This window comes from Triturus cristatus, chromosome 4_1 (assembly GCF_964204655.1).
Source record: "Triturus cristatus chromosome 4_1, aTriCri1.1, whole genome shotgun sequence".
NCBI lineage: Eukaryota > Metazoa > Chordata > Amphibia > Caudata > Salamandridae > Triturus > Triturus cristatus.
In genome coordinates, this window is record NC_140585.1 from 216,237,772 (window position 1) to 216,526,129 (window position 288,358).

The 288,358-nt window shown below is 45.1% G+C and overlaps 1 protein-coding gene across 1 annotated transcript; it reads left to right on the forward strand.

The window, feature by feature from the left end:
- Positions 1 to 67,019: 67,019 nt before the first annotated feature.
- LOC146854098 (CD5 antigen-like) lies at positions 67,020 to 183,780 on the forward strand. The gene is made up of 8 exons (XM_085650507.1): positions 67,020 to 67,654; positions 74,334 to 74,534; positions 90,674 to 90,838; positions 118,445 to 118,768; positions 144,367 to 144,681; positions 145,204 to 145,341; positions 170,752 to 170,868; positions 182,594 to 183,780. Exons 2-7 carry the CDS (start codon positions 74,336 to 74,338, stop codon positions 170,841 to 170,843), a joined length of 1,233 nt encoding a protein of 410 aa, XP_085506633.1. The 5' UTR covers positions 67,020 to 67,654; positions 74,334 to 74,335; the 3' UTR covers positions 170,844 to 170,868; positions 182,594 to 183,780.
- Positions 183,781 to 288,358: the final 104,578 nt, after the last annotated feature.

Consider the following 288,358-nt stretch of genomic DNA (forward strand, 5'->3'; position numbering starts at 1 on the left):
TCAATCCAATGCCATCCATGCCCTAAATGATGTCTAAATTCAACAGATCACTCAGAAAACACTTGATTAATAAAGCTGTGGCTACCTGCTCTGATCCTAGTGGATGAAAAAGCAGGCCTGTTGGCAGACAAGGCCAGGCAAGCTTGCAGGCCTAGGCTTCAAAATGGCCACCAGCCACATGGCCAGGCCCAACAACATCACAAAGGCCACGCCCAAAAAGCACACTTCCCCAACTCAATCCAATGCCATCCATGCCCTAAATGTGCTTGAAAATGAAATACATTCAAAAAACAACAAAAGGAACAGTTGCTTCATCATGCACACACACACCCATGAGGCCATGCCCAAGGCCAGGTAAGCTTGCAGGCCTAGGCTTCAAAATGGCCACCAGCCACATGGCCAGGCACAACAACATCACAAAGGCCACCCCAAAAAACACACTTCCCCAACTCAATCCAATGCCATCCATGCCCTAAATGATGTCTAAATTCAACAGACCACACAGAAAACACTTGATTAATAAAGCTGTGGCTACCTGCTCTGATCCTAGTGGATGAAAAAGCAGGCCTGTTGGCAGACAAGGCCAGGCAAGCTTGCAGGCCTAGGCTTCAAAATGGCCACCAGCCACATGGCCAGGCCCAACAACATCACAAAGGCCACCCCAAAAAACACACTTCCCCAACTCAATCCAATGCCATCCATGCCCTAAATGATGTCTAAATTCAACAGACCACACAGAAAACACTTGAATAATAAAGCTGTGGCTACCTGCTCTGATCCTAGTGGATGAAAAAGCAGGCCTGTTGGCAGACAAGGCCAGGCAAGCTTGCAGGCCTAGGCTTCAAAATGGCCACCAGCCACATGGCCAGGCCCAACAACATCACAAAGGCCACCCCAAAAAACACACTTCTCCAACTCAATCCAATGCCATCCATGCCCTAAATGATGTCTAAATTCAACAGATCACACAGAAAACACTTGATTAATAAAGCTGTGGCTACCTGCTCTGATCCTAGTGGATGAAAAAGCAGGCCTGTTGGCAGACAAGGCCAGGCAAGCTTGCAGGCCTAGGCTTCAAAATGGCCACCAGCCACATGGCCAGGCCCAACAACATCACAAAGGCCACCCCCAAAAAGCACACTTCCCCAACTCAATCCAATGCCATCCATGCCCTAAATGTGCTTGAAAATGAAATACATTCAAAAAACAACAAAAGGAACAGTTGCTTCATCATACACACACACACCCATGAGGCCATGCCCAAGGCCAGGCAAGCTTGCAGGCCTAGGCTTCAAAATGGCCACCAGCCACATGGCCAGGCACAACAACATCACAAAGGCCACCCCAAAAAACACACTTCCCCAACTCAATCCAATGCCATCCATGCCCTAAATGATGTCTAAATTCAACAGACCACTCAGAAAACACTTGATTAATAAAGCTGTGGCTACCTGCTCTGATCCTAGTGGATGAAAAAGCAGGCCTGTTGGCAGACAAGGCCAGGCAAGCTTGCAGGCCTAGGCTTCAAAATGGCCCCCAGCCACATGGCCAGGCCCAACAACATCACAAGGGCCACCTCAAAAAACACACTTCCCCAACTCAATCCAATGCCATCCATGCCCTAAATGATGTCTAAATTCAACAGACCACACAGAAAACACTTGATTAATAAAGCTGTGGCTACCTGCTCTGATCCTAGTGGATGAAAAAGCAGGCCTGTTGGCAGACAAGGCCAGGCAAGCTTGCAGGCCTAGGCTTCAAAATTGCCACCAGCCACATGGCCAGGCCCAACAACATCACAAAGGCCACCCCAAAAAACACACTTCCCCAACTCAATCCAATGCCATCCATGCCCTAAATGATGTCTAAATTCAACAGACCACACAGAAAACACTTGATTAATAAAGCTGTGGCTACCTGCTCTGATCCTAGTGGATGAAAAAGCAGGCCTGTTGGCAGACAAGGCCAGGCAAGCTTCCAGGCCTAGGCTTCAAAATGGCCACCAGCCACATGGCCAGGCCCAACAACATCACAAAGGCCACCCCAAAAAACACACTTCCCCAACTCAATCCAATGCCATGCATGCCCTAAATGATGTCTAAATTCAACAGATCACACAGAAAACACTTGATTAATAAAGCTGTGGCTACCTGCTCTGATCCTAGTGGATGAAAAAGCAGGCCTGTTGGCAGACAAGGCCAGGCAAGCTTGCAGGCCTAGGCTTCAAAATGGCCACCAGCCACATGGCCAGGCCCAACAACATCACAAAGGCCACCCCAAAAATCACACTTCCCCAACTCAATCCAATGCCATCCATGCCCTAAATGATGTCTAAATTCAACAGACCACACAGAAAACACTTGATTAATAAAGCTGTGGCTACCTGCTCTGATCCTAGTGGATGAAAAAGCAGGCCTGTTGGCAGACAAGGCCAGGCAAGCTTGCAGGCCTAGGCTTCAAAATGGCCACCAGCCACATGGCCAGGCCCAACAACATCACAAAGGCCACCCCCAAAAAGCACACTTCCCCAACTCAATCCAATGCCATCCATGCCCTAAATGTGCTTGAAAATGAAATACATTCAAAAAACAACAAAATGAGCAGTTGCTTCATCATGCACACACACACCCATGAGGCCATGCCCATGGCTAGCTCGGGCCTACTACTACTACCCACAAAATAAAAAAAATAAAAAAATGAATGATGATAATTAATTATCAAAAATAAATTGTAGTTACAACAACTGCAATGCCCACAATCAAACAAACACAACATCCACTTACTTGTAAAATATCCTATTCCAAAAATCCTCAAATCCAATTGCAATGATCAGCAGACAAAAAGAGTGATCTTTCCAGCTCCAAATCCAAAGGCAGAATGAGCAGGAGATGGACAAAGCACTGGGAGGAGCCTGCTGGACAGGAACAGGAAGGTGGAGATTCTGTGTCACTTCCTCCCTCTCTCCACCTTTTAAAAAAATGACTCCTTGCACAAAAAAGGAAAGCCAAATGTCAATGTAAGGAGTTGTTTTCATCCAAAATCAGCATTTGCAGAAGGTTTCATGCTGCTAGAGCCGATATTCCTCTCCAAATTGAAAATTTTACGTTGTTGAGTTCTCGAGCTATACATTACTTCCGCCGGCGTGTCGAAAACGACATGATCGTGTTCTCTTCTTTGTCCCTGTCACGTTGGATATGACGTGTTCGGGGTCTCTTTCTCCTGTTCGCGTTCGATTAGACGTGCCCGCGTCCTCATCCTCTGGCTCGCGATGTAGAATGACGTGTTCGAGATCTCAATCTTCTCATACTCGCGCGGAGCATGATCGCGAGAAGAAAGACGTGATCGCGCGACAAATGACGTTAATGCGGCCGCGAACTGTCGCGAAACAGCGCAAAATGGCTACCAAAATCCAACATCTCGTGGAGAACGTGACCGGGTCGGGAAAACTTGTCGGCGAACGCGGGGATTCAGGTAAGGTGATCGCGCGAACGCGAGAATGTATTTTTTTACAGCGCGAGCAAGAAACAAATTATCGCTAAGCTGCGGAATGCGGTAATTTTGACATTTTCGCGCTTTCCGCGGAAAGCGAAAATGCCAAAATATCGCAATTTCCGCGAACGGAACGGAATTTTGGCCCAGGCCTAGTACAGAGCCCCAAGAAGGAGGACTGGGTATGGGAGAGGCCACCCCAGTCTTTGGTCCGGCCGCCGGGTACAGTCCTGGGGCTGGTGGGTAAGTGCCAGGATGTCATACCTGACCTGACAGGAGGGAGAATGGACAAAGGGTGCCAAGCACCTGGGGCTACTGCCCCCCGCTCCCTGGCGCCACAGAGGTTTGAGAGCCCTGAGAGGCATACGGCCTGTGTCTCATCCCTGACTACTGTCAGTGGCCACTGTAGCATTTTGCTGTCTGTCGGTTGGGACACACCTGTGGGACAGTTAAGGTTAGGTGTTGCACAGGTGGTGTCCACAGGTGAGGAGAAGGGTTCCCCATGGATTGGCTTGGTGGGCCCTGAGAGTATGGACAGAGGAAGTCCAATAGGTTCAGATTGGCGTAGAACTGGAGTCTGCCCCTGCAGTTGCGGGCCAGGTCCTTGTTCTGTCGCCCCAAGCAGGGAAGACCATCACGGTGGTGATTGGTCTACCCTACGTTTTGGCTGGAAGGGGGTTGTGTTAGACCTGGCCCTTTTTGCAGGGTCATCCCTAAACTTTTTGCCTTCCTCCTGTATTTTTTCTGACCTGTTGTTGGCTGTTTTATGACTCTGGGCACCTTACCACTGCTGACCAGTGCTAAGGTGCATATGCTCTCCCTTATGAAAAATGTATTATATGAATTGACTTCCATGTTTGGCTTGTTTGGTTTACTATCAGTCCCTAGTAAAGTGCACCAGGGGTGCCAAGGGCTTGTATATCCAAATGCTGCTAGTGGGCTTGCAGCACTGGTTGTGCCACCCACAGAAGCAGCCTGGTAAAATGTGTCTAAGGTCGGCCATTACAGAACCTGCATGCAGTCTGGTACTGTCATGCTGACTGGGCAAGTGTCCCCACTTGCCAGTCCCTAAACCTTCCCTTACCTTCATATTAGTCACCCCTATGGTAGGCCCTAGGGCAGGGTGCATTGTAAGGATAAGGTAGGACATGCCCTGAGGTGTGTGGCATGTCCTAATAGTGAATTACAGCCATTTTCGTTTTTCACTATTGTAAGGCTACCTGCTCTCCATAGGCCAGAATGTACTGCTAGATTATAACACTCTATAATCCTAGTAGGCTCAGGAAGCATGGTAGAAATTCATGTTTAGTATGCCTGAACTCAGAATAATAAAATACATCTTTTAGCAAAGGTTATTTTAATATCCTGGGTTTGCAAATGCTACTTTTAGAAAGTTAGCCTTTGCGTGCCTAACCATCTCAGTCCGCCTCTGCTGGGAGGGGCTGTCTTCTTTGTGTATAGCTTGAGTGACAGGGCTGGGAAGTTCCAGGAGACAGGCTGGGGCTACCAGGTGTTGAATAGAGAGATTACACCAGGATGGGTGGGAGGAGTGCACCTTGACTCTGAATAGGGCAGTGCTCTGCCACCACAATGCTGGCTCCACCCCCTGGGGAGCGTCTGATCTCTCTGCCCTGCCTGCTGAAAGAAGAAGCCAGGGTCCCAACAACAAAGTGCTCCTCACTGAAAAGAACTGGACTGGGATTATGCAAAGGGCCCCCTGGCCTGTAAAGACAAAAGAAACTTGGTATAAATGTAGGAGCCCTGCTCCTAAGAAATCAGATCCTGATTGAACCACGAAGAAACTCTCCCTGACCAGAAGGACCTGGAAGAAGCTGAAGGAGGAGTAACTTTCCCTGACCTGGGGGATTGGCCTGCAGTTGGTGCCTTGCTGAGAAAGGAGAGGAAAAAGACTAAGAGAGACTTTGCACTTTGTTTTTCAACAATCTCCAAGGGCTTGGAAGAAGAGCTTGCCCCCTGAACTGAGTCCATTGGACTCATCTGCCTTCTAAAACTGAGTTGCCTGGACAATTTTTGCTTGTTTCCCGTTGGTTTTGGCCCCAGTACAACTCGTACCCCATCCGCCGCGAAGCCGTGTCTTTGCCGCCCGGCACCGTGTGTCTACGCTGATCCAAAAGCGCTAGTACGCACTGTATCCCTCCCGGCCGCATCGCACCTAACCTTCCCCGCCGATTCGAGACGTACAACACTGGCTGCCGAACCCTGTACGCCGGACTCAAGCTTCGCTGTCCCGCAGGTACGGTCCGTACGCTGCCAACGTACTGCACCGTGCCGTACTCAGAGCCGAGAAGCCGCATCACACTGATCCTCCCCATACGCTGTACGGCGCCGAGAAGTGTCACCGCCTATCCGCACCGAAGGTACGGCTTGAACGCCGAACGCCACAGACTCTGCAAGCTGATCCGGGCCATCCGCACGTATCCCTGAAGGTCCCATACCAACGCCGCGTACCGACGCCGCGACCTGACCAGCATCTGAATACGCTGCCGAGCTACGACCCGGACCCATCAACTTGTCCCGCACTGTCCGTCGCGGACCCCACGAACTTAAGGTACTTTGTTCTGTTCGCACTGCAGCGTGCGTGTTACGGACCCCGGAGTCTGCACCGATTGTTTGACTAGTACTTTCCTTGTTTTTAATGCGGACGAGTCGCACACCCAGGTACGAACCGTACAAAGCCTGAAAGGAAGCAGAATTGACTAAAAGAAGCCTATTTTTGCATTTTAAGCCTTTTTACAAGAACATTGAACTTTAAAATAATACTGTGGTCATTTTATTCGTTATTCTGGTCTTGTGCTAAGCCTTATATAAAGAAACCTATTTTTGATACAACCTTGACTGGTGTCCATTTGTGGTGTGTCATTGTATTACTGTATGTGTTCACAAATGCTTAACCTATGACGCCCTGAGAATAGTCTTGACTGCTTGCGCCACACTACCTAAAGGGTGAGCAGGGTGTAGTATCTTCATGTGATATTATTACTGTTCTCCTGTATCTTGTAACTAGCTGCTCAGCCAGTGTGAGTGTTCCATGTGGAATGTTGATGTGACTGGAATGTTGGTGTGGTGTAAGACAGTTGAGAGGAGCTATTCTATGGACTTTACTAACTTAATAAATATACTTAAGATCTATCCTGGCTACGTCTGCTGTGTCACATCAACCTATGGAACCAGGTCACTTCACAGGGGTTATGTGAAAGGGAGATCCCCTTACTCTGACTTAGAATTGAGAGTCCCCGCTTGTCGCAAGTGCATACCTGTGCCAACTAGAGATTCCCAATTCTAACATATAGGATTGTGCAAGATTTGAGAACGATGAATAAGATTGTGGTACCTTGTTGTCCGATAGTGCCCAATCCAGCAGGGATTCTTTATCAAATTCCTTTGTTACACAGAGTGGTTCACAGTGATTGATTTGTGTCAAGCATTTTCCTCGATATACCTACATCCAGATAGCCAGTATTTATTTGCATTCCGGTTCGGAGACCATGTCTTGGCATGGTGCCTCGTGCCTCAAGGGTATACAGAGAATACTTCAATTTTTAATCAGAGCCTGAAAAAATGTCTGGAGTCATTGGTTATGCCAGAAGACTCAGTTCATTCATGACCTACTAGTGGCATCGAAAACACAGGAGGCATGTGTGACAGATACAATTGCTTTACTGAATCATTTGGCAGAAGGTGGGCATAAAGTTTCATTAGCAAAATACAGTTTTGTCACAAAGAGGTTCAATATTTGCGACACAAAATTAAAAAAGAAGTCAGGAAAGTAGTCAGGGAAGTGTCACAAGCTTGTATTGCTGTGATCTTGCAAATGGGACCTCCCAAAACGCAGAAAGTGGTTTGAATGTTTTTGGGTATGGTTGGATACTGTAGGCAATGGATAAATGGGTTCTCATTGACAGCTAAACCATTACAGAGATTGGCTCACAAGGATGTTGTTGATTCGATTCAGTTGGATGAGGAGAGTATGAAAGCATTCATGGAATCGCGAGATAGTTTGTGTCGAGCACCTGTATTGGGAATGCCAGGTTATGGTGAAGAGTTTGCATTGTTCTGTTGTGAGAGAGAAGGGTGTGCGCTTTCAGTCTTGACACAGACACATGGAATGACACGTTGTCCAGTGGCATATTTGTCTGCTATCTTGGATTCAGTGGCTGCAGCATTGCCAGGTTGTTTGAAAGCAGTGGCTGCTACTTGTGTGAGTTTGGAGCAGAGTGAATCGATTGTGATGGGACATCCAGTGAGAGTGTATGTGCTACATATGACAAGCAGTCATTTGAATAGATATTGTTAGACCTGGCACCTTGGCGTGAGTCTCCCTTCCACTTTTTTGTCGCTGTGCCTCATGTGTTTTGCTGGTGTTAGCTGCTCAGAGCACTGTGCCACTGCCAACCAGTGCCACAGTGCAAGTGCTCCCTATTTAAAATGTATATGTTGGTTGGATTCCATGATTGGCTTATTTGGTTTACTGTCAGACCCCAGTGAAGTGCACCAGGAGTGCCCAGGGCTTGCAAATACAAATGCTGCTGGTGGGCTTGCAGCACGGGTTGTGCCACCCACAGAAGCGGCCTGGTAAAATGTATCTAAGGTCTGCCATTGCAGAGCCTGCGTGCAGTCTGGTACTGTCATGCTGACTGGGTAAGTGCACCCACTTGCCGGACCCTAAACCTTCCCTTAACTTCATATCAGTCAGCCCTATGGTAGGCCCAAGGGCAGGGTGCATTGTAAGCATAAGGTAGGACAAGCCCTGATGTGTGTGGCATGTCCTAATAGTGAATTACAGCCATTTTCGTTTTTCACTATTGTAAGGCTACCTGTTCTCCATAGGCCAGAATGGGCTGTTCGAATTGTTACATCCTATGATCCTAACAGACCCAGGGAACATGGTAGAAATTCGAGTTTAGTATGCCTGAACTCAGAATAATAAAATACATCTTTTAGTAAAGTTTATTTTAATATTCTGTCTTTGCAAATACCACTTTTAGAAAGTTGGTATTTGCTTGCTTGACCATTTCAGCCCGCCTCTGCTATGATGTGTATCTGCCTGTCTGGTTGTGTGAGTGACAGGGCTGGGGAAAACCAGAGGGGCAGGGCTAGGTAGCCTGGTGGTGAATAGGAAGATTGGTAGTCAGACGGGTGGGAGGAGTACACCTGGGCTCTGAATAGGGTTGTGCTCTGCTGCCACAATGCTGGCTCCACCTCCTGCGGAGCGGCTGATGTCTCTGCCCTGCACCCTGAATAGAAAGGCAGAGTCATGTCAACAGAGTGCTCAAGAACTGGTTTGGACTGGGCAAAGGCCCTTCAACCCCAGAGGAACAAAGGAATTAGGGGTATAAGTATTGGGACCCTGCTCCCAAGAAATGAGATCCTGCCGAAACAAGAAGAACCTCTGCCAAAGGAGAAGGAACTGGGAAAACTGTAGGAGGAGTAACTGTCCCTGACCTGGGGGATTGGCCTGCAGTGGTTGTCTTGCTGCTGAAGGAGAGGAGAAAGACTACTAAAGACTTTGCTTCAACTTGTGCTTTGAAAAGATCTCGAAGGGCTTGAACTGAGCTTGCCCCCTGAACGAAGTCCCAGGACCAGTGGACTTCACCCCCAGCTCCCCAGAGTCTATTTGGAAGTGCCTGCTGTTGTTGTTGGGCCTTCTGAGGGACTGCTTGTCACAAGGATCTGGAAGCGCGACGCAAGGAAGAGAAGGGTGCCGCCGTCGGAGCCGCTGTCGTCGCATCTCGCAAAGGGTGTCGCCGCTGCAGCATTGCATCGAGCGGAAGCATCTCGCATCATTCCAAAAGTGTATCACAACGCCGAAGAAGCGTGTCGCCATCGCATCCATCGTAGCTGTCGCATTGCACCGCATCGAGAGAAGAGTCTCGCATCGAGGAGGAAGCATGTCGCCATCGCAGCCATCGTAGTTGTTACATTGCACCGCATCCAGAAAAGCGCCTCGCATCCACGGAGAAGCGTGCCGCCGTCGGAGCCGCTGTCGTCGCATCACGCAGAAGGGGTGTCGCAGCTGCAGCATCGCATCGAGCGGAAGCGTCTCGCAATGTCGGAGAAGAGTGCCGCTGCCAAGGCCGCTGTCGTCGCATCTCGCCAAAGGTGACGCCGCTGTAGCTGACGCATCGAGTTGAGCCTTCTCGCAACATCGGAGAAGCATAACGCATCTGGAAGATCTCGTCTTTATTTCTTTTGCACCAAGAACTTCAACGCAACTGCATCGCTGCAACACTTTCGTTGCCCTGCGTGTCGCATCTAAGGTACATTGACTTAAAGTGTCGCATTTAGGAACTTAAGAGAAACTAAGCAATCTTCTACCAACTAAGCAACCGTATTGTGTATTTTTAATCGTTTAATGGTCTTGTGATAATCCTATATAGAGAATCCTTATTTTTAATATAAATACCTGTGTGGTGTCCATTTGTAGTGTTGTCACTTGGTTACTGTATGTGTTCACAAATGCTTAACCTATAACGCTCTGAGATAAGCCTTGTCTGCTCGCGCCAAGCTACCTAGAGGGTGAGCAAGGGGTTGTTTTAGTAGTGTAACCCCTTACCCTGACTAGAGGAAAGGTTCCCTGCTTGTCACAAGTACCTACCTGTGCCAACCAGAGAACCCGGATTCTAACATTGGTGGTCAGCGGTGTGGATTCTGGACTTGCATGTGTGACTCATGTACAGTGATTGGTGAACACTACTTAGTGAGTGCAGACCTTAAACGCAACCAATACTTGTTGGTAGATTTCTTTTTGGGACTTTCTATTTTTGAGTACTGCCAAACTTAACCATGGTGGAGAAAGCAGCATCCGTAGTCTCTGTGAATACTGAATTGGAATGGGAAGAAGAGAAAATAGACAGTTACACTGCCAAGCAGCTAAAGTCCTTCTGCAGGAGATTCAAGGTTTCTACTACTGGATGTAAAAGCAAGCCACAGTTCTACAAGGCGCTGAGGGCCTGGGTAGAAGCAAGGAATGCCATGGATGATGATAATGTAGATGGGCAGTTAGTTAGGGACTGCGTGTCGCAAGGAGCTGGAAGTGCGATGCAAGGAAGAGAAGCGTGCCGCCGTCGGAGCCGCTGTCGTCGCATCTCGCAAAGGGTGTCGCCGCTGCAGCATCGCATCGAGCGGAAGCGTCTCGCATCATTCCGAAAGTGTCTCACAACGCCGAAGAAGAGTGTCGCCATCGCAGCCATCGTAGCTGTCGCATTGCACCGCATCGAGAGAAGAGTCTCGTATCGAGGAGGAAGCGTGTCGCCATCGCAGCCATCGTAGTTGTTGCATTGCACCGCATCCAGAAAAGCGTCTCGCATCCACGGAGAAGCGTGCCGCCGTCGGAGCCGCTGTCGTCGCATCTTGCAGAAGGGGTGTCGCCGCTGCAGCTCCGCTTCGCGCCGAAGCGTCTTGCAACGTCGGAGAAGAGTGCCGCTGCCAAGGCCGCAGTCGTCGCATCTCGCCAAAGGTGACGCCGCTGTATCTGACGCATCGAGTTGAGCCTTCTCGCAACATCGGAGAAGCATAACGCATCTGGAAGATCTCGTCTTTATTTCTTTTGCACCAAGAACTTCAACGCAACTGCATCGCTGCAACACTTTCGTTGCCCTGCGTGTCGCATCTAAGGTACATTGACTTAAAGTGTCGCATTTAGGAACTTAAGAGAAACTAAGCAATCTTCTACCAACTAAGCAACCGTATTGTGTATTTTTAATCGTTTAATGGTCTTGTGATAATCCTATATAGAGAATCCTTATTTTTAATATAAATACCTGTGTGGTGTCCATTTGTAGTGTTGTCACTTGGTTACTGTATGTGTTCACAAATGCTTAACCTATAACGCTCTGAGATAAGCCTTGTCTGCTCGCGCCAAGCTACCTAGAGGGTGAGCAAGGGGTTGTTTTAGTAGTGTAACCCCTTACCCTGACTAGAGGAAAGGTTCCCTGCTTGTCACAAGTACCTACCTGTGCCAACCAGAGAACCCGGATTCTAACATTGGTGGTCAGCGGTGTGGATTCTGGACTTGCATTTGTGACTCATGTACAGTGATTGGTGAACACTACTTAGTGAGTGCAGACCTTAAACGCAACCAATACTTGTTGGTAGATTTCTTTTTGGGACTTTCTATTTTTGAGTACTGCCAAACTTAACCATGGTGGAGAAAGCAGCATCCGTAGTCTCTGTGAATACTGAATTGGAATGGGAAGAAGAGAAAATAGACAGTTACACTGCCAAGCAGCTAAAGTCCTTCTGCAGGAGATTCAAGGTTTCTACTACTGGATGTAAAAGCAAGCCACAGTTCTACAAGGCGCTGAGGGCCTGGGTAGAAGCAAGGAATGCCATGGATGATGATAATGTAGATGGGCAGTTAGTTAGGGACTGCGTGTCGCAAGGAGCTGGAAGTGCGATGCAAGGAAGAGAAGCGTGCCGCCGTCGGAGCCGCTGTCGTCGCATCTCGCAAAGGGTGTCGCCGCTGCAGCATCGCATCGAGCGGAAGCGTCTCGCATCATTCCGAAAGTGTCTCACAATGCCGAAGAAGAGTGTCGCCATCGCAGCCATCGTAGCTGTCGCATTGCACCGCATCGAGAGAAGAGTCTCGTATCGAGGAGGAAGCGTGTCGCCATCGCAGCCATCGTAGTTGTTGCATTGCACCGCATCCAGAAAAGCGTCTCGCATCCACGGAGAAGCGTGCCGCCGTCGGAGCCGCTGTCGTCGCATCTCGCAGAAGGGGTGTCGCCGCTGCAGCTCCGCTTCGCGCCGAAGCGTCTCGCAACGTCGGAGAAGAGTGCCGCTGCCAAGGCCGCAGTCGTCGCATCTCACCAAAGGTGACGCCGCTGTAGCTGACGCATCGAGTCGAGCCTTCTCGCAACATCGGAGAAGCGTAACGCATCTGGAAGATCCCGTCTTTAATTCTTTTGCACCAAGAACTTCAACGCAACTGCATCGCTGCAACACTTTCGTTGCCCTGCGTGTCGCATCTAAGGTACATTGACTTAAAGTGTCCCATTTAAGAACTTAAGAGAAACTAAGCAATCTTCTACCAACTAAGCAACCGTATTTTGTATTTTTAATCGTTTAATGGTCTTGTGATAATCCTATATAAAGAATCCTTATTTTTAATATAAATACCTGTGTGGTGTACATTTGTAGTGTTGTCACTTGGTTACTGTACGTGTTCACAAATGCTTAACCTATAACGCTCTGAGATAAGCCTTGTCTGCTCGCGCCAAGCTACCTAGAGGGTGAGCAAGGGGTTGTTTTAGTAGTGTAACCCCTTACCATGACTAGAGGAAAGTTTCCCTGCTTGTCACAAGTACCTACCTGTGCCAACCAGAGAACCCGGATTCTAACATTGGTGGTCAGCGGTGAGGATTCTGGACATGCATTTGTGACTCATGTACAGTGATTGGTGAACACTACTTAGTGAGTGCAGACCTTAAACGCAACCAATACTTGTTGGTAGATTTCTTTTTGGGACTTTCTATTTTTGAGTACTGCCAAACTTAACCATGGTGGAGAAAGCAGCATCCGTAGTCTCTGTGAATCCTGAATTGGAATGGGAAGAAGAGAAAATAGACAGTTACACTGCCAAGCAGCTAAAGTCCTTCTGCAGGAGATTCAAGGTTTCTACTACTGGATGTAAAAGAAAGCCAGAGTTCTACAAGGCGCTGAGGGCCTGGGTAGAAGCAAGGAATGCCATGGATGATGATAATGAAGATGGGCAGTTAGATGGGCCAGGAGGTCTAGGTGGAAGGAGAACCCCTTCCCCTGCTGGTAGCAGTGTTTCTAACCACAGTCTATCTCCAGAGGAGCTGGCAGATAGAAAAGAGTGTAGGATGCATGAATTGGAGCTGGCCAAGCTCAAGCTAAGTGGGCAGTTAGAATTGGAAATGCGGAGTAGAAAGTTAGCCCTGGAAGAAAAGAAGCTACAATATGAACATGAAAAGGTTTTGAGGGAGATAGAGCTGAAAGCTCAGAGTCTAGAAAAGGCTCCCTCTGGTGGCAGCACACCGTCAGTGCAGACAGAGTCAAGGGTGTACATACCCAAGGATGTAGTAAAGGAATTTTTTTTAAATGATGACATAGGGCAGTGGTTGAAGGCCTATGAGGTAGCCATGTCTTCCCACCGGGTCCCTGAGAAAGATTGGGGAGCGGGGTTGTGGGGACGGTTCCTTAGTGAGGGGCGGGATACACTGCTGGATTTGCCTTCAGATGATTATAATTCCTATCCCCATATGAAGGCTGCTTTGATGTCTAGGTATGGGTTGACCCCTGAGTTGTATAGGCAAAGGTTCAGGGGTTGCACCAAGATTCCAAACAGTACGTATATTGAATATGTGACTTTTTTTTCAGAGCACTGGATGGTTGGGTGAAGGGTAGCAAAGTTAATGATTTTCAAGGGCTTCTTGATTTAATGGCGTGGGAGCACTTGTCTAGTAATTGTTTTCCTGAGCTACGCCAGCACCTGATTGATACTAGGCTGACTAACCCTAGGAAGCTTGCTGAGGAGGCGGAATGCTGGGTCAGTACCAGGGTCCACAAGGGTCAAGTGGGAAATTCCGCCAAAGGTGGGCAGGGTCCCCAGCAGAAGAGTGGGGGGGACAAGGGTAAACAGAGGGAGTTCCAGAAGAGGCCCCAAAGTGATCCCCAAGGGAACCAAGGGAAAGGTTCTCAGCCTCCCCCACCACAGAAACTGACAGGGGCCCGACAGGTACACCTGTTCAGAAGGGGCCCATCAGATGTTACAAGTGTGGTAACATGGGGCATTTTGCCTCTGATGTGATGTGTCCATTGTTTGGTAAACCAGCACCCACTGGTGCTCCATCCCGGAAGGTGACTAGTGTAGCCCTGGGGGAGGAGATGGGTGTCCAAGGTGGGTGGGGTCCCACAGAGATGTCCCTGGTCTCATTAGGAGACTGTGAAGTGGTCCCCCAAACCCGCCTGCCTGAGAACACTAAAAAATACAGGCAGTGGGTGACCATAAATGACCATAGGGTTGAAGCTCTCAGAGACACAGGAGCCAGTGTGACGGCTGTCAAGCGCCACCTGGTGTCTCTGGAGCAGGTTGTCCCAGGAGCATTCTATCCGGTTGTTGCCGCCGACAACACCGAGAGTCACTGCCCAGTGGCTCAGGTTCCCTTTCAGTGGGGGGGTGTCTCTGGTACTCTTCAGGTAGCTGTGAGGACCGCCATGCCTGTAGACTGTCTGTTAGGGAACGACTTGGAGAGCTCACCTTGGGCTAAGGTGGAGCGGAGTGCTCACCTGGAGATGTTGGGTATGCTGGATTGGGCGTGAGTCACCACACGGTCCATGGCAGCCAGTAGAGGTACTCAAGAGGTCCTGGAGCCTGAGAGGGAGGCCAAGGGACCGGCCTTAAAGAGAAGGAGCAGGAGGCACGGGAAGCCGGCCCCTGAAGTTCCCACGGTCCAGGAGGGAGCAGACCTTGAGGGGAGGGGGATGCCCTGGAACCTACAGGGGAACAGATAGCTGAACTGGGGGACCTGCCTGAGCTGACCCATTGGCAGCAAGAAGGAGGACCCTCCAGGGAAGATTTCTGCAGGGAGCAGAAAGAATGCCCTTCTCTTGTGGGTATGCGGCAGCAGGCTGCAGACCAGGCCAACGGTGATCAGTCCGGAACACATTTCATTTACTGGGAGAACGACCTCCTGTATTCTGAGCCTAAGGTTGCTGAGCCTGGGTCAGCCCGTGTGCTGGTGGTACCCCAGCGCATCAGAGCCTTCCTACTGGGGCTGGCTCACGATGTACCCTTAGCAGGACATTTGGGGCAGGACAAGACCTTTGAAAGGCTTGTCACCCACTTCTTTTGGCCCCAAACGCGCAGTAGTTCAGATACTCACTGCAGAACATGCCAAACTTGCCAGGTAAGTGGGAAGAGTGGAAGGAAGCAGAAGGCTCCACTCCAACCATTCCCTGTGGTCGGTACCCCATTCCAGCGAGTGGGGATTGACATTGTAGGGCCACTGGACCCCAGGACCGCGATGGGCAATAGGTTCATCCTGGTCCTGGTGGACCATGCCACCCGGTACCCGGAAGCCATCCCTCTGAGGACAGTGACGGCCCCCGTGGTGGGACGTGCGCTTATGGGAATTTTCTCCCGAGTGGGATTCCCTCTAGAGGTGGTGTCTGACCGAGGTACCAATTTCATATCTAAATATTTGAAATCCCTTTGGCAAGAGTGTGGTGTAACCTACAAGTTCACCACACCTTACCACCCCCAAGGAAACGGGTTGGTTGAGAGATTCCACCGAACCCTCAAAGGCATAATAATGGGCCTGGAAGGACCCATGAGGCGTAAGTGGGACATCCTCTTACCATGCCTCCTCTTTGCTTACAGAGAGGTGTCACAGAAGTCTCTAGGGTTCAGTCCCTTTGAGCTGTTGTACGGACACCCAGTGAGAGGACCTCTAAGTCTGGTCAAGGAAGGCTTGGAGCAATCTCCCAGGAAACCTCCCCAGAATGTATATAGCTACATGCTGGCCTTCAGATACCAGACTAGGCGTTTCAGGGAACTTGCTGAGGCAAACCTGGAAGCCAGCCAGGAGGAGATGAAGCGGTGGTATGACCAGAATGCCACTCTGGTAGAGCTTCAGCCTGGACAGAAGGTATGGGTCTTGGCCCCAGTGGAGCCCTGTGCGCTCCAGGATAAGTGGACCGGTCCCTTTGAGGTGGCGGAGCGCAAGAGTCCGGTTACCTATTTGGTGGACCTGAAGTCTCCTAGGAACCCCTTAAGGGTCCTACATGTCAACCGCCTCAAGCCCCACTTGGAGAGGTCCCAAGTGGGCATGCTCTTGGCAACAGATGCTGGTATGGAGGAGGAGACCGAGCCTCTTCCTGACCTCCTGTCAGTCAAGGAGCAAGATGGGTCAGTGGATGGTGTCATCCTCTCTTCCACCCTGACCCCTGAGCAACTGAATGATTGTCGCCAGCTGCGGGGATAATTTTCTGACCTGTTTTCCCTGGTTCCCGGTGTCACTGATTGGTGCGTCCATGATGTGGACACTGGGGATAGTACACCTGTGAGGAACAAGGCCTACAGGGTGACTGACAGGGTAAGGGCCTGCATCAAGGAGGAGGTCTCCAAGATGTTTGCCCTTGGGGTAATTGAGTCCTCAAGCAGTCCTTGGGTCAGCCCAGTGGTCTTGGTCCCAAAGGCTGCAGCGCCGGGAGCCACACCCGAACTCCGGTTCTGTGTGGACTACAGAGGACTCAATTCGGTCACCAGGACTGACGCACACCCCATCCCCAGAGCTGATGAGCTCATAGATCGGCTAGGGGCTGCCCACTACCTCAGCACATTTGATCTAACGTCTGGGTATTGGCAGATCGCCTTGACCGATCGGGCCAAAGAGATGTCAGCATTTTCCACCCCTAATGATCATTACCAGTTCTGGGTTATGCCCTTTGGGATGAAAAATGCCCCTGCTACCTTCCAGAGGTTGGTCAATCAGGTGTTGGTTGGGCTGGATTCGTTCAGTTCCGCATACCTGGATGACATCGCAGTGTTCAGCTCCACGTGGGAGGAACGCCTGCGCCACCTCTGGGAAGTGTTGATGGCGCTGCGGAGGGCAGGCCTCACGATCAAGGCGAGTAAGTGCCAGATCGGGCAGGGTTCAGTGGTGTACTTGGGGCACCAATTTGGGAGTGGCCAGGTGGCACCCCTTCAACCCAAGATAGAAACCATCCTGAATTGGGAGTCGCCCAAAACCCAGACAGAGGTGAGAGCCTTCCTAGGTCTCACCGGGTACTACAGGAGGTTTGTCAAGGGGTATGGCAACATGGTTGCCCCCTTGACAGCGCTGACTTCAAGGAGGCAGCCCAGGAAGGTGATCTGGACTGACACCTGTCAGAAATCTTTTGAGGCCCTGAAAGCTGCTATGTGCACAGCGCCCGTGCTTTTGGCTCCCAACTTCTCCAAAGAGTTTATCATTCAGACAGACGCTTCAGAGCATGGTGTGGGGGCTGTTCTTTCACAGGTCAATGAAGAGGGCCTAGATCAACCTGTAGCCTTTATTAGCAGGTGGTTACTTCCACGGGAACAGAGATGGAGTGCTATTGAGCGTGAGGCATTTGCTGTGGTCTGGGCGCTGAAGAAGCTAAGACCATACCTGTTTGGGTCTCACTTCCGGGTTCAGACAGACCACAGGCCCCTCAGATGGTTGATGCATATGAGGGGTGAGAATCCAAAGCTATTGAGGTGGTCCATTTCCGTACAGGGTATGGATTTCACGGTGGAATATCGCCCTGGTACAGGTCACGCCAATGCTGATGGTCTGTCCAGATTTTTCCGCCTTAGTGAAGAGGAACTCCCTGGGTTAGGGTAGTTCTTCCCACTTTTCAGCTGGAGGGGACACGTGTTAGACCTGGCACCTTGGCGTGAGTCTCCCTTCCACTTTTTTGTCGCTGTGCCTCATGTGTTTTGCTGGTGTTAGCTGCCTAGAGCACTGTGCCACTGCCAACCAGTGCCACAGTGCAAGTGCTCCCTATTTAAAATGTATATGTTGGTTGGATTCCATGATTGGCTTATTTGGTTTACTGTCAGACACCAGTAAAGTGCACCAGGAGTGCCCAGGGCTTGTAAATACAAATGCTGCTGGTGGGCTTGCAGCACGGGTTGTGCCACCCACAGAAGCGGCCTGGTAAAATGTATCTAAGGTCTGCCATTGCAGAGCCTGCGTGCAGTATGGTACTGTCATGCTGACGGGGTAAGTGCACCCACTTGCCGGTCCCTAAACCTTCCCTTAACTTCATATCAGTCACCCCTATGGTAGGCCCAAGGGCAGGGTGCATTGTAAGCATAAGGTAGAACAAGCCCTGATGTGTGTGGCATGTCCTAATAGTGAATTACAGCCGTTTTCGTTTTTCACTATTGTAAGGTTACCTGTTCTCCATAGGCCAGAATGGGCTGTTAGAATTGTTACATCCTATGATCCTAACAGACCCAGGGAACATGGTAGAAATTCGAGTTTAGTATGCCTGAACTCAGAATAATAAAATCCATCTTTTAGTAAAGTTTATTTTAATATTCTGTGTTTGCAAATACCACTTTTAGAAAGTTGGTATTTGCTTGCTTGACCATTTCAACCCGCCTCTGCTATGATGTGTATCTGCCTGTCTGGTTGTATGAGTGACAGGGCTGGGGAAACCCAGAGGGGCAGGGCTAGGTAGCTTGGTGGTGAATAGGAAGATTGGCAGTCAGATGGGTGGGAGGAGTACACCTGGGCTCTGAATAGGGTTGTGCTCTGCTACCACAATGCTGGCTCCACCTCCTGCGGAGCGGCTGATGTCCCTGCCCTGCACCCTGAATAGAAAGGCAGAGTCATGTCAACAGAGTGCTCAAGAACTAGTTTGGACTGGGCAAAGGCCCCTCAACCCCAGAGGAACAAAGGAATTAGGGGTATAAGTATTGGGACCCTGCTCCCAAGAAATTAGATCCTGCTGAAACAAGAAGAACCTCTGCCAAAGGAGAAGGAACTAGGAAAGCTGTAGGAGGAGTAACTGTCCCTGACATGGGGGATTGGCCTGCAGTGGTTGCCTTGCTGCTGAAGGAGAGGAGAAAGACTACTAAAGACTTTGACTTGTGCTTTGAAAAGATCTCCAAGGGCTTGAACTGAGGTTGCCCCCTGAACGAAGTCCCAGGACCAGTGGACTTCACCCCCAGCTCCCCAGAGTCTTTTTGGAAGTGCCTGCTGTTGTTGTTGGGCCTTCTGAGGGACTGCGTGTCGCAAGGAGCTGGAAGCGCGACGCAAGGAAGAGAAGCGTGCCGCTGTCGGAGCCGCTGTCGTCGCATCTCGCAAAGGCTGTCGCCGCTGCAGCATCGCATCGAGGGGAAGCGCCTCGCATCATTCCGAAAGTGTCTCACAACGCCGAAGAAGCGTGTTGCCATTGCAGCCATCGTAGCTGTCGCATTGCACCGCATCGAGAGAAGAGTCTCGCATCGAGGAGGAAGCGTGTCGCCATCGCAGCCATCATAGTTGTCGCATTGCACCGAATCCAGAAAAGCGCCTCGCATCCACGGAGAAGCGTGCCGCCGTCAGAGCCGCTGTGGTCGCATCTCGCAGAAGGGGTGTCGCCGCTGCAGCATCGCATCGAGCGGAAGCGTCTCGCAATGTCGGAGAAGAGTGCCGCTGCCAAGGCCGCTGTCGTGGCATCTCGCCAAAGGTGACGCCGCTGTAGCTGACGCATCGAGTCGAGCCTTCTCGCAACATCGGAGAAGCGTAACGCATCTGGAAGAGCCCGTCTTTATTTCATTTGCACCAAGAACTTCAACGCAACTGCATCGCTGCAACACTTTTGTTGCCCTGCGTGTCACATCTAAGGTACATTGACTTAAAGTGTCGCATTTAAGAACTTAAGAGAAACTAAGCAATCTTCTACTAACTATGCAACCGTATTGTGTATTTTTAATCGTTTAATGGTCTTGTGATAATCTTATATAAAGAATCCTTATTTTTAATATAAATACCTGTGTGGTGTCCATTTGTAGTGTTGTCACTTGGTTACTGTATGTGTTCACAAATGCTTAACCTATAACGCTCTGAGATAAGCCTTGTCTGCTCGCGCCAAGCTACCTAGAGGGTGAGCAAGAGGTTGTTTTAGTAGTGTAACCCCTTACCCTGACTTGAGGAAAGTTTCCCTGCTGGTCACAAGTACCTACCTGTGCCAACCAGAGAACCCGGATTCTAACAGATATGAAAGAGTGATCCTGGGTGCTGAAAGTGTGACTTTAACAAGATGTACTACACTGAACCCAGTGACATTGTTGCCGAGTTCAATTTGTGATGAAGTGAAAGAAGTAGCAGATCATGATTGTTTCGATGTGACAGAGTTGTGCACAAAATCAAGACCTGATATAAAAGATGTACCTCTGTCAGAGTCAGATTGTGTTATGTTTGTGGATGGTTCCTGTTTGAGGGACGAAAGAGGTGTTCTGCTGATGCATATGCTGTATGTACAGTGGCAATGGTTCTTGAAGCATCTTGTGTAAGAGGGATACATTTCGCCCAAATTTCTGAATTGGTCACTTTGACCTGGGCCTGTATAGTTGGCAAAAATTTGAGAATAACCATATTTACGGATAGTCAATAGGGTTTTGGGGTGGTGCATGATTTTGGTCAATTGAGAATGCAACTGGGATTTCTGACTTCTTCAGGATCACCAATACGAAATAGTAAAGATGTAAAGGATTTGTTTAATGCATTTCACAATTGCCGAAAGAGATTGCAGTGGTCAAATGTCCAGCACATAGATCAGGAAATGATTATGTGAATAGTGGAAACATATACGCTCACCAAGTGGCTCGTTTCTGTGAACAAAACTGTTTCAATTAACAAAGGATCAGAAAACAAAAATACAGATTGTCATTTGATGTTCTCTTCAGTAAAACATGTGATGAAGTTAGACAGTTGCAGGAAGAAGCTAGTGAGAAAGAGAAAGAACTTTGGATCAAATCAGGTTGTAAAATGAGACCTGAAGATGAAATATGGGTGTATAGAGATGACAGAGTAGTGATGCCAGATTGCTTACTGTCGCAGATGGCCAGGGTTTACCACGGAATTAAACATGTAGGGAGAGATGCTATGATTAGACTCTTCAAACAGTCATGGTATAACTCCAAGTTTTGGGTCATTGCAGAGAGTCTGTGCCAAAGATGTGTAACATGCCAGCAGCAGATTCCAGAATCCAGGGAGGAAAACAGTTGTTAGTTGGGGCTGAATTGGAAAGGAGGCTGGACCTTTCACAAGGTTGCAAGCCAATTGCATCGAGCTCCCTCCTTGTAATGTACTAAAATATGTGATATTTGTTGTTTAACTGTTTTCTCGTTGGGTACAAGCATATCCAACAAGAAGGAGTGATAGTTTAACAGTTGCTAAACTGCTTTTGAGAGAGATCATTCCTAGATTCGGATTTCCAGTCTCTGTAGAAACAGATAGAGGTACTCATTTTAATAATGAAATAATTTGGATGATTTGTGCAGCATTACAAAATGAGCAAAAGCTGCATTGTGCCTATCGACCATAAGCCTCAGGTGTGGTCGAGCAAATAATGGCACTATTAAATGTAGACTGCCTGAGGTGTGTGCATCCACAACTCTGAAATGCCCAGATGCTTTACTCCTCGTATTGATGAGTTTAAGACTCATTCCTGATAAAAAAAGACTGGATTATCCCCACATAAAGTGTACTTCCGATTCCCACTAGGAAAGTAAAAAACTTGGGAGTCCTGATTGATAATAAACTCAATTTTGAGGACCAAGTTAATTCAGTTGTCTCGGCTACCACATTTGCTCTTAGAACATGCAAGAAAATTAAACAGTTTCTACCTAAGGAAAATCAATTTACAGTAGTGACTGCATTAACTATGATGAGGCTGTATTATTGTAACAGCCTCTACCTTAACATTCAGGAGCGATTGCTGCATAGACTCAACTTCTACAGAACTCAGCCACTAGACTGCTCACAGGGACGGCTAAATTTGCCTCTGTCTCCGGTGATATCAGAAGATTTCACTGGTAACCTATTAAGAAACGGGTGCAGTTTAAATCACTCTGTACTGTTTATAAAGCTCTTCACAGGACCAATCCAGAGCATCTGAAGCAGCAGTTTCAGTGGTATGTCCCCAATACACCACTTCACTCTCTGGGATCAAAATTGGTAACAGTCCCTATCTCTAAAAAAGCCAGCTGGGGAGGTAGGAGTTTTTTGGTAGGGGCAGCCAAAGCTTGGAACGCCCTCCCATTCCAGCTTAGAAATAGTACGGATCTACTGGCATTCAGGAAAGCCTTACAAACCTGGTATTTGGCGTTTTATCCGTGACCTCATATGTGAGTCTCTTTGGGAGGTTTTGTAGTTAGTGCCAGTACACCTTTGGATAGCAGTTTGCGCTTTAAAAATGTTATAACATAACATAACAAAGTGATCATGGGGAGAGCAATGAGACAGCTGATTGTACCAGCAAATCAACTAATGAATATTACTGATATTAAAATAACACAGCAGGAGAAAGCACATGATTTAAGTCCAGGGGAGTGTATCCTGGTGAAGAAACATGTGAGAAAGTTGAGTTTGGAACCTAAATGGTACGGCCTTATCAGATCATACTGGTAACGACGACAGCAGTAAAGTGTGGTGGCTTGCCGAATTGGATACACGCAAGTCATACAAGAAGAGTCCCAAGTCCACTTGAAAGACAAGAAGAACAACGACTGGAGACAAGAAGAGCCAGAAGCTGTAGAACATGAAGCCACCGAGTCTGAAGCTGCAGATTCTGAAAGTGTGGAACATGTGCTTGTACAGGAGAAAAGTCGAATAAAGTGGGCACCAGCTACTGGGTCTCGTAAGACTGCTGTTGAAAGTGACAATGGAGAAGTGTTGAAAGGAAATCAAGAGCAAGTACGACAACAAGAAAAAGAATTGAGTAAGAGAACTTCCGATCTTGGCAACGGAGCAGAAGAAGCAGTACAGGCTAAAAGAGCAAGAAAAGGTGATGTGTGGCCAACAGGAGTGAAAAGACTGGATTACACTCAAACAGTAATAACCAGAGACAATTACAGAAGTATCAGATCAGGTTGAACAAAGTGAATCAGAAGAAGAAAGTGTTAGAAAGACAAAAAGAATAAAGGTTCCAAATCAAAAGTGCACAGCTCCGGAAGGAGCATATATTTAGTGCTAGAAGAAGTTGAAGATTCAAATCAGATCAAACAACATGTTGGTACAAAGCAAAGTGAAGGAGACAGTTTTGAACCACCTTAAAATAACTGTATAAAATTAAGGTACAAAGAAAGTAGAAAATTGAAAATTGATTGAAAAGATTGAAGAAGAAATCTGAAGAACGATAAGACCAAATAAAAAATATATATAAAAGAAAAAGAGGGGGTAAAGAAGAACGCCATAAAGTCATACAGTGTGAGGATACACTACTTTGGATAGATTTTGAAGATTGTTAGACTTTAGATTTTTATAGATTTGATTTTTGAGTTTGATATTTGAGTTTTGTTTTCTTAGTTTTTCTGAGTTTTTAAGTTTTTTTTAAAAAATTGTTAGATTTATTATACAATTTGGATTAGAAATGGCAGAAAAAGCAGAGACTGGACATCAAAATCGTAGCTTTAAATCTAGATGTATTAAGGCTTGCTTATTTAGTATTCTACTACTAATGGTGTTATGGCTAATACTGATTGTTATCGTGCCTGTCTTAATGGTAACTAATCATCAGAATAACACTAATACTAATGGCAAGATGAGTAAAAAAGTAGATACTAAAAATCATAAAAAGTTCCAAATACTAATATAGTGATGGAAGATGACAGTATCTATCATCATGATAAATCAATTAATGATTTTTTGTTAAATGTATTCACAAAATTATTGTATGAGTATGTGGACACAAAGGTTTCGAGAGATTGTTATGTGTGCATGCAATTACCGTCATCTGTTTCAGAGAGGTTGACTTACCATCACCTACCTTTAACATATGGAGTGTCTCATAGTTTACTAACAAGTCTCTTTTACGAGACAGTTATATTGCAATATTTCTATTCGAATATGGATTTAGTGTTTTCTGAAGTTCCTATTAGAAAGAACATGAATAAGATAAATAGTGCTATAAATGGAGAATACATGGGAGAATTTGTTCATACTACACAGACACTGGACACAGTATATGCACATAGACACAATCTTACATGTCGCTAACGTTTTGAAGTGATTGAATTTATTTACATGGTAGAAGATAGAAAACAGAAGTTTCAAAGAAAAGCTGCAGAGCAAAAGTCTCATTTACCTCCATGGGCTTTCAGAGAAGGAGATTACAAGATAGGTGAGACTTACGCTGCAATGTCTCTAGATTGGTATCATAGAGGGAAGCTTTGCTTGCTTAGACTAAACACTGATAATAATTATTTGATTGATTCTAGTGAATCTGATCAAACCTTTCTAATCACGGGAGGATGGGGAATAAAAGGAGTAACTGATCCTGTTTTTCCAGGAATTTATTATATGTGTGGTGAGAATGCCTATTATAGGTTGCCTGCACATTGGTATAGATGTTGTTATCTTGGTATAGTCTTTCCGAAGATATACCACGTGGATAACAATCATAGAATAAATAAAGTAAAGAATTGACTAATACAAAATAAGAGAGCGAGTTTTTCAGAAATAGTAGGGGATATTTTTGGAGCACTGATACCTTTATTAGGTGTTATTCTAAAGTCACACAGAATTAGAAAATTGTCCACAGTTGTTGATCGTTTATTAACAGACACTGCTGGAAGATTCTAATGGTTGATACTGAAATGGTTGCATTTAGGTCTATGGTTTTGTAAAATCGACTTGCCCTTGATGTAATTTTGGCTAAAAAGGGTGGAGTCTGCAATATGTTGAAAATACAACAAAGTTGTACTTTTATTCCTGATAAGAGTAAAAGTCTTGAGGGGTATATTACTAATATTACAGATCTTTGTCAAGATTTGTCTGAATTGAATGTTGACAGTGTTTGGGAGAAACTTGATAAGAGGTTTTCCTCAGTGGGTAATTGGTTTTCTACCATTGGAAACAGTGTTTTAGGAAAAATACTAACACCTATTGTTGCAGTGGCTATAGCAAAACTAATGATTTTTCTGATCTATAAATGTTGTAGATGCAAAAGAGATATGTCAGATAATAAACGTAGAACAAGGAAAAGAAAGAGAGAAGAAATAAAATTAGAAGATATAAAAGGGAATTATTATGTAGTCATGAAGGATTTAGATGGGATAATAATTAAATGTGAGAGAACATCTACCTTCTAAAGAATAACAATCTGTATTGGTGGGTATTTTGGTGATGGCTTAAAACGCCATCAAACGGGGGATTGATGGAGCAGGGTTTTAACGTAAAATAAAACCTGCTCGGATTGAACCCTCAGTAACATTTACTAACCTTGTGCAGTGAAAAATAAACGAGAAATGCTTAACATGGGAAAATGCTTCTGCGCAAGCGCAAACTAAACTACTGAAGTAGGCCGTAAAAATGCTTTTGAATAATAAAAAATAAATGACTAATGCTGCTTTAGTGCACGTTATTAATGACATCTGTTAATGCAAACGTTAATATGGGCTGTGCAGGGATAAATGCAGCATTTGGGTTGGTGTGCAGAGAAATGCATTTCAAATGAAAAATAAATGTTTGCGTTTTGTTCATGGTAGAAACAAGCATGGGTTTCGTTCTGCATGACAGATAAAGGGTTAAAGTCAGCTGCGTTGAAAATTAAATCCTAGAAAATGTGAAAATGTGAGCAAGAGGGAATGAGGAACCTGACTTTGTCCTTCGAATCCTGAGTGCCTGCTAAGATCCGAATGAAAAGAACTATGTTATGAACGTGGAGGGAAGCTTCCTCTGCAGAGAAGCACTCATCGGAAAAGTTATACAAAGTAATAGATAACTGCCGGAGAAGAGAAAACAAATGATATAGACTTGAACTTTATTTCCTAGGCAGAAAAGTTGATGTCATATGGATGACTAAAACAAAGAAGTCTTTAAAACCTATGTGTGCGTAGAGAGTGGTGTGACAGTACACCCCCTTCCTTAACCAATCAAATGTGAAGCCTGACCTATGTTAGATACTTCTGTGGATTGGTCTTTTGGGTTTTAGTGTATAATTGAGGTGCCTGGAGGGAGGGGTTTTGGACAGACATCTGTGCTGACTGTTGGGGTGAGATCTTCGCATTTTGTCGGTTTGCTGTTCTTCCTATGTTTCCTGACTAAGGGGCTCATTATGATGGCGGAAGGACCACCACCGCCGGGCCAGTGGTGGTGGTCCTTCCACCATCACAGAGGAAATTCCCACCGCCAAATTAGGATGGCGGTGGGAATCCCAGTGTCCGTGGCAATGGTTCCGCAAGGTGGTCTTATTTTGCGCATCTTGCGAAACCAGGACACAGGGCAGCATTGCGGCGGTGCCTTGCTGGCACTGCCATAGGGATTACGAAATCTCTTTCCGCTGGTCTTTTTGTGGCAGTCATCCTTTTGCAAATGTATTTTGTCTCTGAATCTTTAGTCTCTTCTCCTATCCACTCCTTAATACATTGTCATTGATTATGAATTTGTCATTTTCTCTTCTGTTGTTGTTTTCTTTGTGACAATCTATGATTGGTGCTGTATTATAGTACTTAATGAGCATTACTTTACAATATTTAGATAAATATTATAAATATACAAATGAGTCTGTCTTTATTAGAGTGTTGTTATTCATGAGTATTGATTTATCTACATGATCAACAATATAAAGATTGCATCACAATATTTTCTAAATTAGGAAGACCATAATAATGGAGATTGGTAAATTGGTATAGTTTTTAGAATCACACTAATCCCAGCGCAAAGCAGCTTGTTTGGGTAATGGAAATTGGGTCCTGTCTTTGGAAAATTATACGTTTCTGAGTGCTGGATCACCTATATACATGTTAAGCATAAAAATAATAATTTTATTATTATATATTTATTTTAAACCATAATTATTATATATGTTTGTAGACAAAAGTGCACATATCTAAATATATACATATAATAAAAGTATACGTATTTTCATGCACAGGCATATCCTGTACATTTGTGTCTGAGTGTTGTGGTCATGTAGAAAAGAGCCAACTCTTGAGTTGTCTCCTGAAGATAAGGTAGTTATCCGTGGCTCCTATGTTTGGGGGTAGTGAATTCCGTTATTTGGCTGCTTGAACAGAGAAGATGATTGAAATATGGCAAATATCATTTGTAGCTGGCAGAATGGTATTTTGTATACTTCACTGCTATTGCCTTGTAAAAGTGAATCACAATTATTGGCAAAGGACATCTGCAAACAAACAGGTAAGTTTACGGCAGCACCGATTAAGGCATCCTTTCACCTACGCAGCTCAAACTCTAATGTGTCGCTCTGCTAGCCTGTCTGCTACATGCCTTCTGTCATGCAGTGACCATAAAGACATTACCACAAAGTAGAAAGGCGACGTGACAGTCAGGCAAACAAAGTTCAAACACTGCAAATGGCCACCACTATTATCTTTACCAAGCTGGTGCAATTCTACAGGCATACACAACACCAATAGCAGCAGTCAGGGCAGTAGGTGAGAGACGGGAGAGAGGAGTGGTAGGTGACAGAAAGAGAGACACCAGACTGAAGCAGTGCTCTGATTTAGTGGCAAACGGTGAGAGAGGTAATATGGAGGCAGTTTGGCAGAGAAATTGAAGATGAGTGAGGAGGTGATTGAAACAGAGAAAGAGAGAGAGAGAGAGAAGAAAGAGAGGGAATGACAGTTAGCACAAGATAAAGCACAGCAGAGGGAAAAAGAGAGAGGAAGGATCAAAACATACACTCACCCTGAGTGGTAGAAATCAAATGGCACAGAAACAAGCAAAAGCATAATTGTTCCTTGACATCAACATTGGAAGGATATATTCAAACAATCAAAAAGCAGTGTGAAACCTAAATGGAACAGGAAAAACACAAAAATAGAGAGGAAAGCCATCAAATCAGGAGTAGGGAATTGATATAGGGCCCGATTCACAGAACTAACTTAAGACAACATTTTAAATATACTACCATTTTCGTATTCACAGAAGGCACTTACTAATTTTGGTATTCACAGAACACACTTACTCACTTCGGTATGCACAGAAGTTAGGAGTCCTAACTTTAGAACTCCTAAATGACTTCTGTGAATACCGAAAGTCTTAAAATTATGATTTTTCTCAGTTTAGGAGTCCTAAAATGAGGACTCCTAACTTAACTACTATTAAACTGAGAAAAATCCTAATTTTAAGGCTTTCGGTATTCACAGAAGGCATTTAGGAGTCCTAAAGTTAGGAGTCCTAACTCCACTACTACTAAATTGAGAAAAATCCTAATTTTAAGACTTTCGGTATTCACAGAAGGCATTTAGGAGTCCTAAAGTTAGGACTCCTAACTTCTGTGAATACCGAAATAACTAAGTGCCTTCTGTGAATACCAAAATGGTAGTAAGTTTAGGGCCCAATATAAGGAGGAGTGTGCCTAGTGGTAAATTTAAAAAATAATGAGTTTTTAATAATGTTTTACGTTTCTGAAAAATTATTTAGACAATTGTCCAAGGCCTGGTACATTTATAGAGGATCTTTCTTGTTTCAGAAAAGAATTTACCTTTTATGCACATAATTCACAGAATTCATTGTTTACTTGCCAACTAATGACTAAACCATTACTTAATTGCAGATATAGGTCACATAGACACATACTGGTGTCAGAGTCAACAGCAGGAAAGAGATGGAGAAATGGAAATAAGGCAAATATAAAGCTGTGAAATATGAAGGAGTAACCGAATATGTAGAAGGCAGGTAGATAAAAGGATGGGGAGAAAGACACTTTGGAAGTGTAGGAGGGTGATAGTAACTCAAGGAGAAAAAAGCATGGAGGAGTTTGGGAGACAGAGTAGAAGGAACGAAAAACAGCATACAGAGAAGCAAGAAAACACATGGAGAAAGAAAAGAGATGACAAGTAAGAGAGAGATGCACAGTGGAAGGGAATAGGAAGTATAGGGTGGACTGTAGAAAGGAGAGAGGGCTTGAGATATGGAGAAGAGACAAAAAGAAATGAGAAACTCAGAGGTCTGTGCTCAGGGACTTAGCTACATTAGTGCGAGAAGTACAATGATATAAGCATACACCCATGTCCAGATAGGTATAATTTCAGTAAAATGCATAAACAATTATACAATACTTAAGAAATGTATTTCCAGAACATATATTTGAGAAAATATTTGGGCATGGAGAAAATAAGATACAGGGAGATCAGACTGAGATACTGCATGATGCGTCCAGACGCTCACAAATTGGCACTTTATGAAAGCAGTTTTTGGACAAATTACTGACTTGCCTCTGCATATAGTATCAAACTTTTTTGAAGACCCAATCAAATATTCATGATTGCACGTACATCGCCCTGATCGGTTGTGAACAAAATTCATTCATACCGTTTGAACTAATTTCCAAGCTTTTTATCTACTCTTTGCTCAAATATTTTCTTGTCCTGAGAGAGACCTGCTGTTACATTTGGCATCATTGGTGTGGTTTCACCGTAGTTTTTGCCTTCAGACCTCATGTGTTTACTTTTTTGCTGACTTTGTTTTTTCTGGATTCAGGAATCTGGGCACTTTACCCCTGCTAACCAGTGCTAAAGTGCATATGCTCTATACTTAAAACAAGGAATCATTAGCTTATCCACAATTGTCATATTTAATTTAGTTATAATCACTCATAAATTACACTACATGGGTGCAGGACCTTTACATTAAATGCTACTAGTGGGCCTGCAGCACTGATTGTGTGACTCACTTAAGTAGCCCTTCAAACATGTCTCAGCCTGCACTGCAGAGCTGGTTTTTAACTGCCATGCTAACCTGGCAAGTTAACCCTCTTGTCAGGCCCAAACCTTCCTATTTAATATATATAAGTCAACTCTAAGGTAGGCCCTGGAAAGCCCGTGGGAGGGTGCAGCATATTTAAAATGTAGGACAAGTACTTTTTAGTTTTTCATGCCCTGATAGTTTAAAAGACTAAAATGATTTATTTACTACTGCAAGGCATACAGCTCCTGTAGGATAACATTGGAATTGCCTTATTTCATTTTAAAAATGTCTTTTCCAACTGAGAAGAGATGGAACCCCAACATTTGGTGTCTGTGGAATAACAACTGATTTTAAATTGCAATTCTGAAAAGGCCACTTTTAGAAAGTGGTCTTATTGTAACCATTTAGTGACTTCTGCCTGTCTTTGAATACACGTCTGGGGTAGGTGACAACTGGCTTTGTGCATTTTCTCTAGACAGCCTCAGACAAAGGGAACTTAGGTGTGACTGCTGGGTCAACCACATCCTGATGGCCCACCCTGGATAGGATGGAAGAGAGGAGCTCACACTTTTACCTGAATTTAGCTGTGTCCTGATCCCACATAAAGGGCTGTATGCCCTTGTATAGTGAGTCTGGAGCCAAGGCAGGAAGGGCAAGGACTCTGTGCACTGCAAGGCATCTCTTTGAAGTTTCCCTTACTGCAAAGACTCAACTGGGTATAAATAATGGGGCTGTGAAACCTCAAACTCAGAAGACTTCTGAAACAGTGAACATTCGATCAGGAAGAAGAACTGCTGTGCTGTTGAAAGGACTGCCACTCCGCTGGACTACTTAGCTGTGCTGCTTGCTGCCCTGCATGTATAAATCCCAGAGCTAAGTGATTCCAAAGGCTTGCTGGCTTGCCTCCTGTTCTAAGTCTCAAGGACATCAAAGACTTCTACTCATCTTGCTACAGCACTAACACCTATACTGCAAGTCTTGTCCTGCCAAGTGGTGACAAACAAGTCCTGGGCCATTGGAAGTGGGTAGAAACTGCTGCTACAACCAGAACAAAGCATCGTCATCGGAACCGGCACATCTTAACCTTTGCCTGGGTCGGAACATGTCCATCTTCGTTTTTGCTCCAGCGGTACTGGCACATTCTCTGCTGCGAGAGCAGAATCAATGCTTTGCAGCTGTTGTGGGAACAGGATCAGCGCACTCTGAACCAGCACATCGATTTCAGAACCAATGCAACTCTGCCACTGCATGGAGAGGATCCAAGCATTACCTCAACAGCATGAAGAAACTTTGCAGATTCCATTCGGAACTGCTGCTCCTCAGAACTGGCGAATCACTCACGCAACTGTCTGCTGCTGTTGCGTGGGAAAATTCTATGCATCACCCCAACTGTGTGAGGATCACTGACGCATCACTCAGCCGCATCCATCATCTTTGTTGATGCAAAACCAGGAGCTTTTGTTCAACGGGCCTTGCGTCGCTCCTATATCAAACCCACGCTCCATAATCGTCAGCCCCAACTCTTGACTTTGTCCCGTTCCGGCACGACCAGATTACCTCAATTAGTGCTTTGCACTTTTATATGCTGTTTTCCCCTGTTGGACTTGGCCCTTCTGGCAGGTTCACCCCTGAACTTTTTGCCTTAAGCTCTGACATATTGGTAGTGATTTTTGGCCTCTGCGCACTTTACCACTGTGGCCCAGTGTAAAGTGCATGTGCTCTCTGAGTGCATGTGGTGAGATAGGCCTGCCCTCCCATAGAAATGCATGGGGGATATGTGTGTCCATGGTAGTTCCTCATGTGAGGGGAGTGCAGGGTCAAGTTTAGTATGTGCGAACTCGTAAGTATAAATGCTGCGCAATGATGTGCGCGGATTTATTATAACTATAGGAGAAGTGCCACTTCTAGAAGTTGGCATGTCTGTGTGCTGTATGATGTGAATTGCCTGTTTGGCTTGTGATTGACAGTAGCTGAGAGGGCTGGGGAATTCCAGGAGCCAGGGTGAGTCTGCCCGGTGGTGAATAGAGAGATCTGCAGGTAGATGGGAGGGAGGAGTTGCACCTGGGACCTGAATAGGTCTGGGCCTTCCCTTCACAATGCTGGCTCCACCCCCTGTGGTGCGTCTGATGTCCCTGGCCTGCCCTGTGAATAGAAGAGAGGGGCTGAGCAAAACAAAGTGCTCAAGTGCTCCTGAACCAGTTGTATCTGGTTCTCCCCTTGCCCTACAGTTGTAAAACAAAGGATTTGTTGATATAAATAGAGGGGCTGTGACCCCACGAAAATGTTCTTGTTCTGGAATTGAATCTACCAGGGGCGTGCTGCTGCTGGGGCTCAGGGGAAGTCTTGCCTCCCTGGGCCCTGCCCTGCCCCTGGATGCCTGGAGGACTTTCCCTTGCTGGGAGCTGTTGTGCTCCATCCCTAATGCCCAGGACTTCTTGGACCTTTTGTTTTTGGCTTTGCCTTTCCTTTGCCAAGGCTTGATGGAGCCTGTGCTATCCTGAGGAGGAGCGCTTGCTATTGCTGGTGATTTGCCCAGCTGAGGGGAGAGCCTGGGGGATGAGCAGCGCTGAGCTGCAGCCCCTGTGGGAGGGAACCCCCACCTTGGGGATGCCCCCGTGATGCCAGCCTTGCGGGTGCCCACCCAGCTTATTTTTATTATAGTGCGCAGGTGCCCACCCTGCATCTTCGCTGGCCTCCCCTTTTTGATTAGTGCGCGGGTGCCCACCCCGCGACTTCACTTTATTTGGCGGGTGCCCACCCCGCGTTGTGAGTATTTTTAATGCAGGTGCTCACCCCGCGTTGTGTGCCTTAGTGGGAGCCCACCCCGCATTTTATTGCTGAGAATCACCGCCGTGGCCCGAGCCGCACTTTGAATTCCTTCCGGGCCGCTGCCCAGCGCGACCCGGAAGGCATGGACTCCGTGGGCAGGGCTTCCGGAATGGGAAGCCCCGCAAGAGAAGAGTCCACGCAGGGACAGACTGGAGAAGATTGGAAGACCCGGGCGGGAGCCTACCCCGCGCCGGGACCGAAGAGAATGCCGGCGGAAGCTGGGCTGCAAGAGGGGAGGACGGGAGCCTACCCCACCTCCTCGAGTGGCCATGACAAGTCCCGGGTCCCAGGAGGGGGCCCAGGTGAAGCGGGAAGACGGCAGAGGCCGCCGATGGCAGCGTGGGGCTCCCACGAGTGAAAGGGAAGCCCCGCGCCGCAAGAGAAGTGCTGCCGGTCCCGCAGGATAGGAGAGGGAGCCCCGTGTGGAAGGCGCTGCTCCAGAGTCCCTGGAGACCGAGTCCTGCCTCAGCCCCCCAGCCGGTGAGTTGTGCGAGTGAGTCCGGGTGGGGAGAGGCAGACTCATAGCAGCCCCGTCTGGCAGCGAGCCGCTCCAACGACGGGGCATAATTGTTCTGAGAGCCTACGTGGCTCCGACAAAGGGGGCATAGTTGTTTACAGAGCCCATGAGGCTCTAACACTTGGCATATTCGTTTTCCGAGCCCCGTGTGGCTCCACAGTGCTGGGGGACATGTTTGTTTATAGAGCCTACGTGACTCTAATGTTTTGCATATTGTTTCAAGGGCCATCGAGAGCCCAAGCCTCATTTGACCATTTCCAGCTGCCCAGGTCTTGTTTTCTTTTAGGGGACATGGTTAAGCCAGGAGGGAGACGCACTCCTTCGCCCCATCTTTGCCGGCACAGCTGCGCAGCACTTAGTGCCAGCTGCAATGTTTAGGTCTGCGCTGAAGTGCGCACCTTGAACTTTGCTGCCTTGGCAGCTTGCCTTGACAAGCATATGGCCATGTCTAAACTGGGGTGGTGTAGTGGGCAAAAGAACAATGGATTTAACCCAGATCTCTTGACTGGGGGAGAATGTCTGCATTGTCAGCATTCCGTCCATCATTTGTTTGTTGTAACGCTTTTCGCCCTAAGTGGGATGGGTATTCCCAGACGTGGGACCCGTGCTCACTACGCCACTGGAGTCAAGCTATCCTGGCTGATGACGGCTGATAGCCAGAAACCGGTCCTAGGATGCTTGATTCCGGTCCAGGGAAGACATGGCTTGGCAGTTCGGGCTGGACTGTTCCCATGAGGCACAGGGTCAAGACTGATTTGCATATGGCCATGTCTAAACTGGGGTGGTGTAGTGGGCAAAAGAACGATGGATTTAACCCAGATCTCTTGACTGGGGGAGAATGTCTGCATTGTCAGCATTCCGTCCATCATTTGTTTGTTGTAACGCTTGCCTTGACTTTGGGGACATAGGGAATTTGAGCCCCTTTCTGAGATGGCCAGTTGGCCAGGGGGGATTGCTAGAGTTATAGGGCACCAGGCCCTACTGTGATTTTGGGTGCTAGGAAATGTGATCTCTGTAGAATGATTCACGCACCTGTGTTGATACCTTTAAATGTGATTCATGATTATGAGGTTGGTTCGCATATGATGGTTTATGCTAGTGAGAGTTATTCCCTAAAGTAGTTATGCCTAGAAGGTCAGGGTCTAATGCGTATAGACTTATGAGAGAATTGTATAATGTGGTTATACTACTGAGGTTGGCGTACAATGCGTTTGGTGCCTAATGTGATACTGTGCATAATGGGGTTTATGTTACAGGCTGATGCTAAGTGCAGTGATTACCAGTAGTACTGGTTGTGTTATATGTTTATGCTAAATTCTACATTTACTAAGTTCACTTTGTGATGGTACTGACAGTGGTCCAGTGGGCCCTGTCAGGTGTAAATAATCCCTTGTAAATATTGCCCAGTGCCAGTTGGCACAGTGTATATTTTGTGATTACTATTCTAGTGCGTTATGATAATACAAAGGCTATTTTTATATATAACCTTGTGTGGAGTTTCTTTTGTGGTGGGCCTGGGATGTTGATGCTGGGTGCGTGCGCAAATGCTTTACACATTGCCTCCGGGATAAGCCTGACTGCTCGTGCCAAGCTACCAAGGGGGGTGAGCAGGAGTTATCTTTGGCGTGTAACTTCCTTGCCCTGACTAGAGTGGTGGTTTCTGCCTGGCTTTGGCCAGGTTCCCGAAACCCAGTCTCAGGGCCTGGATGGTTTCTTAAGGGAAAACCAGATTGGGAGCCTAGGCTGTACTAATAAGCCATTTGAGGGGGATCTTCCCGTGTTCTAGGATCTGAAGAGGCATTTGGGAGTGATCACTTTAAGAAACAAGAAGAAACTTTTGTTGGGTAGAGGAAGCAGATGAAACTGAGGAGAGGCTATCCCTGAAACTGGGGGAAGTGGCCTGTAGTGGTTGCCTGACTGCCCACGAAAGGAGGAAGGACCTGTGTGTATTTAATTTTCAACTTGTGTAGGATCTCCCAGTGTCTAGAGGACGTGGAGTGTCTGTAATCGGAGCTCCAGCAGTCCTGGTGTCTGGCAGTACTGCTCCAGTTTGGAGGGTGCAGAAGTCCAGATGGAGGGGTGAGAGGGGGAGGGAGTCCCCTGTGGGAACCAGTAGGTCAGAGACCAGCTGTGAGGGCTGAGTTGCCACTGAGTGACCATGGTGACGCCACTTCTGTCCTGGGGGATCGCCACGCACTGTCAGATGGACAGGAGGTCGTGAGATCTGCGCCAGGCAGACTGTCACATGGCACATTAGTGATGTGTCACCCTCGGGGGGGGCATGCGTGCTCCCCGTGAAGTCCTGGTTCACCGGGCATCTGACCAACAGGTACATCCCTGGGTTGGGGAGCCAGTAGCCGGTGTTTCCGGATCTGGACGTTAGGGCAACTGTAATCAGTGTCCTGGACGGTTTGCCTTCTCAGGGGTACCACTCCCGGACACGGGGTGGAGGGCTCTGGAAGGGGGTGCAGAGGGAGGGAGTCCTCGCCTCTGACCCCGGTGCATCCGGTGAATGCTGATCCCAGGTGGTAGACCAGTTGATGGAGAGGGGTCCTGAACTGGTGGGAGAGTTGTGTTCTGGTGGGTGCGTCCCTGGGAGGGTGCGGAACCCCAGAAGTAGAGGTAGGGTGGGGCATTCTTGCCCGTGACCTCTGGTCAGCCTGAGGGTGCGGACCCTAGGTTGAAGGATCAGTGGTAGTTCGGAACTACACTGAGAGGGAGAGTGGACAATGGCTATTGGATGCCAGGGGTTACTACCCCCCACTCTGTCCTTTGGCAAGGACCAGTGGTATCTGGTTGGCCTAGGGCCTGGTCCTGGCCATGGACAACTAGGGAGTACCAGTGGGGTAGCCTAGTTGGGCCTGAGAGTTTTTTTTTCAGAGGGAACCACGTTGGTTCAGAGTGGCGTAGAACCGGTGGGTGTCCCTGCAGTGCGGGCCCGCGTCCGTGTTCTATCGCCCAAAGCAGGGAAGACCATCACGGTGGTGATTGGTCTGCTCTGCTTTTTTGCTGGAAGGGGGTTGTGTTGGACTTGGCCCTTCTGGCAGGTTCACCCCTGAACTTTTTGCCTTAAGCTCTGACATATTGGTAGTGATTTTTGGCCTCTGCGCACTTTACCACTGTGGCCCAGTGTAAAGTGCGTGTGCTCTCTGAGTGCATGTGGTGAGATAGGCCTGCCCTCCCATAGGAATGCATGGGGGATATGTGTGTCCATGGTAGTTCCTGATGTGAGGGGAGTGCAGGGTCAAGTTTAGTATGTGCGAACTCGTAAGAATAAATGCTGTGCAATGATGTGCGCGGATTTATTATAACTATAGGAGAAGTGCCACTTCTAGAAGTTGGCATGTCTGTGTGCTGTATGATGTGAATTGCCTGTCTGTCTTGTGATTGACAGGAGCTGAGAGGGCTGGGGAATTCCAGGAGCCAGGGTGAGTCTGCCCGGTGGTGAATGGAGAGATCTGCAGGTAGATGGGAGGGTGGAGTTGCACCTGGGACCTGAATAGGGCTGGGCCTACCCTTCACAATGCTGGCTCCACCCCCTGTGGTGCGTCTGATGTCCCTGGCCTGTCCTGTGAATAGAAGAGAGGGGCTGAGCAAAACAAAGTGCTCAAGTGCTCCTGAACCAGTTGTATCTGGTTCTCCCATTGCCCTACAGTTGTAAAACAAAGGATTTGCTGATATAAATAGAGGGGCTGTGACCCCACGAAAATGTTCTTGTTCTGGACTTGAATCTACCAGGGGCGTGCTGCTGCTGGGGCTCAGGGGAAGGGTTGCCTCCCAGGGCTCTGCCATGCCCTGCCCCTGGATGCCTGGAGGACTTTCCCTTGCTGGGAGCTGTTGTGCTCCATCCCTGATGCCCAGGACTTCTTGGACCTTTTGTTTTGGCTTTGCCTTTCCTTTGCCAAGGCTTGATGGAGCCTGTGCTATCCTGAGGAGGAGCACTTGCTATTGCTGGTGAATTGCCCAGCTGAGGGGAGAGCCTGGGGGCTGAGCAGCGCTGAGCTGCAGCCCCTGTGGGAGGGAACCACCAACTTGGGGATGCCCCCGTGATGCCAGCCTTGCGGGTGCCCATCCCGCTTATTTTTATTATAGTGCGCAGGTGCCCACCTTGCGTCTTCGCTGGCCTCCCCTTTTTGATTAGTGCGCGGGTGCGCACCCCACGACTGCGCTTTATTTAGCGGGTACCCACCCCACGTTGTGAGTATTTTTAATGCGGGTGCCCACCCCGCGTTGTGTGTCTTTTTATAGCTGAGAATCACCGCTGCAGCCCGAGCCGCACATTGAATTCCTTCCGGGCCGCTGCCCAGCGCGACCCGGAAGGCAGGGACTCTGTGGGAGGGGCTTCCGGGAAGGGAAGTCCCGTGAGAGAAGAGTCTGCGCGGGGACAGACCGGAGAAGATTGGAAGACCCGGGCGGGAGCCTACCCCGCACCGGGATGTACCGAAGAGAATGCCAGCAGAAGCTGGGCTGCAAGAGAGGAGGACGGGAGCCCGCCCCACCTCCTCGAGTGGCCATGACAAGTCCCGGGTCCCAGGAGGGTGCCTGGGTGAAGCGGGAAGACGGCAGAGGCCGCCAATGGCAGCATGGGGCGTGAAAGGGAAGCCCCGTGCCGCAGGAGAAGTGCTGCGGGTGCCGCAGCACAGGAGAGAGAGCCCCACGTGAAAGGCGCCGCTCCCGAGTCCCCGGAGACCGAGTCCTGCCTCCGCCCCCCCAGCCAGTGAGTTGTGCGAGTGAGTCCGGGTGGGGAGAGGCAGAGTCAGAGCGGCCCCGTCTGGCAGCGGGCCGCTCCAACGACGGGGCATAATTGTTCTGAGAGCCTACGTGGCTCCCACGAAGGGGGCATAGTTGTTTACAGAGCCCCGTGAGGCTCTAACGCTTGGCATATTCGTTTTCCGAGCCCCGTGTGGCTCCACAATGCTGGGGGACATGTTTGTTTATAGAGCCTACGTGGCCCCAACGTTTTGCATATTGTTTCAAGGGCCATCGAGAGCCCAAGCCTCATTTGACCATTTCCAGCTGCCCAGCAATTAGTGGGCAGCTGCACCGTTGAGGTCTTGTTTTCTTTTAGGGGGCATGGTTAAGCCAGGAGGGAGATGCACTCCTTCGCCCCCATCTTTGCCTGCACAGCTGTGCAGCACTTAGTGCCAGCTGCAATGTTCAGGTCTGCACTGAAGTGCGCACCTTGACCTTCGCTGCCTTGGAGCGCGCCTTGACTTTTGGGGACATAGGGCATTTGAGCCCCTTTCTGAGATGGCCAGTTGGCCAGGGGGGTTGCTAGAGTTATAGGGCGCCAGGCCCTACTGTGATTTTGGGTGCTAGGAAATGTGATCTCTGTAGAATGATTTACGCACCTGTGTTAATACCTCTAAATGTGATTCATGATTATGAGGTTGGTTCGCATATGATGGTTTATGCTAGTGAGAGTTACTCCCTAAGGTAGTTATGCCTAGGAGGTTAGGGTCTAATGCGTATCGACTTGTGAGAGAATTGTATAATGTGGTTATACTACTTAGGTTGGCGTACAATGCGTTTGGCGCCTAATGTGATACTGTGCATAATGCGGTTTATGTTACAGGCTGATGCTAAGTGCAGTGATTACCAGTAGTACTGGTTGTGTTGTATGTTTATGCTAAATTCTACATTTACTAAGTTCACTTTGTGATGGTACTGACAGTGGTCCAGTGGGCCCTGTCAGTTGTAAATAATCCCTTGTAAATATTGCCCAGTGCCAGTTGGCACAGTGTATATAGTGTGATTACTATTCTAGTGCGTTATGATAATACAAAGGCTATTTTTATACATAACCTTGTGTGGAGTTTCTTTTGTGGTGGGCCTGGGATGTTGATGCTGGGTGCGTGCGCAAATGCTTTACACATTGCCTCCGGGATAAGCCTGACTGCTCGTGCCAAGCTACCAAGGGGGGTGAGCAGGGGTTATCTTTGGCGTGTAACGTCCTTTCCCTGACTAGAGTGGTGGTTTCTGCCTGGCTTTGGCGCAAGCCCTAGCCAACCAGAAATCCCATTTCTAACATCCCCTAAAAAAAATGAATTGCTCATCTCAAGATCTACTTATTGGATTTTTGTTTAAAAAGGTTAGCTCTATTGTTCTAACCAGGTGTGGTATCTTTTAGTGTGGTGTTTATACTGTGAAGTGTTGCAGAAATACTTTACACATTGCCTCTTAAGTTAAGCCTGACTGCTCTATGCCGAGCTAACAGAGGGTGAGCACAGGCTAGTTTATGGTGTGCTTGTGACTTACCCGGACTAGAATTGTGGTTCCTGCTTGGACAGGGTGCATACCTCTGCCAATCTGTAACCCAATTTCTAACACCTGCAAAATTATGAAAAGTCAAAATGCCATCAAAGGGTTCCCAGCTGGAAAGATTTACCACTAAATGAACTTTGAGCAGAAATAATTATGAACGTTTATCGTCTTGGAAAGAATTATCTGCACATGCTCCGAAATTACTACGTTCTTTATGCTGAATTTATTGCACCACCCACTGGGTTTTCCAAGCATCTTCACCTAACACAGAGCACTCAAAGTTTGTGTATATTTATGCTGCAATTGAATACATCAACAAGTTCAAGAATTGTTAATGTATGTCTGGGTAATTTCTTCCATACTTTATGATTGCTTATGAATTCTCCTGAAATTATACCTATCTGAACGTTGTCAAGTACAGTGGAAGTGGTGCTCAGAGGTGTGAGGGGCCCATCCATAGCACACCAGTTAAGTTATCTTTAAAACCACCCCAGCAGCAAGTGAGCGGGCCATTTTTCTAGCTTCTAATAGGGCCCGTTGCACCCTTGCTATGCCACTGGCTAGCAAAAGGTATCAGTCAACTCTAGAGTGCAACAGGTACCCAGTGCAGGAAGACTCACCTGAAAGAAGTAACGTGTATTTGTAAAGCAAACATTCACCTAGTGGCATCTTGGCAGAGAATTAAAGATTCCTATTGTTGCCGAAGTCAATGGCACTGATTTTAGGGACCTCACTAGTTTGAAACATTGTGCTAGGTTGAGCCTTGGATTCAAACTTGAGACACAGGGTCAACCTCATATTCCTCCTGCAGTGAATGTATGTGTGTACTTAGCAACAAGATCCAGAAATATGTGAGGAACAGGGTTCTACCTGGAACATTAGTGTTCTATACAGCTCCGTCACTTCCCTGTTGTTTTAAAATTGCTGATTTTCCCTACAAGTCCAGGCCTTTTCATATGAAGATTACAACAGTTACTGTATATTCTATTGTCCCTCCTGTAGTTGTATGCTGATGCAATCAAATCCTAACTCGAGAGTGGAGGTGTCAAAGCTGTTATCAGATACAATGTAGTAGATGTTTAGCAAATTCAATAAATGATATGGTGTACTTCCAGTATTAGTGTACCACGCCTCTGACATTTCTATGACTCATGGGTGTGTTTGTCAGGAAGATTGCTTCTTTATGCCCTGGGATGTTGCACAGGTCAAAGCATGGTTTAGGCATTTCCACATAGTCTTCTTTGCTTATGACTTTATTCATGCATTTTCAAGGTGTGCACAATATTTAAATTCAAGAACAATTATTAATATATTTTACCAGATTAAGGGCCTTATTACGAGTTTGGCGATGCCGCAGCAGCACTGCCAGCATATGACTGCTGCGTCACCTCCACAGGATCCTGGATCCCAGTGGACGCCGGGGTCCGGTGACGGTCCGACAGCCACACTCAGAATACGGTGGGTGGGCCTGCAGTGGTGGTGGTGGTCGGAACTGTGGACCGCTGTACTCATAATAATGCCCTAAGTATAGGCATTCAACGACATTCTAATAGCTAACTTGTCTTTTTCTTTAAAGCACTTTACTTTTATCATAATACATACTGCTGTGACTAGGGGGCATATGTATCAACATCACCATTTGCGATACTCAAATAGCGATTTTTAAAGAATCGCTATTTGAGAATTGCAAAACGGGATGTATTTAAAAAATTGCAAACTTTTTGCGATTTCTTAAAATTCCTTAATTGCGATTAGCAAATTGCGAAATCGCAATTAAGGAATACCTGCCCATTCATTTCTATGGGCCAGGAGACCCATAGGAATGAATGGGAAGTAATTCTCAAATAGCGAATCGCAATTTGCTAATCGCAATTTGAGAATAATTTCAAAGGTGCAAGGGTGTCATGATGACACCCTGATGCACCCCTGAAATGAGCATGTGTGTGCATATGGCGCACATACATGCCCTAAGGGCATGTATGAGCGCCACTTGGCACATTGTAAAATTCAAAAAAGTGCATTTTGAAAGGAAATCGCAAATTACCACCAACTGGAAGTTGGTGGTAGTTTGCGATTTCTTAAGGATAATTCTCACAACTTGGGTGCTTTTTACATATCATTTAAGAAATCGCAATTTGCGATTTCTTAAATGCTTACGCAAAATTAAGAAATCGCTAAATTAGCAATTCCTTAATTTTGCGATGGGATTTGGCTCATACATCCCGATTACCGATTTTTTAATCGCAAACGCTGTTATTTTGCGAATCGCAGCGTTTGCGATTACAAAATCGTTTGATACATATGCCCCTAGGTCCCCAAGAATGTCATCAACACTGGCAAAATGGTAGACACATTTACAAGTTAATGCCTATCAAATCATCATTATCCCAAATAGATTGGATCTGAGAACATGAAGAGGCTGGTAGAATCTGGCCTGGTGTTCTCTGAGTTCAAGTGTAGGACGACTAGAGATGTTGAGTCTACCTCTATCCAGCCCTGCCAAATATCACTCATTGAAGGTTAGAGTAATGCATTTCCACACTTGTTTCCACATCACTGCACATAAATGTTATGTTATGCAATTCAGAGCTCCTCTCAGAGTTTCTCATGACAATCTCAAGTCCCAAGCCACTATATTATTAGCAAGGAAAAGCTGGCACTCTTTTTATTCAATCCCAACTCTGCTACCCATTGCCTGGGCTGAGCCAAGGGTCCCATGGTCGAGAAGGGGCAAGTTTATCATAGATTTTCAAAGGCACTGTACTTGTGTGGCTAGGGAATGTCTGGCAGATCCCTTAACACTCTTTCTGCTGCTGCATGTCACCAAAAGAAGGCAATTAAACAGTTAAAATACACATCCAGGATGCTTGCATTTACTCTTGACATTTGGCCCCAAACTGGAGTATTTTCTACTGACTTTCCAATTTTGCACTCTCATTCGTAGAAACCAAGAATCAAATTTACTGACATTTTGCATCAGGGTTGCATTACTTTTGCATCACAGTCCTCGCACAAAATCATTATTGTTTACTTATCCATGCAATGCCACTTTACATGACGTAGTAAATACAAAGTAACACAAAGCAGCGAATTGATTATATCTTAGTTGGTAGGGTGCATTTCTACTGTCTTCCTTGCACACAGTGCAGAACAGCAACTTTGCTTGCTGGCCTGCATTGCATGAAAAAGGAATACATCTGCCCACAGAGCGCTGCAGTTCATCAACTCTTCTGACTGCAGTCCATAGATGGTCGACCTGGTCACCAGTTGCCACTTGTTATTCTGTGTTAAGGACTCACATTTTTTACTGATAACTTTGAACATATTTCTTGGAATCCATGTGGGGAGGGTTTGTAATACATATAGTTATTTGGGAAAGAAGTTCATCTTTACCAGGCTATTCTGCTAAAAACAGGTGGTTTCTAGTTTTCATTATTTATAAAGGTTTTTTTAACAAACATTTTTGGAAAATTGCATAGGTAAATGGCCTTCTAGTTGTCGGGCAGGTCTTCACTCAGGCACCTTTTCAAGACTTGCGTCCACTGAAAGCTGTTTATGTTTGAGTGTTTTAAGGTGTCAACATTGAAACTCTTTCCTCTGGATTAGAACCCAAGAACCAAAGAGAAGACTTTCAGAGTGGATATCAGTGCTGATAGATTTAGACAGCAAAAGGCATAGTTTGCCCTTGTGGTGGGTGTTATAAATAATTAATGACAGGGATCAGGCAATGGAACATTGTGTGTTGCTTTGTTTGAGTCATGCTCATATGCCAGTTGTTGGCCCAGGTCAGTTTTAAATGAGGCTTTGAGTAGAAAACTCCATTCACTTTGGTCAAAAGCCTTTTCAGCATCAACTAGTTTTGGAACCTATATTGGGTGACAAGGAGACAATCATCTATGTATTGTCTGCACACGACACCATGGTGAAACCTAGGGAGCAAATGAAGTCTGATAGAGGACATACGTACAAGTAAAAGAGCATAGGGCTCAGAGTGGACCTGTGAGTCACTCTGCATTTGAGCTGATGAGTCGCCAAGAGAACTGGACCTTCACTAACTTGAAACCTCCTATTTTTTAGAAACGCCATTTTACCACACTGCCTGAAATACCTGCTTCTTCTAGTCTATCTTGTCTGATGGAATGGGAGACTGGGTTGAAAGATAATTTAAAATCAAGAATTATGAGTAAAGCTAACCCACCCTGGTTCAGCACCTTTCGAAGGACCTCTGTGGTGAGCAAGAGTACCGTATCTATGCTACAGCCAGCTCAATAAACAGTTTGTGTGGGGAGTAAAGAAATGAGTAGTTTTCAATTTGATCCAAGTCTAGTGAAGATTTCTTAAGCAATGAGAGAATGATTGCATGTTTCCATGAGTCAAGAACACAGCAACTTTCTAATGATGAATAGTAAATATCCATTTTTGGGGGAGCATTTGCGTGGAATTGTGTTAGGCAGCAGCAAGGTATTAGCCACCTATTCAGCAGTAGTTGGGTATCCTATAAGGCAATATCAACCTTTGTGGGATAGACCCACTGACGCAGGTTTTCTTCCTGCATTGGGGAGTATCGACAATGTAACTGATGAAAAATGTCCATCTCTGAAGCGTCACCAGAACTTTTTGTCTTCCTCTGCCTTATTTTGCTGAATTTCTTTGTTTGGTTTAGGACTCTGGGCACCTTACCACTGCTGACCAGTGCTAAAGTGCAGTTGATTCTCCCCTAAACATGGTTATATTGGTGTACACCACTGGGTGCATTATAGAAGTACCCCGGGAGAGCAACTGGAATTTCCACCCGCTTTGCACGCCCCGGGGCACTTAGGTATTAGTGAAGGGGCCACAAACGCATGTGCGTCCCTTTCTGTAATGCTGAAAGTGCTGGCGCACATACAGCACCAGAGCTTCCTCAAGAGAGCGTTCCCTCATTTACATGAGGGGATGTAATCCCTTTCTCTCTGTGCTCGCGCCGTATTACTGATGTGGACGCAGAGGCAAAGAAGCTCTCAGGAGGCTCACTGATAGTGGGCCACCTAAAAGGTAGCACACTGTCAGTGCGCCCCATGATTGAGTCCTTTGGTGGGGGGGAAAGGGGTTCCATGGACACACCAGATATCCCCTTGCAGGCGGGTGCAGTCACTCACTGCACCCATCTGCAAGGGGATCTCTAATCCCCTTTAAAATAGGGGTCGGTGGAATTTGCGAAATTCACTTTCGCAAATTATCACGAAAATGTTAAAAAATCTCCGCAAACACGCGGAAATATCACGAAGATGCGGAAGTTTTTTCCCGCCCGTTCGCGGTATTTTCTGTCTGCGTGGTCGCGGCTCGCCAACTTACCCATGCGGTTGCTCGCGGGCGCGGCCATCTTGTTTTCACTTGTCTCGCGGTGCATGATCGCAAGAAGAAAGACGTGATCGCGTGACGAATGACGTTACTGCGGGCGCGAACTGTCGCGAGACAGCGCAAATGGCTACCAACAATCCAACATCTCGTGGAGAATGCGACCGGATCGGTAAAACTTGTCGGAGAACGCGGGGATTCATGTAAGGCGATCGCGCGCATGCGAGAATGTATTATTTTACAGCGCGAGCAAGCAAAACATTTCCGGTAAAATGCGGATTGCGGAAATTTTGACATTTTTGCGCTCTCCGCGGAATGCGAAAATGTGAAATTATCGCAATTTCTGCGAGCGGAACGGAATTTTAGCCCAGGCCTACTTTAAAAGTGCACTGCACTGTCAGAAGCAGCTGCTTAATTTTTTGCTAGAATGTGCAGCCTGGAGGCAGCATATTCACCCTAATACGGTGCATTTTCCTTGGAATCAAGGAAACTGCACTGTATGTACAATATGGTCCCTGGTAGCCTTAGAGTCGTCTTGCTCCAATTTTTTGTCTGCCTCCCTCCATTTTTATGATCTAGTTTTTGCTGATATTAGGACTTTGTGTACTTTACCACTGCCAACCAGTGCTAAATTGCTTGTGCTATCTCCCCTGAACATGGTAATATTGATTCACCCCGAATTGGCATATTTAATTTTCTTATAAGTCCCTAGTAAAGTGGTATGCCCCTGTACACAGGGCCTGTAAATTAAATGTTACTTGTGGGGCTGCAGAACTCGTTGTGCCCCCCACACAAGAAGCCCTTTAAACATGTCTCAGGCCTGCTACTGCAGAGCCTGTGTGTGTGGTTTTTACTGCCACTTCAACTTGGGTAGCCCATAGGACAGGGTGCTGTGTAAGTGAAAGGTAGGGCATGTAATTCTGAGTTTTGCATGTCCTGGTAGTAAAAAACCCAAGAATTGTTTTTTTCATTACTGTGAGGCCTACTCCTCTCTTAAGTTAACATTGGCAATTCCTTAATACACTTTTAAGCTGTAATTCCTGGTTAGATAGGAGAAGCTAAGTCATGTTTTATATCCTTGGAATGGTAATGACAAATCCTCCTAACTGTTAAAGTTGGAGTTGACATTACTCTTTTTAGAAATCTCATTTTTAAAAGTGGACATTTCTCTGCTCTTACAGCTCTGTGCACTTCAAAGAACCTTCTTTGAAGTCACCCCCACTTCACAGGCACAACTGGGTTTAAGTACTGGGCCTCGGACCTCACCAAATCAGACAATTCTGGACCTGTATCTTTAAAAAGTGAGCAAAACAGTTTGAGAGCATTGATTCAAAAGTTTAAACTATTTGGTATTTCTAAGCAGCTGTCCAATCCCAAAGGTTTTTTGGTCAATGTCCATGTCAGATTGAGTCAGTTTCTGTGGTCACCTGACTTCTCACAGGCCATCTGCCAGTATAGTTGTTTCGTACTTCTGGCATTTTCAGCACTGACCGCCCTCTTTTATTTGTTGGATTTAACAGAGTGGGATTCTTGCGTAGTCTGAGGTCTTCAGATTTAGAATTTTCTATGTTTCCACCATTGACATAACTGCTGTTGTTTTCTGTCTTTCCTGTCGTTCCTGTTTGTGTCCTCAGTGCCTGCTTACTTCCCACCGCTGTTGCCCTTGCGCCCCTCCCCCCTGCCGGTTCCCGCTCCCGCCTCCCAGCTGCACTTCCCTCCCCCTTCCCTATTTAATGGTGGCCGCTGCTCGGGTGTCCGGGCAAGACCTCCGACCTCCTGGTCAGAGACCTGCTCTCTCCCCCAGCATCTCTGCTTTTGTGCCTCTGCCGCTGACCCGTTCACCTCTGTCTGGTAGGTGTTCAAGACCCTCCTCCACCCACAGGCTTCTGTCTGCACCTCATCCCTTGTGTGTTTTGCGGTCCAGTGGGAGAGCCTTGCTCTTCTACTTGCCCGTTTTTCTGTCCTTTTGAGTGTTTTGTTATTGTGCCTTTGGTTGTCTTATCTTGGTGTCTTGTTATTGCCTTTTCCCTGTTTGTGCCTTTTTTCTGTTTTTTTCTGTCTTTCCTTTTGTTCCTGTTTATGTCCTCGTTATCTGCCTACTTCCCGCTGCTGCTGCCCCGGCGGCCGCTACCCCCTGCCAGTTCCCGCTCCCACCTTCCAGCTGCGCTTCCCTTCCCTATTTAATGGCAGCCACGCTGGTGGTGCGCTGAAGGTATGCCAAAGGCAAGCCCGTCTGTACCCGTCCATGCCCCATCCACAACCAGCCACAGAGACCCTGGTTCTCCGACCTCCCACCTCAACGACTGAGCCGGCTTTGTCGCACTCAACCCTGGAAGGAACAACAACTGCCAGCTAACTATGGCAAAAAACACCCATGGCCTGTTCTCCAGCTGACTCTGCCGACAATTTTTCACCATCACCCACAACCACCGCACCCACGTCAGACGCCAGCACCACTGAAGCCCTGAAGTGCATCCTCCTCAACATGTGCTCACTGTACAGACATGCTGTAAAGATCTGGGACCTCCTCAACGCCCTCTTGCCAGACGTTGCCTTCTTCACGGAAACATGGACCAACACCTCCTCCCCCCCGTAATCGTCACTGACATTGCTGACGGATACAAGATCCAGAGGAAGGACTGCCCCAACCGTGCAGGAGGAGGACTCACCATCGCACACAAGAGCCCCCTCCTTCCCTCCACCTCCAGCAGAGGCAACTCCCCTTCCACCACCGAACACCTTCACTTCCAGATCCAGACCACCCGCAGAACTACGTTTCGCAGCACCCTCGCCTACAGACCCCGCGGGCTTTGCGCTTCATTCACCACCACCATCACTGACATCATCGCACCCCACGCCATCGCCTCCTTGGACTACATATTCATCGGAGACCTGACCTTCCACCTCGACAACCTCAGCAACCCCAACTCCACCTCCCTCCGGGACAACCTTGCCAACATCGGACTGAAACAGCTCGTCACCACCCCTACCCACAAGGCCGAACATTCCCTCAACCCCATCTTCACAGGAGGAAACAACATCCGCTTCAGCCACACTACGCATCACCCTCTGGACAGACCACCAATGCATACACTTCTCCTTCAACACTGCCACTGCTCACAAACCCACTCCACGACCACTGTGAAGGAACTGGAGCAAGGTCAGAGAGGAGCATCTCAACTTCACCCTCATCCATGACCCACCGCCTCGGCCGGCGCCACCTCTGCAGCCAAAGAACTACACTGGTGGATCACCAACTGCGCAGACAAGCTCACAAAGAACCCCGAAGCCACCAGACTCAGCTCTCAGGAAGAAATTAAAGACATCGCAGCCTGGATGAGCAGCAGCTGGCTGAAGCTCAACTCAAGGAAGACAGAAGTACTTGTCCTTGGACCTACACCCTCAGCTTGGGACAACACCTGGAGGCCTACCGCCCTCGGCAACCCCCCCTCCCATACAGACCACGCCCAGTACCTCGGCATCATACTCGACTCCTCCCTTGCCATGAACCACCAGAGCAACGCCATCGCCGCCACCAGCTTTAACACCCTCTGCATACTGTGCAAGACCTTCAAGTGGATCCCCCCTGAACCCAGAAAGACCATCAACCACGGACTCATAACAAGCAGACTGGACTACAGAAACGCCCTCAACGCTGGAATCAACAAATCCCTGCTATGCAAAATCCAGTCCATCCATTACACTGTGGCCAGACTCGTCCTTGGCATAGCAAGAAATGAGCACCTCACCCAACACCTACAAGACCTACACTGGCTCCCCGTTGAGAAGAGAGTAACCTTCAAACTATTCATCCATGCATACAAATCTCTCCACAACACCGGACCCAAATACTTCGATGAAAGAGTCTCCTTCCACATACCCAAAAGAAACCTATGCTCCGCCGACCTCACCCTAGCAGAAACCCCACATATCCACAGAACCAGAGCGGGTGGAAGAGCCTTCTCCTACATCGCAGCTAAGGCCTGGAACGAGCTCCCGGTCAACATCAGACACTCCCCTACTCTGCACACCTTCAGGAAGAGCCTCCTCCCGCAGCACCTTGAGACCCTCATGGATGAGTAGTGCGCTTCACAAATCCCTGATTGATTGATTGATTGATTGATATTGATGGCCAGTGACAACATGAATGAGAAACTCCATCTTCAGTTACATTTTGTCTGCCCATAAGTGTAGGAAAGTGTATTTTTATTCAAGTGGGCAGTTTAGTGGCCATCTAAAGGAATAATACCACTAACTTACCAGGGTGAATGCTGAAGTCACCAAATGAATCTGACATCAACCCCCTGGTACCTATGGCACACAGCCAACAGGCTTAACTTAGAGTAATTTATGAAGTATCAATATAGAAATAAAATCAAAACGTCATAAAAATATTAAAATTCTAATCCAAATTAGAAAATATAGTGTAAAATGTAATATACAAAATGACAATGAAACAAAAATAATAGGATAAAAGGAATGGTAGAAACGTGATTTTAATGCCTGCAGCCAGGCCCTGCGCCCTTAGCCCGTGAGCAGCTAATGCCCCACTACCCACTGCTCATAGCATGCACAGCATGGAGTTGGCTGCATGGCCTGGTCTGTCGCCTGTCCCTGGACCCAACCTTCTGCAGTCAGCCTTCCCGTGGGACTCTCGCAGGAGCAAAGAAGTCCAGCTGGCTCCAGTGAGAGCCCCAGAGCATCGCAACAACACTGAAAAAAACCTTTTTTTAAGTTTGACCCCTGGAGGGGAGGAGGAGGCCCTCTGGGACCTCCCCCATAAGGTCGGGGTTGTCAGGCACACATACAAAGAGGAAATACCCACAAGGGATAGTTTGTGTTCTGGAAAGTATCATTTCCTGCCTGCACAAAATCTATCCTGACCACAACACAGACACTTTGAGACATGACGTTGGGGCTAGCCAGCCAGAGCTACAGGATTCCAGAACTGAGCCATATCTTTATTAATATGACACCGTTATGCTCTCTCTTTTTTCCACAAAGCAGCACAGCAATGTCCATTGCTGCACTACATTGTGTAAAATGTTAGTTAATGTGCCCCTTTTTAATTAGTTGCATTTTGTAATATATTTTTTCCCACATCGCATGGTAGAGCATGAAAATGCATGTGGAATATTGCATTTGATAAAACCTTCGTTCCAGTTAGGTTTTTGAATGGAAGTCCACATGTTTAAGTTTCCAATTTATAATTTTCATTTAAAAATGTGACTGTTTATACAAAGTGCAACAGGTTTAAAAAGCAAACATTCAAAACAGCCTGACTTCAGCTTTTAGGAAATGTATGGTGGCCAGAACCTACTGAGAATACTTCTGCTAATCCCAAAAATGGTAGAAACAGTAGTTTCTTTCTGAACTGGGATTACAAACTGTATGGTGAAAAGCACCTCAGGCCTTTCACTTGGACATATTTTGCAAGCAAAAACCTGGCAAAAGATTCCCAGGGAAAACTGTTCCGAATATTGGAAAACTGAGGATACTAGTACATAAATACTTAGGGACAGATATATGAGTCTCACCCAGCGCAGCACAGCGGTCACAAATGCTGCGCTGCGTGACATGGCGGGAGCAGAAGAGCGCCATATTTACTGAGACATGGACACTTCTCCCCTTTAACTAGCACCGGAACAGAATTTTGCTGCTGAGCACCATGTACACACTTTTGCGCCTTTGTGCAAATGTGTGTGTGTGAGTTTAGCATAGGTTTTGTACTGGAAGAGTTCCCTTCCTGTACAAAATATTATGCTTAGACAACTTTTCAAGTGGTGTGGAATGCAAGTGTGAGAACTGGACCATAGAACCACCAAGAAATGAAGTCCTGTTTCAATATTAGTCAACATGTATATATTTAGAAAGCCCGTGTTAATAACAATGGGAATACTACAGCAACTTTTGTTACTTTTATCCTTAAATGATCCTGAACATTATTTCAGTTTAGAAAAGTGAGTGCAGGGAATAGACAAGAACACCCACATGCACCACTTCTTTACCCTTTTTTTCAGTCTATGGTCTCTAACTGCAGGAATATGAAAGATTTTGTGCAAATGCAGGACCATGTAGATTACACATACCTGGTATGGTGTAGGAACCAGCAGAACCCATCAAACCTTTCTTAGAAGCCCCTCTGAGGGGATGGCTCTTCCAATGTAGTTTGTTGGAAATAACAACATTGGAGATGCAGAGACATTGATTGGCTGATATCCAATTGACACGGACTCTGAATACATGGTGCAGCCCACTCTCTAAAAATCCATGTTGGCTCAAAGCTGACATTTCCCTGCTGCAACAGGTTCTCAACGTGAAGCTGCATGGTGCCCATTTCTGCTTATTAGCACTCAGCCTGTGTCTCAGCAGGGCTGCGTCTTCGCGGATTGTGTCAATTCTGCCCATCACCCCATGAAGGCGGCGTAGATTTGAGGCAGTGTTACGGCCTAGCATAAATCCTGATTTATAAGGGTGAACCAAATTAGTAATTAGGGGAATTAGTCTGTTAGCTAATACTTTAGTAAGAATTTGTGCCTCTGCTGTCAGAAGTGAGATGGGTCGATAGGGTTTACAAACCTTTGCCGATTTACCTTTTTCATGTATGACCACTATCGTGGCAAGCTGTTTTTCTGCTGACAAATGTCCTTTGTTGTAGCTATCTAGATACATTAGGCATAAGTGGGGCATCACTTTTGTTGCCTCCATCTTAAATAATTCAATAGGAAGCCCATTGGGTCCATGACCTTATCCGAGCATATATCTTGGACAGCTATCCGAATTTCTTCTGTTGTGAGTTCTTCCTCAAGAGAGTCTCGATTGGCTAAGGAGAGACCGTTGATCTGAATAGTAGCAAGAAGGTTACGGGCGTCGAGAGCCGTGGTTTCCGAAACCGATGTGTAGATCATTTCAAAATAATTGGCAAAGGTTTCCGCTATTTCCTGCGGTCCTTTATTTCTACTCCCTCTTCAATCCTCAATTAGCGGACCCATCTCTGTTCCTGCTCTCTTTTTTTGAGCCATGCTAACAATTTACCCGTTCGTTCTCCAAGTTTGTATACTTTGTGGTACACCGTCTTTTGTCTAGTCCTCACTGCCTCAGTGAGAAGTTGCCCATGATCTAACGTTTTGGCCTCTAGTGTCTATTTGAGGGAATCGTCTATCGCTTGAGCTAAGTTCTTTTCGCCCGTAAGGATTTCGTCCTCGAGTGGTTCTAGTCGTTTTGTCAGTTCCTTTTTGTGTCCCACCATTAAGTCCAGTGCTCTGCCCCTAATAACCACCCCATACGCTCCTACAGCTTAAATACGAACATTGTTACGCCTCGATCATCTCTCATAATTGTCCAATTGAGCCGTCATGGGCTTAGTTTGAAGTTGTAGTTCAGAGACCTGTTTCTTGAGTGTCGACGTGTCTGTCTCCAATACTCGGCTGACATCTTCCACCTCTTTAAACCTAGAGTCCATTTTCCGAAGACACGGAGTAGCGAGATGTCCGAGGAAACGGCACTGAGGCGACCCTCTAGTGATGTGTACACTCTCATGATCGCCACCATTACGTTGTGCAATGTGGGGGAATCTTGGTCTATTGGTTTTTGTGGGGTTTCCTGCAATGTGCCATGTCCAGCCGCCCCTCTTCTTGTGATTTCTGCCAGGCAAATTTGAAGATTTTTTGTTGGTGTGAGCCGCGGCGCCCCTTCATCGTTTTCACTATTGCGCTGAGCTCTATCTTCCCGCCACCTATGGTACTCACCGCTACCCACCAGTGAAACTTCCATGTGGCCTGTCTTTTCCCTTCCAGCTAGCTGTAGTGCCCTAGAAGCACCCAAAGACAGTTTGTACTGTGGTATCCGGCCAGCCGCGCCAGGTTGCTACTGCAGTTCTATGGCAGTTCAGGACTGACGGGTGAATGTGCCAATGGTCATGAGAGGCGCCGCACACTCTCCCTTAGCGGACTGTGATTTGCCGTCAAGGGGTCTCAGAATGTTTGCGGCCCAGTGCTTGTCTCCTTAAACCAGGGGTCTGTCACCCCTGTGTCTGTCTGGCAGTGTGTCAAGTTTTGCCGGGATTTTGGTGTGGGCCGGAGTCTTTTTGGGCCATTTTTAGGTCTCGCCTGAGCCAGCGCTTTAGCGCTGCTCTGGCGAGACTTATAGTAAGCGCGTTTTGGAAGTGCAAACAGTGGCTTTGCAGGCCTCCAACTACAGTGCATGTGACCCGTCCGGGCGCGCGCACCATTTGGAGTCCTGAAACCACTTGTTTGCTTTCACTTTCGCCGTGATGGAAACCCTTCTCCAAGCCCTGCCAAACATACCCCGTGCACCTCCTTCCAGATCTGTCCTTGCTAATCACCCGAACGCACTCGGACAATTTAAAGCAGAGTTGTATTTTTTTTATTATAAATGAGAGCAGTCTTTAGTTGTTAATTGTCCTCTTGGTTTGCTCCACACACGCTCCGTCCCTGCACCTCCTTCGAGATCGATTCTTGCTAATATAGCACTGTTAACACACACGCTCCGTCAGGGCACCTCCTTCCAAATCTGTTATTGCTAATCAAATGCATTTTCGTTTTTGCTTCCGTTTAAACAAAAAAAAATATAACCATTTGGCAGCCTGCGTGCCCGCCTCCACTCCCCCCTCCCACTCCCCCCTCCCACTCCCTCTTCGTCAGCTTCAGAGCACGCTTGTTCAAAGTGCTGCCGTGGCCTAAAGCTACTGTGCACGTGAACGTGCACGCGCGCCCTCCGTTGCACGCGATCGTAATCGCGATTGCGATCACTTTCACTTTCGCGGCAGTTTCGCGGCCGCGGTGCCAAAGCTTGTTTAAATGTTGCTGACAGACCTTGTTCGCTTCACTTCTCCTCTCCTGTTATCTCTCTGCTGTCTCTCTCCTGTCTCACTCGCTCTCTATCAAACCCTCTTTCCCGTTACTACTTCTCTTTTCTTCCCTATGTTACTTTGCATTGTCCCTTCCCCCATTGTCCTCTTTCTTCTCTCTCACCTGCCTGCCATCTCTTTTCATGTTTTATCTCCTTGTCACCTCTCCCTGCGCCATGTCCCCTCCTCTCTTTTGAATGCATTAAGTTTACCTCTTCCTCCCGTACCTCTTTCCTTCGCTCCTCCCTTCTCTGTCCACGCGTTCGCTCTTCCTCTCACCCTGACCTGTCTTCCCTTTCATGTCTCACCTCCTGTCGGTCAGAGAGACTCTTTCTTAGACAGACTCCGGTTCACCGCAGACACTGGCCCCGTCAGCCACAGATGCCCGGTACTGCTCGCAATATTGTTACAGCTGTAGAAACGAGGTTAGCAAGCGGGTGAATACAAATTCTGCCCCTACACCCCCCCCCCCCCAATTAGGCATCGTATTGATCGAAGGTCATATAATTACTTGATAACCTTTCTAATTTACCGAGTACCATCGTGGTTTTGAAAATTTTTAAAAAATGTGAGACATACATAACTGAAGCTTTTTTTTTTCGAATGCACAACCAACTGATCGTTCTAAAAGTAATCTAGAACATTCACTGAATGAATTGTAGACGAAAGCTTGAGTTTCCAAAGCTAAAACTGTTGCTTTTTTGTATCTATATAAGTGCTATACTTCTGTGCTTTGTCACAGCTGTGATTCGGTGTTTCCAAAACCTCATAAAAAGAGGATTTAAAGTGCTTTGAGTGGGCGCCGTGACTGTGGTGACTTTTTTCTGACCGACAGTTTTGCTCTTGCCTCGGGTTAATCCCGCATTTAAAAGGGAAACATGTTCATTGCCAGAAAACACTGTGGTGGGTCCAGTGCCTGCACTTAATTGCATTTAAAGTGCCTTTGTAATGTTATTGAGGTCTTGGGGAAGGGAGCTGGACAGCATATGAAAGGATAGTCCAGGTGTCATTGCTAAGGTATTTTTAGAGCCGTTCTGTATCGAGTTTCACTCGAGTAACTTTATTTATTGCTCAGCAGATTAGTGAACAGTTGGTTGTTCAATCAAAATCTAGATTGCCAGTTGTAATGCAGGCTGTATACATTATACCACGACGTATGTAGGATTTGAACTCTGCATAAGCACCTAGTTATTCAAGGCACTGAAAGGCCACCATTCTACCTTGTAGGGGACGATGCTGCTAAAATAAAGGTATCTCGGGTTGGAGGGGCTCTTTCGAAATTACATTACACAACACTTGTTTTAGGGATCCTAGACTATTTATCTGGTGCACACTGTGTGCTCATGGGGGTGATTAGTAATATGCGCAGGGGCTTGACCATATGGATGTAGAACTGATTGAGGCATTGTCAGTAAGCTGTGTACAAAGCACAGCCCTTGCGAGTACAACCCACGGTTTGCTCAAAATATTGTGTGTCAATAGCACCACTATTTCTTGGATTCGATAACCTTAATGTTCAGTCGATGTTTTTTCCTTTGAACCCGAGTGTACGCATATAGACACAATTATTCTGTAGAGTAATCCCACGAAAAGTTTACTTTTTCAAAAGTAAAAAGTCCTAGATTATATTGTACTATTGACATTTGAAAAATGTGCATGCAGGGCTGGCCCAAGACCAGCTACCAACATATGGTACGCTCGTTTTTATTCATCTGTTACTTAAAATAGCATTTTGTTCTTGCTTGCTTTTTTGCCGCATCCAGATGCGGTTTTTCCTCTAGCATGGCTTCCTAGTGCTTTCGTCTGCCTGGGGATGACTCTCCAAATACTCCTGAGGTTTGATCGCAGACTGGAGCCTGGTTCCGCCTGTAGCTTTGTGGGTATGGTTTTGTGCTGTGAGACGCCTTTCTGCTTGGTGGTTCTGTTTTATTGATTGTACCGTAGATACATATTATGGCATGTGAGAGGTGAGTGTAGAAGGCCTCATTGATTTGCTTTCACATCTTCTAAGTTGGTAGATCTGCTCAGTGCTCATTGGGTTAAAACCAGCTGCCCTGTTGTAGTTGTGTTTGTGGCAGTCTGAGGTATAATAGATATGGGCGTGGTGTTGTAAATAGTGTTATTTATGTTTTGAGTTGTGTGTCGCACCACCTTAACGCCTCACATACTCCATCACTAATAACCCACCGTGATCACTAGACACTGGATATATGGGGGAGCCCTCAAGCATAGTTGAAGTGTGTGCACGCCTCTGCACCTTTCAGCAGGTAGAAATAATTTGTGGTCTATCGCTTATTCATTTTCAGTTTCACAGACTCTAGATTTTATTTCTTGCTCCTGTACATTTCTTTGCTCTGCTTTTCGTCTGCTGAGTGAACTCGTGCATTTCCTGCCCCTCTGAGGTTAAAGTAGTTTGGGTAAAGGCTGCTCCAAGCCCTCTCCTCGCTGGCTGAGAGGTAATTGTTGGCATTCAGTTTTCACAGAGCTCGTCGCTCTGGTTCGCAAGCTTCCAGGGTATTTAACTGATCTGTTTTTCCAGGATCTTTGTATGGATAACTGTAGCATATTAAAAACAAGCATTTGCAATGCACTAGGTCTCGCATTTGCGAGAGTTTAAGCTATTGGCCTTGTAAATGACAATTCCTTTTATTGATGTTTTAAAAACCAACACATAAATAAAAGGCATTGTCATTTACAATGCCAATAGCTCAAACTCTCGCAAATGCGAGACCTATTGCATTGCAAATGCTTGTTCACTATGTCCCCAAGTGCGTCACAACTCCGGTCTGTCCAAGGCCCTGGGTTCCTTGAGCCACTGTTCCCCCTACAATGCGGCGGGTGGCGGTAGCACTTGTGACTTAAATTACACACCTGCCTCTTCTGGTGTCCCGCAGGTGAATGCAGCGCCAGGAAGTGTGACTCATATGCCGGCGCGTCCGCGCCGTCTGATCACTCTTCTTTCTGCGGTCAGGACTGGGGCCCACGCGACTCCGTGGCTGCAGCTTCGCTATAGGCCGCAATGCCGCGGGCACCCCATTTTCTTTGCTGGCCACGATCGGGATCTCGAGGATGGGTGCTCCCACTCCCCGCTCAGTTCCTGCAGTGCGGACACCTTGTAATGATAAGAATATTCGGCATATGGGGAACGGATGAGTCCGGAGCCGCACTGGCGTGGGGCCATTCTTCTCGGCAGTTGGCCACCGATTTGCATCACTTTTATGAGGCAAACATGGCACAAAATCTTAGTTAACATACCTCTCAGAATCCTGTCCTTCCTCCTCATAAAATACACTATTTCTATTTTGCATTGTTGTTAAATTTGTGTAGTTGGTGATCGATTGAGACAGTGAACATATTTTGGGTTTAAATCTTTTTTATTTAGATTTATAAACAAATAAGAAAGTCCCAACATTGCAATACATACATTATCTCTTGGGCGAAACAGGCCCTGTATGTCTAACGTGCTCATGGGGGAAAGAAGCAACCTTAACAACAAATATAAAGGAAACAAAACTTATTCTAACGTCCCCACCACCCCCCTCCCCAACCCTCGTCCACCGGTTGGACTGTCGGTGAAAGACCTCTCTAAGCCACCTTGTGCAACTGTGTGTCCTGTCTCTCTACTGTGCGTGGTTCAGAAAGGCGCAAGAGGCGTAGGTACCTTGGACATGTGAGCTCGCAGAACTCAGAGGTCAGGAGAGATAGGAATGGTTGCCAAAGATCATCAGAAGTGGATCCCCTCCCGGGCAGGGTGAAACTCATCTTTTCCATCCCTAGGACCTGCCACAGGCACAGCAGCCAGCCTGTGAAGGTGGCGGTGCGAGGGGTCCTCCAGTGGAGCAGGATGGTTTGTGTAGCAGAGCTCAGGGCAATCGCAATCTGATGGCCCCGTTGAGATTTGAGCGGATATGTCAAAGGTTTCGGTAGGCCTAAGAGGAAGTAGGCAGGAAACCTCGGGATTTGGTTATCGAGGTGCTCATCTATCTCATCAAGGATTTGGGACCAATAGGGCTGTATATGCTCACAGTCCCAAAGGAGATGCACTAGTGTGCCCAGCTTCCTGCAACCCCGCCAACAGTCAGGGCTCTGTTGAGGATCCGTCTTGTGAATGTGTACAGGTGTGTAGTACCAATATGTGGTCAGCTTCCTCAGTGTTTCAATCAGACCCATGTTGCGTGCCGAATGACGTGCCCTGTAATACACACCCTCCCACTCTTTAGGGCTGAGGGTCCGACCAAGATCTCACTCCAGCGTGCAAGGCCCGTGTGATACGTGTGTGTGTGCTGGGAGAACAGTGTCTTGTGAAGGTCTGAAATTAGTTTCTTATCTGTTGTGCGTATGATGAGCCATTTTTCATAGGAAGCAAGGTGGCACTGTGCATGCGGTCTAATATGTGGGAGCAGTGCCCAGTGATGGAGCTGCAAGTACTGTAACCTTTCGGACTCGGGACCCCATAGACTGCACTAATCTGAGGGAAAGGGAGAATCCCCTCAACATCAAATAAGTGCCCCAGTGAGTGACATTCTGTGGGGTGCCAGCGCGCAAAAACAATCTCGCCCTTACCCGGTTGGAATTCGGGAGTGTCACAGAGTGGGGTGAGCGGGGAACGGAAGGTATTCAATTTATGTTTGTGGTTGGTCTGATCCCAGGTTTTCAGGGCCATCCTAGTAATGTGGGATGCATAGAGGTTGGGGGGCCTGTGCGCCTTGCGTAGGAAGGGGATCTTTTGTAAAGGTGTGGCCGCTAACTCCCGGTCCTGAAACAACCAGTGGATCTCGGACTCAGCGCGGCTCCACTCGACCAGATGCCATAATTGCGCCGTCTGGTAATAGAGCTGAAGATCAGGGACACCTAGCCTGCCCTCCTCAGGGGGTAATGTAGCAATGGTTCCCTTCATTCGGGGTCTGCGGCCCCACCAAATAAATTGTGAGAGCTCGGATTGGACCTGCTTGATCCACCAGGTGGTCTCAGGGGGAGAGTCTGGAACAAATACAGTATACTATAGTACTATGCTATAGTATTTGGGGCAGTACCGTCATTTTAGTAGCAGCTACCCTACCTAACCAGGAAATCAGGTAGTTCTTCCACCGCTGCCGTTCCGAGCGTATCTGTGTCCGTAGCCTGGTATAGTTGGTAGACAGTGAACATATTTTAAAGAATTACAATGTTCCAGCAGTTATTTATCAGAATATCACATACAGCAATATCAGCTGGCATTAATATCATGTCGTAAATTTAATTTACAAAAATATTGCCCACTGGGTATATATTTGGAATTATTTATCCAATGGTTGCAATATTTTTATAGACGATATTTAAGGCACAATATTTATGGCAGGCAATCTTCTCAAAATATTATCCTGCTCCCACACCGTTTCGGAATAAGTATTACAAATTTTTCATGTGTTTTTTTTTTTGAATAGCACTAAGTCCACAATTGGTTACTACTTACAAAAAGTACAAATTGTTGTAAATTGTGTTCCCTAGTATTGTAACGTCATTTCTGAGCTACTTTGATATATTTTTTTTATTTGTATACTGTTCATTGTTGAGCCGATAATAATATATTATGAGATATTAAAGTGGTATTCTTTTATATAAACACAGGATTTGGTGAGGCTTTCCCATCTTTATAGGAACTGTAATAATTCTGCTTTAATGTGCCCCTACTCAGCCCTCATGTCGCCTCTTCCTTTGAGTTAGCCTCGACTCCTTGCCCGGGCTGACTGAAAAGTGATGGAACCCTCAGAGGCCTGCACGTCATCACATTCTGAGTGCACAATGTCCTGCTTGGCAGTGAAAACGTCCACTCTCTCCTTTGATGTTACAAGAATGCCCCAGAAACTACAAGGACGAGGGGAAAAACCTGACAGCAAGAGTGGCACTTACAGTTAAAAAAGAATTGCTTTGCAAATTGTGTCTCTGTATATTTTAGTGCTTTTTGAAATAGGGTACATAGATGGGGTAATTCTGCAACCAAGTGCTCTTTCGAACAGGGGTAGAATAACCCATGTAAGTGATGTGTTCAGCCCTCACCACAGCTGTATAGTTGCCACAATCCCCGTCTGCTTCGGAAGACCTTCAGATGGATCTCCACTGAGGCCAGGATAAAGGTCCCCCATGCACTCATCAGCAACAGACTCGACTACAGTAACGCACTCTATGCAAGTGCCACCCAGAAACTCCTCAGGAAACTTCAGAACGTGCAGAATGCCACAGTCAGACTGGTCCTCAACATCCCCAACCGCAGCCACATCTCCGAACACCTACGAGAACTCCACTGGCTCCCAGTCGAAAAAATAGTCACCTTCAAGCTCCTAACATACCTACAAAGTCGTCAACGACATCGGACCAACATACTTGAACCACCGCCTCATTCCCACCAGATACCTCATCTCCAATCAGCTGGCCTTCGCCACCGTCCGTCCGATCCACAAGACCAGGACCGGAGGAAGATCCTTCTCCTGCCTTGTCGCCAAATCCTGAAATGCCATGCCTTTCCACTGCAGGCTATCCTGGTCACAATTCAGGAAGGACCTCAAGACTTGGCTCTTCGAATGAACGAAAGTGCCCAGTCAGACCTCCAACCCCCCCCCCCTCAAACTCCACTCCCTGTGGACCTTGGGGCCCTCACAGCTGAGTATCCGCGCTTAACAAGTACTGATTGATTGATTGAGAGAGAGCACCAAGTGTCTTACTTTATCCATCACTAGACTGGATTAGGGATACATAAGAAGCAGCTATTGTCAAGTGCATGTGAGATTCCCAAACAATGCAAGGCAGCAGCCACAAAAATGCTGTGCTGCACTGCATAAGAAAGAGAAAGCAGGACAGTGCATTATCTACTCAGATATGGCACTCTCCTCTTCTCTTTCTATTACCCGGCACATAATCAGGCTGCCAAGCGCCAACCACACATCCATGCACTATAGAGCAAATGTGTCTGCATAAGTCTATCAAAGGTTTTGTACTGGAAGGGAACCATTCCAGTTCAAATACTATGCCTATAGTAACTTTAAAAACTTTCCTTTGTATGTGTGTTGCACAGTGCAAAACACATGTAGGAAAATAAAGTAGAAATAAAAGCATTTCTCCTTGATAACGCCTATCTCAAAAGGGTGATATTTTAGGATTAAGCACTCTGTCTATTTTTTTAGTACATAAGGTGTTAGAAATGGGGGTCTCTAGTTGGCAATGGTATACACCTTTGTCCAAATAGGGACCCTTGCTTCTAGTCAGGGAAAGGCGGATACACTCCTGAACAACCCCTGCTCACCCCCTTGGTAGCTTGGCACGGGCAGACAGGCTTATCTTAGAGGTAGTGTGTAAACTGTAATGCATTTGTGAACACATACAGTAATAGAGTGAAAACACTACAAATGGACACCACACTGGTGTAGAAAAATAACTAATCTTTACTAGACTTAACACAAGACCAAACAACAAAAATCCACAATCCTGTAATAAAAATATGACTTTAAAATTGTAGAAATAGCTTAGTTCAATGTAGATGGTAAAAGCGACACATTACTCTCAAAGTACCTTGGATGTGTCACGCAAAACAAACAAAAGGGTTGCAGGGAAGGTGATGCGCCAGTTCCTTGCTTCGGGGATGTGATGCGTTGGTTCCTTACAGCAGCGCAGGGAAGGTGATGCATCGGTTCCTTACCGGAGAGGAGGTCAAGCGTCAATTTCTTACTGTGATCCGGTGCGATGCGACAAAATGGTGCCTTGATGCGATGCGACGATCCGGTGCGATGCGGCAAAATGGCGTCTTTGATGCGATGCGATAACGTGGATGCATTGCGTGCACGCCCCACGGCCGTGCGGCGAAATCGGTGAACTTTGGAGCCGCGACAAGCCCTGCGACACGCTTCTCCGGTGATGCGACGGCGACCTCTGCGGTGGTGGCACGCTTCTCAGGTGATACGACACGCTTCCTCTGCAATGCGACGGCGAACAGCTGTGGCAGTGACACGCTTCTTCGACGATGCGACGGCAACTGCTGCGGCGGTGACACGGTTCTCCTTGTTGTGTTGCGTTTCCAGCTCCCAGCGACAAACAGTCTCTAGAGGTCCTAAACAGCTGCAGGCACCTGTCTGTAGGTTAGAATTCCCAGCAAGGAAATTCAGGGGGAGCTGGTGGTGAAGTCTTTGTGTCACTGAGACTTCAGACAGGAGGCAAGCTCAGTTCAAGTCCTTCGAGATCTTCCTCAAGATGACAAAGCAAACAGCAAATTCCTCTTCTCCTTTCCTTGGCAACAAGTAACCACTGCACGCCAACCCCAGAGAGCAAACAACACAGGGGCAGTAATCCTCCTTCAGCTTCTCCAGTTTTTTCTCCTTGGCAAAGGTTCCTCTTGATTTCCCAAAGTGATCTAAAGCTCTGGGTCTGGATCCCCTTTTTATACACACAAATCCTTTGTCTCTGAAGGCAGAGAGTATCTGTACCTAGTCCAAACCAGTTCTGTCCTCCTTGGTGCAGCTTCCTGGCAGGAGGTGGAGACAGCTTTGTCTTAGAGCAGACCTGGCCCAGGTAGCTGAAAGGAAATCTCCTCCCCCTACTCTCTATTCTATGAGGGCTCAGGTCAGTGAAAGGAAATCTCCGCCCCCCCACTCTCTATTCAATGCAGGTCATATTCAGTCCAGCCATGACCCATCAGACTGCTGGAGCCAAGGCCCTCTCCAGCCTCCTGTCACTCACAAACCAGACATGGAATACACAAACCTAGCAGAGGCATGCTGGATGGTTAGGCAAGAAAATACCTCCTTTCTAAAAGTGGTATTTTCAAACACAGAATGTAAAAATCGCCCTCACTAAAAGATGTATTTTAACATTCTGAGTTCAGGCATACTAAACTCGAATTTCTACCTTGTTCCCTGGGTCAGTTAGGATTATAAGATGTTATAATCAAACTGCCCATTCTGGCCTATGGGGACAGGTAGCCTTGCAATAGTGAAAAACGAAATTGGCTGTAATTCACTATCAGGACATGCCACACACTTCAGGGCATGTCCTACTTTTAACATAAAATGCACCCTGCCCTTGGACCTACCTTAGGGGTGACTAATATGTAGAAAAAGGAAGGTTTAGGGACTGGCAAGTGGGTGCACTTGCCAAGTCGACATGGCAGTCCCAGACTGCACACAGGCTCTGCAATGGCAGGCCTGAGACATATTTTACAAGCGGCTTCTGTGGGTGGCACAATCAGTGCTGCAAGCCCACCAGCAGTATTTGATTTACAGGCCCTGGGCACACATGGTGCACTGTACTAGGGTGTGACAAGTAAATCAAATAACCCATCATGGATCGCTAATCCATTACATCATTTTACAACATGGAGCACTTGCATTTTGGCACTGATCAGCAGTGGCAAAGTGCCCAAAGCATCTGGAGCAACAAAAACAGATGAGGCAACAACAAAAAGTGGAAGGGAGACTCACGCCAATGGTGCCAAGTCTAACATAGGGTTTGAGTCAAAACCATGTGTGGTTGCAGGGGAACGCCCATACACCACCCATGGAATGCCCCCGGGGCATAAAGTAATGCAAAGCAGTGCTACTTTCAGGCGAATTTCCAGTTTTGCGCTTGAAATAATTTGGGAAAAAAGGATCTCGCGTGGATGTGCAGCACTTTTGTAAGGGAAACACGGCACAAAATCATAGTCAATATACCCCTCAGAATCTTGTCCTTTCTCATCATAAAATACACTATTTTTTGCACTGTAGTTACATTTCAGTAGTTTGTGATTCATTAGTAACAGTGAACATATTTTAAAGTTACCATGTTTCAGCAGTTATTTGTCAGAATATCACATACAGCAATATCACCTGGCATGAATATCATATCGTAAATATCATTTACAAAAATATTTCCCACTGGGTATATATTTGGAATTATTTATCCAGTGATTGCGATATTTTTGTAGACGAGATTTAAGGCACAATATTTATGGCAGGCAATCTTCTCACAATATTCTCCTGCTCCACACCGTTTCGGAATGAGTATTACAATCTTTTGTGTGGTTTGTTTTACGAATAGCGCTAAATCCACAATTTGTTACTACTTATAAACAGTACAAATTGTGTGTAAATTGGGTTCCCTAGTATTGTAACGGCATTTCTCAGCTACTTTGTTATTTTTTTATTTGTATATTGTTCACTGTTGACCCGATAATAATATATTGGGAGATATTAAAGTGGTTTTCTATTATATAAATACAAGATTTGGTAAGGCATTCCCATCTTTATAGGAACTGTAATAATTCTGTTTTAATGTGCCCGTACTCAGCCCTCATGTCGCCTCTTCCTTTGAGTTAGCCTCAACTCCTCGCCAGGCCCTGGAAAGTGATGGAGCCCTCAGAGGCCTGCACGTCATCACATTCTGAGTGCACAATGTCCTGCTTGGCAGAGAACACGTCCCCTCTCTCCTTTGATATTACAAGACTGCCCCAGAAACTACAAGGACGAGGGGAAAAGCCTGACAGCAAGAGTGGCACTTACAGTTAAAAAAGAATTGCTTTGCAAATTGTGTCTCTGTATATTTGAGTGCTTTGTAGGTCTCGCCTACGCAGCGCGCATGCGCTGCATAGGCAAAAAGACCTTTTCCGATCGCTTTGGCTTTTCAGCCAAAAACGTGCACGTGTTCCATTGCCTTCAATGGCAACGCATGAACGTCTGGAGATTCACTTGCGGGAGCGCGCGTCGCCATATGGTAGCAATTATCGCTCCTGGCGCTGCACGCTCCCGCAAGTGAAACTCTTTCACTTGCCCACTCCTCTCGCCCTTCCCCCTGCTGCCCCCTTTTTGCGCGAGGAACACGCTTGTTTACTCTGAAACCAGGGTAGATTCCCGAGCTAAACGTCCATGAAAGAGATACCCTGCTCTGTGTGCAGCACCATAGGGTGAGAGTCGCCGCCCCATTTTCATGGTTCACTAATTGCCCCGGAGTCGCGTCTCCAGTAAGTACAATGCGACTTCAGCAAAGAAGCACGTGCAACAGGGCCTAGTTTAAGAACTGTGTGTGAAATGACATCCATTGTTGCTGAATGATTAACTAACCTGAAACCCGGGCAGAAGGAGGTAACTCTGGAGAGTGAGATACAATCTCAGTGCTCGAGAGTGCCTGCTGTTACGTTAAAGCAAGCAGTGATTGGTTCATTAGCGCCAATTAATTATCGGGGCATTTAGACACTGTTCAGATAAAAAGGGCTGATTTATGTGTGACTGACGGCAGATGTAACCACTAATATCCATGCCCTCCCAAACATCGTGAATGCCTTTTGTCCTTCGACACCCCCTCATCTTCTTCCAACTTGCAGCAAGTGTTTATGGGCCAGACACCGTGAATAATTGTTCTGGCGTTTTTCTCCTGTGAGTAAGCACTTTGTTATTTGTTGTGCGTGTACCTGCTGGATGTGTGGTTTTCCCGTCAGTTGGTTTTCCAATGTAAATATCCCACTAAAGTCATGTGGTGCAAAATAGTAAATGTTAATACAGAAATCATTTCTTCTTTTAGAACAAAGTTGTGTCACAGGGTTTTACGTGAGATGATGAAAGTGGGGGGGGGGATCTTTAAAAAGGGTGTGAAATGTGCAATTAAGGGTACCACCTACAGGGTATATCTATACTACTCACTCTAATTCTCTCTACTACTCTCTAATCACTCTCAACTACTCACTCTCTACTGCTATCTACTCACTCTCTACTACTCACTCTCTACTTTCTACTACTTATTCTCTACTATTCACACTACTACTAACTACTACTCACTCTCTACTTTCTACTACTCGCTACTACTAACTACTAATCACTCTCTACTACTTAATCACTATTACTCTATGCTACTTGCTCTACTACTCACTATTACTCACTCTCTATTACTCACTCTCTGCTACTCTACTCTCTACTAACTCTCTAATACTCTCTACTATTCACTTTCTACTATTCATTCTCTATTACTCTAATACTCACTTTCTACTACTCTCTAATACTCAATCTCTACTACTCACTCTATACTACCTAATACTCACCCTCTACTACATACTCACTCTATACTACTACTCTCTACTCTCTACCTCTCGACCTCTCTCTACTACTCTGCACTCTACACTCTGCCTCTCTACCTCTACCGCCCATCAATACAAATATATGCATGCAGACATATATTGACTACAATTTTGTTTTTAAATTTAAATTAAAAACGTAGGATTTCGTTTCAGAACCCATCATTTTCAGGAGTCTGTGTGTATATGTGTATGTGCACACAAACAGGCTGTACCCACATAACAGGTATTACGTCTTCTTTTGCATGCTTCTTTTTTATTGAACTTCCCATTTTTATTGGCCGGGTAGGGCGTTTTTGTTGTTTTACATGTTTTTGGCTAGTTTTGTTACTTTCTACATTTCCCCTTAATACTTGGAAAAGGAAGAAATGTGACCACGTGGATACATTACCTACTGCACAACTAGTGATTTTTACCTAGTTGATTTGTAACCTGAGTTTTAATCCTAGCGCTCTCTGAAAATGTTGTGATCTTGGTTACAGCACTGTCACCTTATGTCGCAGTTTCCATATCTGGCAATAATGAGAGCCCGAGAGACACGTTAATGAATTCCGGAATTAAAACATGAATAGAAATACTGGATATTACTAGCTACTCTCTGCCTAATGCTTGGAACAACTGTCAAGTCCTTTAACTAATTTGGCACTCTGCTCTAGATTTACTGATGTGACCTCTTCACTGACACGTCACAGGATGCGCTGTTTTATTGCGGGGCACCACAGCGCCTACCGAGAACAAGCATTGGCATTGCCAATAGGTCTCGCCTTTGGGGCCTTATAAGTGTTTAGCAATGAAACAGTTGATGATCTTGCACCAAGGATATTGTGCTGCATAACTAAATACTTATAAGGTTCCCAAAGCGAGACCTATTGGCTATGCCAATGCTTGTTGAAATAGGGTACATAAATGAATGGGGTAATGCTGCAACTCGTGCTCTTTCGAACAGGGGTAAAATAACCCAAGTAAGTGATGTGTTCAGCCTTCCCCACAGCTGTATATTGGACATTAGTCACGAGGATTCACTGCACAGTCCACATGTGCGAACTGTGAGGGGCAGGCTCCAGCCTGGATGCTGCAGGACTTCTTTTGCAAACGTATTTTCTGCCACCGACCGCGCGCTCTGATAACTCGGAAATCTGAAGGATGCAGGCAGCGCTAGCGTTCCCGAGGAGCTAAATCAGGAAGGAGGGGGCGGGGCCGTTCTAAATGGGATCCTGTCCCGGCATAAAACGTGGGCGGCCGTGGTTTAGATAACACAGGCCCTGCTGCGCCGTTAACCACGGTTCGGTGTGAGTCAATGAAAGGAGTGAAGCTACTCTTGTGATGGAGCGGTGAAAGGACAACTAAAAGAGTCAGGACTGACAGGAAGAGAAGTACTGAACCAAATGTTAGCTAAACCAATAGAAACAAAGAATAAAGAAATAAACTGCAGAGAACGAGAGGGAAAAGAAAAGAGAAGCGACGGATGGAAGCTGAGTGTCCAGGAAAAGAGGTGAACTAAAGTGGAAAGTTTGCAAGAAGGAAAGGGTGCGTACAAATAATTGAACGCGAGGCTCAGAGAACAGAGGGTGTAAGAAAGATGGCAAAATGAGTGTGATATGAACAAGCAAAAAGACAGACAAAGAAAGATCCGAGGGAGAGAAAGAGGAAAGGAGGAAACGTGTGACAGGGATATGAAGGCAGCGTAAAGAGCAAGCAATAGTTCACTTAAACAAAATATCAAAGGAAATAAATGAAAGAGAGCAAAAGTATCACGAGACAGGAGGAGAGCGATGGTAAGAGCAAAAGCTGAAGACAGTTAAAAGGAAGAGAAGGGCAAGTCAAGGGCATCGAGGGAAGAGAGAGACAGGCAAAAAGACGCGAAGAGAGCAAAGGAAGTATCCCTTTCATCTTCAAGACCTCGCTCAGTGAGTACATCTTGCTTTATTTGTTATGAATCTTGTGACTTGTTTTGGGAAAGTGCTGCATGACACAAGCTGACAACCTGATGCTTTCATTCTTTCTTAAATTAATCATGTTCCGGTCCAGAGGTGAGTGTACACACTCTCAAAGATCCTGCATTGACAGGAAACAAGCGCAAAGGCTTCTGGGCGCCTCAACCTGAAAACCCAGAAAAGGACAAACACAATTATGTTCTAATCGGTGTCTGTAACAGCAATATCAGCAAATAAACCTTATTTCGGCATACGTGCCTTACAAGGTTTCGCATACAAACATTTAGAAAACAAACGAACTCAGATAGGTTGCAAGCGAATTCATAATGATCATGATTATGCCATACAAAGCAGTCAAAATGTCATAAGGGTTAAGATTCAGGACAGAATAAGAAGTTCGTATACACAGAAAGATCAAATGACCAAAGTCAGATTGGAGCTATTTACATAATAAAACCCCATGCTAAAATATTGGTATTTAAAAAACATCTCTTCTACAATGTGCAGTTAAGTGTTTGGATAACGTCTCTGGAATACACTACATCTAAAACGTTTGTGGTCATATTTCCATAGCCGAAGTATACTTAAACTAAAGCCAGTTAGGTGCAAGTAGCCGGCCCACTTCGTTCTAAGCTTCTTTCGGGCACCTTTTTCCTCATGCCCCACATGTGGCCAAGGAACTTGGCAACTGCACAGATAAAGAGGAGTCTAGTGTCTGATTTAAAAATTTACAAGGCATCCCAGTAATTCCGCCTACCCATTTGCTGGCAAATTGTTTTAATCTCGGGCACGCATAAGCTGGACAAGCAAACACCACATGGGCTACGGACTCCACGGGAGCCTTGCATCCAGGGCAGTTACTTCGGCTTGGGACTTTAGTATGCCACATGGCTACCAGTTCATCCACAGGGCGGGTGCCAAGCCTGAACTGAATATAGAGTTTTCTATCATGGGCTACCTGAATAAGATCAAGGTAGGGTTCCAGGAAACTGATCTGTTTGTGTAGTAGGAATTCTGTGGCATGTTTTCCCCGGTCAGTCCTACTGGAATCTGTTTGTGTGACCCATTCCCAGTAGTGCCTCTTTACTATATCTTTTTGGAGCAGGGGGAGGAATCAGAATTTTCCCAAGCCTCCCAGAGCCCTGTATCAAACACAAGCCTCCTTAAGTTGCTTAGCCACCCAACCTTGTTGGAGGTATCTAAATGGATAGCCTCCGCCAGTGCTTCAGCATGAGGCGGTAGCTCAAGGGACCTCTTGATTCTAGCCCAAAATTACAAAGGATGGCATTTTTCTATGTCGCTGATGGGGCGTCGGCCCAGGCCTAACATTAAAGGGTAAAGTGGGGTGCTTTAGGGCAGCATCACTGGTTTCCTTAGGAATTCATGCTCCTAGATCAGAATTTATGCTCCAGACTAGTGAGCTCAGTTATCTTATCGAAGCCCCACAGCTATATGGACCCGGATCTCAGAATCTTTGGTTGTGTAAATGCACTTAACTACAACAAAATGCTGAATGTGTGGCCAGAACTACTGATTTTACAGACTGTGTACTCCACTTAGTACTGGAGAAAACTGCAGTTATAGGAGTTTTTCCACAGTGGCAAATTAATTGGTGGCCTTAGATGAGCCCATGGGAGTGGCAGCTGGGTATCTTATGAATACCAGCTAGAGGAGCTTGTTGCACAATCCTCTAAATTCTGATCGGGCCAAAAATAGAATATAAAAGCCCCTTTTGGAATTAGAAGGTCTGGGGAAGACAGAGAGTTTGTATTACTTCAGCTTAACTGAGTGAAACTGAGGCAAAATGAGGGACTGTGGGGAGTGGTAGAGGGGTGGATGGGTAGAATCAGACATGCAATTACTGATGCACCTAGTAAGTTTATAAGGGTACACTCAAGGTGCCATGTGTAATCCCCCAGTCATTGTGCCCCCATTCCCAGAGATACCAGTGCCACCAGTATCAGTATCTGTGCTGGGACAGAGTCACCAGAAGGGTTTCGGGCCACGCTTCGTGAATGCTCATGTTGCAACTTGTGTCTGTTTGTAAGGGTGCCCTAAGGGTCCCCTTTGTAATCCACCAGTACCTTTAGCACTGTGGCGGTACTGGTACCAGTGCCCTTGTGCCCTCATGATACCGCTACTGGCACCATTTCAAAAAGGCATCCATCATGCAACACTCTTTTTCATGGAATGTCCCAAATATAAATGTAAATGTGCAGATATTTATATAGCACAAATCACCAACCGGTCTCTAAGCGCTTGCTTAGGGAACCCGTCCTGGTATTCCCCTGTGAGATAACCCAGCAGGGCATGCACAAGGTGAAAGCCAGGCATCCCGCCGCGAGGGGCCATTGTGGAGATTAAGCAAGCTATTGCCCAGAGTCGCAGAGTGTGAACCCATGAATCGAGTATGCACTGGAGCGAGAATTATCGAGTCCATGGACAATTTATGGACTCAAGACCCAGCCGAGCCGGGAATTGAACCCTGGTCCCGGGCTGACCTCTGCTTCCAAGTCTGCCTACTCTAACCAGTGAGCAGAATATGGAACACATTTCCACTGGTTTAAGACTTACCCCAGTACTCCAAATCTTTAAATCCAAACTCAAAGCCATAGACCTATCCAGAACTAATGGCTGACCTTTCTTTCAGAAATGTTTTTCCACCTTCTAATTACTTCATGATATTCATAGATTTTTCCCAGGACTTCATAACACGCTCGTTTCTCGAAATTGTAGCTCTCCTACTGACATAAGCCTTCTACATCTGCATCGATCTGTATGTTTATTGATTCTCTCCCTGCATACCTTTACTTTATATATGTGTCTTTGTGTCTCCACACAGCTCCAATCTATACAACGATGATTATTTTTTCCATATTTCTCAGGCTCAGCGTGTTTTAACATTTTTATTTATATTGCACTGTGCTCTTTCGCCCTCTCCTGGATTTAGCAGGGTAACACTTTTAAATGAATAAATACATTATTGATTGTTCGAGTGAACAGACTGATTTTGGTAGCTTACAAATAGCTCTGTTTCTTGAGGAAGAGAGGGAGACCAGTCAACACATGCAAGCATATTTCATGCTAAACAAAAGAAAGAAAAATGTGTATTCAAGTGCACACACTCTGCAGATTGTCCATACTGGGAACAATCCTCAGGTGTTAGTGTCAGGAAATGGGAGTAGCCATGGAAATCGACCATTTGCATAGATTTTCAAGCGTGCCCCCGAGGATATTTGTGAATCTCCAAAAATGGATACCGAGGCCGCCCCTAGCCAGCGCTAGTACTGGACGCTACGCTGATCTCTGGGGGCAGGCTGCTGACTTCGACGCCCACGGGACTGCGAGGACCACGGAGCATTGCGCTCCCTGAACTCAGCTCACCTGGTCACTCTTCCCGTTTGGCACCTCCCTCTACCACAGCGCCTCGCGGCCCCCGCTGCGCGGGAGCCGCTCGCCGGCCACAAATCCTTTAAAAGCTGGGCTGGTGTGCTCGGCCTGTGTGACCTTCTGGTGCTCCCTTGTCTGGCAGGACGCTACGCTGAACTCTGGGGGCAGGCTGCTGACTTCGACGCCCACGGGACTGCGAGGACCACGGAGCATTGCGCTCCCTGAACTCAGCTCACCTGGTCACTCTTCCCGGTCACGCCCCTGCTGTTACCCTGTGCATAAGATAGCCCACTTGTGAGCGCGCTAGCGGTACATGCGCGGGACGACGCTCGGGGCGAAGACCGGGCTAAGAGCAGGCCGTTTGTGGCCGTTCGTGGACGGCCGGGGACGGGACAGGCCATCCCCCATGGTATTGCTGTGATTTGATTATATTGTTTTCCGTTTATCATTACAGTTGTTCTGATTGGTTGTAAACTTCATATCTTGGGTGTTTGATTTAATATTTTGGTAATTCTCTGTTGTTCGAGCTCCCATTTTTAGTATGACTTCCCTAAGGTCTGGTAGGAAAGTTGTCCAGCCAAACCAAGGGGGTGGTATCACAGGGACTCTCGATAATTTCATCACAAGAGCGACTCGCGTTCTTGAACATGAAATTATCCTGACTGAAAAGAGACTGTCCCTAGATAGTCTAGCCAAAAGATCCTCTTTGGGTAACCTTATGACAGCTAAGTCTCCTGAAAGTAGACCACCACAAACCATTCTTGATTCTCCATCTAGCTCTACCACAGTTTTGTTGATTTCAGCCGCTCAGGATTCATTGGATATGGCTCATGAGCCAACACATACGTTTGGACCTAGTACCCCACTTCCAACTTTTAGCCCATCTCACCCACAGCCCCCTTCTGAGATATTATGCACTGCTGCCCCTATTGTGAGCAACAATCTTACGCCTATTCCTGGTAATAGAAAGCGTCAGGGAGTTCTTCCTTTAGGCAAACGTGTAAAAAGGTCTAGAATGCCAAAATTGCATGACATCCCTGTGCATCGAGAAGCTGCTGATCCCAAATTACCCTGTTGCACTACTTTTACTACAGGAAGCCATAGGCCACCGTCGGTTATTGTAGAATCAAGCACCGAACCTTTGCCTCTCGACTTTCTGCCTCATATAGAGAAACTTTTTAAATCTCTCCTCCTACCTTTATATGAGAGAGTCAATCGACTATCCACTTTGTTGGAAAAAATTGAAGGCACGGTGCTTGGGAATTCTTCTATGTTGGATACATTTATGCAAATCATCGGGATACATATGTGAGACATAGATGTGCATTTTTTTCAGCACTGGCCCTGTATTAGTTTAGCAATCTGTCACTTAAAGGAGTCTTTATCCGAAGGATTTGCTGTTTGCGTGACCAGGCTACGCTTGAAAATATTCTTGGCATTGTCACTTTAATGTTTCGATTTATGGGGCTGTACTCCCTTTGGAGGGCTGTGTTGATGTTTGCTGTTGTCACCACTTCTGATTCTTCCTTTTAATTTATATTTATAGTTCTCATAATACTTCCATTTTCAGCAGTTTCCTCTGCTTGTTGCTATATGAGTTTCAGATGCCAGAGTGCAAGCTTTACCTGTGCACATAGTCTCTGTTATTTTCTAGCTGCATAGCATTGCTTGGCTTCTATTTCCCCTTAGTTCTCCACACGGCCGACCAGTGCTGCTCGAAAATTAGTCATGCTGAATGGTTAGAAAACAAGCACTAGCAAAGCAAATAAGTTTCACCTCTGTGAAATCTACTGGTTTTGTCATTTGTGATTCAAGGCATGCTGCACAGCTGCGGTAGCTTAAAGTAACACAAAAAAACACTATGACATACCTAGGGGCCACATTTACAAGGCACTGTTAAGCATAGTGCCACCAGAGCGTCGGTACAAGTGACATTCTGGTGGCGCTGTCTCATTGTAAATATACCCCTCTGTGTCTAGGATTATTCGCTCCAGGGTTTTTGGACTGTAAAATTTCAGACCCGGAACATAGAATGAGGGCCTACATGTATATGAACCAGTATATGGACTAAGCCTGGGCGAAGCACTACGCTACGCTCGCGTAGTTTGCGAAGTTCGCGCTACTTCGCACTACGCAAACTTCACGTAGCAAAGTGCGAACACGCGTAGCGTAGTGTTGCGTGGTGCTGCGGTCATTTTTTGCTTGCTCGCGGTCCTCAACGTCAAGTTGGCGACCGCGAGCAAGCAAAATGACATCCCGGCGAGACTTTTTCCTTGTTCGCGATCAGCAACATCAAGTTGGCGATCGCGAGCATGGAAAATAAACCTCCCGGCGAGATTCCCAACGCGAGGACGTCAGGTTTCTCATTGCGAGGGGTCGCGTATGCTCGCGACCGCTCGCGATGAGAAACTACCAGTTCGCACTGTGCAAGATGCCATTTTCAATGATTGCACAGTGCCGGTTGCTTGTCCGCACTGTGCAATCATTGAAAACAACATCTTGCACAGTGCGAACATGTTACTACGCAGTTCGCGAAGTGCTACGCGTAGCTCGCGTAGTGCAAACTTCACTTTGTGTAGCTTCGCGAAGTGCTACTTCGCGAACTACGCCCAGGGTTAATATGGACAGTAGTCCCATGTAAAAGGAAAGGCATGCTAGGTTCGCCCCCACAGATGGCAGAGCCTCACTGTGAGTTTTGAGTACTTGTACACTTCTAAGACTTTAGTGAGCACACTTGACTGTTGCACCTGCTGCAGAATAAAAACCCCAAAACCCAAGCATGCATGGATGGCAGATGGGGGGCTCGGCGCAGGGGTTCAAGCCCTGCGACATTCTCATGATTTCATAAAGGGAGTAACACATTTGGGAACCTAGGGAAGAAGTCTTTTTTCTACTCCTAAACTTTCACACTTAACTTCTCTGACACTGACTGACTGGAACAAGTTGGCGAGCTGGTTGATAGTTCTTGTGCGGGGGGAGACCTTGTCCAATGACAGATAGAGTTAGATACAGAGGTATTTTTTACCAACGCTGTACGTGCTTTCTCTCAAGCATTGCTTTCTCGCCGTTGTCACTTCAAAGTGAACATTTTGACTGAGATGTTGAATTTCTCTAATTATGCATTTTGATTCTACTACTGTTCTTGGTTTAATTGTTCTTTTATTTCTGGCTCTTTGCACAGCATGCGGTGCTGCTGTTTTTGTTTTACAGGTGTGAGGTGTCACGGTAAGGTCAAAGTAACAATGTGTTTTCTCTCTTCAAGGTATGTTCTGGCCCCTTCTCTACCTCTCCCTTTGTGGGATGACGAGGACCTTCCTGGCCTCTGTCTGCACCTTCCCCTTCATCTACGAGGCAAGGACATTCTCAAGCTGCATTGCCAATGGGAGGCAAGACAGGCTGTACTGGTGTGCAACCACCAGCAACTACGACAAGGACAAGCAATGGGAATTCTGTCCTGAGGCAGGTAATGAAGCTATTGACACACCTAACGAAACATGAAACGTATGGCAAAATAAAGCAATACCCAACAGCTTTAAATAAATAACAGAGACAAAGTCAAAGCCAATTAACAAAAATCAAGAAAAATGTAATCAGCTAAATATCACAAAAATTGTTAAAATTCAGATTAGGGTTATCAGAACTATAGATATTTAAAGTTTCAGCACCAAAAGCACCAAGAAACCCCCAGAGAGGCTTGGAAGTCACAGTTCATGGCTGGCACATGGTTGACAGAATCCTAAGCACAATTTCTTGCAGACTGCAATGAAAGAAGAGTCAGGTAGAAAAAGCTGGTTATGGTGGAAAGAGTTCTCCTAGTCATGAAGCTTGCTTCATAACTTAGATAGATTTGCTGTCCTGTCTCACCCCTGTCCAAGGTATTACCTAAGGAATAAGTCGCTTTTTGGTTCTCAAAATCCCCAAGCAGTGGCAAGACTGGAAACTGTGGCCAGACGCGGCCTAACAAAGCCATCAACATATCCTGCTGAAGCCTTTCTTTTCAAGGCAAAAGGTTCTGCACTGGAAAAACCTGGATATCTTACCTGCCGAGGTTGCACCCTCCTTGAGGCTTGCATCGCTTCTAGTATACGGGCTGGCATGGAGTCACCTACACATACCTAGGGCCTCTCTAGTCACCATCTAGATCTTTTTAGGTCGCTCACCTTTGTCGGAACAATGAGTCCTAGTGCTAAATTGCAAAGGTTAGAGTCTGATACAGGGCTTAAGGTTCTCTTATAGCCTGTCACTTATGGACTCACACAAGAGTCATTGAACGTTTCCCTGAAGGTCCATGCACACAACTCCTGATATCCCTTGCTCTCTTAAAACCCATCCTGCCATTAAGCTACCGGGTAAATAACCTTACTAAGGTTCTGGTGCCCTCAGAAGAGGGGGCTGCAACTTGAGTTGCAGCCACTCTCCTTCAACTTGCACATCTTCATCTCAGTAGCAACACCCTGAGACTAGGCTGTCATCTCGTAGGCTGAACCCTGGGACTGATCATATAATATATAGTTCTGGAATTGCTGCCTAGACATAGATCCCACATCAAGGGTGACACACTATATGTGTCATGATTGTATTCAGAGTTAAACAAGAACTAGGATTTACTGAAGTTTGTGCAGGGATAGAGCAGAACCTTGTGTTCCTGGCAGTCACTCTGACCCCCCGTGCCTATGGGAGCCCTGAGGGATTCCTCGCAGGTAGCAGATGGCATGGACTGCAGGCAGGGATTGACCTCCAGATCACCACATGGTGCACATAATGTCAAACTAGTGTTTCTTCATTATGGGGCCACATACATCATGAGTTCCCAGAGATAGAAGATGGTGGTTTCTGCACTGAACAGATTCTCTCCCTCTGAGATCAGCTCTTTTTTTGTCATATAAAAGGCAGTACCTGGAAAGTCTGGATGCACAGAAATGCATGTTGTTCCTTGATTTGTAATATGCTTAATTCCCATTTGATATACATCTATAATGGATCATTCGTTCTGAGTTTTTCCTTTTTCATTTGGTCTTATAGCTTTTGTTTTTTCTGTTTTTCTTAATGTTTCCTCTAAGCCTTTTAGGATCAGCCTCATTCTGGATTATTTGAATATTTGACCTATTATCCTTCTCATATCTTTTATCCATCCTAATGTCATAGGGAGTTTGAAACCGTGCTGATTATCACCAACAAAATCTATATAATCAATCAACAACTGCTCAGATTTCCAAAGGAGGTTATAGTCCTCATTGTTTCCCACTAAACGAACAACCTTTCACCTTCTCAGGTATATTACTCTGTACATGGTTGCTCAGTAGCTACTAAGAGAGAGAATACTTTCATCAGAGAATCTTCATTTACACTTAACAGACTTACATCAGATCTATTCCTTAACTATGCCATGAAGGAGTCGGTCTGCTTCATGTGTTCTACTGCCTTCCTCCCTGACAGCACAGACAGTTCATCCTGGAAGAAGTGGCCTCCCCAATCCCAGTCTGAGGGTCTTATTCTGCCAGGGCTGGTAAACCCTAGCCCACTTGTCCTGCAACTGAGGGTGTCTATCCCTCCTATCCTTTGCTTTCCCCCTTGGCCCCTTGGTCAGTATCTTAAGAGACATTCAGTGGGGCCAGCTGGATGATATCACCCTATTGCTTCTCACACACCCGTGTCAGCTCAAAACCCAGGATGCATTCAGTAGTTAAATGGGAACATACAGCCATCATCATCTGGGTAGGTACCTCTCTATAGTTTAATGGGACTGTGGCCTTTGGACAGTCACTATACGTCCATGGACATTGTTCGCTCTACAGATCTTTATTTCCTGATACTGTTCTGGGAAGATCAGTCATTCCAACAGCATGGTCTGGTTGGCACATAAATACACATAGGCCCCAATTATGACTTTTTGGTGGAGCTGTGACGCGGCACCGCCACCCGCATGCCAGATTATGGCTTTTCAGTAGTCTAGCAGGCAGGCGATGTGGAGGTCCCATGGCGGTGCCTCTTTTAAAGGCAATGGTGCTTTTGAAAAAGGCACCACAATGGACCACACTACAAGGTTCCTGCATTGCATGGACTCGAAAGTCCATACCTTGCAGGAACCTATGTGCATGCACACAGGGGGGCATACGTTATGCCCCCCTGTGTGCATCACATGCGGTGGAGGCACATGGGGGTTCTGTAGGCCCCCCTTTGTTTCCTCTCCTACAAGGTTTACATGGAGGAAGAACCTCCTTGTATACCCTGGAGGAGAGAAAACTCATAATATTCTTGGTGGGACTGTGGCAGTCCTGCCAAGCACATTGCGGCCTGTGACCACCACTCCAACAACAGGGAACAGCGGTACCCTGGTGGAGCCGGCGGTCCCAGCGTGGTCCGACTGCCCAACTCATAATTGGGCAGTCAGACCACCGGTGCAGCGGTTGCTGGATCCGCCACCACCGCGCTACCACGAGTCTGGCAGTCCTCGGACCGCCAGGCTAGTAATCAGGCCCATGGCGTTGATAGGATCCATATTCACCCAGGGCCATTTAACAATATTTCCTAGAATTCTCAATGATCACCAGCATGGCTGCTGACTCCATGTCCCAACTAAGAGAAACTAGTGCATGTTCAATCCTCTGCTCCTGGAAACTACTTCCCCATAGTGCCACACCAGCCCTCTCAGCAGAATGCCTACAAGTGAGTGTCTTCCTGAGGAAGGGAGAATCTTGACTTTTACGTCATGACTGATTACAGTCAAAGGACAAGCTTCCTTGCAGTAGCAACCCCAGCAATTTCCTTCAGGGTATATGACGTTCTCAGTTTTCTTTCTTTCTACTTTGGACGTGACCCACCCTTCTTGTGATTGCTGCCCCAGTGCCTTCTTTGACACTCCGGTCCTTACCAGGCATCAGTGTCTCTCCCACGGTCTCTTTGAACTGGGAGCTTGGCACCAACTATGTGCTGGCATAACTATAAAAAACTAAATATCAAAATATGCTCTCTCTCATCACCAGGTTATAAAGCCAATAATAAGCTTTTACCTTGCTGCCCATTACTCAATCTTCCATTGACTTCAATAAGTCATCAGTAGGATCCTCACTTGACTGCCGGGGTTCTTCCTGGGTGCCCTTAAACTCCTCTGAAATAGTTATCAAGAGTGAGACCAGACCTTCACATTCGGAATGCCCTTATGTTAGAACAGTGCTTCCCAAACATTTTAGAACCATGACCCACTTTTTAGGACACACTTTCGGTACCCGCCTAGCTTTAATGGATATGAGGTGGGTGATTTTTTTAAATGTAACTAAAGTATTGTGTGGCAGCGCATTGCCATTTACAGACAGCACATTTTCTATTGAAATGGCCACTACATTTTCACAGGCATACAGTTGTAATGATGAAACTGAACTGCATACAAGTTATAATTTGTGGAAACTGGATTTCAGTGAATATTTGTCAGTTCTGCATCACCAAGTAAAGTGTCTTGATTTGTTTTAATCCTATTAAAATCTGTGCTTCCATCATCCTCAGAATTACAAATATTGGGCCAGATTTTTGCTTTCCTAACTGCTGAATGTGTACAGTTCATTAACAGGTATTTACATTGTGTTGTGGGTTCCAAAAAATGACATCCTACAGCCCTTCCTTTCACATATTCTGTACCTTATCAAGACTGTCACATAATTCACTTTACTTTTCTTTGTTTGACTGCAAAGTGGGAACTGTTTGTAAACACCAATCCCCTTGTTAAAAAATAAGCAGCAATTTTGTTAAAAAATAAGCCGCAATTTGTCAGAAGACATAGCCCAACATCTGTCGTCTGTCTTTGAAGGCCAGCAAATGTGACAAGATAAATACAGAATTCACATGCATCCTTATTTATTGCTTGGCCTTTCACGACTCACCAAACATCGGCTTGGATTGTGACCCACAGTTTGGGAAACACTGTGTTAGAGTATTATTCTCTTCCTATCTTAACTGTGTTCAGTACACCTTCCCTCCCTTGGAAAGGTAACTTACCCACTATAGGACCCCCACCTTCATTTCTGATATAAAACCCCTAATGGTCAACTCAATTTCAAGTAGGCCCTAACTCCATCTTAATGTTAATTCTTTTGTAAAGTGCACAAATGCCAAAAAGGCATCTTGGCACTGTGGAATCGTGGAGCTAGCAGTGTTGTGAGTGAGAAAAGAGATGTTGTGTAGACTGAGATAATTTTGGATAGCAAAGAGACAGGTTTTTGGTCTTTCCTGAATCTGATCAGGGTGGTCTGTGATTTTAGATAAAAAGGGAGGTTGTTCCAGAGTTTAGCTGTGCCACCTTTGAAGCTCCAGCCTCCCCATTTTGCCAACTTGAACCTGGGAATTATGGCGTTTTTGGCTGAGGCACAGCGCAAAACTCTGGCAGGGGCATACCATTAAAGGCTCTTTTTAAAATATTCATGGCCTGAGACATGCAGGGCCTTGTGGGCGATACAAATGTGATATGTCTTTTTATAGGGAGCCGGTGGAGTTTGTGTAGAGCCTGGAAGGCTGACTCTAACTTTGGAATTCCTAGTAACACCCGTGCGGTACATTCTGTAAAGTCTGCAACTCTCTTAGAAGTCTTTGTTGTATATTGAGATAGAGAGCATTTCAGTAATCAATTTTTGATAAAAAGCAGAGTGACAATCACTATTTTTTAGACTTCAGGGGGCATAAAAGGGAGACTTTTTTTTAACTGTCCCCAAGGTGCTGAAAGCGGATGACGTGAGCGCGTTCACCCTAGCTCTGAAAGTCAGTTTGTCATTAAATATGACGCCGGGTGTCTGACCTCATTAACAGGGATTGGAAGGTTCCCCAGGTTTTTGGCCACCAGTTGGGGGACCAGAAGGCAAGATCATTGCCAAAAAGCAGAACCTTGGTGTTGCCTGAGTTTAACTTCAGACAGTTTTGCTTCATCCAGTCACCCACTTTGTCTATGCAGTTGTGAAATCTCACTGCTGTTTAATGCAAATCACTGGAGATTGAAACAGTGATTTGTGTGTCATCGGCATATGCCACCAAGGAGAAACCAAAGTATCTGATCAGACTTGCAACCTTGCAAAGGACGTCACATATATATTAAAAAGAGTTGGGCTTAATGGTGACCCCTGTAGTACATCGCAGGGAGAAAGGGGTGGAGATGAAGCCACTCATGAATACAGATTGTTCACTGTCTGCGAGGAATGAACTGTGTGGCCAGTGCAGTGTCTTTTATGCCTATGCCGTTTAAGCGGTTGAGTAGGACTTTATGGCTGACCGTATCGAACTCCGCTGATATTTTAAAAGGATTAGGGCTGCTTTCCCTCCCTGATCAATGCAAGCTCTGATTTCTTCAGTGGTGACCATTAGTGCTGTCTTCGTACTATGCCCGCTTCTAAAACTAAACTGGGTATAGTCTAGGAGAAGGTTATTCTCCAAGAAGGAGGTCATTTCCCTGTTTATAGCCTTCTCCACCATTTTGGCTGGGAATGGGAGGCGAGATTTTGGGCGATAGCATCTCATTCTCGAGAGGATTGAGTGTGTGTTTTTTAAAAGGGGCAAAATGGATGCAGCTTCCCAGATTTTAGGGAAATAACCCATCTTAAATATCTCATTAAAGATTTTTGAGCGGTGGGGCAATATGTTATGTGTTTTTAAATTTATAGCGCACACAAATCATCTGTAGTGTTGTTGGAAGGCAGGAGTCATTGGTCGATCTGGATTTGACTACATCACATAGCTTGCTAACTTGTTCTGGTGTGAGGGGGAGAATTTAGTCAATGTATTACAAACTAGAGGTGCTGAGATATCTTCATTTGAATTTCGACTGACCGCTATCCTTGATGCTATCTCATTGTAGACTTCCACTACTATATTTTGAAAGGTCATACATAACACAATGTTTGACTGCAGATCGTCAGATTTGTACTGTTGCGATTAGTTAGGTAGTTAATTGTTTGAGAGTGAGTTCTAGCAGAAACATTTAGCAGTTTTTTTTTTTTTTTAAATACGAAGACTATGCTTCTTGGATCATATTATTATATAATAGTAGGAGTCTCCATTTTCACAATTTTAGGTAACAGGTGTCATCATTTTCCTCAATTTATGCAGAATCTTTGTCATGTCTGCCATTGGCACAGATGTCATCTGACCTTATCTTTGAAAGAACTGTGAAAGAGTCAAGTCATTTAGCAATGAGATAGATATAGCAGCTGGTGTGACATCAGTCTGTGACAAGTATCTCTTTATCACAATGTCAAGATCAAATAAGTAGGAACACAGACAAATCGACAAAATAGTGTAGTCTTGTAGGAAGCTGGCTCTCTATATAGTGTACTTAAACGTGGTACACTGTGAAGAGAGTCCAGTGAGTCCCCAATTGGTTTACAGAGGCTAAAGTAGATAATACTAATACTTTCTTTTGTGGTAGTATGGGTGAGCAGTTAGGCTTATCACAGGGTAGTGCTAAGCATTTGTTGTACTCACAGAGGGAATAAATAAGACAGACAATCAAAGAATATATATGTTTTAAAACCAAGAACTTTGTTCAATGGTAAGTACTGTTTTCAATAGCAATATAAACAGGTAAGTAAAACGTTCAAACCTGTGCGCTTTGACACATAGTGCATACTTATGGGAGGGAAAGTCAAAGATGCATAAATTTAGGTGTAGTCGGTTTCAGGAGTTCACCTTCAGGGTTCCGAGTTGTGGTGGGCCTAGGTCCAAAGTACTTCCAATAGTTCTTCGGGAACTGCCCAGGTTCCACTGGGAGCAGGGTGCTGGTGAGGCTACGGTGAAGGGGAGCCACCCAAAAACAAGCTGCACAGGGGGATTTGTGGGCAAGTCCAAGAGCTCTCAAATGGGGGCTTTGGTTGCAAAGGGTCTTGGAGAACGCGGCACAACTGGTTTGTCGGGACCTGGGCCGGGTGGAGTAGATTGTTTGGCTAGGCTGGGTGCTCAAAGATGCACCTGATGGTCAGAGACAAACAGCTGGCAGAGAAGAAATCAAGGCAGCTAGGGCCGCTCTTGAATTGGGTCTCAGTGATGCTGACCTCCCTCTATGGCTGCTTGGTCCTGATGCAGTGAGAATCCAGACCATACTCTAACTGTTGGTGCTTGGTGCAGGGAGTTTTGTACCCCAGAGGTTGGTGCTGCACTGCTCTGCTCTGGTTGGTCCAGGTGTTTTCACACTCAGTAGGGAGACAGATCCAACCTTCCAGACATGAGTACCTGCCCCTGGTCATCTGTGGTGTTGGTCAGGCTGGGGAACTGCAAGTCGGTTGACTTGACTCTGCTTGTCAGTGCCTGTTGACTGCAGGGGAGTAGCTCCTCTACTCCAAGGGCAATTGTAGCCAATTTGTCGAAGTGCTGGCAGGCTACCCAAGGCCTTGGTAATTCTCCAGCTCACACGATGAGTCACACTGTCGTGATTGTCGAGAGAGGGATGATGACAGCAGGGTTTCGCTCCAAAGTCCAAAGGTCTGCTACAGTTCTCGCCAGGAACTGACTCTTTTTTGTCCTTTTTATCTTGATCCATCGAATCTGAATTTTTGGGCTTAGGGGTGACACCTAAATACTCAATTGAGGTGTGTTTAAGGGGAGTGACAGCTAGTAGTCAATGGGCTACCTACCTTTAGGGTGTCTACACTCTCTATATGGCCCCTTCCTGTGGGAAGTGGGCATAACACTGACCCTAGAATGCTAATTCCATCCAAAACAAGATGGAGGCCCACATCAGCTGGCCCGCCCTAGGTGTGGTGCTTGCTGAATATAGGCACACCTCTAATTTTACTAATTTTACTGCCTGTCTTGCTGTCAGAAAGGGGGTCATGACAGGGGGGTGGGCATCTCCACTATCTGGAGAGGCCTGGGTTGCATCACAAAGGCAGCAGGGCCTTTAAAGCTTCCCTCCCTGGAATGCACATCCTGCATGGAGGAGGTTTGAAACCTTCACCAAGAGCAGGTTTTGTTCCTGGCCTCCGAGAGCAAAGGCGCTTACCTCAGGAGGTCAGAAACTTGTCTTTGGGGGCTGGGTGATCGCAACCGGTCAATTAACACACCAGTAGTCACTAGGTTTTCAGGGGGCACCTCTAAGGAGCTCTCTTGTTGCATCCATTATTAAATTCAGCACCGGCATCAGTGTGGGTTTATTAAGATGAGGTGTTTATTACCAAACAACTTGGAGTACAGTGAAGCCATCATGTAGCTGGGGAACTCGTAATCAGGAGTGTCCAGCCGATGTACTCATTATGGCTTCCCTGTGCACTCATAATATCTAAGGGGGAACTTAGATATCCCGGGGACACATCCGCTCATGCAGATATGCCCACACACGGGGAATAGTGCATCCTGCCTATGGGCTCTTAGGCCTGCCGTAGGGCTGTCTTACCTATACCTCATGCAGTGTTTTTCTGGCATGGTACACAGAGGCATGTGCCAAGTTCACCTTTTGGTTTTCTCTTCACCAAAACATGCAGGCTGCAATGGCAGTTTGCATGAGCTTGGTGAGGGGTCCCTAGGGTGCACAATTCGTGCTGCAGTACTCAGTGGCCCTCTAGTTCTAAGGCCCTAAGTACCAGGGGTGCTAATTGTGGAACAACCGAACAGTTTAGGGAAAGCACACTGATACTGGGGACCTGGTTAGAAGAAACCCTGTACAATTTCAGTTAAATTTGTACCAGATACCAGGCAAAAAAGTGGGGGGTAACCATGTCAAAAGTGGCACCATTAGTGTCCCCAATGTGGGATGGGCAGTTACATTTGTAATAGCTGCACATGTGGTGTATGCCTATGAGATGTTTTACTCATGGATGGAGGTTTAGCCTCTTGATGCTGTAAACAGTCCTGCTAGAGACTAAATATTTACAAACCTGGGACAATAAGACCAACCTGGTTATCAGAGTCATGCCAAGCCACTCAGGTAATGCCTTTTGATTAACGACAATGAGGGATAAACAATTCCTATAGCATACAATTCTCACTTATCTTCCCCAGCTGAAGCACATTTTGCTTCCAGTGAAAAGATTCTTGGTAGTGGTGCAGTCAGCTATTTAGAAGGAGCGCCCTTTTGAGCAGGGAGAACTAATGATTGTAGTTTCTCGCAAACCAGCACTAGAGGCAGGCAGCAAGGCAAGCATTCATAATGCCCAGTCCCACGCCCTACACTTGAAGTGGGTGCAGTGGGCCTCTTCTTTAAGTGCAGTGGATGTAAAGTTCTAGTATGAACCCACTCTTCGTATTCGTACACAAGCTTTTCTCCAATATGCCCAACATGTTGCTTTAACTCCAACTACTTTTCTCATTCAGTCATTTTAGAGTATATTCTATACAGATGGCTCTGCACAGCTGACAATAGGAACAGCAAATAAGTACTCCACAACCTGCACAGCAGTGCTAAGTGTGATGAAAAATGGTGAATTTAATCCACTGCGCACCTACACTAAAACCCTTAGTGAAAGGCCTGCGCAACCCTCAGAACTTCATGCCCTGTTGCTTGCATTACAAAAGGCTGACTTGTCTGTTCCCAAACTCATTGTGTCTGACTCATCCTTCTGCGGGGAAGGTTACAATGTTGACTTGCAACATTGCCATTTGAATAGACTCCAGGATTGAAAGGAAAACTCCATTAAGAATAAACAGCTTTGGAAAAGAATAGCTGTATTACAAGATAAGCTTTCATTGGCTGATGTGAGTCACAATTCGGGCCATCAGCATGATTTAGTTCATACCAAAGAGATCTGTGCAGCCGACTTAGCAGTGAAGGCTGCAATTCAGACTGTTGGAGTAGCTGTCCTAATCAAATCTCACATGAAGATAGACATAGATAACTTATCAGACCTATACACAACTAAGCAGGGTAGAAAGCCTCCCGCAGGCTTTTCTCGCCAGTACTCTTCCACCCTTAATTTAGATTATACCCCTGTAGTCACACCACCATGAGTGGGAGAAAGAATATCACCCAATAAACTGCCCAGATTAGACTTAATCAAAGAAGCTCTTCAGGGATTTGCATCTGCCACGCAGGAATCAACGCAACTTAAGGGGTGGGCGGAATTTGCGAAAGCGACTTTCGCAAATTATCGCGAAAATGTTAAAAATCTCCGCAAACAAGCGGAAATATCGCGAAGATGCGGAAGTTTTTTTCCGGCATGTTCGCAAGGTTTTCTGTATGGTTGCGGGTCGCCAACTTACCCATGTGGTTGCTTGCGGGCGCGGCCATCTTGTTTTCAGTTGTCCCGCGGTGCATGATCGCGAGAAAAAAGACGTGATCGCGCGACGCATGACATCACTGCGGACGCGAACTGTCGCGAGACAGCGCAAATGGCTAAAACAATACAACATCTCATGGAGAACGCGACCGGATCGGGAAAACTTGTCGGCGAACGCGGGGATTCAGGTAAGGCGATCGCGCACGCGCTAGAATGTATTATTTTACAGCGCGAGCAAGAACCAAATTATCGCAAAGCTGCGGAATGCGGAAATTTTGACATTTCCGCGCTCTCCGCGGAACGCGGAAATGCCAAATTATCGCAAATTCTGCGAACGGAACGGAAATTTTGCCCAGGCCTATCAGCTGTGCTAATGGTGGCTTGGTTTGTATAAACAGACTAGAGATTATGTTAGACAGTGTGACATTTGTTAACCATTTAAGCCTTCCACTGTCAAGTGAACCCCACCAACTTCTCTCACAGTCTCCAATATCCCCTGCATTTATTTGGACCAAATCGGTCCTAACAATTCTGTTATCTGATATAAATACATATTGGTAGCAATTAATTCATGTTCTCCATTTCGATGGGTGTGGCCACCGAGAAATGCAAGTGATTTGCAGTGTCTTGTGGTGATAGGGGAAGTACATTCATTTCAATAAGGATAACCGTCCTATGTTTTTCTCTCAGGTTACAGGAATTCAATGTCTGCTCTGAGAGTTTGTCTGCAATTCAGCAACCCATTTAGGGCAGAGTCTAGATGTTTAGTTGAACGTGCTAACAGCATGATTAAACAAGCCTACTAAGGTACTAAGTTCAGCTCTTAGTTGGTACCATAATAAGTACCATAATCTGTATAGTGTCAAGAGAGCATAGAATAATTTGCCTAGGTGGTTATTGGGAGGCAGCGCTCAATACGACGTTCCTTAGGAGTTCCTATGTATGTGCCAGGCATGGATAGTTCTGGGAAGGTGGTTAATGAAGATAAATGTAACTTGGAGGAATGTTTGAATGTTTTGAAGTGTATCTTAGGAGTCTGGGACAGTCTGTCTAATGTCAAACACTCTGACATCACCACCTGTGAAGTGAATATTATAACTGCTGCTGACGGGTGGGTTCCCAAGGTTGGCAGCCTAGTTTATGAGAAGATACATGACAAGTAGGCATTTGAACCATCATACAGACCACGCGTTCCTGATTTTGGGATAAAAAGCAACAGACCTGTCATCCTGACTTCTTTGTCTGGTTCAAGGAGGAACAGACAATTGTCCATCAATCATGTTTAAAAACAGTATGTCGTAGATCCTCCGTAGCAGACCATCACAGATACCAGGACAAATTCAGAGTAGAGCCTCTCAGGATCCTCCTACTATGAATGAACTGCCCATGAACAAAAGCGTAACATTACAAGCTTAAGTTCCCAGCCATGGATATTAGAGCACGCTACATCTCCGTTTCTATGCGGAACATTAAGTTCCATAGTTGAACTGGATGCTGCCATTACTACAGTTGCTACTGTCCAGCGCAACTTTATAGTTTATAGTTTATTACGAACTACCACCTGACTCAACTTCATTCAAGATGATACCTTTTCGAGAGCCAACTAATTATGAGAATAACTTTTGATATTGTAATGTGGAATTTTCCACTCACTCTGCAGTCTATTCATGCCAGATAATGCTTCACGTCTATCATTGGTTTTCTGCCATTAACCCGTTTCTACTTGGTCCAATGCTTGGATTGCTGTGGGAATTTATCTTTTCTTGTGTGGCTATCAACGATGGTTGTCATTCCACTACTACTAAATGGACAGAGTTTCAAAATAAACTGTTGTCAGTGTGCTTGGTTGATCTGTGGCTGATATGTGGCTTCCATTGTCTCTTCCGGGGTGGAGTGGAGTGGACACAGAACTGCACAATGCTATCTACTGGCATGCAGGTGCAATGCTGAAAAATCTTCCGGATTCACTCTGGCACTCGGAGATATACTGAATGAAAGAAATCTGCTGTTGGTTAGAATATTGACCAGAAAGAGCATTGCTGAAGGGGAGTAACTTGTTATTATATGGCTTTCATAGCTGCACAATTGTTGCTCCTGTTGTTGTTTGCTTAATGTTTTGGGGCTATATGCAACAGTGCCGGGTCAGGTGGCTCAGTGGACTAATGCTTCTACTGCAGGGGCCTGTATTTAACCTCAAGGTCACAGGTTCAAATCCCAGCGGGTCCACTCAGCCTTTCATCCATCTGAGGTCGATAAAATGAGTACCATTGAGTTGGGTAACAACAAACATCTGTTATTCAGCGCCAAGATACCCGAAGTGGTGAATGTGCGCTTTACAAATACACATGTTGTTTTATGTTCTACTTGCACTACATTGCACATGGTTAGTAAATTTCCCTTTGCAATGATACTTATGATGCTTTGCACTGTACATGCCAAGTACGTCCATTTTGTTGTGCATTATCAGGGATCTCATGAAGTGCAATTCAGTGTCGGTTTCTCATAGCGCTGCAGTTGACTTTTCATGTATATTTGCTACTAAGCCAGATAAACATTTGTGGGTGTTTTGTGTTACTTTTGCAGCAGTGCTCTCTGTTACAAGGTCCTTGACCAAGCATAACCATCCTTAATTAGCTTCCACTAGATAGGTTACTTACAACAGGTAAATCTTAAAGCATATGAATGGATCATGCACAAAAATGTGACATTCTTATAGGAGACTGTCTTTAGTGACATCACCTCCTCTTTTAATTTCTCTTAACAATTCTATGCTGCTAACACACTAATCATCTCTTTCTTCACCTTCACTCTCTGTCTGTAATAACACATCTCTGACTATCTCTGTATAGTTCTACATTGGGTAGCTCTGTGGATACTTATTCTCAGTTCTACCATGATGGAAGCCCTCTACATTCCCTCGTCCTCTTATCCAATCACATCTCCAACCTCTATTCACTTTCCTCCAGACGGCCTGATGTTTAACTCCTCAGCTAAGAATCTATGGGGGATATTTTCTAAAAAGTCACGCAATGCAGCGCAGCCTGCCGCGAAGCTGCGCTGCATTGCGCGACAGGAAGGGAGCAGGAGAGCACCACATCCTCATAGGTATGGCTCTCTCCTCTCCTTTCCCTTGCGCCAGCGCTAATTTTATCTGCCAAGCGCCATGCACACACCTAAGCGCCGTAGCGCTAGGGTGTGTGTATGAGTTCAGTATAGGTCTTGTACAAGAAGGGTACCCTTCGAGTACAAAATACTATGCTAGGCATGATGCAAAGCTTTTCCCACTTTGCATAAGTGCTGCACAGTGCAGCACGCAGGCAAAGTCAGAAAAGCACGGAGAAATTAAAGCATTTATCCTGTTAGAGCCTCCTTTGTTGGGGCGCTAACGTTTGGTGCAAAACCATGGTTATAAATCTTTGTAAATATGGTTTTGCATCAAAAGGCATGGGTGGCTACATGGGACCGCCCATGTACCACCCATGTAACACCCCCTCAGCGTAAAGTAATGCAAAGCAGTGCTTTGCGTTTCTTAGAGAATACTTGGCGCTGGAAAGAAAATAGCAAAAAAAGAATTTGCACAGGTTAGCTTCACTTTTGTGACGCTAAACCAGCGCAAAAGGTTGGAAAATCTGCCTATTAGTGTACTGTTCAGTGCTCTAATGCACATGGAAAAATTCATTACCACCACTACCAAAGCATCATGTTATTTGATCATTGAACTATGCGACCTTTCCTTCAATCCAATTCTCCTCATATCTAGAATGCTGGACTACTGCAACTGTCTATTAGTGTGTGTCTCTCAGCATTATTTTACCCCACTAACTGGGTGCTAAATTTCACAACCAGGACCTTATTCAAACTTCCCAGACACACACCTACCACTCATGTATGGTATAACGCTGGGGGCTCTCTGCTACAGAGAGGGACCTGTAAAAGCTGCTAACTCATGTGTTCAAAGTGACTATCATTTCTCCACACTACTTCTTAGACATCATGACCTGCTACACTCCATCAAGAAATTGGCACTCCTTTCACCAAAACTTACTCGCCATGCAAAAAATCCCAGGTTTGGTTTCTAGATCCTGGTATCTTTCCTGCTAGGTGACAGCCTCTGAAATGTGTCCTGCGTCCAGCACTGCCTAATTTGTAAAAATAATAAGAGTCAGGGCTCTCATCAGGGGGCCACTACAGCTTGCACCATATATTGCCCCAGCTATGCTGCCAATGATAGTAACAACACAACTACTAACCAACACACACACACATGTGTGACAATTCTGAGTATCTCATCCCCCAAGTTATAAGAATGGCTTCGGCGGCAGGTTCTAGTAATTTTTTATGTAAATTGAAGTAATAATTAACTGTTGTTTTGCTCATCTCCAAATTAGCCAGAAATCACCACCTTGTGGCAGACTGCCACATGCTCTGGTCTTGCCAATTAAGTGCTGGTGCCGAGCACCGGAAACCACTGGCTCAAATTAAGCACTGGATGATGTCAGTGGCAGTCATGACTTTAGAAATGGCTAAAGATCTATCTCATGAAACTGGAGAGGAAGAACATATAATCTTTGGTTTATGTTCCCTTGTGTTTGAGATGACAACAGCTCACACCAAGTAAATAAAATAAACTAAGCACCAAATAAATAGATTTTTGATTTTGCTTCACTGCTAAATCACCTGTGATGTTAACCTTAGCTGTAATGTGACAGATTTATAACTTTGTATGTGCAAATTGGTATTTTAAGTAAACAAATCATTTTTCTTCCAGGCAATATTTGTCTTACACCCACGTCAATTATGAGAGTGTTCAGCTCCATTTGGCAGCGTACAAACAGAAACATTCTCCTTCATATTTATGTGCCTTTAGATCATGTAATCCCCTACATATTGGAAAATTACGTTTTATTTCTGCTACCAGCTAGAAATGCCCATGGACTCCTTCATAAACCTAAGCTGGTGATAGCAGAAGCTGTACCCTACTGAAAAAATATGCATATTCCCATTTCAATGGGGGTACAGTTCCTTATTCTGTCTATCCTTACTTTGCAAACGAAATGAGCAAAGCCAATTCTGAATCAGTCCTTCAGTGTCAGATATTGATTGAGTGTATTCATCTCAATGAAAAGAGCAAAAGAGCAAAGAGAGGAAGATTGAATGAAGTGAGGAGAATGCAAATGAACAAAAGAATGATTTAGCTTCGAGTCCTTTGGTGGATACTTGTTGACCCTTGACCGCAGTAATATTTCTTGGTTCTTTTTTTTCCACTAAAGAAAGTAATAATATTATTGTCATTAAAAATAGGGTGATATTTAGAGGTATAGAATACTCTACTTGGTGTACCAGCATGTACAAATACATCTAATAATGTTTTAGGCTTTCTCTACACCTAAGCAGAAAGTCATCATTTTGTTTGGCATTGTAGATCTCCCTGGAAATTCCAGCAAGGCCTTTTGTGCAATTCCTTTTATATTTGAAGGGAAGAAGTTCTTTACATGCACCACAGAAGGAAGGAGGGATGGAAGATACTGGTGTTCAACCACTGAAAACTTTGACCAAGATGGGCAGTGGATTCTGTGTTCCGGTTCAGGTGAGTTGGACCTGTGTCACTGTCATTATCATGAGAATGAAGGGTATATAGCAACATTCTCAGGGCCTGGTTCATAAAAGTAAACTTATACTTTTGCTACTTTTTGCTATTCACAAACACATTTTACAAGTAGTATCTTTATTAGTGCGGAGGCTCGGAACTCTTGGCGGAGAATCCACACATAAAAATATAGGACAGTCATAAAGATACTACTTGTAAATGTGTTTGTGAATAGCACAGAATCATAAACGTACACACAAATTAAGTTTACCTTTGTCAATCAGGCCCTAAATATTTGCAGTCAACGAAGGTTGTAAAACATTTTCTGTGATCTATGTGGATAAAAAGACAAAAATTCTCAAAACAGCTGATAAACACATGTCCCATTCACACCTAGAAGGGATTATCCAGATAAAAGCAACAGTTTTGTGGCGATGACGTACTTAGGGCCTGAATTACAAAGGTAAAGCGTTCAGAAGCTGTACATTTTCACTGTCCATGAGAAAGCCTTGCTACTTGTTGCCTTTGTGGTACCATAATTGTTTTGAGTGCTTCCCAGTACTCCTCTCATGGATAATCCTTTGAGAGATCATGGTTTGGCTAGGCACTGAATCACAATGGCCATGGTGGGAAAGTGAATTATTATTGGGGGGGGGGGGGTAGTAGTCCATCAGAAGTAATAATATCGCTATTCTTCTTAAGCCCACTAAAGATTTTAGTTATGTAATCCTGAGCTCAACCACTGGTAGCTATTGCACAGAGCAGACAAGCTTTACTTTAGAAAATGTGTAAAGCATTTAAACTTGTTATAAAGTCTCGCCACAATTTAAATCCCACTCAAATTTATGAAAATACAAAACAATGTAGTGACCAAATTGACAAAAATCCAATCAGAGAATCCGAAGATCTGATTTTTAAAAATTTTAATGATAATATCACCAAAAAGCGTTAGTCTCCAACGACTGTATTATGGTTGCAGTTGGCGGGTACCTAGGCATGATTTAAGGCCAACCATGTTGGAGTGTGAGTTGCAAAAAGAAACCAAGTTCGTCCTGGTCGGAGGTTTTAACTCTGACTTAGACTTTGAAATGGAAGTCAAACATCCTCAATAAGGCAAGGCAGCAGGCTGTGGCTGAGATAGCTCCGCGAGGCCAGATACCCACCAGTTGAGGTCCCGGTGAACCCTTTGATTTTTGGGGTAAAGCTCTAAATTCTCACCCAAGGACAGTCTCTCGGTAGTCACATACTTTAGGTGACTTCGCTCAGTGAAGATTTCTGCGTTCAGACTTGAGCAGTTTTCTGAGCTCAGATTCTTCCAGTGGTGCTATTCTGCAAGCTGTAGTTGAAGAGAACAAGACATCTTGCTGTAACAAATTGACTGCTGTGAAAAATTGCCAAGCAACCTGAATCTTTGTCCCAACGGCAAAGCACCTTCATGGGATACACTTGGCTGGTTTGTCTCTGTCCTTCACAGGACTGTGTAACCAAACTTTTTCTAAGTGGATGGTTTTTCGTGGTGTTAGGAGGAGTATAGAGTCATTGGCCATAAAATAAATAAACAGCAGCATGAGCCTCCTAAAAAAGGGGTGACTAAGTAAAAAGAGGCATTTTCCTACACTGCCAAGGACTCTTGGTTCGGAGTCCTCAGTATGTTTTAGATATTCTGTCCTATAGGTACTCAGACTTTGAATTTGTTGGAAATGATAAAAAGAGGTGTTGAAAACCTGCCTGGTCTAAGGGTGGTGAGATGAGGTCCACCCTCTGCCAATCAGGCCTAAGTAGGTGGAAGTGGCCTTCAAGCCTAGAAGGCAAATGCTGTAAACTTGAATGTGAGGAAAATGCCACCCAGCATATGTCTGCCATAGAAAAGCAGCTAACTGTGACAAGCTAAGGGGGAAGAGGACACATGAGGTCCCAGCGGAGAATTGGTGTACAAGGCAAAAAGCCCGGGAACTTGAACACCTTCTGAGACAAAGAGCTCAATGGGCTACCAAAGTAAAGAGGGGATGTGCTGACAGACCAAAGGGGCTGAATGTGACACAGACCATCTCAGTAAGATGCATCAGTGCCTCCAGATCTGTGGTCTGGTATGGGACCCAGTTCGTCTTCATCTCTTCTTATTCCCTTGATATGTCCTCCTTCTTGTGTACTATGAATGACAACTTTCTAAAAGTGTAATTTTCAAAATAGTAATCTAAAATTCTACTTTACCATTAATCTGAATTTACTATTAAATTAAAACCTAAGCATCTTAAGTTGCTATAATATTACAATATTTCCCTGTGGAAAAGCCAGCCTTGCTGCATTAAAAAAACAACTTTGGAGGTTTTTCACTACCAGGGCAAGTACATCCTTAAATATACATGTTCTACTATTTTAATATCAAGCACCCTGCCCAATTGGCATTTAGGGTTGACTTATAAGTATTGAAAAAAAGGTTTACAACTAGCAAAAAGTGTATTTTGTTAGTTCGTTCGAAATGGTTTAAAACTGCCCATCCAGGATGTGATGGCAGACCTGTTCACATGCTGTACAGTGCTACATTAGTGGGTGGCACAATGCGTGCTGCAGCCCACTAGGAGAATAACATTTAATTTACAGGCCCTGGCTACATTGGGTACATTGGTACCATGAACTGGGGATTTACAAGTCAATTAGGTATATGCTAAATGGTATAATGTTTAAAAGAGAGAACACTAACACGTCACCACTGGTTAGCAGGAATGTAGTGAGCAGAGGCCCATGGCCATCAAAAATGGGTTCAGCTACAGCAGGCAAAGGTCTGGAAGAATTCCATGCAAAATATGTTGATTTCCAACAATAGCTATGCTTCATAGTTATGTATCAGGAACTAGGCTTAGGCTTTGAAATAGGCCTTGCTGCTGCATCCTCCCCATTGAGAAGGAGAAGGTGTTAGGCATGGTATAAAGAACTTAAATAGAAATACCGAGCTTAATGAAGCCTGCTTGGAGGTCATCTCTAAAGAATGAGCTGCCAAAAACCCATGAGAACCCTAGGACTCAGCTGAACACAATCACCCTAGGACTCGTCTTTGAGTTCAGAGGTTATTACCTGCAAAGTTATTTTCAAGGAATTCAGGAGCTGTGAAGTAGAAGACCTGCCCCTCCCTTGTCTCTCTCTCCCTGTTTTCAGCTTCACCCAGCACTTGAGGAAGTGTCCTTTGTTCATGGCCATTCACCTTGATTCTTGATTCAAGAAAGATTGATATCACTTATATACTATACTGGAGGTATGTATATTTAAACTCCCAATGCTATTCAACACCGTATACACAAACTAACAATCCTGACCATTATGATCCAATTCGGAGATGTGGATCTCTGAAATTTGGTACTCCCAGGAAATTTCTTGTAGGCTCTAGCACTATGCCAGCAGCCTGCTTCAATGTATCAACTTAAGACCATGGTCTCCCACTTTGACCTGTGCTGGCACCTCTGGGATGATTTTTCTAATTTCGGGGGAGGTTGTTGGGCTTACTAGTTTTTTGACTGTTTTGTTGAAAACTCAGTCACATGTGTTCATCTCTACTGAGTTGTCCAGCCTTACACCCACAGATGCCAAAAACTAATGCAGAGATCCGATGTATTATAGGTGTAGGAAAGTGGATTATTATTTGGGGTGGGCAGTAGCCCTCTTCAAGTAATATTGTCACTAACTTGTCAGGGCGAACTGCAAAAACACAAAATTAACCTGAGCTCAACCCCCTGGTAGCTATGGCACAGAGCAGACAGGCTCAACTTAGGGTGTGTGTAAAGTATTTATGCAGTACCAAAATATTAATGAAGTCAAAACACCAAACAATAAAAATCACAAACTGAATTAGAAAAATAGAGTCATTTTTAATGAACAAAATGATACTAAAATAACAAAAAATCCAATCAGGGGAACATTTTTTAGGTAAAATAGTAGTAAAAAGCACTAAGTGCAAGTGATAGTTGATGGAAGTTGTAGGATGGGAACTAGGCATGATTTCAGGCAGTCCTCAATGGAGTGCCTGTGGGATACCCCAATCAGGTTCAAAGATTTTCCCTTCTTAGGTGCCAATTATGAGTATGGCGGAAGCCCACAGTATTGGGACTTTGGCAGTTGGACAGCCATGAACCGCTGTTACCGTTGGGGATCCCTGATCCCTGGGCAGTCTTGCAGTGGTGTGTGGCTGTAATATGCAGGTTATGCCACTGCAGTACCGCTAAGCATATTACACATTTCCTCACTGCCACAGTTTTCATAGCAGTGAGCTCACCGTAAAAAGAGTGGTATTGAGGAAACTAAAGGGGCCCTAATGACACCCCTGGTGCCTTTGTGCATGGGGGTCAATGCAGGGGGGCACTTGGTGTGCCCCCCCCGTTGTATGCACCTTCAGTTCCAGCACAGCCTGGACTTCACAGTTTATGCCATGCTGGAATGCACTGTCTTTCTAAGGCTCACATACCAGCCTTTGAAAGGCATCACCATGGGACCACCACCGCAGGATTGGCAGCAAGGATTCTACTCGGAATTCGGTGGGCGATCTGCATACTGGTTTGGCAGTTTTGGAGCGGGGGCCTGGCATGGTGGACCACTCTAAGACAGGCAAACTCGTAATCAGGCCCTTAGTATTTTTTATGACACTCAAAATCCTTCCGTGGGGCAAGCCTGAGGTTGTATCCAAGGAAGGTGCACTGAAATCGAGCACCTTTGCAATGATGTCCCCTTGGCTGCTCTTGCTCCTGCTTAATCAATGGGAAAAAATTAACAGGATCAACCCTACCCACTTTTTCATCAGTTCATATTTGCCCTATTGCAAACAATCCCATTGTGCACCTTACTCTTGAAATTCATTATGGAGGAACTCTTCCTCCTTTGTACAGAGATTGTGTGACAACCAGAAGTGAAGCCTAGGATATGAGGATTCCCCTCCTCTGTGGTCATTCAAAACTGGTTCTGGGGTAGATCCCCTTCCACTGTGTTTGGTGCAGCCTGGCTGGGAAGTCTGTTGGGGTAGCAAAGTCCCTTACATGGTGGAATACATATATCCCTGCCCTGAGTGCCCCAGATGCAATGATATCTGGATCCTTAGAAATGGTTCCTATTCATGAGCAAACAGAGACCATGCAGGTGTGCTATGACCTAGGTATGTCTCATTGGCGATAAGGGATGCACAAGGGGTTACCATTAGGAGGTGTAAGTCTACTGCTTTAACTTAGAGACCAGTTCAAACAAACCTAGAGTTAAGTGGCTTAAGCGTGTTGGAGCAAGACCACTGACTCATTGTCAGTGAAATTGCTCTCCCACCCTCGCAGCTCCGCCATTAAGTGAGGCCTGCTTCTGTGCTCTCGAGTGTTGGTGATCGAGGCCCTCCTCCACCCGCAGGTTTCCCTGCGCCTCATCCCTGATGGTCCAGTAGACCTCTGTCTCCTTCCTCTCAATCAATCAATCAATCAATCAATCAATCAGGGAATTGTACGCACGCTACTCACCTGTGGGGGTCTCAAGGCGCTGAGGGGGGGGGGTCCGCAGATCTGTTTAGCCAAAGAGCCAGGTCTTGAGGCTCTTTCTGAAGGTGTTCAGAGAGGGGGGCATCTGATGTCTGCCGGTAGCTTGTTCCAGGTCTTGGCTGCACTGTGAGAGAAGGATCTTCCACCTGCTCTGGCTCTGTGGATGCAAGGGATTTCGGCCAGTGCAAGGTTAGAAAATCGGAGGTTTCTTTTGGGTACGTGGAAGTTGATTCTGTCATTGAGGTATTTGGGTCCGTTGTTGAGTAGGCACTTGTAAGCGTGAGTGAGGATTGTGAAAGTGACTCTTTTCTCCACGGGGAGCCAGTGGAGACTTCGTAGGTTTTGACTGATGTATTGGTGTCGGGGGATGCCGAGGACGAGTCTGGCGGCGGTGTTCTGTATTGTCTGGAGTTTGCGGAGTAGGGACTTGTTGATGCCGGCATAGAATGCGTTTCCATAGTCCAGTCTGCTGGTGATGAGTGCTTGGGTCATTGTCTTCCTTGACTCATGGGGGATCCATGTGAAACTCTTACGGAGGATGCGGAGGGTGTTGAAGCAGCTGCAGGTGACGGCGTTGGCCTGTCGGTTCATAGTAAGTGATGAGTCGAGTACAATGCTGAGGTTCTTGGCATGGTCTGAGGAGGTAGGTGGGCATCCGAGGGCGGTCGGCCACCAGGTGCTGTCCCATGCAGAAGGGGTGGTACCGAGGACGAGGACTTCTGTCTTCTAGGCGTTGAGCTTCAGGTCGCTGTTGGTCATCCAGACTGCGATGTCTTGCATTCCTTTCTGGAAGTTGAGTTTGGAAGTGGTGGGGTCTTTGATGAGGGAGAGGATGAGCTGGGTGTAGTCGGCGTAGGATGCGATGTTGAGGCCGTGTTGTCGGACGATGGCTGCGAGGGGGGCTATGTAGATGTTGAAGAGTGTGGGGCTCAGGGATGAACCCTGTGGGACTCCGCAGGTGATTTTCGTGGGGTCGGAGAGGAAGGGTGGGAGTCTGATCCTTTGGCTTCTTCCGGTGAAGAATGATCGGATCCAGTCCAGGGCTGTTCCTTGTATGCCTGAATCGTGTAGTCTGGCAACTAGTGTGCGGTGGGAGACGGTGTCGAAGGCCGCTGTAGGTCAAGTAGGATGAGGGCTGTGGAGTGGCCTTGATCCAGGAGGGTGCTTATGTCATCTGTGGCGGCGAGTAGGGCGGTCTCTGTGCTGTGGTTGCTTTGGAATACGGACTGGGAAGGGTTCAGGACGGCGTTCTCTTCAATGAATCATGTCAGTTTCCTGTTGACTGTTTTCTCTGCAACTTTGGCTGCGAAGGGGCGGAGCGAGATGGGCCGATAGTTCTTGAGGTTGTTGGGGTCAGCTGTGGGCTTCTTGAGCAGAGGTCTGACTTCTGCGCGCTTCCAGTCATCTGGGAAGGTGCCTGTTTTGAAGGTGGTGTTGATGGTGCATTGTAGTTCAGGTGCAATGGTGGCCGCAGCTCTGTGGATCTACCACACGGCAGGGGTCGGTGGGGCCCCCGAGTGGATGCTTTTCATGGTTGAGGAGGTGTCTTTGGCCATGATCGGTGTCCAGTTGGAGATGGTGGGCTGGCTGGTATTTCTGGGGGGAAGAGGGCCGTCTGTGGCGCCTGGTGGATGGTCGTTGAAGTTGTCGTTAAGGTTTTTGATCATGAGGTTCAAGTTGAAGTTGAAAGGTTTTATAGAGCGCTCTACTACCAAGCGGTTTCTTGGTGCTGAACAAAGACTATCCAGAGGGACGCAAGGAGAGTACTACAATGAATACGCCATAGAGAATAGGTGAGTTTTAAGGGCTTTGCGAAAGTGCGTGTAGATGGAAATGGATCTGATGGCAAGGGGAAGTGCGTTCCAGAAGAGGGGGGCAAGCGTAGAAAATCTAGAGCCGCCAAGTTTTTTCCTACGGTAACGTGGGGCCCTGAGGAGGAACTGGGTAGAGGAACGGAGGGTTCTGCCAGGGACGTAGGCACTGATCTTTGATCTAATGAAGGCTGGAGCCGTACCGGCCAGTGACATAAAGATCAGGCAACCCATCTTGAATAAAGATCGTTCCAGGATGGGAAGCCAGTGAAGAGTCTTTAGTAGGGGAGTAGTGTGGTGAAATTTCGGGAGCCTATAAATAAGGCGAGCTGCCTGCAGACGGCGGCGCTCGTACGCAGGAATACCGTCATACAAGCCATTGCCATAATCCAGGCGAGATAGAATCATGGCCAAGATGATAAGTTTAAGGGCTTCAACAGATAAATAGTGGGAAATTTTGCGAATTATTCTAAGGGATAGGAAGCAAGATGAAACCACCGAGCTGATCTGGGGGTGCATAGAGAGGTCCTGGCTGATTTTAATGCCCAAGGTTTTCACCGACACAGAGGGAAGGGGAGGGGAGCCGAAGGTAGGGGGCCAAAAAGTGGGGGTCCAAGGGTTAGAGGGACCACCGATAAGGACCAGCTCCGTCTTATCAGTATTCAATTTAAGTTGATTGAGGTTCATCCAATCATAGATGAAAGTCAGGGTGGAGCGGAACTTAAGGATAGAGTCCGGAGAAGGGGAGAGGTTGAAAATGAGCTGAAGGTCATCGGCGTAATTAAACACCGCGACCTCCATTTCCTGCAAAGCTGCAATCAGAGGGTATATATAAAGATTGAAGAGAAGAGGGGAGAGAGATGAGCCCTGAGGCACCCCGCAGGATATAGGGCGGACGGGGGCAGAAAAACTCTCCAATCTGACGGCCTGGGTACGGTCCGTCAGAAAGGAGGTGAGCCAGGCCAGGGCCGAACCCCGAACGCCGGCGCCCCCGACACGGTCTAAAAGAATAGAGTGGTCGACAAGGCGGCGGACAGGTCGAGGAGGACCAAGGCCTGGGGAGAATTGATGTCAGCGCTCCTCCTGAGCTCGTCCAATACGGAAAGAACAACGGACTCCGTAGAGTGAGCCGGGCGGAAACCAGCCTGGTTAGCGGCAAGGAGGTGATTTTCTTCAATATAGGAAGAGAGGCAGGAAGTGATATGACTCTCCAAGATCTTACTAAGGAAAGGGAGCAGCGAGATGGGTCTGAAATTCAAAGGAAGGGTGGGGTCGGCACCCGCCTTTTTAAGAATGGGGATAACCGTAGCAACTTTAAACAAGTTAGGAACAGTTCCCTGAGAAATGGAAGAGTTGAGCAGGGTAAGGGGGGGATCAGGGCAGCTGGAAAATATCTCCCTCAGAATATGGGCAGGACAAAGGTCAGAGGGAGAGCCTGTCTTGACTTTCCTCAAGAGAGAGAGGAAGGCCTCCTTGGAGATCAAGGGGAAATAGTCAAGGGTGGAGAGGGTGGGCGGTGGCAAGGGACAAAAGAAAGAAGCGGGAGGCGTCGGGATGTGGCGCTTGATCTTAGCAGTCTTCTCGGTGAAGTAGTCATTGAGGGCATTGCAGAGGGGTTGAGAGGGGGAGGGCTTAGGGGTAACTCTATCAGAGGCTGCGAGTTCATGTACGATCGTGAAGATCTCTTTAGGTTTGTTGGCCGCTTGATGGATTTTATGGGAAAAATATTCCGACTTGGCTAAGAGAATAGCTTTTTTATAGTCCCGGAGAAGGGCCAAGTAGTGAGCCTTCAGAACCGGGCTGTACTCATGCCTCCAGCGGCGTTCGGCCTGCCTAAGCGCGAGTTTCTGGGTTTTTAGGTCAGCGGTGAACCATCTGTTGGCATCATGGGAACGACATGTTCTAATCCGGGTTTCTTCAACGCTCCCTGTGTTTCAGGACGCTACGCTGCTTTTGGGGGCCTCTGATCTTCAAACCCACGGGACTGCGAGGACCACGGAGCATTGCGCTCTGCTAACTGTGCTCACCTGTTCCTCTTCCCGCTGGTCTCACCTCCAACGCCACGCCTCGCGGCCCCCGCTGCGCGGGAGCCGCTCGTAGGCTTCAGCATTTAAAATCTTGGCTGGTGCACTTCAGGCTGGGTTTCTTCAACGCTCCCTGTGTTTCAGGACGCTACGCTGCTTTTGGGGGCCTCTGATCTTCAAACCCACGGGACTGCGAGGACCACGGAGCACTGCGCTCCGCTAACTGTGCTCACCTGTTCCTCTTCCCGCTGGTCTCACCTCCAACGCCACGCCTCGCGGCCCCCGCTGCGCGGGAGCCGCTGGTAGGCTTCAGCATTTAAAAATCTTGGCTGGTGCACTTCAGGCTGGGTTTCTTAAACGCTCCCTGTGTTTCAGGACGCTACGCTGCTTTTGGGGGCCTCTGATCTTCAAACCCACGGGACTGCGAGGACCACGGAGCACTGCGCTCCGCTAACTGTGCTCACCTGTTCCTCTTCCCGCTGGTCTCACCTCCAATGCCACGCCTCGCGGCCCCCGCTGCGCGGGGGCCGCTCGTAGGCTTCAGCATTTAAAATCTTGGCTGGTGCACTTCAGGCTGGGTTTCTTCAACGCTCCCTGTGTTTCAGGACGCTACGCTGCTTTTGGGGGCCTCTGATCTTCAAACCCACGGGACTGCGAGGACCACGGAGCATTGCGCTCCGCTAACTGTGCTCACCTGGTCCTCTTCCTAACGCCCCGCCCCCTTTCCCTATTTATTTTCGTCCACGTACTTCCGCAGCGCGGGCGAAGCCCGGGCCAAGGGCGGGCCCGTTGTAGCCCGTTCGAGCCCGCAAGAGTCCGGTCCGGGCCACCTCCCTTTCATCCACGGACTTGTGTGTAGGTTCTAACTTGCATTGTTTGCTGGTTGACAGGGTTTAGCGGGTATAGCGGGTGTTAGGCATTGTATGACTTAGTTGTGGGTGCTCCAACGCTTTTCTTTCATATATTCTGATTTAAGCGCAATGGCTACCAAAGTGGGCAGGAATCTTGTTCGTAATGACAATCTCACGGGCACACTAGATAATTTGATTATCAGAGCCAACTCAGTGATAGATCAGGGCATAGTTCTCATGGAACGTAGATTTTCGCAAGAACTTGCACAGGCCAGACGTTCTTCTCTGGGTCCTCTAGCCTCTGCCTGCACCCCCCGAGCTATCGAGGGTACTCCCAACTGCCCAGGCGCCAAACCATCCACACTCCCATTGACCCAATTCATAGATGACACACCACAAAGTGATACTACGAGTTGTGACGAATTGCTAACATCACCGAAAACTGGATCCCCTCCACCGCTGTGCTCAGGTCCTACCCTGCGAAATAAGAAGGGTAAAACTCTGGTAATGCCTCCTAAAATCAAGTCCAAAGCTCCTAGCGGGAAAATAACCTATCCTGGGGGAACTAAAACTTCAAAGCGTCGAGAAAATCTAACCACTGTAGCTCCCACCATGCTAAGTGAAGATTCCGAGTCATGTACCCCGCACCTAGCTCCCACTACTGTTACGGTTGATGTAAGTGCCTACCCCAACACCTCGCTTCAAACTGATGGGGTTGTAACAATCTTGCAACTTAATTCATTGCTGCACACCCTACTTGATCCCATTACAAAAAGGTTAGATAGCATTACAACCCACCTGGCACAGCTTGAGACTCATATCAAGGGTGCATTTGGTAACGCCCATAATACCACACACTTGCAATGCTCCTGCCAATGCACCCACAATAGTAGGACGGATGGGATAACACAAGCTGCACCTTCCAATCACCCAAACACTCAGTCACTGTCCAACCACTCTGTAACAGTTCAGGTAGCTCCAGATCATATTGCCAACCCACCACCACTACAACTCGAAGACAGGCTCTCTGACACCCAACAACCAGTTCCCAATATTACAGTATCTGTTCTTGCGGCAAAAGGTAGTGATAGTGGAAGATCGTCAAGGAGGGGAGTTTCGGGAGAGGTACCTGGGCACACTCCGACAATCGATTTACCTCCCGAATCATGCCCCCTTGTGGTCATACTCACAGGCGTTCCTGAAATTAGTGAAGCTACCACAGAGGATTTTAATTCCCTAAAGAACAAGACGATGCAATGGTTGTGTATCCACAGGCCCCTGCCCCCCCCACGTTAGTAGTGAGATTATCATGGTCAGAAGGGTGGGTTGGATAGGTCACACCCCCAAAACTATACAAGGTGACTGCGTCATAGTCAACTTCAAGGATCCCAGAACAGTGGAGTACATCTGCAGGTGGGGATCCCCCCGCATTGAAACCAAAATCGCAATCTGCCCACTCACCTCTTTTTACCCTAGTGAATCTGCGATCCGGCAAGAAACTGAATGGACCCTTGTACCCCACTCCCGTTGGGGGCGTGTCGGGAAATCGAGGCGAGAAGCTAACACCTTGCCTCGCCCTTCTATCCCCCTCTATAACAGGTTCAGCCAGTTAGATCAGGTGGACTGACTGGATAGGCCGATAGATGGAACCCAGGATTCCAACCAGAATGAGGTAACTCGTGAAGGCAACATGCTTCCCTGCCACAGGGAGGTTCCTTCCCCTCCTGGAGGGATCTGTTCTGGCTATTCCCCAGAGAGATTCGGCTGTAGTATCAGTGAGCAACATCTCACAGAAAAATCAGCCAACGATAGTATTGCTCCCGCGGACCCCATTGAATCCAACCCACTGGAGAGTCTTTCCCATTCGCCTGATCTCCTACCCCTACCCATGAGCCACGTACAGCACATGACCATAACATCCTGGAATGTGGCGGGATTAAGCACCAAACTCAAGTGCCCTGAATGGGGCACCTTTGTAGATACCTTCGATGTGATCTTATTCCAAGAGACTTGGGCCAGGGAGGGAGCCCATAGACTGGGGTTTGTGGCCTTTAATACCCTGGCGCGCTGGGGAGGCATCGGGAGGCCGTCCGGTGGCCTAACCACATGGGTTGGTATCCACCTGGGCTGCAAAGCAGAACCAATTCAGACCAACTCAGATGACATTTTATGTGTCTTAATGACATGGCCATCCTCCTTTAAACTAGCACTAATCAATGTCTATTCCCGCCCTACAGCACTGGCAAGGGAATCCAATACCATCAGGGAACTATCAGTTTTTCTCGATTCTCTGAATCGGGAAACTCAGTATATAATTGCAGGCGATTTCAACTGCCACTATGAGCCCTTAATAGGGGTGAACGAGGGAGCCCTGATGGTAGAGGATGAGTTCAGGGGAATCCCCCCCTGCAACTCTGCTCCTGCAAAGGCTTGGTATCCATTAGCCACACAGATTATGTCCCTTACCCTCCACAACTCAGTTAGGGCGGTCAATGGTAGGAAACCTTCGGACATCCCTTCTAGGTGTACGTATAATAAAAAAGACCACGAATCCCACCTAGACTATGTCATGGTCGAGACCAGGCTTTGGCCAAAGATCGTGGATCTGGAGGTACTGCCCAGGACGGACAGCGATCACAACGCCCTGGTGTTAAAGATGGTATCCCCCCTTGTTTCAAGGCGACCAACTGAAGTGCCAATTGACCCTGGCCTCGTTCTATCCAACAATAGGCGGCGAGTCAAGTGGGCGACACTGCGAGAGAAGAGGGATGCACTCTCCAGCCTATATTCAACTATCCTCCCTTTTCTTACCATGGCAAGGGACATCTTGATTGCAGGAGAGCATCCTGTTCCTCCTGCGAAGTTGCTTACTCTTCACCAGGATCTGGTGGACACGTTAGCCGATATTTTTAATCCAACTGTAACAACCAACCAACCTATGGTGCCACGCCCTTCCTCCTGGTATAATGCTGCGTGCAGGAGTCAAAAACTAAACTGGTAAATGCAATTAAGGATGGTACTGATAGCTCAATTATTCGTGCTTTTAGACGCTCCTATAAGGAAGTAATGGAACAGGCAAAAATTGCCTGGGACTGGGAGCGCTGGCACAATCTTGCCTCTGCACTCACTAACAAGGAATCGCGGAGATTCTGGGCAATTGTGAATACAGGGACTGCTGAACCCCGCAATGCAATAGAAATAAATCTAGATCCTGGGGTTTGGGAATCCCATTTTAAGTCTCTTTATGCAGTAACCTCCGACCTAGACGTTCTGCCTATACATTCCTATAATCCTGGAGATGATGAGGATGAGACCCTGGAATTCACCTGTGAGGATATCACCATTGCCCTGGGAAAACTGATGTGGGGCAAAGCACCAGGAATAGATAAACTTCCGGGTGATATGTTTAAGGAACAACCCATGATTTGGGCCCCGTACCTGTGCGCTCTATTTAATACTATCCTGCGAGGTGCAGAAGTTCCAGGCTCATGGTTGGGAGCTGAAATTATACCTATTTTCAAAAAGGGATCACCCTTGCTCCCAGTAAATTACAGACCCATCAGCCTCATTGATGTCCCCCAAAAAATATTTGCGCGACTTATTTTAGATCGTTTGCAAGAGTGGATCAATGAGAACGAAATTCTGTCTCCCTACCAGGCTGGTTTTAGGAGTAAAACATCTACTACGGATCAGTTATTCCGCCTAGCTATGCTGTACTGGAAGACTGTCACAATAGAGGGTGGCAGCCTCTATATGGTGTTTGTTGATCTCCGTTCAGCATTTGATACCGTGCCAAGGGGGAAATTGTGGGCTGTTCTCCGGGATCTCGGAATACCCAATGCTCTGCTGGATATACTAGTGAGATTGCATACACAGAATTTTGCACAGGTCAGGTGTGCGAGGGGAGGAGTTTTGTCTGCGAGGTTTCCGGTAAACAAGGGAGTTAGGCAAGGGTGTGTCCTTGCCCCTACCTTGTTCTGCCTATATGTGAATGGGTTGATCTCCTGCCTGGATGCAGTATTAAACAACGACGCACCTAGGCTGGCAGGTAAGAAAGTCGCGGCCATAATGTTTGCCGACGACACTCTTTTACTATCTAAGTCACCCATGGGGATACAGCGCATACTGGATGGGTTTCATGAATTTTGTATCGATCATGGTCTACAGATCAACGTAGACAAAACCAAATTCATGATTTTTAATCCCTCACCACGCACCAGGCCCCCTCCTATCTTGGATACAGTCTCGTTAGAGAGAGTGCAGACCTTTCAATACCTAGGTGTCACATTGAGCGAAAACCTTTCCTGGGCTCCCCATCTCTTAAAATCACAGCTCAAACTGACCCAAATAGCGGGCGGAATATTGAAAATGAATAATGTCTCATCATACAAGCCCATAAGCCCAGGGCTCGAAATCTATAAATCCAGGGCAAGACCAGCGGCCTTGTATGGTGGGGAACTATGGGGGCACGTTGTGAGTCCCGAATTAACCAAAGCGGAGAACAGATTCTTGAGGCAGCTGCTACTGCTCCCACAAAGTACTCCCCTTATTCCTTTAAGGCTCGATCTGGATTTATTCCCAATTCAGGAGGAACTATCTATAAAACCCCTTAGATTCTGGAGGAGACTATGGCTAACCCCTGAACTTATACAATATAGAACTGAACTTCAGGAAGTACTAAATCTGAGCAAAGCTGTGCACATTCCCTGGCTCTCCTATGTCAAACATGAACTAATGTTAATGGGTCTTGCAGACATGTGGCACCAGCCAGCGATTGCCTGCAGTGAGATCTCAGGGAAACTGCTCACCCAGTCATATAGATCTAGACGAACTAGTGCATGGTTGCATGACTCATGTAATGGTTCTATGGTAAATTCATTCCTAGAGATAAAAACTGTATACTCTTTTGAGGATTATTTGAATGTAATTTACCCTGTACTGGCTAGAAAGCTATATATCCAATGGAGGTTTGGCTGCCTCCCTCTTGCATGCCTTACTAACAAGTGGTCTAGCACCGGGGTTTCCAAATGCCCAGGCTGCGGTACGGACATAGAGAATGATTGTCACATCCTATTCTTCTGTCCCATGTACAGCAGAGCCCGGAAGCACTGGATTGTACCAGTATGTAGGAACCTGGGCTTCCGTAAATATGCAGATGCACTTAGAATCTTTAAATCGAACACAGCAGGTTATATTGTGTTTGCACTCTCTAAGTATCTTCATGCTTTTTGGATAAAAAGGAGTTTTATAATTCGTAACAGTGCCTAGACAAACTTGGGTTTATCAGCCCTAAATTTTAGTATTGATGTTTTCTATTGTGTATTTTAATGTACTGTGTTTTACATGCTGCTTTTATGGCCGAAACAGGTCGAAATAAAGTATTATTGAATTGAATAATCCGTTTGAGGGGGGCAACTAAGTCACGAGAAGCAAGCAGCCAGCTATTGATGGAAGTCACCTGAGAATTGGGGGAGGTGTCAGCTAAGATAGGGGGGTGAAGACACCAAGGAGCGGCAAAGAGCGGGCACATCCACACGGTTCCAGTTTCGAGCACTGATGTTTTTAGGTAAGGCGGGGTTAATGACCGCCCTCAAGTCAAGAAGGAAGGAGATCAGAGAATGGTCTGACCAAGCGCATGGGAGCACAGAGGAGATGGAGATCGGCTGATTGGCGGTCCATACTTGGTCCAGGGTGTGACCGTGTATGTGAGTGGGAAGGGAGATGTGGGATGTAAAGTTCATACAGTGAAGGGTATTATTGAAATCTTTGGACATGGGGTCCTCACGAAGGTCACCCGGCCAGAAATTAAAATCTCCTAATAATAGCACCGCGGAGTTATTCACAACAACAGTAGCCAGCAGTTCTTGTATGACAGGGATAAAATGGGGCATTATCTGAGGAGGCCGATAAAGAAACACACAGGTAAGAGGGGTCGCAAGGTTGGTAGATCGAACAATCAGACAGTCAACTGCTGCAATGGGGGGTGAGGGAGGAGTTGGAACTGGAGGCTGGAGCGGACTATCATCGCCACTCCACCCCCAGTCTTCCCCTCCGGGCGGTCGGCACGAAGGACGTAGTACAGGGTGGGAAGGGCTGCTAACACATCTGGTAAAGAGTCGGGAGTAAACCAGGTTTCAGTCAGGAACAAAACATCAGGCTTAGTGGTATCCAGGAGGTCAAAAATCTCCACTTGATGTTTGACCGCAGAGCGGGTATTGAGGAGGTAGGCAGTGGCCATGGGAGGGGGACATGCGCGGGGTCGGGGCGGCGGTTGCAAATATACAGGCGGTGACACCGATGTTTGCGAACTGAGAAGGTTAAGCGGCAAATTGGTTTAGTATGACTGGAAAATGCCAAGAGTGTTAAGGTGAGCCTCCAAGGTATTGCTAATGGGCCAATCGGCACGCTAAGCTAGCAGATATACAGAGGAGTATGTAACAAAATTGGCATAGTGAGGGTCCCCGGGTCCCGGCCTGGCGCGGACCGGCGCAGACGGGTTTGCCTTTGGCGGGCCTATGGCGCGCCGCCGGCGCGCCCGCTGCGCGCGTCCGCTGCGCGGCCGGGAGAGGGACATCCTGGTGGAAGGTGGAGGTGGAAATAGGATCCAAGCTTGTCGCAGAGGTCTTAGGATGGGGTGATGTCTGTGGCTTCGCTCTGTGGTTTGGTGAATTCTTGAATGACACTGAAAAGTTCCTCGGAGTTAGTGGAGTTGGCCAGGATTTTGTTGTGGATGAAGTTCCTCTTGGTGTCTCTGATCGGGTTGTGGTAGTCTGTCATGGTGTCCTTGTAGGTGGTGTGGTTTTCGGTTGTCATGGTGTTTCTCCAGTTCTTCTCCAGGCGTCTGCAGGAGTGTCTGGCTTCTTAGAGAGCGGTGGTGAACCAGGTGGCTTTCCTGGGGTGTTGTCTGTTGGGGTTGTGTAGCGGGCGAGCTCGTCTGCGCAGTCGGAGATCCAGGTGTGGAGTTCTCTGGCTGCGTCGTTTGCTTTGGGTGCCCAGGTGTGGTTGTCTCAGGTTAGGGTGGAGTTAAGTTGCTCGTCGGTACCCATGCTCCAGTTCCTGTTGGGGGACGTGGGGATGGTTTGGGTGCCTTTGGTTTGTTGATGGCGAAGTGTACGCAGTGGTGTTCAGTCCATGGCGGCTGCATTGTGTGGCTCAATTGGACTCTGTTTCCTGCCGTGAAGATGGGGTCGAGAGTGTGTCCTGCTCAGTGGGTCGGTGTGTTGACGAGTGTTTAAGTCCGATGCTAGCGAGGTTGTCACGAAGGATAGTGGAGTTGGGGTCGCTGGGGTTGTCGAGGTGGAAGTTCAGGTCTCCAATGAGTATGTAGTTTGTTGAGGCGATGGCGTGGGGTGCGATGAAGTTGGTGATGGTGGTGGCGAAGGGTGTCTGTAGATGAGGGTTCCTCGGAGTGTGGTTTTGGGGGTTTTCTGGATCTGGAAGTGCAGTTATTCGGAGGAGGGGAAGGTTTCGCTGGAGGTGGTGAGGCGGAGGGTGCTCTTGTGGGTGATGGCGAAGCCCCCTCCTGGGTGGTTGGGGTGGTCTTTCCTGTGAATCTTGTATCCGTCTGGGATGGTGGTGCTGATGTCGGGGGCGGGGGCGGAGGATGAGTTGGTCCAGGTCTCTGTGAAGAAGGCGATGTCAGGCGAGAGAGAGTCAAGTAGGTTTCAGATTTCCATGGCATGTTTGTGTACGGAGCGTACGTTGATGAGGATGCATTTTAGAGCGCCGCCGGTGCTGACGTCGGTGGTGTTGGAGGCCGTGGTGGCGGTGAGGGTCTGGCGGCAGTGGAGGCAGGAGAACTGGCCGTGGTTCGTGTTCAGCAAGGCCTGTTGGCATTCTCTAAATCTTTCAGGGTTGAGTGCGAAGAGGGGGGTGGTGTCGTAGCGGTGGGTAGTGGGAGGTCCAGGGTTCCTGGCGCTGGCCGCGGTCGGGTAAGGGACAGGCACAGACGGGCTTGGCTTTGGCGAGTCTTCAGCCTGCTGCACGCCTTCGTGGTGCAACCGCACAGCGGCCGCCATTAAGTAGGGGAGGTGGGAGGGAGGAGAGGCTGGGAGGCAGGAGCGGGGGAATTCCAGGGAGGAATACCAGGGGGGAATTCCCATGGGGAGAGGCCGCAGGGGCAGCAGCAGCGAAAGGCGAAAGGAACAGGCAGGCACGAGAAAATAAAAACAGTGGTGGAATTAGAGCAAGACACAGATGGGCACAATAACAGTGGCACAACAGGGAAAAATTAAGAAAAAAAGCTGCTGAGAAAGGTTACGGTGGTTGCAGGCATTCTGGTCCCAGTTGGAGCAGGCATCAGGCGCAGGAGCGGGCAGCAGCCTCGAACCTCCAAGGAGAAGGTCGGGGTCTGGAGGCAAGAGACGGCACAGCAGAGCTGCGGGGAGAGAGTGGACCTAGACCAAGGGTCGGAGGTCTTACTTGCTCTGCTCTTTCACTCGTTTTCACTTGTTTTTCTGCCCTCTTCTATTTTTCACCTTTCTGCACTTTTCTGCATCTCTTCTCTTTTGGGCCTTAATTCTGCTTATTTTCCCCCTTTCCTTTAACTCCTTTATCCCTTTTTACCCTGCCGCTGCTGCCCCCGTGGCCCCTCCCTTCCAGCGTGACCGGCCCAATCCCACTCCCCTCCCCGCTCCCGCCTCCCAGCTGTCCAGCCCTCCCTGACCCTTACTTAATGGCGGCCATTGCGCGACTGCGCCACAGGCATGCCAAATGTGCACCAAAGGCAAGGCCGTCTGTGCCCGTCCGCGACCCGACCATGATAAGCACCAGGACTCCTGGACCTACGCCCCGCCAATGCTAAGATGCAGCGGCACTCCACGCACTCAACCCAGACCACAACAACAACTGCAAGCAAGCATCACCAGCCGACACCCACGGACCATTCAGCTGTCACCGCTGTCGGCACTCCTGCTGCACCGCCAAAAACACAGACCCAGGGCAACATACCTGCAAGAACACAACCGAACCAAAGACCCTGCAATGCATCCTCCTCAACGTCCGATCCCTCCACAAACACGCCACCAAAATCTGGGACCTGTCTGACAGCACCACACCGGAGGTAGCGTTCTTCAGGGAAACCTGGACCAACACCACTTCGGGACGGACATCACCATCGCCATCTCCCAAGGATACAAGATCTCCAGGATGGACAGCCCCACCCACCCGGGAGGAGGAATCGCCATCATCCATAAATCCAGCCTCCACCTGAGCACACTCCCTGACGAGCCCACAGAACTGATGGAACACCTTCACTTCAAGATACTGGCCCGCACCACAGCCACCCTCCGTGGAACTCTTATTTACCGACCCCCTGGACCCCGCGGACATTTCGCCAAATCCATCATGGACATCATCTCCCCGCAGGCCATCGCATCCATCAACTACACCCTGCTGGGAGATCTCAACTTCCACCTCGACAACCAACTGGACCCCAACACCACATCCCTCCTGGACAACCTCCACAACATTGGAGTACGCCAGATCGTGACCAAGCCCACGCACTCAGCAGGACACACCCTCAACCCCACCTTCACTACAGGAAACTCCCTCACCTTCAGCCACACCACCGAATTCCCAGGGACCGAACATCACTGTGTCCACTTCACCTTCGGAATACCCACCATCCACAGACACCAGCACCTGCTCCCATGAAGAAACTGGACCAAAATCATTGACGACCAGCTCACCTCCTCACTCAACAATTCCACCCCTACCATCGCGGAAAACGACTACCCCAACACCGCAGCCCAAACCCTTCATAGATGGACCTCGGACAGCGCCAGCACCCTAGCGTCCCTCAAGAAAAACAACAATACCCGCGCCACCAAAGCCAGATGGTTTACCACTGAACTTTGAGAGTCCAGATGCACGTGTCGCCGCATCAAAAAGGCCTAGAGGAACACCAAATCCACAGAAGCCAACAACAACTTCAGAGCCGCCACCAACACCCACTCATAAGAGAAACGAGCAAAAAAGCGATTGAAGACAGAATCTCCACCCATGTGCACAACAACAAGGAACTCTTCAGCATCATCAAGGTGTTCACCCAACCCACCAGCAAGTCGAATGACATCCCTCTCTCACAAGACCTCTGCGACAAACTAAGCACCTTTTTCCACCACAAAATCAAGAGCATCTATGACAACTTTGACAAAGACAACTAACACACTGAGCCCTCACCAACCACCCCCGACGCCCAGAAACTAGCGATTGACAACTCGACAGTCCTCACCACCCCCGAAAACACACTGAATACAATGAAGTCAATACACTCAGGGGCCCCCACGGACCCCTGCCCTCACCACATCTTTAACAGAACCGCCAACAACATCGCACCCATGCTCCGCCACACCATCAACCGCTCCCTGGCGACTGCCTCATTCCCCGAAAACTCGAAACACACCGAGGTCAACACCCTCCTGAAGAAACCCTTGGCAGACCCCACTAACCTCAAAAACTACAGACCCATCTCCCTGCTCCTGTTCCCAGCAAAAGTCATCGAGACCCATCAACAGCCAACTCGCCGCAATCATTGAAAAACACAACATCCTCAACTCCTCCCAGTCAGGTTTCAGAAAAAAACACAGCATGGAAACCGCCGTCCTCGCCGCAACAGACGACATCCGCACCCTACTGGACAAAGGAGAGACAGTAGCCCTCATCTCCTCGACCTCTCAGCAGCATTCGACACAGTTTCCCACCACACCCTAATACGCAGACTCTACGATGCAGGAATCCAGGACAAGGCCCTTGACTGGATCTGCTCCTTCCTCTCCTTCAGAACGCAGCGGGTCAGACTCCCTCCTTTCCTCTTGGACCCTACACCTACCACTTGCTGAGTCCCCCAGTCCTCCCACTAAGCCCAACGCTTTTCAACATCTACATGGCTCCACTCGCCCCCATCGTCAGAACCTACGGACTCAACATTGTGTCATACGCGGACGACACCCAACTCATCCTCTCCCTATCCAACGAGCCCAACACCACCGGACACAACTTTCAAGAAGGCATGGAAGCCATTGCCAAATGGATGAAAAACAGCTGCCTACAACGAGACACCAACAAAACAGAAGTATTCATCATGGGCCAAATCCCCGACACCTGGAGCGACACCTGGTGGCCCTCCGCCCTCGGAAACCTGCCAACCCCCACAGACCATGCACGCAACCTGGGAATCATCCTAGACTCCGAACTCAAAATGGAATGCCAAATCAACTCCATCTCTTCTTCCTGCTTCCACACCCTCCGCCTCCTTCGTAAGCCCTTCAAATGGATCCCCCTTCAACCCTGAAAGACCGTCACTCACGCCCTGGTCACCAGCAGACTCGACTACAGCAATGCACTCTACGCCGGAATAAACAAAAATCTAACCTGCAAGCTACAAAACATCCAGAACGCCGCCACAAGACTAGTCCTCAACCTGCCAAAACACTGGCACATCTCCCAGCACCTGCGCACACTCCACTGGCTCCCCGTCAAGGCGAGAATCACTTTCAAGATACTCACCCACGCACACAAGGCCCTCCACAGCACCGGACCAGCAAAGCCACTCTGTAGAGAACTTGGAACAAGACATTATAAGGAGGCCCTACGTATATTGAAAAACGACCCACGGCCCCTCTTTGCTTGTGGCTTAGCAAAGTTCCTAGGATGGGCTTGGCGTATCAGATCAACTAGGCTTTTGTACCTTGTTTAATCTGTACTTTTAAACTGATTTTACTTAACTTATTGGGACCACTTGTAGTATGAAATGTATGGTTATTTCTCTATGTATTGGCTCCTTTTATTGTTTTACTGTTCATAAGTTTATGTACTGCTTTTTAAGATATTTATCATATCGAAATAAAGCTATCTCAACACGCATACCTGAACAGCCGACTCAAATTTCACGCACCCCAAAGGACCCTACAATCAGCCCAGCTTTCCTACGCAGTGGTCCCTCGCACCAGAAAGACCAGATCCGGAGGCCGCTCCTTCTCCTTCCTTGTGCCCAAGGCATGGAACGCCCTTCCGCTCCACCTCAGACAGACAACATCGCTCCCCATCTTCGCAAGAAACCTCAAGACCTCGGTCTTCGACAGACCCCTCCTAATTGATGGATTGAAACCTGCACCTCCCCCACCCCTAGTGCCTTGAGACCCTACAAGTGAGTAGTTGTGCTTCAATAAACCCCTGATTGATTGAATGATTGGTGGCAACATACCGCTTTTAGTGATCAATAGATGGAATGGTCGGTTGTACCTGTGTCACTAAAATGATGCCTCCTAGCCACTCCAGTAAAGTTATGCTGCAGTGCTTAACTCAAACTTTGGTCTGCATTGTGGTGTGTGCTGGGTGAGGATGTATACGTATGCCTGAGAGATGGTACAGTGCAGGACAAATAGTATACGTGATTGGTGTGAAAGGGGGCCCATAAATGTGTTCTTTACTTTTTTAGAGACACTTTCCGATGGATCTTTTTAGCAGCATGAACGTGTGAAGTGGAAAAATTCATTAGTACACAATTAATTTAAACTGCTACCTCCGAATACATAATAACCAAAGGACAAATTTAGGAAGGTCAGTTTGGTTTATTACAAAGCCAAAAATAACTGAACATAAACACACCTCAACACGAGATTATAGAAATACAAAGGAAACAGAGATTATAGAAATACAAAGGAAACAGCATAAAGCCAAATCTACACACCCAATTCAGACGGTGCAACATGAACAGAACAAATCATTTAAGAAAGAGGATACAGATGATCATCAGGAAGCAAGAGTCCCAATTTCCCTGCATCAAGGGTTGATGAATTGAAAGCATTGAATCTATCGCAACTATATCGCTAAAATGACATCCCTGTGTTAATGGAAAAGTGATTTAAGCCAAGAAGGAAAAAGGTATCAGCCGTGAAGTCTTCCTAAGGAGTCTCTCCACCGTCAAGATGGGCCAAGTAGCATAAAGTCACCATCTCCAGAAAGAGCTCGCTCTGATATTCTCTCTCTCCAAAGGTAAGAAAGATGTGGGCACTTTCCCTAGTTCCAACAATCAGTTCTCCACAGGTAGGATTCCCATAGTGTACTTCACAGACGCCCACCACACTGGGTACAGTCCTACGCATACTTTTCCATAATGTTCTCCATGTACATCCTTTGCAAGATTTCATCCTTGGCTCCCAGGCCTTCTACCGTGTGAAACCACTTTCTTTACTTATCGGCTCAAGTCACACGATTGTTACTTCTACTCTGCTTGCCTAGCTGCTAAAACATAGACCTTGTTCTGCCTAAAATAACGCTTCTTCACCTGCAATACAAAACATGAGAAAGAACAGCTTCCACAGCGCACATGAAATTTAGAACATTAATTTTAAAGGTAGACTTGTCAGGTTTGCATTTCAGGCCTACCACTTTAGCTAACATAAGAACGCATTGTTTATTCAATATGGATTCACATAAACATTATTACATTTCAACAATACATTTCCCTAATAAACACTTTTTCACAGCAGGAATTTTTCAGGGTAACGTTCTCTACTAGTTACATTAATTTCCTAAATTAATTTCCCATGGCACTTTTCAACCTAAAATACATCACGTGGTTATATTAATACATTTCACAATTTTAATACTCAGCCGTGGTTTGTGCGGGTAACAGCGGTGGGCCTGGTAATGGGGTATTTCAAGGGATGATGCAGAGGGAAAATTAAATAAATAATTAATTTTCCCTTCGAAATCCCCCACTGCTGTTACCTACACGGACCGCGGCTGCTAACACTTCATATTTACACAAGACATGATTATATGTGGGTGCGCTTTACACAGGATTATGCTGCACCCCTACAAATGGAATGAGGCATTCGCTCCATCACGTGTGAGCACAAGATGCATGTGTGCCTGAGAGTACAGTGCAGGAGGAATAGCGTGAGCAGCTGAATTATTGCACACTAGATGTGCATGTGCCTGCATGAAGATGCCACACATAGAAGACAGGATTTATGTGTCCCTGCAAAGAGGTACAGTACATTGGAGACTCCACACATGTGAATGAGTGTGCGCGCTTGCGTATGTGTGCCCCTGCCAAGAGCACAATACATGGAAGACATTTGGTTCAATTTTTGGTGAGACTCAGGAGGTACTGGACGATCAGGTGGAGGTTGAGATTTCTCCCCAGATAGATTTGCGAATTGATACATTCCGGAGAGCTGGGTGACGCACATTGAAGGAAGGAAGAGCCAGGTACTTTAATGCAACTCAATAGGAGGTTCACTGGTCAAAGGGAACGTGGCAAATCACAGGAAGCAGATAGGGCTGATAAGAAAATCATAAAGAGTAGGGCTGGGGCCCTTTAATAACCTTTACATATCAAATGGGGCTGCCATCCAGATGTGATCTTTAGTCACTCTCTTGGCCTGTGTTTGGATTGGAGACTGTCCGGCTGTGATAGACTACTCTCTGGAGAAAGAGTACACCAAAGCAGTGGGCACCTTAAAGTGAGCAATCCTCAGAGCACAAACTTCAAATACAGAGATACTAAATCACAATTGTTTCATTATATGGATTATAAAAAAGGGAGCTTTAGACTCCTAAATTGTCAAACTAAAGCTTTACATCACCATGGAGAAGCTCAGCACATGTGCTGCCTGTTGTGACCAGTACTGGGGAACAAGGGTCTGACAGTTTTCCATGCGTGGTGAGGGAACATCACCCAAGAGGATCACAAACACTCGCTGGGACCTTCTAGAATGAGCTTCGGCCTGACCTAAGGCCAGTGGTCCCTGTGAGATGGAGATCACTTGGAGGGAGCGAGGTCCAGTGGATCTAGCTTGGATGTTGCCACAGGTGAATGGAGAATAACCTAAAGCCATAAATAGGGACATGGGACTTGAGAGCTGAAGGCTTGCCTCTACAAGGCTGAGTATATTGTTTGCAGTATGTTGTGCTGTGCTTTTTTTAGTAGATAAAAAGTCCTTTTTACATAAGAATTTAACAGGACAATCAATTTTGAGTTGTGAGTCTGTGCTCGCCCTACATCTACCTCCTCCCCAAGAAGCTTTGGACTGCTCTACCTGCAATACAACTGAGATTCAAGTGGTGAAAGTGCACTTGGCCCAGTTGCTCACAGCCCATAGAAGGCTGAGTCCCAGGACATCCGAAGTAAAAGGCCTCAACCACCACAGTTACCCCAAGTCATTTCTGCTTGCCCCAGGGCCCTCTGAAAGCGTTTGTGGCAAGGATTCACTGTATATTTACTTGGGAATGGGCAGGCTCATTTACAAGTTAATGAAGTCCCTGGGTCCACCTTAAGCCATCTTTCTGCAAGGGGAAGTAAACACCTCCTTACATATAGGCTATTGTTACTGCCCTGGGAGCAGTTTTCACACCTCAATAAGGCCAAGCACTGCCAGACCAGCTGTCAGTGAGCTAGTGCTCACTGACAGCTGACAGGTTCTTGCAAGTACAAGGTAACTTTCTAAAAATTGCTTTTCTCAAAAATCCAACGTCACTGTTGATTGGCCATTTAATAAATATGAAGCACAGCCCAGGAATGACTAATTTAGCCCTTTATTGTGAAAAAGTTACAGAATAAAGTTTGTAACCTCGACTTTTCTAGGATCCAACCACGGCCCTGAAAGTGAAAATTGCTTTTGGGGGCTTGTCAGTGGAGGAACGTGCAAGTTTAATTTCACATGTGTTCCAGGCACCCTAGTTTGTAGACAACAAGATATACTTAAGAGTAATCCACTAATTTTGAAAAGCAGGGTTTCCCACCTGTCAAAATGCCTAATATTTCCAGGCATCACATCATGTTTTGAGGGTGATGTAGTCGGGCTAGGCACGGTAGCCCTGAAGCTAGGCCCCCTCTGTGGATTGCAGAATAGGTGCTACAGTCCACAGGTGGCATCTCACTTCCATGGTCCGAGTGTATTTCCTACACCATACTAGGGACCTATAGGCAAGTTGATTATTTCAATAAGGAGTAAGCCAATGTAGGCATGTTCAAAGGGAGGGTCAAGCACTTTACTCCTATTTAGCAGAGGTAAAGCACACAGAGTACAAAAACGAACAAACAGAGGGCCTAGAAAAAGAATGGAAATCTGGGGTGACAATGCAGGAAAGGTAAATTAGCCACATTAGAAAACGTGAGACTTTGCATTCTGCTAGATGGCATACCTGCCCCACTGTGTTTTTGAAATGGAAACATGACTGTAGTAAATCTGAAAGCCCAAAAAGCCAGCCGGGGACACAACCATTTTCCATCAGTTAACTCTGCTCATTGGCTGTTTTTCAATTTAGCAAATGATTTGTATGAGTTCCTGTCTTTAAGTGTAGCCCTACGCTGTGCCATGTATCATGTGCCTGTATTAAAGTGCAGATCTGTACTGTTCTTGTGTTTCTCTACTTATTAGGCATCCTGTCCTGTGCTCATTGGTAATGCATCCATTATAAAATGTAGGCTGCACTGTGATCATGCGCCTGTCCTTACATGCTGTATTGTGTGATGATCTTGTGTCTGTCTTTATATATATATGATCCACACGGCGCTCTTGTGGGACTTAGATTTGCGCAACATAGAGCAATTAGTGAAAAATGCCAAAGTGGGATACATCTTGGCTCTAAAAGCCTAAACACAAGCCAGGCCTGCTGGAAAAATGTCATGCTGTGATAGGACTGAGAGAGCTGAGATGGGTGTAAAGGGGGATAGACAGACTGACCCACAGTTGGATAAGGATGCGCTGTGTCGGACTGGTGCCTCCAACAGGCCCTCAGTCCGTTCATATCAGACTGCCGACTCTGCCAAACCTTGACTGTGTTTCACACCAGCTGCCAGCTGGTCATAGCCTCTCCCATCTTCACTGACATTTATTTCCTTCCTCACTCTTTCTCTCCTCTCCTATTTTTCATTGCTCCCAATGCCAAATTCCCCTTCTTTCTCACTCTCATGTCCTTCACCTGGCTGCCACAAATATCCCTCTCTGCCCTGTTTCTAACTCATTCTAACTCCTAACCACAGTTCTTATGTCTCTGCCCTATCTGTCTTCCTCTCCCCTATCTCTTTTTCTTCTAATCTCTTACTCTCACTCTCTCTCATGACTTGTGCTAGAAAAGCCTGGTTAGGGTCTCAGAAGGAGAGCGCCTAGCACAGGAACAACATTGGGGAGCATAGTTGCTGAAAGAATAAAATGGGGTCTCCTCTGCAGCTTTTTGGCTTGACAACCACAGATGACCACGGGTGAGCCACAGCCAGCCTTGAGAGGCTCACCCACCTCTAGTGGCAATGTGGTAAACACTAGGGTCACAAAATAAAGCGCTCTTCCAAAGTAATCATCAGGAAATACATCCTCAAGCAACAAGTCAACCTTCAAGTATTGGATACAGGAGACAGTTCGGAAGTTGTTGTTTCTGACATGAGCCAGTGACCTCTCTCTTTTCCATGTAGGTCAAGACCTGAGGCTAATGAATGGAGGCGATCCTTGCGCTGGGAGGGTGGAGCTGCACTACACCAAGGGGGGATGGGGCACCGTCTGCAGCCTCGGCTGGGACCTGACCGCGGCCTCATTGGTGTGTAAGAAGGTAAAATGTGGCAAAGCTGCATCTATATCCACCAACTCCCACTTTGGAGAGAGCGCGGGACCCATATGGGTCAGTCAACTGCGCTGCCTGGACACTCACAAAAGGCTCCAGGACTGTGAAGGCTCCTGGGTCAAGAGAGGAAGCGCCTTTTCCTGTGATCACACTAATGAGAGCGGAGTCATATGTTCAGGTACATTTCTATCCATTGTTGCTGATTGATAAAAGTCTCAAATGAAAAAATACGCTTACTAGTTCTATTTGAATAAAAATGCAAAACTGTGCGTGAGTTCCTATGGTTACCTGTCTGTAAAATAAAACACAAAACTTCTTGGAAGCATTACAGAGCACAACACTTCAAAGAATCCTCAAAGAGTAACATGCGTTCAATGCACAAATATAATAATGTAATAATCTTCCTTAAACCCTGCTTCCGGACTCTAACAGTCCAGCCACTCCTTCCTCTACTTGTATAGATCTTTCAAGTTTCAAATGTCCGCGAGTGAATAGGTCAACTAGTTCAGGTTTCTACTTTTCATTTTGGGACTTCTAGATCCTATCTTATAATGGGAAACAGAACTACAAGTTCCACAATGCAACGGGGAACATGCTGGCTGGGTGAGTTACCCGTGCATGACCTAGGAAACTTCAGAGCTCTTAGTTAGGATGGAGGAATTTGGCCCTGCTCCCTCTGCCCCCCATCTCTGGGAATGAAGCCTGCAAGGGGGGAGGGCACTCAAACAGGGGATCAACATTTCCTCCCGCTACTCCATTACTCTCAGAAAGTTGCATTAATGCTAACCGTGGATATGGGAAGTGTGGGTTTATACCCTGGTCTCCACTGTATGTCTCTTTCATAGCTAGAGAGACTGCAAAACCATGCAAGCTTGAGTTTTGTTCGTTCTGAATTTATATAGTAGCATCATGTCAGCCCTGAAATTCCTCTACTGGCTCACAGTTAGAGAAAAAGTGATGGTTTAAAGCCCTGTGTGTTTTATTTTTTTTATTTTACAGAGTTTTATATTGCGCGAACTTGACCCGAAACGGGTATCAGAGCGCTTTACATAACACAAGTTACATGAGGAAACATTAATTTTTTTGTTGTTTGTGTTAGGCACGGGGAGATTACGTGATTTGCCCAGGATCACATGATGTTCAGCGTCATTGCCGAGACTCATACCCGGTTCCCCAGATGCAAGGTCGACCGCCCTAGCCGTTAGACCAACTCCTTGTTGTATACAAGGCTGTCCATGCCACTCACAGAACTGCTTGTCCCACCACACTTGACTAGGAGCTTCTGGTTTGCCCATCTGGCCGAATGTTGACCTGACCATTCAGATAACAGGGGTGGTGGTTGATCCCTCTATGTCCAGGGCTCCTCCCTATGGAAGACCGCACCTTTGCATTCGACACAGGAAAATGACTACTCCAAATTGAGAAGTTCTTGAAAGACCCACCACTTTTCCTTGCCCTTTAGATAATCTGATCTTCTCCGCCATGGTGGTCACCAGCTGTACCGGAGCCCTCCCTGCTCAGACACCTAAAAGCAGCTTTGCCTTCCTCACTCAGGCTTACAGGACGCTGGTCCTTCCTCTGGAAGTCATCCTTTTGGGAACATATTTGACATTGGGTATCCTCAGGCTGGGTAATTGACCAGTTCTCCATCACTGGTTACCTGCAGATGTACTGTATTGTAAATTGCCACACACGCTCTTACATGTGCCCTACAGAAGCCTCTCTGATGCCACCACAGAGTAGTTGAAAGCGCTTTTCAAAAACCCCAAATAAATTCAATGTATTGTGCTTCTTCTTATTTTCTGAAAAAACGCAGAACAGGAAACATGTTTCACAACCGTGTCACTTCATCAGGGCTTAAGTACACTCCTGGTGTGATTCAATTGGTTTAATTGGTTTGGGAGGTCAGATTTCAATTCTGTGGAGTGCGCCATCTCAGCATGTAGTTAAAGGTAAACGTCGTATGTTTCTTCTATAAGGTGGTATTATCTAAAAAACATTATTTTTTTAAGTGATCATGATTGTAAACTGATCCCTCCTTCCCTTATTAAATCCTCTTTTGTCCTCAGTTTAGATTTTAGTGCATTGCTTCATTTCATGGTGGTCCTTCTCAGAGTGACCCACCCACAGAGACAGTGAAAACAAGTGATCTATCCAGAGACAGCACCTCTCTGCCTAGGAGACTACAAGCCAGTCCGCAACTCCCCCCCCGCCGCCCCACCCTCCACGTCAGTGTTGTACCGGGCTCATATAACATCCAATTCTGCTTCCTTTTAAATATTTTAGAGTAGGTGGTGTGTTGCAGCAGAACACTGGACATTTTTAATGTAAATGAGGAATGGAATTTTACAAATGACAGTCTTTTTAGGGTTGTAGACCCCATTACAAACACATTCCACCCATATTTAGACACAGTCATGGAAACCCCGCCCAGATTGGTACTAGCGCCCATTATCGAAGCCCTCATCCAACGGCAGAGACCTGACATTTAAAGTTTTTACATCCGTGCTGCACTTCGTTCCTCGAGTCCTTGCACATCATAGATTCTGTTTAGGTTATTTATAAAGTGCATGAAAGCTGTAGCTTCTTGACGCTACTTCTGTATGAATTGAGTAGTCTGCATTGTAACTGACAATAGTGTCATTTCTTTTTGGGCGAGAGGACGGCGTTGCTGCAGCTTTCTTAATTTCACTGTACAACAGTAGATTGCACACAATGCTGATGTCCTGATTTTTGATGCAAGTCCTTGTGTTGTGGTGTTATTCTGGTGTGTGTGCATTGGGTGGATGAAATGCTGGTGCATCTGAATAGGGGGGATACGATTCTGGTGCCTGTGAACTTTAGTATGTGATTCTGGTACATGTGACCTTCAGTGAACAGAATGTGGTACCTGTGAATTGCATGAACATGATTGTAGTACATTTGAACATCTGGTGTGTCATAATGGAGCATATCATTCTGGAGCACATGCACTGCGCGGTTGAGATTCTGGTGCACATGAACTGCAATGATGAGGTTGTGGTGATTGTGAACTGAAGGGATGAGGTTCTGCTGCATGTGCAATGCAGGAATTTGATTGTGGTGCCTGTCAGCTGCGTGAATTTGATTCGGGTGCATGTGAACAGTGGGATGTCATTATGGTGGTGTGAATCTGGGGCATGTGAGCTGCAAGGATGATATTCTGATGCATTTTAACCTCATGAAAGTTAATCGAATGCATGTGAACTGCAGGGAACAGATTCTGGTGCATGTGACCTGCATACGTGTGATTCTGGTGCAAGTGGACTGTGGGAAAGAAGTGCTGGTCTGCGTGATCTGCAGGTGAGATGGTGGAGTTCTGCTGCAAGCCAACAGATGAGATGCCAAAATGGTGTGTGTGATTGTGGTGCATGTAAACTGCAGATATTAGATTTTGGTGCATGTGAACTTCAGAATGCGATTTTTATGCCCATGAATATCAGTGAAGAGGCTGCGGTGCCTCTGAGCGGCATGAATGTGTTTCTAATGCATATGAACGGAAGGATTCCGATACTGGTATATATGACCTGCAGGGATGAATTTCTGATCCATGTGAATTGCTGGTGCGTGTGAATTGTGGTGATCAGCTTCTGGTGCATAGAAAGTTATGGATGTGTTTCTGGTGCGTGTGTACTGCAGTGATGAGTTGGAAGTTCCCGTAAACAGCATGTAGTGATGGCACTTCACACTTCCTTCCCCATAGTCTCCTGCCTAGCCTGTAGAATGTTGACATCATGATGATGTATTAGAATGCTGCAGTGCTCTTGGTTGTCAGTTGAGAGTTAGGGCTGAGCTGGTACCATCCTGCTCCTGGTGGGGTTTTTATTATTTCCTTTACTTTAACTTAATTTATGTACTCTTATCCTGTACCATCTACTTATAATAAATATACTTGATCAATTACCTGGATTCAATGATAATCCTTCACTACACTTAATTTGGCGACAATCTGGTCTTCAAACCCTGCGTGGATTCAAATTCTATGGACTTTCTCTTCAAGTAACCTTCTTTCAGCAACTAAGAAACCTACAAGGATTTTCAAATTCTAAGCAACTTCAAGGTAATGGACTTCGTTTTCTTTCTTAAGCATACTGGCCAACCCCACCAGTGACCAATCCACCGGTCGTCCTCCTCTTCATTAATATGCCAGTCCCTGCTGTAACCTTCTGCCTTTGTGAAGATTTCCCTGCTTTTCTACTTGTTTTGTCAAGTTATAAAAAAAATCTCGGTGATTTACAATCTGGCATTCGTTTTCAAAACAATCTGGCAGTGATTAAAGGACTTTAATAATTTAATGGAACAACGTGTTTAAGCTGTTTGGCAAGTTTTATGCCGTTCTGGGGCAAAGTTTATAGTGACCGCAAATACTGCCTATTTGCTTACTGCCTTTCTATCTCTCCGTCGTAATGCCCTGAAGCAAGTGTTCCTTTTCATGCTGCCCGTTTTCCACGTTGGGATGCCCTGCTTCTACTGTGTGGCATTGCTCTGGAGAGCTTCTACCCTTAAATGCAGCGTTTTGGGTGACAGATGACCATCTATTCCTGCCTGCCCTGTGAAAGTGCAGCTGTCTAGTACTGCGAGAATTTGTTTACTTTTCACCTTCTCTTCTACAATCGGTACGATTTTGTTATACCCTACTTAATTGTATAACATGTACTCTTGCCCTGCTGCCTCTAGCTGCTCAGCCAGAGCGTGAGATGGTCATAGAATGTTGGTGTGCCTGTGATGCATGGAATGCCTGGGTGTCTGAGTGGATGAGTGTTGGCAGTTGAAGATGGGCTGAGCAGCTAGGGAGGCTGCTCCTGGTGGGGCTGGTACCACACTAGGCTGGCTGGAGTAGAGACAGATGTAACCTGAACTGGAGACTGAATAAAGATGGCTTAAGAATACCTCCTGGCTCCAGGTGTCTTTCTACAGAGATCACAACATTTATTTTGGCGACGAGGATGGGATGGGTTTTGGGGCAATTGCCATAGTCCCATAACATTTTGCTTATTGTATTGTGTTAAAAGCTATAGTATCCAGATTACTTAGAGTTTCCGTTTAAGTGTGTTTCTTTTACAGCATATCTGTGTAGTGATTCCACAAGCTTACGCTTTTCTTAGGATGGGTCTTACATTAGTTCTGGTGGTGGTCTTAGTCTTCATACATTTTTTTTTACTCCTACAAGGGGTGTGTAACCTCCACAAGGGGGTCTAGAGCTCTTTTCGAATTAATGTTTGGTTACTCCTTCTTGGGGGTATGTAACCTCTATAAGGGGTTTGTAGTACCTAGGTTAACCCTCACACAGGGTTGAGTTATTGTTGCAGACAGGGTTGAGTTATAGTTGCGCGCAGTACTAATGTACATCCCTTCACGGGAGTTGTTATGGGTGACGATCCATTTACATGTTTGTTTCCCTTTCTTTTGGGATTGTAGTAGTAGAGTATGCTATCTTTAGTGCTACTCTAGGTTATTACTTTGGGCATTGGTTGGGTGGGGTCTTTTACCCTTTCCGTTGTAGTGCATTATGTCACAATGTTTAATGCAAAATGCTTCAAATGTATTTCGGGTAATGTTATTCTTGCTTCATATTGTTTTTTATTTCTTTAAGGAAGGGATGGGAGATATTGTTTATCAAATGTATTTATCTTATCCGTTCTTTGTATAATGGTTCTTTCTCCTGCGATGTTTTGTATTTTATTGCTGCATCCTAGAGACTTGTACCATTATTCATTTTTCTTGTTTATAGTTTTTACTTGATGTGTAATACGTACTTTTGTCGTTTTCTTTGAAGAAAAAGGGATAATGTTATACCCTACTTAATTGTATAACATGTACTCTTGCCCTGCTGCCTCTAGCTGCTCAGCCAGAGCGTGAGATGGTCATAGAATGTTGGTGTGCCTGTGATGCATGGAATGCCTGGGTGTCTGAGTGGATGAGTGTTGGCAGTTGAAGATGGGCTGAGCAGCTAGGGAGGCTGCTCCTGGTGGGGCTGGTACCACACTAGGCTGGCTGGAGTAGAGACAGATGTAACCTGAACTGGAGACTGAATAAAGATGGCTTAAGAATACCTCCTGGCTCCAGGTGTCTTTCTACAGAGATCACAACAGATTTCCTGTCAGTTCTACACAGTTCCCATTATTTTCTACTGCGCCATTATTGGCAGTTCAACATCTACAATTATTTTTTAATGCTGCACGAGTTAGAGGGGCACGCGCCGCTTACCTCCGTTGGTCTTCTCAATGTGTTTTCAGCGTCATGTTGCCTCCTTGTGACGTTCCTCCTTCGACGCATCTTGATCCTGCAAAGGGACTTCTTTCGACAATAATGTGCCGTGAGCCACCCGACTCAACGTCACAGTGCGTGGCACTCTTCTTCAAGTCATCCACTGTTTGCTTCGTGCCACACCTCCCAGCCACGTTTTTTTTCTCCTCGTCAAACTCAATAAAGTAATTTTACCAACAACATGATCACCTCAAGTCTTCCAGTGCCTCACGCTGCCAATATCAAGAGTTTCCAGTTGCAGTTTGCTCCATTTTCCTTCGCCATGATTTTATACCATTTCTGAAGACTGCGTCATTTTAACTCTTTTGCTGTTAGTGAGGATATCATCTGTGAAGTATAAGCATGATGAACGTGAGTACTCTGTTCCTGCTACATTTCTACGGAGACGACAACGGTGACCACTTCTTTTATTTTATTTTATTGTTTTCTTATTCCTTGGCAAAAGTCTGATTCTGTACAATTTATTCATTATATTGTGCTTCCTTAATGCGTTATGTACGATTTGCTATGTTTTGCCATGTATTATTTTTAACACAAAACGTAGAATGACTTTTACCTGCTTACTCTTTTAAAATGAAATTTTGAAACGCTTCTGTTTCTTTCCCATCTTAACTTCTATACATTTTTCATAGATTTTTCTGGTTCTTCAATTTTTCATTAATGATAAATTTTCTTCGCAGGTTTGACTTATCATTAGTTTTTCAGAATGTTTGCATTCTTCGTTTAGTTGATGCATGTTGTGTTTCTGCACATATTTCATTTGAGAATTTCCTTTTATTCTTATTGTTATGTCTTATATGACTTCACATTTTCTTCGTATTTTGATGATGCATTTAATTTACTATGCTTGTTTGAATGCTTATTTATTTGCAGAATTTTTCGCACCTTCGCTTAACTTCTTGCACAGTGCATTTTCTCACAAGTTTTTTATAGAAAATGTTTCATGTCATATTGTTTTATGGAAATTTCTTCTTTTAGGTTGTCGACTCCTGAATTTTCTTTTTTATTCAATATGTTCACTCATGAGTATTTACAGCGGTTCTGTGCACGGAACCCCTGTTGTTAAATGTTCTTCTTAAGTTATGCCAGGTTTTGTTTCATTTTGCGCAAAGTTTCCATTCTAACTTTTCCTGGCAACTAAGATTTTCTTTTAATTCATTCGTTAGTGTTACTCCTGTTGGGTGTAGTTTTCTTTTACTCACCTTTCTTCTCATTTATGTGTTGGAGATCTTTTATGTTCTCTTGCGGGAGTAATTTTCTTGCTTTTATTTGTTCTGTTTTCTTTGCATTGCTCTGCGTTCTCTGATTCATGCATCCATTCCAGTATGGCCAACTGGTGTGCCTCGCTGTATCTTGAACGTTTTTCTGTTCGTGTTACCTTTCAGTGTATTCTTCGTTCTGTTTTTTCTCTTTCTCTTTTCTATATGGTCGTTGAAGGAGAAGATGTCATGTCTTCCTTCTTTCATCATGGTTTTTTTCTTGTCTTACTCATTGCACACTAGCATTGTTTCTTTCATCTTTTCTAGTTGTTTCTTCATGTGTTACTTACCTGTTCCACTTATGCTTTTATTGCTTTCTCTTAGTTTCATTCTTGATGTGATTTTCTTGTTGTTCTTTCTTTTAGTGTTTTTCTTATTCTTCTCTTTGTCTTCTTCTTATTGCATTGTGTGAACCTCATATTTTTGTTGATATTGTAAAAGGGGAAGATGTGTAGTGATGGCACTTCACACTTCCTTCCCCATAGTCTCCTGCCTAGCCTGTAGAATGTTGACATCATGATGATGTATTAGAATGCTGCAGTGCTCTTGGTTGTCAGTTGAGAGTTAGGGCTGAGCTGGTACCATCCTGCTCCTGGTGGGGTTTTTATTATTTCCTTTACTTTAACTTAATTTATGTACTCTTATCCTGTACCATCTACTTATAATAAATATACTTGATCAATTACCTGGATTCAATGATCATCCTTCACTACACAGCATATATGTGTTTTTAATGCATGTGTTCTGCGGGGATGAGATTACGGTACGTGTAAATTGTGAGAATACAATAGTCATACTTTTGAAGTGCATGTCCGCTGCAGGACATTGTAATTTCGGTGTCATGATCAATATTCATGTTCTGAATGTACTTTTTAGGTCGAGCCTGTGCAGCGCATGCATCGCTGTGCCGACATGATGTATTCGCGTAAGGACATGAAGCTCCACTCATATTTGTCAATGGCTTGAGTCATTGTCCTTTGCAAACGCTGGCTTTCGATTGTTAATGGGCTTGTTAGTCCCGCCTTAGTACTGCCTTGTCTTTATTTGTAACTTCCGTTGAGGACTGCCCCTTTTACTTCTGTTGTTACATGCTATGTCTTATTTAGTATGTAAGCACTATTTTCTTTAATGAGTTTCTCCTATTGCAGACATGACATGCTTTCCTGCAACATTCAGTGCGCCATGCGCTCTTTCACTTTCCGAGCAGCCGGGACAGTGGCGACTGCTTCTTTGTAATGAAATAGGTCTCGCACTTACCAGAGTTTGACTATTGGCATTGCAAATGACAATGCCTTATATTTATGTGTTAATTATCAAAACAGATGAATAAAAGACATTGTCATTTACAATGCCAATGGCTTAAACTCTCACAAATGCGAGACCTATTACATTGCAAATGCTTGTTTTAATAGGGAGTTGGATGTTCCAGGCTGATTAACAACAGCATGTGAGAGTACGCAAAAGAGAACTCCTATATATTTATGTCCCATTGTCAAAAACGCTTTTGTGAATGGGCCCCATCTTTTATATAATTACTACTGAGATTCCATTTATGCAGAAAAAAACCTGCATTATTAAATAGATGACATCGATTGAGCGAAAACAAATGTTCAGTCACCAGCATCTAATCCAGATGTAATGTGTAATGAGTTTCTTAATATGTATTAAACAAAAGGAAACAATAGTCAGAGTAACATTAAGTTGTGTTGTTCTAACCCTGACCTTCAACAATGTCCATTCATATTGATTAATATTGTTATTCTTGTTTCAAGGCACATGTAATCACTGCGGAAGAGACCAATGCCTAAGGATTTTTTTCTTTCTTTGACTCACTGCCATGGCAATTTGTGAAATATTACTACTAAACAGAACGTACATAAAATAATGGCATCAGGTCCTTCCTAAAAGGGAAATTTCACCCTCTCCCTTTAGGATGCAGTTACCAACCACTACTGAAACAAGCATTTGCAATGCAATAGGTCTCACATTATTAAAGTTTGAGCTATTGGCATTGCTAAATAATGCAACACCAATAGCTCAAACGTTAATAATGTGAGACCTATTGCATTCTTGTCTGATGGCACCCTGTGCAGAATCCTTGTGCCTCCTCTGGAGTGAGTGCATTCAGTGGATTTACACCGGGATTTACGGGGGTGAAAAAAACTGTAGGTCTCTCAAAGAGGCGTGGCCGATGTAATTAAGGATGTTGCTTAAAACAAGCAAGTTCAAGTCTGCACTTAGCATAGTTTGCCACTCTCCTAGTATTTTGCTGCTTCTGTTATTGCCTGCAGATATATACTACAACAAGTAACGTTAGAGCTACATCGAGCCAGGACTATTGGCGTTGTCAATGCTTGTTAGTTGCATGAAATAAATAAGCAACAACTATGGCTTCGTTGTACATAACATTGAAAATGCTGCAAGTTGTGATATGGTTAGAATGTGAAAGCAACATAAGGAGTATTTATGAAGTAACATTAGTGGCAGTGAAGGGTGTTAGTGCGGCAGAATTCATTTTCTATTTTTACACGCTGACGGTGAGGGCAACAATGGAGAGCTGGATAGTGACCTGTCTCGGCACCTGCTTTTCAGAACTGCTGGTGCTGAGCACTTGCAGGACCCAGTCCACTTGAAGCTCTAGATTTACTTTTGCACCAATTAGTGTTTGGGCGGGTGCTCGTTTGATTTTGACTGCAGGGTCAAACAATTGAAATGAAGACAGCTAAACTGAAGATGCAACTGAAGATGCAAATCAGCTCTTACATGGAGTGGCGCCCACCATTTCACAGCATACTCCTGGGGCAGTTGGGTCCTGATGGTTGGACTGGAGCTTTGGCATCTGTTATAGTGAATAAAGCTATGCAGAGACCTGTGAAATCCATACTCGGTTGCAAATTCTGGAAATCTTTCTGTAATGCACCGAATTTTTCTTCTCTGCCCGCCACACCTCTCCCGAACGGCCAGGAACAACGAGCCTTCTCTTCAAAATTCGAGTCTTGCGGGAGGCTCAAACATCCTGTAATTCTGGGAAAAGTACTCAATTTCCCTGTGCCTAAAAATGAATATGTCCGTTTGTAATAAAACTGGTGCTCATGTAAAGCGCTTTGATACCTTGGGGTCAAGTGCACGCTATATAAAACTGCAAAAAGTAGTCTGACCTTATTTTCTATTTCTGGTTAGCTCCTGGCACCTGGCTTCCACAAGCCTCGCGGCGCTCCACCAACACTCCCGTTTAAGCTCGCACTTGAGATTGCGCGCCTTGTCTGTGATTGGGTCTTGCCTGACACCAGGTCGTCTTAAGTGGCTCACGCTGTGGGAAATGGTTTGCTGCTTCTTGGCTCGTGCACCGCTGAAAGCAGAGGAGCCGCGAGCATGGTGAGGGTCGCGAGGATAGACAAAGGGAGAGTGTGACAAGTCCCCTCCGTGTCCCTGGCTGGAAGGTTTTGCTCCTATTCCTGCTGTGATAGTCCGCTCCCGTGTGTTTGGTCGTCCAGGTCGGGGTGTGGTGAGCATGGCTTGATCAGAGTGCTGCACATGAAGGTTGCATAAGTGGGCCCATGGGTGTAAGGACTGGGGGACTTTTTTTTAAAACATATTTTATTAGTTTTCTCTTTAATACAACTTCTTCCATTATTGATATACATTATTTGGATCGCCATTTTTATACGCTGTATTGAAACTTGGTGTAAACTAAAAAATTGTTCTTTGGCTTATGATGTGTACTTGGTATTATTTAACAGTTCTTACACATATATATCCACTGGTTGTAATGTTCATAAAGTTTCCGTTTCTGTCCTGTACATAACTCAGTATCGGTGTTTTATCGTGCCTCAATTCTTCTTACTTCCCTCCCATTTTGCGACTGGGGACTTAGCCCCCCCTTGATATTTTGTAGGGGGGCACAATGTACATTCGAGGGGGTCCAGGGCGGCTGAAGTTTAAAAACATGTGCTGCCGCAGAAACAAAATAAGCACTGAAATACAAGCGTGGTCCCGCAGCCGCAAAAGTTAATTGCGAGAGGGGGAGCATGCGGTGAGCCCATCAGTAGTGCGCGCATCACAGCGAGCCATGTGGTTTCAATTATCGCACCCGTGTCCGGGCACGATAATTGAAACCACATGGCAGCTGTGCGCGTAATAGACACCAATAGGCCATGGGCGGAGCAATGCGCCAGCCTTTGGCCAATTGCGTGCTGTCTTTTAAAAAAACAATACCAGACAACAAGAAACTTTCAAAACGAACCCCCACTCCCACAGGACAACGTGATCTAACAAGATCGAGGACAACCTGCAGTTGTCAATAAATCCCACAAAAAAAAAAAAAAAAAAAAAAAAAAAACAGCCGCAGCAGTAGGAACAAAGCGTTGCCACGACAACGCAACGCATACGCGGTGACGTAATGGCAACCATAAATGTTTCCTATCAACAACGACTTCCGAGTAAGGAAGTGCGCGAACGACGAAGTACTGAGACGGAACACACAGAGGAGAGGAAACAACCCTGACCGCCGAAGAGCCAAACCGGTATGAACAACTCTTGTAAACCACTTAAGTCAAGGACGCTGTAATAACTTGCATGGACGCACGAGACAATACAGTTGCCCCACAGTCCCGTGAAACTTCAAAGAAGGTCACTTGGTAACCAAACATGGCCTCACATCGCTCACGAAGTCCCGTTGAATTAGCGAGTGCATGCCGATCACAAACAGATAATAATGCACGGATGCCTGGATTATTACTTATCTATTAGAGTACCGCAAATCGCCAAACCAGGTAGCTTTGAAATCCAACACGGCGGCTCCACACGGCCCCGCAATAAACACGAGCCACGTTGCACCACTGTTTGCATGAAAAATCAAACCACACTTAATGCTAGAACAAAGTACCGCGGGCACATCCTGAAAAAGACACACAAAAGCACTAATTGGCATCCATAGACTCTCGCATGAGACACCACAAATGGGGTAAATCTTTAAAAAAAACTAGTCTGCAAACAAACGCTCTACTAAGTCTTTTTCAACCTCCCCTTTTTATCCAACAGATCAACAAAGAAGCCCGTAAACATTTAATTTTTCCATTCAGTTCAACTCCAAAAGAAAGGAAAGGTACGTGGAGCTACAATAAAAAGCAAACACTAAGGCCACAACCTCATTTAAAAATGGAATACATAGCGTCAGAAAGCTGACATTGACATAGAGACATTTCCCTTGTACCTTGCAGGTTAAGAATAGCGCAAGCAACCCCCATCTGACAGCACGTAAGTTCCACTTTTTTAACAAAACACGTAAGTGAATATTCAAAAAATACCTTAATACCACATCCCTATATGACACATACATTATTGATTTTTCCAGAAAAAGATGTCCCATGGAATAATAACCCAGCCCTGATGAAGACCTTAGGAAGGCAATAAAAAGGTCCACAGCAGGAAGGTCGAAACGCGTCGGCTAACAGAATTCGAAAAAATATATTGGGGATAAAACCACACAATAACGCCCCGTGAAGAGCCAAACTCAAACATCTAGTCAATGCTCTCTAGCTCTAATCTGGAAAATATACTTTTCGTTATTTTCAGTTTAGGACCGAACCAATCATACAATGTGTAGGCAATAATGACTCTATATGCCACTCTATCTAACAAAGAGGATATCTGAGTACTGTTTTGATTTATGCATCAATTTTGCACATTTATGTACGTCGTTATATTGTTTTGTCGTAAAGTTGCAATCTATCTCATTTTCACATTGAGAAATTTATATTTGTGATATATATGTTTTGTTGTCACACTGTATTGTCGAAAAAAGTGAATATTTGGAGATTTTGTGTTTGTCACATTGAGAAAGTGTTCACCAAGTTAACCAAGTATATGAAATCATATTCTACTCGCAGTCAATAAACAGATCTGCTGAGATTAAAGTGATACTGTGATCTATGGTGTCAGAGGTACTTTGCTGTTATATAAGAATTACCTAGATTCCGGCCTCTGAAAACCTCATTGAATCCCCCCTCACATTATATACTCGTCTTTTATAAAAAGACGCACGCAAAGGCCAATAGCGTGGGCCAAAAGGAAAACACACGCACGAGCATGTGCGATTCCTAGGTCCGTTTTGAAACCCCCTACAAGAGGTCTCATGCTGCGCACTGCAACGCTAGGCACGAGACCTAAAAATTTATAGAGGAACCTAAGAGCTTAGTAGGGAATAGACAGTCTCAAAACCTTTAGGCCCCTATAAATTCAAAAGTAATGTACAAGACAAATGTAGGAGTCATGGGAGCTGAATACAATATGACAAGACAAAAAAAAATTCTTAGCTCAAGAGATATTCTGAAAATATGTTTTTAAACACAGTGCAGGCTTGGTCGCGATGGAATGGTGGCTTAAGCCTTCACATTAACCACAGCTTCACACCCATGCTGTAACAGCAGGAAGGTAAACTCTAGCACACACTCGCTCATGATACTATTATCACCTTATAGTCAAACCTTGTGTGCGTTTTTCCATCTGCTGAAATGGAGAGTGATCTAAATGCATTATTACACAGGTAATTTTGAAGAGAGCTCTCTTGTGGGATTGGACGTAGACATCTCATGCTGGCTCCCCACAGGCCTAGCTAACTGTTCATAGCCTTCAATGATCTGGTCATAGCCCGGCACCATGCTAGGTGGAGGCTGCTCAATGCTTGGCGCCGGATTCTCATTGCACACGTCACCCATTGCTGCAGTGGCTATTCAGAGCGTGGCACGAGATGCCCACTGCACAGACATGAGTCAGGTGGTGCAGATGTCTACAAGTAGGTGGCAACCTCACTCTTTCCCTGCCCTGAGGCCATGCTGCACAGCCAGCATGGCCTGACCAACTGTGAGTGAAAACTGCACACTCACACTGCTTGAACTGTTTGCACTCCGGGGCTGTGGAGTGAAACCAGGCAAAGCTCCAAACTGTGGCCAGATGCTAGGCTGGGACCAGTCAATCGTCCAGACTGTGTGCCGTGGTTGTGCTGACACAGTGCCGTGGTTGTGCTGACACAGGACAATTGGAGCATTGGCAGTGCAAATTCAGGGGTATCTTTATGAAATCGTTTGTTTGGCCCTTGAGCCATGCAAGGAAATATAGGACGATGTAAACACGAGAAAGAGATTAACCATGCCACGCAAGGCCATCTTGCACAGCCCTGCGTGGCTTGGTAAATCTTGAGATACGCAAGGCAGCGCAAGTCACTGTATTACGTTACTGTGCCCCAGGGAGCCGTTCCATGGGTGGAGCGTCAGTGTTCTCACGCATCCACCCATGGATTTTGGTGCATTCCCAGATTTGCTATGAGTGGTAGACCTGGAAATGTGGCAAAATGCTGCTCCTTCCCAGGGGAGACATAACGGAAATAATATCTTCATTTCTCCTCGTTTTTTCCTCATTCTATGGGCACTACATTTTGCTGCACACATAGATGGAGGAAAAAAGCACAAATGATTGTGCAGGAAGGAACACCTTCCTGCACAAAAACAATCATGCCTGCAAAGCAGGCACCCTTGCACCATAGTGCAAGGGTGCCTGCATTGCTGCTAGGCAGCACATATTGCTTCAGTGCAAGGAGGGGACAGGAATGTGCCATATAATGTTAAATATGGAGCATTCCTGCCCCCTCCCTGTCACTCAATGCAGCACAGCAAAGTGTCTTGCTGTGCTGTGCTGTGCTGTGTTGTGTGACATTTTGATAAATCTGCCCCTCAGTATGTTTATCCTTGTGAAGTTGTTGTGTTCATGGGCTACAAATTATTATTTGCTCGTATGTGCAGTTGAATGTGACAGATTAAGTGGGCACGAGTTATGCATTTTTGTTGTAGTGTGGGCAAACATGGCATGATGGTGGCCACCCATGACATAAAGCAAGCTCTGGCATAATGGTGGGTCTTTACATATAGTTGACACTCAGAAAATGATGATAGTAGCCCCTTTAAGCACAGTGCTATCACGGCATTATTGTAGCAGTCCTTGGTACATTGTCAGTAATTCTTAATAGAATATGGACCACCACACGGATAATCCTGTCCTGCATAAAGGTGGTGACTCATGACAAACTGTCGAAATATATAGCATAAGGGTGTCCGCTCTTTTGTACTTCTTACATTGCTGAGAAGCTGACATTTTTATATACTGTAGGTATGATGGTGTCCCACCTTGGTATAATGCTTACTATGGCTCTCTTGTGGTAATTCTTGTCACTTTACTAAAAATATCAATTCTGCTGAGTACTTACCATATAAGACTGATGTAATCTGAAAAGTCACCCGCGCACTCACTTATCCATGAATTATTCAAGGATAGATTAATGTATCTATCCACCCATGCGATCACTGATCCATCCAAGCATTCACCAGTCTCACCTTCCCCCCCACTTATTTACACAATCACACATGCAACGTGACAATCAGTGCAGAAGCACTTTCACTATGTGAATGCTTGTTTAGAAAATGTTTTCCCTTATTTACGTTTTCCTCGCTTTGAACTCCTTCTACTTCTTCCCCTCTTTCATGTTTCATCTGCTCATTCCTGTCCCTTTTTATTAGGTCTCAGCTCTATGAGGCACGCATTCACTGTCTTGAACAGAGAAATGCTGTATGGGAATCGGCTTCCCATTTGCTGGCACCATCATCAATACATTTTTCGTTCTCCCCATTTTATCAAGGGCATGCAAAGGCCATGCCTCTTCCTGTGTGTCCAGTAGTTGACCCATCCCAAGAGCACGGGCCAACTACTGTTAAACATAGGCAGAGGCCATTTTCATCCATTGTTTCAGGACTACTTTTTTAGGTCGAGCCTAGAGTCAGCGTGAGAGCGCTGCTCTAGGGAAGTTCTGGGGTAGTTCAGTTTGGGAGAGACGCCCCGCCCACTCACCCACCCATATTTTCCATTGGCTTGTGTCCTTGTCCTTTGTAAATGCTATCTTCTAATTACTTAATTGGCCTTTTTAGTCCCTCCTTACTATGGCCATGTCGTCATTTGTATCCTCCCATGGCTACTGGCCCCTTTACTTTGGTTCGTACACCGTCAGCACTACATTCTTTATTGAGTCTGTCCTGCTTGAGCCACGAGGACCTGCTTTGTTTACTTTCAGGGTGCACAGCGCGCTTTCACTTTCGGCTTTGAAGGTGCCGGGACAACCGCGACTGCTTGTTTTAAATGGGAGCGGGCTTTCGCATTCCAAAAACATGCTAATGTTTGCTGCCCCCACCAAAATCTCCTATACCACGCTGCCGTCGCATTGTTAAGTAAGATACGCATGGCACAGCTTGAAGACTTCTGGTTTTCCAGCTGCGGCATGGGAAGCCACAGGGGGCATTGAGAGTGGAGCTAACGAGATAGAGGTGGGCGGGGCGCAAGAGAGAGCAAGGCGAGGTGGGTAAAGCCCAGCTGAAGGAAAGTGTTGGTTCGCTGAACAGGCAGGGGTGTGAATTATCAGCTGCAGAAGCGGAGCACGTGAAGCCTGCCACAAGGGAGGGGGACTGAGACTTTGCAGCATCTACTGAGTGGGGAGGAGCGTTGTACTGGGCATAGACCCCAGCACTAACCACTGCCCCCCTCCATGAGCCGCAGGCTTGGGACACCCTGAATAACTGGACACAGACACATGAATACACACTGGGCCAAAGACCCCGAGTGGTCTTGCGCCCCTTTATTTATGCCCTCAGGCGCGCCCGCCCTCGGGATGCGTGGGTGCGTGATTAGCGTGTGTGATCGGGCCGGGTGGCTCCGTCACTACACCCGGTATCACCAGTCCGGCCCAAACCCGAGCGAGAAATTTGCTGTTCGCTTAAAAGCCAGAACTGGCCCTATTCAATTTAATTTACAAGGGTCCTGGTCGCAATCACTACTCTGCTAGCCCTGCTAGCCCTGCTGCCCTTCTGTTCCCAGTGGCTCCTGCTCACCCACACTTCCCTCCGGCTCTGCTCGCCCCCAGTTTCCTGAGGCTTGAGCTCACTCTGAAGTCACTGATGTTCCTACTCACCTGCATGGCTGCAAAAGATGCTGCTCATACAAGTGGCAGAGTTATATGTGCACATAGATCCTACAGGTATATGTGAAACAGCTCTATGAGATCTAGTTGTGCATATTTGATGTGCAGGACAGGATTTTGGTGGAGTAGTGAGTGCAATTCGTGCACAGATTATGCACATTTCTGGATTAAGATGCACTGGCAGAGTTGTGTGCTTTACTACAACACTCTACACTTACACACATTTGGACTTGTGGTAATTGTTTGCCGTATGTGTTTTAAGTTCTTTTGTAAAAATGTGTCTTACCCTCTGGTATGTATGTTTTTTGTTTTTTTTTGAATGCGATTACTTTATAAATCGTTCGAGGTCTGGGTCCGACGTGATGGTTGGCAGGTCGAGGATACCCCGGAAATGTTGATCCTAGCGAAATTGCCTGCATGCAAATAAGCTTTAGCTTGCGTTAAATTGTTTAAATTTGCCTAGAGAGGGTATGGGTGTTTGGATGTTTTATCTGTGATTGCAAACAATGACTTACTTCCATACCCGGTTTATTTTTATTTGAGAGCTGAAGTAGGACCGAGAAGCTGCTATAGGGCTGAGTATGAGCGAATCGCAGCCAAACAGTTGGTGACAAGCTGTTTTGAGAGGGGCAGTGGCGTCACTAGGGTTGGTGTCACCCGGTGCGGGTAACTCATGGTGTCACCCCCTCACGACTTACCGCATGGACCGAGTCCGCCCCGAGTCCGCCAGTGGACACAGTTGGCAAATAACGGGACCATACAGAATCCTTAGTAACGTTTGTAAATGTAGGTCCTATATTTACAAAATGTGCCTGTTAAAAACAGTGTGATAATGATTCATTAATCAGGTTGTACAGTGGGCTACCTGCTAGTCAACAGTTTATTGGAATTTATAATATCATAGGTATGGTACTTTTTACTGGTGTGGTGTTCCCACTATCCAGCAACACGATATATCAGTGGTCGAAGTGGGGGGAAAAAAGTAGGGGAACTGTGGGCGGAGAATCAGAGGGCGGGAATAACCCAAGGATTGGATCAGTGGGCAGAGACAGAGGCGTGGCCAGAATGCGCAAACATCCCAATTTTTTGTATTTGTTTGGTTTCACTGCCCAGTTTTATCAACCATTGGATACACATGATTATTTAAGGTTATAAGGAGTTATTGACAGTAAAATGTATTCACAAAGTGAGATATGCTTCTAATCACAGAATGTCCCCAAATACGATAAAATGTGGAAGCACAAGCCATTTGTCTCCGAGCCATGGAGTTTCTGTCATCAGCACTTCTCCTTTTTCCAAAACAGCAGTTCAAACATGAATGGCTAAAAATCCTAGTTTGCAAATGTTTTCTAAATAATAATGGCTCTGCCATATTTGCTTCATAATGCAAGATCTGCAGCATGATCTGACCATTTCAACTAATAAATTGTTTGTAGCTCAAACGTATCAAAAGTTAATAAAACATGTGACTTGTGTTGCTGCGGAGAAGATGGCAGTTAATAGCTCACTGTTCTATGTTAGGATTTTAACTTATAAACTGCAAGTAACAAAAGGATCTCTCTGACAAAAGCAGTAGCCCACTGGCCTATTTACATTATGTGCACTTTGTGATCTGCATGGTACATGTTCTTTGCAGCAGGTACATTAACCCTCTGAGCTACCTTTCCATGAGTCAAATCTTCCATTAGACAAAGTTCCGATCTCTCTCTAGGAAGAACATTAATCACCAGAGTCATCATGACATTTTTATTGTTACCGAAAATTACTGGAGGCCAGGAAGGAGGCAGCAAGCGCTTTTAAAAGCATAATATACTTGCAAAAATGATGCCTCCACCTAAAGTGAGCACCTGGTGCGGTCACACCGGTTGCAGCGCCCTAGAACTGGCCCTTCTCAAGGGCCCTGTGATCTCAGTGACAGGGTCACTGTTCTAGGGTGTACTGCTTCATAGGCCTGCCCGCAAGACCGGAGGTGAATTTCAGTATGAATAGTGGTGGACAAGCCTAGAAGGTTAACCTACACTTGTCAGAGTGCAAAAGAGGGTGAGCATCGTCGCCGGCTTCAGTGCATCTCTTTTGAAAAAGAAGTGTAACGAATAGGTGGCTTGCAGGTAATAGAAGTGATAGTACAGGAGTGGTGGGGAGTACTGGGCAGAGGTAAGCATCACAGGAGATTTGGTGGGCTTACAGAGCGATATGATAATATGTACTGATGGGGCTACATGGCATAACCTGAACAGTGTCTACATCAGGACGTTGGTATGATAGCAGCATCATCTCCCACATCTGCAGGACAGCTGAAATCCTGAACACTGGGGCTGGCCTGAGGCTACTTGTTTTGTGTGGGAGCTAGACTTTCCTTGATCATGGGGTCCTGATGCAGGGTGAACTCTAAAAAATTCTAAAAAGATAACACCAGGTGCGAAACAATTCCTGGTTGGTGGTTATCAAATCAAGTGGGCAGTCAGTTTAGGTCATCTCGTTGTTAAATGCCTCTCTGGTCGCCTGTAAGTTAACCCGAAGATGTGTTTATTTAACAAGCAACAAAATTCATACTTCCAACAAATATCCGTATGGAGTCCTTTTTTGAGCTATAATCTTATATATAACTAAGAATACGCTGGCTATGGTGCCCTAATGCAGCCTTCGCGCACCCTATTATACCTAAAACATGAGCACTACTGTCAAAAGATATACTAATATGTTACGTTGGAAAATTAACCATTGTCTGTCTTGTTTATCATTATTGTGCACATACACCAACGCAGGATGCAAGCAACTGCTTCAGAAAGGTAGAGGCTATTAACTAGGTTAATTAGGCGAAACTGTGCGCCTAATCCTTGTCCACTCTCAGTGGTATAACTGTGACAAATAGCAGAAGCCGAGTTAACAGTTGTACGCGCTGCCGTGAGCTCGCCTGCCACCCAGCTGCTAATTTCAGCCGGGCAGCCAGCGAAGAGGGGCTCTGCATGGGTCGGGGTCGCAGTGTCAGCTATGGATACTGCCACACTCCCTCGTGCCGCATGCAAAGGCATGCCCAGGGCTCTTTCAAGCTTCTGAAGTCCACTGGCCAATGAGAGCTCTCGCACCCAGGAATTCTCCCCCCCCCCCACAGTTTTTGTTCAAAACTATGGCCATGTCTCTTAGAGATCACAGCCCCTCTCCATCTGCATGTCGAATGACTCACAATACAACACTTTTGCACGCCGCAATAAAACGAGTCTCTAATGGCATTAAAAAACACAAGAACATTCAATAAAACAGACGTCACTCCTGCAGCTTGTACGCGTTATGCCTACTGAACATTTTACTTTCAACATTCCTTAAATGAAGATCGAAAACACATCACAAGCGTACATGGAGAAAGAAGGCAAGCAGCACCAGCCCGTCCTTTTAACCAGCGTTGTCTATGTCAAGCTCCGAGAAGCTGTTTGCACACTGCCGTTCCATAGCCTACATCTGTGCTTGGTGAAGACAATGTGCTAACTCACAGCGGCCAGCCTAAAAGAACCTAAAACAGGCCCAAAAACAGTCCAAAAATGCCCCACACACTCACTCATCTGTTAGATCAGCTCGTCGGGCACTGCCAGATTGCTCTACAGACCAATCCCGAGCCTGTTTGCTACTTTTGCCGGTCTTGCAAGGAAATATTATTCCATGATGCGAGTTTTTGTATGTGCGTCCTAATCATTTTGTGTAATCTTTGCACTGGAACTGCCTGATAGTTTATTATATATTTATCACAATCTACATACAGAGGTAAAGCACAAAGCAACTTTACATACGCAATAAGCAACCTGTAAAAGCTAAACTGCAAGCGGCTGAAAAGTGCACTCACATCGCGCCTTTCACAGTGCAACCAACACAGCTGGTCCTCGGCACTGCAGGAGCTCCGTATGTGAAGCCTCAGGCCCCGGCTGCCTACGCCCACCACAATGACTTCCTTTTGTCCGCTTTTCGACCCCGCAAATCACAAATAACTAAAAGAGAAAGTGAGGGTGGAGGTCTACAGACTGCGCATGCGTAAAGAGTAAATCCGTAGGAAGATGAGCTAAATACATGGCGCAGCGCGCGCTCCTGCAGTTGTCCATGTGTTGACGGTATGCTATACAACTCCTACAATTAACAAGTACCGCCGCACTTCGCTCTGCCCCTACCGCCGCAGTCCCCTGTACCCACTGTCACCGGGTGTCACCCCATGTGATGGTGTCACCCGGTGCGGTCCGCAAACCCCGCACCCCCCTAGTGACGCCACTGCCACTGTCACCGGGTGTCACCCCATGTGATGGTGTCACCCGGTGCTGTCCGCACCCCCCGCACCCCCCTAGTGACGCCACTGGAGAGGGGGATCAAATATATCCATGGAGAGTAACTGAAATAGTTCACAATCGTTTCTTGTGTTATCCACATTCCCAAATACCTTCCATGTTGCTAGCATGCACGTCACATGAGTGTACACAAAGCTTGGGAGGGCTGTATTTGTATTTGCAATGCAATAGTTCTCTTAATTACGAGATGTTAAGCTATTGGCATTGTAAATGTCAATGCCATTTATTTATCTGTTTTAGAACCAACACATAAATAAAAGGGATTGTCATTTACAATGCCAATATAGCTCAAACTCTCGGAAATGCGAGACCTTTTGCATTGCTAATGCTTGTTTATTTTTGGAAATAACCGGTCCTGCCACATGTTAGAAACGCTGCTGTTTTAATTAGCGACAAGTGCTGTTTTTATTTTAAAAAATCCTGTGCCGGTGCTTGGTTTAGCTAGTAGGAGTTATACATGAAAATTGCAAGTGGGCAGCAGTGTTTCCATTCCACTGAATTAATTGCACATTTTGAAGCCTCGCTGCAGACATCTAAACTTGGGGGTAAAATGATATTGCACTTACAAAATAATTATCATTTAAGAGTTAAAGTGTCTGAAAATGATTCAATTTGATTGTTTGTTGAGCGACGATGCATGAATGCAGAAGTGTTAAACGCGGAGAAGAACTTTCTTGTCCAGTGAAGATCGTTGAGAAGATTGTTCTATATCGACATCTAGTGGCCAAATTGTGGTACTAGGCAATTTGCCTTTTCTGTGTTATTTTTGAAAACCTGTATGCATATATAACTGATTCCTAACTTGCGGCAAGACATGACACCTCTGCATACAACTGCATTCTAAATGTCTTTTTTAGACTTGTAGAAAAAGACCTATCTTATACGTAAATGCTTGCAAGTGTGAGGACTTTGTATATGCTAAAATAATGGCAAATACATTCTATGGGTAAAAAAAATAAGAATACATGTGCCTGAGGCGCTAGAGTGCATCAGAAACCGATCTTTCAAACAATCTTGTTTACCTCTTGATGGTGTTGCAGGGGTAATAGCTTCCTCAGGGGCTGTTTTGCTCACTGCCAAGTTAATTTGCTTTACATAGAATGTCTTAAAACATATAAACTATAAATATAAAAATTTAGGGGCATATCAGCAACACCCAGAGATAATTATCGCTCAGCGCTCTTAGCGTGAGGATAATTATCGCCGGGTAACGTGGATTTTTATCGCTGAGATAGCGTGCTATTAGCAACGCTTATCTCCTCAGCGATAAAAATCCTCACGCTAACTGCCTAACGTGAGATTATTGCTGGAAACCCAGTGATAATCCCACGCAATGTGGCGTTAGCTTGCTGATAGGGACTCACAAACTTTGCCATGATATCCACCCTCCATAGGATATCATTGCTAAGTCAGTCCTGCAGCAGGCGTGAGGAAAGTAGCGATAACAGGGGTTATCGCTACTTTTCCTGACGCTATGCTTCATAGCGTGGGGCTTGATGATAGGAGAAATGTCGCTAAAGATGATAGGAGAAATGTCGCTTAGCGACATTTCTCCTGTCATGTTAGGTCAGGAACGCCCACTTTGCATCTCATTAGAGATGCAAAGCTGGACGTAAAGAATCCCCACGCTAAAGCAAGGTTTCACCCGTTAGCGTGGCCTTGCTAATTAGGCGATAAAATTATCGCCGCTTTTCGGCTGAAAACGGCCGCAAAAGCGGCGATAATCTTTTATCGCCTGCTTGTAAATATGCCCCTTAATATTTTGTATTTATTTTATCATAATTTCAAAATGATGCATACACACTCTTCACACTACTGCTATATGTATACCCAGCTTGATTTGATTTAAATTTATAGAGCGCAGCAATTACCCAAGGGCATCAAGGCGCTATAGATCACCATCCGGAAAAGTCCACTAGCACTCCAGATTCAATAAATGTCTACAAGGGAAATAGCCAGGTCTTAGGAGCCTTCCTGAAGGGCAAGAGCTGCTGGACAATTTTTCTGGAACGGGAACCTGAGCGCTTGCCTCGAAGCGCTCATGTTCAACATAGATTTTGAGTCTTCTGCTGGCATGCGCTTGATACAGTACAAGCGGTGCTGATCTCTGTATCAAATACTCCTACGGCTAAAAGTAAATCCATTCGTTCCTCCTGCCTTCATTCTTTTGTGATATGAGGAAGAGAGAGCTTTGCTTTGAACTATCCATGCAACGATCAACTTTGTAAATCACACGTCATTGCTTCTGATCAATATGCTGCTCATTTTAATTGCCCCGCACTTCTCCTCTCCCCTTGGATGCAGCATTATGTGCAGCTGAACCAAAGGAATGTTTTGTCACTTGTGTACTTCACTGTGACTTTTGTAATCTACCTGTTGAATTTGTTTAACATTTCGATGTATTTTCTGTAATAGTTGTTTTTATTTTATATTTCCACTTCGTGATATTTGTGTATTTCTGTTCATCTTACAAACTAAATATTTGAGATGGATAAATAATGATCCACGTTAAAATATCCCTTCAACCTTGGGCTTCTTATCTGTAACCAAATGTAGCTGAAAGGCCTAGGGGAGAATCACATTTATCCGTGTTGCAAAGGAGCTGGGGGCATTAACTAACACAGAATGTCCACATTACTATTCAATATTTGGAAAGCGATGCTTTAAATGCAGACCAGAGATCCATGACTTACAAAAGCAAGTGTTACATATTCCATATATAAGTTATATGTTCGCAGAACTATAGGCATTAGTCATAAAACCTTTCTATTGAAACTGTGATAGGGTATGCCTCTAAAAGAAGCAGGTCTGAGTGTATAGGACACGTGTATATGTTATGCACAGAGTAAAATCCCATACCTTTCTCTTATCTTACATGCTTATGCTATAACTACATCTCTCTGAATCATGCTTGACTTCCACATGTGTATATCACACCTTTTTTGAGGCATGAGGCTGACTTGCATTTGGAAAATCCTTCGTAAATATTGTTTAAATTCTCTCTAGTTTCACACTTCACACTCTAAGCAATTATGGGGCAGATTTACAAGCCCCGTGTGCCACTTTTGTGCCGCCGTTGTGTCACCTTTGTGACGCAGCGGCGGCGCAAAGCTAGCGCCATGCTGCGACAGATTTACAACGTGACGCATCTAGGGAGATGCATCACGTTGTAAAGCCCTGCGCCACATTAAACCTGCGTCAGGTTTAATGTATGCAGGGTGGGCGTTACGTTGGAAAAAGCCTCGGAAAAGTGATGCAGTGAAATCTACAAGATTTCACGCAGTCAGTTTACCGACACTGGTGCGTCAAATCCTTACGCCTGCTTCAAGCAGGCGTAAGGCGTGATGCACCATGTTAGGGCTAGGGCAGGTTGGAACAGTGCTGGAGTTGCGTCGCGCTTGCTACACAACTTCAGCACTGCGCCAACCTTACACCGGCAGATGCGTCATGCATCTGCTTGTCCTTGCGCCACGATGCACCGCATTGTAAATGCGGCGCATCTGCGGTGGCGCAAGGGCAAACTTGCGTGACGCATCTTCCCTGGCGCATCCCTGCTGATTTGCAGGGATGCGCCACGGAACGTAAATCTGCCCCTATGTTGGTAAGTGGGTCCAGAGTAGGGCATCAAAGTTACTCTTTATTCAACTTCTGCATCACAACACAAGCCTCTACTACAGGTGAACATCTGAAAGACATTCACATTGAGAAGGCCAATAGATAGGACAATGCTAAGACCTATTTGCTTCGTCAATGCTTGTCTGTACCTGTCCCTGCACATTTTTCTGATATCGCTTTTTCTAATCCTCTTAACCACCCTCACTCGCCCTCTAGTGCAACCCTTCGGACACATCTCCTCATAGTCCTGTGGCTTCCATTCTCGATTCTCTTCCAGATTATGGCAAGGTGAGACTGGTGAACGGCACAGACCGCTGCTCTGGGAGAGTGGAAATCTTGTTCAGTAACCGCTGGGGGACAGTCTGCGACAGCTTCTGGGATATCCAAGCAGCGGAGGTGGTCTGCAGGGAGCTGGGATGTGGACACGCAGAGTCATGGGCAGAAGGAGCCCACTTCGGAGAGGGATCTGGGCCCATCTGGCTCGACATCGTCAAATGCACAGGGACAGAGTCTTTCCTTTGGCAGTGTGAATCGAAGAGACTGGGCGAGCATACCTGTAGTCACCAGCAGGATGCAGGGGTTACCTGTGCAGGTAGGTCAAATTAAGCTGTGTCGAGCGACATGAGTAAGATTATTGTATATGTCACACAGTATTTTCTTCTCTGTGTTTCAATCTAAACCAGCCTGTGACACCAGCCTCTGCCACAGAGTACCATCACATTTGATCTTCTGTTTGATCTGAAAATGGATCTTCTAACCTTCTGCGGTTTTTCCTATGCATTCATTTCCTACGATTTAACTCTCGCTGGCATTAAGGGAACTAAATCACAACACTTAACACCTTTGTGTGGAATCACACCTCTGCCTCTGACACTACTTGTGATTTTATTTGAATCAACCTACCTCCTCCAATCCATGACTACAATACTCTCTCTCAGTGCAACTCAAAAATCTCCATCTGCACCTCTACCCTTGGGAATAATCCCCATTCTTTGTGTGCCCTTTAATCGTCATTAATGCTAATATCCTTCAAACTATCTGCCTTGACATTGAGTGAGTCGATTTGAATTGAAGGACAATATGTTTTTTGCTGAAGTTGTCCATTTGCTTTTAGGCACAGAGCAGAGGGATCCACAGTCGGACACGCACATGCCGTCTCCTCTTGTTCCTGTGATCTCTGTTCTGCTGATTGTGCCAGTTGTTGTTTCTATTGCATGGATTATTAAAAGGAGAACAGACATTCAAAGACCAGGTGAGCATTGGCAGGGACTGAGAATCGAATTGAAAATAAATTGAAAAATTCTTAATCAGTGATGGATTTTTCTGTTCTAGGTAGAAACAACCTAAATACGATTGCGCGTCTACGCTGAAATCAATTGCAGTTATTTTCTTTTTCTATTCCAAGTCTGACTCCCTCCTTCTCTGCAACGTATTTGTTGTGTCTACATACATGCCAACATTTCAGAAGAGCAAAGTGGGAGATGTTTTAAAAAAATCGGGAGAATGGGGCCTTGAATCGGGTTACTGTCATGTATGGGCTTTGGAAGTGCGCCGCTGCAGGATCGGACACTTGAAAGGTAAATGCACGTTATTTCCTTACCTTTCAGAAGCATGGAGCGCAATGGCAGGCAGAGAGAGGGTGATGCAAGTCTTCTGCACTGTCCTGGCACTGGCAGGTTGCTGGCAGTGCATATACCAACCTCCTGCATTCCACCCCCCCCCCGTATGGCAGCCTGGGCTGAAACAGCTTCACAGGTACACACACAGCTGCCCCGAGTACTTCACAGCTCTTTAAAAGACCATTCGCTTGTTAATGAGGCTTTGTTGGTTTGTCACACCTTCTAGAGCCCCTGCATCGCCCTGACTATTGCTGGAAGAATTAGCACGTTACATAATACTCAGCTGAAAGCCCCGAGGAATCGGGTTTTTGCTTGCAGGAATCGGGAGGCGGGAGACTAGCCTTCAAATCGGTAGCCTCCCGCTGAAGAAATATGATTTCCTTCTCAGGGGTCTCACTGATACTTAGTCCATTCAAACCAATAATAAAGAATTTGGCACAGAAGCTGAAATATAAAAGAACATTTTTATTAAACTCATATGAGTGTGACTAAGTCACACAGAAGCCGTAGCAACTGAATGAGGTAGTCCATAGAATGGTCTTACTTCACGTCTTATATACTCTTTATCCTGCCCCAGGCATGTAAGGGAGTTGTACCAATTACATTCCTAAACAAATGGAAAATCTGGAGGGTCAGCAGGTGAGTAGCCTTTGGGGTTTTAGCAGGATATGGGCAAAACATTATAATTACATAGTTCACAAAGGTTAATCTAATTTAGATGGCACTGCAGTGCATGGCATGATTACATGTACAGTATCTTGATTGGCAATCTCAGACAAAGATCGATCAGGGAAATTGGCTTTGCGAGGTCAGTTTCAGGTGAAGAGGTCAGTTTCTTACAGTTCATTCCAGAGTCAGAAAGAAACCTAGTTAATGTATACATAGACTAAGAAGGCCAGGCCACTTTGTTCGCCAGGCTACCTTCACAGGCCTACGTGAGGGCAACACAAAATGGTGGCACAATAAAATGGAGTCAGTCTCGAGAATTACAGAACCTCACACCAAACTTTTGCCTTTACGTAGGCAATAACCTAAGACTCATGTTAATCTGAATCTAGGTCTATATCGATATTCATTAGGTCGTCAAGGTGTTGCTGTAACATCATCTTATTATTCTCTACTTCTCTCGGGACAGGTCTCCAAACACACATAGTAGCACAAAGACTCACTTCTGGTGGACCATTTTTGGATACTAGAGGCGGAGCCACTTCCTCTTCCATGGCAATTCAGTCAAATGAGAACTTAATTAACATTTACTTTATACAATTGCTCTGGAATCGCTTGTGCAACTGTGCCCAAAGTCCGTTCCAAGCCTCTCTGGCAGGTTTCTATCGTCCATCAAATCTGCTTCCATTGTCTTCTTCCGCATTGGGCCTCTCGATTCAGGCCTCTTCATGAAAATAGTACTGCTTAGTTGGAGTGCCCTCCTGGCAAACACTCACAGCTCACTCGAAAGTCTCAATGTCTCAAGGCAGTGCACCAGTGTCCCTCCTCTGCGGAAGACACTACAAATAATGTGCTCTTCATTGGTCATGGGCACAGATCATCTTGTGCAGACCCGAGTCTACATTCTCAGGCTCCAACACTCATTATTCAGTGTCAAAGGACGCTCAGGCTGCTCTTCCATGGGCACCATAATGTAGTGCCTTTTGTCAATCTTAGATCCTCCAGTGCACTGCCCTTCCATTGTAGCAAAGAAAAAGAGGGGGGGGGTGGGTGTGGCCAAAACTCAGGCCAAGGGGTTCAAGGGACTGCACACTGTCAGAGGTTACCAGCACATGACAGGTAGAAAACTGAAGCCTCAAACCAGCTCTGCTATCAACAACAGGGATCCTTCTCTTTCGCTCTTTTACACTGAAACTCTGGTTTTGTGATTTCCAATGCCGTCTGATGGAGCAAGTACGATACCATTGATGGCACGTTGGCGATCGCTGTCCAGCCTTGCTAATTTCTGGGTGCTGGGACTGTAGGGCCAAGACGTCCGCCTTTCATCTGTAGCTGTCACTGATGGGATTAGGCTTAAATCAATGTTCTGCAGGTTATTATGACTTAATTCCTGCAGAATCTAGTGACGTAGGAAATGTGACACAGTTGTTAGTTTCCTTCAGTTTAGTATAAAAGCAGTTCATTGTATTTAACAATAGGACTGCAGGCAGGTGGCCTGCAATCTTCAAGGGAGTGGCCAGAAGCCATGGGACAACTCTGGTTTAGAATGCACTGTCACTCTCATAAGATGCAAAGACAAAGGCAGTACTTCTAGTCCAGGGGTCTCCAACGAGTAGCTCGGGAGCCACTGGTAGCTCGCCAGTACCTTCAAAGTAGCTCTCTGAGGTAAAGTTAAGCCCAGAATCAATTTCAGAGTAGGTGCCTATCAAAGAAGGCAGCACTGATCATCTCAAGACCCTAAGAGTGCCAGCCAGCCAAACGTATCACAGTAACTCATACCAACACTCAAACACACAGTGTGCCAGCCTATAGGATCTGCTACATGACAGTCTGTGTCCAATCTCAATATAATTAAGCCACAAGGAGATTGACCATGTTGCAGTCTCTCCTTTATCAGTCACAACATGTGTGTGAACAGTTCACCATCAAAAAGGTATGGCAGCAGTAGCCTGAGCTGTAATCAGTGCTGACCCACCAAAATGCGAGACTGCAGGAGTCAGAGTGAAAATGTGTCAGTTTAGATGCATGATCAGCTCAAAACCTGAGGAGAACAGGGTATGATACAGACCAGAGAAAACTAAGAGACTTTTAGAACAGATCACCATATTAAACGCTCCTAATAGAGAAAGAGGTTGCTCCAAGGGGAGTGTGAAAAAAAGAAAGTGCTCATGAGGTAGGACAGTTATAAAGGAGGGGAATCCAAAAGGCAAATTCAATAACCAATCAATTAAACATTCTGGTATCATTAGTAAAACTGGACGTGGTTCATAGTGGCACCAGTTTTACTGATAGGCTAGTCCCTTATGGATTTACAAATATTCATTTCATGATTTTCTAATGGGATAAACATCTCTTAAATTACTACATCTGTGTGTTCCTACATTCCTTATCTAGAACACCTCAAAAGGGGAAACGCATGATACAAATTATCAGGGGCATGCAGATACCTCCCTTTAATAATTGTGCAGCAAGTGCACCATGCAATACACAGGCTAAACAATATCTCCTCATGATCACTGAGAATACCTGTCACCCTAGTCTAATAATTCTCTGGTCTCTGGTGTCTGATCTACAATTTTTCCTTTCCCTAGTCACCTGTCCGGAGGGGGCACTATACCCACTTAAAATCCCAATCCTGCTACTCAGGACAGCAAATAAGAAACTCTTGGTGTCTCTTATGACTACATGTAGAAGTGCAATATCATAAGGAAAGTTAGGTCACCTTTAGCAAGAGCCACAGATTTATAGTTCATCCTTAGGGTCTAATCAGGGAACATCAATCTAGGCTGCTCGTCCCTTAAAGGAAGGAGCAGTAACATGACTAACTGCAGGTGACACACTTTTAATCCTGTATATCTCTTTTTTTTTTTTTCAATACCATTATAGCCAAATAGACATGCACTGGTGAAGTGTTGTCTGTCATATTCACAGCATGAAATATCATATCTGTGAAATTTAGTAACCAGAACAAGTCCAACAAACTGTTGCGTAGCGATGGGCATCGTCATGACCAGCCCCTCACAACACAGGGGAGCTTGTAACAGTATTAAAAGCAAAAGCCTAAACACAACGCAAAAAACAAAAAAACGTGCATAAAATAAAAACACACATGCCAAGCCATCAGGTATACTTGCTGTATACCAAGCACAGAAAGCATAGCCAAATTACAATAGCACATATAAATGAGCGGTGACGCACGCACTTCATAGACAAATTACAATAGCACATGTAAATGAGCGGTGACGCACGCACTTCATGCAGCCCAAAACCCAATATTCGGGCCTGCTTAATTTGTCAGACTTAAAATTAAAAGTACACTTTCTTTAACTTTCCTCACCCTCCTTTTGACAACTGGTCACCAGTTAGTGTTGATCAGCTGTCAAATACAACTTACTGTGTCGCTTCTGACACACAGGACCAGCAGGAACAATTCATAGAAGGACAAAATGCAAAAACGTGAAAAACACATGAACATTTTTTCTTCAAAGGAGTCATACAAAAACTCCTCTTGTTTCAACATACTGCTAACCCCCACCTTACTGACCTCAAGGTCAAAATCTGCCTCTCCTCAGCCCTCTCTCTCTTCACCCTGAAGCTGTCAAAGACAAAAAGCCTACCTAACTCTTTCTAACTTGCAATAACCAACCCTATCCAAAACCCCATACCATATATATTACTCCCTTTAGGGGCCACAATCCACTCCTATTCCCAGACTCAAAAAACCTCTACTGTGAATAATTCACAGAACACAACGACACAACATACCAGCTTTAGAACAAATGCTTGTTACCACCCTATGCAATGGTACTCATTTCATCGACCTTAAATGGATGAACGTCTCAGTAGGTCCAGCTAGAGTTAAAACCTTCAACCCTGATATTAAACTCAAACCTCTGCACCGGGCACATTGGCTCACTGAGCCATTAAAAGCAACCCCAAATGAGAACAACCTGCAAATTTGTATTATACCTAAATGTATGCATTTACTGAAGCCTAAGGCACTTTAAAAGCTACTCTAAATGAAAACAAATGCTGCCTAAATAGTGCCCTCACCCAATTTCGACTGACACCTGGGGCACTTAAAAATAAATATCCTATAATTGTGCTACATATTAATCATCCTCAGAATGTTCTTTACAAATTGCAGAGATTGGACATTAGACATATCTCATGTAAATCCTTAGAAAAATGAGTTTTTTACGCCAGTGCCAAGTGAAATTCCATATGCAAATGTTCTCATTTTTGCGGTTCAACACAACTTAAATTAAATTTTAATGCAAGGAGGTCACAGTATGAGTATTAAGCTTTATAAATATTAAAAAACGAATTTAGAAGCACGTATTTTTAATAATTCTTTTTCATAATTAATAATTATTTTTAATAAACCCAATCATTTTGGATAGGTCCATATATAAAAGCAAGCTGCATACCTTGCCTATCATTTTAGACGCATTTATTTATAAGCCTAAACACAGAAGCTTAACTTGAAACATGACAAATTCTTGCGCCACTTTTTTTTTAAAAAAAAGAACAATTATTCTAACATTAGAACCAAGAATATGCTTATAAAAATGCTTAAAGAGAGGAAACCCTTAATTGAAATGTCTTCTTGTAATACAAAATAATGAACCGTAGTTTTGGAACCTTTTTTAAAACAACAGCCTGAAATGCAAAGTTTAACTGAGGGCGAAGTCCTGGCTTGAGTAAACATTCCTGTCTATTCGTGACCTGCTATTTGTTCCGCGGCACTAAAAGCTTGTCTCTCAGTGTTATAACATGAGCACGGTGTCAGTCTTTTTCAAACTCTGACATATCAATGCGTGTTGCGTTTGAGTTCAGCAAAGATTTACTTCAGCTGAAGTGTTTGCCTGTTAATATCTAATACAATGTATGTAAGTAAAAAAATACTATAAGTTTATTTTTCTACAAAACACACAATTTCGTTTTTGATGCCTTTTTATTCCTAGTGAATGTGAATTTTAATGTTATCTTTTAAGCATTTAACAGTTTGTACATATGCATAATTGCTTACTCTAAAAATTAAATAGCAACATATAGCTATTGTAGCATATCACATGGTTCATTTCCGGATTTTTATTTAATTACTACTTAATTAATTAACTGACAATTTGCTTAACAGACTGAAAACATCAAGAAAAAACCACAAACACACATTTAGCTCATTTCAGACATAAACAGAAAGGGGTCAAACACTCAGGACACACAATACAGCGCGTTTTAGTCATTTATTTCATAAATAGCGCCATCGCTATTTACTTGCAGAAGTTGCACTAATGGGAAAACCACATAGACATTTAAACACACATTTAACCAACAGATCAATACTCAAGACAGAAACAAAGGACAGCCCACAGACTGTACTTAAACCAAACCATTTGTAAATACTAGTTGTAAGTCATATTTACAAGAAGCGCTTCTCAATGGTGTTCCAAAAGACTGCAAAAACAGCCCCACAGACCTTTATTTCCAAGAAGCCAAGATACACTCAATTCACTAGCTTTGGCTGGCAGAACACCAAAAATCGCTCTGCATATCTCCATTCATAAGATTGCGCAAAACAAAGGATCATTGTATATATTATGTCCATATTTTAATTCCCTGGGGATACAGAATCACCAAGGAAGAAATATGTTTTTATACCTAAACCTATTTAGGTATTCCCTCTAAGGGAGCCGGCTAATTTACTTCACATCACACCAAGAAAAAGCAACACATTCTTCAATGTGAGCTTTGAAATCAGGCATGCCAAAAATACTGCAGAATATGCAATATTATAATCAAAGTAGTGCTTAAGGTACTCTTCGTACGTTGCACCATTCAACAAAACCAGATAGAGAAAAATCTCCTCATTACCTGCCTACACAAATTGCAATTCGCATATACAAACCTATACAAATCCAAAGTTGGCCAACACAAATTCCAAAATTCCAAAGCTATAGTAAGTGTTACTAAACTACCTTACCAATCCAAGGCAAAAAACAACAGTAAGAGCCGCATAACGACTTTTACCAAACAAATGGTTGTCCAAATTTTAACTGCCAAGTTCTAAATGACCTAACGGTCTTTTTTTAAAATACTCACGCCAAAAATGTTCTAAGTCAGAGGTGACATCATGTGGAGGATCAAAATCAGGAAGATCAGAAATATACTGGGCTGCAGAGACAAAGAATCCCCAGAATCTCCGTGCACAGAGTACCTCCTTAGTAGAGTCCTGTCCTGTCCTCCTCAGTAGATTTCTGTCTTCTGACAAGATCACTCCCACAGATAGCCACTTCTCTGATGAGGCCCACGTTGGCCGCGCCATTTGAAGAAATATGATTTCCTTCTCAGGGGTCTCACTGATACTTAGTCCATTCAAACCAATAATAAAGAATTTGGCACAGAAGCTGAAATATAAAAGAACATTTTTATTAAACTCAAATGAGTGTGACTACGTCACACAGAAGCCGTAGCAACTAAATGAGGTAGTCCATAGAATGGTCTTACTTCACGTCTTATATACTCTTTATCCTGCCCCAGGCATGTAAGGGAGTTGTACCAATTACATTCCTAAACAAATGGAAAATCTGGAGGGTCAGCAGGTGAGTAGCCTTTGGGGTTTTAGCAGGATATGGGCAAAACATTATAATTACATAGTTCACAAAGGTTAATCTGATTTAGATGGCACTGCAGGGCATGGCATGATTACATGTACAGTATCTTGATTGGCAATCTCAGACAAAGATCGATCAGGGAAATTGGCTTTGCGAGGTCAGTTTCAGGTGAAGAGGTCAGTTTCTTACAGTTCATTCCAGAGTCAGAAAGAAACCTAGTTAATGTATACATAGACTAAGAAGGCCAGGCCACTTTGTTCGCCAGGTTACCTTCACAGGCCTACGTGAGGGCAACACAAAATGGTGGCACAATAAAATGGAGTCAGTCTCGAGAATTACAGAACCTCACCGCCTGAATCGGGAGGGTTGGCATGTCTGTGTCTAAGCTTGATTCATTTAGAAATGTGTTCTGTTGAAGCGCTGGCTCGGACCATGCATGCGCGAACCGCTAGCCTTCAGCAACACTTTGAAAACTCGTGCGTCATCGCGATCACTTTCGCTTTCATAGCGATCGTGATGACGCACGCTTTCAATGCTTGTTTTTTTTACCTCTGGTTCTGTCTTCCTGCCCTACACTCTCATCTAATGTCCTCTCACCATTCCGAGAGGGATACATTATCTCCTGAATAAGATACGATAACAACGCTGACGGGTCGAATGTTTTTCGTCATTGTGCTGAGAGCTGCCGGCTCCCTGAAAATATAATGTTCTCTTAGGGTGGCCTAACTTTTTAAAAAAGATCCACTGTTCTGCTGGGAAGCTACCTGTTCAGGAAGTTCATGCCCATGCCTCTGAGAGCGTAGGCGACAGCCCCAGCCCTGCCAGCAGAGACGGCAACACCAAGGATGCCATTTAGGGCATTTCTTTCTCACGCCAGTTCACGCTAGCGACCTCATCCTGCTGAACACAGTTAGTCATGACACAACAGGGTCGAAGGAGCATCTAATCAACAACACGCGCTACACTCTCTCACAGGAAGCCAGACAAAGTTTATAACTTCCGGGTCATGTTCCGGCATCTTTCTTTATGACGTCTCTAACCTGGAGGGCGACACTTAATATCGGCTGCATCCTTTGACTTTGAATACCCCTCTGAAAGGGAGCAGGCCACGGGGAGGGGGGTTTCCCTTCAAAATCACTCCCTTCCCCTGAAGTTGCATCAAATAACAATGAGCAGAGGAAATGGGACCCCAGGTCACACCTCCAGAGGAGCCAGTCTGTTGTCTCTGTGCTCCCACTCACGACCACCAAACACAAAACGCATCTATTCAGGTGCACGTCATCAGCAAACGAAAGTCTCACGTCCTTGAGAAATAAAAATGCACAGCGAACACAATGGAGGCCCGAATTCAAGTCTAAATAAAACATTTCACAGAGGCACACATGAGAGATGAGTCATGGGGTACTTACAATTTTCAGCCTGATAGTCTGGCACAAACTGCTCGTCATTGTCAGGTACCTGAGCTGAAGAGAGAGAGAGAGAGAGAGAGAGAAAGACATTTTGAGAGAAGCAGCTACAGCGGCTCACACCCACAGCACAGAAGCCGGACTGTGATAGGGGTTGAGCATTATTTTAACAAACTCATGAAATCGATTTCTGAGAAACATAATATCCTGCTTTTAAGTACTGCTTCATACTACGAATTTGTCATTTCTAGGTTTTGTAAATAACACATATTACTGGCACCCAATGTAATGGTACTTTATTTACTCAACTCGGATGGATGAAAGGCTAGGCTGGCACTGGCGAGATTCGATTGCATCACCTGCAGACCACTACTTGTTTCAGTGGCCACCATTCATCCCACTGAACCACCTGCCAGGTAGGGGCAGCCAGTGCTTAATTTGGGCCGGTGCTTTCCGGTGCTTAGCACCGGCACCTAATTATCAGGGCCGGGTCTACACACTCAGGTGCACGTAATTATTTATACAGTAACTTACTTGCTTCGCTAATGCTTCGGGACACTTGGCAGTGGTAAAACTCAAGTGTTTAACTTCCCGTCCAACTACGGACTCCGGAGACACTGTCTCAAGACTGTATCTGTATGACACTTCACTTAATCACTTCATTTTGCGGCTCGATTGTTGATGCACGGTCCCGCTGGCCCAGTGGGTGCCGGCCGGGCGGAGCCGCGGGACACTGGGCAGGGCTTTTTGGTTCTCGGGCCTCGGGGTTGGGGGCGCAGGGCGGGGGCTGTACGCGGCAGCGTGCGCACTGCGCAGATGTTCTCAAATTGTGGTTTGATTGCGCATGCCACGCATTCAGTGCCACGCCCCAGCATAGCGCTGCCGCACCTAGTCTTCGTGTTGGTTCTTCACCATTCACACACACTCACAATTAATACTGAGTCATTGACCCGGCCGGACGACGTTGTGACTGAGCCAGTTAGCCATGGTCTGGCAACAGTGGCTGCACCAGGTGAGAGTGAGACAGGGCCTCCTAGCAGGCCTAAGCCCTAATCAATAAGCGAAAGAGACAGTTAATAAATCTGCGCAGCAGCCGGCAGTGCAAATTTGCACAGAGAGAGAGTCCTAGACTAGTCCTCACGAGTGCCACGGCCACCCACGTCCCACTCACTCAAGTTACTGATCCCCGCCACTGTCTCCGGCGCCCGGCTGTCCCATTCCCATCATCCTGTCTACTCCGAGTCCCAGCCGGTTTGCGGATAGGGTGACCAACCGTCCGTAAATTTCACGGACAGTCTGTAATTTCGGCCGTCTGTCCGTTGTCCGTGAAGGATTATTTAACGGACGCCATTTGTCTGTAATTTTAACCAGTCGCACCACCCTCAAGCCGGCACAGCTTCCACCCACCTCCCTTCTTGACTCCGATGCTGTTGAGGCCGGGTGTAACAGACTCCGATGTCGTACCAACGCTCAGATACCCAGCAGCATTGGAGAGGCACAGCGGGATGGCAACCCTCACACCTTCAGCCCTTGATGAGCTACTAAGAGGTGCTTGAAGGTGACAGAGTGAGGGGCTGCAGCTTCAGGAGCAGGGGCATCTATTCAGATGTAAACAGCCCTGAATGCGTCATGTCTCTGCAACTTAGAGGGGCTTCACACATTCCCTTTCTGCCCAGGGCCCCATACATCCTAGAACTGCCTTGATTACACTGAGCGTTAGAACTAAGGGCAAACCCAATAATCACTGGGACCTGGGTAACAAACAGTGGAATAGAAGTGGTCCCAGAGTATACATAAAGATTGATAGAGATCAACAAAAGGAAAAATTGCAACAATTTTAAGACAAAACCATCGTGTTATTTAATCACACTAGGAACAGGCATATAAATGCATAAAGTAAATCACACTATTTACAAATGTGCAGGGTGCCACGGGGAAGGGGAGGGAGTGAAGAATTGGGTAGGGTAGTGGAATAAGTGACTTAGACAAGTTCAAAGCAATGGTACAAATCAATTGTTGGGCACCTTAGTGTCGTGCCAAATATTCAAGAGTCATTCATTGACAAAATCAAATATTATTGCCAGGAGGCCATATACAAGTGAAAGTTCACAGTGCTCGACGCACTATTGAGGGTACTGGCATGATGGGATGTCGACGTTTCGACCCCTCTTCAAAGGTAGGTAGGTTAAATCCTTACAGGTGGGGTCTTCCTCAGGACAAAGAGGATGGTGAACCGGGGAAGGTAGGCACCTATGCAAAGATATGGGTGGGAGTTAAAAAAGGAATAGTGCCAAGCGGAAATTCAACTGTAGGACTGGATAATGATATGACTGCCGTAATTACCAGAAAAAGGGAGGACATCAAGTCAGTGACAGCTTGGCATCTGGGCACAGAAGGCTCAAAAAGTCAGGTGGGAGTGAAAGTCACCTAAAAATTAATTTAAAAGCGACAGTAAGGTCAACAATACAGTTGGTTTTAAAAGCGGGAGGTGGGTGATGACTCCAAATAAATCTAAACTCACGTGTATTTTTTGAAAAAAGGGAGGAATAGAATACTCCATCAAAAACACACCGCTGTGTAATCGGTATGTAGGGTGAGACGAATCACCGAGGAAACAGCCTCTAAAAACAAATGGAGAAAGCGTTCTATAAATGAGTGAAACAATAGGTGGTCCTACAATAGAGAAATACAGAGCTAACAGGACCAGGTCACCCACATTATCATCCGTATACTAAGATGTCAGAAAGCGGGACTAACAAGTCCAGTCAAATAGCAAAACTGAGAAAATGTATAATTAATGAGTCGAATCCAGCAGGAATAGCTTATACCCAAAAAGTAAACAAAAAGGCGATTAATCGTGTTGTGCCCGAGGACTAATTAACCGGACTGAAGTTTGACCAGAAGCACGTACAGGTGAAAAACCATAGCAATAATGAATAAGGCAAAAAATGACTATGAGTGAAACGGGGGACTAAACATATGGACAGGGACAAAAATCTGGGTCAAATTAATCAAAGTAAACGGAGTGTCTTCCAAATAGTTCCCTTACCTTGAGACGGCGTGCAAGACTGAACTCGCTCGACTCTACCGGCTAACTGAGGACGCGGAGCGGCTCCCAGATAAGGAGAACGCTGGAACCGCGTGACGTTAAACCGGGTGCAGCAGCAGGATGCTGCCAATAACTGGAGAATAGAAGAAAGACCATTCGAGTAGTTCAAATGCGAGGTTAGAAGATAGAAGGTGGGTAAATGAAATCCCGGACAAAATAAATAGAGTAAATAGGATAATGTCAGATTAAATGTGTTAATGAATATCATTTAATAGAATGCAAGACTGAAAGGGCCTCGTCGGGGCCCGGGGGATCAAACTAATCAACGGATTGGGGTTGAGATGGTGAAATATGCACGTAGGGGATCACGTAAAAGTAATGAGAAAGGATCTCATTGATTTACAAACGATTGTGCACTTTTGGATTGCAAAATTACATATAATAAAGAGCATACAGTAAAACTCGTGATCAATTGAGAAAACACATAAATGAAATGACTGTTATACAATGAATGCATTGGTTCGAAGCGTCTCAAGGTTGAAAAATGACACATTAAACCGGCACAGCATATTAATGAAAAAGGCAACCAATGGTTGTTAAAACAGACATATGAGCTCATATCGGTCAACATTTTCAGTTGAGGATGCAAGAGAAATAGAAGGTGATTACATTGAAAAAAGGCGTCAATTGGTCATGTCGATACATGTGAATGGATACAAGCTTGCTGGATATGACAAAGTATGGTTCCAGTGGGAAAAGAACAATCAAAAAATGCATGTGCATAATACGTACATTGGTCAAAAAAGGCTCATGGTCAACATCATACAATGTCTCAGAAATAACGTTAACCACAGGTTAGAAAACGGGCTGGGGAGAACAGAGCAAAAAAGAACCTTGTTCATGAGCTACCGAGGGTAGCTAATTGGGCATTACTCGGGTCTTGCTCATTTAAACCAGTTAGAATCGTGTCAAAGCGGATCATCATTTTTGACTCTCTAATAAGCAGGATAGAGGATATATTACCTCCCCGAGGTCCCAGTTCTGTCTTTTCCAAAACAATCCATTTCATTTCTTCGGGGTGGTGTCCCAGTTGGTGATAGTGATCGACTAAGGGTGCACCTGTCACATTACATCTGATTCGACTTTGGTGTTGAAGGATTCTGGCCTTGACTTTCTGCTGTGTCTGGCCAATATATAGTCGGTCACATGGACACAGGATCCCATAGATGACGTTGCTAGAATTGCAGTTGGTATGTGATTGTAATGTAATGGTCTGATGCTTGTATTCAAATTTCTTTGATTGCATAGTTGTGGGGCATGCTTTACACGAACCACACTTGAAGTGACCTATGATTGGTGGTAAACTCCAGAGTGACCGAATCGTTGGTTCAACCGGGTCCTCAAGGAAGGAATGCACCACATGGTCCTTAATGCTCATTGCTTTCTTAAAAGAATGCATCGGTGGGTCAGGTTGGTCAATCTCCGTGGATATAATGTTCCAGTGTTTATTGATGATCTTTTTCACTGCATTACTGCGTGTGGAGAATGTTGTAACACATATCATTTTGTTATTTTGACGTGATGTATTGGGATGTTTGGGTGAGAGCAGAGTGTCCCGTGGGTTGTACCATGCCCTCTTCCGGGCCCTCTTAACCAGGCGTTTTGGGTAACCTCTTAGTATTAACCTGGCTGTTAGGTTCTCAGATTCTGTAGTGTAGTCCGATCGTTTCGTGCAGTTCCTGCGGATCCGCAGGAACTGTCCCACTGGGAGATTGTCGCGCAAGCCGCGCGGGTGGTGGCTACTGTATCTCAGTAGCGAATTTCTTTCCGTTGGCTTCCTATATAGGGTAGTAAGAAGTTTATCATCTTCGTGGAAGATTTTTAAATCGAGGAAGGGTATCTCCTGATTACTGGACTGCATGGTGAACTGAATGTTAGGGTCGCACTGGTTTAGCCATTGGTGGAACAAATTGAGTTGGATAGTCTCACCATTCCAAATCATCAATATATCGTCAATATATCTCTTCCAAGTGTTGACATGTGCCAAAAAGGGATTGTTGGTGAGGACGAACCGCTTCTCAAAGTTATCCATATATAGGATCGCTAGATCTGGAGCGAAGGCAGCCCCCATCGCGACTCCTTTTGTTTGTACATAGTACTTTCCTTGGAAGTAAAAGAAATTCTTTTGCATAGCGATGGTCAGGAGAGCTATGATAAAATCTGTAGGTACCCTTGTTGGTGCTGGTCTTAGATCCAATACTTCCCGCATAACTGCCAGTGCAGGCTCCTGCGGAATGCTGGTGTATAGCGAGACTATGTCACAGGTGACAAGTAACTGCTCACATGGGTTGAAAGGTTGTTGATCAATCATTGCAATAACTTGCATGGTGTCTCGAAGGTATGTTTCTGTTTCTTCTGCCAATGGTTTCAAGAAAATGTCTATGTACTTGCATAGGGGTTCCAAAAGTGATCCGCAGCCAGATACTATAGGGCGACCTGGTGGATGTAGGATATCCTTATGTATCTTGGGTAACGTATAGATGGTAGGTAGTCGTGGATGTTGTTGATTCAGATAGTCGTATTCCAATTTACTTAGAAAACCACAGTTTAAAGCGTCCAGAGTTATTAAATGGATTTCCTCCATCAGGTCCTTCGTTGGATCAGACCTCAACAGAGAGTAACTGACACCGTCTTGTAATTGCCGTAGAATCTCCGATTTGTATGCAGTCGTATCTTGCACCACTATAGCCCCGCCCTTGTCGGCAGACTTGATCACAATATCTTTGTTATTTCGGAGGGTTTGGAGAGCCGCTTTCTCAGACTTACTGGTATTCGGTATGGTGTGTTTGTATGTTGAAAGTAAAGTACCAACATCGTTCAGAACCATGCTCTCGTAAGCCAAAATCCTGCTACTCATAGCATTGGCAGGTGGAAAAAACTTCGATGGAGGCCTTAATCCAGTGACCGACTTGGGTAGACTGTCTTCCTTATTTTTAAAAAAATACCTGAGACGGATCTTACGAAAAAACCCTTGGAGTTCAGTTTTAAGGTTGAATGAGTTCGGATGGGCAGTTGGGACGAAAGACAAGCCCTTGCAAAGTACCGCCTGTTCGTCAGCGTTGAGGTTATATGCAGAGATGTTAACCACCGGACTGTCGCTGGGCTCTACCATCTGTAGACTTTGCGCCTCGTCGATATCTCTCCGTGGTTCTCTTGCTGGAATCGAACTTGTTTCGGGGTTGCCAACTGGGACAGAGGCCGAGGGACAACCCCGAAACAAGTTCGATTCCAGCAAGAGAACCACGGAGAGATATCGACGAGGCGCAAAGTCTACAGATGGTAGAGCCCAGCGACAGTCCGGTGGTTAACATCTCTGCATATAACCTCAACGCTGACGAACAGGCGGTACTTTGCAAGGGCTTGTCTTTCGTCCCAACTGCCCATCCGAACTCATTCAACCTTAAAACTGAACTCCAAGGGTTTTTTCGTAAGATCCGTCTCAGGTATTTTTTTAAAAATAAGGAAGACAGTCTACCCAAGTCGGTCACTGGATTAAGGCCTCCATCGAAGTTTTTTCCACCTGCCAATGCTATGAGTAGCAGGATTTTGGCTTACGAGAGCATGGTTCTGAACGATGTTGGTACTTTACTTTCAACATACAAACACACCATACCGAATACCAGTAAGTCTGAGAAAGCGGCTCTCCAAACCCTCCGAAATAACAAAGATATTGTGATCAAGTCTGCCGACAAGGGCGGGGCTATAGTGGTGCAAGATACGACTGCATACAAATCGGAGATTCTACGGCAATTACAAGACGGTGTCAGTTACTCTCTGTTGAGGTCTGATCCAACGAAGGACCTGATGGAGGAAATCCATTTAATAACTCTGGACGCTTTAAACTGTGGTTTTCTAAGTAAATTGGAATACGACTATCTGAATCAACAACATCCACGACTACCTACCATCTATACGTTACCCAAGATACATAAGGATATCCTACATCCACCAGGTCGCCCTATAGTATCTGGCTGCGGATCACTTTTGGAACCCCTATGCAAGTACATAGACATTTTCTTGAAACCATTGGCAGAAGAAACAGAAACATACCTTCGAGACACCATGCAAGTTATTGCAATGATTGATCAACAACCTTTCAACCCATGTGAGCAGTTACTTGTCACCTGTGACATAGTCTCGCTATACACCAGCATTCCGCAGGAGCCTGCACTGGCAGTTATGCGGGAAGTATTGGATCTAAGACCAGCACCAACAAGGGTACCTACAGATTTTATCATAGCTCTCCTGACCATCGCTATGCAAAAGAATTTCTTTTACTTCCAAGGAAAGTACTATGTACAAACAAAAGGAGTCGCGATGGGGGCTGCCTTCGCTCCAGATCTAGCGATCCTATATATGGATAACTTTGAGAAGCGGTTCGTCCTCACCAACAATCCCTTTTTGGCACATGTCAACACTTGGAAGAGATATATTGACGATATATTGATGATTTGGAATGGTGAGACTATCCAACTCAATTTGTTCCACCAATGGCTAAACCAGTGCGACCCTAACATTCAGTTCACCATGCAGTCCAGTAATCAGGAGATACCCTTCCTCGATTTAAAAATCTTCCACGAAGATGATAAACTTCTTACTACCCTATATAGGAAGCCAACAGAAAGAAATTCGCTACTGAGATACAGTAGCCACCACCCGCGCGGCTTGCGCGACAATCTCCCAGTGGGACAGTTCCTGCGGATCCGCAGGAACTGCACGAAACGATCGGACTACACTACAGAATCTGAGAACCTAACAGCCAGGTTAATACTAAGAGGTTACCCAAAACGCCTGGTTAAGAGGGCCCGGAAGAGGGCATGGTACAACCCACGGGACACTCTGCTCTCACCCAAACATCCCAATACATCACGTCAAAATAACAAAATGATATGTGTTACAACATTCTCCACACGCAGTAATGCAGTGAAAAAGATCATCAATAAACACTGGAACATTATATCCACGGAGATTGACCAACCTGACCCACCGATGCATTCTTTTAAGAAAGCAATGAGCATTAAGGACCATGTGGTGCATTCCTTCCTTGAGGACCCGGTTGAACCAACGATTCGGTCACTCTGGAGTTTACCACCAATCATAGGTCACTTCAAGTGTGGTTCGTGTAAAGCATGCCCCACAACTATGCAATCAAAGAAATTTGAATACAAGCATCAGACCATTACATTACAATCACATACCAACTGCAATTCTAGCAACGTCATCTATGGGATCCTGTGTCCATGTGACCGACTATATATTGGCCAGACACAGCAGAAAGTCAAGGCCAGAATCCTTCAACACCAAAGTCGAATCAGATGTAATGTGACAGGTGCACCCTTAGTCGATCACTATCACCAACTGGGACACCACCCCGAAGAAATGAAATGGATTGTTTTGGAAAAGACAGAACTGGGACCTCGGGGAGGTAATATATCCTCTATCCTGCTTATTAGAGAGTCAAAAATGATGATCCGCTTTGACACGATTCTAACTGGTTTAAATGAGCAAGACCCGAGTAATGCCCAATTAGCTACCCTCGGTAGCTCATGAACAAGGTTCTTTTTTGCTCTGTTCTCCCCAGCCCGTTTTCTAACCTGTGGTTAACGTTATTTCTGAGACATTGTATGATGTTGACCATGAGCCTTTTTTGACCAATGTACGTATTATGCACATGCATTTTTTGATTGTTCTTTTCCCACTGGAACCATACTTTGTCATATCCAGCAAGCTTGTATCCATTCACATGTATCGACATGACCAATTGACGCCTTTTTTCAATGTAATCACCTTCTATTTCTCTTGCATCCTCAACTGAAAATGTTGACCGATATGAGCTCATATGTCTGTTTTAACAACCATTGGTTGCCTTTTTCATTAATATGCTGTGCCGGTTTAATGTGTCATTTTTCAACCTTGAGACGCTTCGAACCAATGCATTCATTGTATAACAGTCATTTCATTTATGTGTTTTCTCAATTGATCACGAGTTTTACTGTATGCTCTTTATTATATGTAATTTTGCAATCCAAAAGTGCACAATCGTTTGTAAATCAATGAGATCCTTTCTCATTACTTTTACGTGATCCCCTACGTGCATATTTCACCATCTCAACCCCAATCCGTTGATTAGTTTGATCCCCCGGGCCCCGACGAGGCCCTTTCAGTCTTGCATTCTATTAAATGATATTCATTAACACATTTAATCTGACATTATCCTATTTACTCTATTTATTTTGTCCGGGATTTCATTTACCCACCTTCTATCTTCTAACCTCGCATTTGAACTACTCGAATGGTCTTTCTTCTATTCTCCAGTTATTGGCAGCATCCTGCTGCTGCACCCGGTTTAACGTCACGCGGTTCCAGCGTTCTCCTTATCTGGGAGCCGCTCCGCGTCCTCAGTTAGCCGGTAGAGTCGAGCGAGTTCAGTCTTGCACGCCGTCTCAAGGTAAGGGAACTATTTGGAAGACACTCCGTTTACTTTGATTAATTTGACCCAGATTTTTGTCCCTGTCCATATGTTTAGTCCCCCGTTTCACTCATAGTCATTTTTTGCCTTATTCATTATTGCTATGGTTTTTCACCTGTACGTGCTTCTGGTCAAACTTCAGTCCGGTTAATTAGTCCTCGGGCACAACACGATTAATCGCCTTTTTGTTTACTTTTTGGGTATAAGCTATTCCTGCTGGATTCGACTCATTAATTATACATTTTCTCAGTTTTGCTATTTGACTGGACTTGTTAGTCCCGCTTTCTGACATCTTAGTATACGGATGATAATGTGGGTGACCTGGTCCTGTTAGCTCTGTATTTCTCTATTGTAGGACCACCTATTGTTTCACTCATTTATAGAACGCTTTCTCCATTTGTTTTTAGAGGCTGTTTCCTCGGTGATTCGTCTCACCCTACATACCGATTACACAGCGGTGTGTTTTTGATGGAGTATTCTATTCCTCCCTTTTTTCAAAAAATACACGTGAGTTTAGATTTATTTGGAGTCATCACCCACCTCCCGCTTTTAAAACCAACTGTATTGTTGACCTTACTGTCGCTTTTAAATTAATTTTTAGGTGACTTTCACTCCCACCTGACTTTTTGAGCCTTCTGTGCCCAGATGCCAAGCTGTCACTGACTTGATGTCCTCCCTTTTTCTGGTAATTACGGCAGTCATATCATTATCCAGTCCTACAGTTGAATTTCCGCTTGGCACTATTCCTTTTTTAACTCCCACCCATATCTTTGCATAGGTGCCTACCTTCCCCGGTTCACCATCCTCTTTGTCCTGAGGAAGACCCCACCTGTAAGGATTTAACCTACCTACCTTTGAAGAGGGGTCGAAACGTCGACATCCCATCATGCCAGTACCCTCAATAGTGCGTCGAGCACTGTGAACTTTCACTTGTATATGGCCTCCTGGCAATAATATTTGATTTTGTCAATGAATGACTCTTGAATATTTGGCACGACACTAAGGTGCCCAACAATTGATTTGTACCATTGCTTTGAACTTGTCTAAGTCACTTATTCCACTACCCTACCCAATTCTTCACTCCCTCCCCTTCCCCGTGGCACCCTGCACATTTGTAAATAGTGTGATTTACTTTATGCATTTATATGCCTGTTCCTAGTGTGATTAAATAACACGATGGTTTTGATTACACTGAGGCAGCACGTGGTTCTCTTCACAGAGCTTAATTACTGTCACTAAATTGTAAGCAAACCTCGGTTCTTCAATCGTGCAGTCTATAATGTAATAAAATAAAGAAATGGCACAATGGCACCCACACTGATTAACAAAGTATGGAGGACAATCAGTTAAATCAGTTCTCTTGGAGTATCTCCTTTAAGTACTGTACATCACAGTGGGGGATGGCAAAACTAACATTTTGGAAAGAGAGCCTGTCTTCTCGTTGTCTTGTCCAGGAGGGGGTGAGGAGCCCTACCCCACCCTGGAAGAGACCAAGATGATATTAGAATACTGCATGCCCACCCCTGTGCTGGCTCCTGCCCCCCGTGATGGCTCCTGTCCCCCCATGTGGTGGTTCATGTCCCCCCCTCCTGTGATGGCTCCTGTCCCCCCTGGGTGGCTTCTGTCCCAGTCCTGGAATGGCTCCTGCAGCGAGGGTGAAGTTCTTGATGGGCCTCTTCTCAAAAAGGCTCAGCTCAAAATTAATATCAAAAGGTGAGCGAGTGAGTAAGTGAAGGGACGGGTGGATGGCTGGATGAATTAGTGAATGGATGAATGAAAGATTGAATAGATAGATAATGAGAGAGGAAGGATGGATTAATGAGTGAGTGGAAGGATGGATGAGAGAAAAGGTAAATAGCTGGATGTATGGGTGGAAGGGTAGCTGGATGTGTAAAAGGGTGGATGGATGAGTGAAAGGATGGATTAGTGAAAAGGTGGATGATGAGTGAGTGGGTGGATGGATGAGTGAAATGATGGATGTATTGATGAATTGAAAAGTGCAAGGGTGAATGGATGGACGGATGAGTGAAAGGGTGGATGTAAGGATAGATGAGTTAAAGGGAGGGTAGATGGACAAAAGGATGAATAGATGAATGATGGAGTGAAAGGATAAATGCATGAGAGAAAGGATGGATGAGTGATAGGGTCAATGGATGGATTCATGAGTGGATGAGTAGATGGATGGGTGGGTGGATGGAAGGATGGCTAAGTGAAAGGGTCGATGGAGAGAGAAACGGAGGATGGATGGATGACTGAAAGGGTGGATGGGTGGAAGGATGAGTGACTGGGTGGATGGATGGATGAGTAAGTGAAAGGATGGCTGGATGGGTGAAAGGGTAAATAGCTGGATGGATGAGTGAATGGATGGATGGGCACATATAGCTCCATGCCAGGGAGTAAGTTATTGTAGCAAGCCCAATTGTTAATCATCTTTTTTAATTGTTTCTCTAAAAGTAATCGCTTTAACTCTGCTATTTATGAATCCCAAACCCCTTCGGCCACTGGAAGTGACAGTGACTCATTCAAGTGTATTTCATGATTTTATTCAGCTTATCTGTTCTGATTTGACTAGTGTTTGTTTTCACAACATTTTGGTTTATTTTGTCACATAAGCTATGTAAACATTGTATCTTTGATCTCATAGACTCTATTAAAAAGGGCATACCCTACCCCAGTATTTTCCTTTCCCCAAATTAGCACATGGAGCACTGGAATTGTCCAATGCATTAGTGATTTTATCTAATTTATTCCAAAATTGTGCTTTAAATGCACTTTTGATTTAATCTTTTTGAAAATGTTCACAGGGCAGGGGAACCTCCTATCATAACCTTACTATGAGGAAGGCAGGCTCCCTTGCTGAAATTCATCTGACTTTTCGCAGTGCCTGTTGAGGATATGGGTGGAGCTAATAGCAGAAGTGGGTGGAGCCAGTGGGGGAAGTGGGTGGAGCCAAAGAAAAAGTAGGTGTGGCCTCTGACAAAGATTTGAGCACCTGCACTTCAAATTTTACAAATTAAGCACTGGGGGCAGCTGTTTTTTTCTTGTGTAGGCCCTAGCACGGGTCAATTATAGACACAAACACTGCCAACTCACTCGCATAATTCATCTTATGTCTTGCCGACCTGCGGTTGTTCAACAACTTCAGAGTGGTCTCCTGAGTGACAGCAGACATCCCCGAGCAATACCGAGATGAGGTTGTCATTATACAAGTGTCATTGTAAATTGAACTATTCTTCCTGTTGTACGCAGATACATTTATATAAGGGAGAAAAGCATATTACACCAAAGGGTATATCTTTATATAAGGCCATTTCCAAATTGCTGCTTCTATGTACATATAGGTGCATTTACAGAGGGGGTCATTCCTGCTACTAAAACTTTAACTTATAAGGACATGACACTTTAGTTATTTAAAAAAAAATACATACTTCACCACAATATAAATGTGTACATAAGAGCATGTACATTTTACTGCTCCTATGTACAAATGGGTATTTATTTAGAGGAGTTTACTCCAGCGAATACAACTTTAACAAGTGTCATGTCTATGTATATTTACATGAATTTCAGTTTTGTTACAAATAAATACATATATTTATACTCCCTTTATACTTATTCATACCCCCTCTCTGTCTCATTCCGAACCTTTCTGAATATGAACTCCCAAACATCCTTCTCAAACATCCCTTCCATTTTTTTAGCCATGTCACCCAGCTGACACGCACTCACAACCACTACTTACAAAAACAACTTACTACTTCCCCTTTCAATACCATTTCCATAATTCTAACCCTATTCTAAACTCTACTAAAGACAGAAGAAATCAAGAGCACAAACCTAACACAACTAAAGTGAGAGGGGGAAAAACACTTATTGCCAACCTACTAACTGTTAACAACAAATTTTGGGTTCCGCAGTAGTGTGCAACTGGCTGCAGGGCACTTCACCACCTCATCAGCGGCAGTAGGTGCTATATAAATCAGTGGTGACAATTACTGCTGCTAAACCCTACATCTTTACTGAGCTATTTTCTGCCAGACTTCAGCTGCTAATCATTACTAAACAAGCATTGGCATAGCCAATAGGTCTCGCCTTTGGGGCCTTATAAGTATTTAGTTATGCAGCACAATATCCTTCCTTCAACAACATCAACTGTTGCATGGCTAAACACTTATAAGGTCCCAAAGGCGAAACCTATTGGTTATGCCAGTGCTTGTTTTGGTGAGCTCCCTCGTCGGTCTTGCAGACTCAGCCACTTCCAAGGGACGCCATTCATGATGAACTAACTCGTTAAGTAAGTTTTAGAGAAGTCTTGCCCTAATAATCACAACTGTTAAATTATTGAATATTTTAAACTCACTTAACTTTTCCTAATTGCAACATGTGTAATTTGCATGGAGACTCACCTCTCTCACTTATCTCCGAGTAGACACGAGTGCAGAATTAGAATGAGAAGAACATTTGCGCTAGAGATCATCCAGGAGGAGAGAGCCAGGAAGAGAGAGTCTAAGGATGCTATACAAAAATCCTTTCGAAAATTGAGCATTCACCAATTTACAAAGTTTTATTTTACATTCTAGATTTTGATGTTGGTATGTGTGCAGATTATTCTGCTCAGAGCCCTTCAGCCGTCATTTTTCATCAGTAAAAGCAGTATTCTAAAGGGCCAGCCCACGCGTGTGTATTTGTCTCCACACACGGGCAGTTACCTGGGAATAGTGTTTGCCATAAACAGTGCTTTAAATGGGCCAGTACTGTCCGGTACTGAGTAAGTGCACTTTTTTGTATTTTGAGAGGGAGAGTGCTGGCACCTCTCTAGAGAAATGTAATACTTTTATTTGAAGGGTACCATCACTTCTGAGAAACAAGGAGGTACTCTAGTACATAGTACCTGCACTTCTATTATTCCATTTCAAGCACTGGCCATAACACATTTCAAAATGGATGCCATTGCGTGCACATGCATCTGGAGAAACAGCCGGACATCTTGGAACTGTTTAAGTCTCCATCTTTTCAGCCATTAACTGTGCATGAGCACTCCCGAATTACAATGTCACACGAATGATGGGTACACCACGTCCTTTTTATGCTATCTTCTGCCTCTCTCTCCACAAAAACAATGTCAAGACATTTTAGCTACAATGTCAAGTGAGGCTAAATCATTAGGTATTGCATGCTCCTTTTTCAATATTACACTTCAACAAACGCAACTAAGATCTTAGAAGGCCGGCAGTTTACAAATGCTGCTCACAAGATGGTGGTTTCCTGGGAGCTGCATGAGCGCACATTTTCCTCTTTTTGTTCTCAGCTGAGGTTTAGCTATGGCTTTCGTGCTAAATGTTTTCTGGCAGCCAAGCTGTGTTAGTTATCAGAACTTGGAGTACCAAGAAGAAGACACACCGCGAGCATTGAAGAAACCTGAGCTAAGTGAATGGATGGGGGTCCTCGTGGTCTCAACTGCAGTCATTTCTGGGGTCAGCTGGTGGAGTGTCCGAGATGAGTGCGGAGCATCAGACAGTGGGGGTAGCAACACGACTGCAGCGTGCTGTGGTGAGCGGAGGATGTCAAATGGGATTCTTCGTTTGATAGGTTAATTCCATTCATTACAGTATAGGGGAATGGAGAAGCCTTAGGAACTGCCCTTTCAAGGATGCTGGCCTATGTTTCTGCTTCCTGAATGTAGAGGAAGAATAGGATTGATACTTGCTTTAATGTATCATTTCTTTGTTTACTTCAGAAGCCTGGAATTGGTTGTCACTTTTACCATAGCAAACTGGAGACCTTTCCTCAGTGAATTCCCTATTAAATGTATCCTGTAGATTTTCAGGGAAATTTCCATAGTTTACTGTAAAGGCACTTTCTAGATATTAGATGATTAAATAGTAATTTAAATTCTGAGAAATGCAAAACAAACTGTATCTCTGTATTCTGTACGTTTTCTAATTAAGGGGCATATTATCAAGCCAGGCGATAACATTATCGCCGCTTTAGCGGCAGAAAACTGCCGCTAAAACGGCGATAATGGCCTTGATAATATGCTCTGGCTTCAATTGGAATTCCATAGAGCATATTATCAAGCCCATTATTGCCGTTTTAGCGGCAGTTTTCTGCCGCTAAAGCGGCGATAATTTTATCGCCTGGCTGGATAATATGCCCCTATGTACTTCAGGTTGGAGATCCACTCGGTTGTACACAGCCTTACTTAATAGGAGCTAGGAACTTATTTTTATTATGCAGTTGACCAGGCTTATTTGTCTATATCATGTTACCTCTTAGGTATTGCTTTTCTTGTATGCAGTGGCCATTTTTGTTCATAATATCTATACTGTTTTTGGGGGCGTGGAACACACTGTTTTGAAGATCATGTGCCATTGGCAACGTTATCAGTAAATACATAAAAATGCAAAGCAACTCAGTCTGAAGCATCCGAGTGATAGATATATAAATATCCAGGATCCTTGATGTGTTGTTTCCGAAAAGGAAATTCAATGCAGAAGTAATCCAATGGCCTATGAAAGCTTAGTGAGCATGCAAGCTATCATAGAGAGTTGTCAATCTGCAGATAGATCCCATGGAAAGGCAGTGAGAATAGTGGTATGTTGCCATTGTTTATTGTCTACTGATTTGAACCGGGCAAATTAGGATGATTTAAAAAATACGAGTATGTAGGCAACCTATTTATTTTGTTGGGAATCAAAAATGTTGCTTACATTTTTTCAATGTGCAGCAAATTCTTCTAAATAGAATATCAAAGCTCTTGCTTTCCAATCTCTATCCAGTCAATCAGTCTGAAGAGATGGGCATCACGAACAAGGAACTAGAGGAGACACCAGAGTCCCTGTATGAAAACATCGACTGGGTGAAGAGCTAGGGCTACTGGAAGATGCTGACCAGTGGTGAGTAATAAAAAAACAATTGAAAGGTTTTCTCAGTTTCATTTAGGCACCGGAAGTTACCCGCTGGAGCATCATTGCCACACTTGCAATGGCCTTGCAGTTAGCAGTGAGCACTCACTATATCTGCTTGGCGTGTGAAGATGAGAAAATGTTTTTGCAGCCATCCAGGTTGTCATTTTTGAGTAAGAATTAATACTTTTGTAGCAGATTATGTTGCATATATCCCTCCTTAACAGTGAAAATAGTATTGAATGGACATACCATGCAGAAAACAGTTAGTGCTCTTCTGCTGTGGAGGGCTATTGTGCACACAAAAGCCTTGCATTGGACACTTGGAAAGAGAAATTCTTCAAACTTTCCTGTGGAAGTTAGTCCTTCATAAATGATGATTCAGACTCTTGTAGTTGGAGAGAGAGGGTTTTGTTTGTGTGGACACAAGTATAGAGACTCCATCCAGCAGCTAGTCAGGAGTAACTGCCTACTCAGTTCAAGCAGTGCTAGTCAACCTTCACCACATTCCATGTTCTTGAATCTGTGGCTTGCAAACAAGGTGCAGAACAACACATCACCTACCCCTTCATAAACTAACAGCAGAGCAACTGCAAAAATAACATAAGATAAAATGAATGACACAGAAATAATTAAGTAACAATGACACCAATACATTATATACCTCAATCTTGAAAACGAAGAGGAACCCGCTTCAAACGCAGCAGCCTTTAACTCCTCTCTGAACCCCACAGATTCTTGTTCATCTGACCGTGAAGAGGAACTTGTGGTAAGACAGGCAGGTGTTGAGCTGCACTTTGCCACTCTGGCCAAATTCCAAATTCCGTGATCACTCGTTTTTATGGCATTTTTAAACACTTTGATTACCTGAATTGGCTCAATGTATTTTGAAAAACCAGAGGTTTTCTTAGGTAACCTGATCTTGACCCAGTCACTAATTTCAACAATCTTACTCTTCACAGCTTTTCTTAAATTGTAACTAATTCTTTTAGAAGAAACCCAAGACGGAACCACTTCCACATTCACCACTCTACCTTTAAAGAGACGAAAGGGAGCCACACCGGTAGAGGAATGGGGAGTTAAGCAATATCTTCTCACTTTTTTCTCAACAGCAACCTCCCAGCAACCACCACAAGATCTTGCTTGTTGCATTGCTTCTTTAAGCACCTTGATAAACCTCTCAACCACACCATTACTTTGTGGATGATAAAGAGCAAACATCTTGTGTTTAATTCCTCTAGTAGGCAAAAAATCTTCCACCATGCGAGAGGTGAATTGAACACCATTGTCAGACAAAACAGTTTGTGGTAAGCCTTTACGGTCATAAAGCTCATCTAAGAACTCTACAACAACAGTAGACTCAACAGAGTTCACAATCTTGATTTCCGGCCACCGTGAAAACAAATCAATTCAAATAATGACATAGCGATCTTGCGATCTCAACTTCACCGGACCTAAAATGACCAAGGAAATATCTGACCAAGGAGCAGTTGCCCGTTCTCTAACAACCATTGGTTGTGTTCTACACTTGATGGACTTATCACAATTAACACACTCAGCACATTCCCGCACCAGTCTCTCTACAAAAACGTCCATGGTGGGCCACCAGTTTGCTTCCTTAATTCTCTCCTTGGTCTTGGCTATCCCCATGTGTGAGGCATGGGCACTTTCAACCAATTTCTCTCTTAAGGCAAGAGGTGGAATTAGCTTACTACCATGCATAGGTACACCATCTAAAACAGACAAATCTTCGTTGACATGCCAAAAACCTTTCAGCAGATTATTACAGTTTTCTTTTTGCACCTCCCATTTTTCACCATGGTGATCACCTTCTGTAAAATTACTTCACTGAGAAGATGTTCCTTCCATTCACTTTCCGAAGCAACACCTCCGCTAATCAAACACACATGCACATCTTCTTCCAGATCCTCTCCAGCAAAGTATTCAATTTCATCAATTGCGTCATCGTCAATACTGCCAAGTCTCAAAAGACAATCAGTAAGAACATTGTTGGAACCAGGTAAGTATGACAGTTCAAAATCAAATACTTGAAGAGCTACCACCCACTAGGGAATGTGATGAGAGACAAAATCTATGCCTTTCTTCATAAAAACGTCTTTGAGAGGCTTATGATCAGAGAGAATCTTAAACCTTTTACCCCAAAAACATTTCCTTAACTTTTGCACCGCCCAGAACACACCTCCTTCTCAACAACAAAGTAATTGCATTCCGCACCTCTTAGAGGCCTTGAGATGAACAAAATGGTTTTCTCCACTCCATCTACTTTTTGTAACAAAACTGCCCCTAGACCAGTCGAGCTTGCATCGTTCATAAGAAAAGAGGATTTGGCAGGGTGAAAACTACTCAGACATGGTGCATTATTGAGGTCATTCTTAATACCAATGAATTCTCTTTCACAATCTTTCAACAACTCGAATTCACAGCCTTTCTTCCATAACAACCTTAGGGATAAGGTTTTGCCTGCAAAATTTGGAATGAATTTATAATAGAACTTGGCCATGACCAGAAACTTAATAAGTTCATCCTTACTAGATGGTGAACGCCAGTTGAGGATATTATCAGCAACAGTTTTCTTAGGTTTGATTCCTTCTCCTGACACAATATGTCCAAGGTACTCAATCTCTTTTATGTTGAATTTGCACTTGTCAACACGAAGGGTGAGGCCAGCACTTTGTAACTTTGCCAAAACTGCTCTCAAACCTCAAATCATGCTGTTCCAAATCAGCTCCAAAAATGTTTAAATCTTTAAAAATGCCCTCCATTACTCTTTGAAAAATGTATGCAGCTGAAATCAGCCCAAAGGGCATTCTCAGAAATGTAAATGTACCAAAGGGCGTAGCAAAAGTTGTGTAATCTTGAGAAGAACCATGGGGCCTAACCTGTTGGTAAGCAGAGGTTAAATCCAGAGAGGAAAAATGCTTGCACCTTCAAGGGAGTACAACATTGCAGCAATGTTGGGTAGTGGATAGTGATCAACGACCACCGCTCTGTTGAGTTCCATCAAGTCCACACAGAGTCGGGCCTCCCTATTTGCCTTGCGTGTCATTACAACCGGAGAGACCCACTCTGTTGCCTCAACCTCTTGGATGATACCCTTTGCAAGAAGTTTGTCCAGGTCACTCTTCATGCTTTCCCTTACTAAGAGAGGAACACTCCTAATTTTGGCAACCTTGGGAATAGAATTCTCTATAAGCCTTATTTGGTGCACATAATACTTGAAACATCCTAGTTTGCTCGCAAACACAGCAGGAAAATCTTTGATCAAATCATTAACCAAACAGTCAACCACTCTAACAGGAGGTAACTCTTTCAGACAGACCTGTGGATCTTCGTTGGGGTCAAGAAACACATGCAGATTCCTTTGGTGAAGCCAACTTATAAGTGTCACCTTTCATTGACACATACATTTTACCAGAGATCACTCTTCCCTTACAATTTATTGACCCCGAATAGTAACCAAGTAGGTCAATAGTGACACCACCATACCCCTTAGGTCTGATGTCAGGTTTTTTGAGAACAACTTTATCTTGTAAATTACCCTCATAAAACCCTTTGGGAACAAGTGTAATTTTGGCCCCAGAGTCGAACAGCATTTTGACCGATGCATCATTGACTAAAACATCCTCATAAGGGCCATCAGGCTTATTCCCAATAACCTGACAAATAATTACTTCTTCAGTATCATCATCATAGACATCAACTTCTTTGACAGACTTGTGACCTTTACCTGACCTACAACATTTTGAAACATGACCATTCTTATCTCAAACTTTGCAAATTATTTCCCAACCTGGGCAGTTTTTAAAATCAGCCATGTGACCAGTCACCACACCTTTAACACTTGCCTTGAAATTGTTTGAAATTCCAAGATTTCTGACTATGAAAAGGAGGTCTTTGATTATGCTAAGTGAATTTCTGAGGTTGACTGGATTGCTTTTGTTCTAAAACATTTTTAGATTTAACATACTTATCCATAACAATTTTGACATCAGAGTGATCGTTTTTCTCAAAAGAAGATTCTTTCTTTATGATATCAACACACGCTTTCGAGTGCTCATGGCTCTTAGCGATGGTTATAACTTCTTATAGAGAAGGGTTGTCTTTTTGCCATAAGATTTTTTAATACAAATTTCATACTCATTAAGAGATGCAGTGTCACTATCAGCAAGATCTGGCAGGTGTTCAAAAACCTCCTGGCCCTCAGGACTTAAACAGTGCATGAGAAGGGAAGTTTTTCTCTCAGCACTGAGCATAGTGGTTAAATACCTTCTTCCACTTTTGCCAGAGTATAGGAGGTACACCTGGAGAAGAGAGAAAAAATGGAAGTGCCGGAACATTCTGCATTTTTTTTTTAATGAAGATACGCTATTAAATAAAATTAGAAAGAAAGGAAACAAGTTAAGTGACACAGCAGAAGAGAAAACCACCTACTAAAAGAAAGAGGACTGTGCCAGAATGCCAGACAAAATAGCTGTGCGTATCAGCGCACCCAAAAAAAAAATGATGAAAATATGCAAGCTTAGCGCCTGAACGCGTTGATTCAAGCTTTGTATTGAGGTGAACCACTTATGTCTTAATGCCAAAAATGCCAAAAGGAAAGAGCTGTGCGCATCAGCGCGCAAACAAAATGATAAAACTATGCAAACTGTGTGCATCAGCGCGTAGATGAACTTCTAACAAAAGGAGCTGAGCAGATCAGCACGCAACAACTGATAAAAATATGCAAGCTGTGCGCATCAGCACGTAGAAACAAACTTCGTTTAAAGGTGAAACACTAATGCCAGAAGACTGACGAAAATACGCAGGCTGTGCACATCAGCACATAGAAACAAACTTGGTTTAATGTTGAAACACTAAAGCCAGAAGAAAAGAGCTGTGCGCATCAGCACACACCAATGATGAAATTGTGCAAGCTGTGCATAGATAAACATCAGCGCGTATATAAATGTTATTTTGAAGCTGTGTGTGTCATCGCAGAACACACAATCTGCGACTATGCAGACGCCGCCCTGGATACATATGGCATAAACAGATGTTAAACGTTCCGGGCATTGGGCTCCCCGAAAGTTGAAACAAAGTGTAGACAGGTAACTTAACTTTGCGTAGTACTGGCCTTTTGGATCACTCAAGATGGCTGCCACGTTTTAACGCTATGACATCACTGCAAGTCAGTCAGCTAGAAATACACAGCACTGAGTGTGGGACACTCAAGATGGCTCTTGCAAGCCAAAGTGATGACAACATGCTGATATCTAAAATGGCGGCCACACGTGATGATGCGAGGACCAGGCAAGTCTGGCAAAACGAAGAGTGGTGCAGCCTTTCTAAAGAAAACGGAACGCCGCACACTACCTCCTAGAGCAGCCCACAAAGTCAGGAAGCATTCCCTCCAAAGTCCGCTCATCTGACAAGGTCCTTCTTCATTTCAGCAAACCTGCGAGGATCGCGAAGAATCCAAACTCTTCAGACCTTGCTTTAAAACGATATCAGATGAGGACATGAACCATCACCTCCTCAGCAGCAGCAGAAGGAATTGTAGATCATCAGGAGGTAGGAGGCTTGCATGTCGTGTTGACTTGTGGAGCTGTTCTCTCTTTTGTTTTTTAACAAGTAGGCTGTTGGGGTCTCTTTGTTTGCGTGCGTAGATCGTCACCAAAATGTGGAAGTTAGTCCTTCATAAATGATGATCCAGAGTCCAGTCTCTTGTAGTTGGAGAGAGAGGGCTTTTTTTATGTAGATACCGGTATAGAGACCTCATCCAGCAGCTAGTCGGGAGTAACTGCCTACTCAGTTCAAGCAGTGCCAGGCAACCTTCACCACATTCCATTTTCTGGAATCTGTGGCTTGCAAAGAAGGTGCAGAACACCACATTTCCCTATTGGGAATAGAAAAGCTCTGGGAGACATATTTTCTAATATTACTTGGTTGATTTAAAGGGGTCAGGTCTTGATATGTGGTTATCTTGCAATCAGGGAAGCCATTTCCTTGCTGTGAAGGAGGTGTGCAACTGTAAAACCTTGCAAACTTGGTCAAGGATTAAAATCAGGAATTAGAGCCTATTGAGTGAGACCACATTGATATGGCTTCCACCATTGGTTCCCCACGTCCGCCTGCATCCTTCACTACAACACCACTCCCATTCAACCGTGCTCCAGATCAATTCTGAAATCCTCCTAGCCCAGAGTAAGAAAAACTGTGTAGGCCAATGAAGACAGTGACGCAGTGGCCCCTAGCCTGCTGTGGTGGACAGCAGGGAACACATTGTATTAGACATGGGCATAGTCGTAGATATGTGAGTGGACTAAAACACCTGGAGAAAGAGAGTGCACAAAGGCTATATAGGGAAAAATCTAATGCAAAGCCACACAGCAAGTAGCCCCAACAACAGTTAGGCAGAAGGAAGAGCGTCTAAATCCACTAACCTTCATCATACTGATGTCATAGTGTGGAGGCACTGCAACTGCCAAAAGTCACAGCAGAAACTGTCAACGTAGGATAGCACATTGAGATACCAGTGGACACCTCAATGAACAGGGGACTTTGAGATATCAGAGCGCTATCCCTAAAGGCTTGCTAGTATCCATTTAAAATCTCAACTCCTGGCATGCGCAAGATACCTCACTGTCCAGTGCTGGCCACAGCATGGCAGAAGTAGCAGCAGCTACTAACGTGTAAGACAGAGGAGAGGAATATTTTTTGCATGCTGATAACAAACAAAAAAACAAACAGTGAGGACCATCAGCCAGCCACAGCCGGTCACTCAGGCTCACCGGCTAGGCACCACGGAGGGATGCGATAGAAGATTCTAGGAAAAGGATAATCATGGGCAAGTAAAATCATGTTAAGGCTGGAACTTAGGCACTATTTAGCTGTATCCAGTCAGCTGATGCAGGGCCAGCTTTAGAGCTGTTGGTGCCTGGTGCGACAATCATTCTTGGCACCCCTATGACTACCTCCTCGGATTCCCTCACAACCACCAGGCATATGTGTCCCTCATCTCTCCATAGCCCCACTCTCACATACATTTCATTTATTTTAAAGCACTAGTAAAGGTTGACTTTACTAATCAGAATGTATATCTACCCAAACAAACATTTTTCAGCAACATTAGAAATAGACCCAAGAGTTAGACTAACCCATCACAAAATTAATTCCGCCTCATTCGACCTGCCTTCAGGCAAAACCCGATGGCTTCCCCATCGACTATTACCGGATGTTTCACACTGAATTGACCCCGTTCCTGCTCAATCTTAGTTTACACCAAGTGGCTGATCGTGGAGCCTTTCCATCTGGGCTTGATCTGGACTATAGTGGTCCTCCATAAACTGGGCCACTCTCCTGACCATTGCTCTTTGTACAGACCCATCTCACTGATCAACACAGAAATCAAACTCTTCACCAAGATCCTGGACAACCATCTGCAATCCACTCTTCCCTATTTAATCCATTGCGATTAGTGTGGATTTATGCCTTGGTGAGGCACGAGACACTGCATTAGATGGTTCCAGGTGGTGCTTTCCTGGATAAACACCTCTGACCCTTCAGCAGCACTACTCCTCCTAAACATTGAAAAGGCCTTTAATACGGTGGATTAGTCCTTCCTTTAGTCTGTTCTTGACTGCGCTGGACTGGGGACTTACATACAGTGATTTATTGGTGTCCTTTACTACCAAACCTCCTTACTGTACCTGGTCAATGGTTCACTCTCTGCTCTTTTCCCTTTGTGTAGGGACACCCGAATGGATTGGAAAGAAAACCCCTTAGTATAAAAGGGGAGAGAGAAGGGAAAACTCTCACAGCTGTGCGCTGCTAGAACCGTACCGTATGGCCAATTCCTCCGACTCCGGAGGAATTGCACCTCATTGGGTGATTTCAAAAACCAATCTGACGATCTTACTTCCAAACTGGTAGCGAGAGGGTATCCTCAACCCTTACTCTCCAAAAGCTACAAACGTGCTAGGAACCAACCTAGAGAAGTTTTGCTGGAAGATCACGTCAATGATACGAGGCCCACACCACTGACTTGCGTAACAACTTACAGCACCCTATCAAACAAAATGAAAAAAGTCATCAACAAGCACTGGAGCATAATCAATATCGACAACCGCAAATGGAAGAAACCTCTCTTTTCTTTCAAACGGGCTCAGAGCTTGCGTAACAGTCTGGTACATACACGCCCGAGCGTGCAACTCAACACCCCTCAAAGAACTATCACAGAGGCCTGGGGATTGCCTAAGATCACAGGACACTATCCCTGCTCCGATTGCAGCATCTGCCATCTGACCTCACATACAAAAACCTTAAACCTGGAACCAGGCAAGACCTGGACGCAAAGAGGACACACTAATTGTAACACATCTAATGTGATTTCTTAATCACATGCCCGTGTGGTCTACGCTACGTTGGAATGACTACTAGAAGAGTTAAACTCAGAATATGCGAGCACCGGAGTAACATCAGGTGTAAACGCATTACAACTAAAATGAGTGAACACTTCCTGTCTTCTAACCATACCACCAATGACTTAACATGGACTATCATTGAGGAGGTCACCGCACGGCGGAACATTCAAAAAATCCTTTTCGAAAAGGAACAGAGATGGGTCCACCGTCTGGGGACAAATCATTGTGGGCTTAATGATAATATACCTTGGACCACAGTATTATAAGCCCCCAACCTCCCCGCTCTTGTTAAATCCTAATACCTTCATATTGAGTCGAGTTGCTGGCACCCTCAGTGCTCCGTCTTTTCTTTTCTTTCGTTGTCTCGCACAGTTACATGTAAGAACGCATACATTTGTGCACCTCAACCTTGTGTTCCTCCTGTGCTATCTACCCCGTATTGAGAGGGGCTGATTAATACCACTATTATCTCTTGACCATCAAAATAATTTTTATTAAAAATGTTTTAATACCTTCATGTGAGTAACACGTTACGCTGTATTTAATGGTAGATTTTGTGAGTTCAACACATTTAGTTCCTACTCTATACACGGGACTTTCAAATCATCATAAGATACTTCATATGAATTACTCGCTATGGGCGAATGACAGACTTTCATCCCCAATAAAGTTTCGTTATAACAAAAAAATCCTGCCTCTTACGCGATCAGGTTCCCTTTAATACACGGTTTCTTCCGTGTATTAACTACGATTTGATTGGCTTTTCAGCCTCTATGATATCCAATCACGCAGTAGCGTGGGCAAGGCTTGTCCAACCAATGTGCCGGTCTCTTTGCTACGTCGCTTCTCGCGACGCACGTCATCCCCGCCTCCACATATACGAGCCCCTCTCCCCGGACACTGATATCCTGGACCCGGGTGCGAGAGGCTCTTTAGGTACTGAACGGGTGCCGAGCAACGAGGGCGTGAGTAGAACTCTGTCTCGCTCCCCCTTCCCCTTCTCCCTCCATTCGGACGGTAAGCGTTTCTCTTAGAGACATCACTCTCTTGGTTTCTCAACCATTGTTCCCTCCTTCTCTTCAATTCCAGGGTGTGCCATATGCTCACACCCTTCTCCCGGGATCCCTGAGGCTTCACACGGATATGCCTCCGAGTAAGATTGGGTTGTTACATTTTCTGTTAAGTCGCTTGACCTACACAGGGGTACGTTTCTCCGTCCCCCTTACCCATATGCAATATAAGTGTTGAGCACATTGTACAACAATCACATGTGTCTCGATATATCCAATTAGACATGTTATTCAGGACAAGTGTCAACTCACTTGCCTGACACCTGAGCCCTGGTACTTTTAGGTGCACAGATCTCACAACTAGTGCACCTGTGGTACTACCTAATGGCACATCACCGATTGAGCACTTTTTTGTCTGCTTGGCTTAACGGGCAGCGATTGATTTCGAGTTTGTACATCAATACTTACAATTCTTTTATGTTTCGTCTTTTGTTGTATGTCTGTTAACTACCAGAATAAACTCGTTTCTCTCCACCACTATAATTACTGGCGGATTTTTCACTATTATTTTTCACACATAGTCCTTGGCAGGGTGAGCCTTAGCGCGCTCATACCACCGGGACTCTGCACCCCCACTCTGGTCCTGACGAAAGCCTGTATACCATACAACAAGTCAGAAACATGTTGACCGCCACAGAGTGAATCTGGTCTTTTATTTTTTGACCCTCACTCTCCCTTTTAATATTTCCAATTAGCAAAACAAATAAAACTGCTTTTTTTGACTTAATTGGAAGTTTTTTAATTCACTGTCACCTCACACGAACCCCGCTCCGTAGTAACCTGGCGTTGTAGCACACTGGGTTGGCATTCGGCCAGACCCAGTGGAGCCCGATGATGAAGCATGTCACCAACCAGGTTGGCGAGTGAGGGCTTTATATAAAACCTATAAAATCTATGTAGGTTTCTTTCCCCTTAACAACATAAAGCGTTGTTTTGAGTCAGCAGACTCGTGCTCCTTTGACCCAAAGAGGTTGTGTTTAAATCACACGGACTTTGTTGTTTTTTGAGATTTATCCCTCGAGGGGAGTAGTCGTGTTGTGTTCCCTTCCTCTCCTGTTGTTTTTGTGTACATTGGCAAAGGCGTCATATCTCAATTATACTGCTCACTCATTGTTATTGCTCCATATGGATTTGCTGACACCATTGGGAGGGATAGATTGGCGAGCTTGATGAGATGGACTAGAGGGTGGCCAGGCTGGCCCCACGTGTGCTGGTCATTGCCACATGTCTCCGTCTGATTCAGCTAAACTACCTTCATATGACATATCTAACCCCTGTACGTTTGCACTGTGCTGGCAAAATCCCTCAACCCTCTTGTTTTGGTGCTCCTCACTACCGCCTGATTTTTATCACATGGTCTGGGCCTGGCCTGTCCTCTCGCCTTACTGGCAACAGATACACCATGAACTCTGAGGCGAGCCCTTGCCCTGACCTCCAGAGTGGCCCTACGAGGCATGAACGACGATCTTGTTGGCCCCCGGGCGGAACTTACATTCATAGGGATTGCCTCATTCATTGCTAAGGAAGACATTTCCCAATGGTAAAACTCCCCAAACGCCCCCTCCCTGGTGAAATGGAGTACAAGGGTAGACTGGTGTTCTCAATTGTAAAAAGCCTATATACAATGGACGTGGTTGCCCCTAAAAACACAAAACGATATGGAGCAAATGGGGAGCTTACTACAGATTGGGTATATGAGTAACTTGGTGGTGTTGTGTGGATGTAGCTGTGGTCTTAATGGTGGATTTCTAAAATTCAATACAATTTGTTATTAAGGAAAAACGGCTGTTCTGGTACCTGACCTACATTTCCCCCTAGCAGCAGGCATTGTGATGTCAGAACTTGACTATAATAACAGTTGCTCTCTGATGTCTTTTCTTTATAACTGTCGACTGGATGCCTCACAGGTCACTGATTATGAAGAAATTAGAGAAAGGAGCTTATACAGGGATTGCAAAATTTCATGTAGAGATATCAACTGACTCTCTCCTTCAGAGTTACTCATTATAAATTGTGGCACCATGATCTAATTTCCAATGGTATCTTCCTAACAGCTAAATCTTCAGTTATCATCTCCTTTAATCTTTTGCCATTGAGTCCACCACAAACATACATATCAGGAAATATACAAAGTATTCTGTATTTGCATATGGTGGATGTCTTTCTCAAATAACCAAGCATATGTGCTGTTTATTAACCATTCATATGTTATTGTCATTTCAGAAGGCGTCTGCTGTCCAGAGGATGGAAGGTCTAAAATTAATCACCAATGTGAAGTTCTTCCTCTTCTGATCCAGAATAGATTTTATGAATTAGGATGATGACTATATATTGAAATATGGAACACTTACAAGGTCTTGTGCTAAAGTTCAAGAATTTTTAACCAGAAAATCACCGAAACCTAACATGAGAGTTGGAAGGTTTTGCCTTCTAATGGATGACACTTAATCAGTTAATCAAAAGTTGGTATGTTTATTTCAACTTTGCAGAAACGTAGAGTTCAGTTAAAAAGAATATACATCTGTATAAAAAGATATAACCCTTAACTATAGAGATAGAAAAAGAAAGAACAGTTCTGATATCCTGGACACAATAGGAAATGACTTTAAATATGTTGCTTTTCAGCCTATACTCTTGATTAGGTAGCCGCTTTACTTACCCACCATCATGTTAGCTTTAGGGATTCAAGTCCCTTCTCTTTGATGAAGCCCAACATGCCTGAAATACGACTTGCTATATGGCTTCCGGTACAGAAGAAAAGTGTTCTCTAAGTTGGTAGACCTTTACTTTCAGTCCACTTCAATACTGCTTTGCATATGACTGGTCCCACATTGGAGAACGAACAACGACAGAATGGAATGTGTGCAGACTAACTACTTGTGGTTCTGAATGATTTAGGCCTTGCCACCCACCACTTCAGTGCTGTCTAGGTCAGTACATTATTCATTGGTGAAAGTATTTTAAATTGTTAGACAATGCAAACCCGAGATAGCCTTTCTATTACTGCTCCAATCCTAAACCGAGAGAAACAGCCACAGAATGCTCTACCAAAGATACCCTTCTTGTATTTAAATGTCATGTTTTGTATGTTACATTAAAGCATGTTTGTAAAGAAGCAACCTGCAACCAACAGTCGCTACAGCACTGCATCTTACTGTAGCATACTCAGTTGTAGATGGATGCTTTGGCTGCTAATAGAAAGTGAGTGTTGAGATCTTGAGGTGTTGATCAACTCAGAAACGCCACTAATGCTGAATAGGCCTTAATCAAATATAAGCACAGCTCAACTGATGTTCTTATTACATCTATTTGTGACACCCTGTTATGTTTGATGAATCCTGTGATGTGTTTTAATTAAATTAGTCTAGATATTTTACATTCTAAAACTATTAAACCCAAGTTCATGACTTCAGGCTGGTCGATGTAGTCCGTTGAAGAGCAGCTCCTTCCCACTGTATGCGTTTATAGAGCCACTGGCATTGGGTGCTAATGACTGCTATTTGCCTCTATTTTTAATCATAGGATTAGCTCAACTGCCATCACGCTGAGTTAGAAAAGTGATAGTACATTTGCCATTTTTCCACAAAATTAAAGGGGTCAGATTTGTGTATATGCTGAATGTGAGGGACTGCCACTCCTCTTGAAGAAACGTTCCTAACCTTGGTTTGCATCACTTATGCAGTGCTTGAAGTTAACAACCTCGTGAGTTTCATAAACAGAAAGCTATGGACATGTCTCAGTAGCCTTATATGGTCACACCTGATGGAGAACGTGCTTCAATAATATTTGATTCTCAAAGATACTTCAACTGTACTTGTGCTTTTCATCAATAATCGGATTGTCAATTCAAGAACAGGTGCTAGTTATCCCTATGTTCTTCCAAACATTTCATTTGATGCAGAGGAGATCAGAAGGGACTGTGTTTGCCACAGTGGACGGTCTAATGGTGTAGATGGCTATGCACAGGATGGACCTAATGATTTCAACTTGATGCACACTTGGAGGAGGAGCAAGTGAAGATCTTTGAGGAGGGGGAGAGATGTGATTGTGGTTGCACAGGTTAGTGATGAGGCATGTAGCATCATATCATAGAACACAACTTTCCACATAAATGTGTGCTTCCACTGTGAACTGGATAATGTTGGGTGAGAGGAAGGGTTTGACGCAAGGCAAGAAAGTTAGCTGATTTCAACACATCTGGCATTTTTGTTCATACATCTTTGAAAAAGATAGGGTTTGATGTAAAAGTAAAGGGACTGGGTGATGACTGAAATGTGTTTGAAATATACCATATACTTTTACTCAGGCCAGACTTTGACATTGCAATTGAGTTTACCAAGACCTGTGAAAATTAACCCAGGTCTGATTGGCATGACCATGAAATATACTGCGGATAAAGGCAGAAGTTGTGGGTTCTCTGTACAGCATCGTCAAAGAGGCGAAACAAACAGCTCACATAGCCACCCCAGTTGAGACACAGCTATATGCAAATCAGTCTTGACCCTGTGCCTCATGGGATCAGTCCAGCCCTTAGTACTGTGTCATGAACATCATCTGGGAGAAACATGTAAAAGAAGGGTTGGAGTGCATTTTTGGTGGCCTTATTATCAAATTTCTTCTTTTGTTAAATCATGTCCATTGTGTGCCAATTCTGACAAATCCCTTATCAGCCCCATGTTTGATGTCAAGTTTTCAGACTTTCCAGAAAGGACATGGCAGAAATTAGCTGTAGTAAACACAAGGAGATGTGTCTGAACTGGGGTAGCGAAGTGAGCCAAAGAACGATGATGGATTCAACCCAGTTCTGTGACTGGGGGTGAGTGTCTGAAATGTTTCAGCGCTCCGTCCATCATCTCCTTGTGTTTGCCATGTATTAAAAATAGTCATCTAATAATTGTGGTTAAATACACACTGCACCCTCAAGTATCAGCTTGTCATGATTATCAAACTGTTATCATTTACCAAATATCTCTATGGAAAGACACTACCTAGCATGCCCAACAGATGTAACGAATGTAAACTTGATGTCAGGAATCGATAGCCTATGCTAGAGAAGCACTCAGAAACCATGGGTTGCCTTCAAATAAGATGGGTTCAATCAATTGGGAGAGATGCCCAACTTACTCCATGAATATCACTTGAGATAACAAGCCTGCCCACAACAAATTAAGGATGCCCCTAGTTGACCAATAGATGTCTGGGGGATACCATTGACAGTTGTCCATTGCCATGGTGTCGATGGAGAATCTATACACCCCTCACCTACTCCATGCACGACCACAGACACACATCCTCACGTTCATCCTCTGTAACACATATGCCCACAGTTGTATGACATAATATCGAGAACAATAATATCATGATGAACAAATATTGGGAACTCAAATTTCATATTTGCATACTTTGTAGCTTATTTTGATGTCGGGCAGACGTAATACATCACGAAAACGGGACCAACCAACCTCCAACTTAAGCAAAAGTAGGGAAAGTGTTGGACCTTAAAGGTCCAACACCTCCAGGATAAAATGTATTAGTCCCACTGCAATGTAAGCAAAAGTAGGGAAAGTGTTGGCCTTTCAAGGGTCAGATTTACTATTACCACATTTAAATGTAGACCAAGGAAATGTAAAGCATATTTAAAAAAGAATAAACTTGCTCACTTTGCACATTTACAACAGGCTGCAGCACCTCTGGCTTGCTTCAAAATGTAAACTTTATTGTGGCTACAGGTTATATATTATATTATATTTTTAACTAAAACAAATCCTTCCATACTACCCTATGCATTTTCCTAAAAATGAACACTGACAAACAATCAAAATTAAAAAACAAATTATTTCAAAAGTCAGAACATATTAATATGTAATTAATTATTAAATACACCAATTAAAATGTAAAGAATATAAAATGAATTACCATAATATAATAATTAATTAAAAGGATCAACCAATTTGCAATTAATTGCAGCTAAGAAATAAATGTAATAGCAAATATTCAATTAATTCACATGATTTACAATGAACCGTTTTATTACACAAACAATTAATTTTTGTTTTTTAAACTAATTTAAAAAACGTCCCACCCTAGCCCCGTACAAACCCATTATGCTACTAAATTACAATTTATATTTAAAAAAATCATGTAAAGACTTAAAAATACACTAAAACAAATTAAATGGAAATTTTATTATGAAGGCTAATAACATATAATACTAAAATAACTAATATTTTTCAAACTAATTTAACAAAATTTATTCACCGGAATCAAATAAAATAATATTACATGCAACTATATTTTAAAAATAGATATTAAATACCCCCAAAATACCTTAATATCCTCAATATTAAGTCCCATGATATTTTTGACATCATGATATCTGGCCATTGTACTTATGGCCCATAAAAGTTTGATTCACAATTTTAATCTAACACAATGCTCACACACACACTCATGCCCAGAGACACACAACATGCAGGCACACATGTACATGCTGCACCCTCAGATAAGCTAAAAGTGCTATATCTTTTCTTACCCTTGCTCTTGGTGTTAGATGCACACACTGTATGTGGCTGTAAAAAGTCATGAAGCGTCCATATCTCTCTGTGAGTTATCTAGACCTGTACTTGGGACCTTACTTTTATTTCACTTCTTGGCAGAATTAAGAAAACACATCACATCATGTACAATAAACACATTAACCACTGTAAACATAACAGTCGCCCACGTCACTCCTTCAAATGTTTCTACACAAGCCAACGTCATGACGTTCAATGTTGTTATTACTCAGTACTTACTCTCTACCTCTTCCCAACCTTGAAAGCACCTTCTTTTTCCATCCCACTGGAATACTTGTTGTTTGCTTGTACTTGGTGTCAACTTTCTTACTCCAGCTTAGTCTGTCTCTTGGGCCCAGGGATACTACCCAGCTCAGTAAGACTCATCCACAATCATGACACTCCCACAGGTCATGAACCCTGCTCAACCTCCACCTTTGATGTATGTCCAGTCTGGTACCTCCAGCTCCTCTGGTCCAACATCACAGCCTATGGACCCTAGCAATGAGCCTAGTGGTAATGGGTCGGCTGGGTTTTATAGAGCTATGGTTTATGATCCTGAGAGTCAGACTACACTTCCTATGCTCCTACCATGATCCCACATATGCAGCTGCTGCTGTCTTGGGTTTTCCACGGAAGAGAAGCAGTACACACGTGTGTATTATAGCATGGACGGCATGGTACCAGTAAGTCGAGGCATACCCCAGGTTTCAGCACCCATGAATTGGAAATGTGGTATCTACCACAGGGAGCAGAGACGGACATAGGCCACGGGGTAAACAGCAAAGCTTGTGCAAAGTGGTGAAGCTGCCTGTATGGACTGCAAATTGGTGCTCCTTCATAGCATACTGAGCGACCTTTTTCACAGAAGATGGTCACCCACATCAGGTCTGAATGGTCTGAATGTGTGCTTCCTCAACCTCCCACCTGGCTTATATGTATGTACTTAGTTGCATCTATGTATGTATTCATTTATTTATTTTAATTTATTTGTATGTATGTATGTATTTCTCTATCTATTTGTATGTGTATATTTATTTATTTTTATTTGTAAGTACATATTTATTTATTTTGATGGACTTGTTTGTTTGTTTACATTTAATGCACACATTTAGTCCGGGAAATCTTAGCAGTAAATGTAACAGGACCCCAACCACTGTGGCATGTAGAAATCGAGGTAGAACATGTCTCGTGGAACAGCATTTGTTATGCCGGTTGCTAAATGGTCTAACGTGCCCACTATAGAGGCCTGTGTTTGATCTCGTGGTCACATGTTCAATTCCTGGTGGGTCCACTCAGCATTTCCTCTGAGGTCGATACAATGACTACAGTTGGGTAACAATAAACATCTGTAAATTCTGTGCCAACATTCCCATTGGTAACTGTGCGCTTTACAAATACACCTCCTATGATATTAGTGCTAAAAACCTGTGGCCCGCAATGTTTGTGCTTTGTTAAAAAGAAGATGATGGTGGCTCAGGTAGTTAACTGAGACTTTAGTGTTAATGACCCAAACTCTGAGACAAATACGACCAGCATTTAGGGGACTAGCAAGGCTAGGTTTGATAATTAGCAGGCATCCAGTTTTGCATGGCACATAGATAAAAACTTTGACATCTAATGGAAATGGGGTAAGTTTTGTGTCTCCAGCAAGTTAGAGAATCATAAATTTAAACAACCTCACCAACTCCCATGGTAGCTGTAAGTAGAGCTTAAATAACACCAGTGATAGAGTGGACCCTGGGGCACCATACAGATGATTTTGACCGCTCCAGATCTAAATAAAAGCACAAATACCACCTAGGACTGACCTGACATAAATGATTGCATCTTGTCTAAGTCTGGTCCATCCAGACAGCAGCCTACTGTTGGCTGAACAAGATACTAAGGAGCTAATTACGATGCCGCCCGGCACCGTTGCGGATTAGGAACCGCCTGACCTCAGGTCGGTTGTTCTGACCACAAAATTTGCATGAGACTGTCAGAAACATCAATTTTTCAATGGAAGCTGGGCAGAAAAGGCCTGCAGCACAAGCTTCCATTGAAAAATTTATGTTTTCAAACATCCCTGCACCGTGTGGCAGGCACCTCACGTCGCCTGCCACACGGTGCAAGGATGTGTAGGGGGGCAGATGGTGCAGGGATGTGCCAGGCCATAATGCAAAAGGCCAGGAGGGAGGAGGCCCCTGCTGGGAGCCCCCAATGTAACTTTCCAACAGCCTTTTCCAAAGTAACAGTCATAATAATCCCGTCAGGTGAGACTCCATCTTTCAGGGATAAAGAGGTGTTTCCGTCACATGAGCCAGTCGGAATGCATTGGACGGTCTCTTTGCCTGCTGCCTCTGACCGCACGCCATGTAATGCATCGGTCGAACTGCAGCAGCAGATGGTGGTCAGACCGCAGTCGATGAGCCGTCAGTTGCGGTCAGACAGCCATCGAAATCGAGCCCATAGTCTAACAACAGGAGACCGTCTTGTTCCTTTTATCTTTAAGAGTAATTAGCTCATCCAAGACCACTATCACAGCTGATTTAGTGTTTTGCTTTGGGTGGAATCCAGCCTGTGGCAAGTCAAGCACTTTCTTGTTCTCAATGTCATTAGTCAACCAATTAGGTAAGTGATGTCTGTAGCTGTCAAAAGTGTGATGGCAGAGGAGTTTTTTTAATGAAAGATAGATCCAAGTCCTATTAATGGTGTATACTATCCGCAGACTCTTCAACATTAGTGATTATGACACAAAAAATATGGATTTATTTTTTGGAGACTTAGCCTTATGGCTGGTCAGACAGGCCTTTTAAACTACACAGTTGTTCTTAGAATAGTCCCTGCTGCACTGGTGCGTTCACACGATTCCAGAAGCCTTTTAATAGTATGTTTGATATCTGGATCCCATTCCCAACCTTGAGACTGGTACTTCATGTTAACGTCTGCATCACATTATGTCTTGTACCAGGAGCATGAGACGTCACTTCCATTTTGCTAGATCTTCTCAAACACCTTTTATATCTGCTGCATGCCCAAAACCATTGGGCCTTGTGCCTGCCCTGAGACCTACCAAACACCACCTTGCCTGCATCATCCTCTGCTGTACTCCTTTTGCCCGCTCTGCTATCTCCTGCTGTAGTCTCTCTAGCATATGTTCTGAACTCTCTTCCCCTCTGCTATTCTCTTTGTCCATTACCAGCTGTGCTCTCCATGCCCCCAGTGAGGTGCTCTCACCGCCCTACTCAGCTAAGCTCTTTCTCCCACACTCTGCTGTGTTCTGTCAGCCCACAGTCAGATGTATCCTCTCTGCCCCACTCTACTGTTCTCTCTCTGACTCATTTCTGTGCTCTTGCTGTTCCCCTATTCTTCTTTGCTAATTCAGGCCTCATAATTGTGCTCTTTGGTACCAATTTTAGGGTAACCATGATCCAAGTTCAGAGTCACTTTTGTAATAACTTCGAGAATGTTCATGTTTCCCTAGCAAAGCCATAATTAGATTCCAGGCCTTTGTCCCCCATACTGGGCCAAGTTAGTTACTCAGCTGGTCAGTAGGAGCTCAAAGGCCTCCCTACACAATAGAGTCAATAACAGTGATTGACCCAGTTCCCAGGAATGTAAGGAGTGAGGACAAAATCTTCTAGGGGCAATTAACTCTTCAGATTGCACTTAGCCCGGGTAAATCCAAGCGAACAGAAACAAAGGAGGAAGGCCAGAGCTCTGCAGCCAAAACACAGGAGGGGCTTCCCTTTGAAGGTTTTGTAAAAACGTGGCTCCTAGTAAAGCTGTTTTCATGGACCACTAGAAGTCAGCATGTTTAAATGTCCCAGAATGTTGTGCAGGAGGGTTTGGGCAAAGGTGGATTGATGATATGGCACCCTAGGGTTGGATAAAGGTGCCAAAGATCTTTCCTCCCCTACTTAAAACCCCTGAAGCCACCTGACCCCACGAAGAAGTTGAGCGTAAGGGCTTTAACTCCAGCTGGCAAACAGGACTAGGGTGGGTTTCTCCAGGGCCAGTGTCACTGCCCTCCTTATGCCCCCTGAGGAACAGATAAGGAATGGACCTACAAAGGATCCTGGACAGTTCCCCTGGGGTGTCTGAGGACTGGACCTTGTCTCCACTGACACACAGGTGCCATACAAGAAGCAGGGGAAGGCTGTTGAACCTGGGAAGTATGGCATGGAGGGATTTCTCTGTGTTGGCTTCTCAGGGGTTGTACAAGACAAACCCCATGGCATGGGACAGGTCTGGTGAAGCGAACTCCCAAAACCAGAGCAGATTTAGAGCCCAGAATACTCCTGGTGGCTCCAGCTGGTCACCGGAAGAGAAATGAGCCCTAGATCATGAAAATCAGGCCTATGGGGCTGGAAACAAACCGTTAGAGATGCCTGGTCCCCCTAGCGAACTGGGTGGGAAACTGTCAGCAAAGCGCTCTGCAACTTATTCTAAATATTCACTTAGGGGCTGATCCCCATGTCGGACGAACTCAGGTCTGTCCGACATCGGTCAGGAGCCATAACCGACCGACCTGCTGTCGTCAGTTACGGCCCTGCAAGTACGATGCGACCGAACAGGGTTCAGTCGCATTCGTATACTTCACAATGCAAGCATGCATTCCGAGCGGAATGCATGCTTGCATTGTGAAAAGCAGGGGTGCAGTTCATCCCTGCACCCTGTGGCCGGCACTCCGAGGTGCCTGCCACCGGGTGCAGGGATCCACAGAGGGCACAATAGGTGCCCCCAGGCCGCTATTCGGCAGCCTCGCACCCATGGGGGCCCTACTGGGGGCCCCCAAAGACAGTTTCTGACTGCCTTTTCATGCCAGAAAGACCGGCACGAAAAGGCAGTGAAAAACTGCCATCATACTCCCTCGGTCGTAAAGAGGCAGCCAGGGGAGTACTGAGGGATTTCCGGACAGCGGACGGGCTCTCCGAGCCTGTAGCCAGCCATCCAGAAATCCGAGTCGGATTCCTTTCCAACCGAGATCATCGGAATGGCTCGGTCAGAAAGGAATCCGGCAGACACGTTTCGATTCAGTCAGAAGGGCTCCGACCATCGTTCGGAGCCCTTCCAGCCAAAATCGGAATCAGACCCTTAGTGAGAGCTAAGCCCAGGCGGTAGGCGCAATTCATTATTAATTTTTAACGTTGATGAGTGCGAGTGGGGACCCTTGCCCAGAGCCCCTTTCGACCGCAGTATCCCCATCCCCTGACAGCTGACACAAACAGGATCCGTCCAGTGGTACCCCATCTCCCCGGGAATAACTGCATATGTGCTCCACCATGCTCCAGTGGTGAGACAGTGTGCCCATCACCCTCCCAGTGCTCATGTCTGGGGGGAGTGGTGGCCACATTACTATTGCCCCACAGGCAGGAGCACAAAGAGGATGCCAGCTCCACGCCAGTGCATACAGCTTTGGCAGTTATGGCATCCGGGCGTGGGTTCCCTTGCAGCCCGAAGCACAGGGGAGCTACTGGAGAGTAAAAGGCACCTATAAAAAATGGAATGAGTTGCAAGGCCACTGATCACAGGAAATGCTCACTGCAAATACTGTTCATTGTGTGTAGGCAGTGGATTGTCCCATAAGCACTTTCTATGCCGGAATCGCCAAACAACTCCTACACAGACTCCAGACCATCCAGAACCCAGCTTCATAGTCGATCTCCTACACCACACAGAAATCACAGTGCAGCTCAGGAAGCACTGGCTCCCCATTCACAAGAGCAGCCAATTCAAACTATTCATGCATACATACAAAATCCTACAAAACACAGGACCTGAATACCATACACTCACCAACCCATCTAACACCTATGCTCTGCCTCACTCTCACTCGCACATACTCCCTGGATCTGCAAAAGCAAAACTGGAGGACGCTCATTCTCCTACACCACACCCAAGAAATGGAACAATCTCCCTCAACATATCAGAGCCTCCTCCTCACGTCTTGAGTTCTGCAAGAAATTGAAGATCTGACTCTTCATACAAGCACCCTCCCTCTCGGAAGATTAGTGCGCAATACAAAACAACATACCATAACAAGACTCTGTTGTGCATTAAAAATGTGCATATTGTTTCACTGTGGTGCCTTGTGTAGAACTGCTAAAACCTCATGCTATGAGGAGATAGGTTTGTTAGTGCTCATGCTTTTTAATAATAAATTATGTGCATGAACTGAACGCCTTTTAAAAATTACTTACATAGGAGCCGTGGCCCGTGTAGGTAAGAGCCATTGAACCGTGGGGCCGGGTGGGAGGGGTGTATTTCAACAGACAACGACAAAGGTAAATTAATTATTTATTTAATTTTCCCTCATGGTCCTTCCCAACCCGGGCTCACCCCCTCACCCCTCTTACCTGCACGGGCTGCTCCTATGTGTCCTACAGAGCTACACTTCATAGAGGCATCTTGTATCTGTAAGTTACTATGAATACGCAGGCAACTGTGTATAGACTGTTACTGCATCCATCCTAGCGAGGGTTTTCAGGGCCATTCTCAAAGTTACTGAATAGAAATTAGAGGAAGAGAAAAAAAATGCTACTCTGTGTGTCTGTGCGTCCCACACGAAAGCAATGAATAAGACCAGCCAGTGAATCGCAGTGGGTCTGGTAACTGCAGATACAGCCGTATCGTAATCATGAGAACCTCAGGAACACCACAGCCAGTGCTAAGAATGAGTGCTGGTGCCCAAAGCTGTGCCTATTAAACCTCAGTGTGCTGTAGAGAAAGGCTGCGTAGTATTGAACCCACCCTTCTAGGGTCCTGCTTTCTCCTTTTGTGACAAATTTTCAGTCTTTCTTCCTCCCTCTTTCTAATGTGTTTGGTTTTTCCCTCTCTTGCTCTCAGGAAATGTCTGGGGAGGAAAAATAAGTGTTGGACCCCAAAATTAAGCACTCTCTGTTTACTTTCACCTGGAAATTGTGGCTATTGAAATTAGATGAAATCTCAGTGTAGAGAGAGGTCAGGGCCAAAATGGGAAATTACGTGAAAAATCAGAGGAGGAATTACCAATTCCCACAGAAACTCCCAGGGGGATATTCTCAAGAACGTGTGATGACTACTGCAAAAGTAGCATAATGCAACTCTTCACATCGCAGTCCATCATGGGAAAATAACTCCGTGTCAACATAGTAATCCCAAGCCGGCGACACCATGTGATAGTCCCACGACAATGCATCAAACCAACGCGTTAAAATCAACTCGACGCCACAAAAATGCGAAACACCAACGTGAAAAAAGCGGTGATGACGTCAATTGCGATACTAAAATCAGCGAAAGGCCTACAATCTCCATGTTTTGTCGCCAATGACACAGATATCAGACTGCGGACTGAACTCCTCCACTGCTGATGTACATGTCATTCCCTGAAGGACTCTGGCTGGCCCTTCATGGGTGGGGTTTGCATGAACCTGTACTGCTCCAGGTACAACACTCCATTGAATTTGCATTAAACATTAATTTACACAACGGAGTGTCATGTCTATGATCTTGCAAGTGTGGAGGTATGGATGTATGTAGGGTCAATGATTTCACATTACGTCCATGTTGCTTATGTTGTGGGTCTTGGGTCACAGGGTGACACATTGCCGATTGCGTGCTGGGTGGCGGCGACACTAGAACGGGGACACATGCATTCGGTACTTCCTTGTTCAGGCCAGAACGGTAGCACGCCCAGAGCCCCGGGGTCATTGTTCACACTCTTATGCTGAACTGGCCTTCGCCAGGCCAGCCCACTCCACTCACCCTCACAGGGGGGGGACAACGCTACATGTCCCAGGTCTTCCCTGTAGGGATCTGCTGCTCACATGTCTAGTTGTCCGCATGCCACAGCCATTTCCTCATGGCTGGTTCACACCCACACCACACCCATTCAGCACCGGCGTCACAGGACATGTGACCCTGCCAATAAAAAGGGCCTGACGCACGGGCTGGATGCCATTTCCACTCTCCAAATGGGTGTCTCCGTGTGGGTATCTGTTATGCATGAGGGCCTAGGGCCCTGCCACGTCATGTTGCCCAGTGTCGGTGGTGACATGATGGCGTCTGCACCATGGGACTCAATCATGAAGGGTCCATGGCTAGCGGTGCACAGACTTGGTGGCATCGGATTCACTGTGGCAGGCACAGGCACACCGCCATGGAATGGTGTCTTTTGGTGCACTGAGGTACGGGCACCTTCAGTGCTGATCGGGTGTGCAGCCTGTGACGATGCGCCGTCCAGGCAGTCCTGAATGGTGGCATTGGTGTGAGCCCTAGTGGACCACAGTGTAGGCCTAAGCCAGCGGGCAGTGAGGGCCTCTCTCTTGGAGACACGCCGGTGGCAGAAGGTGAGCAGTGAGGCCTGGTCGCGCAGGGTCGGGCAGTCTCCTCTGGGCAGAGGGAGGGGCTGAGGTGCAGCAGCCTGTGTGTGCAGGGGCGAGCATGTGATAATGCCTGTGCTACTGTATGGACTCTGGCATTCATGTCTCTGGCGGCAACTGTTTCAGATGAGTGACCTGGGGACTGCAGTGTGTACCGGCACGTGCTTGGTGACACACCGGTGGCTGCAAGTGAGCAGTGGGGCCTGGGTCCGCAGTGTCCGCACTCTCCCTCCTTCTTTCCCTCTCTCTCCCTCTCTCTCCCTCTCTCCCTTTCTCCCTCTCTCTTTCTCTAACCCTCTCTCCCTCTCTCCTTCTCTCTCCCTCTCTCTCTCTGTGGCTCTCTATCCCGCTCTCTTTCTCTCTCCCTCTCTCCATATCTTCCCCTCTCTCCCTCTCTCACTCTCTCTCTCTCTCTGTCGCTCTCCCTCTCTGTCCTTTGATGGGCGCATATAACACCTTCTTATCTGTCTTTCTGTCTTGCAGGTTATAACTTACAGAATTTCCAGGGAAGACCCGCCGTGCTTCTTCATGATTGTTTTTTTTTTGTGTCATCTGTAATAAATGTTTTTTTTGGGTTATATGATGTGGATGTGTGTTTTCCATTTTGGCTACACCTGTATGTTAGGTGTTGTGGTTTTGCGACTTCAGGCGATTTGTTTGGGTCATGGTTTCGTGGAATTGATGTGCATTCTATTTGTCGGAAGGGAGGTGGGGTCCGGGGGGGTGGTGGTGTGTGTTGTTGCTCTCTTGGTGCTCCGGGCTGCATGTTCAGTTTCTGGGGGGCTTCTGTTGTTCTTCATGTTTGGCTATGGGCTGTGCTCCCTTGACTGCTGCCGGTTGTCATCCAACTTTGCACCAGGTCAGAGCAGGTGTTAGTTTCCTGCTGCTAATGCGCCTTATCGCCTGTTTTGTGATCTTATCGCAGATCAGGCTGGTTGTTGTGAATGTTGTAGAGTGGTGTTGTTGCGGCTTTTTTCTCTGGATCGCCTACTCTGAATCACGTAAGCGATAGTTTATCCGTGGCGATGTTTTTTGAGGATGCTATCGCCGGGAAACTGGTGGTGCACCAGCTTGTGAATGGGGCGGTAATTTTATCGCCACTTTGGCTGCGCTAAAGTGCTGATAACTCGGTGTTAGCTCCTTGAGAATATGCCCCTTGGTTTCTTAGATCATGTTATGGTCCAAATTGTGATGGGTCAGGATTTCCCTACTCCTGGAGTTACCGGTACCCCAGTATTGGTAACACCACAGGTGGGGGAAATCCTGGACGATGACTGATATAAATGAATTACTTGTTAATAACTGCGCACCCCAGGGTTAAAGGGCGCCACCTTATGTTTCATGCTGTCCGTTATGTTTATTTTCTTTTTATAATTCGCAGTTTTATATAGCGCAATCTCGGTCAAAGGGTATTTGAACACTTTACATGAGTACATTCCACAGGATCAGAGCTTTTTTTATTTTTTTAAGACACGGGAGAGTAGTAGGTGGTTTAATCAGAATTACATGATGTTGACTGCACGCTGGGCCTCGAACCTGGTAACAACGTCACATGGTGGGTGTCTCGTCTCCGGCCCTAAGGCCACATTCTATCAGATTTACGTTTCTACGTTATGAAACAATACAGAAATTAGATGATTCGAATCTTTTCCTGGCACAGAACCATAAAATAAAATAAAATGTTGTCTTTTACCATTATAAATTAAAGAAATGCGCACAGAGCTCCATGCCGTTAGGGAGCAGAGTTAAGGGATTACACAATTACGTGAGATGGAGCCAGTGTTGTCTGGTGGTTAACGCCGGGCTCTCAGGTATTGTGAGTGAGACACACAATTAAACCAATTATTACATTTGTTGCCACACATTGCTAATGAGTTCCATTGGGTCTGAACTTTGAAGACGCCGGAAAATTAAGCCCTGGAGGACCGATCAGCAGGGCTTGCTTTGGGGAATTCTAATGTTTGCCAACTTCAGCAGGTCAACTCAGGACACGGACACGTTTTCAGGAGGCAGGACAAACGCTGGCTTCATTTTCTCATGGCATTACCGCCCCTTTTTATTTTAATTCAACTCTGTACACAAGCTAATTGATTGAATAATGTTGTGGCATACTACAGTGACCGAAGAGCCATTATTAAAAACGGTGCAAATACATTGTGCGCCCTTGCTGCTTGCATATTAGAAATGGTGTGTAAAAGCAAATTCCATCCATGGAAAATTGGTGTCCCACTGACATTGAGCCATCTGGTCATCCCATCCTAGAGACGATTTCATTCAGCACAGCACATGTAGTGCTCTTGTGTACAATCAAAACGTGTGTTTGAAGCGTTTGTCAATTTGCAATATGCAAGCAGCAAGAACTGTGCAACTGTATTTGCTCATATTTGGTTCCAGCGTAAAACCGAATGTAATGTAAAGTAAACATGCACGAGCACTGAATATGCTCAAAAACAGTCAATATGTTACCAGTAATACAACATTTTATGTATATGATACTGATCGATGTAATCCCGGAAAGTAGTCCAAGGTGTGATTTAGCACTAAAAGATTGAAAACACAAATCACTGCAGAGCATAACAAGAGTCAAAACAATGTCTTAAAACAAAATACCAATGCAGAGATAATAATTAAAAAGAACTTAAGAGCTGTAAACATAATACATAATATTTAATATAAATAATCTCTCTTACACACATTGCTTAATTATTAAACAAATAAGTGGCAGGGCCTAAGGTATTCCATTTAACTTCACCACCCACAGCCGCTGCCGCTGGTACCGAATGTAAAATGATGAATTGCTGGACGGAATGCAGAACAATGTCATACCTTCACCCCAGTACAGAGATCTAGGCCTAAATCCATTGTTTGTTTGCTCACCATACCATTCCAGTTTTGACCCCTCCATATGAAAATCAGTCTTGACCCAGCTCCTCATGCAAACAGTCCAGCCTGAACTGCCAGGCCATGTCCTCCCCCAGGGCTGGACTGGCCGCAGCGGGCGTTTCTCTGGGAGGCTGGACAGGTGGGGACCAGTTTTGTAGCAGTGGGGACGAGTTTTGTAACTGGGGGCCGGTTTTGCAGCGGTGCTGCAATATTGGCCCCCAGTAACAAAAGTAGCAGTGCTTCACACTTGCATCCGAGGGTTTGGTCCGACAAAACTGCCAGGGCTGCTTTGGGTTCCTGGTCCAGCCCTGTCCTCTCCAGATCAGAAACAAGCATCCTTGGACCGGTTTCGGGGTATCACCCCTCATCAGCCAGGCTAGCTTGACTCCAGTGGCATGGTGAGCACAGGAACCACGTCTAGGCATACCGCCCACTTGGGTTGACAATGCAAAAAGAATTGATGGATGGAATGTTGAAAAATGTCAACATGGGAACAGTCCAGCCTGAACGGCCAGGCCATTTCCTCCCTGGAACAGAAACAAGAATCCCGGGGCTGATTAAGGATTTTCCCTGGGGTGGTGTGGTGAGTACAAAAAAATGGATTAAACCGAGATCAATGACTTGGGGTGAATGCTTACTTTATTTAGTTTACCGTCCATCATATGTTCTTGTGCTTTTGTCGCCCTAAGTGGCATGGGTATGCCCAGATGTGGGTTCTGTGCTCAGATTGCCACTGGATTCAAGCTACCCTGGCTGATGAGGGGTGAACACCGAAAGTGGTCCCAGGATGCTTGTTTCCAGTCCAGGGAGAACATGGCCTGGCCGTTCGGGGTTAGACTGTTTCCATGCGGAGCAGGGTCAAGACTGATTTGCATATGGCTGGGTTCAAAATGGGGTGATGTGGTGAGCAAAAAAATAATGAATTAAACCCAGATCTGTGACTGGGGTTGAATGTTTTCATTGTTAAATATTCCGCCCAACATTGCTCTTTTTGCATTTGTCACCCCAAGTGGAACAGGTATGCCCAGAAATGGGTCCTTCACTCACCATGCCAATGGAGTCAAGATAGCCTGGCTGATGAGGGTTATACCCTGAAACTAGTCTCAGGATAGCTGTTTCTAGTCAGGTGAGGACATTGCCTGGCAGTTTGGGTTGGACTGGTCTCATAAGGAGCAAGGTCAAGACTGGTTTCCATATGGCTGGGTCCAAACTGGGGTGCAGTGGTGAGCAAAAAAACATTGGATTAAACCCAGATGTGTGACTGGGGGTGAATATTTGCATTTTTCAGCTTTCCGTCCTTCATCTGTTCTTTTTGCCTCTGTTACCAAATGGCAGACTCAGCGCTAGTTACTAACCATTGCACTCAAACAAGTGTGCCATTTTGACCTTTGGATATCACCTCAAGGTGTACCGCTGGCTTAGAAGTGCAGGTTCCCTGATTTGTAATGCACTGAATTCTTGCTAAACCCTCATGATATGCTAACAAAATAGATTTAGAGAGCCACCATGTGGTGTACTCTCACACATAAGTGCCTTGGTGTACTCCCACAAATAAGTGCCGGTGCTTAAAAACAAATGCAGGTGCAAATGACCGGTAAACACCAGAACAAATTAAGCACTGCTTACCTAAGACTTCTACATTTGGACAAAGAACCACCTGCTGTATTTAAACAATCCCATCTGCCTGGACGGGATCTCTGTAATAAAACCCCTCCATTGGTGTGGCAGATGCACTTTCTTTACTGTTGAATGCAGAGAATGCTGCCTTGATGATGCCACCGTCATGACACACTCTTTAACGTTGAAGCAACTAACCCCCAAAGTAGGGTTGGTTGTTGCAAATAAAAAATAAACCATAAATAATTACTGATGTTGTAGGAGTTTTCCAGGAAGGGGAAAAAACTGTGACAGTCCCCACTGTGATCCGACTATCCAGTGGTGAATGTACCACCATGTCAAGGGTCTCCTCAAGTAGAATCAACTGAAGATCCACCAACATAAACCAGTTGTAGATTTTTGGCAGAGGGGTAGCATCACAAATTTATGCTAGTGTTAATCATCTGCCTTACTACAAATGACCCACATGGTCTCTTAACCAATTAAAAACATTCAGAAAAAGAAGTTGGCCAATAGAGTCTATTAAATACTTCAGTTAATGTATAATGTAGTATTTACTCTTGCTATTCATTTCAACAGTGCAGATTCACATCTCTCCTCACTGGCACCCCAGACTATTGTGTCTGATAACCTCATCGTCTCCAATGGCTCTTCTCAGCCCTGCAGCTAGAATACTATCAGACGAGAGACAAAGAAGTGCAAGAAATTCATAAAAACAAGGCAGAAACCCACTGCATTTACCCACTCAGGACCTGGAATAGCATATCAGCATCTATCTGAATGACTCAACCATGCCCGATATTAGGAGAGAGCTGAAAATACAATTCTCTAAAGAACACTCAGTCAGTCAGTCAGTCAAAAGTCTTTATTCGGTTTAAGTGCAAACCATAAAAGCATGCTACAATATAATGAATAAAAAACACTTAAAAGATACAGGTTTCATTTTGAATAATCGATAGCACCTAAAAACATATAAAAACAGCTAAGTATACAATTTAAAAAAGAGGAACAATTCCATTTTAAAAGCATTTAAAAGAGGACACAATTCAATTCCTCAGAAATCTAATAACAACAGATAAAAAATTCACAATGTTAAAAGTTTCCCAAACATCAGTTAACATTTGAAGGTGGAGAAGAGCAGGTCTCACCTGCACAAAGCCTTTGTTTTTTAAAATAGGGAGTAAGAAGCGTTTCCTGATATCAATAAAGTGCTCACAGAAGAAAAGAAAGTGTGTGACATCCTGTAGTGAAAAATTATCACAGGAACAAGGGCCGAGATCCTCTACCCTTTTCCAACCTTTCTTTTCTCCAAACAGTAGATGTAATTGATTTAGTCTAAATCTAGTCAATAAAAAACGGTGATTAGCATTTGTGACATATCCTAGGTATGGTTCCATTGATGGTGTTGTTTTACATAGCTGGTGAGCCCTGACAGTCACCTTTGCCAGCCCATTCCCTTCCCGATCCATAGTGGCTATGTGCATAAAAGGTTCCTTACACCATTTTATGTCTCCCTTTACTAGAGCTTCTGGTGACTGGTATAATTCAGGTCGGCCCAACTTTATTGCCAGTTTCTGAATGTAATTCAACCAGGGTATGCATGACCCATAATCTAGTGATAGTCTTTCATGATCGTACGATTGAGCTGTAGGTCCGGGTTTAACCAAATGCTGATCCATTTCAATAAGGGGGCCACAGCAATAGAGTCTTCTACGAAACTAATTCCAAGCTCCTGATGGGTATTATAATTAGCAGTTGAAATCGGAACTGATAGGAGGTTTTTTAAAAACCTATCCTCAACAATCTGTATACTTTTAACATTTTTAATGCCCCATACCTCGGCTCCATACATTGCTAGAGAGAAGCATTTGGCTCTATATACTTGAATAAGGGCCTTCATTGGCCTGGCGCCTAACTTCCTAGCAAAACCTAAAACAGCCACAGTCGCTCTAGATAAAACAAACTTTTTTGCTGTTATTTGGGTTACCCAGGAACCTTGATCATCGAAAAGAACGCCCAAGTAAGGGAATGATGATACCCTGGATAATGGATGGCCCCCACATTTAAAGGTTTTAATCTTTGAGGATTTTGGTCCAATGGCCATTACATGCGATTTTGAGAAATTGACAGTAAGGTCCAACGCCTTCATAAAACCCGCAAATGAATCTAACAATAGCTGAAGGCCCACCCCCGTTCTTGCAAGTAAGGCGGCATCATCCACTTATAAAAGTGCGGGAATTAGGCATTTCCCTGCATGCGGAATATCATTACATGAGGTGATTAAGGCATTATCTAATTTATTTATATATAGGGTAAAGAGCAGGGGTGCCAAAATGCACCCCTGTCTAATGGCAGACTCAGCGCTAGTTACTAACCATTGCACTCAAACAAGTGTGCCATTTTGACCTTTGGATATCACCTCAAGGTGTACCGCTGGCTTAGAAGTGCAGGTTCCCTGATTTGTAATGCACTGAATTCTTGCTAAACCCTCATGATATGCTAACAAAATAGATTTAGAGAGCCACCATGTGGTGTACTCTCACACATAAGTGCCTTGGTGTACTCCCAAAAATAAGTGCCGGTGCTTAAAAACAAATGCAGGTGCAAATGACCGGTAAACACCAGAACAAATTAAGCACTGCTTACCTAAGACTTCTACATTTGGACAAAGAACCACCTGCTGTATTTAAACAATCCCATCTGCCTGGACGGGATCTCTGTAATAAAACCCCTCCATTGGTGTGGCAGATGCACTTTCTTTACTGTTGAATGCAGAGAATGCTGCCTTGATGATGCCACCGTCATCAATAACACACAATAACTACTCATGGACATCTTTAGTGAACACTCAGCGCCAAGACACTCTTGGGTATTCGTGCGCTTAACAAATTTCCTAAAATAAATAAATAAATAAATAACTCCATTAGATATGGGTATGTCTTCTGTACAGTTGCCCAATTGGTCATACCGGACTTTGGCCGATAAGTCCCTATGTAAATCAGCTAAGAAGTAGACGATGTTTTTGTCTACTCCATAGGATAGGAGCAAGGACCACAGTTTTGACCTATTTACACGGTCAAAGGCCGATGACAGGTCCAGAAAGGCTACCAATAAGACTCCCTTCTTGGCCACCGTGTATTTGCCTATTAATAGTTGCAGGTTCAGACATTGGTCTATGGTACCCATCCCTTTTCTGAATCCGTACTGAGCCATGGAGAGTGTTCCTGATTCCTCTAACCAACCAGTCAGTTGTGCAAGGACCACCCTACCCAGTACTTTCACAGAAGAATCTATTAGGGATATTGGGCGATAGCAACTCGGGTCACCTCTGTCGCCTTTTTTATATATGGGTATTATAACCGATTTCGCCCAAGTGGGAGGAAGACCCAATTGACAGGCATTAACAAAGACAATAAATAAAATTTTGGACCAAGTTTTTATATCTGATTTGAAAAGGTCTGCCGGGACTCCATCGGGTCCCGGAGCCTTATTACTTGTCATTTGCATGATGGCATGTGTAACTTCTAGTTCTGTAAAGGACAAAGTATAGTTCTCCAAGTTTAGAGTAGGGGCCACCCTTATCCCATCTCCATCATACACCTGTTTAAAATGACTAAACCATTTTTTTTCTTGAATACCGCAGTCAAGCTCATTATTACTTTTGCCATGAAAAAAAGGCTTATTGACCACGGACCAAAATTTGGCACTATTTTTAATTACATCTATAGATAAAAGTTCATTCCATGCTTCCTCCCTGATTTCATTTTTACGCTTACTCTGAGCCTTTTTATAAGCTTTCCTAAGTACAGCGATTTCCGCTTTGTCAGATGGGACTGCTTTCAATGCTCTCATTAACTCCCGTTGGGCTATTGAGCAATTGTGATCAAACCATTTCTCCCCATTCATGGGTTGCCCCTTCCATACTTTTTTAAGGTCACTATTGACCTGGGAACAAATTTTGCCATAGGCTGCCAGGATCTCATGGCCAGTGATCCCGTCTTTCAAACAGGTAGACATTTCACCCCAACCTTTCCCAACAAATTTTCATTGAAGTCCTTGGCACCATTTGAGACGACGTGTTTGGTCAGTGGGCCTTACATTCAAAATTCCAGCAGCGAGAGTGTCAAGTTCTCTTTTCCTTAAGTCGTCAGACAAGGTCACCTGGACAGAATTATGATCACCATAAGTAGACCAATTGACCTTGTACTGACTCACACTGTCTACTAGAATTGTACTTACAAAAATATAATCAATAGTAGAGCCCAAGCCACTTCCTTTGTATGTTGGGATATCAACTGTATGATTAGCGGGATAGACCAAAGCATTTTCAGCGAGGAGCTCCTCTAGGTACATGCCCTGCGGGGTATGTTCAAAATGAGTATTTTCTTGGTTTGATGGACCTAAACTGTCCCACTCAAAACAATTGCTGACACAACGATGAACATTAAAATCACCAAGCACTATAACCGAATAGGGATTCTTATTATTATCATTATACGTTTCCAAGAAATCATATAGACTGACTAAATGTTCATTTGCCGTACTCTTGGCAAAAGAATTATAAAAATTGACAATAAGCCAGTTCCCGTTTGAGATAGTTTGAATTTCCACTGCGAGGCAATAAGGCGAACCTGTCTCCACTTTACCATAGGTACCCTCAAGTTTCAATGAGATGAGGGTTAAGAGTCCGCCTTTTGCCCTCCCCCTACAAGAGGCCACCGCAGTTGACCAGAAAGCAGAATACCCATCCAACAAAAAGGTATTTTTCGTGTCCCAGGTCTCTTGTAGCCCAATAATTTCACAACCTAATAAGCAGTCCCTCCACAGGGGATCTTGTGCTTTACTGTTAAGCCCGGCTATATTCCAGCTAAGGACCCTCGTACCTAAAAGCTGGGATGGCACTCCAACTGAGCTATCCATATTTCCATCATTAACATTCCTCTCTATAGTCATAACATTTAGGGTGCCCTCAGCCCGTACATAATTGGATTTCATTTATCCCCTGGTCCTCCTCCATGGTCAGAAAGGGAGCTTCCGTAATGGATATAGGAGGATCCCAATCCAAATCAAGTCAATCATTTGAGTCTAAGTCACTCAGAGGTTGAAAACGATTAGATGTAGCAACACCATGGAGAAACTGCCCTTCAGTGCTGAATACTCTGCCCCTAGAGGGATCATTAATAGATTGCTTTGTTTGATACCTATACAAATATCCCAGTGGGCGGAGAGTAATACCCTGGTCAGTATGTGGGAGCAAGGAAGCTCTTAATAGAGCATTATTAACTAAGAATGGATTACTGAAGTTTATTATGACACAGTGTTCTTGCGTGAGTGCCCTATCCATGAGACTCTCCTGGTAGTTAATATCTGATGTGATAATTGTACAGGGAACCCACACTGTTTATTTAACCACGAAACAGATTGATTCGTGGGATTCTGATTTATTTATCAAGTCACCGTCCAGTAAGGGTGGGACATTAGTCAACACTGCCACAAAAGAGGCACACTCAGGGGGTAAATCTGGTTGTGCACCCACCGTGCGCATAATCCTGGTGTCCCTCTTGCTCTTTGGGCAAATGTCTAAAGGTGTGGTTTTATTTACTACTGTCATGGGTACAACATCTGGGGATTCGGCTGGATTTGATGCTTCCTTGGGGGACTTGTGTGACTCAATGGTTCCGCAAGTACCCCCAGCTGCAGTACTAGCTTTTACAGATGAATCACTGCGAGGACCCAGAAGGTTTCGTAGACTTTCAATTTCTGCCGATAGTTCACCAATTTTAGTTACTATGGGTTCGACTATCTTAAGAATTTTAGCCTCCATAATGCCAACCAGACAGTCTAATTGGTCAGGATCTATTATTGTTTTGGGGTTATTTGGTGGAACTTCCCTCAAGGTATCCCCAGTTATGGGCACAGGGCCTATTTTTTTATGACTACTTCGACCACCTCCCCGTTTAGATTGTATGTGTTTACGGAGTCTCAGGACTCTCTGGATTACCGGAACCAAAGACTCCTCTAATGGAGCCTCATTAATGTCTTTTGGGACGTCCATATTAGCTTCTATCAACTCTAAATCGGAAGAAAGAGGAGTTAGATCTACCAGCGTTGCCGGGCCGTGATTTTCAATACTGCAACCATGAAATGGCGGTGATAATGTAGTGGGCGTACTGATCAGTAAAGGGGAAATGGTGGTGGGAGTGGAGCCCTGGCCTAGGGATTTGCGTCTTTCACTATTTATTTTAGTAACGACTTTTACTAAATAATTATCTAGTGTTGTAGCAGTGGAAGATTTGTTTCCTGACGTGGATTTCGACATGTTCATGGATACCTCGGGATATGTAAAAAATGTAATTAAACAATACCAGGCTGTGATAACGCCTACACAAAATAAGAGTTAGCCAAAATAATACAATTAAAAAACATCAAGCATTTTCTTATCCTGCAAAATGACACCTCAGTTCGTGGGACAGTACAGTTCACCAGGTCCTGCTAATCTAAGATGAATACCTGACACCTTAGTAACGTGGCCCGTCCCGGCCTCACTCGGTCCTCTGAGGGCCACAGAGGGCCCGCCCTTTGCCCGGGCTTAGCCCGGCGCCGTCCGCGCGCGTCCCGCGACGCGGAGGGAGCCTCTCGTTTATGTAGCGCCTCCGGGCGCGCTGGTGACAGGAAGGAATGCGGAAGGCGGAAGCCAGGAGCAGAGGATGACGGGAGCTGTAGTCTCCCCCAACTGCGGCCAACGAAGGTGAGTGGCGGCGAGGGAGACACACAGCGTGGGCGTCCCGTGAAAAGACTGCAGCGTTTTGCCAGGTGAGTCCGCTTGCTTCAAGAAGAAATGCCCATTACTACACAGTAACAGTCCACTTTATCTCTCAACCCCCCCTAGTAACTCTTCAATTGTGCCATTAACTTGGAATCTATGTAGGGCTTCAATACCTTTTAGCTACATTTGTGCAGCATACATATAGCTGACTATTTTAATTACCCTGGCTCCCAATAGCTAGAAGGACCACCTTTTAACCTGTCAAGATGGATGCCAGTGATACCTTGTGCAAAGAAAAATGGTGGTACTACTGGTAAAGTAAAATTACTCAGTCTTGCCCACTCTCCCACTGCGTGAAAAAGTTATATAATTTTCTAAAAATATGTCTTCACCAACAATAAGTACTAGTGACCCACTACAATGTTCACAACTAATTTTTCACCAAAAAGATAAAAATTCTAAGAAATTAATAATAATAATAATAATACAGCAGCTTATAAAGCGCGACAGCTACCCCGAACAGGGGCATCTCGGCGCTGAAAACATCAGGCAATAGCACAGGCAAAGAAAGGTCAACATCCACCCCTGTTATCTTAGTCTGACTTGAACAGCCAGGTCTTTAGGGCTTTCCGGAAAACAAGTTCTGTGTTAGCCAGGCGAAGGTGACCTGGCAGGGAGTTCCACAATGTGGCCGCTCTAACCGAGAAGGTTCTACCCCCCAGACGGGCTTTCCTAAAGTGGAAAGAGTGGAGCAGATTTTGGGCGTTAGAACGTAGTGCGCGGGACTGTTTGTAGGGGCGTAGTCCGTCTTCCAGATAGCTCGGGCACCTACCACTTAGAGCCCTGTAGGTCAGGGTCATAGCCTTAAAAATGATTCTCTTCTCTACTGGCAGCCAGTGTAGTCTCAGAAGATGCGGAGAGACATGGTCTCGAAAAGGCAGGCGGCAGACCAGTCTCGCAGCCGCATTCTGTATTATCTGGAGTCGATGAATCGCATATTTAGGAAGGCCAAGGTACAGGGCATTTGCATAGTCCAGCCTCGAAGTGACTGTTGCATGAACTACCGTTTTACGGCAGTCTTCAGGTAAGCAGTGCAGAATTTTCCTTAGGTTTTTTAATTTACTAAAGCAAGTTGCAGAGACTTGCTGGATTTGAGCTGAGAGGGAGAGATCTGTCTCCCATCTCACCCCTAAATTCCGGATGCATTTAGCGGGGGAGGGCGGTGGACCCATTTCCACTGGCCACCACAGCTCTGCATCAGGGGCACCGCCCTGACCGAAGAACAAAACCTCGGTCTTCCCCGCATTCAGTTTGAGTTTGTTTGAGTTCATCCAGACCGCAATATCCCGTAGGCAGCCTTTAAAGTTCATAAAGGCCTCCGCCGACGGCTCTTTAAAAGAGAAAAACAGCTGGGTGTCATCAGCATAGGAGATCGCTTTAACACCCCAATTGGCGATCAAAGATAAGAGCGGCGCGAGATATAGGTTGAAGAGTAGGGGGCTCAGGGCAGAACCCTGTGGAACACCACACCAGAGATGTCTCGGGTCAGACTCAAATGGCTTAAGGGCGACCCTCTGCGTGCGGCCGCTCATATAGGATGTCAGCCAGGCTAGAACCTTACCCCCAATGCCTGCGGCATGTAACCTCTGGATCAGTATAGAATGGTCCACGGTATCAAACGCCGCAGACAGGTCCAGTAGCACCAGCATCGCCGAATCGCCTAAGTCCATTGCCCACCTAACTGACTCAGCAACCTCAAGGAGCGCGGTTTCTGTACTGAAACCGGCTCTAAAACCTGATTGTGTGTCATGTAAGGCCCCTCTAAGCTCGATGAAAGAGGTCAATTGGTGCTGCACCAGTTTCTCCAACATTTGTTATGTTATGTTATGTTAGGTGCCATTTGTAAAGCGCACTAACGCCGAAGCTTCCTGGCGCTGCTAGACAGGGAAGAAGAAAACGGAATACAGAGCAACCTAACATAGGGGTGGGAAGAGATGGGTCTTTAAGAGTTTTCTGAATGAAAGAAGAGAGAGGGAAGATTTGATAGACAGAGGGAGGGAGTTCCAAAAAGTGGGGCCAAATGAGAGAAGCGGCGACCACCAAATTTCTTGGTTTTGTTTTTAGGGATAATTAGTAAGTCATTGCGGGCAGAACGAAAATTGCGTGTGGGGCGGTAGGGTCGGATGAGGGAGTTGAGAAACCCTGGACTGGGGCAGTGAAGACATTTAAAGGTGAGACATGCCACCTTAAAGGCGACCCTTTGATTCATTGGGAGCCAATGGAGGCTGTGAAGCAGGGGTTTAGCGGATTGCCATCTAGGTAATCCGTGGATCAAGCGGGCTGCCTGATTTTGTACGACCTGAAGGCGGTTAAGCAGATAGAGTGGGAGACCGTGGTAAATAGAGTTGGAAAAATCAAGACGAGAGAGTACAAGTGAGGTGACAGATTGAGTGAGTGCCGCAGAGGGGAGAAGGTGACGGACTTTACGAATCCTCCGAAGTTGGAACATGCATGATGAAATTACCGCTCCAACTTGGGCTTTGAGGGAAAGTTCAACGTCGATAATTACACCCAGACTTTTTATTGTTTTAGCTGGGGTAGGAGGGGAACCAAGCTCCGGCGGCCAGAACTGAGGGCCCCAATGGGTGTGGCTTAGGCCGGGGAGAAGGAGCTCAGTTTTTCCTGGGTTCAATTTTAATTGATTCTGGTCCATCCAGAGTTGTATGTGGATCATTACTGCGTGGAACGTATTGATAGCTACTGGGGAGTTAAGTGAGAAAACGAGCTGCAAATCATCAGCATAATTGAAGATTGTGATGTCCCATTTGAGGAGGGATTGAATCAGTGGCCGGAGATACAAGTTAAATAGAAGCGGAGAGAGGGAGGAGCCCTGGGGGACTCCACAGGGCGTAGAAGATTTTTTGGCCGTGTAAGGGCCCAGGCGAACTGCCTGTGTTCTTCCAGTAAGGAAGGATCTGACCCATTCGAGAGCAGGGCCTCGGATGCCAGCCTGCCCGACACGGTGGAGAAGGATGTTATGGTCCACCGTGTCGAACGCGGCGGACAGATCCAGAAGGACGAGGGCTTGGGGATTCCCGACGTCAGCGTTGCTCCTGAGAGTATCAAGAACTGCCAGAATGACCGCCTCGGTCGAGTGGGCAGGTCGGAAGCCCGCCTGGTTAGGCTCGAGGTACTGGAAAGATTCAACAAAGTTTGATAGGCAGCGGGTGACATGGGCCTCCAAGATTTTAGAGAAATAGGGAAGGAGGGAGATGGGACGATAGTTCGATGGCTCGGCAGGGTCAGCACCCGACTTCTTAAGAAGGGGCACTAAGATGGCCTCCTTAAAAGAGGTGGGGACACTGCCACTGGTGAGTGATCTATTGAGTAAGTGTAAGATGCTATCTGGCAGATTAAGGCAGATGCTACGCAGAACATAGGGAGGGCAGCAATCATTAGGGGAGCCCGATTTCACACGGGTGGCAAGTTCCGCTAAGGAGGTCGTGTCTAAGACAGGAAAGGAAGGGAAGGTCAAGGTGTTATTGAGGGAAGGGTCCAGAGGAGGAAGCTGGGGGGGGGGAGGGATAGATTTTTTAATTTTGATGACTTTTTCCCAAAAAAAGGAGTTCAAAATATCACAGGTGGCCTGAGTAGGGGTCTGAGCCGGAACAGATCTTTCATCAGTGGTTAGCTCGTTTAGAACTCTGAACACTTCCTTGGATTTATTTGTAGCTGAAGCAATCCTATTGGAGAAGTGTTCCATTTTTTCTGACCTAATAGCAGATTTATAGTTATTACGTGTGGCCAGGCAGGCCTGTCTGGCTGAGTCAGAATAGTCGCGCCTCCAAGTGCGTTCTGACTGGCGAGTTTTTAATTTCAGAGTCTTAAGGTCGTCGGAGAACCACCTGTGAGAGTACCGATGCCTGGTACAAGGGAAAGTGACCAGGGGGGCGAACTGGTCGCTGGCGGACTCCAGCCAGGAACCTATTTCCTGTTCCAGATGATCGATGTCGCTGGAAGGGTGAGGATCGGGACAAGTTTCGATAAGGGCGGAAAGAAAGCCCTGGGCATCATAGGTGTTCCATTTTCGTGACTGTCCCCCGGCCATTAGGGGAGTGAAAGTCTGGCCGGTGACTGTGATGGTAGTATCCACCAAGTGGTGGTCAGACCAGGTACAGGGGAGAATAGCTGGTGAAGACAGGGCCAGATTACAGGACCAAATCTGGTCTAAAATATGGCCCTTGATATGGGTAGGATGAGAGACATGCTGAGTGAGGTTCAGGTTCGCAAGAGTCTCAAAGAGCTCAGTGGCGTGAGGGCCAGCATTGGGGTTGTTGAACCAATAATTTAGGTCACCGAAAATGGCGAAGTCAGAGTGCACTGTTAATAACGCGGATAGTTGTTCACTCAGGATGAAGGGGAAGGAGGGCATAGAGTGGGGAGAAAGGTGAGGGTGCCAGTGTCGGTTTGTACACTAAAAAGTAAATTCTCAACCCACGGTAAGACAAGGGAATTAGAGGAGATAGAGGTAAGACGTTTAGATATAATGGCTGCCACCCCTCCCCCTGGCCGGTCGTCAGGGCGGTCGGTATGGAGAATGTAGTAATCAGGGGGGAGGGCTGCCAGGATATCAGGGAGAGCCTCGGAGGTTAGCCAGGTCTCCGTAAGCAAGAGCAGGTCGGGGTTGGAGTTAGACAGGAGAACAAAAATGTCCTCGGAGTGTTTCACTAGCGAGCGGGTGTTTAGGTAGAGTACCCTGATTGAAGTAGAGCTCCTGCTAGGCGTACCTGGGGGTAGATGTCCATCTAAGCAGAGTTGGTTATGGCGCGAGATGCCAAGGGCAGTTGTACGTCGGATGGCGGTAGGGGGAGCGGTAAATGCGGGATATTGAAGATCCCTAAGGGATTGGGCTGAATAAGTGATGGGCGGAACAGAGTGCCATGCCCTATGGCTCGGTCTGGCGCGGACGGGCGCAGACGGGCTCGCCTTAGGCTCGCCTTAGGCTCGCCTTAGGCGCGCCTTCGGCGCGCAGACGGCGCGCCCGCTGCGCTCGTCCGCTGCGCGTCCGAGAGATGCACATTATTTATTGGGAGTGAAAGGATGGCGTGGGGGGCGTGGCCTCACAAGGGGGCGTGGCCTCGGTCCTCGCCGAGCTGGCGGCGGGAAAAGCTTGTGGGGGCTGCGGCAGCGAAACTCGGCTGCGCAGGAAATCAAAGAAGCCAAGAAGCAAGTGCACACAGATAAAGTGACAATAAAGTTTTTTAAAAATAAGTTGTAGAACAAGTTAAAAAAGCTCTCGGCTTTCCGCCTCAAGAGCACAGTCTGTCTGGGCTGCGAGCACTAGCAATCAGCGCTTTTGAAGGGTGGCGTGGGGGCGTGGCTTCGCAGGGGGGCGTGGCCTCGCAAGGGGGCGTGGCCTCGGTCCTCGCCGAGCTGGCGGCGGGAAAAGCTTGTGGGGGCTGCGGCAGCGATAACTCGGCTGCGCAGGAAATCAAAGAAGCCAAGAAGCAAGTGCACACAGGTAAAGTGACAATAAAGTTTTTTAAGTTGTAGAATAAGTTAAAAAAGCTCTCGGCTTTCCGCCTAAAGAGCACATTTTGCCTGGGGCTGAGAGTAGGGAAATGGGACGGAGATTGCTGAGATCGTCTGGGTCGCCATTAGGTTTCTTTTTTAATGGCAGTAGAGTTGTATGTTTCCATGAATCTGGGAAAATGCCCGTGTCCAGCGAGGAGTTCCATAACTGCAATAGTGAATCCACCAAAGGGTTAGCTATTGTTTTCCAAAGTTTTGGTGGGCAGGGATCGTCGGGAGCGCCTGAGCGACATCTCTGGATAGCAGTTAAAGCATCCAGAGATTGTAGTGGGGTAAAATTGAGAAGAGTTTTGTCAAAGGTGGACGGACCCAATGTAGTGTGGTACGGTCACAGTGAAGCAGTGTTTGGGAACCCACAAGGTAGGTTAAAAGGCCCCTCACACACCAACCTGGTTGGTGTCATGCTTCATCATTGGGGCCCCAACCGGGTGGCCGAAGGCCCCCCGGTTGTGCTGCGACGCCTGGCTACAGCGGAGCTGGTGTGGTGCAAAAGTGTGATGTAGTGATGATTAAAAACATATATCTCTGAGAATCCTTGCCATTAGAAGATGTATTATTGGCGGCTCAGGATATAGACTAAAAGGGTATGTGATGCAACTAATGAAGAACTAATTATCTGCTAGTTGGCTGTGTTGTGGGTCTACATGTTTCAGCTCACGTATAAAAATAAGGAGCTTTCGTCAGGACCAGTGTATAGTGAGTGGCAAAAGGTGAAGTGGTGAGTGAAAAATATTTAAAAAGTTGTTTACCTACACACTCGCTAAGGTGTGTGGACACAGTGTCGGCACAATTGCGGACACTGCGGCGCAAACCTGTGGAAGAAAACAAGACAGCACAGAAAACACATATGAGAATTACACTTGGTGCCCTGGAATGCAGGCAACTATCAAATACATTCTTAAGTGCTGTGATAAATCAAACCTGTCTTCAGGAAATGTACCGTAGGTGACACACACACAATGGAGGTGTATCATGCTGCTAAGCGAAAAAACGGAGGCAAGACCATTAGAGATGCTAGGTAAGACGCGAAGCGCTTTGTGAACTAGGGGTGCCAGGTGGTAAATAACACGGCAATACTCCAGTGAGCAAATAGTGAATTGTACACAAATAGCGCTAGGTGAATATACCGGCAATGATCGTGAAACCTCAACATGAGGTATGTACACAGTGAGAGGCCCACTGAGTGCTAGTGAGATGAGGCTAAATGGAGCCAGGAAGCGCTAGAGGTTAAGCGTGGGCACAGTGTGATGAAAAGGAACACAATGCGCAAAACAAGGAAGGGATAGGGATAATTACACTATGGCTGAGTGAGAGCGCTGTGCAGGAAACGGGAAGGGGGCGCTCCTTACAACAATTCTGTGGACAAAAGAAATAACATGTTAAAGAGCGAGGTAGGCTGGGAAGTAATGTTTCCCAGGGAGAGCGAGTAAAAGCCACCTTACTTGGTTGTGAAGCTACCATCGCCTGGCACCTACTGTGGTCTCCCGAAGTCCCGGATGCTGTGGGACCCATTGGAAAAGGAGATAAAATAGGGAGGTCCTCCATTGTGTACGTGCGTGTTTGCTTGTGAACTCGGGCCGGGCTGAGTATACCACGCATGCGTGTAGGAGTAGCGCGTGTCCGGCGCGCTTGCGCGAATGATGCCGGGGGGTTAAGAGGAAAAGCGCCTGCTCAAAGGAGCGAAGTAAGTACTACGCGCATGCGTAGGAGAAGGAAGGCGGGGAGGGCATGGTAGGTGTGTCACTGAACCTATGCATGCGCGGTGGTAAAAACATGTTGTAGAAATATGTAGAAAAAACGGAATATACATAAACATCTGATGCCAACCAAGTAGTTTGAGCCTGTAATTGAGAAAGTCAGGAAATTCTCAAACAGGTGAACGAGGTGGAGATGCTCAATGAAGTAAAAACATGTTATAGAAATATGTAGAAAAAAATGTGGAAAAAACCACGGAATATACATAAACATCTGATGCCAGCTAAGCAGTTTAAGCCTGTCATTGAGAAAGTCAGGAAATCCTTAAACTGAACCTGCGCATGCGCGGTGGTAGCAATACCAGAAGGCAAGATAAGCCGGTACTGAATTTAGTAGGGGCTGGGAGATGTGAGATGAGAGAAATGGGGGTGCTCATGATGGCAAAAACATGTTATAGATAAAGACCACGGATTAAGCATAAACCTGTGATTCCAACTCAGATTGTTTAAGCCTATTACAGAGATAAAATCAGGACTTTCTCAAACAGTTCCAGGGGATATTATCGTTCAAACCGATGATGTGGCTGGAAAGGCGATATATCCATCTTTGTTCCTGTTCCAGGAGGTTGGTCTGAATGTTGGGAAGGTTGTGGTCTAGGGCTTCGAGTATGACCCATCTCATATCGTTGGTCGTGTGGCCTTTTTCCAAGAAATGATTGGTCATTTTTGTAGTGTTTTTCTTGCAGCGTATTGTGCTGCGATGTTCACAAATGCGGGTTTTGATTTTGCGGGTGGTCATACCAATGTAGGTCAGATTGCACGGACATATGATCCGGTATACAACATTCTCTGTATTACAGTTGGTATGTTTGCGTAACTCCCATGTCCTTCCAGGTTCAAGATTCAGATATTTGGTTGTCTCTGTGATGTGGCATACGCTGCAATTACCGCAGGGGTAGTGCCCTTTGATGTTAGGGAGGCCCCAGGCGTTGAGCACCGTGTTGGAAGGTCTGGCGGGGAGACCCGGTCTGGTAGATACTATGGTGTCCTTGATGGATCTTGCTCTTTTTGTTGAGAGAAGGGGAGGTTCCCATTTCAGGTGGCCTGTGTTCAGGAACTTCCAGTTCTTCTTGATGATCTGGGAAACTTTGTTGGTCACCGTGTTATAAGTGGTAACACACGTGAGTGGAGGAGGGGTGGGTTCTCTGGGGTAGGTTTCCAGTAAGCCTTCACGGTTTTGGTTTCTGGCCCTCTTACTAGCGGACTTGGTTATGTGCTTCGGGTAGCCGCGTTGGTGCAGCTTATGGCAAAGGTCTTTGGCTTGCATTTTATAGTCTCTAGGGTCACTGCAGTTTCTGCGGAGTCACAGAAATTGGCCATACGGGAGGTTTTCACGGAGGGCTCTGGGGTGAAAACTGGAAAAATGCAGGAGGGAGTTACGGGCAGTAGGTTTGAAATGTGTCTTACTCATGAGTCCTCCTGAAACTGCTTGGATGTCAAGGTCTAGAAAAGTGGTTTGGTGTCTGTCAAAACTGTGTGTGAAACGTAGGTTAGGGTCACACGTGTTTAGCCAGTCACAAAAGGTGGTGAGTGATTCGCTCAATCCTTCCCAGATAAGGAGGATATCATCAATGTAGCGTTTGTAGAACTTGATTTGTGGGATACGTGGCTGGTTGTTACTGAGCAGGTGTTTGGTCTCAAAGTTGAAGACATATAGGCCCGCTATGCTGGGAGCGAAAACGCTCCCCATCGATGTACCATACTTCTGGAGATAGAGCTTGCCCTCGTATTCAAAGTAATTCTCTTTGAGTGCGAGGGTCGCGCACTTCAGTACGAATGAGGGAGGCATGTGGTATTGCCAATCAGCCTCATTGAGGGCTTCTTCTAATACTCGTAGAGTGTCATCTTCGTGTCATTGAGTAGACGCTGGCATAGCCGTTCATGAAGAAGAACTATGAACGGCTCACACAAGACCCTAGCATCTCCCTAAAAACGAACATCCAAACCCTAGTGGGAGAAGCGGAACAGAATGGCCAGATTTCGAAAAGCGAGGCCAAATTCCTTACTACTACAAAAGGGAAAATACCATACTTTTATACTGTTCCCAAAATTCATAAGAACAAGATCCCTCCCCCTGCTCGCCCTATCGTTTCAGGCATCGGGTCCCTGTTGGAACCCCTTTCACGTTTCTGCGACCACTTCTTACAACCCCTGGTCCAGTCTACCAGCACGTATCTCAAAGATACCAAAGACCTTCTAGGACTCCTAGCTAACATACACTACGACCCTAACATCTCCTTTCTGGTATCACTAGATGTAGAAAGTCTGTACACCAGCCTCCCCCAAGATGACACTCTACGAGTATTAGAAGAAGCCCTCAATGAGGCTGATTGGCAATACCACACACCTCCCTCATTCGTACTGAAGTGCGCGACCCTCGCACTCAAAGAGAATTACTTCGAATACGAGGGCAAGCTCTATCTCCAGAAGTATGGTACATCGATGGGGAGCGTTTTCGCTCCCAGCATAGCGGGCCTATATGTCTTCAACTTCCAGACCAAACACCTGCTCAGTAACAACCAGCCACGTATCCCACAAGTCAAGTTCTAAAAACGCTACATTGATGATATCCTCCTTATCTGGGAAGGATCGAGCGAATCACTCACCACCTTTTGTGACTGGCTAAACACATGTGACCCTAACCTACGTTTCACACATAGTTTTGACAGACACCAAACCACTTTTCTAGACCTTGACATCCAAGCAGTTTCAGGAGGACTCATGAGTAAGACACATTTCAAACCTACTGCCCGTAACTCCCTCCTGCATTTTTCCAGTTTTCACCCCAGAGCCCTCCGTGAAAACCTCCCGTATGGCCAATTTCTGCGACTCCGCAGAAACTGCAGTGACCCTAGAGACTATAAAATGCAAGCCAAAGACCTTTGCCATAAGCTGCACCAATGCGGCTACCCGAAGCACATAACCAAGACCGCTAGTAAGAGGGCCAGAAACCAAAACCGTGAAGGCTTACTGGAAAGCTACCCCAGAGAACCCACCCCTCCTCCACTCACGTGTGTTACCACTTATAACACGGTGACCAACAAAGTTTCCCAGATCATCAAGAAGAACTGGAAGATCCTGAACACAGGCCACCTGAAATGGGAACCTCCCCTTCTCTCAACAAAAAGAGCAAGATCCATCAAGGACACCATAGTATCTACCAGACCGGGTCTCCCCGCCAGACCTTCCAACACGGTGCACAATGCCTGGGGCCTCCCTAACATCAAAGGGCACTACCCCTGCGGTAATTGCAGCGTATGCCACATCACAGAGACAACCTAAATATCTGAATCTTGAACCTGGAAGGACATGGGAGTTACGCAAACATACCAACTGTAATACAGAGAATGTTGTATACCGGATCATATGTCCGTGCAATCTGACCTACATTGGTATGACCACCCGCAAAATCAAAACCCGCATTTGCGAATATCGCAGCACAATACGCTGCAAGAAAAACACTACAAAAATGACCAATCATTTCTTGGAAAAAGGCCACACGACCAACGATATGAGATGGGTCATACTCGAAGCCCTAGACCACAACCTTCCCAACATTCAGACCCGCCTCCTGGAAAAGGAACAAAGATGGATATATCGCCTTTCCAGCCACATCATCGGTTTGAACGATAATATCCCCTGGAACTGTTTGAGAAAGTCCTGATTTTATCTCTGTAATAGGCTTAAACAATCTGAGTTGGAATCACAGGTTTATGCTTAATCCGTGGTCTTTATCTATAACATGTTTTTGCCATCATGAGCACCCCCATTTCTCTCATCTCACATCTCCCAGCCCCTACTAAATTCAGTACCGGCTTATCTTGCCTTCCGGTATTGCTACCACCGCGCATGCGAAGGTTCAGTTTGAGGATTTCCTGACTTTCTCAATTACAGGCTTAAACTGCTTAGCTGGCATCAGATGTTTATGTATATTCCGTGGTTTTTTCCACATTTTTTTCTACATATTTCTATAACATGTTTTTACTTCATTGAGCATCTCCACCACGTTCACCTGTTTGAGAATTTCCTGACTTTCTCAATTACAGGCTCAAACTACTTGGTTGGCATCAGATGTTTATGTATATTCCGTTTTTTCTACATATTTCTACAACATGTTTTTACCACCGCGCATGCATATGTTCAGTGACACACCTACCATGCCATCCCCGCCTTCCTTCTCCTACGCATGCGCGTAGTACTTACTTCGCTCCTTTGAGCAGGCGCTTTTCCTCTTAACCCCCCGGCATCATTCGCGCAAGCGCGCCGGACACGCGCTACTGCTACACGCATGCGTGGTATACTCAGCCCGGCCCGAGTTCACAAGCAAACACGCACGTACACAATGGAGGACCTCCCTATTTTATCTCCTTTTCCCATGGGTCCCACAGCATCCGGGACTTCGGGAGACCACAGTAGGTGCCAGGCGATGGTAGCTTCACAACCAAGTAAGGTGGCTTTTACTCGCTCTCCCTGGGAAACATTACTTCCCAGCCTACCTCGCTCTTTAACATGTTATTTCTTTTGTCCACAGAATTGTTGTAAGGAGCGCCCCCTTCCCGTTTCCTGCACAGCGCTCTCACTCAGCCATAGTGTAATTATCCCTATCCCTTCCTTGTTTTGCGCATTGTGTTCCTCTTCATCATACTGTGCCCACCCTTAACCTCTAGCGCTTCCTGGCTCCATTTAGCCTCATCTCACTAGCCCTCAGTGGGCCTCTCACTGTGTACATACCTCATGTTGAGGTTTCACGATCATTGCCGGTATATTCACCTGGCGCTATTTGTGTACAATTCACTATTTGCTCACTGGAGTATTGCCGTGTTATTTACCACCTGGCACCCTTAGTTCACAAAGCGCTTCGCGTCTTACCTAGCATCTCTAATGGTCTTGCCTCCGTTTTTTCGCTTAGCAGCATGATACACCTCCATTGTGTGTGTGTCACCTACGGTACGTTTCCTGAAGACAGGTTTGATTTATCACAGCACTTAAGAATGTATTTGATAGTTGCCTGCATTCCAGGGCACCAAGTGTAATTCTCATATATGTTTTCTGTGCTGTCTTGTTTTCTTCCACAGGTTTGCGCCGCAGTGTCCGCAATTGTGCCGACACTGTGTCCACACACCTTAGCGAGTGTGTAGGTAAACAACCTTTTTAAATATTTTTCACTCACCACGTGGCACTTCACCTTTTGCCACTCACTATACACTGGTCCTGACGAAAGCTCCTTATTTTTATACGTGAGCTGAAACATGTAGACCCACAACACAGCCAACTAGCAGATAATTATTTCTTCATTAGTTGCATCACATACCCTTTTAGTCTATATCCTGAGCCGCCAATAATAAATCTTCTAATGGCAAGGATTCTCAGAGATATATGTTTTTAATCATCACTACATCACACTTTTGCACCACACCAGCTCCGCTGTAGCCAGGCGTCGCAGCACAACCGGGGGACATTCGGCCACCCGGTTGGGGCCCCAATGATGAAGCATGACACCAACCAGGTTGGTGTGTGAGGGGCCTTTTAACCTACCTTGTGGGTTCCCAAACACTGCTTCACTGTGACCGTACCACACTACATTGGGTCCGTCCACCTTTGACAAAACTTATCTACATCCAGGGGATACGGACGTACCTCCCCCCCTTTTCCCTAGCTCTCCCATTGTTCTCTACACGTAAAATTGAGAAGCCCAGGGGCCCCTGGTGCAATTAGGGATTTGTCCGACGACGTAGTAGGCTCTGCTGGAGCAAAGGAGTCATAGACTTTTAAAATTTTGTTTTCAAAATGATTGGCTATTTTGACACACATGGCTGGGGTGGGGTTTACTTTAGTCTCCCGCGCCTTGGGGTTAAAAAAGGATTGGACTACTTTAAAAACCTCGCGGCCGGAGTGGTCTGCATTCTGGATGCGATTTATAAAGTGAGCTCTCATAGCTGCTTTTATGTCCCTATGGTAGTCTTTTAGAGCTTTTTTATAGGATGCCTTGATTGAGTCGCATTAAATTCAGGAATTTAAAATAAAAAGGCTAAAAAACACTGTCATAGCATTGAGTCGATTACAAACAGTAGAGTCCTAGTTATGAGCACAGACAATTTGCGGCCATCAATGAATATGATTGATTTGATTTGATTGATTTGATTTGAGAATTTATAAAGCGCACGATTGCCCATGGGCGTCTTGGCGCTGAGTAGATGTAAAGCAGGATTCTACCGAGAATGATGTTCTAACAGGAGGTGAATAGCCAGGTTTTTACCTCTTTCCTGAATATTTGCTTCACCCGCTTCTAAAACTGGCACTGAACAGTATATTGCCAACCCGTCAATATGGCTGCCGCTGGTGGGTGAAACATGCAAAGAAAAATAGCAGCACTACTGGTAGAATAAAATTAGTAACATCAACTCATTACAAAAACACATCTTCCCCAACACTGAATACCATGCTAAAGTAACCTGCTAAAATGATCATAACCAATTTCCCATCAATCAAACACTGTGCAGTATCACAATTTAAAATAAACAATAAGAAACTCTGTCAGAGCATCAAATCGATTTCAAACAGTAAAAAGGTAGATATGAGTATGGATGAACAATGGACCCATTAAATACCCATTTGATGTACTTCAAAAACCTGGCTGTGAATACTAGTGCACCTACCAGTCAAGATGAGTGCTCCTGGTGGGTCGAATATACAATATAAAAAAATAGCAGTAAAACTGGAAAAGCAAAATCATTGGAACCCTAACACTAACATTGCATGACACCAATTAGATAAATTATTATAGAGACGTCTCCCCCAATAATGAATACCATGTCCAAGTGACCCGATAAATATCTACCATATCCCATTCTCCTAATGCACTTATAATAAGACAGACAGGATATCTGTGATGTTTGTGATGACAAACCTATCTACCAAACTTTAAATCAGGCCCTTAGACACGAGCACAAACACCCAATGGGACTCATTTTCACATGTATCAAAAACATGCCCCTACAACTACCCCCACTGACCCGTCATGATGGCTGATGCTATTGGGCTGAATGTGCGAAAAATACTGGTACTACTGTTAGAGCAAAGTTGCAAGTCTAAGAAAAATGCCAGTCCTACTGAGAGAGTAAAATTACTCAAGCCAGTCCATGCTCTCATTGCCTGATAAAGATTATGCGGCTAATTACGAGTACGGTGATCCTGGGACCACCATACTCGTGGTGCTGGTCTGGCCACCACTGGAGGTGCTGCCCACCATATTTTGAGTGTGGCGCTCCAACTGCCCCAGGACTACTGGCACCACAGAGCATATTCCAAGTTGTATTTCCAAAGCCCATTTCATAGCAGTGAGACAGCCATCAAAGGGGTGGCAGGCATGCAAGTAAGGAGGCCCTAACATGGCCCCTGCCGCTTCTGGGGGTGCATGCAGAGGGGCACATGTTGTGCCTCCCTGGAATTGTACCCCCGTTATTGCATGGTGTGGCATGCATGACATAGTGCATGTCACACAATGCAGGAACGCGTTGCAGGCTCTGTCACGGAGGCGACCCGCTGATAAGGCTCTCCTATGAGCCGAACACAGTCGCCACCATGAGCACTGCCCAACCGCCATAGATTCAAGTCAGAATCTGGCAGGCAGATGCACCACAGGCTTGGCCGTTCTCCAGGCAGCGCAGCTGTGGTGATGCTGCAGGAGGAAACTCCAAGCTATATCAATTAATATAAATTCACCTGCCCCAACACTGAATTCTATGTCCCAGTGTACTACTAAAATGATCTCAATAAATTTCTGACCAATGAAACAAAAACACTGAGTAATTTCATAATTTAATATATGGCTTAGAGATAAAGCTGCCTAATTTGATGCTCTACATGATTACACAATTTATAACTAAAGGTTTATTTGACTGTATTAACCTGTGTGCATTATTTACATAAATTTGCAATAGGTGACCGCACTGAGCTATTGTAAGCCGTACCCTAGTTAACCAAACTGTGAGATTTATTTAACTCATGCTCACCTGATTGTTCTTGGCTGCCATATTTGAAAAGAATCATAGCTCACTTTTAAGGGCTGCAAGGCCTTAACATTTCACCAATGCTAATTTTGCAAGTTTTATATTTTCCCATTGCAGGTGTTGTTTTTGAAATTTCTTTGTTAGCTAGAGAATAGATTTGTTTATTGTATTAGATGACTGCTAGTGAGATTCTCAGCTATGAAGATGAGCCTTGATCGGAGTGTGGAATTGTGGGAAAAGCTGGTTGTACCCAACAGCCTGTTTAGTGATACATCCATGGACGTAGTAATGCATGGAACTTTGTGTTTCCCTGAGAAAGAGGGTAGTTCACCTGCTCCTAGGGAACTGTGATACTTGATTGGCCCACAATTGTGGGAATAGACATTTTTTTTTTTTTTTTTAAACCGTTTATTACAGAATCCAAAAAAGTGTACAAAGATGGGCCTACAACCTTCAGGCAAGCCGCTAGCAAACAGGAAGAGCATATAATACAAGCAGTAAAACACACGCTGCGGCAGAAGAGAGGTCACAGGAGTTGAAAGAAGCGTCGGCAGCCACACCATCCGGACCCCACACAACGGTTTCATTTTTATATAAGAAACGAAAAAACAAATCCACAAGGCAACCAACAGTCGAAGTAGCAGCATGAGCTCCCCTGGGGGGGACCCTACCGATCCACAGGAAGAGCAAGGGGGGGATAGGTTGGGACGGAGACAAAGCGAACTCAATGCCCAGAACCAGGGAGACAAGCAGGCTAAGGAGACGGGGCCGGTGACAGATCAGGCGTCAGCGGCGGGGTACAGATTCCCCCACGGTAGGTGTTCCAGGGGCCCCACACTTTCACCCATTTCCCAGGCTTACCTCTCGCAACATACACTACCTTTTCCCGAAACATACACCAATCCATGTTGTCCTTCCACGCCGAGACAGTTGGCAACCTCTGGGAACCCCACAATTGCGCAATATCACGCTTGGCCACCATATATCCCAGAGTCACCCACCACGTCTGTGGCACTGAGTAGTCAGTTGGCTCCCACACATTTAGGAGACATCTCCTCGCCTCGGGCAGCAGCGTCACATGCGTGACTGCCTGCAAAACCGCATGCACACCACGCCAGAATCGCGCCACCTCCGGACATTCCCACAAAATATGGAGAAAGGTCCCCAAAGCACCACACCCACGCTTACACAACCCGTCCACGGCATAGCCCATACGCATCAGACCCGGCCCCGTAACATAGACCCTATGGAGTATCTTGAGCTGGACGAAACGAAGGCGAGCCGGTATGGCCACCTCTTTCGGGGAGGCCACCGCAGACACCCAGTCCTCGTCATCCAGCTCCAGTCCATCAGCCCCCCACGCCTCACGAAGGCCAGTCAGCAGTCCCGAGCGATCATTGATGAGCTTTTTGTAGATTAATGAAATAGTGTCGTCCGGCAAATGCCCATCTAGCACTCTATCTTCCAGAGGGGAGTACTCCGGGATGGAGGCAACATCCGGGAATACGGAGCACAGCGCGTGACGGACCTGCATATATCGAAAGTACTCCCTGTCCTGCAACTGGAATTCCGTCTGCAGCACCTCGAACGTCTTAAATCCCCCCTTCGTCCAGAGATCGCCCACCTTGCTGATGCCTATCATGTCCCACTTCTCAAAGCCCTTCGAGGTCCACAGGGAGCCCAGCCGCTCCGATGCATACAGTGGCGTCGCCCGGGTCAACCGGTCCTTCCACCCCATCGCCAAGTTAGCCGCGTGCCACACCCGTACCGCGACCCGCGTAGGGCCCGTCAGACGCGCGTCAAGCGATCTAGAATACAGCGCTCGATTATAGTCGCCACCCGGCAGTAATAGTTTATCCATTTCAAAGGCCGGGTTAAGCGTGGGCCCATAAAGGCCGTGGTTTATCGCAGTCAGCTGGGAGGCCCAGTAATACCGTTTGATGTCTGGGAGGGCGACCCCCCCGTCGTACCACGGGAGCGTCAGCTTCGCAAGGGCGATACGCGGCCTACCCTCCCAGAACAGGCGTCGCTGCAGACTCTCCACCTCGCGAAAGTAGCGCGCCGGGACAACGTCCATCGTATTCTGTAAAGCGTACAGGAAACGTGGCAGCGACATCATCTTAAACAATGCCGCACGGCCGAGCGGTGAGAGCGGCAAGCGCCTCCAACGCGCCACGTCATCCTTCAGGCGCTGGAGGGGGGGGAGCAAGTTCTGTTTATATCGGGCCTCCGCGTCCAGGGTAATGAAGATACCCAGGTACTTAAATCCCTGCGGAGCGATCTGGATCGGACAACCCCGCGGAAGGATAGGAGCCTCCCCGGAAAGGACATACACACAAGATTTAGCCCAATTGATGACTAAGCCGGAGTTGCGGCCAAATGAGTGCAAAACATCAACTAGTACAATCAGTGATTTACGCGGGGAGGCAAGGTATAAGAGAATATCATCCGCGTAAAGGGATACGCGATCCTCATATTCGGGGGTCCATCGGAGACCACGGATAGAAGGATGCCACCGCAGCCACTCCGCCAGGGGCTCCAAGGCAAGCGCGAAGAGGAGCGGTGATAGCGGGCAGCCCTGCCGCGTGCCCCTACCCAGCTCAAACGGAGCCGACACTCTACCGTTCACCGCCACCTGCGCCAGCGGTCCGGAATACAGCAATTTCACCCAACCGATGAATCCCGGGCCAAAACCAAACTTCGCCAGTGTCGCCCAAATATATGGCCACTCAAGCGCGTCGAACGCCATAGTGGCGTCCAGGGACGCCAAAATGTCCGGCTCTCGTATAAACGGGACCCGCGCGAGCACCCCATGCAAACGCCGCAGGTTGAGCGCAGTGTTGCGATGAGGGATAAAGCCGGACTGATCCTGGTGAATCAGATTGCACACCACGCCAACCAGCCGATTAGCCAACACCTTGGCGAGAATTTTGGGTTCCGCATTCAGCAGCGAAATGGGCCGGTAGGACGTGACCCGATCCCGCGGCCTCCCCTCCTTATGAATAACCACGATAGTGGCCAGACGCTGGTCCAGCGGGAGGGAACCCGCCGAGCGGGCCGCGAGGAACATAGCACGGAGATGTGGCGCCAGCGTATCCGGTCGTAGTTTATACAGTTCGATGGGAAGGCCATTAGGACCCATGGCCTTGCCGGAGGCGACCGAGCGTATGGCGAGGGCAATCTCCTCAGATGTTGGGGTCGCGTCCAACAACGCTTTATCCTCCTCCGAAAGGGAAGGCAACGCAATATCTTTAAGTAAGGCATGGGAGTCCTCTTCCGAGCGGGAAGATACCGGGGAGTACACCCCACGGAAATATTCTGCAAAGCAATCGACAATTTCTCCTGGGTCAGTGACACACACACCATCCAATTGCTCAATCGACGGAACAACTCGACTCGCTCTCTCCTTTTTATCCAGCCACGCAATCAGTTTACCAGCCTTATCACCCACATCATACAGTCTCCCCTGTTGCTCCCTACTGAGGCCCCTGGCTGCCTCCGTGACGAGGGCCTTGTAGTCCGCCTGCTTGAGTTGGAGAGCATGCAATTTGTCCTCCGTCACCCCACACTCCAAGTCACCCTCCAACTCAGTTATCTCAGTTTCAATACGGGTCACCTCCTCCTGCTCGCGCCTCCGGGAATGGGAAATAAGGGACAGGGCCTCCCCCCGGAGGACCGTCTTGAACGCCTCCCACAGAGAGACCGCCGAGGACACAGACCCCACATTATCTTCAAAATATCGCTTAAGGGATTTAACCAACTCTGTGCGAATGGTGGGGTCACGCAGGTACCAGGGATTAATCGGGACCATCCTCCCCTCCCCCCTCGGGACAATGTCGAAGTGCAACAGGAGCAGGGAGTGGTCTGAAATACCCCGCGCCAAATGGCGCACCTCCCCGACCCTCCCCGCATGCGCCGCTGGCATTAGGACATAATCTAGCCTCGAAAGACTGCCATGGGCCCCGGAATGAAAGGTGTACTGTATCTGCGTAGGGTGTTTCAAACGCCAGCAATCCACCAGCCCCAAGGTATCCAAGAGGCCGGACAACCACGCTTGGGCACGGGGGAGATCCCTAGGGGGGTGACGATCCTCAGTTCCGGAAACCACAGCGTTAAAATCCCCCCCAACCACTAGAATCCCCTCCGGAAGGCCAAGGAGGAGGCGCCCCAGATCCGCAAAAGTAGTCGTTTGCAACCCCGGCGGGACATAAACAGAAACAAAAACAATCACTCTGCCCTCCAATCTACCCACCAGAACCGTGTACCGTCCCCTGTCATCATGGAGCACCTCATCAACTTCCAACGGGAGCGAGGTCTTAGCCATAATGCCCACACCCCTTGAACCAGACGTGAAGCCCGAGTGGGCCATAAGGCGGTAGCCCCGTCTATTCATAGCACGAAAGGAGTTTCCAATGAGGTGTGTTTCCTGCAGAAAGACTATATCAGGTGAAATTCGTTTCAGGAACTGCAGGACCACCCCCCGTTTTATCCTGTCTCCCAGTCCATTAACATTCCAGGACAAGAGACTCAGTCCCCTACCCCCCATTATAACCGAAAGTGATCAATCGCCCCCCAGTGAGCACTTTAGGAATAGCACAACAATATGTTTACCTTGTGGTACAAATGAACAATACCCCACCCCAACCCAACCGCCCCAACTAAACTCCCCCCTCCCTGCACCCCTGCATGAGCCCAGACAGCCCCCCCAACTTGCAGTGTGCCTGTCGCCCCTGTGTAATTTAAACTACTAAGACCCCCTAGAGGAGGAAAGAGCGCCCCCTCGAGACCCCGCACCACCTCCAATGGAGGGGAGGCAAGACACGACAGACAATAGACCCTAAGCTTGGCCGAAAGTGGCAGCATCCGGAGTGAGCCCCCGCATCAGTACCTCAGACCCGGTCCGGTGGGCACTCTCCTCCCGCCGCCCCCCCCCCGCCATCCCGATCATGACCCCCAGACAAAGTGTCCAGCCAGTCCCCGGCCGTTTCAGGACGGTCAAAAAAGTGAGTGCGACCATCCACCTCCACCCGCAGCCTGGCCGGGAAGAGCATGGCGTATTTTAAGTTCATGCCTCGAAGCCGCCGCTTGACGCCCAGGAAACTCAGTCTCTGCTTCTGGACCGCTTGGGTGAAGTCGGGATAAAAGTTCACCTCCATGTTCTCCAGCTTAATCGGCCCTTGCAGTCTGGAAGCTTGCAAAATCGCATCCCTGTCCCGAGAGTTAAAAATACGGGCAATAAGAGGCCGCGGAGGGGCTCCAACCTTCGGTCTGCCCCCGGGAACTCTATGGGCCCTCTCCACAGCAAAGAATTTACTCAGTCCTCGAGGCTGGAGATGGGTAGTGATCAGGTCCTCCACAAAGAGATCCGCCGCCGACTCCTCCCGTCCCTCGGGTACTCCGATGATACGGATATTATTCCTCCGGGCCCGGCTCTCGGAGTCCTCCAGGCGCCGATCCATGAGCGCACTTGCCTGACGGAGCCGGTGCATCTCCGTTTGAAGGGCCGCCACCTCAGTCGTGAGGCCCGACGCGGTGTGGGCCAAAGAGTCGACCCGGTCGTTAGTCTTAGAGAGATCAGCTCTCACAAGGTTGACATCAATGAGGACCGCGTCGATTTTGTGTGCTAGAGTGTCAAACTGCTGGCCCACTGAGGCCTTCATCTCAGCAATGGCGCCCATGACGTCGTGCAGAGACAGATCCGTGGGCAAATCCGGGGCATCCGGGGGGCACTCAGAGGACTTGTGCGATCCGCCGGGAGACCCCTTCGGGAGGGTGTAGCGGTCCATGATGTTGGCCTGATGTGCGGTGCCACGCCGGGTCGACTTGGCCTTCAACTGATCCCCATCCTGCTTCGTGGCCATCATCGCGTGTCTCGCACCCGCACCAGCCACGCAATGGAGACCAAGCAATCAAGGCCGCGAGCCCCGGGGGCCACCCCAGGACGGCAGAGCGGGCCACAGCAGGCAGGGTCGCCCAGCGAGGCCACCCCAACACAAAGAGCGCCGTGATCCCACTTGCGATAACGGCAGGGGGACTCAAAAGTGAAAGTGAAAGTGTGGGGTACACGACTCGCCAGGCCCAGCCCGCCGTTGTTGTTCACTTTGCCACTGGGTCGCCCCCAAACGCGAATCCGGGGTCAGGAGAGAAGTAGGCCGCAAACTTCAGGCGGTGCTCACTCCGGCACCCGGGGTCCGATTCGAAAACGGGAAACGGGTACCACCTCGGCTCAGGCTCACCGACACAGTCCCCTCAACCGATGCAGGATGAAGACAGGATAAACGTAGGAGGTTGCGGAGGTCCTCGGGAGCCTCGCACCTACGCGGCCATCTTGGTTGCGCGCTAGGCTCCTCCGTGGGAATAGACATTGATGTTGCAAAGAGGACTTTGGTGATAATTATTGAATGTTCCTTAGACTGGATTGGAGATGATTTCCTGACTTCAAGTTGAGTGTACCTATTTCGTCTCTGCTTAATTACTCTGCCTAAGTGTAAATGCTTTATGCTTGATCACTCTTTTTCTCTTGATAGATACCTTAACTGGGTTTCTGATGCTGATACCTTCTCTTTGCAATTTCTTTTAATGCCCTTCTTTGTCTCTTACTTACTTAACCTAAATAACTTTCCATTATGGAGCACTTATTTTGGATATTTTGTATTGTTTATGCAATTGTTGTTAATGTCTTATTCTTGACATGATATAATATGGACTACTTGACAACCTAAACCATATTAATGTACAGTATCTGATGTTGGATGCTGTTTGATGGCTGTCCCTATGATATGGATTGGCTGCGGTGGAGAATGTTGTAGCAGAATCTGCAGCACACTCTATTCCAGAAGCAATGCACCCTCTTCTGATAGGCTTGGCAGGCTGGTTCCAGTGTCTAGCTGGTTCTCCAGGCAAATGATTAGCAAAATACTTTTAAGAACCAGCATCCAGGCAAGGACTCACTCAAGCACTTGGTAAAAGGAAGCTGGATCAGTCTTCTCAGGTCACCTGTCAGCAAGGCAGTTCTCCTCTAAATCTTCGTCAGGCCGAGCTGTGTTCTGATACTGGTAATCGGGATGCCACATTTATATCCAGTGCTAGCCTGTGGGTAGGAGCAACTCCTGGCCACCCCCTAATCTGTGGTAACATTTCCCAAAGAATGGCCCAACCCACTTTTTCAGCACTTCCTGTGTGTAAGCTATCCCACTGTGCTCCTCTCTCCCCAAATCCAATATGGCAGAACCTTTCCTTCCCGTGGTGAAAGCTTCCCGTGCCCACCTAGACATGTGGCATGGAAATTGAAACCACCTCCCCTGTGGTCACTCGAACCCTATTCTGGGACAGCATCCATTTTAACAGAGATTAGTGCCAGCCTGACTACAAGGATAAAAGAGGGGGCAGGCACAGGTGTGAACTACATCTGCGAGTGGCATGGTAGGCCTTGTTTGAAGTTCAGCAAGTTCCTGGGCAAAGTTCACAGTCAACCTGTCAAGTGAAGAACAATACCTCCCCACACCGAACGTCATTTGTCTCTTTCCTCTGAGAAATTCACACCTCACTACAGGGGAGCCATCAGCTGCAGAGTGACAGTTGGATTACTTACAGAGAGGTCTAAGAGGGTTTAGGCGGGGAAAAGGTGATTTTTCTAAAATACCATCTCCTTTATATTGAGATAAAATTTGCCTTTACAATTACATTGGATTTTGTCTAACTATTAAACAGAGTCCTTGTCAGTAATGTTCAACATGACAACACTACCTGATTTCTGCATATCTAAAGAGCTCTCAGGACTGCATTGATTCCGCATTCCAAATGGAATCTTCACTCATGATGCTTTTTGAAAATTCAGCTGTGTCATCTGTGCAGGCACTGAGCAAACCATCTTATACTACCTGAGGAAGGTGGAAGCTGAAACGTTGTAGTGGAAATATATTTGTGTTCTTTGGTGAATCTATCTATTTCAGTCACTTCTCTCTTGGATATTTTATTTCTTTGTGACTCATTGTATCCTTTGGGATCCAGATTTTTGCCCTGGCTGGCTGTTGTTTTCTTGTGATCCTTCATCTTCAAGTATATATATATAGATTATCTATCTATCTATCTATCTATCTATCTATCTATCTATCTATCTATCTATCTATCTATCTATCTATCTATCTATCTATCTATCTATCTATCTATCTATCTATCTATCTATCTATCTATCTATCTATCTATCTATTTAAAAAAAGAATTTGCAGCACCGAGGTTGAACTCACCAAATGTACTCAAGAGGCATTAGCCAGATTTAAGGCTAGAGGCTACAGTGAGTCTATACTTAAGGAAGCCAGTGGTAAGGCGGCACTCAGAACTAGAGAATTTTTATTAGGCACAGTCAGCAGGTCTTCTGAGATAGGACATAAGGGAGATGAGGATAATGCTCCGCGTCTTATCACCACATTTAACAGGCAACATAAACAGTTGAAGGCTATCATTAATAAAAACTGGCCTATTTTGAGAACAGATGCTGTGTTGGCACCTTGCCTACCCGACAAACCGTCGATCACTTACAGACGTGCTGTCTCTATGAGAAGCCAACTAGTTAAAATCAGCCCTGAGAATAATATCCAGTAACACCTGGCTGCAACCAAAGAAGGGCTTCTGCAAATGTACTTCGTGTAGGGCCTGTAAATTTGGTACTAATCACACCCCATACACCTCTCCTTTTAGTTCCAAAGAAATACAGATCAAAGGGCACTATACTTGCCAGACGGAATATGCTGTCTATGTTCTCACCTGTACCTGTGGCCTCAACTATGGGGGCAGCACCAAACCCCAGGTGCATGCCCGCATTCTCCAACATTTGTGAACCATTGTTAATAACGATGCCACCTATCCGGTGGCTCGTCGTTTTAAAGACATGCATAATAATGACCTCCAAAGTCTCACTTATTTTGTGATTGATGCCATCCCCAAATTACGACGGGGTGGCAATAGAGAAAACATGTTGAGACAATTGGAGACCCGTCTAATACTAGAACTTGACTCTAAGGCCCCCTTTGGTCTAAACACTACTGAAGATATGCATACCTATCTGTAGTGTGAAACGAACTGTGACTTCTGCTTCCCCAACTCTCAGCATAATGAATATTCGGTCTGGGCCTTTCTCATCATATGTATATATTTATTGACTTATTTGTACCGCATACCATGTCTACCTCGCACCCACATATTTATTACTTACATGATCAGAATTTTTTCTGTTCATTACATCCGAGGACACCTACATTTATATTCGCAGTTTCTACATAATTTGTTGTAGGTTACTGTTGTGTATATATTTTTTTTAGATTTGGGCACATTTGCACATTTATTGCACTTTAAATATTTTTGCACTGACGTGATTTTTTAATGTTAGTAGCATATTATACATAATAGTTGTATTTTGCACTTTTAGGAGGAGATCAGTTGATGTTTTACCATGTAGTTTTTTACAGACTTTTATCTATTTTTTAGATTGTTTACTGTGTCGAATAGATGTGATGCACTCAACATATATGCATCAATATTTATGGGAGTCTTATCACATCCAAGTAGTCATATTGCATTTATGCCATTATAAAGGATCTACTTACGTTTTTTACATGTACTTATACAGGGATATACTTATTTATTCATTTATTTATAAAATATATTTAAATGTGAATTTATTTATTTATTGTAATAATACATGTGTCTCACCGTATAACCTCAGTTGTTTACAATGAATTAACTGTCTTATATTAGGTTTCGCCATTGTGCACTATATTGCCAGTATGTTTTTCTATCTACATGTAGTACAAAAGTACTTAGTCGGTTTTCCATGCAAACTGATCATGTGACACGGGTTCAGCATTTCAAAAAAGAAACTTTCCGCAAAGCCTACCATATGTGATCAAGGCCGGCGTTCCTTCCGAAACGCGTCATGGCAGGCAGTTGAGAGAAAATAAAAATAATTTTCTGTTGCCTCCAAGAGGAGTTTGCCTCATTCCTTTTTGCCGCACCAGGAGGTTCAGGAATGATGGGATTCAATATATATATATATACATATCTATATAAAAATATTACCTACTGGTGGTCACCAGTAGGTAGTTATAGTTAGGAACTAGTTTCCATAGGAAAAGCGTTTTTTGTTTTCCCAATAACTTGGCTGGCAGCACTCCAAACCAGGAAGTGTTGGCATCCATCTTGTGACTCAGTAGAACCGAGTCAGAAGAAAACAGTTAATTTTTTTAGAATCACCCTGACCCCCTAGCCCTTCTCAGGGGGTTCCACAAGGACCCCCAGGGCTAAAAAAAGCATTTTTCTTTTCATAATTCACAGGAGAATTTGCTTTGGGGTCACGAATCCAGCAGAAATTGTTTTAAAAAATGAAGTGTGGGCTCGCGCGCTTCATTTAAATGAGGCCCCCGGGTGGGCCAGGTCCGGGGGGCATTGCCAAAAGAATAATAGCAGGGACCCGTAGGGGCCCCCACAGCCCCGGGGACCACCAGCTCCCTGGAGCTTATTACAATGTATGTGGGGGGCACGCACCCCCCGCAGCCCCTAGGATCGCCACCTTGCCGGGGCTGTAAAAAAAAGTGGGGGGTGTTCCCAATCCCCCCCATGCTGCCCTGGGGACCGCCACCTTCCCAGGGCTTAGAAAATAAACTGCAGGGGGCACCCATCCCCCTGCAGCCCTGGGGACTGCCATCTCCCCGGGGTTCTGTTTTTGCAATTTAGAAGATGTGGGAGGGCTCGAGCCCCCACACATGCCCCAGGGCCACCACCTCCCTGGGGCTACCTTAAATGATGGGAGGGGGCCGTGCAGCCCCCCTGCTGGAACCCTCGATGGGCCTGGGGACTGCCAACCCCCAGGCCCGGCTCCTGCAGTGTCCCAGGCTGTGTCCGTGGATGAGTGCATGGGTAGTGCCTGGGTGATTGAAGGAGTGCATGGGTAGTTCCTGAGTGTATGGATGAGTGCATGTGTGGTGTTTGAGGGAATGGATGAGTGCAAGAGTAGTGTCTGAGTGATTAAATGAGTGCATGGGTAGAGTTTGAGTGCATAGAAAAGTGTATGGGTTTTGCTTGAGGGAATGGATGAGTGCAAAAAGTCTGCCTAAGTGATTGGATGACTGCAGGCGTAGTGCCCAGGTAATTGGAGGACTGTATAGCTTGTAACTGACTGATTGCATGACTGCAGAAGTAGTGTCTGGGTGATTGGAGGAGTGCATGGGTAGTGCCTGGGTGCATGGGAACTGCCTGCATGATTGGAGGAGTGCATGGGTAGTGTCTGAGTGATTGGATGAGTGTATGGGTAGTGTTTGAGAGAATGGATGAATGCATGGCTAGTGTCTTTGGGAATGGATGAGTGCAATAGTAATGCCTGGGTGATTAGAGGAGTGCATGGGTAGTGCCTGAGTGATTCGTGGAGTGCATGGGTAGTGCCTGAGTACATGGATGAGTGCAACAGTAGTGTCTGAGTGATTAAATGAGTGCATGGGTAGAGCCAGAGAGCATGGATGAGTGCATGGATATTGCCAGGGTGAATGAAGGAATACATGGGTGATGCCTAAGTGCATGGATGAGTGCATGGCTAGTGTTTGAGGGAATGAATGAGTGCAATAGTAGTGCCTGAGTGATTGGAGGACTGCATGGGTACTGCCTGAGTGCATGGGTGAGTGAATGGCTAGTGTTTGAGGGAATGGATGAGTGCAACAGTAGTGCCTGAGTGATTGGAGGACTACATGGGTACTGCCTGAGTGATTGGATGAGTGCATGGGTAGAGCCTGAATGCATGGATGAGTGCATGAGTAGTGCCTGTTTGATTGGAGGAGTACATAGGTAGTACCTATGTGATTGCATTAGTGCAGGGGTAATATCTGGGTCATTGGAGGAGTGCATGGGTAATGCCTAAGTGATTGCATGAGTGCAGAGGTATTGTGTAGGAGGAGTGCACAAGTAATATCTGGCTGATTGCATGAGTGGATGAGTAATGTCTGGGTGGTTGCATGTCTGTAGTGGTAGTGCCTGGGTCATTAAGTGCGTAGGTAGTGCCAAGGTGATTTTTTAAGTGCATGAGTACTGTCTGGATGATTGGAGGAGTGCATGGATAGTGCCTGGATGATTGCAGCAGTTCAAGAGTAGTGCCTGGGTTATTCTATGAGTGCATAGCTAGTGTCTGGGTGATTGCATGATTGCAAAAGTAATGTCTGAGTGGTTACATGAGTGTAGTGGTAGTTCCTGGGTGGTTGCAGGAGTGCATAAGTTGTGACTGGGTGATTGGAGAAGTGCAAGGGTAGTGCCTGTGAGGTTCTGGACTTTTAAGAGTCCAGAGGTGTCAGGGAAACAACACCCGAAGACCCCTGAGTTCCTCCTGTCCCGGTGCACAAATAAACAGAGACACGGGCTTCTCGATGGCGGCGTCAAAGACCAAGGTTTATTTACTGCAGGGACACAGAAATCATAGAAACCACACAGAGGCAGAATCTACGAGACTGTTCAAATTGCATTAAGTGGGTTACTCTTTAAATACACGAAAAATGTCTTTAGGCTACATTACACGAATATTTCTCATGCCTAACCCGGTATCCCAAACAAACAGTAAATTTGACATCAAACAATAATTAGTCGTAGGTTTTCGGTATTCGATCAGGTCCTCTCGACAGTTTTCCATTCTTTGCCCGATCCTCCCCATCATAAAAATCGTAACCTCCCCATTGTAAAAGCCCAGAAGGTAAGGGGCAGAGCCAGGTGCAAAGGATTGAAATGTAGGATAAGAGGTGTTTATGGATCATAAACGGGCATGGCTACCGTCTTCGGCCTTTCAGTCAGGACATCGGACACGAGAACCAGTATAGCAGGAGTGGCCTCAGGCAAGGGAGGTAGCTTGATTCTGCCTAGTCATGCAGCGTCAGCCTTTCTCGGGGCTCGAGCTTACGTGTCCTTAACAAGGTGACTCTGCCGAGGTCATCGTCCGTTCATTGACTATGTGAGGGCAAGAAACAAAATGGATGCCGTATCTAAAATGGATGCCATGACTTTTATGACAGAATGCCCTATTTTCCAGTGAATTCATGCTAGTTGCGCAGCGAAAACACTGTCATGTATATAATGGATCATTTGCGGTTCATTGGTACCAAAATCGTGTCGGTACTACGATACCGAATTCACGGGTTCGGATCGCTACAGAACCTCAGACCGTCCTTTTGCCCTTGCATAGGCAATAACTCACTCTATGTCAGAGTCCATCTCTATGTTCATCAGGTCACTGATATGTTGTTGGAGCATTACTCTATCCCGTGGCGTATCTATAAAAACAGGTGGTCTTCTTACGCATGTAGAAATGCAGAGATTACATAATGCAGGACCACACTGAACAATGAGACAGCACGAAAATAAAAATACTAATGCAACACCAGTGACTATCAGAACCTTCCATCCCCACGCAGACAACAGGCTCCAGAACCATCCCATAAATGACCAGTCACCTACATGAATAGAGTCAGAAATCTTATGTAACTTAGAGATGGCCTTGTATACTGTTGGCGCATTATCTGGAATAAAAACGCAGCAACTTGATTGGATCATCTTACATACTCCACCTCGATCTGCAAGTAACACGTCAAGGACCATACGGTTCTGTAACGTCATGAGGCGATCTGCTTGAAGCTCAGCTGTCAGGTTACTAAGAGCACCCGCCGTTTCAGTGATAGTGGATTCAACTACCCGTGTTAGTTGACGTAAGTTTCTACTGTTGGCCATAGGCCCCCAGAATGGGAGGAAACCCTTGAAAAAGTCTCCTGCTTCTTGGCCAGCAGTATCTTCTTTACTGAAAACACCTCTCACAACTCTAGTTTTGTGATAGTTCGGTGCAGCAGTATATGTCGGAGGTAACAGTTGAGCGATGTAACATGAGCCTGAGAAGTCAGCAGGCAGCCATGTGTATGCTCTGTCTTGACAAACAAAATAGGTACCCTTAGCAGCTAAGAATGCCGGGGAAGACTGTGACGGAAAAACATATGTTTCGATACAGTCACTCTTCCCTAGTCGAGCTTTCGGATTCCTCCCATTTCCTTGCAAACAGACTTGACCTTGGTGGGGTACGACCCAGATCGGAGTTGAGCTCTTACGTTTGTTCTCACCCAGAGTAATGCCATATTCCGTAACATTCCAACCCATGTAAACTCGCAATTCATCTTTGGGAATGAACGGAGTATTATTGACATCTCTCACCATGTCGGTGATTCCTTTTACCAAGGCTCTGTTAGCAGAGTTATACCGGGTGGAACGTGGAGGTCGTGGAGGATAGGTCTCTAGGGCATAAGCGAACATGGTCTGAAATGCCCAGAATGATCCATTATAACTAAAAGGCAGAACCAAATAGGGGATGCCCTTGTCCATGGTATGTGGTATCAAACCACACACCCAGCAGTTTGTTGTATTAACCACTAGTTGATGTTGGTGCAAGAGTTGAATGAAAGTGTTATTTATAAACTCAGAGCGTCAAGCTTGTTCGTGGGCAGGAAAAGGATGGAAAGAATGAAGAGAAACAACAGTCGGAGAAACAGGAGCATGGGGAGATACTGTAGATGCAACAGGTGTAAAGATCAACTGAATACCAAAAATAATTCCGCCTGCCAAAGTTATTAAAACAATTAGAAGTGTCAGAGTACATTGCATTAGAAAACATTTGCTATACAATATGTCATATAGCTTTGTCTTCTGCACATTTATGACATTAACCCGTCGTAATTCAGGAAGCTCCATCTTCTACAACCGTTCGCAACGGATGGTTTGTACCTGTTAAAAACTTGCCTCTGTTTATCCTGGGAGTTCCCAAGACAAACAGAAGAAACCGACCTAGTGTCTGATTCCCTGCAAATTAAAACAAGGCACACGTTACGACCCTACGGTAACCCAGATGGCAAGGTGAGAGAAATAATAAAAAAAACAAAAAGATAAAAATTTTGAGCAAACTTCCTGACTGAATGGAATGCAGTAAGATCAAAACAGTTTTCAAACAGAATGGTAATTATGTAATGTCATTAGTTCATAACATGAGAACGTAGATTATATCTGCACTTTCCGGGTCTTGTCTGGTCTTGAAATAGCTGGTCTACAGGTGCGGAAATGTTCGACTCCACAGGTGACAAATGTTCACTTTGTACAGTACTCGGTTCAGGATTCAAAGGAGCGGTTCCTGCTGGGGTGTCAAAGTTCTGTGTTCCCGTTCGTGGGTGGTCTGTTATGTACTCTGCATCACTGAAAGGGATGTGCCTAGGAACAGGTTCTGTCTCAGATATACCAATTCCCTGTCTAACCCAGTTATCATAGGGGAGTGGAAGAGGGACACGCTTCGTATGGCTGGCGTGCACCCAGTTTTTCCTTCCAGCTAGGCGGACTGCAGTTCTTGTTGTGAGGAGGACTTGGAACGGACCCACGAATCTTGGCTGGAGGTTCCGAGTACGTTCAAAGTTCCGAACTACCACTTGGTCGCCTGGTTTCAACGTGTGGCCTGGACTCTCCGGCAGTTTAGGCAAGGATTCGAATACCTGTTGATGAATAAGGCTCAATTTAGCAGTCAGATCATGAAGGTAATCAATCAACATTGGGTATTCAATCTGTTTGAATTCCTTTGGCCTAGGGACTCCCCAAACATTAGCAGGGCGGCCGAACACAATCTCATATGGGCTAAGCCCTACTCGAGAGTGTACAGTCGCTCTGGTGGACAGTAAAGCTAAAGGCAGTGCGTCTGGCCAAGAGAGACCAGTGGAAGCTTGAATTTTCGCAAGTTTCAGCTTCAGGGTGCCATTGTACCCTTCAACCAAACCCGCTGATTGTGGGTGATTCGCACTGTGGTATTTTTGGGAAATACCCAGACCCGCACACACACTCTTCATAACTTTCCCTACAAACTCACTTCCATTGTCCGACCAAACAATCCGCGGCATACCATACCTGGGGAAGTATTCTTTTAGGAGGATTTTGGCAGTGGACATAGCAGTGTTGTCCTTTAACGGATATGCCTCAATCCATCTTGAGAAGGCACAGACTACCACTAGGACGTATTTGAGATTGTTACATCTATCCATGTGGATATAGTCCAACTGAATCACTTCAAAGGGACAAGAAGGGGGAGCAAAATGGCCAGTTGGGGTTGGGGTTCCCTTGCCAGGATTATGCATCAGGCATACCATACAACTTTTCACCACTCTTTCTGCACACTTAGTAATTCCATCGTTCTTCCATACTGGAGCTAACATTTTACAGATCCCTTTCGAACTGATGTGCGCCGCTCCATGCGCCATCGTGACTACTGCAAGTACATACGCATCAGGTAACATCCAACGCTGCTGCTCAGACAAATCGACCCAACATCCACTTGAATCCATTTTACCCGTTTTCTCCTTCCATTCATTCTTCTCATTTTCAGTTGCTTCATTCTGGATTGTTTTCACACTTTCAATCGTATTCTCACACATCCCTGATTCCGCAATTCATCTTGCAGACGTTGCAACATACATTCGGCTCGTCATGTTCTTGGCCGTAATCTTCCGATGTGCACTGCACTTCACAATTGCAACTTCATTCGGTAGAGTCAGGGATTCCAATAGATCGCTGACTAACTGCCCATGTTGGATCTTAGTCCCATGGGACGTGAGAAAACCTCTTTCTCTCCAGAGACGCCCAAAATTGTGGGCAACGCCGAAGGCGTATTGGCTATCAGTAAACACATTCACTCTCTTTCCCTCAGCTAAAACACACGCTCTTGTTAGTGCAATTAATTCTGCAGCTTGGACAGAATTCTGACTTACTCTTGCAGTCTCAACAATCGTACTCAAAGTCGTAACTGCATACGCGGCCGTCACATCGCCATTCTGTAGTTTGAAACACGACCCATCGACATATAAAGTGCCGTCTGGGTCTAGTAACGGAGTGTCTTTTAAATCAATCCTACCTTTTGTCTCTTCCTCAGTTCTGAAACAACAGTCATGGGGCTCTGAATCACTCGACTCCTGAGTAGTCGGCAACAGTGTTGCTGGATTCAATATGTTGCATCGCTTGATCTGAATATGACTTGCCAAAAGCGTCAGCTCATAGCCTGATAGTCTAGCACTGGTGAGGTGCTGAGTTTTCGTTCGATTCATGAGTGTATCCACAGCATGTGGAACCATGACTACTAACATGTTGTTCATGACTAGTCCAGCAGACTGTCGAATAGACACTGCAGCTGCTGCTGTAGCTCTCAAACAACTTGGCAACGCTCTGGCTACCGGATCTAATGTGGATGAGAAATATGCACAAGGCCGCTGTTTGTCACCAAATTGTTGCGTTAATACACTCAATGCACAACCTTCTCTTTCATGGACATATAGAGTAAACGGCTTACTGTAGTCAGGAGTACCCAACACAGGAGCTGAACACAGCGCATCACGTAGGCTCGAGAAGCTCTGTTGACATTCATCAGACCATGGCAAAGGGCTTGGAACACCTTTTCCAGTCAGGGCTACCAATGGTTTCGCCATGAGAGAAAAATTTGGGATCCATTGCCTGCAGTATGACGTAATACCCAAAAAGGCACGCACTTCTCTTTGTGTGCTTGGTACAGTCATCTGTGAAATTGCTTTGATTCTCTCTGGGGTCAACCTTCTTCCCTCCTTTGACAAAAGATGACCTAAGTAGGTCACTTCTTGGCAACAATATTGCAGTTTAGAAGGTGACACCTTGTGATGTAAGTCTGACAAATGACGTAATAAAGAAATTGTAGCTGCTTTGCAAGTTTCCTTGTCATCAGCAGCCAGTAAAAGATCGTCTACGTATTGGATCAGAGCAACACCATGAGGTAGTACAAGGGCATCTAATTGACTCTTCAATGCTTGGCTGTAAATTGAAGGGCTCTCAAAATAACCTTGTGGAGCGCGTTTGAACCTGAAGCTGCGACCTCCTAAGGAGAAACCAAAAATGTCTCTACTTTCCTCGGCTATGGGAATGCTGAAAAAGGCATTTTTCAAGTCGATCACTGTAAATCCATCTTGAGAAGGCACAGACTACCACTAGGACGTATTTGAGATTGTTACATCTATCCATGTGGATATAGTCCAACTGAATCACTTCAAAGGGACAAGAAGGGGGAGCAAAATGGCCAGTTGGGGTTGGGGTTCCCTTGCCAGGATTATGCATCAGGCATACCATACAACTTTTCACCACTCTTTCTGCACACTTAGTAATTCCATCGTTCTTCCATACTGGAGCTAACATTTTACAGATCCCTTTCGAACTGATGTGCGCCGCTCCATGCGCCATCGTGACTACTGCAAGTACATACGCATCAGGTAACATCCAACGCTGCTGCTCAGACAAATCGACCCAACATCCACTTGAATCCATTTTACCCGTTTTCTCCTTCCATTCATTCTTCTCATTTTCAGTTGCTTCATTCTGGATTGTTTTCACACTTTCAATCGTATTCTCACACATCCCTGATTCCGCAATCCATCTTGCAGACGTTGCAACATACATTCGGCTCGTCATGTTCTTGGCCGTAATCTTCCGATGTGCACTGCACTTCACAATTGCAACTTCATTCGGTAGAGTCAGGGATTCCAATAGATCTCTGACTAACTGCCCATGTTGGATCTTAGTCCCATGGGACGTGAGAAAACCTCTTTCTCTCCAGAGACGCCCAAAATTGTGGGCAACGCCGAAGGCGTATTGGCTATCAGTAAACACATTCACTCTCTTTCCCTCAGCTAAAACACACGCTCTTGTTAGTGCAATTAATTCTGCAGCTTGGGCAGAATTCTGACTTACTCTTGCAGTCTCAACAATCGTACTCAAAGTCGTAACTGCATACGCGGCCGTCACATCGCCATTCTGTAGTTTGAAACACGACCCATCGACATATAAAGTGCCGTCTGGGTCTAGTAACGGAGTGTCTTTTAAATCAATCCTACCTTTTGTCTCTTCCTCAGTTCTGAAACAACAGTCATGGGGCTCTGAATCACTCGACTCCTGAGTAGTCGGCAACAGTGTTGCTGGATTCAATATGTTGCATCGCTTGATCTGAATATGACTTGCCAAAAGCGTCAGCTCATAGCCTGATAGTCTAGCACTGGTGAGGTGCTGAGTTTTCGTTCGATTCATGAGTGTATCCACAGCATGTGGAACCATGACTACTAACATGTTGTTCATGACTAGTCCAGCAGACTGTCGAATAGACACTGCAGCTGCTGCTGTAGCTCTCAAACAACTTGGCAACGCTCTGGCTACCGGATCTAATGTGGATGAGAAATATGCACAAGGCCGCTGTTTGTCACCAAATTGTTGCGTTAATACACTCAATGCACAACCTTCTCTTTCATGGACATATAGAGTAAACGGCTTACTGTAGTCAGGAGTACCCAACACAGGAGCTGAACACAGCGCATCACGTAGGCTCGAGAAGCTCTGTTGACATTCATCAGACCATGGCAAAGGGCTTGGAACACCTTTTCCAGTCAGGGCTACCAATGGTTTCGCCATGAGAGAAAAATTTGGGATCCATTGCCTGCAGTATGACGTAATACCCCAAAACGCACGCACTTCTCTTTGTGTGCTTGGTACAGTCATCTGTGAAATTGCTTTGATTCTCTCTGGGGTCAACCTTCTTCCCTCCTTTGACAAAAGATGACCTAAGTAGGTCACTTCTTGGCAACAATATTGCAGTTTAGAAGGTGACACCTTGTGATGTAAGTCTGACAAATGACGTAATAAAGAAATTGTAGCTGCTTTGCAAGTTTCCTTGTCATCAGCAGCCAGTAAAAGATCGTCTACGTATTGGATCAGAGCAACACCATGAGGTAGTACAAGGGCATCTAATTGACTCTTCAATGCTTGGCTGTAAATTGAAGGGCTCTCAAAATAACCTTGTGGAGCGCGTTTGAACCTGAAGCTGCGACCTCCTAAGGAGAAACCAAAAATGTCTCTACTTTCCTCGGCTATGGGAATGCTGAAAAAGGCATTTTTCAAGTCGATCACTGTAAACCATGAAGCTGAGGCAGGAATCAACGTCAGTAATGCGGTGATATCTGGGACTACAGGAAACTGTGGGATCACTATTTTGTTAACTTCTCTGAGGTCAATCACAAATCTGTAAATTGGAGGTTTGGAAGGGTCGGTACGTTTCAAAATCGGCAGAACAGGACTATTGCAGACGTTCCCTCTAGTTTCCTCAATCACATCTTTCTGTATCAAGTCTTTCACAATCAATAAGAGTGCTCGTTCCCCTTCATTCGAAATCCGATACTGTGGGATTCGTGGGAATTTAACATTAGCTTTCAGACTTACCACATAAGGGGGAATTTCCAAGAGGCCTACATCGTTAGGACCAGTCGCCCAAAGAGTATCAGGAAGAGAACGCAGCTCCGGTGGGAGCTTATCCATCGACATATACATTGGAGAGATGACTCTTTTGCCTAATGTGAGCTGTACTCCTGAAGGAGAACAGTACAGTGTCGCATGCAGGCGTTTCAACAGATCTAAACCAAGCAGATTCTCATTACAACCGGTTGTTAAGATAAGGGGTGCTTCTAGTTCGCATGGCCCAACAGATATTGACAAAGGACTAGAAACAGGATTGTGAACAGGGGCGCCTGAGAATCCTACCGAAGTGTTCGTTAAGCCAGACAAAGGTGCGCCAGGGAGTTTCGCATGCATAATTGAACTTTTTGCCGCACCAGTATCCAACAGAAACGGTTCGACCACGCCTGAGGTAACTACTGCTACATAAGGTCCACTCTGATCAACTGGAACTGATACTACTCCCTCCCTTTGCCTGCGGCTGTCCTAGTGCTCGCTTCTTTGAATCTCCTCATTATGATCATAGTAATCTTCAACATGGTACTGTGGAGATCTACCTGTTTGCGCAGATTGTGCATTTCGCTGATCGAAATAATTCGATTGGCGATCAGCCTGTGGTGTCATCGTACCACGTCCTCTACCTCTAGGAGCTTGCATAAACCCAACATTACCTCTCTGAGCTGGGACACCACTAGTTTGTGGGTGCAGTACTGGGCATTCATTCTTATAATGACCCTCCTTTTTACAATAAGCACACTGATTCCATGCTAACTGTTGTCGCGGAAAACTATAATTAAATCCTTGGGCCGTCCCTTGCTGGAATTGTGGTTGTGGCTGAAACTGGGGTCGCTGCCGTAAATCTGACTGATTCGAACGAGGCGGATACGCCTGTTGCAGAAGAACTTTAGTCTTTCAATCTTTTGTTTTCTTTTCTGACTTTTCCTTCTCTTCTTTCTCTCTGTTCTCGTAATACTGAGCAGTTGCAAGTATCTGTGCTGTTGTCGACACTGCCCATGCACTTTCAGAATCCTTTAACTTGTTACTAAGCTCAGGTAGTAAATTAAACACGAATTTGTCGACAATCAATCTCTGGCCTCCCTCAGTACTCATATCTTGCCCACTGTGGTCTACGAAGGTCTCTTCAAATCTAGTGAAGAAGTCAGAGACGCTTTCGTCCTTCTTTTGCTTGCATGCCGATAATTTATCCCAATTGACTCGTAACGCTGGCATCAGCGTTTTCATTAGAGTAATTATTCTGCCAGGTAAAGCAGCAATCAGAGGTTCAGGTTTGGCACCGCCAATTTGTTGCGTATCTGCCGCTATAATAGCTGCCCAATCACCTCCTAAGGCGACTGGGTGGTTCTCTTGCCGAATTTTGGCCCATATAGGCTGTGGTAAATAGCATTTCAATGTCTGCTAAATTCATGACACACGCTTGAACTGTTTGCGTTAACTCTTTGTAATAACCAGCAGGATTTTTACGTGGGTCTGGTAATGCTTGTTTTACGGCTAACACTTCGGCCCGTTTCCAAGGGATGTGTATCCACACTCTCTGGAAATGTGCCGGAGCAGCTGCAATATTATTAGCCCCATCAGCTGGAACTGCATCACGCCATATCGGTGGAACTTCCCTCATTGGATATTGTCCTCGTCGTTTCCTAGTAGTAATCGGTGAACCATCAGGGTCTCTTGTCGCTCGAAGAGGGGACTCATCCCTATAAGCTAAAATCAGTTCTATCGCTCCCCTTACTTCTGGACCTATCACCATTCCTGTGGCAAATTTCTGTTGAATATTTGTCAGGTCAGGGGGGACGGAGTCTAAATCATCATCTTCCATTCTTCACGCACAAGAGAACACATCACGTCAAAAACATAACGTTGGGTTGGTTCATTCCATTGCATAAAGGTATCTAACACTCTTCGTACATCATACTTCGCAGCTTTCGACATCCACCTAAGAGCTGTCGAATCTAACGTGTCTCGTTCCTGGGGACCAGGAAGTTGGCTACGTCTCTGTATAGAGTCAGAAACGGGGGTCTCAATTAAAGACCTGTAGAGAGGAGTTAAGATATTAGTTACAGAGTCGGTTATTTTCCGACGAACGGAAAGCGGAGTCAGAATGTTCACAGGGTTCGGGGACAGAACAGCTGAAGCAGATGAAATAGTAAGGGTAGGAGTAGCAGGTAAAGCAGTTTGCGAAACGACAGGCAAAGGCGGAACGGGCGCCCCAGGAAGAGGGGGTGCCGAAGGAACATTAACCACGGGAAGGATAGGGGCTGGAATCAAAGGAAGTGGAGCAACTACTCCAGGCTGACCAGCAGCTGGCTGTACAACAGGTAGCAACTGTGGTACTGTACTACCCTGTGCATACGGTGGGGGTGAATTCAACAGGTAAGACAACAGAGGATCCTTTTCATGATCCTCCATCGGCTTAATAGGACATGATGGCAATACAGGGTAACATTTATCAATTGCCAAATTATATTTTCTATTCGCCATCTCCATTGCTTTCTCAGTCTCGTTGACATGCAGCTGCCTAGCAGACTCCATTAAAGTCAACCCTTTCTCTTTCTGTTCTTTCTTCGTTTTCCTAATTTCTCTCTGTTTGGCTTCTTTGCGCCATACGCGAAAAGAATCAAACATTGCCGGCCGGGCTTTTTTCTTGAACAACTTCATTTCTAGATTGTCTAGTATTTCCGTTTCGAAACTACCATGCGGCGGCCAACTAAGGACACCATCTCTTCTGGTATAACGGACCCATACTTCATTATACGCAATAGGACCAACACCATGTTTACAATAGAGCTCATATGTAGGAGTTCCAATCGGAGGGACCGAACACAAATCCTCCAACCGGGAATCCCCGTTGCAACGTAACCAGGACAAGAAACAGTTACTACTGGTAGTCATGGCAACAAAGACAAATTCCAACCAAAACACGCAGAGAACTTAGGCCTACCAAAATGAACCAATACCAAAACAAAGATTATCTAAACAAGAGCAACCAATGATAATCTACGAATTTAAACCAGAGCAACAAGGAACAACCAAACTGAGCGTAGCCCACTTAATACTTAACTGAAATGTGGAAGACGTCACCAAGGAGAACCCGTCTACGTCTCACCGTACTAAGGTCTGCACCTCGGGTCCAAGACAGGGCGACAGTCAGGGCAGCGGTCCTCTGTAGCCGTCTGGGAACGGGAACCCTCGTGGAAGAGATCGTCGGGCCACTTTTACGACATGCAGGGATCGATGAAGCGGGGTACCTCCCTCCGGAATCTTCACACGAAACTTCTCGAACTTTTCAGGCTTTGGACCGGTACCGGATGACGTCGCCCTACGTTGGGCGCCAATTTGAGGTTCTGGACTTTTAAGATTCCAGAGGTGTCAGGGAAACAACACCCGAAGACCCCTGAGTTCCTCCTGTCCCGGTGCACAAATAAACAGAGACACGGGCTTCTCGATGGCGGCGTCAAAGACCAAGGTTTATTTACTGCAGGGGCACAGAAATCATAGGAACCACACAGAGGCAGAATCTTCGAGACTGTTCAAATTGCATTAAGTGGGTTACTCTTTAAATACACGAAAAATGTCTTTAGGCTACATTACACGAATATTTCTCATGCCTAACCCGGTATCCCAAACAAACAGTAAATTTGACAGCAAACAATAATTAGTCGTAGGTTTTCGGTATTCGATCAGGTCCTCTCGACAGTTTTCCATTCTTTGCCCGATCCTCCCCATCATAAAAATCGTAACCTCCCCATTGTAAAAGCCCAGAAGGTAAGGGGCAGAGCCAGGTGCAAAGGATTGAAATGTAGGATAAGAGGTGTTTATGGATCATAAACGGGCATGGCTACCGTCTTCGGCCTTTCAGTCAGGACATCGGACATGAGAACCAGTATAGCAGGAGTGGCCTCAGGCAAGGGAGGTAGCTTGATTCTGCCTAGTCATGCAGCGTCAGCCTTTCTCGGGGCTCGAGCTTACGTGTCCTTAACAAGGTGACTCTGCCGAGGTCATCGTCCGTTCATTGACTATGTGAGGGCAAGAAACAAAATGGATGCCGTAACTAAAATGGATGCCATGACTTTTATGACAGAATGCCCTATTTTCCAGTGAATTCATGCTAGTTGCGCAGCGAAAACACTGTCATGTATATAATGGATCATTTGCGGTTCATTGGTACCAAAATCGTGTCGGTACTACGATACCGAATTCACGGGTTCGGATCGCTACAGAACCTCACCTGGGTGATTGAAGCCATGCATAGCTAATTCATTGGTGATTCTATGAGTGCAGGGGTAATGTATATGGGATTAGAGGAGTATATATGTAATGCCTGGGTAATTGCATGAGTGTAGGGGTAATGCCTAGCTGATTGCATGAGGTTAGACGTAGGGCCTGGGTGATTTTATAAGTGTATGGGTATTGGCTGGGTAATTGTATGACAACAGGGGTAGTGCCATGGTTATTGGAGGAGTGCAAGGGTAGTGCCTGAGTGATTGAAGAAGTACATGGACAGTGCATGGCTGATTGGAGAAGGGCATGGGTAATACCTAGATGCATCTAAGAGTGCATCAGTAGTGCCTGTGCAGTGCCTGAGTGCATGGATGAGTACATGGATATTGCCAGGGTGAATGAAGGACTGCATTGGTAGTGCCTGATTGTATGGATGAGTGCATGGCTAGTGTTTGAGGGAATGGATGAGTGCAATAGTAGTGCCTGAGTGATTGGAGGAATGCATGGGTACTGCCTGAGTTAGGACATTGTTTCTATTCAAAAAGTGTTTTAGTGTACCATTAATGCATTGTTTAAATAGTCATTCCTGTGTAGTAATACCCAGCAAACTGACGAAAGACCGAATGGCTATGACATGCAAATTTGATGAAAATAAAAACACTCAATATGTGTTACATTGCCAAAACAGCTTACCCTAGAGATAGGTACAAATGACTCTTCAAGAGGCTGTAGGAGTGGGCCCTGTAATCACAAAAAACAGCATCTTGTCCACCACTTTAGCTACCTCTCATTCTACCAACTGACTACCTCAGCTACAGCCATCTTTTCATTACTTCCAGACATCCCTTTAAGATGCTTAGTGTGGATTGTTGGACGCAGCTATGTTTTCTGGTGCAAAAGGTATGCTGCATGCAGAGGTATTGACAAAGACCTAGCTTTACAAAATGTGGACATTAAATGGATTGCACAAAGAGGATTAAAGTGGCACCAATTGATGCCTTTGGTTAAAACCGTTCTGCATCTCCAACCCCCTGACCTCATGATTGTGACCTGTGGTGGCAATGACCTAGGCACATTGACTAGGGTAGGTCTGGAAATGCTAATGAAGGACACCTTTGCTCAATTTATGTTGCATTTCCCTCAAACTGTCTTTGTATGCTCTAATATATGTCAAAGACAAAAATGGAAGTGAACAAATCAATTCTGTCCACTGATTGAGAAAGCTAAGAAGAATGTCAATAAAGCTGTTTCTGCTTACCTCAGAGACTATAGGATGGGCTCCATCTATAGCAACAATATATGTTTTGATATGGAAGACATCTACAGAAGTGATGGAGTACACTTTACAGATCAAGGAGATAGAGTCTTTCTCAACAACCTAAAACTCTGCATCCGCACTTACATGTAGATACAAAAAACTCCTAATAAAAACAAGGGCTCTTTTTAGAGCCACCCTATAACACAATAGTGAATATATATGCTTCTAACACATACATACTCTACTCATTTTTCTGTAGATTCGTGCACTCATCGTGAATTTGCAAAGGAATTAATTCAATGTACTACAACACAATACACTTTACAAGTTTAACTTTTAATTTTTAATTTTATATATTTTTATTAACTCTATCAATTTTAATCTTCTCATTAACTTCAAATACACTCCCATTTTAAAACAACTCCACAAATGCAACACTAAAATCTAAATTATATACTATTAAATGTTTTATTTAAGGGGGAACTGCAAATCCGACGCAACGTTAAACGGGGGAGCTGGCTGAGAGCTGTGTCGGGGTCGCGACTCCAAACTCGAAAGAAAAAGAGCCCACCCCACTTCCATTATTCAAAAATCGCCTCAGGGACCCCAACCCCCAGGTCATTACCTTTTTCTTTAAAAAAAAATAAGGAAGAAGGGCCGCATGGCCCCCTTCCCTTGGCCACTTTAGGCCCCAAGGGCCCCATCCCCCGGGCATGCCATCTATTTAAAAAAAAAAATATATATATATATATATAATTATGATGAGGGGGACCGCATGGCCCCCCTTCCCTGGGCTACTTCTGGCTCCAGGGACCCCATCCGCTGGGGCCTGGCCTTGTGTTGGGGACCGAAGAGGGAGCCCCAATGTCCCCGCGGTCCCAGCCGGCTCCCCGCTTCCTGCGGGAGCCCTTGACCAGTCATAGGGGGTCAGGATGTTTCTACCCTGCCCTCTTTCCTTCATTTAAAACATTTCTTTCACTTTTTCCTTGTAACTCGGTTACCGAGTCACAAAATGGCTACCAACACATTCTCTTTTGGAGTGTTGGCAGCCAATCAGAATGAAGCTTGTTCTCTGGAAGTGTCGCAAATCCTCCTCGGCCCTCAGATATTGATATTTTTATTTTTTGAATTTCTCAGGAACTACTGAAAAGATTTAAACCATTAAAAAAAAAGGTTGCTTTCTGTAGAGAGCGCTATATTTTGCCAAATTTGGTGTAATTCCGCTCAGCAGTTCGGGCTGTAGCCATGTCTAAAGTTCCTATGGAAATTAACATGGGGAAAATGTGTTTTGGGACCGCCCTTATTTCTTGGCTCCCACTTGACGGATCACCCCGAAACTTTCAAGACAGGAGCTAATCTGAGTGAACCATTAGTTTAAAAGATTTCGTGAAGATTATTCAAATGGCGCCGAAGATATTGGCAAAAGAAAAAACACTTTTTGAATAGAAATAAGGTCCTAACTATAACTACCTACTGGCGACCGCCAGTAGTTAGGACCAAAGTTTCCATAGGAAAAGCGCTTTTTGTCTTGCCAATTCCTTTTGCACCGTTTGATGAATCTTCACGAAATTTTCAAAAATGTCCCTTTTTGCTTCAGCTGCTGTGTTGAAAGTTTCGGGTTGATCCGTCAAGAAGGGGACCAATGAAAAAAGAGTGGTTCCCAAAACGGGATATCCCCAAAGTCAATTGGGATTTTTCATTTTCTGAACACGACTACAGCCCAAACGGAATTACACCAAATTTGGCAGAAAACTAGATGTTGGTCCAGAAAGCATGTTTCTTGTGATTTGATGTAACTCCGTTCAGTAGTTTCAGAAAAAAATATATAGATATCTAGTAGCCCAAAAATCTACTGAAATGCTACTGCAATTTGATTGACTGCCAATACTTCAACCAGGAAGTGTTAGCAGCCATCTTGGGATTCAGTTAAACCAAGTCCCACAAAAAATGTTTTAAAAAAAGAAAAGGAGGCAGGGTAGAGACCCCCTCACCCACTAGGCCTCTTAGGGGGTCCCCAGATCTAGTCAAAAATGTTTTCAAAAAATGAAGTCCCAGCTCCCTTGCTTAATTAATCATCTGCCCCCGGGTGGACCAGGTCCCTCCTGGGGCTCAATATTGCCCCAGTGACCACCACCTTCCCGGGGCTTTTTTAATAAAAAATGAAAGCAGGGAGGCCCGTACGGCCTCTCCCGCTGCCTCAAGGACCACCACATCCCGGTGTAGAAATGAGCATTTTTAGGGGCCCACCGGTGCAGGGGTTCACCCTTATCTGTCCACGGGTCCTTAAACCAACAAAGAAGAGATTGGCACTGAAACTGGAATTCAAAATAACAAGTTTATTCACTCATGAGTGAGAGCACGTCCATACAACACCCTCAAGTGTTCCAGGAGGTAGTGACAGGAATACACAGACCATGGGTCTTTTATACTGAGTTTGTTGCAGAGTAAGCATGGTTAAAAATAGAAGGCACAGGCCTACACACGAATAACTACAGACTAACATGGGCAGATGGATATCACTTACTCAGCAAAGTGGGAGGGGAAACAGAACTGCTTACATCAGTAAGACATGATGGACAGTTACATTTTCTAACAGGTGCATTCTAGCAGCTAAAGGCCTCTCTGAGCTCATACATTGCTTGAGCTTAGAATAGAAGGATTTAACTAAAGCTGATGACTCAAGCAGAATAAAAAGGCAAGCAACAGTGAAGACAGAAGAATCACATGGCTAACAAAAGTGGACGCCACAAACAAGATGGCTTCAGCTCATGTTAACAGATTATCTGCGATTTCCACAGTTTATAGTTCTATTAATAGGTGGCCTCTTGGACCAACCTCAAGCCCAAGGAACTGCCACCTTCCTGCGGCTTTATCTATAAACAAAGACGGAGATGAGCAGACCCTCCCATCAGCCCCGGGGTCACCTATTCCCTGGGGCTTTCAATTTACCTAATGAGTGGGGCCACGGACTCTTTACAGCCCTGGAAACTGACACCTCCCTAGGGCTTTCAACTTATATAAAGCGGTAGGCGCACAGACCCCCCACAGCCCTGGGGCTACCACCTAGCCAAGTCAAATTAGAACAAAGGAGGGGGGCCCTCCTGGAGCAATAATGTACCATCCAACAGGGCCGGCTCCTGCAATGTCCAGGGGTGCCCACACCCGGGACATTGCTTTTTGCTATAGCTTGGCTTGCACGTAGCAGAACAGAATTAGTTTTGGACAGAGGAAGCTGCATGCTAGCAGATTTGCCACAGTATAAACATACATTCCATTTACGGCATTGTTATTTTTCTTCAACAGTTAATGAACCTTTAATACCTCCAAATTGCATGGGTTCTACCTCAGATTCGTTTGTATCTGAATCTTTATGTTCTGACCTAAATTGGAGTATTCTGGACTCGTTTTTTGATTTTTCACCCCCTGATCTGTGATCTAGCCTCGCCAGTAGCTCCACAAATTTGGAATAATCATCCGGTAGTCCAACTATGTGTGACAGGACATCTTTTAAACCATCATTTAAACCACGAAAAAAAAGAAATGTTCTTTTTTCCTCCGGCCTATGTGTTTCTGTGAGAAGTCGATTGAAGGTAGTAACATAAGTAAACAAATCCTTTATTCCCTGCTTAAGATTTAATAACTCGTTTTCACTTGCCTGCACAAAAATATGTTTAGCAAACAAGCGCATCATGGGGGATTTAAAGGCTGACCAGTTATACAGGATTGGATCATAACTAATAATGGGATGGAGCATTTTGTTGCAACCCCACCAAGATATGACAAAACAAAAGTAAGTTTGTGGGGAAGGACTATGGTTTACACCCAAAAATGTAACTGACACTGAAGGGAAAATATAGCAAATTTAGAACTATATCCAGTAAAACGTGCTGGTATTGCTAAGGGTACTGGAGTGGGCATGGCCACAGGCACCTGCCCTGGTCTAAAAGGATCAGATTTAACAGGAGGAGAAACCGCTTCAGGATGTGGACTAAAGTCAGGGAATTCCTTAACTTTTTTTTGTAGCAAAGGTCTACCATGGTTCTCCCCAAGGCCGAAAACATATTAATTCCCTATGTAAGTCATTTTTCTCCTCAAGTAATCTACGCATTTCTAGTTGTAAGTAGCACAATACATGATTGGGATCCTGAATATCTGCTACATCAGCTGCTAGTGCTTGGACCAAGACCTGATTATCAATGTGATCTTGAGCCATGTCTGTCGAAGGGAAGATAAGTGGCTTGGCCTTCTGTCAAGTCCACTCACCTGTAATTCCAGGTCCTCCCTTCGAGAGAAGACTGGACCCGAAACCTCCTGGAATCCTACCCAGCTACAATGTTACAAAAATACACTGAGCCAAGAGTGATACCAAGGGGAACGGGGTTTGGGATGAGAAAGGAAAAAGAGAAGATACTGGAGCACTGTAGGTCACTTGTTCGTAGTGATAATTCCTGTGTAATTTCTAGAGGGTTCTGCTTGAGGAGATGGTGCGTAGTAATGGGACCTTCATTTGACTCTCAATGGTGCCTGGGAAGATATCCTAAAGGAAAACAATAGTAATCACTAATTGAACACAAGGAGCATAACTGACTCAGGTTAATGAAAATGAGTTAAACCAATTACCAAAAACATGCTTTTTCGTAATATGTGTGATGCCGAAGGACCATTTGCCAAGTTGTCTAATTAGCCTCTTTTTCCTTTGATATTAAGCTTTCAAATAATCACATTGCAATCTGTAAAAGGAAATAAAAGTAGTACAAAAATGAGTGTTTTCAACATTTCACACGTGGATGATTGACAAACAGCCCTTTCTGTTTGTTTTCTATTCACCTTTGAGTTTTGCTAACATCTTTTATGTGTTCTTTTTTGGATTTGTTTTCAAACAATGTTTCTCTCAAAATAAAGTTCTTCGAGCTGAAAATAAAGTCTGTCGAGGTTTGACATCACCTCTAATCTCAAACAAGTTCAAAGTCAATATTTGACTTCCTTCTTTGGTGCCCAATTTATCGAAAACAAACCATGTATTTTAAATATGAAAAACAGACATCAATTGTTTCAAGGAATTATACACAGTGCGCAGTTTCTACATCAAATGTTCCAAGAAAGTATGCGCAGTGAGGAGTCTTTACAAATAATAAATGTACCGGATTGTACTATGCTTTTGCTGCAGCTGATAATGCAAGTTTAAATTACTCAATGGTTTTCTTTTTATTTCTATTATTTTTTAGGAACCGGAAGCCAGGAGAACCGAGATTGGAAGAGAAAACTCCTCCGGAAGACAGGTAGTGACCTGAAGCAGCAGGACGCCTGAAGCAATGCAATCAGAGAATGAAGATAGCACCTGCTGCAGCTGAAAAAGAAGACGTCGAAAGGTCTTGCATCTGGGACGCAGGAGAGCAGGTAAGTGAACTATCTGGCGAAAGGCCAATCATTGCTTCTCTGTTTTTGCTTCTATTATAGTCCACTGCACACATTTTTTGAAGCTCGGGTAGCAGCTGAACCGATGACAGTTGACTTGTGTTGGTGACAGTTACCTTGTATGCTTCCAAACATGCTTCTGAGTTGGTGCAATGTTTCGGGAACATCTGTTACAGTTCCAAGACTGCCAAACATCCAGTTTGTATAAATAAGAAGAAAAAGGAATAATACCTGCTTCTTCTTATAAATGAAAAATAGGCTAAAATACTGTGACTAGTGCAATTCTATATGCATAATGATACCCAGGATGAAAGTCTTTTACAGTTTTCAGAGGGTCCAACATGTCACAAGCCATACTCCATGTGCTAATCCATTGTCAGGGCAGTTGATATCATAACAGTGGTTGTATGGGTATTTGATTGGTTGTATGGGTGTGTGAGTGGGTGTATGTATGTGTCTGTAGGTGTCTGAGTAGCTGGGTGGGTGTGTGAGTAGTTGTATGGGTGTGTGAATGGGTGTGTGAGTAGGTGTGTGTGTGTGTTTTGATGGTTGTATAGGTGTATAAGTTGTTGTTTAGTTATGCAAGTGGGTATGTGAGTGCTTATATGGGTCTGTGAGTTGTTTTTGGGGTGTGCAAATGGGTGTGCGAGGGATTGTGTGGCTGTGTGAGTTATTGTTTAGGTCTATAAGTGGGTATGTGAGTAGTTGTATGGGTGTGTGAGTAGATGTGTGAGTGGTTATATGGGTCTGTAACTGGGTGTTTGAGTGGTTGTATGAGTGTGTGAATGGGTGTCGAGTGATTGTATGGATCTGTGAGTGGGTGTGTGGATGTTTGTATGGGTATGTGAATGGTTTTATGATTGTGTGAGTGGGTGTCAGGGTGTTTCTGTAAGTGGGTGTATGAGTGGTTGTTTGGGTGTATGGGTGGTTGTATGGATCTATAAGCAGGAAGGTGAGTGGTTTTATGGGTGTGTGAGTAGGTATGTCAGTTGTATGGATCTGTGAGTGGGTGTGTGATTGGTTGTGTGGATGTGTGAGGACGTGTGTGAGTGATTGTGTGAGTGGGTATGAGAGTAGTTGTTTGGGTCTGTAAGTGGGGTTTGAGTGGTCGTATGGGTGTGTGACAATGTGTGAGTGTATATATTAATTCATATTTGGGTGTATTGGTGGTTGTGTGGGTGTGTGAGTGGTTGTATGGGTATGTGAACAGGTGTGTGAGTGGTTGTATGGGTATGCAAGTGTTGTTTGGTGATGTAATTGACTATCCCATGAGTGATGTAATATGTGATGTCATAATCAGTGCTTTGTGGGGAGTATAAGTTATAGTGAGCTCGGGTAACTATAACTGCAGGTCATTGACATCACTGATGACATCTCAAATGATATCACTGATAACATCATCGACTGAGTGTTTTGTAAAAGTTTATGAATGTTAAATATATTCACTGTGGTGTATTGGTGAATCGGTGGGTGTATGAGTGCCTGTATGGATGATTCAGTGGGTGCGTAACTGACTGTATAAGTGAGTGATTAGGTGTCTCAGTGAATGTATGGGTGAGTGACTGGTTGGGTGAATGTTTGTATCAGTCTGTCAGTTGGGGTCTAAGTGGCTGTATTGGTGTGTGAATGGGTGCATGAGTGGCTGTATGGGTGATTGATTGGTTGTGTGAGTATGTGTATGGATATCTGAGTGTCTGTGTGGGTGCATGAGGGGTGTGTGACTGCCTGCATGGATGAGTGAGCGAGTGGGTGAGTCAGTGGCTGTGTGGGTTAGTACATGTGTGTGTGTTAGGGGCTGTATGGGTGAGTGTGTGCATGGCTACCTAGGTGAATGGATGTGTCAGTGGTATATGGGTAAGTAACTGGGTATGTGAAAATCAGTATAGATGAGTGATGAGGTATATGAGTGACTATGGGTGAGTGAGTGAATACGACACCGGCTATATGGGTGAGTGAGTTGATGTGTAGATCTATGAATTAGTGAGTAGGTATGGTGAGTAGGTATGTAAGTACTGGTATGGGTTTGTGAATGGGTTTGTGAATGACTGAGTAGGAGTAGGTATATGTGACTATAGGTGTGTAAATATGTGTTAGTATCTATATGAGTAAGTAAGCGAGTGTGTGATTGACTGTACGGGTGAGTAGATGTTTGAGTAGCCCTATGGGTGACTGACTCAGTGTGTGAGTGGCTATCTTGGTGTATGAGTGGATATTTAAGTGGCTGTATTAGTGATTGAGTGGGTGTATGAGTGTCTGTATTGATGAGTATGTAGATGTGTATGTAGCTCTATGAATCAGTGAGTGAGTATGTAAATACAGGTATGAGTCTGTGAATGGTTGTGTGGGAGTGGATATATGAAGGGTTCTATGGGGGTATGAGTGGATGCTTTAGTGATTTTATGGATGTCATCAGTGATGTCACTGACCATGTCATGAGTGATATAATATGTGAGGTCATAAGCAGTGCATTGCGGGGTGAGATTATTAGTAAGTTCAGCTAACTGCAACTGCTGCATTTTACTGGTTTTGTATGAGTAAAACCTGCGCCTAACTATAACATCCCTATGCCCTTTTTTCCCTCTGAATTTCTATGTTTATTTAATTCCATTTCCTAACTATAACGTCCCCATAACCTTTATTTTTTTCAGTGAATTACTTAAATGCTTATACCTAACTATAATGTCCCTTTAACCATTGCTATCTCAGTAAAGGTCTATGTTTTTTTTAAGGATTAGTGGTGTTTGCAGAGTTGTGGAGAGAGGGGGCAGGTCTTCTGACCAGCTCTCAGGAAACCTGCTGTATATGACTTACAGAAAATACCAGCAGGCCTTTTTGGCCCCCGAGGTCCCTCGGCATCCAAGAGGACTTCTGTCCCTAACCAGTAGTGTCCCAGGAAATGCTTTTGGAGAGTGGTTGAAAAAGGGGGAGTACCCCCTGAAGACAACTTAGCAATTCTGCTGTGTGGGACTTACTGGATGTAACAAAAGGGGTTTTTCACTCCCAAGGACCCTCAGCAGCCAAGGGGACTTCATCCCCCAACTAGTAGTGTGCAAAGAGGTGTGTTTGCAGAGTGGTAGAGAAAGGGGCGGGCCACAAAGGCCTCCCAGCAATCCTAAAATTTGTGACTTACTGAAGGAAATAGGAGAGGTAGTTGGCCCACAATTACGTCTACACAGCGAGATTTCTGAAAGGTCTGCAGAGGCCATTCAACCATTTTACAGCACTTTGCAAACATGCCTCTTGGTACACTACTAGTTGGGGAATGAAGTCCACTTTGCTCCTGAGGGTCCTTGGGGACCAGCTACCCCTCCTATTACCTCCAATAATTGCCCCACAGCTGGATTGCTGTTGGAGGCAACACCCCCTTGCTCCACTATTCTGCAATCACATCTACTGGTGCACTACTGGTTGGTGGAAGAAGTCCATTTTAGTCCTGAGGTCCTCAGGAGTTAAGTGGAACTCATTCTACAACCAGTAGTAGGCCAGGAGGTACATTTGCAGAGTGGTGGAGAAAGGGAGTGTGGAGTCTGACCACATCTCAGCAATCCCACTGTGTGGGACTTACTGGGGCTAACAGGAGGTCTCGTTGGCCCCCATGGACTCTTAGCAGCCAAGGGGACTTCATCAGGAAGTGCAATTGCAGAGTGGTGCAGGAAGGAGTTGGGGCCTCTGGCATTGTGCTGGTAGATTTTATCTTTAAATATTTTTTATAAAGGAAGGGGGCATGTGCCCCCTTACTTGGGCTGAATATGGCCCCAGGGATCCCATCATTCGGGGCCCAGCTTCTTCTTTTCACATCTTTTTCTAACAAAGGAAGGGGGGCTGTGGAGCCCCCCTTCCCTGGGCTGATTCTGACACCAGGGACACCATTCTCTGGGGCCTGCCCTTTTTTTCCTTCCCCGGGCCAATTTTGGCCCCAGGGATCCCATCCCCTTGGGCCTTGCCACACTACTGGTTGCCTAGGGCATCCAGTTGCTCAAGTTGGGCACTGGAGGGGGAGCCTGAAGCCCCCGCAGTCCCTGGTGTGCATCCTGGGGGAGCCAGCATTGCTTTTGAACACAGGGAGTTGCTAGCATGCAGCTTCCTCTGTCCAAAAGCAATTCTGTTCTTCGTGCAAGCCAAGGCATAGCAAATAGCAATGTCCTGTGAGTTTCTTGAAATCCTTGACATTTCACAATTCAGGTTACTCCTGGGTTATCTGCACAGCAATGGCATGTATTGCGGATGTTGATTGATTCAGGTGCTATTGGCAATTTTTTTGATCTTAGCTTGGCTAGCACTCTAGGAATACCCAAGGTCTTAAAAGCAGAACAGGGACCTGTACGAGTTGTTGATGGTTCTGCATGATCATCCGGCCTCATAACATACCAGACTATACCACTCACATGTGTGTGTCCCAAAGGGCATACTGAGCATTTATCCTTTGATCTGATTGACGCTCCAAACTTTGGTGTAATCCTAGGGGTACCTTGGTTAATAAAGCATAACCCTAAGATTGATTGGATCTCTAAAACAGTTACTTTGGATAGTATTTACTGTCAAACTCATTGTTATCAAGACTCTGAAACAGAGTGGGTCACCCCATTACATTGTGCTAGTACCTCTGAAACTCCAGTTGTCATTTCTCCATAGTATCAGGATTTTAAGGATGTTTTTAATCCGGTAAAGACACATTCGTACCACCATACAGACTGTCCGATTGACCTCATTCTTGGAGCTCCGCCTCCAAATCCAAAAGTACCAGCAGTTGCTGATCGCTTAAAACAACTAATAGATATTCAAAAACAAGCTAAATTAACATTATAAAAATACAAATAGTCAATGAAAAGAACAGAAGACAACAAGTGAGAAACTACACCACTTCATAAATAAATAAATAAAGTATGGCTATCAACTAGGAACCCTCAAGTAGAATGACCTTGCAAACTCATGCCTAGATTTATTGGCCCATTTGACATCACCCAAATAGTGAATCCTGTCTCCATTAAATTGGATTTACCATTGGAGTATTCCATCCACCCAGTATTTCATGTGCCCCTCCTAAATCCTTATTCTAATACACAATCTGGCATGCCACCACCATCTTTAGTAGTCAGTGGGCATCTTGAGTATGAGGTGCAGCGTTTTTCTTGACTCCAAACGTATAAGAGGGTGTCTGCATTATTTAATTGCATGAAAAGGCTATGATAATACTGAAATTTAATGGGAACAAGCCTCCCATGTTCATGCCCCCCGATTGGTGAGAAAATGTCATATACGTCACCCAGATAAACTGCACCTGGTGGGGCGTTCTTTGGGAGGAGCGAATGTTATGATGTCAAGTGCCCTCACAATGGTTTATCACATAGAGTATGGCTTGTGACATGTGACATGTTTGACCCTCTGAACTGTAAAAGACTTTCATCCTGGGTATCATTATGCATGAAGAATTGCACTATTTATGGTATTTTACTTTATTTTATTTTGCATTTACAAGAAGAAGCATTAATTATTTCCTTTTCTTGTTATTTACACAAACTGGATGTTTTGCACTCTTGGAACTGCAACACATTGCACCAGCACAGAGGCGTGTTTGGAAGCACACAAGGCAACTACCACCATCAAGAGTCAACTGCCATCGGTTCAGCTGCTACGCGTGCTTCAAAACACATGCGCAGTAAACTATAAAAGAGGCAAAAAAGAGAGAAGCAATGCTTGGCCAATAGACTGGTCTTGTCTTCTTTTTCAGCTGCAGCAGGTCCCCTCTTTATTCTCCATTCATACTGCTTCAGGTGTCCTGCTGCTTCCGGTCACTTCCTGTCCTCCTGAGGAGTTTGCTCTTCTGATCTCGGTTCTCCCAGCTTCTGGTTTCTAAAAAATAATAGAAAGAAAATAGAAAACCAGCGAACTATTTTAAACTTGAATTATCGGCTGCACAAAAAGCATTGTACAATATGGTACATTTATTATTGGTAAAGACTCTACAATGTGCATAATTCCTTGGAAAAGTTGTTGTAGAAACTGCACACTGTATATTATTCCATACAACATTTGATGTGTGTTTTGCATATTTAAAATACAACTGTTTGTTTGGGATAAATTGGACACCAGAAAGGAAGTGAAATATTGACCTTGAACTTGTTAGAGATTAGAGGTGATGTCAAACCTCTACAGACTTTATTTCCAGCTTGAAGAACTTTGTTTTGAGAGAATCATTGTTTGAAAACAATTACAAAAAAGAACTTATAAAAGAGTATAGCAAAACTCAAGGTGAATAGCAAACACACAGAAAGGGTTGTTTGTCATCCACGTGTGAAATGTTGAAAACACTCATTTGTGTACTACTTTTATTTCCTTTTACAGATTGTAATGTGATTATTTAAATGCTATATATCAAAGAAAATAGAGGATAGTCAGACAACTTGGCAAATGTTCCTTTGGCATCAAACAGATTACAAAGGAAAACTTTTATAGTAATTGGTTTAACCAATATTCATTTAACTGGGTGAGTTATGCTCCTTATGTTCAATTAGTGATTACCATTGTTTTCCTTTAGGATATCTTCCCAGTCACCATTGAGAGTCAAATCCAGGTCCCATTCCTCCGCACCATCTCCTCAAGCAGCACCCTCTAGAAATTACACAGGAATTCTCACTACAAACAAGTGACCTCCAGTGCTCCAGTATCTTTTATTTTTTCTTTCTCATCCCAAACACCCTTTACCTTGGTATTACTCTTGGCTCAGTATATTCTTCTAACATTTTAGCTGGGTATGATTCCAGGAGGATTTTGGCCCAGTCTTCACTCAATGGGAGGACCTAGAGTTACAGGTGAGTGGACTTGAAAAACACTGGCACACCCATGCAATCACTCACAAACACATTCATGGACATATACAACTACTCACACATCCACTAACAGATCTATACAGCCACTTACACACCCACTGGCAGGTCCATACAGACACTAACACACCCACACAGTCAGATATCCACTAACACACTGATACAGACAGTCACAAAGCCACTTAGATGACATATGTTAAAGACAGTATCACTCATTATTAGTACAGTAAGACTAGAAATTTAACGTATGCTGTAGCTTTGCATATTTCTGTGAAAGGTTTGCAAAACACTTTCCCTCCCTGGATGATGTTGTCAGTGATATCATTTAAGATGCCATCAGTGATGTTACTGACCATGTCTTGAGTGATGTAACATGTGAGGTCATAAGCAGTGCATTGAGGGGAGCATAAGTTATAGTGAGCTCAGGTGACTATAACTGCTGAATTTCACTGGTTTTGTGGAAGTAAAATATGAGGCTAACTATAATGTCCATGTAACTTGTTTTTCAGTGAATTTCTAAGTTTAAAAAAAAATCTATTTCCTAACTATAAAGTTCCTGAAATCTTTGTTTTTTTCAGTGAATATATACATATTCACTCAAAAAACCAAAGATACAGGGACCTTTAATTTAGGCTCATATTTCACCCATACAAAGCCATAGAAATTCAACAGTTATAGTTATCTGAAATAACTAGTTTACGCCCCAGCAATGCACTGCGTATGACCTACCATATTACATCACTCAAGACATGGTCTGAGTCTAACTATAACATCCCTGTAACCTTTGTTTTTTTTCCATTGACATTTTTAATTTCAAAGGTTTTTTAATTTTATTTCCTAACTGTAACTTTATTTTCTGATTGTAACCTTTCAGTGGCTCTGTGAGTGAGTGCATGAGTTCTCAGTGGGTGTGTGAGTGAGTGCATGAGTGAGTATCTCAATGGATATGTGAGTGGGTGCGCGAGAATCTGAGCGAGATTGAGAGTGGCTGAATAAGTGTCTCATGGGGTGAGTGAGTGTGGGAGTGTATGAGTTGGTCTGTGACTTGGTACGTGAGTGTCTGATTGGGAATATGAGTGTCTGAGTGCATCTGTGAATGGGTGTATGAGTATCCAAGTATATTCATAAGGGTTTGTAAAAGTATCTTAGTGGATCTCAGAGTGGGTGCATGAGTCTCTATGTGGCTCTGTGAGTTGGTGCATGAGTGTCTGAGTGGGTCTGTGGCTAGGTACATCAGTGTCTGTGTGGGTCTGTGAGTGGGTGCATAGGTCTATGAGTGGGCCTGTAAGTGAGTGCGTAGGTCTCTGAGTGGGACTCAGTGGGTGTATGTGTCCTGATTGGGTCGGGAAGAGGATGTGTGAGTCTCTAAGTGCATCTATGAGTGGGCGCATGAGTTTCTTAGTGTGTCTGTAAATGGGTGCATGAATATCTCAGTGGATCTTTGAGTGACTGCATGAGTCTCAATGGTTCTGTGAGGGGGACTGTGAGTGTCACAGTGGGTGTATGAATGGATACATTAGTGTCTGTGTCAGTCTGTGAGTGGGTCCATAAGTCTTTGAGTGGGTCTGTGAGTGGCTGCATGACTCTCAGAGTAGTCAAGTGGCTGGGTGGATGAATTCCTAAGTGGGTCTGTGAGTGGGTATGCAAGTGTATTAGTAGATCTGTGAGTGGCTGCATGAGTCTACGATTGGATTTGTGGCTGGGTGCATTACTCTCTGAGTGCATCTGTGAGTGGGTGCATCATTGTCAGAGTGGTTCTGTGAATGCCTTTTTATGATAAATCTCGAATTTGCTATTGGGACACTGCGCTGGCAGTTGTGACAAATTCACGTATATCGAGTGTGGGGGAAAAAGCCTGTTCAGTGACATATTATAGACATGTGGGGTTCTTGAAAGAGCGTTAAATTCCTCCCATGGGGTCAGGACCACTTATACCAAGTTGTGCCATTTGATTTCAGCCCCAGGACTGTCTCGATACAGTAACATGGCAGCTGAAACTCTCTGCTAAGGTTGTGGTCAATCAGTCACAGCATTCCTATTGGCACATGCATTCGTGATTCATCGCAAATTCATCAAAAAATATACTCGATTGCAGATATACAAATTTAGATTTTCTTACATTTCTAAACAGCTACTGAATGGATTTACAACAAATAACAAAAATCACAATGTGCGGATCAAGAGCAAGCTTTCTGCTAAATTTGGTGTAATTACGTCCAGTGTTTAAGGCTGTAGTAATATTCCAAGCCACTGTGAAAATTAACATTGAAAACACACTTTTTTACCCCCTTTTTTCAGACTCAGATCGGTGGATCACTTCAAAACTTTCCATGCCCAACAGGAATCACCAGCAAACATATTTTGAAAATTTTGTGAAGATTCGTCAAATGGCACCAAGGTAACTGGCAAGTCAAAAAACGCTTTTCCTATGGAAAGATGATCCTATCTTTCATGACCTACTGGTGATCGGTAAATTGCAAACACATTATACTTATAAATGTATATAAACTTTTAAATCAAGGTAAGTATATAAACATTTTTTTCAATGTTTTCTTGAAAAAAAAGAAAAACACCATATGTAATTACTATTGCATGTTGTATATGTTCCAATGTTATAACTATTTTTTAAATTTGTTGTATATACATTGTTTGCAACATATGGTTAACATATGTTTTTAGTATATGCTAAATATTACATTTTATACTATAATTTAATTTACACTTTACAATTTTGTTACATCTTTTAAACAATATCTTTTTACTTGTATCTTTTTAATATTTGTTTACATGTTTTAATACATTTATTCAACGTTTTTACATTATTTCTATGTGGAGATACTCTTTTACATTTAAATTTGTGGGCATTATTTTTTTACTGCTAGTTTTTGATTTGTAATGTATTTGTGGTATTTTTATTCTACTCTATTCCAGAACCAGGTTGTGGTAAGGCGCTGCTGTTAGTCGCAACAGATAAGTTCCTTTTTTAATTATTTTTTAAGGGTTTGAGGGTAGGCGGGGATATGGGGGTATATATGATAGTTATAGTTTTGCTTGTGAGTTTTTGGTATATTTAGATGTACTATTACTATTGTTTTTCACTAGTTAGTAGTTTTGGGTTTTTGTACCCCATTATAGTAATTTATCCTTATTTTATGTTTAATAGTGTTATGGTATATATAATTTGATGATTAAGTGTGAATGTTATGTGTTTTTCGGAATGTAATTTGTTTTGCACTGGGTTTTTGTTCTTTGATTCACAGGATTTTCTCTACCAACATGTCCTTTGAGCATTTGGACTTTCTGTTTTAAAAATATTTTTTTAATGGTAATTAATTTTGGTTTATAATAAACTAATGCTTTTTACTTTGATTTCCCTTTTTTGGAGGTTTCCAGGTGTGTTTATTTTTGTAAACACTTTTTGTTTTTTTTTATGGTTCCATCATCCTTTGTATTGCTTTGAGGGATTTGTGTAGGATATGGTGCTCTTTGGACAATATTTTTCCCATTTTTGGTGGACTACTATTTTTTACTTGGTGGATAGAGAGCAAGAACTCCAGCTACATAACAGTACGTTTCAGTTATTTAATTTCTTTTGGTTAGGAAATGTGCTGTTCAGTTTTGTAAATATTATGTGATTATTCTTTGGAAATGTGCTTTTTATGTGTTGTAATTAATTTTGGTAATGGATTGAGTTTGTTTTTAGTTTCTTGGTTGATGATATTTAGATTTTTTTAAGAATAATTGATATAATATTTTATGATTTCAGCCTCATTCATTTAGAAATTATATTTTCATTTTTGACTGATCTAATAAAACATGACTTGTTATCTTGGTTTACATTTAGTCATACATTTCTAGAACTTTGCTTGGTTATTATTTATTTTATATTATGCTTTTGGCTATTATTCTAAGTAATCTATTTAATTGTTATTTATGAAGATTATATATTGTAACATGAAGAACATTTTTTCAGTTTGTTTGGTAGGGTTTGGGACAATTTGTCTAACAGATTTCCTCCATTCGTACTTGTTTATAGCATTGCTCTTATTGTAATGCTTCTATAAATTTATAGAGTGTCGGTTGGGTTCTGCCTAGTGTGAATTGGAAGGCATTGTGCCATCCTTCCACTGTTTTGCCTGTGGTACATTTCCAGTTTGGATTTTATGTTAATGCACTTTTTTGGCTGTAGGTGTAGCCATGTGAATTAGTAACTCCTGTCCTTTCTCAGAGGTGGTGTACTTTGCTGACTCAGTCATTGAATCTGAAAATAGTGCAATAGAATAAATATACAATCATTTAAAGTTTGTACATTTTTTATATACATTTAAAATTATGCAATCAATTCAATTTTGTGTGCTTACATGTATGTTCTGTTAATATATTTTGCATGGTTTGGCAGCTTTTCTGTTGCGGGTGTTCTAATTAAGCCCGGGCATAAAAGTTGGCCAAGTTTGTGGAATTCCTCAACTCCAATTTTCACAGAGAAGGCGGAGTTACCTTCAAACTGCGCAACAGAGCAGAGTTGTTTTCAGTCCGCGTGCTGAAAAGGTCATTTTGCATGCTTGGGAGTGACTTACTGGGCACTCGCAATCAGCCACAACATTTTCAGGGCCATTCACAGGCGCTACAAGATTGTCTAGCCACCTGCATGCTCCCACTAGATTTTACTGTCGTCAACACATCATTTGGGTGTGTCAGCAACTTCCGTCCTCCTCTTTGTCTATTTTAGACTGACATAAACCACGATATGTCTGACGGCCGCCACTATAATAAACATATCTCTTTTCATTATGTCTATTGATGTCTCCCTTCATAATCAAATTTCAAACAATGACGTTTTGGGACACAGTTATGAGTTATGCATTTAGGCAATAATTTAGGGTCATTTAAAAAAGCGAAGCCAAAAAATGGGGTTGTCACATTGTATGTACATATGCATTGAAAATACAACAAAGAGTACAATTGTGTTGACAATACATTTAATATTGTACCATTTAAAAAGCTCTGTGTTAATATTGTAAATATGTCATCAAAAGATATGATAAGAAAAGAATGTGTCAGTAACACTGCACCTAAAAATGCATAGTATTTTCTCTGCTAGGAAAAAACATGTGACAAAGGGTAAAGGTTGGTTACCTCGCAGCACAATATGTGAACAAGGTCACGGCTGTGACTGAAATGTGTGATGGTAGACAAGCAAGATAGGAAATTTAAAAAAATGGAAATTAATGGTGTCTACATCTGGTCCCTTGGGGGATGAAAAAAGTTATTTTGGGGGTCAAGATATTGTGTGTAATTTAATACTTATAATGAGTTTTTTAAGTTAAAGTGTTTGAATGTGGTCATTGAATATCTGCTTTTGTTTTGTGATTTCATGATGTGATTGTGATCATCGCAACGTTGTTGCGAATTAGATAAATTCTAAGAAAAAAATTATTTAACATGAAAATTATCAACATTTGGCTTTTGAGTGGCTCTGTCAAGAGCGTTTATGTTGAGAGTGTGTATAAGACAGCTACAGATAAGACTGTAAACAGAGCTTCAGGTTGCTTAGAAACATCCTGTTCCCTTTTAGACGTATTTCTTTGACAAATGTGTACAAAGGGTTAGGTTAAATCAATGTCTTACTAAACAGCTAGACTCAATCTTTATGTAAAATATGTCTATATATGTGTATTACACTTTGTCAAAAACACGCGGTATTCACTGTGTGCCTTCAGAAATCGCAACATTGTCACGAGAGCCAAAATTATCTTGAAATTAGATGATTATTGTACTTTTTAAATAAATAGATTACAAATACGAAAATAAGTGGTGCACCATGCAGGGATGTTAGTTATGAAATACAAATTCCCTGAACAACCAGAGGTTACAGGGGCATTATAGTTAGGAAATAGAGTTTGAAAAACCATAGAAATTCACTAGAAAATAAATGTTTGCAGAGACATTATAGTTAGGAAATAGGATTGAAAAAAGTTGAAATTCATTGAATTTAAAGAAAGGATGGAGTGAACTTTACAGACGAAGGCAACAGGGTATTTATAAGCAACCTGAAACACTGCATCCGGTCTGAGGTGTAGCTTTGATACACACACAATCAACACAAAGGCTCTTGTCAGAGCCACCCTAGTACTCGAAATATTGTTAATTTTCTTCATAAAGTTCCTTTTTTTTTGTTTTTGGAAATCTTCACGACGACGTTGTGAAATCCCCAAACAAAAGCAGACATTGAACGGCCACCAGCACATGCAAAAATATAAACTAAAAAAATCCATTGTATGCTACATATATTACTATATACATGATTCTTTAAAAAAAATTTAAACTCATGTGTCTTTACTAAGTTTCTTTGAAATCCATCTTTAAGACCTATTTTGAGGTTATTCGGGAAGTCGTTGACTGCGTCGATAGCGCGTTTTCCATAAAGTGAAAAACCCATATATGCACATATATGACAGTATTTTACACATTAGTGGTTTAATAGCGCACACTTCAAACTCATGTTTTTCTGGTGTTTTTCTAGAACAACCATCTCTAAAACCTATTTTTTGTTTTTGCAGTGAGGCCGGCGATCAACATGAAATCGGTGAAAGCAGGCATTTAATAGCTACCACCAGATTGATAAATTATAGCTATATAATTAAGTCTAACCATCACACTATAAAAATCAATTTCTAAATAACTCTATAAAAACACTTATCACTATCTTAATATCTCAATAACAATGTGTATTAATGATTAACGGATTTTTTTCATATTTCCACCAGTATTCGTGGTGTCGTCGTGATAGTCACTAAATAACATAACATAACATACATCTCCACCATGGTTACAGGGGGGCCGCGCTGGCGATCGCAGCATTGTTGCAAATATCACATGCAATTTAAAAAAAACTATTTTGGACACATAACTTGTGTCATTAACATAATTTCTGAAATATGAGGACAGAGTACCTCGACCCTGACCCCTTAAGTTTGCTTTCACAGAAAAGTGTAGCACCAGGAAAAGGTTTTTCCTATGGGAACTAGGTCCTAACTACCTAACTATCAAAAACTACTGAACGGAATTCGCCAAATAACAAAAAGCACAATCTGCGTAACAGCATGTACCTTTCTGCCACATTTTATGTAATTCTGTGCAGAAGGTAGGTGCTGTAGGTGCGGCTAAAGATTCCTATGGTAATTAACATTACAAACACACTTATTTTGCACCCCTATTTCTCGGTCCCCACTGCACACATTACCCCCAAACACTTTCTATAACACACAGAACCTACCTTGACACTTTTCTTAGAAAACTTGGTCAAACAACGCCAAAGTTATAGCCAAGTTCAAAAATGCTTTTCCTATGGAAACTAGGTCCTAACTATAACTGCCAGTAGGATATAAGTACACCAGTACTTATGTTGATCATTTCCTATTTCCCTTTGCAAGAGATCTCTCGTCCTACCTTAGAGACACCACTGACTTCTTACAAAAGATTAGAGATGTAACCATGAGGGAGAATCATTGGATGGTGTGTTTAGATATTGAAGCATTGTACACCAGTATCAAACACGATGATGGCATTAAGGCTTGCAAATTCTTTCTCAAAAAACGCAGAGCTGAATTTTTAGAACATACTCGTATGCTCCTAGGCATGATAACAATCTGTCTGAAAGAAAATGTTTTTATGTTTGAAAGGGAATTTTACAAGCAACTACAAGGTACTTCAATGGGCACCTGCTTCGCTCCCAGCTACGCCAATCTTATGGTAGGCTGGTAAGAGAAGCAGGTGCTCTGGAACGACCAAACTGAACATTGGACTTTATGTGTATCCAAATGGCTATGGTATATCAATGACATCTTTTTTTGTGTGGGAAGGGACTGAAAATGAATTAAACCTGTTTATTGATTGCCTGAACCAGAATAATGTCAATTTAACATTTACGAGACATTACAGCCAGGAATGTATCGACTTTTTAGATCTTAAACTCAAAAATGACAACAGCAGAATCAGTACAAACCTTTTCAGGAAAAAGACGGCAGGAAACTCTATCCTGCATGCAGCTAGTTCCCACCCGCCCAGTTTCAGATGGGGTATCCCCTACAGTGAATTTTTAAGGGCGAAACGCAATTGCAGCACTACCATAGCGTATGAAAACACGAAGCAGGAAATGAAGATAAGATTCAGGGAAAGAGGGTACTCCAGGAAAGCATTAGGCCAGGCTGAGAAAAGAGTTGAAAGCCAGTCAAGGGATGGGATTCTAAATAAAGCTAAGCATGCCAAGACCAGTGAGATAACTCCCAAGAAAACAGTAAGATTCATTACCAAATACTGCAGTCAATTGAACCAGATACGAAGCATTCTTAGAAACATGTGGGATATCCTGAGACAGGATCCAATTCTGAGAAATGAGATAGGCGCTACACCGTCGGTAACATACATGAGGAGCCCATCTTTGCTAGTGCATAGCCATCTCCAAACTAGGGAAGGTAGCTGGCTCAAGCAAGCAAATGGTTTCCGCAAATGCGGCAACTGCAAAGCATGTAAAAACAGCAGTAATGTTTTTGAAGTCACACTAGAGAGAACCAAAACTACCTGGAAAATCCCCAAACTCATCACATGTAATACAGACTTCGTGGTATATGCAATAGTATGTCCTTGCCAGTTGTGGTACATCGGGTCTACTACCTTCCCGATTAAAAAACGCATCTTAGAACACTGGTGAGCAATTACGAATTGCGACCAAAGTTACAGCACAGTAAGACACTTCTCAAGGGAACATGGAGCTGACTGGACCAAAGCCAAATTCTTTGGACTGGATACAGTCAAACTCAACCCAAGAGGAGGTAACCGCGTAGCTGCTTTACGCAAACTTGAATCACGTTTCATCCTCCTAGCAGGTACCAAATTCCCTGACGGCCTGAATCAGGATGAGGAATTGTATTCCCACCTGTAATTAGACACAGCCACCCACAGAAATACCAAGGCCTTGGTGGACTACTCACGCCCGACCCACACCTCCCCCCCTCTTAATTTTTAATTCACTATAGTTGCACCTCTTTTTTTAAATAACACACAGGCTCAATTTTATCCGTTTCAAACTGTAATCATATGTAACTGGTTAGAGTAAATTAGTGCTGTGAATATTTGCAATATTGATTGTGATATGCTATGTTGCTAACTAATTTTGTATTCTGATTTGCACAGGGACACAACCGTGAACCACCTTGAACTTTACACCTGTGATTACGAGCACTAAAGTTTATCGGCGGATCCTCCACCTTTACTCCTAGTCATCACTGAATGCATGCCATGGGTACTATACCCTCGATCATACCGATTGTACAACATAGTGACCTACTCAGGTCCTACTGGTATCCTACTCACAAGGGTTATCCCTCCAATCGCACTTTAGCACATAGCTTCCTCTTATGAGAAGGGCACTAGCCCCTCAATTTTAGCAAACACAACCACTTATACACCATCGAGTAGCCAACTGACTATTCGAATACTGAGTTAACTAACACAATATTCAGATCTTACCCTAAACCAGTACATACAATCAATGAAAAATAATTGTATTGTATTGTGATAAAATATCCTTTTGTTGTACAATTGCACTTGTTTATTTAATTCAATTTAATATTTGTTACACCATGATTGTATTAATGTACAAAAAAAGATTTATTTTATGTTTATGAATTAGAAATGTGCACTTACCCTTTAAAAACCGTGTAATGGAGGCCATGGCCATGTGACCAAGACCACGGACGTGGTCGAAACGCGTTGTTCTTCTCTGCCTAGCAGAAAATAAACTGCTACACTGATCGAGCGGGCTTGTGTGGATCCTTCTTTTCTCTTGTGGATTTACATTTGGTGAAATATATATATATATATATATATATATATATATATATATATATATATTACCTACTGGCGGTCGCCAGTAGGTAGTTATAGTTAGGACCACGTTTCCATAGGAAAACCTCAACATTCTATTTTGAATAACTTTGGCGCCGGTCGACGAATCCTCGCGAATTTCTCAAAATAGGTGGGGCGCTACGCTCCGCTCCTACCCTGAAAGTCTCGGGGGGATCCGTCAAGCGGGGGCTGAGATAAAAGGGGGGTCCCAAAACGCGTTTTTCCCATGCATTTTTCCATAGGACCTTTAGAACGAGCTACAGCCCGAACGGCTGAACAGAATTACTCAAAATTTGGCAGAGAGGTAGTCCCTAGGTCAAGGAAGTGCCTTTTGTAGGTTTGGTGTAAATCTGTTCAGTAGATTCTGAGAAAATAGCCTTTAAATCAATATATATAGCGTACGGTGGCGTGCGCGAGCGCGATTCTGATTGGCTCTTAGATCTTAGTAAACATTCGAATCGGCCGAAACCAGGAAGCGGCGGCCGCCATTTTGTCTCTCGCACTGAGTGTTGTTTATCAAACATGAAGGCCAAAAACATGTTACGGGGCTGTTTTGACAACTCCCTCCCACATAGTCATGTTGAGGGAGTCCACAAACATTCCCCAAGAGCAAAAACGGTTTTATTTTTTTTTCGGCAATTTCGCGGGGTACGCTTACCGTTCGCTTACCGTAAGCGTACGGTAAAAAAATAAAAATAAAAAAAACACTATCCACACTTACCCCACCCCCTGTGCTTTGGGTGGCCGAAGGCCACCAAATGTACAGGGCTTATTGATAGGTAAAAAAAACTAAATTTTGGCAACATGAAATTATAAAATTGAAATAAAAAAAACACTATCCACATTGACCCCACCCCCTGTGCTTTTGGTGGCCGAAGGCCACCAAATGTACAGGGCTTATTAAAGTTGATAAAAACCGTGCACGGAACGAACTGCGTTAAGTGGGCGCGCACGCCTCGAATGGCGTAAAGTAAATTAGCATTTAAAAAACCGTACAAATTCACTGAAAAAACCATAGGTTTCACACACGTTATAGTTAGGAATTAGCATTTAAAAAACCTTGCAAATTCACTGAAAAAACCATAGGTTTCACACATGTTATAGTTAGCGGAAATTTTACTGATAAAAAACCAGTGAAATTCCCCCGTTATAGTTAGTGCAGGCAACTATAACTCACGCGACCGCAATCTTCTGCTGATGACATATGTGTCTTTATGAAAAAAAAATATTTGTAATATATGTATAGCTAAAAATGTATGGAAGAAGACATGGGCAAATAAGTGTCTAAATACAGTATTAGCATCAGCAGAGGATTGCGGTCGCGTGAGTTATAGTTGCCTGCACTAACTATAACGGGGGAATTTCACTGGTTTTTTATCAGTAAAATTTCCGCTAACTATAACATGTGTGAAACCTATGGTTTTTTCAGTGAATATATATATATATATATATATATATATATATATATATAAAGTTCCACAAGTGTCCACACTTAGGATGCACTCCCCCTTGGCAACTTTCGTTTATCTAGGCAGCAGCACAGACGATAAACCATAGGCATCAATCAATAAAGCCTTACGCGTTTCAGATACTTCATATATCCTTGTTCACAGGCAGCGTGCAGCAGTGAAAATAAAGGTACAAAAACTGCTGTTGGAATCACTTCAATACCTTTATTAGCCTCAGGTGGGGCCTCAATACCCCAGTGTCTCATGGGAACAGTAGTCTTTGCATCAAGCCCGGATTCCTGGTACAATCCCCACTGCTGCTCGAACATAATTTTAAGTAATTTCGCCATTAGTGGGCCTTCTATGGAAAACGCGCTGTACTGCCAAATATACTCGCCATACCAAAGGTCCGATAGCAGCTTGGATGTCACCAGGCCGCCGGCCCGCTTCCCCTGCAGTGGTGCAATCCCCACGGCTGGACTGCCGTGTTAATTATAAAGTTCCACAAGTGTCCACACTTAGGATGCACTCCCCCTTGGCAACTTTCGTTTATCTAGGCAGCAGCACAGACGATAAACCATAGGCATCAATCAATAAAGCCTTACGCGTTTCAGATACTTCATATATCCTTGTTCACAGGCAGCGTGCAGCAGTGAAAATAAAGGTACAAAAACTGCTGTTGGAATCACATAATTTTAAGTAATTTCGCCATTAGTGGGCCTTCTAATGGCGAAATTACTTAAAATTATGTTCGAGCAGCAGTGGGGATTGTACCAGGAATCCGGGCTTGATGCAAAGACTACTGTTCCCATGAGACACTGGGGTATTGAGGCCCCACCTGAGGCTAATAAAGGTATTGAAGTGATTCCAACAGCAGTTTTTGTACCTTTATTTTCACTGCTGCACGCTGCCTGTGAACAAGGATATATGAAGTATCTGAAACGCGTAAGGCTTTATTGATTGATGCCTATGGTTTATCGTCTGTGCTGCTGCCTAGATAAACGAAAGTTGCCAAGGGGGAGTGCATCCTAAGTGTGGACACTTGTGGAACTTTATAATTAACACGGCAGTCCAGCCGTGGGGATTGCACCACTGCAGGGGAAGCGGGCCGGCGGCCTGGTGACATCCAAGCTGCTATCGGACCTTTGGTATGGCGAGTATATTTGGCAGTACAGCGCGTTTTCCATAGAAGGCCCACTAATGGCGAAATTACTTAAAATTATGTTCGAGCAGCAGTGGGGATTGTACCAGGAATCCGGGCTTGATGCAAAGACTACTGTTCCCATGAGACACTGGGGTATTGAGGCCCCACCTGAGGCTAATAAAGGTATTGAAGTGATTCCAACAGCAGTTTTTGTACCTTTATTTTCACTGCTGCACGCTGCCTGTGAACAAGGATATATGAAGTATCTGAAACGCGTAAGGCTTTATTGATTGATGCCTATGGTTTATCGTCTGTGCTGCTGCCTAGATAAACGAAAGTTGCCAAGGGGGAGTGCATCCTAAGTGTGGACACTTGTGGAACTTTATATATATATATATATATATATATATATATATATATATATATATATGAACGCCACATCCGATTCTCCACACCATGAACCGGACACCGACACAGGAAGGTTTCTGGAAATAAAGTCTTTATTCCACCATTACGCTGCGATGCATTTAGGCATTCATATATACATACATACATACATACATTACCTACTGGCGGTCACCAGTGGGTAGTTATAGTTACAACCTAGTTTCCATAGGAAAAGCATTTTTTGATTTGCTAATAACTTTGGCGTCGTCTGACGAATTTTCGCAAAATTCAACCATTCCTATCCTGAAAGTTTGGGGGTGATCCGTCAAGCGGGGGCTGAGAAAAAAGGGGGCCACGAAACGCGTTTTCCCCATGTAAATTTCCATAGGAAAATTTGCGACGAGCTACAGCCCAAACTGCTGAACGGAATTACCCCAAATTTGGCAGAAAGGTAGAGCTTAGTTCAGAAAGTGACCTTTTTTTAAATGGTTTAAATCCGTTCAGTAGTTTTTGAGAAATTCAAAGAATAAGAATCAAAAAATCAATTTCCAATAGGAAACTTTGTGCAAGGCTAGAGCCGAAACTACTGAACGAAACCATCCCAAATTTGGCAAAAACGTAGTTCTTGGATCAGAAAGCAAATTTTTTTAAATGGTGTAAATTCATTCAGTAGTTGTTGAGAAATTAGAAAAATAAATGCTTTGATATCTGGGCGGAGCCTAAGTCCCGTGCACAAGATTCACTGTGATTAGCTGTCAAAACTCCAAACCAGGAAGTGTTGGCAGCCATCTTGTGACTCTGTAGAAGAGAGTCACCAGAAAACAGAGAAACAATGGTATAAAAAAACAAGAGAAGGGGGCAGGGTAGAAACACCCTGAACCCCTAGGCCTGCTCAGGGGGTCCCAGAAGTACCCTCAGGGCCAAAGAAAGCATTTAAAAAATATAGATATATATCGGCGCAATTCGCGCTGGGGTCGCAGGTTCCCGCGTTTTATTTTAATGAGACCCCGGGGTGGGCTAGATCCCAGGGGCATTTCTTAAAAAATAATAGCGGGTGCTCGCTGGGGCTGCGGGGGCCTGCTGGAGTCCCCGCAGACCCGAGGCTTCACTCTTGTTGGGAGGGCGGTTGCGCGGCACCCCTCCTGGAGCCCTCCATGTGCTTATAACTTTGACATCGTTTGACGAATCTTTACTAAATTTTCCAGAAAGATTCTCTTTTTTGATCACCTCCTATCTTGAAAGTTTAGGGGTGTATTGAGGATGTACAAGGTTGGTTGTTAATTGAAAGCACGTTTAACGCAAGATATTTGCACCCACGACCGGAGCCATCCAGCTGCGAAGACATATTACAGGGTGATTGGTCAAGGGGGGCTGAGAAAAAAGGGGGGTCCAAAAAAGTGTTTTCTCAATGCATTTTCCATAGGAAACTTTAGACAAGGCTTCAGGTCAAACTGCTGAACGGAATTATGCCATATTTGGCAGGTAGAAATGTCTTGGTCCAGAAAGCGCGCTTCTGTTGAAATGGTGTAAATCCGTTCAGTAGTTTTTGAGATATTAAAGGAAAAAAAGATATATATATCTGGATGGTGCCTAACTCCCGAGCACGAGCTTGCCTCTGATTGGCTGCTAACACTTCAAACCAGGAAGTGTTAGCAGCCATCTTGTGCCTCGCATCGAGTGAAAATATAAAAGAAAGGTCCCGGGGGCAATTTAATATACCGGAGCTCTGTCTGTGAGAGATACCCCTTTCACGCTGCGTCTCCTTCCATCAGCAGGTAACGCACCCTTTTCCCTCATCAACAGCATACCTCCAACAACATTCTTGGGTCCGCAAGTCTCCCTCTGTGAACGACTTGTCGGCTCACAGCTCTGCGGGTGCGAGTTCTCGGGCCCGCAGTTGTGTCTGTGAAGCCAAGACTGGAAATATACGTCAGGTCTCTCTCTGCGAGATACGCTCTTCACGGTTCCTCTCCCCACATCACTGTTCCGCAGCTATCCCTTTGGAAGCCGATGACCTGCACCTTTCCCTATATAGTTGGCCCGCAGGTGTTCCTCTGCGAGCTGGCCCGCAGCTCTCCCTCTGCGAACTGAACGGCCACGGTTCTCCCTCTATGAGCCTACCAGTCGGCTCGCAGTTCTTCATCTACGAGCCAGCCCGTTGGCTCGTAAGTCTCTGAGAACAGATGTAATGGAGGCAATGATCATGCAGGTCAGACACCCAACACTGCTCCGAAATCCCCCCTCACCCCCACTCCCCACAAACAAATATGACAGTCACGTTAGGGAATCTGGAAGGTAAAAATGTGGGTAATATTCTAAAATTATTAATAAGAAGATGCTTGTGCGGTTGGACAAATAAGAATCTTAGTCATGAATGTATTTACATATAAAACATTTTATTAAAACAAGACAACAACAAATAAAACTATGTACATCCATGTTGTGTCATCGCTGGACCATTTGTGAATCACAGCCTGCAAGACAAAAAGAAAGATAAGATGGTGTGTCATGCGTCCAGCAAAGGAGAAAGAGAAAAAGAGTGAGGGAGAGAGAGAAAAACAAAGAAAGAGTGAGAGAGAGAGGAAGACAAAGAAAGAGAGAAAGAGTGAGAGAGAGAGAGAAAGAGAGAACAGTGAGATATAAGGAAGATAGAAAGAGAGAAACAGTGCAAGAGAGAGGGAGAGAGAGAAAGAGTGAGAGAGAGGAAGAGAGACAGAAAGAGTGAGAGAGTGGAGAGAAAGAGTGAGAGGGAGGAAGACAGAGAAAGAGTGAGAGAGAGAGGAAGACAGAGAAAGAGAGAAAGAGTGAGAGAGAATGAGAGAAAGAGTAAGATACATGGAAAAGGGAGACAGAGAAACAGTGTAAGAGAGATAGAAAGAGTTTGAGAGAGGAAGAGAGAGAAAGAATGAGAGAGAGGAAGAGACAGAGAAAGAGAGAAAGTGTGTGAGAGAGAAAGGAAGAGATGGAGAGGGAGAGGGAGTGTTGACACTGGAGAACATTTTCGCAGCTCACATTTGTGCCACCCGTTGTCTCCAACCACGTGCAGGGACATAGTGCACCCTCAAATTTAGTCATCTGAAAGATAGTGTAGAATTAGTAATTGCACAGTACATACAACTGCAAATGCCTAATTCTCTGTTTTGGCAATGCACACTCAGGCTGCTGCAGCCCATCCACTCCCACTGCTCGGAGGTGTCTGTGCACTCTTGTGCACCCAGGCTGCTGCAAACCATCCACTCCAACTGCCCAGAGGTGACTGCCCGCTGCTGCAGAAAGAAGCTTCTCTGCTCACCTTCCACCACTGGTGTGTGTGTGTAAGAGGGTGCACCACAAGCTGAAGCAACTTTCTGAGCCATTGTCAGGATGGCCACACATCATCGCAGGTTTTACACGTGTTCAGCTGTGGTGGTGTTGGGAGGGATGTAGATTTGTGAATCACAGCCTGTTAGATAAAAAGCAAGACAAGACTGTGCATCATGCATCCATCAAAGGAGAGACAAAGAGAGAGAGAGAGAGAAAGAAAGAGTGAGAGGAAGACAGAGAGAAAAAGAAAGAAATTGTGAGAGGAAGACAGAGCGAAAGAGACAAACAGTGGGACTGCGAGGAAGAGAGAGAGAAAAAGAAAGAAAGTGTGAGAGGAAGACAGAGAGAAAGAGTGAGAGAGACGAAGAGAGAGAGAAATATTGAGAGAGAGTAAGAGTGAGAGAGAAAGAGAAAGAGTGAGAGAGAGGAAGAGAGAGAAAAAGAGTGCGAGAGAGGAAGAGAGAGAGAGAAAGAGTGAGAGAAAGGAAGAGAGAAAGAGTGAGAGTGAGGAAGAGAGAGAGAGAAAGAGCGAGAGAGAGGAAAACAGAGAAATAGTGAGATGCAAGGAAGAGAGAAAGAGAGAAACAGTGTAATAGAGGAAGAGAGACAGAAACAGTGTGAGAGAGAGGAAGAGAGAGAGAGAAAGAGTGAGAGAGAGGAAGAGAGAGAAAGAAAGAATGAGAGAGAGGAAGAGAGAGAAAGAAAGAAAGAGTGTGAGAGAGAAAAAGGAAGAGAGAGAGTAAGAGAGAGAAAGAGTGTGAGTGACAGAAAGGAAGAGATGGAGAGGGAGTGTTGACACTGTGGAGAAAATCCTCACACCTCACCTTTCTGCCACTGGTGTGTCTCTAACCACGTGCCGGGATATAGGGCAGCCCTCAAGCTTAGTCATCTGAAACATATTATGGAATCAGTAATGGATGAGTACGTACAACAGTGCATGACTAAATCGCTGTCCTGCCTTTGTGTATCTAGGCTAGTGTACCCCATCTACTTCCACTGCCCAGAGGTGTCTACCCGCTGCTGTTCACCCAGGCTGCTGCACCCCATCCACTCCCACTGTCCATAGGTGTTTGCCTGCTGCTGCGCACCCAGGCTGCTGCACCTCATCCACTCCCGCTGCCCAGAGGTGTATGACAGCCGCTGTATACCCATGCTGCTGCACCCCATGCACTGCCACTACCAGGAGGTGACTGCCTGCCACTACGCACCCAGGCTGCTGCACCCCATCCACTCCCACTGCCCGGAGGTGATTGCCCACCGCTGCGCAAACAAGCCTCTCTGCTCACCTTCCACCACCGGCATGTGTCGAAGAGGGTCCACCACGTGCCAAAGAAACCTCCTCACCCATTGTGTACACGCGGCGAAGCCAAGCTCACAATTTAGGTTGAGTGTTGATTGCAGGATGGCCACGCATCATTGCAGGCCTGCTATTCATAAAGCAAGATAAGATTGTGCATCATACATCCATCAAAGGAGAGAGAAAGAGAGATAGAGAGAGAGAGAAAGAGTGAGAGGAAGACAGAGAGAAAAAGAAAGAAAGAGTGAGAGGAATACAAAGAGAAAGAGAGAAACAGTGAGAGTGAGAGGAAGAGAGAGAGAAAAAGAAAGAAAGAGTGAGAGGAAGACAGATAGAAAGAGTGAAAGAGACGAAGAGAGAGAGAAAAAGTGAGAGAGGAAGAGAGAGAGAGAAAAAGTGTGAGAAAGGGGAAGAGAGAGAGAAAGAGAGAAACAGTGTGAGAGGAAGAGAGAGAGAAAGAGTGTGAAGGAGCGAAATGAAGAGATGAAGAGGGACAGTGAGTGCCCATACTGTGGACAAAACCCTCACAGCTCACCTTTATGCCACCTCTGTGTCTCCAAGCATGTGCCAACTCTAAAATGGTGTAGAGCACGTGCGCCCGGTCTTGTTTATTGGTAGGGTCACGTGTCCTGTGATGCCTGTGCTGGATGGGTGTGGTGTGGGTGTATACCAGCCGTGAAGGTATGGCTGTGGCATACTGACAACTAAACCTGTGACCAGCAGATCGCTACAATGAAAATCTGGGCCATGTAGCGTTGTTGTCTTTCCCTGTAAGCATAAGCAGAGTGGGCTGGCCTGGCGTATGTCAGTCCTGCGTGAGGCTGTGAAGAATGACTCCGGAGCTATGGGCGTGGCTCCACCATGAGCAATGTGAGGAATCAACTGATTCGGCACTGTTGTCAGATTGGGCTAGATCACGCACAATCGGGCTATATTTTTTCCGGTTGTGCAGTAACATTTTGATTTGTGCTAGTTGCCAGATTATAAATATATAGATAGCGCTCTAGCAAACTAGTATGTTAAAGCGCTTTATTAATAAATATTTACTTGGCAGCCTGCTGCAACATCAATTCCAATGCATTCACCACCTGTTTGACGATGTCCCTGCCCCACCTTCCTTAAAGTAGCAATATTGGGCTACTTTTTGGTTGGCTTTGGGCTAGAGAATCCTTACAAAATCTGGCAACACTGACATGCGGGTGTTCTTATTGTAGTGCTGCCGTCACCCGGGTTGCAAGCGTCAATGTGTCACTCTGTGAGCCAAGTCCCACAACATGGCCAACATGGAAGGTACGGGGAATCACTGACCCTACATTGATCCATAGTTCCACACAAGAAAGATGGTGGACATGACACATCTGCGTGGATGTGAATTTTTATTGCACATTTAGTGGAGTATTGCAGCTGCAGCAATACAGGGCCAAGCAAAGTCTACATTTCAGTTTTTGGGACATGGAGGGCAGCCAATTAGAGTCAAGCTCGTTGTCGGAGTTAGGCTGCGCCAACATATGTACTTATACAATCACTCCGCCAATCCCGATTGCACTTTTTAAATTCACTATACACACTCCTTGCAGTACTCTAATCATCCAGTCTCTACGTACGTACTTGTACAATGACCGAGACATAGTTATATAACCAAAGTTTTCTCCCAATGTCAAAGGTAAGTTGGTTGCATACTCTGTCCAGGCACAATGTAATGTAGTAGGGCCCAGGGGCAGCATGTTGCATACAAAATGAACACACGGACACAGATAGATAGGGGAACTGGGTAAGGGTACGGGCACGTGCGCTCGACTCCTTTTTATTACCAGGGTCACATGCCCAGTGACGTCTGTGCTGGATGCGTGTGGGGTGAATGTAAGCCAGCCCTCTGGGAATGGTTGGTGCTGGAAACAAGTACAACAGTAATCATTGGATCAGACACAGAGATTCAATCATAAACGGTCAATGATTTGTGCTGCACTAATGTAGGGGCACCAGATGTGAAATAATACACAAAAGATTGTATCGTAAAGGGTCCATGGCTTGTGGTACAATGAGGTACGGGCACCAGATGAGGAATTATACACAAAATATTGTATCATAAAGGGTCCATGAGTTGTGCTGCACTGAGATAGGGGCATTGGAAGCATTCAGCGTGTGCGCAACCAGCGATGATGTGTGTTCCAAGCGGGCTGCACTGGTAGCAATGTTGCCTACAGGACTGCGTCATCTGCAATTGCGACTCAATGTGAATCGTGAGCCCTGCAGTCCTCAATGTAGATGGAAGGCAGTAGTCAGCACAGACATCGGGGAATGCTTTTTGTCACTTCCTATTGAAAAAATCCGAGGACATATAGTACAATTCTGTCTGCAATTAATAAATCATGTCTCAATGTCAATTGTGAGCTCTGCTGCCCGCAGTGTAGGTAACAAAAGATGAAATATGTATTGAATACATTGTCGAAATGTGTAGGTTTCGGGGACGTTATAGTTAGTTGCCTACTGGATAATGAATCAAGACTTTGAACTGTGAGCTCTGCTGGCTGCAGTGTATACTGCCATTAAGTGTTCCTTTGGACTTGCAAGAAGAATTTGGTCATTGTACTAAAGCTATAATTGATATCAAAAAAGTTCTTGAAGCAAGGATACTAAAAGGATACTGTGTAGGTTTCAGGGACATTGTAGTTAGTTGCCTTCTGGACTCTGTAATTAATGAATCAAGACTCAATTTTAATTGTGAGCCGTGGTGACCGCAGTGTAGGCCAGAGGTAGCGGTCAGCAAGGGCCCACAGCCAAGTGGTGTTGAGTTGAGCTGCACAGTTATTGGAAATGTAGTGTGTCTTCAGCCAGCATTGATAAGTGGTGCACTGAGTTAGTGGCACCTGAAGCAACCAGCGTCTGCGCACCCTGCAATGATGCGTGGTCCGGGAGGGCTGAACTGGGAGCAATGTCTTTTGCCTACTGAATTCTGCCTTAATAAGTGCACGTGGCGATGACTTATGGTGCAGTGAGTTAGTGGCACCTGAAGCACTCACCGTGAGCGCACCCTGTGATGATGTGTGGTCGGGGCAGGCTGCACTGGGAGCAATGTTTTTGCCTAGTGAATTCTTTCTTAATAAATCCACGTGCCGTATGGTGCAGTGAGTTAGTGGCACCTGAAGTACTCAGAGTGTGCGCACCCTGCGATGATGCATGGTCCGGGCGGGCCGCACTGGTAGCAATATCTTTTTTCTAATGTATCCTGCTTTAATAAGACTACGTGGCGATGACTTATGGTGCAGTGAGTTAGTGGCACCTGAAACACTCAGCGTGTGCGCACCCTGTGATGATGCGTGGTCCGGACGGGCCGCACTGGTAGCAATGTCTTTTGTCTAATGAATTCTGCTTCAGTAATGCCATGTGGCGGTGACTTATGGTGCACTGAGTTAGTGGCACTTGAAGCACTCAGTGTGTGCATACCCTGCGATGATGCGTGGTCCGAGGGGGCCGCACTGGGAGCAATGTTTTTTGTCTAACGAATTCTGCCTTAATAAGGCCACATGGCATTCACTTCTGGTGAACTGAGTTAGTGGTACCTTTGGTGCTCAGTGTGTGCGCACTCTGTGATGATGCGTGGTCCAGGGGGGGCCGCACTGGGAGCAATGTGTCTTGCGTACTGGACTGCATCATCTGCAATCGTGACTCGATCTGAATTGTGAGGCCTGCTGTCTGCAGTGTAGATCGAAGGCGTTAGTCTGTATAGACATAAGTCTGTGGTGCTGTGCTGCTGGGTTCTCAGAGGGCTTGTGTAGAGGAGGTCAGTGGCCGTGGCGGAGGCCTCGAGGCAGGCCTTCACACAAGTTAACAACGCCCAGAGCCCCGGCCTTTTTATTCACACATCTACGCTGGAGTGGCGTACGTTAGAACAGCCCACTGCGCTTTTGCTTACAGGGGATGATGACACATGTACATGACCGAGATCTTCCCCACTGCCTGAGGTAACATGGTTGCGTCCACTGTCCACAACACTACAAGCACCAGCAGTATATGTACACCTAAGAGGTTTGTGCTCTGCATAGTGAGGTCTGCCAAGCACATCACCGCTACACTTGGTATTGTGTGCATTATTATTGGTGGGTGACTTGCGTCCTTCAGACATGTTTGATTGCCACATCTCACAACATTCAGCTATTGTGTGGCTGAGGGGCCATGCCTTTTTTGGAAGGTCCGCTGTCCTGTTGTGCACTGCCTTGATGGTAGTAGGGGAGGTGGTCCGGGGGGGAGGTCCTGAGGGTGGTGGCAGTGGGTTTTGTGGCCTTCTTGGGTGTGGGTGCATGATCAGTAGCTCTATGACATGAGTTGGTCTTCAGATGTGATTCTGGGTTGGGCTCCATTTCACATTGTAGGTAATCATCCTACTTTACACCAGTTAAAGGCAGATGTTACATTCCTACTGGAAACACAGCTTATCGCCTGTTTTATTATTATTATTAGCGTTAGTTGTTGCTCTCATTTGTGGCGATTTCTTTTTGCAGAAGCTATTGCTTGAAAACTGTCGATACCAGCTGTTTTCACCAGGTTGAGAATGGAATGATAATTTAAAATCACTGAATAAACCATAGGTTTAATGAATATTATAATTCGAAATTAGCATTTAAAAAACCTTTGAAATTCACTGAAAAAAACGAAGGTTTCAGGGGCGTTATAGTTACAAATTACCATTTAAAAACCTTTGAATTTCACTTAAAAAACCATAGGTTTCAGTGACGTTATAGTTACAAATTAGCATTTAAAAAACCTTTGAAATTCCCTGAAAAAAACCATAGGTTTCAGGGACCTTAGTTAGTTGCACATTTCACTTGTACAAAACCATAGAAATTCGGCCGTTATAGTTAGTTGAGCTAACTATAACTCACGCCCCCGCAATGCACTGATGATGACGTCACATATTACATAATTCCTGACATGGTCAGTGACATTACTGATGACATCACTGATCACATCTCAAATGACATCACTGATGACATCACTGATGACATCGTCCAGTGACCTGTAAATCACACTATAAAACACACCCCATTTCAGACCTTGATCCCTTTGCCACTCAACTGCAGCTCAGCAAATCTGAGGCCATATTTTGGGGAGAGAGGGCAGCACATTTTCCCCATCCCTTTTACCACTCTCCACACACATTTTCAGCACATTTTCTTTTCATTCCTTGGTGCATTTTTGGCTGTATTGTCACTGACTTTTATTTGGGGATATGGCCAGGCAATAAAATCCACCTTTTTTCAGAGGCAGAGTTCTCTGTCATGGTGAATGAAATCATAAGAGTGGAGCCACAATTGTTTTGGAGCCCAAGTCCAAAATACTGCTAACGGTCAGAAAAGGGAAATGTGGACCAGAATAGTAGAAAGAGTGAATGCTGTAGGTACCAACCACCCTGTGCACACAGGATGAAATTAGGGAGAGAGGGGGTAGGTGCATTCTCTAGCCTCCAAGCAACACTCTGAGGCCCAGAGGACTGGTGGTAGTCCTCCCTGTACCCCAAGAATGTTTTCCTGGGAGGGTAAGGTCTTGCAGATCCTACATCCTGAATACTTGACAGGAATACCTGGGGGAGTTGAGTCTGGTAAGTTACACCTCACTAACTGTCACAATCCCACAATATCCTGTTACTCTCTACTTAGCTTGTGCCGTTGGTTTGTGTACCTAGTTTCCTAACATTCAATCCTCCAAGTATCAGAGATGTTGGATTGTCTGTGTTTATGTGTATTGTTGCATATAAGATCACATGTATCAAGCTCCATTACATGCCACATGTTGAAATTGTGTCTGTAAGTGTATTTCTATCAAACATCCATTCCAGGACATGTGTTAATATGTAAAGGTATGGTCCATCCCCACTGAATTTTGTCAACAGGTATGTTACACTAACCATTTTGCAAGTGTTGGCAAGTAGAGATTGAAATGACTACAACTACCATGAGGCCTTGTTTCTGTATCTCAAAACAAGATGGAATTTTTATTTTCGCATTCTCACTCATTTGGCATATTACACCTGATATTCATTTCTCTTGTAGTTAACTATTTATCAAGTGTTTGCAAGTAGATATTGAAATGATTATGGCTACTTTCTGTAACTTAAAACAAGACGTAATTGTGATCTTGTCCATTCTCACTTGTCTGACATGTGAGCAATCTATATGCAGTTCTCTACTCAAGGAAATTCCTGCCAATTTTGCTTTATGTTGTCCCCTCAAATGAAACAATTGATGGAATGAGTGACATCATACCAACTGTGTAACTCACATACTGGTAAGGCATGAAGTGAACTCAGCTGATCAGGAGTGGCAGGTGAGCCATTGATGCTGCACTGTTCACATGATGACTAATGCTATATATACAACTGAGTTGTGTGATCACCTGTTTTGTACACAGCTAGGTCTTTGAATGGTCAAATACATGTTATCTCTTCAGTACATTGACTTAAATGTTTGGGAGCTGTCATGTTCATTCCTTAATCTAAAATGCAACCTCTCAGGACATCTAAAGAGCTGCTTAATTCAAGCACATGTATTTAACATCTACAAATGTCTTGTTAACAAGTTCACAATGCAAAGTGCCAGGAGGGAAGGGGGCCCTGCTGGGGGGCCCCAATGTAGTTTTCTGATAGCCTTTCCTTGTCGGAATGGAATGGATATTGGAAATCACCATCATAATCCCAACGGAGGTGCCGATGTCATTAAGGCATTATGAGGTGTTTCCAACGCAAACTGCCTCTGACCAGATGCATCTGAATTTTGTGTTGGTCGGACCGCAGCAGCAGATAGTGGTTGGGCCGCAACCGACAACTTGTTGGTTTCGGTCCAACAACCATTGAAATTGGACCTGTATTGTGCTATCTATAATGTTAGCATCTTCTGAAAATTGGTTTATATTGTAGTCGTACTAGTAAATGTAAACCCTTTAGTGTTCAAAACCTTTCCTAAAATTGCTTAGATTGGAGTTGGAATAGTGCATGTGACTACTTTAGTGTCCAACACCTTCCCAAAAATGGCTTAGATTGGAGTAGGAATAGTACATGTGTCCACTATAGTGTCCACTGAAATTTATCACAATAGTAATCTCCACCTATTTTTTGTTTCTAGGTTTCAACTTACTGCGTCACAAACAAATATATACCGTACCCTAGGAATCTTAGATTGACCAATGAAATATTAAAGCTTAGCATGTTAAAAACCAAGCCATCCTAACTACATATGAAATGCAACATTATCTTAAATCTGTATTCAACTCTAGGCATAGATTTATTTTAACCCACTTAAAAATTGATATCTATCATTATTTACTTAGCTTTCCTGAAATTAATGATTGGTCTGCAAAACTAATAAATTGTCCTTGTGATACTCTGACGGCACAGATTACTATGCACATACTTCTTTTCTGTAAATGGTATACTAATTTGAGAAAACATTATATTTTATCTAGTTTAAGACTGCTCAATTTCACACAATGCCAGCCTGCTTATCTTTACTAACAATCTTTCTCTCCTTGGAGATATGCCGTAGTATGTCAAGCTTTTTGTGTGCTTTATTTTATGCTAGAAAGAACATTTTTAATTGCTCTTGACTAGCACTGGCTATTGTTTTAAATACATCGTTTGGCTTGTGAACTGTTTTTTACTCTACTGTGTATTAAGATTTTACAATGTAATTAATATATTGCTCTTTTAAGATTTTATTATGAAATAGAATAAAGTATTGAAAATGACTACAGGTGTGTTTCTTTCATCCTGAGTGGTGCTCAATATGAACATGTTTGTATATTTAGAGCTTGGCACTAGTCCAGGAGTCACACAGGACAAAGGGAAATGTGCCCTTGAATCCAAATTGGGCAAAACATTGATTTGGGTGGTATTGCAAATGGTAAAGTATTCAGCTTGTCTTGAGCAATGTCTACATCATTTTGCTTGCACTTCTCCCTATGATGTATTTCAGAAATGCGTTTAATGTGTGTAAGTTAGTTATATGTTTAGCCACAACTGCAGGCTGGTTAGTTGTCATACCTTATTGTCTTATGTTTTTGGACACGTGTCCATTATTTTTTGTGTACCTTATGCCTACTATAGGTATATGAGAGAATGCTGCCACTGGTGTGTTTGTTTTAATATCTTGCACTTACCCATTACAAACATATGCATGGGGGCCTAAGCTCAGAGATGTTTAGAGGCATGGCAAAGTGAGTTCTGTCCCAGGGATCCAGACTTCCAGGGTGCCCCCGGATTGAGTCAACCCTGTTCTACACTGAGTCTTTCCATAATGACCTTGGAATACTTCTTTAACAATTGTTCTAATTGAAATTTTCCCCAAAACTCCTTTTTATTGGGGGTGATGTGTGAAAGTCAATTACAGAAATTGTGCAGATAAAATGTGTTTCTGTTTCATGAAACATTCATGTCAAAAAAGGACCTAGCCTTTGAGAATAGGGAGGGTGTCACAGAGATTATTTTTGTAATGTTAATGAGGAGCTGCTGTTGTGTTACAATCTTAAAAAAACAGATCACTATCCATGAATATTAGGTGCTAGAACATTTTGAATTTGGAAGGGTGTGCCTGTGCAGTGTCAGTGACCTAGACAAAGAGGGCATCAAAGAGCTGAATTTGGATCAGACATTCAAACCTGTTTCAAACAGGGAGCCATAAAATAGGTTTAGGTTTGTCTCAGGGCCCCCAAGCACCTTAAGATGTTCCTGCCTGTGCATCTGTTAACTGAGGAGTCAATGGAAATGGATTAAACTGTGGCTTACTGTCAGTTGCCTCCACAATGGTGTGGGTTTTGGACAACATCAAGCAGCAGTGGCAGGCTGTGTACAATCGGCTCCATGGCAGCATAGGACAAGTGAAGCTGAGTACAGGTGAGTTTCTCCCTTATAAATGTCCCTTTCTGCTCACTCAGGTGTGGAGCTTTTGCCGCCACAGTCACGTCAGTGGGAAGGGTCATCGTGATTGGGCTGATGGGGAAACTGCCAGTCTGCCCTCTGAAGATGCATTGGCCTGTCCCGCCGCCATCATGGTCGAGATCTCCTGGCAGCAACGGCGGAACAGCGGCAGTCTTTAGTCTATGCACCCGCATGCTTGTTAATTCGGCAGACAGACCATTTTGGTTGGGGGGGCAGGTATTCTGATGCCATTTAGACGACAGGACCCTTTCAGCCAAACTCCCCTAAGTTTGGAGTAGGATTAGTAAATGTGAGCAATTGATATCCAATACCTTTCCCAAAATAGTTTATCTTGCAGTGGGAATAGTATATGTGGCCTCTTTATTTTCCAAAACCTTCCCCAAAATGGTTTAGATTGGAGTGGTTATAGAATACATGACTAATTTAGGGGCTGATTATGATGGCGGGCGGACTTACATTTGGCTGCCACCATATCAGACACGGACCTCCGAACATGCTGTTGATGGCCTCATAAGACTACAATGAGACAGCCACCACGGCGGTTGCAATGCCTATCTTTTGCATTGCGGGGTGTGCTGCTGGCTGCAGCACCCGCCGCAATGCAAAAAGGGGTCACTTTACAACATATCCCTGCACTACATGGCAGGTACCATGCAGTGCCTGCCACATGGTGCAGGGATATGTGAGGGTGTCCCTCAGTGCCCATATCGGAGGACCAGGGTGGAAGGGGGCCCACCTGCCTTGTCATCGCAGGTAAGGCAGGCGGAAAGGGGCATCATAATCCCTACGGTGGTGCCTGTTAGGCACCGCTACTATTGTAGAGATATGTATGTCCTCCAAAGGGCTCCTTGAGCCCATCAGAACCATTGTGGTCAGTCTTTTTGACCACCAGAAAAAAGAATCCCGCCATTGTAAGAGGGCAGCCGTAAAACGTGCCAACAATGGCTGTGAGACCGCCACCGACAGGCTGTTGGTGGCGGTCTTAGCACCATCGTAACCAGGCCCTTAGTGCACAACAACTTCCTCTAAATGGCTTATAAATGTGAACCCTAAAGTGTCCAAAACATTCCCCAAAATGGTTTAGGGTGAAGTGAGAATTGTAAATACCACTGCTTTAGTGTCCACAGCCTTCCCCCAAAATGGTTTAGATTTGAGTGGGAATAGTAAACGTGCCCACTTTAGTGTCTAATACCTTCCCCAAAATGGTTTAGACTAGAGTTGGAATAGTAAATGTCACCCATTTAGTGTCCAACACCTGCCCCAAAATGATTTAGCTTGGAGTGGGCATATTAATTGTGACCCCTTTAATGTCCAAACCCTTCCCCTAAAAGGTTTAGGGCCCGATTCACAGAACTAACTTAAGACAAAATCCTAAACTTACTACCATTTTTGTATTCACAGAAGGCACTTACTCACTTCGGTATTCACAGAAGTTAGGAGTCCTAACTTTAGGACTCCTAAATGTCTTCTGTGAATACCGAAAGTCTTAAAATTAGGATTTTTCTCAGTTTAGGAGTCCTAAAGTTAGGACTCCTAACTTTACTACTACTAAACTGAGAAAAATTCTAATTTTAAGGCTTTTGGTATTCACAGAAGGCATTTAGGAGTCCTAAAGTTAGGAGTCCTAACTTTACTACTACTAAATTGAGAAAAATCCTTATTTTAAGACTTTCGGTATTCACAGAAGGCATTTAGGAGTCCTAACGTTAGGATTCCTAACTATACTACTACTAAACTGAGAAAAATCCTAATTTTAAGGCTTTCGGTATTCACAGAAGGCATTTAGGAGTCCTAAAGATAGGACTCCTAACTTCTGTGAATACCGAAATGAGTAAGTGCCTTCTGTGAATACCAAAATGAGTAAGTGCCTTCTGTGAATACCAAAGTGGTAGTAAGTGTAGGATTTTGTCTTAAGTTAGTTCTGTGAATCGGGCCCTTAGATTGGACTGGGAATAATACGTGTGACTGATTTAGTGTGCACCTCAACTACCAAAAT

Bases quoted from the DNA above. Each gene is read 5' to 3' on its own strand.
- LOC146854098 (XM_085650507.1), top strand. From the start codon at position 74,336: ATGTTCTGGCCCCTTCTCTACCTCTCCCTTTGTGGGATGACGAGGACC. The intron at 118,769-144,366 runs GTACATTTCTAT...ATTCTCTTCCAG, and splicing joins GAGCGGAGTCATATGTTCAG to ATTATGGCAAGGTGAGACTG. The intron at 144,682-145,203 runs GTAGGTCAAATT...ATTTGCTTTTAG, and splicing joins TGCAGGGGTTACCTGTGCAG to GCACAGAGCAGAGGGATCCA.